Source organism: Anticarsia gemmatalis, chromosome 22 (genome assembly GCF_050436995.1).
Source record: "Anticarsia gemmatalis isolate Benzon Research Colony breed Stoneville strain chromosome 22, ilAntGemm2 primary, whole genome shotgun sequence".
Lineage (NCBI taxonomy): Eukaryota > Metazoa > Arthropoda > Insecta > Lepidoptera > Erebidae > Anticarsia > Anticarsia gemmatalis.
The window spans coordinates 8,535,482-8,823,839 of NC_134766.1; the positions used below are offsets into that span (position 1 = coordinate 8,535,482).

The following is a 288,358-nucleotide window of genomic DNA, read 5'->3' on the forward strand; positions in this document are numbered from 1 at the left end:
AGTTCCTGAGATTAGCGCGTTCAAACAAACAAACAAACAAACAAACAAACAAACAAACTCTTCAGCTTTATAATATTAGTATAGATGTTAACTCGACAGCACGGGGTGCAAACATATTAAACGCTTGTTTTACTATAATAAATCTTTATTTACGAAAAATATCTAATTCCTTTGGCAGATCTGTGGAGATAAGTTATTGCCATGGCAACGAATTAACAATATACACCAATAATTTCTTCATTTAAAGGTGTTGCCAATCCAATCAATCGATCGTTGAAAGGGTTAACATTGAACTTCGATCGATTGTTTTAACTTACTACGGGAATTGGTCAATCCTTCGTGAATTTATTGCTTCGGTCACTGCTCGATTGATTAGTGTGATTACACCTTAAGCTAGAAAAGAAAAAGATTTCATCATCAAAATCATCCGACGATTGACACCAACATTGTCAATTCTAAAAGGTCTTAACTACAAATTTTCTTTCTTTTCCAGTATGTTCTATGGGAATCAACACAGGGATGATATTCGCGTGGCCAGCGTCTACCATCACGATGTTTCAGACTGAGAACACCACACTGGACAGGCCTATGACAGACACAGAGATTTCTTTACTTGGAAGTATATCTTCAATAGGTGGTCTTGTTAGTACTTTGATAGCTGGGTTCATGTTAGACAGACTGGGACGGAAGAAATGCAGTATTATTACGGGTCTGAGTTTAGTTGTAAGTATTCTTTTCTGTACTAATAATATCGTAAAAGTAAAAGCGTTATCTGATCCGCCTACACAGACAGCAACTGTAAAATTGAGCCGGGACTCGTCACATCGACATTTTGAAAAAGAAAGTTGACTGTTTTTTTTTCAAAAAAAGGTAAAATATGTTTATTACTAAACACCAACGATCCTAAGGTGTGTGACAAGAAATCAATATGAAGTTGATCATACATTATATTTTGTGAGCAGGATTTAATTTCATACCACAACCATAACTTCTTTACAACAGTATTTTTTTGCATATTGCAATGTTTGTACATTTGTAAAATAGCGAGAGTGATCTCTAAAGATACAGTTAGGTTTTTTCGTTTTAGCTAGTAGTTCGTATGTGTGCAAGTTGCGCTATTCTAAAAACTTTAATAATGATCTATTTTCAGATATTCTGGTCCATATTGGCCATCACGAGAAAAGTAGAACTAGTTCTTTTGAGTGTCCTGTTCTCTGGTACCGGCAGTTCTATATTCCTAATTTCCACGGTGTACGTTGGCGAGATATCCCAAGAGTCCGTGAGAGGAGTCATGACAGCTGCCAGTGTAGTCTCTTCAGGTCTTGGGATGCTCCTCTCCTACCTCCTGGGAGGTAGTCTGGAGTATGACGTCATGATATATGTGGGACTTTCCATGACAACGTCAGCGGCTTGCCTGCTGTTCTTCTTGAAGGAGTCACCGACTTTCTTGATGAAGATTGGACAAGAAAAGGTAAGTTTTGAAAAGTCTAGTTAATTTATTAGTGGTTAGATGACACGAGGTATGGGATAAATGTTGGCATAAATTTTCCGTATTGGGCAATGTTAACAGTGAAACTAGGAACCACCGTCTAAGATTATGTTTGTTTGAATTTCGCATTAAATTACTTCAATTTATTTCTCGATCGATAATGCTGTATTTTCGGTAACATAGTTTTGGTTTGCATTGTTGTATAGCATATTCGCTAATTTGTTTTTTTTATTTTGTTAATTCATTTAAAGGCAGAAAGTCCTTTAGAAAACATTCCTAAAAATAAATGTAATCCATTAGTGCCCACTGGCTAAGCATTTAGTCCACCACGCTCGCCAAGTGTGTCTTTCAAGAAAAATATTCTAATAACAAATGTTTTTATAACATTACAGGAAGCAGCTGAAGCGATTGCCTTCTTCAGGAGTCTGAAGATCTCTGACCAGGAAGTCATAGACGAAATCAATTTGATCAAACGAGCATTGAACCCTGATTTAGAAGATGAGTTATCGCCTGAAGCTGAAAAATTAAACGCAAAGTGTAAAGCTAAACCTGTAGAGAAGCTGTCTTTCTGGGAGTTTATTAGTGAGTTCAATAAAAATAATTTGTATATACTAGCGGACACGACAGACGTTGTCCTGTCTACACGTCTTTAATTTGGAAATTTTATACTTTTTTTAATAATCTAAACCACCTTGAACACACACAAAAAAATTCATCAAAATCGGTCCATTCGTTTAAGAGAAGTTCAGTGACATACACACTTACAGAAGAATTATATATATAAAGAATATAATATATATGTATCAATGTATCATAAAAAGAATTATAATATATTTGTATCAATGTATGATACATTAATATCTGTGATATTAATATTGATTTTGGCTTTAATTTTTAATTATTTCATAAAAATACACGCGCGCTTCGCCATTATCAATGTTAATACCATGCAATACCATGTAATAGTCCATTCTCCTTTACTTACCCAGTAAAGGAGAATAGACTCGCTTTCGCATTAGCAAATATAAATAAATTGATGAAAAACTAATAGCGCTTTTTTGCGTCCTGGGAATTGGACCCAGGACCTCGTCAACAGCCGGACACACAACTACATATAACAAATTTATATTTGACATCAATTTTATTTTATTCCACAGAAAAATCCCGTTCAACTCGCAGAGCCTTCTATGTCAGTATATTCATGGTGACAGCCTCAATATTCCAAGGGTTGATCATGGTGCAGATATACATTGAATCACTCTTCACTGAAGCTCTCCCAATGGTCCCGACCACACTGTTCAGTGTAATGTTCGCAGGCGTTATAGTCATTTCTGGATCTGTAGGCGCTTATTTGACTGATGTTGCTGGGAGACGGGTGAGTCTATATTAAACTGACGTTTGCAAGGCAACTCACAATCTTCTAAACTAAGCAGAGCTTGTTTTATCGTAACTATTTACTTTCTCAGATATTTGGACACTACATAAAAGGTCGTCTGATTTAAAACTAAGTACAGCTTTTACTATGATAACCAGACAACTTACAAACATGATAATCTGCTTCTAAATACAGTACTTATAGAAATAAATTGACACAGATACATGTCCTGGGTGGGATTTGAAACCATCATATGCGGCGATATGGTTATTGCGGCTAAGTGACCACATTTACCGCTTCGCCAAACGTGCGTGTTATATTTTTTTCTATAAAAAAAATTGTTTCTATGATTTTTTTGTGCTTTTTGTCACATTCTGGAAGCCTTCTAGTTAAAAACGAAAGCCTTTTGAAGCAAAAAAGCTTGAATAAAAATACTGAGCGGTCACCTATTTTTAGACTGGTTCGTGTATTTTAATCTAAGACTGGTTACAAAGTTCAGTGCGCCAGTGAATGCTATTGGTAATTTACCAATTCGCATTCTTTAGAGGGACTGTGACAGTGTATAAAAAAATATTCCATTTAGTCCTCCAAATAATTTGAAATACCAATTATATTATTTCTGTTACAATATTATATAAGTTACCTAGTTGAATAACACAAAGTTATTTTAAGAGGCTGATTACCTATCTCGAAATCACTTTTGAATTTAATTTATCGCCATATTTTTATCCATATGCAAAAGGACGTATCTGCCACAAAAAATCTAGACGATCAAATATTTTTCACCATATTTGATACTAGCTGACTCGCGCAACTTCGCTTGCGTCACATAAGCGAGAATGGGTCAAAAATTTTACCTATTTTTGTAACATTTTTTACTGGTAGTCTGCTCCTATTGGTCGTAGCGTGATGATATATAACCTAAAGCCTTCCTCGATAAGTGGGCTATGTAACAAAGAAGATTTTCAAATCGGACTAGTAGTTCCTGAGATTAGCGTCTTCAAACAAACAAACAATCTCTTCAACTTTATAATATTAGTATATACAAAACGTATTTTTTTTTATCTTCAGGCGCTCATGATGTACGCGTCTTTGGGCACTGGCATCAGCTGCTTGGTACTAGGCTCTCAGATGCAGTCACACTGGGGTCCCAGCTGGATCACTGGCGTGTTCCTGTATGTGTTCCCTGTTATGTACACGGTCGGAGCCGGGACTGTGCCTTTTGTGTTACTTGGAGAGCTGTTCTTGCCTGAGGTAAGTCTGGTCTATTTATAGTAATTAAACAGTAGATAGCTGAGACAGGTATTGGTGTAGAACTTTTCTGAATAATGAGACTATACTCAGGCCGTTACAAATGTGCGAACTACGTCATAATCAAAACGATCATATGATAATGTGTAAGTGCGAGCGAGAGACTCCGATAAAATGACTTGACTTCGTTCGTACTTTTGGAATGGCCCGAGTAGTTATTTGTTCACAATAAGTATAATGTTTTATGCGTAGGACAAAAAGACTAAGCAATTTGCAACATTGGGCAATTCATGATGATGGTATTGATGATTCAATACTTTGTATTTTTCCGTTACTGTTCAGTGTTCATCACCGAACAGATTTGCGTTTAAAATTTAAAATAATAATTATAAAAAATATAAAAAAGGCAGAATATTTTTTCCTTTCAATTAAAAATGTTTATTAATGTCTGTAAATAATATAAACTTTTCATACATTTTTGCTTTTTTGGGCTATAATAATAAAAACAATACATATTTTCAGGTGAAGAGCATCGTATCCATGGTAATCGTAGAGTGGACGTGGTTCCTGGACTTCCTTTCTCTCTTCATATTCAACTCTCTTCTGAAATACCTTGGCTGGGGTGCAGTCTTCTACATATTCGCTGCTGGCTCCTTCATCACAACAGTCTTCTGCTACTTCTTCTTACCAGAAACCAAAGGATTAACCGTAGAAGAAATCCAACCGCTTTTCATGAAAAAGAAGCACCGGAATCAGTGCTAAATGATTACTGTAAGAGAATATTTAAAAAATGTGAAGTCAAGATGGTTTTCAGGGTTTGAAATGAATTCTGAAAATGTAGGATAAAAATTTGGCAGTGAGTTTTGGAGCGATCTTCAATCGGCGAAGTTATTCGTCAGGTGAAAAAGACACTCAAGAAAGACGATACGATGATTTTTGATGAAGTCAAGAAATCGTTGGGTCCGCTTGACTTGCCCGTTAAAAATGCAGCACAATCTGATGGTGGCTTACACAGGATAGCTTAGACGCTTGCAACAGAACACTAAGTGATTGCGCTTTGTGTGTAGGCAAAGCTACCTGGCAAAGCCAACCGTTGTCAGACCAGTCTTACACAGTTCTTTTGTAATTTTTCTCATTTTAAATAGCAGGTTGTACGACAGAATATAACAATATAAAAATTGCCGTTGCTTTGGTCTATTGACAGAATGTTACCACGACAAAAGCAGATGTTCGAATGCTTTTTAGAAGCCTTAATTCCGGTTTCTCATTCTTTGTATTGATTGTATTTTCTTGTATATTTTCTAAAATAAACCAAAAGATATCGTCGTTTCAATTCGTTTTATTTTCTGCTATACATTTAACAGTATCGCCATGTTATTAACGATCTCCTTTCGTGGCTGAGCGCCTGGTACCGATACATCGTTATGTTTGGTTAACTTTAATTGGATTAAGTTTAGTTGGCGAGGGATCAGTAGCCCTTACTATAGTTTTGGTTTAACTACAATGGAGTATGTCACTCGTGAATGTAGTTCAGATTTATTTAAGGATTCAGTTTTTTGGAGGTAATTGCAAGTTATATTATGCAACACTAAATAAATAAATTTTATATAGCTTTATAGTAAGCATTCCATTTGAATTTATTCTTTTCTCAATGTCTTCAACACAGAAAAAGAAATCTTTACAAATATTAATGAAAAAGCCTCATTGTTATAATGAATAGTTCTAAATTAAGTATGTATTTTTTAAAAAATACAGTAACGCTCATAATAATATCTCTGGCAAAAATTTTAAAATTAAAAAAAAAATTAAACTTTTGATACTACGCTATTTTATCTTTTGTGGTGAGTACGACAACTGGTACATAATCATTAGTCGCATAAGCAGTTTCAAAGTTAGCTACAATAGAAACGCGACGATTAATAGTAGTGGTCACGCGTTTACACCAGAATAGTTTACAATCCCGGCTATTTGAAGTTATTCTGTTAACGGTTTGATAATAAACTGTGTGCCAAAGATAAAACTGTCTTGACGAGGGACGGAAAATTGCTCTACAGTGTGTGTAGAGACATGTAGTAAATATGGTAATGTTTGAAAAGTTTTTTAACTATCGCGAAATAGTTTTATAGTCCAGCAACTTAGTAGCGAGCTTTGTATGTAGGGTTCGTAATTTAGAACATCAGTGACCTGCAGGCTTATGCAACTAAAGGTGGTCTGTTTGACATACTAATTTATTTTGGAAATACATATTTTTGTAAATTAATTATATTAATGCGAAATCTTTTTACAAAGTTGACGGTCAATAAACAGTTCTACTTTTTAGGAATATTTGAAAGTAAAGGTTAGTAAGAATTTAAAGTATCATTAGATGGTTAACGTTGTATTTTAAACTATGACCAATCATTAAGTATTAGAGCATTATTTTAAAGTGATTCTAGGTATAATAGAATACGGGAATTAACGCGAACACGCATTTTACCTTAAAATGCCTAACGTTTCGGCGCAGGTTGCACTCGCCGTGGTCCCAGGCTGAGGTATTATACATTAAACATGCAACGCGAGAGTTTAAAAGTTATGGTTCTAGGTATCTCTGTTATTTATAGAGAAGCCATTTATGTATATAGCAACTGAATGCTCTTCTTAAGATTGCTGATACATTTATGTCAGGAGATTATATAACTGTTTGTTGACTTGTTTTATTATATTACGTTCAGGTTAAAAGTAATTAGTAAAAATGCGTGTAAAATATTTTTAGATACTAACTTCTGGGTTGTTAAAATATATATTATTATTTTAGAATAAGCTCTTAATCTCTTATAGAAACTCACTGGCAGGTCTCCAAATTAGTCAATAAATATAACTTAACTCACAATGTCAATTAAATTAAACATATCATAACTTGTCGCCGTAAGATTGTAAACGTTCGGAGAAATGAAATACGTCCGACCCGGTTTGTGCCCTTAAGGCTATGTGCAAACGAGGCTAAGTGTTTGCAGCGTATTGTTAGTTTGACATTGGTAATAAATTAACGCTAGAAATATATTGGTACTGCATTGTTAGAAAGTGTATTTGCTATGTGCCTACGGGACTTTAATGCCATTTAGTGAAGAAATATCTCCGTGTCCAGTACGTTTTGTAGTTTTATTTTTGGAAATTTATACCTCGCTCAGGATATTTATAATTTATCACTCTAAAAGAAAAGTAATTGACAAGGTCTTATGATAGCACTGTTGCACATCAATAGACGTATTGTTACAGTTGACAGTAATTGGAATTCTCAGAAAAATTGCTGAGACGCAAACCGCAGCTGTGTGGTCTTAGGCTTTATTCCTTACATGTTACAATAAATTACGTACGTAATAGTACGCCTGTTATACCCAAAGTTATAGACAGAGGTGAAAAAAGCTTACCCCTATTACATAGTACATTTATTGAATATAAATATCCTTTATATTCCGGGCTACTATTGAGAATCATCTAATATTCCTGCAAAGCATTAATAGCAACTGCAACCAAAAGTACTTTTTCCGAGTTGGGAATTGAACCCCGGGATCAGCAGTTGTATACGATTACCGCTTCACAGTGGTATTTAAATAACATTAATATTGTGGTTTTGTCAACTTAGTTTGAAAAACTCGAGTGAACAAACACTTTGTCGCTAACTATATGCCAGGTACGGGTGTATTCTATGCACTTCATCAGTTTTCCGTTATATTATGATACATGATCGTAGAGGCTATATCTTATTATGCGACATCGACATTAGAGTCGATAGTAGTGACACTGTGTTTTAAGATTTTAATAGATATTTTTATTATATAATAGATACTTTAGTGTATAACAAGCGTGATGTTTATGAATTAAAATTATTCGCCAAATGTGTTGCTATGCTTAAAACTTAAGAACGGCTTTACCAGTTTTCATTTGGTTCTATCGAAAAACAAACCAAAAATTGCGAATAAAATTGTAAGAAAATATATTAGTGCTTACAACATGGTTAGCTAGTAATTAAAAAAAAAAATACAGACATGATCAACACTCCCTCTTGGCGCTATAAAACGACCTTTACTGAACAAAATATTAGGTCGGAGAAAAAGTCTTTTCGCATTATAGTATGTATGAACTTGTAATAAAATCTTTTTCGCTTCAACAATCACAAATAAGTACACGGTTCATTAGGTTTCTTTCAGTGAGCTCGTGAGGTACCCAAATATCGAGCTTTGTTGTGTAGAGAAAAGATTTTATTACAAGTTCATACATACTATAATGCGAAAAGACTTTTTCCTCGCCCTAATATGTTGTCTCCATTTTCGACAAAATTGTGCTCTTCCTACTAACACCGTTCCATATTAGTTCAATAGCTTATTAAAATAGTATAAGATGACGATTGACGTGTGGTTTAGATAATTTTGGTACTTACACACCACTAGTGATGCTGCAACCTCGTTCTAGATTAGTCAATGAAGATTTTTTACTTGCCACATTTTGCTTTCTTCGGGGGATGAGTGAATACAACTCTTCTTTTTTGTCTTATTTCGTAGAGTCTTTAAAAACAAGTTGATGTTTTTACGACTTCTTTTATTTCTGTAAGAAATGCATCAAAGTGCATTATATTGTCTTTTTAGCTTCTCTATTGTATATATTATTATACTGCATTCACGTTATATTGTGGGTCCCGGCTGTCTTTAACAAAGATCTTTGACGGTCAATAATGGTAGTCAGAAGCATGAAGGTCGGACAGCCAGTCTTACCGAAGGGTATCGTGTTATAACCCAGGTAGTTCGGTTGTGGAGGTCAGATAGGCAGTCGCTTCATGAAAAATACTGATATTCAGCTGCATCCTGTGAGACTGGAAGCCGACTCCAACATAGTTTAGAAGAAAGGCTAGGCTGATATTTACACTGCATTGGCAAAGTCTTAGGCAAAATTTATAATAGAGATATTGATTAATTTTAATTTATTAATCTGTTTGATATATTTTTTATTACTTTATATAGATTTTTGAGGAAAAGAAATATAAAAAAATATTGTTCTATTTCTGTTTTATATTGAAAACATATTTTTTTAAAATCCATTGTTATCCTAACTGCTCTACTCGGATTCGATGACAAAGACCTATAACCCTATGTGTTGATTGAAACTTCACACGAGTAAAAGTAAAAGTTCTATTCTAACACCTGATTATACTGATTGTGTAGAAATCGTTTAAGAATTAACTTGTGTAATATTACGTGTTAAGGTTTTGTAAAAGAGCGGAAGTTACATTGTTAGTGTTGATTCATTCATGTTAATTAAAAGGACTAGAGATTCACTACCGTTAGTTTAAGTCAATCATTTTTGCAATAATTTTACATAATATTCGTCCGCGTGGAAACCCTACCCGTGTAAATCCCGATCCTTCGGGAACTCCGGTATAAAAAGTAGCCTTTGTGTTATTCTGGGTCTACAGCTCCCTATATACCAAATTTCATCGTAATCAGTTCAGTAGTATTTGCGTAAAAAAGTAACAAACATCCATACATTCTCACAAACTTTCGCATTTATAATATTAGTAGGATTAGTTGGATCATGCCCGACATAAAATTCAAATCAAAAACTCCCGGCCACTCCTTTTAACCACCAAACACATTTTCTACAATTTTTGTACTACAATCCACTGGCTATGTAAGGAGCTACCAACAATATTACTCAACTCATTTAGGTACCCACTAGTCAAGAAAACATCAAAATTAAATAGCACTTGTTGGCAGTGCATATTTTGGAAGCAACAATCTAGAGGTGTATAGACATATTGGTGGAGAAATCATAAGAGGTCATATAAAAAATGTGTTTGAAATACACCTGCTTTCCGTCATTACCTTTTCTTTCCCAATGAGTTGTAATCGGACGTCAATAAAACTAAAGCAAAGCGGCAAAATCGCGTAAACCTCTAAGATTAGCCATTAGTCATGCAACGCGAAAGTTTAAAGGTAACGGACTATTTCAACTTCTATACGAGTATAATGACACTTAACCCGATCTCTGACTCTTCAATTAAATTAAATCACAATGGCCACTTGTATGCATTTCTCACCGCAATAAAAATAGCTTGCGGTTTTATGAATGACTGTAGACATTTTGAGACCAAAGATCGCTTACAATATTGATATAAGGTGATTTTCAATGTGTCAATAATTGGCCTTGAACTCTAGAACACGGTTAATGTATTTTTGGCACTATTTATAAGTGAGTGTACGAAAATATAAAGTCCAAAGTCTATTTTTTCTCTTAAGTTACTAGAGTTTGAAGGATCAGTTATTTAGTGGGCTTGTTGATGTCTGTGTTAATTAAGAGGTCATTAATAGGCCATTGGTGACTTTACTTTAGTTGTATTGCAATTTGTTGGATGATATTGGAAGTTAAAAAAAATGCCTTTCTGGTGTAGTCGGTAGCATATCCGACTACAGATTGTAAGGTCTTGGAACCAATTCCGGGTCGGGCAAAACTCTATGATAAATGGCAATAGACTCGTCCGCTATGATATAAATTTGTAAATTGCGAATTTCATAATGCACTCTTGCCTTCTCCTTTGGGTGCAAAAGGTGTGATATTATGCATTTACGTACATAAAAGAAAAGTTAAGTATAGGGGTCTAAAGAAAGTAACGGATTAATCGATACAGAACCTCGATTCTCTACCACTATCGACTACCGACAACCCGCTAGCTACCGAAATTTGACATTTAGAATGTACTGCCAAAATGTTTCCTACGACACCCGTCAGAGGCGCTGATCAGATTTTCATACAAAATTTCTCGATGACAGTTCGGTTGTCGGTAGTCGATAGTAGTAGAGAATCGAGCTACTGTAGGCAGCAAATAGTTTGAACTTTCTTTCTATTTTTTATACAAAACTTCAAAAAACCACTAGCCGAGTACCAGGAGTACATAGCAACGCAGAGTTCGAATCTCGAATTCAAGCACCCGACGTGTATTCGAAAACGTAGAAAACGGGCGAGCGCGGGCTCCGTCAGGCTCCTCATTAACCCAGAAAGTGGTGCCGTCGACTCGAAGCTAAACCAGTGAAAGACGATGAAAACTAGTATACGAGATATATTAGCTTGAGGCGAAGCGACCGCGAGCTCAGTCGCGACGCGTCCGCGGACGGGACTGCATGTATCTCTCGCACTCCCTGTTTCGATCGCGTTTTCATTTCAAATTTGAATTTGCTGTGTTTGTGTGTTGACGCGTGAATTGGGAATTACTTTGAGTAAGTTTTACTACTTTTTTATTTTAAGCCAGTTTTAATTGGAAGTCGTTTGTTTTAATTAAACGATAGATACAAAGAGGATTTATAGGATAGCTGATGATCTTCAATATAATTATATAGTCCTGGTAATTGAGATATAAATTAAATGCAAATGAATTCGAAGTAAGTTTAAAAAGCCGCACAACATGACGCGAGAACTAAATAAAAAAGTATAGAAAAAGTATTTTCTGTACAAATCCAATTCGTATTTATACAATTAAATAAACATTCACCCACTTTTGGAACCGTGCAAAAAATCAAAGCTATAAAATTGGTATCTGCTATGAATGTAAATTGCCTTTTGCGTTTAAAAACGTCCTATTTTTCAAAGTGTAAACGTGTTTTGCATACGCACTGGTTACCTACATATCTTATAGAAAGCCATAGATAATCTGTGATGTCCATCGAAAGCAGTCTTTGCTATTAAGAAAATTATGGCTGCAATTTCATATGACTCTTCTTTTTTTAGTACTTTATAAGATGACATTTTGTTGTAAATCATAGACCTGTAATAAACTATTTTCATTCAAAGTTAAAACCTTTTAACAGTTCTAACTAAAGGAATGTATTTTTATTCATAATAATTTATTTACCTCAAAAGAAAATTTATCGTGAAAGCGTTGACATGATTTAAACAGCATCTTAATAGAAGAATATTATAGAAAATAATTACAGTTCTCTATGTTCAATGCATATCACGTTTAATGTATCTTCTTATATTTCAACTATTTATTCCTATCAAAGGTAGATTTACGTTTCCATAAAGATGAATCTTGCTGAATGAGACTGCAAATTTAAACTTCTTTCTTATATTACTGACATAGGTACTACTGAGTCCAAGTTGTTTTTAAAACTAGCATTTCACTTGACTTGACAAATTCTTTCATAAATTGTTAACAATAGGGTCCAACTTATGTTCAAAACGATGAAGAAATCCAGCTCAAATGACACACTGCATTTAACATGGTTGGTACCACCTGTGAGAGTCATAAACTCTGTTTTTGCGGCCTTTAGCGTGAACAGCTTATAGATGGGCGACCGTTTTGTGAATACAAATATATTGAGAATTTTTAGCTGTGTAAGACGGCAATGTTCAAATTTGGTTCCGATTGTCCTCAATTATTTAAAACATTCGTTAAGCAGAACCCTTCAGGTAGGTAAAGCAACTTTGACACATGGTTGACTATTAAACCCGCAAATAAAAACTCTCGGCTTATCCATAACTGAAGAAGAAAAAACTGGAAGAAGTGTATAGGATGAGCACCAACTAACCAATCTAAAAACATCAAATACACCAAACTCCATTAAACAGAGACTTCAAATCTATTTCGACGCAATGTTATTTTAAAGATTCTACTATTGATCATAAGTGACCGTATATGGGCTTTTTAAAAATCTTGAAAATGTGCAGACTTTAAAAAATCAGAAAAAATGTATTTTTTTATAACTCCAATTCTCCCAACTCCAACTCTCTTAGTAATTAGGAAGCGCAATAAAATCTACAGTCTTCAAAAACAGTTATAGTATACCATCAGAAGCTAAACGTTAGTAAATGTATCATAAAAGTTTACTTATACAGCCTTTGATTTTGTTATTCCTTAATGACTATTAGGCATATTAGTGGATTGATTTTACAATTCTTTATTCCACAGTTCCTTATACTGGATTAGCAGTCTAAATCGTAGCTTTTACAATACTAATAAAAATAAAAATAAATTAAATTTATCCATTACTGTCCCTGTTGGACGATGGTCTCCTCCCGGAATGAGGGATTTAGTCATTGAGTCCACCATGCTAGCTAAGTGCGGGTAGGGGACTTTGCATACCTTCAAAAACTCTTAGGTATGCAATGTTTCATCACGATGTTTTCCTCCGTAGTAGGAACAAGTGATAATTGCATCTAATACACACATAACTTCAAAAAGTCAAACCACTTGCGTGGGAGTTGCATGCTAAGACCACTCAGCTGTTTTTTTGTTAATAAATAGTTTCAACAATATTTTCTATAAATTTGTGTGTATCATATGTGGTATATGAGATGCAGACTTTTTGCATTAATCAAGCATTAGCAATTAACTAGCAAAAAGTAGCTTTGAACGTCCAGAAAAACTCAACCAGGATTTCAAATTCTATACATACAGATTTCTTGCGCTACTTCAATTCATGCAGGAGAGAAGATATCTAGTGCCCTGTTCTTAATATGCAAGTCAAAATTATAGTTGAACAGCTTCGACATTAAGTTGACCATCTACATGATCTAGAATTAAAACATTTACTGTCGTAACAGATTTGTATCAAGTTATTGAACTTTGCAAGAAGCTTAGGATTATAAACTATGAATGAACAGTGGGTGTATTAAGTGTATGTCTACTTAAGATTAGATAAGTTTTTAAAGCAGCCGGTGATCAATTAGAAACTAGTTTTATAGATAACCATCTATTTGCATTATTTTGAAACTACTTTGGTGGTCAAACTAAACTAAAGTCTTAGTATTTGATTTCTGGATCGAGAAAAACGAGTAACGCTCTTGTTTCAAATTTAATTTCTTCTATTCATAAAAATATACCTCTAGAGACCGAGTTCTAATACTTTAAATTTTATTTAAATCTGCAGCTGAATCAAAAACGTTAAAATCAATATCTTCACAACAAATCCTTCGGACTAAAATAGAATTGGTGTTACAATTCGTCACAGCATCAGTTCAAACGGCTAACCAAATCAGTAAGATCCCGTTACACCAATCTAAGGATCGATATCCCATAGAAGATGTAGCAAAAAACCTGACCGGTATTGTTCCAGAAATTTAGGTCATACTAGTATATGAAATTTGGGCGTTACTATCACCCGCTGGCTTTAACGGTGTGCAACAGATGTACAATTGGTATATTGTCCGTCTGAAACGATGTTATTATGATCCTTTTATTAGATTGTGAAAGGTCAATTGATGAATAATCAGTATTAAAGCGAGTGAACGAGTGCAGCGGCTGTGTTCGAGAAGTTTTATTTTGGGGTCGTTCCTTCTTCTGTGTTGATTGGTGACATTAGTCTTAAGCACCCTGCGGTATATTTATAGGTACTAAAAGTCTACTTTATATCGTGTTTTTAGGCACCATGAGTAAGTAAATAGTTTCTGCTTTATTTAAATCCAACTGCATTCCAAGCAAACTCGACACCAAATAAAGTTCTTGGAGAATTATACTAAGTAAATTTCTCAAATTCCATGAATTTCCAGATTTACAAACAAAATCCCACTTCTTAATATTAATATTGAGGATGCTAATCTTGAATGAAAGACACCACAAATATCAAGTCAACAACTAAATAGGCATACTGTGACTGATTCAACTTCAAATCTCCAACAATAAAATAAAATCACAATAGCCAATTCAATACGTCCAAATTGCAGCCAAAACATAAAATGCAAGACCAAAACATCTATAGAAGCCATTAAAGCTAGAAAGCATGTATCATCAGTAACCAAGTCGACGGCTCAGATCAACACAATATATGGCCTTAATCTCATCATTGGGGGCTTCGGGTCACACCCATGTAATTTCTCAATGCTCGTTAAGAATTAATTCAACTACTTATTGATATCAATTGAATGGATTTGGAGCATGTAGAGAAATTTTTGTTGCTTCTTTTATATTGGATTCGATTTGAGTCGATTCTGTATTGTGTTTTTTTTTTGTTTGTGTCTGTTTCTAGGCAATTTAGGAGCTGTCGGTCAGGAATTTATTGATACATTTATGTTTTATTTCTATCTATAGTGTTTGAGCTAACGTTTGAGTTATAAATAAAATAAATTGTGTTTCTATTACGTCGTTATAAACTAAAGTAGCTTTATAAAAATTGGTATCTTTCTTTTATCTACTTACCAATATTTTTTTAGTTAAAGAATGGTACAGAACCTATAAGAATTATAGAATGCATAAAGTTGTTGCTATGCCACGACATTTGCTCAGGAATTTCAAAAATGTTTTCGTGATCTGTTGATAGTTGAGCTCGGTCTAGTTGTAGTTTGCGTCTGAGATTTGAATCTCTCTTAAGTTCACCGCAACACTTTGAAGATTATTTTTATTGCAGGCATGTCCGAAAATAGGATGAAAAGTCCTTAACATTACATCTGATTTTTTTGATTTTACGCGGATAGCTTGTAGTAGTATTCTTGGTTGCTTTTATAATGACCTAAAACTATCAATCAAATTTTCGAGACAAATGTATTTAACCCAAAAGATAGAACAATTTTCATACATCATGCCTTTTTTCGATAGCGTTAGACAGAGACCAAAGAACGCCGCTTAGTACAATTACAAACTTCCTTTGCATCACTTACATCATACATCTGGTCATACAAGGCGGCCGGTAACGAGTACCTGATCTTTTTACAAGACATCTCCACATCACCATCATCAGCTATGTGTATGTCTTTCTGTGTCGTACCTTCCCAACGATTCCATTTATGTGTGCACAGTAAATCAGTATATTATTTGCTAAGGTTTAGTGTAAAATTACTTCTTAACCCGGGTCTTGCCGGAGTGGCTACTAGTATAAACACATTTTTAGTCTGTATATAGTTTGTAATTGTACACCCAAAGTGTGTCTGCATGGCTGGTTTTTTTAGTAGGACATCACCATTGTTGTTTTATAACAATTGTTTTTTAATACAATGACTGTATTTGACCGCGTGTGATGCATTAGGGAAATGGTCACTTCACAATATCGATATCTGATTTAGATGCACGTTATTTTTACATTATATATTTGAGCACCTCAAAGGATTTTATTCGTAAGGAAATTTTGGTATTTTATTTGCAATTGTAATGTTACGTTACTCTCTCATTCGACATGTTTACCATGTTACCTATGAGTCCACGATTCCTTTCGGTTTCAGGGTCTTTGTATAACCTTAACTGCCTCTGTGGCGCAGTCAGAAGCATATGTAACTGCTTCGCAAAGGTTTCGACCCCCGGTCAGGGTAAGAATATGTCTGAACGATGAATTTCCCAGTTGTCCCAGTTTCAGATTGTCCGGAGCTAGGAAGTATCTCGAAGAGTACTGTCTATATTACAGTAATAAATTCTCGATAGCTAGCCGGTTGTGAACGGTTGATAGTGGTAGAGAATCTCTCTAATGTCGCTCGATTCTCTACAACTATCGACCAGCGATAACCGGCTAGCTATCGAAAAATGAATGAAAATCTGATCAGCGCCGCTAGCGGGCGTCGCCATAACTATTTTGGCAGTACACTTTAAATGTCAAACTTTCGGTACTCGACAGCACTGACTGTACAGAATCGCACTACTGTTGTTCCCGTCACTGCATATTTATCTAAGACTTTCATACAGTCAATTAGATAGAAATATACTTTCGACTAACGACTTCATCTCAAGGTGTATATAATGATGATATTATTATCTGTAATGTGGGTATGTTCGTGTCGATCTGGTATGTGAAGCACGCTCGTCGTTTCATGGTTGACGGTAACCGATATTGTTTCTTCATGACGTATATGACTTACTCGCTTCTTACCGTGGCTTCGTCCGCGAGAAAATATTTTCCGGTGTAAAAGTATCCTAAAAGTATCGTGTATTTAATTTTAATTCAATAATATATTTTAATAGTAGTATTTTTGTAGATTATCAAAAATACATGCGTCTTCAGAAACTTTCGCATAATTATAACTTCAGTAGGATTTCTTCTCGTGCCCACATAACACGCTTATGCTTTTATTTAATTGCATAGATATGAATAATATTATCTTTGAAAAATTAACATGTCAATCTGCTTTTAAACTTAACAGAGTAGGTGTTAAAGTAAACAGCTGAAAAATATATATTTTTAAATTTGTCTTAAACTTTTCTATCAAGTCGCATACGTTATGGTCTATTTGTCTGTCTGATTTGGTTTCACTGCTATATAGCTTATCCAATTTAGTTTTGGATGACCTGAAAGTCGGGAGTCACCAAGGTCCTTTATTCAACAGTAGGTAAGCGTCTAAAAGCATGTTTTTTTTATTTTACACGCGATCTTCGCGCGGGTCAGCTAGTGTCCAATAGTTATGTCTATAAACTTTAATCACGTGCAAGTTTTTTTCTTATAAACCCACTTAACCCAGACTTTTCAAACGGTAGTACAAGCCTGCAATTACCAACAAAACACTCTTTGTAGACGTAACAAAACAAGCAATGTAAATCACTCTGTAAATAGTCTAATATTTGTTCACAAAACATTGACTATTTGAAATTTCTCAACGCGTCTGGCGACGGACTAAAGTTTATAACTTAGGTAAGAGTGTATTTACAATGGCGTATTTTAACAATAATTAAACATGATCTAATTTGTCATGATATAACGTTTCTGACCACAAAACTAGCATTTACATTTACATTTTACATTGACGTATATATTGAAACAGACGATTCAAAATGATCTAATATTATAGTATAATTAACGTTGATGAACGCAAAATTAGCATTGCAAAACTGCCTCAGCAATGACGCTATGACTCTGAACCTATTTATAAAATCAGTGGTGAAAAATACGGACATTACTGAAGACCAACAACTAAGTAGAAAACCTGTACATGCACAATATATAAGAATTATAATTCGTTATTTTGTTTATTTACAAAATAAAGTAGCTGTATCAAACGAGTGACTGTCTTCTGCATAATCCTGCTAGTCAATTATGTTCTAAATTCTGAATTTTGTATAGTTCCACCGGCCGTAAACCTTGCATACAAGACTCAGCATCTCTACTAAATTGTTGGACTACATAACTTAGGTGCAAACTGTCATATATGAATTATGCAGTGATACAAACGGACATCAAACGTGGTTTTTGCATTTATCTCAATACTAAAGTTGTAAACTGCGTTTCGGGCATTCATAGCGTCGTAAACGACGGTCGGCGTGTTTTATACGTCGTGTGAATACGCTCTTAAGCCGCGTCCGCACTAAGCGTGCTGCCTCGCGAGGCAATATCTCAGTCTCTTTTCTTTAAAATCGAAATGAGCGAGACCGAGATATTGCCTCGCGAGGCAGCACGCTTAGTGCGGACGCGGCTTTATAGATTAAGCTCCGATTTTACGAAATTCGCGTATAACTGTGATAGACTAGTTGTCTAACGGTTGAACTGCAGTTGAAATTTATTGTACTAACCTAGATATGTGCTCCTACACATGTGAACGTCATTGTCTATATTTTCTTCGGAAGTTTGGTATAATATTTACTGTTATGCCCTAATAAAGCGTTTTTGGTTGAAATATAAAGTATTTTTAGGTTATTGTAAAGTAAGTAAAGTTTTATCATGTCTGTATTATTCATTCTGGTATTCATATCCCCATAGTAAATAGAATGTATATTAATATGAATGTACATATATATGATAATTCTTTGTCCGATTGAAGATATGCTCGCAACTAAAATAAAAAAATGCAATATATTTTTATTAGTGACCTAATACCTAGTGAGTTTGCTAACGTGCCCGGTAGATGACAATAGGCTTGCCCATTATTTTAAAGCTAACATTAATGACAGAACGTTGTATACTTCTGTCTACACCTTCAGGTTTTACATTCGTAATATTTTGTATGTGTATCTATGTTGTTGGCAAATGAACAAAAAAAAGCATGTGAGCGCAAATCACCATACAAAAATGCATTTTTCATTCAATAAAACACGAGCTATGCATCCGAACTGCCGTTACTATACAACTATAGAATCCGAGATCCACTGACCGTGAAACATATTACATATTCATGAATACGTTTTATAAACGAATGCGCAGGTTTGTGAATTTCTTTAGTAACTAGCTGACCCGCGCAACTTCGCTTGCGTCACATTCGAGAGAATGGGTGATTTTTCCCCTGTTTCTGTAACATTTTTTACTGGTACTCTGCTCCTATTGATCGTAACGTGATGATATAGCCTATAGCCTTCCTCAATAAATGGGCTATATAACAGTGAAATAATTTTTCAAATCGGACCAGTAGTTCCCGATATTAGCGCGTTCAAACAAACAAACAAACAAACTCTTCAGCTTTATAATATTATAGTATAGATTGACAGCCCATAAGGTACCGTAATAAGTAGCGTTTGAGCAGCATTTTTCGTTTTTAATACGCTACATGGCTGTGGGAGTTTTTGTTTTAAAACGGTGTTGTAGATGTATTTTTTGCAATTGCATGTGCAGGAAGAATGCTGTGCTTTATTTTTAGTTTATATATTTTGATAGAGCCGATTAAAAATGGTCGGGAGTTTCTTGCCAGATCTTCTATGGTCCTAACTTCCGAACTGGCGGTAAATTAACTCTCTGTAAGCTATCATAAGTGTCAGCATTTGGCCTGAATGAATAAATGATTTAATTTTAGATTAATTTGTTGTATGGAGGTCGATTATTGTTTTAAAATAGAGCAACGTGGGAAAAGCAAATTGAATGATGTAGTTGAAAGAGGAAAATAAAACAAAAATAACTAATTAGTGCATTTCTTAAGAATGCTTTATTAGGCACTTCGTAAATAAGGCTACTTAAGTCTTCGATATTTGATATTCGTCAAAAAAGGCCATGAAATATACATTTTTAATAGGAGTTAATAAAAAATAGGCCATGATTGCAAAGTACTTTGAAAACAATTTGACCTAACAAACTTTGCTTAACTTTTCCATTTCCCAATACTTAAACAAAGTTAAATTGATCAAACATCTTGAAACAATTTTAATATTGTAACACCTAATGGAAAAAAATAATCATTTTATTTATTATGTTTTTGAAAATATGATTTGGTTTACAGCAAAGAAACAGCCTTAATATACATATACACGTATATACACGTACATATGTAGACATACGTAATATCACGCCAGTTATATTCGAAGACATAGGCAGAGGTGGACGAAAAATATTGACCTTTCGTCATTAATAATGTTAGTCCTATGTAATACGGGGTGAGCCTATTAGCATGTTACCAAACTCAGTGCAACTATTGAAAAGTCTTCAAATATTTATTAGAAAAGACAAATAGCATAAAAAAATGTGAAAGGAAGAACTATTGTCTCTTTAAGTAAAGTTTTTATTGTCTCAAATGAAATAATGATTATTCTTACTAGATGGTGGTAATAACTCCGTGCCTAGTTAAGCCATGAAACCCTACTTGATATATTAGGTCGGGGAAAAAGTCTTTTCGCATTATAGTATCAAGAATCGTCTTCATTAGGTTTCGTTCAGTGAGCTCGTGAGGTACCCAAAAATCGAGCTGTAGAGAAAAGATTTTATTACATGTTTATACATACTATAAAGCCAAAAGAGTTTTTCCCCGACCTAATATACAAAACTTAAGAATATAAGAAAATGGAAAGCTTAAATTCTTAGTACATTTTTACTTCTGCTTTATTTCAATGTTATTCGAGTTCATTTAGTGACCAATCTGTACAATCATTTCAAGTAGGTCGTTGAATTAATAGTTGATTCACACGATTGTGCCTGATTGAGGTAAGTGTCACTCAAGTTACACATTATATACGGGCAGCCGGTTTTGTTAGAACAATTATCATCTTATTTTCGTACCAAAATTACATATTTTATCCTCTGTCCGTCGGTGGTGTATTTGACAGCTGATAATAAAGATTTGGGTTCGATTTCCGTGTCGGTTTTCTGAAAAGACCAATTAGTAGTTTGTCCGACCCAGGAATAAACATCAAGAACTTTGCACGGCAGTTACACTACCAACTGCACCAGTTAAATAAAATTATGTTTTCTTTCCATTTCCATTTGTCGAAGCACAAAAAAATTTTTTTTTCTTTTAAAAACAATACACTAACGTTTTGCTCCCCGTATAATATTGGTTATATACATTATTATAATGGCAAGTATATTAGCGTACAAAAGGCAGTTGATCAAGCTTGGGCTTTATTTGCACATTACTACGCTACGTTAACACTCAACAAATCCAAAATAATATTGTTATTAACTCATTTAAAGTTTTCAAATACCTAAATAAATGCATTCTTTATGTTACAAAACTCCGACTAAATAATAAAGTCAATCCACTTATTACTTCATTTATACTTCTTTAAACAATATTATTTCCCAAAATTGCCTGTTACCGAATCTTTTTCAGCAAAAATTTCTTTAAATTCCACCTTTAACTCGTTATAACCAGATTTTGAACAGGTTTTTTTATCACCGCTAATGATATAATTAATTGGTCGTACCAACATTTACTCGGACTTAAGTCTCGATGGACAATTTTCCAGTTGATTAGTAAACTGATTAGCTATAGAGAATATTGCTGATGACAAGGTCATTGACCTTGTATGTTAATTATTTAAAGATTTTTGATGGGAAGTTGACGTGACATTTTTTCTGATACTATATTTTCTTGTAATTTTTCGATTTTAATTATTCCTTATTAGATTTTGTGCGTATTAGAGGATTATAATTAGGTTAAACGTTTGGCGTGGTCATAATTGTTATACCTACTTCATAAATACCGAAATATCAGAAATATGGTTTTTTAAAACGGAATGAGTAGTAAACATTTATTATGTTAAATACAAAAATCTTGGTAATTACTATTCATTTACTTAAAGTCAATCTGGGTAACTTTGAATCATTTGGGTAATAGATAAAAGTTAATTTTAGTTTTGCAAACTTTTACCAATTGTGTTGGTTTCATATGAAAAAAATATCGAAACTTGATCATATTCGCACTGTCAAAGTTACCCAGATTAACTATATCAAAATTAAAACGAAAAATATCCTACAGATATTACGGATACTATATTTAGTTCTTTCATATCATTACTTAATTATGAGCTAACAAGTAACATTGAGCTGTATTCAAAGTACAGTTGTGTTGTGAAGCCGAGCGTTGCATTCAAACACCATGCATTTACTAAGCCGCTTTTGTTTCTATGTTGCACGAAATATCGGTTCAATATTCCCTGTGGTTTTGAAAGCACGTGTATTTTCAGTACTTAGTATTGTTGTTTACTATGTTTTTTGTATACAGTTGTCAATGGTGAGGGCAAAAGTCTTTTATACGTAATTTAAATATAGGTAAGTATAGGAATATTTTGGTTAATTTTGGTCCTACATACAAGGTGTCAATTAAAAACTTTTTATTGCTATTATTGTATGCTGTGACACTGACAAAAATAGTTAAAGATTTTAGCCAAATACACCATTCAAATATAAAAAGACCATAACTTTTAAACTCTCGCGTTGCATGTTTAATGTATAATAGAATACGGGAATTAACGCGAAGACGCATTTTATCTTAATATCAACACATAGAGCAATAAAAAATACCTAGTGCTAATAAGTGATCTATCTACAGAATATTCGTACTAAAGGTTGCTTACCTCACTGATAGTTAACCAAAAGTTGATTACAACAGCAACCACCGCATAACTGCATCTCAAAGCAAATTCGGCCAAACTTTGTATTATGTAAATCATCTACTTGCATTGTTGTGTCGTTATTTATGAACTTAAGTATCTACCGTTTGGTACATTACTGGTTGTACTCGGAATTACGTTTTTGACGTAAAACGTGACACGTAATGGTTGAGGTACACGACTTACGAACGCGTAGTTGTGACGTGAGACAAACGCAAGATATTTGGTGCTTCACACACAATTTTGCGTATGACTTGAATTAGTTAAAGTCTTATAGTATAGAGACTTCAATCAAAAATAATCAAAAAATATAATTTTACTGTAATCACTATGAAAATATTCTCGACGTAAGTTACAAATTTCTTCTCAATTTCGTTCAAACCAAAGCAGAAATACATACACTTTTACCGTCTTCATGGTATCCATCAAACAATTTGCAATTTATGAGTATGTGTCTGTCTTTCTACAAACCCAGAAAAAGTTTCCAGACAAATAGACGATGCGACTTGATGTACGCTCGATCAAATAAAACAAAATAATTTTACAGATTTTTTTATTGGATCAAATCTGTAAAAGAAGTACGTGACACGAAGAAAATCACTAAATTTTTTGGTTACTTATCACTCATCAATATGCTAAAAATGCATCGTAAAACGAACCATCGTAACTCGAAAACCCGTACCATTGGTACCGCTTTACGGTACAGATTTATCGCTTCGATAGTTTTGTTAGAATTCAATTATGGCACAGCAGTGGTTAGGTCAGTGATCCCTATGCAAGCGCTTGTTGCTTGTACGTATAATCAGTAATGTATTATTTATATTGTATTGTTTGTTTCTTAATAAGCTCTAGGAAGTAAACTATTGTCCAATATGGATTTATCTGCGCGATTGTTTGAATTTCTTGGTTTATTGTTGGGTTTGCGAAAATGGAGGGTTTGAGGATTATTTTGTTGAAATTTGTATAGAGAGGCACTCATAGCTACTTGCGCTCACAGATCTATAAGTAATTTGTTGGTTAAGCAACCCTTGGCGCGTTCATTAATAAGATGGGTGCCCGCATAGTGGTAATTGCTCCGTGCTTCGGAGGGTATGGTAAAAATCGGTCCCGGTCGTTGTCAATTAAAACAGTCGTTAAGCTACGTCAAAGGACTTTCGGGTGGCTATAACGAGTTATTCCGTTCGGATCCCCAATACTGATACCCTAGTATTTTAAAATTATTTTCTATTCCGGTCTGATCCCCCGTATATAAACATTATAATAAATTTAAATATTTCATTCCGATCGGATACCCTGACTGTTTATATACGGGGGATCAGACCGGAATAGAAAATAATTTTAAAATACTAGGATATCAGTATTGGGGATCCGAACGGAATAACTCGCTATAACATCTCTGACATGATTAGGTTGTCTACATGAATGTTTTTATACACCTTTGCTCACACCTTACGCGCCATATTTTGTATGTGCAATGTGCATGCAAGTAATCAAAATTCTGCCGCTCGTAATAACACGTTTAACAAAAAAAAACAGCATCATTTTTTTCATACAAACTCAATTAACTTTGCAGTCAACCGTTCATTATGAAAAATTTAAGTAACTGGATTAAGTTTTAATCGTTTTCTTTCTGATTCATCCGAACGTGAATAATTTTGTGAAAGCCGGTTTCCCATACAGGTATTATGCTAATTACTGTTAAATGCATGAACCGTGCTAAAGAATTTCAATGCACATTATATTCTGTTTTCGTTTTAAAGTAAATCTTTAAGCTTGTTATCTATAATTACTTTCTTGGCAGATCAATTATGTCCACACTTTCATATTTTCTAAATCACTTGTGGTACACACTTGGTTAATTTCATTTCATTGTTAGAATAGGTGCAAAATATTTAGTGCTAATTTCGCCACTTACGATATTATAATGTTTCAACATCAAAAAAATAATTTAAACGACAAAGGTAATCGATTTGTTTTGAGGAGAGGATAATTATTTTTGGCTATAAAAAATTAAACTGAAAGTTAACTTTAAAAGGTAGTCTATTAATAATTATAAAAAGCCGTAATACACTTATCTAACGAATAAAAATGTTATTAATGATTGCCGACCATCAAACTAAGTGCTCCCTTAAATTCCAATAAAAGTAATAAAGTTGGCAAAGTTCTAAGTAACATTGTTGTTGGCTTTTTTAAGGACTGATACTTATCAATTTATGGTCCATTTACTTAATAGATCCAAATTATAGTATACTGGTATAGTTATAGACCTCCCACGCAGACAAACATAAACAAATGTTGTTGACGATTACTATTACTTACTTTTTCCCAGATGTACTCGACAAATGATTAAACTATTATGCATTTCCTCTATCTCTCGTTCCATTGAAACATTCATTGCAATTCAAATCATATACTCAAAATAAATCTGACACGGGTAATTAGCAAATAATCACAGTAAACTTAGCATGTGGTCTGAATAAATTGACGTGGCCCCAGCACAGTGCCTTGCGGCACACCGCCCTAGTGTTTGCCGAAAACGCAGTCTGAATACAAAATGCCACCTCAATTTGTTCTTAAAGAATACTGAGAACAAAACCAAAGAATAAATGGAGCTTCTCACCTTTATAACAAGGCAAATAAAATGTAAAACCCCCACAACGATGCTATCGAAAGCATTTTAATGTACGAACAAGGATGTTTGTAGTGACAACGTGTGGCTTTCTAAGTAAAAATTTCTAAATATTAACTGGATCCCAAATTTAGATCGCTGTGTTAGTAAAATTTTAAGTGTTCAAATCGGAAATCTAAACATGTGTGAGAAACGAATGCAGATTCACTTAGGAATTTGGGAGAATGAAAAGAAATGTTCTGCATTAAGTAGTCTCTGAGTCATTGTTGATTAGAATATTTTATTCTAGCTCTGCAAAGTTTTTACTTTTACTTACTTACAATTATGGTTAGAATTAAATATAAACTTAAAATTTATCATCACGCACTTTGCATTCATAAAAATACTTTAACATGAATATTTATTTTTCTGTCACACCTCAAACTCATCATCACATCCTTGGTCGTTTATTAGATAAAACTCATAAAATTTGATTTCATAATCATTAGATAGAGCTTCAACTAAATAACATTAGAGAACAGTGAACTACTGCAAATAATTTTAAAAAGCAAACTACTAATACCTTTCTAGTAACCCGTCAATCTAACATTCTAATCACAAGCACAGACATTCACTTAAGTCTTCGACCACCAACGACACAATAAAATAACGACAAACAAAACGCCTCTACTTCAATAGTAATCTCAATACATATCGATGATTTATATCAGCGACATTTTAGCATTGAATTGTGACTCGACTATCATTTCCATCGGCGCCTTAGCTATTGTAACTTTAATAGCTGGATCTGTCGTACTATGTAGCTAAGTGTCAACTATCACAATACCCATTAAGAAGGTAATGTAGCAGCTATAAAAGTTTATAGAAAACGATGCGGTGGAAGCTTCAGTAGTTTGTTTTTATTCGAGACGTTTTTAGCAACAAAGCGAAGATGGTAATGCGGAAATCTTTCTATGGGAGTTTTTCAATGTTGTTTGCTGCTGTTTTTATTTAATGGATATGAATATGCAGTTGTTTTTTCTGATGTTTAAGTTAAAGATTTATCCTTTGAATAATAAGAAGTATAGTATGGAAAAAGTAAAGTATTCTTAACTTTACTTAACCGATTGCGTCACATAAGAGAGAATGGGTCAAAATTTTTCCAATTTTCAAACATTTTTTACTCGTACTCTGCTTCTATTGGTCGTAGCGTAATGATATATAGCCTAAAGAAGCCCTTTTTCGATAAATGGGCTATCTAACACTGAAAGTTTTTTTCAAATCGTCCCAGTAGTTCTTGAGATCAGCGCGTTCAAACAAACAAACAAACTCTTCAGCTTTATAATATTATAGTATTATAGTATAGATTATACGAAAATTGCCTAACACAACTGATAAACTTTTATTGAGAAATTGACAGTAAAACTTAGGTAAAGTGGCAGCAAAAAGCTATTTTATTGAACAATCGAGTAACTGTACTGTTACATGCATAATAGTGTTCTATTCTTAACTGAAATAACTGTAGTGCATTATGTAAATGAATGGACATAACCATTGAAACATTTGCATATTGAGAACATTATTATCCGATTTGCACTTTACGCTAACAATATCCGTTTTTAAATGGATATGAGTATTATGTATAATTGTAATAAGCTACTATACTTACTCCTATTATTAATAATGTTATAAAAGCTAGTCTGTCTCTTTGTCCGCAAATTACGGTTTCAAAGGTTTTTTTCATCAGATAGTGGAATAAATTAGATCGATCATAGGATATTTATTCATAATCTACATCTCTTTTTTTATTGTGCCCAAATTTCACGCAAGCAAAGCCGCGTAGAACAGCTAGTAATACTATAGGAGTAAAGACACTATTTAACACGTCATCTTGGTTTTCTTGACGTTTTAGCGCAGCTTACCTTAGCCAGGTTGAAAGCTCATACTTACTTTCAATAGCTCATAAGTTCAATAAGCGAGTTGAGGTCCGTATAAAGATTAGTGGCCTTTTATTATATTGATCTGAGTGTCTTTGAGTACTCATAAAAAGCCGGTTTTGTCGTTAATAAACAATGACATGTTACATAGTCGTTCATATATTACTTCAACATTTGCAAGCGGGACCAATTTTTTCCTTAGCAAGTTCCTTTATTTATGAAATCTTATGGATGTCTGTTAGTGCCTTAAATTGATGCTTAAGTAATCTGGCGATTGTATTAGCATTTAGCACTTGCCCCCGGTTATCTAAGTTACATTTAACGGTAGTTTATCTATTCAACAGCGTCAAAATTCATACAAAAAGAATGCTATTGAATAGATAAACTACCGCTAAATGTACTCCGAAACCGGAGGTTTATGAGGTCCCATATATCCCATCCTATTTAAATTCGGTTTCATAAAGAATACATTTCATAATATTATGCATTGTAACAATAAAGACACCGACCTCTTGCATCTCCCATAAATGCAGTTAAATATTTTAACAAACAGCCAACAAACTCCGTTGATTAAACCGCTCGGTCTATGAATACGTTCAAATTTGTGCGCCCATTGAACCGAGAAGCTTAAATGAACATCCATATTGGAATAGTTTGCAGCCGCATTTGAATATTCATAGTCTAGTCAACTGAGTTCAATACATCGTGTACTTATCCGTATTATTATTTATCTCGTACAGTTACTGGTCTAGTTTCAAAGTTGTTTAAGCCATAATGCCTGTTATCTTAATAGACATCATAACAGAATTCTGGGAGCCAAAATTAAATCCGAAACCTAAGGCTATATATAATTTAGCGATCACCCATCTATGCAATGTTTTCCCCGATAGTTGCTTAATCTGACGATCATTGACTAAACGGTAGTAATTCGACAAACGCTTCAATATTTTAATACTATCTGATGCCGTGGCTTTGTCCACATGTCAACTATCTTCTTTGTAGCTTATTATAGATTAAGCTTCACTTCGGTTCTTCAACAATATCCGTGCTGAAATCACACCATATTATATAAAAAATCTAGCAGTTTTATAAAAACAAATGTATAGTCAAATTGAATGATATTTTTTATTGTTTTCACAATTATCAAGACAAGATTTGTATGGGATCAACAGGATAAAATTGTATTATATACTCTGACGAAGTTCAGCCGCTAGTATATAATATTAGTAAGCTTCAGACTTCAGTCAACAAAGTCCAATACATAATACGGTTATTCATTTCTTTCTACTGTTATTTTGTCTCAAATTCTTTCAAGATAATAGCATTTTTATCTTACCAATATTGTTTTTTATCATCAGTAAGCTTTGTGTCAAGTAATTCAGCTTCAACACGACAACGATCAACTTTTTTCTTTATAAAAACAAAATCATTTTGTTTTACTTATATTTTTGTATTTTGTAATTTATTTTGCGACATTTAAAGTTTATTTTTAAATACCATGGGATGATGATATAGCTTCTTATGAAGTTTATTGATCATCGCTATTTTATGTACTACAACAGAATAATTTGAGATGACATTGTTGCGTGTGGTAATTATTACATTTCAATATATTCATTCAAGATGTTTTTCTTTTTAGGTACCCGGTGGACAGTTGTGAATTTAATCAAGGTACGTACAATGTGATTACTTAAATTGTTTTTTCTTTAAGTGGTAATACCAAAACATTACTTAAATAAGTTATTAACATTCAGAACACGCTAATAGGACAACTAATTACGCAATTCTTTATTTACAACAAAAATCCTACCGGCCAGTAATCTACGTGCGCAAATAAAAATATTAAAAAGTTTAATGACAGCGCGGGGTGGCGGGAACGGAAAAAAAACAAAATGGTGCACAATGCCAGTACTCAGAGACAATGATAGTTGTACCAGACCGTAAATTTGAGCTTTTGACGCGAATATTCCTGTGCATTTTTTAAAATAACAATAATTACAGATTCCGCGAAAGGTGTGCTCATTAAAAAAGTGTTTTTTTCTTTTCGAAGTGCAGTTGGGAATTGATATTCTGCATAATTTGGCCTCGATTTTTTGCGAGTGCTAATTTTTGGAAAGTGGCTGGAAATTGATTTAAGGGTACATGGTTTTGCTGAGCATTCGTGTTTTTTCACTTTAAGTAGATGTTGATGGTGGTAATAACATGTGTTTCTGTATTTCGTATGTTGTTATCTGTAATTGGTTTTGAACAAAATTGGCGGCTGATTGCTTTTGTCACGTGCTTTCGTGGAATATTTTTGACATCGAAAGTTGTTACTTAAATTTCGTAATTATACTTCACAATATTTATCTTTTAAAAGCGATAAGTTTCGAAAAATAATATTTTGGAAATTAATTTTAAGTAAACATACAAATAGAGGTTTCTGCCTGCGATTCCGCTTTCTAAAAAAAGTCCCTGTTGTAAAGACTCAAATGTATTAGTTAAGGTTTACATGGTATTCAGTAGCACGATGGAAATCTAGATTGGGATTGATTTTACATACTTTTTATGGGAATAAAATATCATCACAACGTTACTCAATACAATGAATTAACGAGTGCCATAACTTCACATTCTTTTATACTACCTAATAACTATTTTAATAACAGCGAACACTCAATAAATATGAAACTCCATAAACATAGGCAACATCTTTATTACACCAATATTTTAAAATATGCACAAAAAATAATATCGTCCTATCTTTGGCACGCAAGCGACTCAATGCATTCTCACAAGAATGCCGAGGTGTATTTCAATACTTATGGCATCTGCCAACCATTTATTCAACCAACCAGACACCAAGACCCCTGCACTCCTTTACTCCAGTACGTACTACAACTGAAAATCCAAACACGTGAGAGATCTGACAGGTCTAGCTTAACTGGTTATTGCTATCTCGTCTTATAAGTACTATTGTGGAAGAGGAACTTATTGGTGATATTCGTAGATAAATCTTGCTTGGGAAGTAATGATGAAAGGCTTTTTTGTACGAGGTACCAGGATGGTATAAATTGAAGGCGATGTTTGCTCAAACATTTAATTAACTTTTCTCTTTAGGATTTATGATGGCCTGGTAGGTCTTATGTAAAATAGATAAATAGATTTGTGTATGGTTAGTTCAACTACCATTTGCAAAAAAAATGTATGAGGAGCAGTAATTCATATTTCTTTTGTTGTAAGTGTGCGGGAGATACACAAGATAAGTCCTTATTGCAGAAGTTGTATTAAAACTGTGGCGAAACTTCCTGCAAATTTGCTTCGTTTTCTAAATCAAATTCTTATTTAAGTGTTTAACAAATGACCACTTCAACAATTTAATATAGCAGGTGGACAATATTTTATCTATTTTCTAATTAAAAGCAAACGAAATAATTGTTTATACTGTTAATATAAATTAAATAAAGGAAGTAAACTTTCAAATGTCACATTATTTATGTAAAAATAACCATAATTGGATGAATTTTAATAAAAAGGAAACGATAAATTTCCTTATTCTATGATTAACACATTAAAACCGGCAAGTCTTGATTGAGTATTATTTCAAATCGTTTTAATCGATTTATAATTTAAATCGACTGGCTACTCGAATCGAAATAACGCGATTTATAAGATATTCATGTGCAATTTATTTTGCCATTATTCATGGATATTGGATAACCAACCAGCTCATATTGAAAAAGCGAAAGTAACAGTGTCTGTTTGTTCAAAAATCTGTAATTTCGATCAACTTTGGGTCAGAAGCTTGATTTTCCGTCTTATTTGCTAATTATTACTTTACAAGCGACCCCGGCTGCGTCCAAGGTTATTATAAACAAAACCTTATCTAAGTAGACCTTCCACGAGAATTGCTGGATCAATTTGAAGAAACCGCATGAAATCCGTTTAGTAGATTTTGAGTTTACCGCTAACAGATCGACAGACAGATGCGGCAAGGGTTATACAAGCTATTTTATATGTACCCAGTAGTCTTCTTGAGAAGAAAAAAAGAGGAAGATCCTAGTAGTGGTAATGTTCACGCAGGCGAAGACGGGAGACGCGATTAGCTTTGTATGCGTCTTAATCTATACTAATATTAAAAAGCTGAAGAGTTTGTTTGTTTGTTTGTTTGAACGCGCTAATCTCAGGAACTACTGGTCCGATTTGAAAAAATCTTTCAGTGTTAGATAGCCCATTTATCGAGGAAGGCTATATATAGGCTATATAACATCACGCTACGGTCATTAGGAGCGGAGAAGCAACGAAAAATGTTAGGTGACGCAAGCGAAGTTGCGCGGGTCAGCTAGTTTCCAATAAAAGTGGTTCTGTAATAGCAAGCTTTTACTCTAACTATTACTTATAATAATATGGTAAATGCTGCTGCCGTATTTGAAACAGACATAACAGAGAATGTCTAACTAATACTGGCTATTAAGTCTTCCGCAATTATTTGGGTACTCATGTCCAGCGTGCGGATTTCCGTAGCCGTCCGGATTTTATTAATGTGTTCTCTGAGTGGGAATAAACTTATTTATTATTAACGAAATAATAGGTCTTGTCAAAATGTTTTTTGAAAAATTCTTTACTTTATATTTGCCTGCAACTTTATTCAAATGGAGTTATATGTATTTCTTAAAGTGACTAAACAAAATATAATTTCGTACTTTCCCTAATAACTGTGTATGGATGAGATTGAAACAAAAAAAGATTATAGAGATTGTACCAGGGAGGTTATCTCAGTTGATAACTAGTATCAATCAAATTGATGGTCACTATTCAGTACATTGCTACTTTGACGTAACGTGTTAATCACTATAGTCTTAGGGAGAAAACAATCTACAGCATAGTGGATTTCAAATAATTGTTAACTCAGGTGGCAATTTTTGGTCTATACTTGCCCTTAGAAACAGGCATAGTTCTTTACATTATGTTAATAGTTTCCCTATTCATAATAAAGAAAGGGATCAGTATTTTTTTTTCGAATTCTTCACTTGCGACATTTTCTCTTCACTCGCATCCACAGGAAAGACACAACAAATAAAAAGTCAACTAACATATCAAGTTACTGCGAAATCGAAAGTAACATTGAAAAAACACCGTACATTGACTTTCACTCACACAATGGCTGTCAAAACAAATTGATAAGTACGGGTTTGTTTATCTAATAACTTCGAGTTGACAGCTCTGATAGGCACCGTAATGAAGTTTCAAAGATCATAAGATATACACTGATTTGAGAGTCTGTGAAGATTATTTTTTATGGGACGAGGAAAATAGTCACTCTGTGGCGTAGTAGTGTATACGATTGCTGATCACGAGATCATGGGTTCGTTTCCCAAGTCAGACAAAGTGCTTTTTAGTTTTGTCTAATTTAGGAAGTTTGGAAGGATCGTACCAAGTGGCGTTCTCTGGTCTCCGTCTACACTCAAAGAAAAAGACGTGATTTTATGTTATGTTAATAATGGTCCGTGGTCTTTTAAAAAGGCTGGAATATGACAACCAGTATGTGGTATTATTGCGTGTTATTATTATTGTCAACGCCGATATGCCTCTAATTACGCTTGTTATACCCAAAGGTCCAGGCAGAGATGTATAAAATACACCTACGATTCGCCATTGACAATGTTAATCTCACGTAAAAGTGGGAGAACTTATTGCCATTTTCTAAAACCTTCCTTAAACTCATACTTGAAATAAAAGCATTCCATATATCTATTTAAGCAAAAGACTATTGAGTTAAAAGATTAAACCAGCTCAGCCAATGATGGATGGCCATCTAATACTATTAGCTTATACTATGGACTCTCACTAGTGAACCGACATCAACCGAGTGATGGATAACTTTGTTGGTTCACTTTTAAAATAACCAAGTATCTACTATCCTACTTCGGAAGGATATTTTTTTGTTTTTCTTTTTAGTAAAAACTGTCTTGATTTAGATAACAGTGTCACTATTTTGGCCATATAGAGAGAATGAATGCAGATTATGAAGTAAAAAAACTACATTCCATAATAACCGATAAAATTTACGGAAGTAAATTAAAATCCCTGGGAGAGGATGCTTTAGAAAGAAATACATAAATCATATCATTCGTGATGTCTTTCAAAAAAGTCAGGTGTTACTCATAAGCAGAGGTCATGCCTATGAGTAACACAAATTGAGGACAAGAAGTATGGAAGCAAAATAAGTTTGTAAGTATCGTAGCACACGTTCTCTAGTATTGGCTTACTTCTATAGAAAGACGGTCGAATTTCTTGTATGTATGGCACACAGATTATAACCCGGATTGGTAATGAGCCGGTTAAGCTGGTACGTTATAAAGAATGAGATTTTTATATTGAAACAGACTTCATAAAATGAGTGTTTAAATTCGACTGTGCTCTTTTAATGATATTTTTATTTAAAAATTATTGCTTCTGTAGTAGCATTTTAATTGATCTAGATCTGTAGTTTTAAAGGCATATTTTCATAGTGCATACTTAATTAACTGCATCTACATTGATGATACGATCTCTATATAAAAAGGTAAGAAACAAAAAAAAAGTCTCGTCTGTTATAGGTACAGAAGTGTAAGCATAAGTATATAATATAGATCCACGTTTGCAAACCTACGTTATACCAAATTTTGAGCTGCAATAAAATTGATAATCTATTATGTTTGAACGCGCTTATCTCAGGAACTACTTGGTCCGATTTAAAAAAATCTTTCAGTGTTAGATATACCATTTATCGAGGAAGGCTATAGGCTAATATATCATCACGCTACGACCAAAAGGAGCAGAGTACCAGTAAAAAATGTTACAAAAACGGGGAAAATTACAACCCATTTTCTCTTACGTGACGCAAGCGAAGTTGCGCGGGTCAGCTAATTCTTACATAAATAAGAAATAATCCTCAGCAGCAGTTCTACACCTATACAATAACCCAAGCCACAAAGGCAAGCCGTTTTTAAAAATGAACTAAAATAATAAACCTGCCCTTCGTGAATAAATGCATCAAGTCGGTAATTTTAACGTTGACAGTGATTTGCGGTACGAAGTAGGTACGGTTATTAATGATACCTCACGGAATAAAATAAAAGGTTTCGAGACAGGTCCATAAGATTAAGAATAAATGGGAATGTATTTTAGTATTACTGTGGATTATTATGTTTCTGCCATAGGGAAGATTGTAAATTGAACAATTTACTGACCTGTGGTCTTGTACATCATCTAGTTTAGCACGTATTTACACATACATAATATCATGCCTTTTATACCCGTAGGTTTAAGCAGAGGTGTATGAAATTCTGCCATTAACACTGTTAGTCACATGTAATAAGGGGCAAGCCAATTGCCATTTACCATGGCATGTTGTCATAACGCTCGACTACTATTGCCAAATATTCTAATATAAATTAGAAAAGACCAATAGCATTCTGCCCGACCCGGGTATCGAACCCGAGACCTTATGATCAGCAGTCAGATACACTACCGAACACGCCTCAGAAGCAGTTAAACACTGATATGTTATTTTTTCTTGAGGTTTAAATCTTAAAGTTTTCTACGAGTAGTAACAAATTCGGTTTAGTGGCTTAACCGTGACAGCGTGCCGGACAGACTTTGCATTTAACTATAATATGGATTTATGTTCTTAAAGCCTCGTTTGTTGCTCAAAAATAGGTATTAAATAGAAGTCATAAGATACAAACATAGTATCACGCTTTTTATACCCGAAAGTATAGACCTGTAGACAGGTGTGTTTAAAATACACCCATGTTTCCTTTGTTCCCTATTGTTATTTATCAGAAAGATATACCTAAAATATGAACTAACTGAACCAATTTGAACCAAAAATCGCATTTTCTAACGGAGTCCCCATACCTAGCAGAAGACCCGTGATAACATGTAAGCATTTTTCGACAATAAGAACTAAACGGCCATCCATTAGCAAACAAATCAGTTTTAAACTTAAAAAGTAAAACATGTTGCTACATTCCTTTGTTAAGAGTAACAAGAAGAAATCAAGTGAAGCATGGTAAAATCCCAACACACTCATCGTTAAGGAAGGAAATCAGCGAAATCTTAGCTATTTTACACTTTGCACGAACATTTTTATTAAAACTGTAAAACTGTACATTTAAATAAAATGTAGCCATATTATTAGTATCTATTAAAAATTAATTAATTTGTTTAATACATTTATTGAGGGCATGCCAAGTTCTTAACCCGCACTTGACCTGTGTGGTGGACTCAAGGCCTAAACCCTCCTCCTCGTTTGGGAGGAGACCCTTGCCCTGCAGTGGGACAGAAATATAATTATATATTAATGAATGAAATTATGTAAAGTTTTGTATTGATAGGTGGGTTATACGAAGTCTTGTTAAGAAAAATTCAAACTGGCCAATTCTTCCCGTTTTAGCTACTGAGAATGTACGGAAATGATATCAATAAGCGCAATATATCAAAATAGAGTCGAAGTTGACACTGGACTCAAATCGGCAGTAATGGGTAAAAAAACACCTGTTGTGTATATATTATTTTGAAATTTATAATCAAAGTTTGGTCTAATTTAGATAAACTTACCTCATCAATATTAATAAGTTTTGAACATAAATTAGCTATATAATTTAATTAATACCAACAGAGACATAAAGACAAGCAGCCTATCTTGAATGAATACTTTATTCAAGGAAGTTGGTAATAAAGAAGAGAATATTTTACTTACCATTGATAGAATTAATCCGTTATGTTTTATACAAAAAATTCAAGATTAGCAATATGTATCTTACATTCAGAATATCACACCTGATATATCCCAAGGTGTAGGTAGAGGTGAATGAAAATGTTAGCTCAATGAAATAAGGGGCTATTGCCTTATATTGAAAACGCTAGCAAATCAGGGCTACTCTTGAGAAATATTCTAATGTACATAAGAAAATACTAATAATACTTTGCCTAACTTGTAAATCAAACACGAGACTTTCCGTTTAGCAGTGAAATACACTACCGACTACGCCACAGAGGCAATATGTATCAACAAACAAAAAAAAGGCCAGTAATCTATACATTTAAAAAAATAAGCGCCAATTCATCAAAAGTTTGACAGCGGCCACGCCCGCGTACATCGAGAATATAAAATAACCACCTGTCATTTAACATGTCAAGTTTGTGCACACAGTACAAAGCTTTCTTTTTTATGCACGGGCCGTATTTGGTCGTGATAAAGTGACTCAAACTATGCTGTGAGAAAGAGATGGCAGTATACAGACATCACAACACGCAGAACGGTAGCAGAAATTCCGTGTTTAACTGCACATTTGTCGCAGTAGTTAACGTGGTCTCGCTGCAATAACCGTAGCGCCGCGTGTGGCGGGTTCGAATCCCACCCGTTACAAATATTTGTGTGAAGAGCACGAGTATTTTGTTCTGAGAGGTTGTTAATATATCTATATAAGTGTGTATTTAGAAGTATATAAGTATGTTTATCAGTTATCTGGTTACCAAAGTACAAGCCCTGCTTAGGTCGGAATCAAATGACGGTGTGTGAGTTGAACAAAAAGGGTCAAATCTTTGGTAATTGTTAGTACCGTGTGTGGAAAATTTTGCTACTGGATTTTCGAGTAGACTTAAGTAGTGCTATCTCAACCTTACAGCAGAATTTGGATTCCTAAGTGCGGCCCATCGTTCTTGCTGTTTCGCTTTCAAATCAGCTGTGTACTCATATTTAAGGCCGGTATTATATTCGACCAGTATCGTTCAAGAATTGCTGGTTTTAAACCAATGACTATTATCATGTTCGATATTGGCCGTTTCTATTTGAAGAAGTTTAAGTGCTCTTGAAATAAAAATAGATTGAATTGTGTTGTTAATCGTAATAGTAGAGTTTTTGTAAATATTGTTCTTAAAAATTTAATGTGTTTTTGGGTTCATGATTGATACTTGTAATAGACAAAGTGAACCTATAGTTCATCTACTTGTAATCTACTATCATTTAGTAATGAATGAGTTTTTTTGTCAGTTATTTTTATGTGGCTCCTACCATTTAAAAAACTGACAAGAAACTCATTGTTTTAAACTACCAATTTATTAATAAAAATAATGCAATTACTGATAATTACAAGACATCAGGAAAAGGCTGCTGTAGGATAGAGTATAAATTTATTCAAAATAATTAATCTCTTCACTCTCTCATAAAATAAAATTGGCCCAGTTGTTGGCTCAATTGTCGTTGTTGGTCACAATCTTTAGATACATGATATTTTTTTTTATTTTTCGAACAAAATTTTATCGCATTTAATTTGTCCAAACGTTGGCCACACACTGTTGGTGACAAACATGCGTCGCTCAAGATACTGCTACTCGTCAAGCTACACTGCTCTTAATACTGTATATTGACACACTTTGCAGATTTAAACTGCGAGCACATTAATACTGTAAGATTGCTTTATAAAATAATGTAAAAAGAAATAACATTATTGAACAGACCATTCCAGTACATTAACTTATCTTCGCTTAATCATGAAAATATTTTAACAGCTGGAATAAAAAAATAAGGTCTTTTTTTACAACAATCGAAAAATAATATTTGTCATTCTAATAAGAAATAATTAAGAAATAATATTGTATTGTCTTTAAATTTTTTATAAAATTTTTAGACAGAAATCGTAAGTGAATTGTATTTTGGCTTCAAAGTAAATCGTGATGATCTTACAGGTCAAGCTGTAAATGGATCAAATCATTCAAAAATGTCAACCAAAAAACATAAAAGACTTATCAATGATCAACTTTCAGTCGAAATCGTATCGAATTAAGTAGTCACCGAGATTCCTTTAGCTCTACAAATAGCATTCGAAAAATAAACGATCAAACTATCAATCGTTGAAAAAGAACACCGCAACGAAAATTTAATAAGATCGGTACCCACTTTTGCTCATCTCCTGGATAATGCTACTCATTTATTTTATAACTAGCAGAACAAAAATAAAAACGGACAACAATACTAAAGAATAGTATCAATAAATTTTTTCCAGCGTCACTTTTTGCAAATTTCTTACAAAAAATACTTTTCAATTTAATCGATCTTGCGCAGACGTCTTTACGAGATTCGCGAAGTCATTACTTAAGAAAAAAAAAGTATTACTGTTCTTTGTGTGGAATTCCTCATTCATATTTTTTGTTATGAAGTGTTTGACATTTCTGACGTCATCACTTCAAAATTGGACTTGTCGGTCAGTTTATATTGACTGAACAATGATTATTGATTTCTGATTTGACGATATTTGTGTTATAAATACACTTATTGAATGATAATGATTGCGAATTGTGTGGGTAACGGTTTATTTGCTCAAATGATCGTTCAAGTAGTGGTAGACTCTGAGCGAATTCTCTTTGTAATCTTGATAAGAGTCTTTGTCGGGATGTTTTTCTAGTGTTATTTTTATTTCATGTCTCATGCGATATTCTTCGTTTCGGAATTGCTTTCGTTTTACTACACGATTTTGCGGTAGACGGTCTAGATTTAGATTAGATGATTTAATGGCTTGTCCATTGACGGGAATTTTGAGTCTCCTACATGTTTCAACTACTACGATAACCTTACTCATTAATTTAATAATAGCTGACAAATGTTCAATTTATGTTTGAAAGTTATTTTCTTGTCTTTTTAGTTTGCATACTCGCGGTATAAATACTTTATAAATAGTTATTTCTTAAATGACAGTTCATTCACCTTATTCATACTATCTCCCGCTCTTACGAGACTCATATTACGAGACTAGAGTCTTTTACGTAGTCAATCTTACAGAAACGAGATTCAGAAACTTACATTTATTTGTACTAATGAAATTACATTCTGTTTTGACCAGACAGACCAAATGAAGCATGAGTTCACAGAACTGCAAAACCTATGATAATAAGCCTATTAGTACAGCAAAAACTCAAACTCATGACTATCGAAAAGGCAATCTGTAAGACCGAAAGCAACCATTCATTAACGTACGTCCAATCTGTAAGACTAAACGTTGGTTTACCGGTCGAAATTCAGTTAACCAATGCCGTTGACTCACAAAACCGTTAACCATAGTTAACCAGATAGTTTAGCGGTGAGATTGAGGAATAATTGTAATTAATTCATCTATTGTGAAGCGTAACGATCTCTTCAACATTTATGCTGCCCTGGTATTACGATTTTATTAGATTGCTCTCATAAAACTGTTTTAAAGTAATTTATGATCAAATGCGTCAATTTTTTTCTTTTGTTCTTTAAATAATCTATTTCATCATCCAGATTTAATCTTAATCCATACTTCCATACTAATATTATAAATGCGAAAGTAAGTCTGTCTGTCTGTTACTCAATCACCCCTAAACTACTTAACCAATTTACATGTGGTATAGAGATATTTTGATACCCGAGAAAGGACATAGGCTACTTTATACACCGGGAAAATGTCGCATTCCCATGGGAAAATTCAGGTGGCGGACGAAACCGCAGGTAAAAGCTAGTTCATAATAATTTATTACTTTGTTACCAAGTTTGTTAAATTTGATCCAAATCGGTTTATTTTCATGCGAAAGAGCATATAACACGCTATTACAATATGGAACTTATTTTTTGTACGTACAGTTTTGTTGTTTTTAAAACAGTAAAATTATTAGTACATACTATCATTAGGATTGTATTCTATCAACTTTTATGGTACCTAATAGCTTTAGAAATTGCTGCTTCAAAAATAGATGCTTCTACTATTTGTATTCAGCATTTTTTTCTGAGCTGTTAAATGGTTTTCATCCATTATGGCCTGTGCGTCAGTAAGTTTTAACTTCACGAAGCTTATTGACCAGTATACGGTACTATGTAATAAAAATATGTTTCTAGTGGTAATTTGCACATTTCCCAAAAATTCACAAGTTTCCAAGTTCCCATTTCCGAAGTTCAAAAGTTATACGATGTCAATCAGAGGCAATATTTATTATGTTTTATTAATATTTTGGACACACTATCTTCATGTTCTTTCCATGATTTGTCACACAATCAATCAAGTTAGAAACCGTCTCTTTATATTGACAACGAAGTGCGAGAAATTTTCTATTATTAAACAACTTTATTCAGATAATTAATTATTTCTAAAAACACAAAAAACGTGGTCATTTATTGATCTATGGCCTATTTTTTTTTTGGAAATTAAAAAAGACAAAATTATCGACCTGCATTTTCCATAAAAGTTAAAAAGAAAAAAATCATTACACGTGCAAAGCCTAGATAGAGGTTTTAAAGCTTAACTATGATGAGGTTCTCGAATCGTTATCCTCAATCTCAAGTAATCATTATGTCGTAATACCATTTTAATGGCCGCCATCCTGGGAACTGGGCCATCATATTGTACATCAATTGAGTCTTTTGGAGTTAATTCTTAATGTATTCTTGGTGTCATTTCTGGTCTGAATGAGATTTTCCTGACGTATGATACTTAAATGATAATACAATCTGCATTACACTAGATTGGACCTTCCTACTTTGAAGCGAGTGAATCATTGAGGTAGTGCGTCTCCTTTTTTTTTTAAATTTATAAATATATGTTTTTTATTATTTACACAAGAATATTTACAAGTTACAAATTTATTTAAACGAAACTATATTATCTAATATGCAAAATCTAAATTTAAAAAAAGTGCTTCTTCTTGGTAAAGTTTCTTATGTAGTTTCAATACTTTGTATTAAATATTATTTATAAAATTGAAGACATTCATGCATTGTTATGGATTTTCTATTGTACGTATATGGTTAAAATGATTACGCATGGCTTAGTAACACCATTAGTTATACACTTATAGTTTATGAAATACACCCACGTTTCGCACATTTACAAATTTTGTCCCGCGTAGCAGGAGGCGATTCCATTGCCATTCCACCTTAGTTATCCATGATATTGGCTTTCAAAAATGTAAATTAAAAAAAGAAATTACAAAAACACGCAACTAAATTCAAACCTTTCCATTGCACTGGCCGAAAATAAGCTTATAACAAGTTACAATGTCATTTGGAATGTCAATCTTAAATCAACGAGCAATGAAAATTAAAGTCTACAATTTGAATATAAAGTGGCCGATAACGAGGGTTATTTATTTACATACCGTTACAACGACAGCTCATGTAACGTTAATTCATAATTATAACGCGACATAGTAGCTCAGTTATAGATCGAGTTTGTTCCCAGTATGCTACTACTAGAAAGGGATGGCGCAGATTAATGAAAATGCAGAGACTTTTTTCAATCTTTTAGTAAGGTGATTATCTAAAAGCAAAAAAATTCTAGGTGACTGTAGTTAAGTATTGCGTTTTTAACGGATTTTTTCATGATAGATTAATAATCATAGGACATCATAAAATACCACTTAAAATTCCCAATGAAACAACATCGCTCCATAAGCATAATTTCTCTGCCAAACTCTTGTTTTTAAGGTCCTCAAATCAGTCAGTATCTCTTCATAACTTTTTATTGGATTGTCGACAGTCATATTTTTACGTGACTACATATATTAAAATTCCGGTAATTATGTGTAAAAAGATAAGCTAAAGAAGTTATATCTTCACTCCAAAAACAGTCAAGCAGTAAAAAGCACCTCATGTCATGTATAATGACGTCACATTTTACAGTAACCATTGACGTCACAACAAGAGCCGCACTGTAATTATCGTCCATATAATGTTTATATGCACTTCAAGTTTTAAGACCGATAATGTTTGGTACCTCAAGTCACTACATTCGTCTGGGTCAGACGTTCTTTGGTAAAATATGTCATTTTGACTGTAAAGTCTTTATTTTCTTTGTTCTTGATTATGACTTCTCGAAATACGCCAGATTTCATGGTTGTCTGCAGTTGATATGTACATCAAAATTTCTAAGTTTTATTAGAAAGACCGTTTAAAGTGTCTTATGACTGTTCATGCAGGAATGGGTTAAAAATGGCTATTTTGCTCCCGTAGATAATGGTGAATAGCCTTAAATTCAAAATTTGATTATTTCATACTAATAGCCGTATATTACAACTCATATTTGATATGGTGATAGTTCGTGAACTTGTGCCAGTTTAGAAGACATTAACCGAGAGTGCTAATTGCCGTAGCTGTAGAGTAAAGAGAAGAGCTTGAAAGACACTAATTAAAAAATGTTTTTAATCATTTTCTATTGAAAAATTGATGATATGAAATAGGGTTGTTCAGAGATTTCTGGTGTATAATCAAGAATAAATTAATATTGTTAAGCTTTATTACATTTATATTGATAATATTAACGCGAGACTATATTTATAAATAATTCCATAAAAATCTATGTCTTCTTAACAAATAAACTATTAAATCTCTAAGCAAATTCCCACGATGCATAAAATGACTCACACTGTGAAAGTGCTATTTAAAACAATGAACGCAATGAACTGTGAACGAAGCACCGAAACGAAACCAAAAGCACGTAATTGTTCTGCTATAGGCCTCCACAGTCCGTTACGTTAAACGACTATACGTATTTTATCCTACGAGTCCATAAATCTTGGGCTAAATTATCTTTTTACTATGTAACAACGTTTTGGAATAAAAAACTGGGATAGAAGAAAACCCGTGTTTAAAATGTTTCATGCGTGCATCCTGTAGTGCGCTTCACAGCAGTCGACAACAACAAGTATCGAGAGTTTGACATTTAAAATGTACTGGAAATTTAGTTACTACACACCAGCATTGCATATTCTGAAAAACGAAGGGTATGTAAGTCCATCATGGTACGCAACACATGGTAGAAAAAGCATAGACTAAAAGCAGGAGATAATTGAAAAGTTTTTTAACGATTAAAGAAAAAGGCGCTAGACAGCCATCATGCAAGCAACTATCACCCGTACTCGAGAGAGCTTTCCGAATATTAGGGCAAATAACATCAGGGTACGGGACCGTGCTGTAAGAGTCGGGACTAAGCAATGGCAGGTACCAGCACCAGGTAAAATTTTGGTAAAATTAGTTTTATCCCGGCAAAGTAATCACGGTTTGCAGCTCTATCAACAAAAGACTAGTAAAACTGAGCGACGCTAATCGCCATCAATTTGACATACTTCTCAACGCTTAAGCTCAGCCAAAAAAACAGGTTTTAGCCAAATTGAATGATGAAAAAAACGCCGATAACCGTTAAACAAATCTTATTTAATATATTACGGAAATCATGATGGTCTTGCTAACAAAGCGCAGTTTTTTGGTAATAAAAAACTTTTGGGTCGAGTGCTAATGATGTTGCTTTGTGAATCGTGAGAAGAAGGGCGCGCAGTGTCGATTATTTTTGACTTATAGATGTCTTTTCTTTTTCATATTTTTATAAGACTCTTATAGTCGCAACTAATTTACCGTCGGATTTTTATAAAATGGGCACATAGTACAAACGGTAGCAAGATTTCCTACTTTATAATTGGCTAGCGAGTAGCTTTCAAAAATTATGAATGAAACTTGACCAGACCTATACTTACATATGTGTTGTAATTTTAAATGTTTAATAGTCGAAAAGAAAGTAATACGATAGTACTACAGGTAGGAAACGAACAGAGTCGTAACTGTAATTTGTAGATCACCCGAATCATTTTTATATAGGAAACAAATACACGACTTTCTTTTGCTAAAGTATTACCGCGGTGACTTAGGGCGCGTTCCCACTATGTCGTGACGACAGATAATCGTGTAGTTTTAAGTGTCGTGGCTTATATGTTTAAATGGCGGTGTTCACATATAGAACGACACGACTTACTGTCGTCTACGACATTTTTTGCAGTGACGACAGATTATTGTGACAGTGGGGACGGCTAGATACGACAATCACTAAACGATATTTTTTTTTTGACGACAAACAATCGTTCTCATGGGAACAGCTAGAGACGACAGTCGTCCAACTATAAATTAATCGTTACGACACAGTGGGAACGCGCACTTACACTGTACATTAGACGTTGTCAATGTCAATCTAATGGTGTTTTCCTCAAAAGCTTGAAGTATAAGGTTACTGGGATGGTAACGGTGCCGATCACGACGGAGGACCGCTAGCTCTTGTGATTTAATTCCTAGGTCAGATTCGAGTGTTTTGTGATAAATACATAGCTGTTAAACTTCTATTGCTTTGTTGATTTAAGGACTGTTGTGTACATTTATTATGAGAAAAGATGCATTAGATCAAGCTATAGGCTTTCCGTTAAACGTTACATACATCCTTTAATATTGAACTATACTTAACAAAAAATAACTTAGTAAAGATTAAATTCAAAATACAACCTTTTAAAGAATACAATATTTTTATGTGCTTCCTACTTAGGTATGTAACCTTTGAAGTTAGTGTCAAATATGGGATCAAATGAAAGCTATTCCGCACTAGACAATATAAGAATCGCATAAGTCGGTTGAGAAACTATTGTGACAACATCTACGTACATAACAAAGAATACCAGACTATAAGAATGCCAATATTTTTTGAAGGTCATAAAGGTCTTCTCCTTTTTGAAGTCGCTTCAAAATCATTACCTGCAAAGACTAAGATCACACAAAACCAGTTTACCTTACTGTAAAAATATCGCAAATCATACCAACTCCGCCTTGCAAGCAATTTATAAACAATCTATTACACTAAGACAGGAGTACACACTAATCAAGTTAGCCGTTTTGACACGTTGATTGATAAATCCTAATAGCCAAGAGATTTATGACTTGGCGTGACGTCTAACTTCCCGATAGTGGTAAAGTTGTTAGTAATTTGAAGTACAGTTTGACAGGCTTTTGTTTCTTAAGCCGTTTGTCCACTCATCTATACTGATGTTATGAACGGCCGCCCGCTACTTTGTCCGCGGGGAAATATTCTTTTCCGTACTATCTTGATTTCTGCTCCATGCCTCTATTAGTTACAGCGTAATGTTATATAACCTGTGACTACCGAAAAACTCGTCTATTTAACACAAAAATTGTTTTTCTATTCCAAACAGTACTTTTGACATTAGTGCCTCCGAACAAACAAACTCTATAGCTTCATTTTTTTTTTAAATTAGCCTGTTTATATTATCCACTGCTGAGCAAAAGCCTCTCCCCTGAGTAGCTTAATAGCTTAGCTTCATATTATTAAGTATAAATATATCTACATATTTGTCTATCTGTTACGCAGTCACGGCTGAACTGTTAAGCAGAAAACAAAAAATATATTGGAGATGGTTCAAGACGTGTAGTCAAACTTTACTATTTTTGAAATTCATATTAAGAAGTTAAAAGCTGAAACTTTATGTGGGAACCATGTGTGTCAGCCTTGGCTATAGATTTTCGCTCATTGAAGTAAATCGGTCATTGAACCGATAATAAATCTTCAAATTGACGTGTTCGTCTTGTTAGCAATTAAACATGCATTGTTAATCTGCCTATAACAAGATTTCACATTTTTTGCAGCAATTTTTTGTTGTCGCACACACGGGTGCATTGCCTTCAACATTTTGCATAGTGTCAAACGAGCTTTCACTTTAAACAAAGCATGTGAAAATTAATCAGCCGACATTGTTTGACAGTATTCAATATACCCGCATAATTTAAAAACAAATGACTTTGTTCTGCCCACATGCAATGTAATCAAATACTATTTATTATGTTAAAATAACGGCAAAGAAATACATAAATCACTCATATTCATATATTCCTGATAAAATAAAATTACAGTTTTTCTACAAGTTCATTGTTTGAAATCACAATTAATGGTTATAAGTACGACACGCGATATTTTGAAAGACGAATGACTATGTTTTACAGAAACAACAAACGGTACTATAATTCACGCATACAATAAAAAAATAGTATTTGTTCATGAAAGGTGTATCATTAACGAAATGACCGTAAAAAACCGATTGTTCAACATAACCAATAATGGAGCTTGCAAAATTGTGCAAAAACCGTTTGAAATGTACGTCTCGAGTACCAGGCTCACATGACTGCGTGAAAGTCTTTCGAGTATTGTACAGAGGACTACTTTCGTTGCACTCTTCCGGGTCAGGGGTCACGCGGACTCAAGGTTAGCAGTTCTATGCAACGACCTATTTGATTTTATGATTGCCTGGTACACATTGTGCATGCTTGAAGTGTTTTGACACTAATGTTATGGTTGTTTTATCTTGAAAATGGCGGAATAGTATAATTTTATTTTTATTATCTTTTGTTTTGAAGCTGTCCACAGTTAATAAGTTAAAATGAAGAGCTAGAATATTAATGTTATAGTTGAGTGTTCATAGCCTCATTGCTTCTAAGCATAACGAGGTCAGTTTCTAAGCTTAGTCCGTGTCTTTAAAATAGTGGAAAATTAAATAATGAATTAAGTACTTCTGATCACAGAACGTTCTAGTATATTATCAAAGATTTTTTAGTTTGTTTTGGACGAGCCTATCTTTAAAACGAGCAATCTGATTAATTCCCTGTCAATGCTAATTATAAGGAGCTATCTTAAATGGCGCCACGACTACGGGAAGTAAATAATCACCATAAAAGTGAAATGGCGGGCACAGGCAGTGCGTTATAAACTTTAATAGATCAGGATCTATGTGAGAAAGCTATGAGGAACTCTCTTTCCTTATTTCAGAAGCTTAAAGACAGATTTTTTGAAATGCAGCAAATTTTTGACCCCTGACGGTAGTATAAACTTGCTAGTCGCCTTATATTCAAAATTATTCGAAGAATATAGATTATGCAAACAACGCTAGGCTTGCTGATTAGTTATTCATACAAAATGTATGGATAAATACAAATACAGCTGTCAATAAATGGTGGAAAGAAACTGCTCTAAAACTTTTTAATAAAAATCTGTTCAACAGTAAAACCGTAATATACATGTCCCATATTTATAACATAGTTTGAATAAAAGTATTTTTATTGTAAATCTTAAAACTACTCCATCATAGTCCTACATTTCAGACAGCTGATATAACCTTAGGTCACCGTTATTCGTACTAAACGAAGGTCAAATACCAGTTACTTTTGCTCCTTTTAATACTTGAATAAACTTGATTATTTCCTCATAGTAAGTATGTCACGAGCAATTACAATTCAGTTGTCTACACACACTTATAATTTTACCGTCAATCAAGAAATTTGTAGGAAAAAAATATAGTCCTAACAACTTAGTAGAGAGTCTTGTATGTAAGCTTAGCGACTTGTAGGCATATAAGACCTAGAAGTTAAAATATTAGTACACTGCAGACTTACCATTGACTGTTGGCTACAGCTACTTTATTTTGGATATACATATATATGTACATACACACATTTTTTTTTATCCCGTTACTGTTCGTCTAATGGACAAGGTTCTCTTCCCAAACGCGAGAAGGGATGAAGGCATTGAGCCTAACATTCTGGCCAAGTCCAGTTTAGGACTTCGCTATTTTGCTTAATTCTTCATTCAATTTTTACTTATACTAGAGAAAAATCTTACACACCAAGGCTCTCTACTAACCCTCTTATTTATAACCACATTATAAACCTATTTTAGTAAAAAAAACTACTAAAATATGTTTCCTATTTTTCATTTCGCTAAGGAGTGAAAGACACAAAACTCTTTATAAGCTTTTCATAAGTTCATATATTTTTATGAATAAGAGGGTAAGTCATTAGTCTATATAATCAATGCATAGCAACGAAACAATACCTCACGAAATATTTTTAAACAAAAAAATGGCCATGAACCGTATAGAACTGTCAAAGTCAAGGCCTCAATGCCGTTAACACTAATATTACGGCATCAGCTGACCTCGTATCACAGATCACGATGTTTATCTCCGCACGTGATTGAACGTTTTACTTTAGCTACCGATTTATACGTGCGCTGTGCTCAATTACTGATTAGTGGAGCTTTGATTTTGTCTTCCTTGGCTGTACCTTACAAACTTTCACATGGTTTCATTTCTGTTAAGTAGATAAAGAAATATAAGGCCTGTGGTATGAAAGAGGTGTGGTAGCGAAGGTGATGCAATGAGTGACACAAGTATAGTAGAGTATGGATCATCAGGCTGTGTCTGGAAATGAAAGATAGAAAATAATAAAAAAGTTTAATAGGAGACGTAGGCAAGTAGTGTGGGTGAGGGAGACGTAATATAACGACGATGATCTAGTGTCTTTTCATTTGTACTTCGTAATAATTTTGATACTTCGCTTTCGTCCATTTTAAAGCTTAAATGTCAAAACCTGGCGCATTTGATAACTAATAACATAAAATCTTTTGTTACTTAACCGAAACTACCTAATAACTGCACTTAAAGCTCATAAATGCATTAACGTTTAGCCTCTTACAATGGTCTACTTTCCTAGTACCTTTTCTTAACAATCAAAGATGAAAGTCGGTGCAGCATTTCTGCAAGCCTGGTAGCTAGTATAAAGACGGTGTCGGGAAAATAATAAAAATATTTTTCACACCCGTGGTTAATTTATTTTATTTTACACATATGAAACTTTTGCAATAACATTAATCTTACTTCGAACAGAAGTTATTTTCAGTAAAAAAATCACGTTACCTGACCGATTCCGATATACGAAGTTCTGACCCAAATTCCCAAGCAGCTTCAATTATCGTGAGCAATATCTAAAGCTTCAGAATAACAAACGAAGTCGGCATCTCAAAGGCACATTCTCAGAAGAAACGGTGGTTTAAGCTCGGATTAATGCAAGTGACCGAGTGACATACTCGGGGCAGGGCTGCCTTGTATACAAATGTCATATTTTTAACACTTTTTTGAGACGCTCATAGCCAGTTGTGCCCACCGGACGGTAAACGATCTGTGAGTTAACCGTTGGGTGCGGTCATTCTATAGATGGGTGACCGCATAGTGGTATTTGAATTGAGCATCTCCGTGCTTCGGAGGGCACGTAAAAAGTCGGTCCCGGTTGTTGTCAGTTAAGATAACAGTCGTTAAGCCATGTCAAAGGCCTTCGGGCGGTTTGAACAACTTTGACACTTGGTTGACCACTAACCATACGATGAGAGAGAGAAGAAACGGTGGTCTAAGCTCGGATTATTGCAAGTGGCCGAGTGACATACTCGTAGCAGGGCTACCTTGCATACAAATGTCATATTTTTAACACCTTTTTGAACAAATTATTCAAATTATGATGAGTTTGAGATATTAACGGTGTATATAACGGTATCTTTGATGTGATGATTTGGTTTTTATCTTTTTTGATGTGTGATAATTTTTGTCTCGTAATTGTGGTATTTATGTAACTGTAAATGGGACAAGTGATTGTTTTCTTCAAGTTCTTTTCATTAGAAAGTAATCCGTAAGTTTTTTTGCAACAAAAAAATGTCATAACTTTATGTATTTGAAAAGTTTGAGCTACGTCAGTCCATCGGTTTTATTTTGGTAATATATAAATTAAAATTATCAAAAATAGCATGAAATCTAAAAACCTAAATTGGAATTGGATAAAAAATCAAATGTGAATGATTTGATTTTGATTTGTATATTTTGTTTTACTATCCAATTCAAACGATGCATCTGCTATCCCATAATCGATACCTAGCTATCTAGAACTTTCATATATTTAAAATACTCCCTACGATATTACCAAGATTAAGAACATTCTAGAATTCCCAAGCAGCCCTAACACGGTTGACAACAAGATTAATACCAAAACTCGTCCCGGTAAGCGTTCTTGCGGTGCAATACGTATTGTGTTCGTCGCAATATGAGTCTCACCGCAAAGGTTTTACTAATGCAGTTCATTACAAGCATGAACATTCCAGATTTACTGTTGAAATGGTATAACTGTGAAGCTTACTGAAACTGATGACAAAGGATGAGGTTTGCGCTAAATGTGTAAAGATTTTAAATGTATGGAAACTCAACTAGAAAGTTTATGCCATTCGTTGTTTGTATGTTTGTAAAGATGTGCGCGAAACTAGCACTAACATCTTACTCTAGTCGTCAGTGTTTAATAAAAAAACAAATTAATTATAATTTATTCAACTCACACACGGTTATTGGATTCCATACTGAGCAGAGCTTGTACTATGGTAAGCAAATAACTGAAAAACATGCTTATATACTTGTTAATACATATTTCCGTAATATTGATTGATAAATTGAACTGTATTACTGTAAAGTGTCCTTTCAGTAGTTTGCGTAAAATAATAACAGCCATCCTCACATACCTTCTTATAGGTACCTAATATAAGTCAGATACTATTTATTCAAATAAATACATCCCAGTCTGTATTCTATTCCTAAATGTCACCTCGTAACCTTCAACGACCTCCAGAAGTGCATCTTTGTGTAGAGAAAGTAAGCCAAGAGCTAGGCGTCGCACAAGGTAATCGTGAGGTTTTAAGAAAGGGCATGCTTAAGCACTAGAAAGTTGCGACTAATCTTTGTTAGGGTGTTTGCATGGCGTTTGGTTTATTTAAAGGTTGAATACATACATACCATCAGTAGCGCAATTCTGTATAATCTGTACTGTCGAATATCGAGAGTTTGGCATTTAGAATGTGCTGCCAAAATAGTTCCTACGACGCTCGTCACAGGCGCTGTTCAGATTTTCATACAAAATTTCTCGATGACAAGCCGGTTGTCAGTAGTCGATAGTAGTTGAGAATCGAGCTATAGATCTGTTATACTCGAAAGTATAAGGGTGTAAGAAATATACTCACGCTTCGCTATTAACAATTTTAGTTCCATGTAATAGGTGATACGTCGCCAAATAATGGACTACCACCTACTGAAATATACTTATCTGAATTAGAAAGAATAGCAGTTTGCCTGACCGAGGAATCGAACCGTACAATTCTACATGGCGGTCGCATACGCTACCGACCGAGAAACGGAGTGAAACGTGTATTTTTATACACCTCTGTCTTTAGATTCAGGTACTACAGGCATGATATTATGTGCATATATTAAGTCGGGGAAAAAGTCTTTTCGCATTATAGTATGTATGAACTTGTAATAAAATCTTTTCTCTACACAAAAAAGCTCATATTTGGGTACCTCACGAGCTCAGAAACCTAATGAACTGTGTACTCATTGGTGATTCTTGAAGCCAAAGAGATTTTATTACAAGTTCATACATACTATAATGCAAAAAGACTTTGTCCCCGACCTAATATTATTTTTCCGATCCCATCCGGAATCAGCAGACCTGTTTTCATGCGATGGCCAGGTCGATCTATTTGTTTTAAACGTAAAATATTTTAATATTGGCATGGTAATAACTTATGTAATAACTTAAGACAGACGGTCCTTTAAGTAGAGACTAAATAGATTTATCAACTTGGTATTACATAGATCTCATAACTTTTTACGGCAGAGAGATTAAGCTGCGAGACTTGGGATTTTAACAGGGTGTTTTTGATGGCATTTTATTTACCAGCAAAAAAAAATATCAAAACTATATCTGAAGGAAAAAGTTCCCATATATTTATGCGCAAGCCCTACAGTTTCCTTTTAATAAGCGGTATACAAAACGGCTTCATTATCCACAGTGTATGGATAAACGTTTCTCACAATACCGTAAGTAGGTGATTTTCTGCACGCATCCTTATCCCTTGAACTTTGTATACGATTTGTGCTAAGTGAAAGTATACAAGCATTGTATGTACTGTAGTTTATAGGAAATATTGTATAGTGATTGTAAAAATCGATGATTAATCTTACTAATATTATAAATAAGAAAGTATGGATGTGTGTGCGTATGTTTGATACTCTTTCACGAAAAAACTACTGGACGGATTTTATGAAATCCTACTAATATTATAAATGCGAAAGTTTGTGGGTATGTATGCATGTATGAATGTATGTAACTCTTTCACTCAAATACTACTGAATCGATTAAGATGAAATTTGATATGTAGGTAGCTGAAGACCAAGAATAACCCATAGGCTACTTTTTTTATCTGAGTTCCCGAGAGATCGGGATTTACACGGGAAGGGTTTCCACGCGGACAATGTCACGGGCGGCCTCTAGTTTGACTTATAATTCAGCGGTACACTATGTCGCCGGTCTACGTATGTACATTCGGTTGGCTAACCTGCTTGCCGACAATAATTTGCCTACATACATACGGGTTGGCGATTTTGGTGTGCAATTGTGCGTTATTAGTACGAAAGTTGGAGGGGAGAGAATGACTATTGTATACCGCTAAGTCTAGAGTTTGTAGTCACTTCACAACCGTCCTTCTATCAGCTGTAGTAGGTTCTATTCTCACACAAAATAAATATTTGTAGGGTAGGAGTAATAAGGGTTAATAAGAATTATTACAAAATTTATATTTATTATTTGATTTATTTATTGCCTAAATATACAAAAAATAGGCATAGATTTTCGGGTACAAAATATGTGAGTTTAATTTTCTTTGGTATGAATTAATTTTAACGTTAATGTTGAATATCAATAAATAACTATTTAGTGCTAAGACAATGTCTAATTTTAACATTATTGCTATTTTATTTCGGACATTTCTGTAAACGAATAACTTTCTTTGAGGAATATTTTTTTTTATTTGACATTATTACGTTTTAATTTTGGATCATCTCTGTAAACAAATGATTTTATTTGAGGAATATTTTCGGTCCTGAAATAAATATATTGCGAAGAAATAAATACCTTGAAGAAAGCTCATTTCAGGGTAAAATTAAGTCCTTTATTTTCTTTATGCAATATCTACTAATTATAATTATCTCCTTGTTACAGATTCTCAACACAATGGATTACTGAGTTCAGTGCACAGTGTATATAATAGTTTATTGCGAAGACTGTTAGTGTGAACTGTGCTCAATTGTTGTATAAACAAAATGGAGGCCAAGACTCATATATTAGCTACTGCTGCGTTACTCGTTATTGGTAAGTGCAGGATCTTAAATTTTTTCACATATAATATTATACAGTTTTTTTTAATATTTAATATTGGTTAAGGTATTTGTCTCCCATCTCACCTGATGATAAGTGACGATGAAGTCGAGGATGTTACATGCCTATCAAGAGATACCCCAGTTATTCTGCTTTTGAAAGCTCTGGTATTGTATTCGACTAGGAAAATAGACCCAGGCAGATCCTTCTAAACCTATATAAGCTATTTGAATAAAAAAAAAGCTCTCGAAGAGCTTAATGCGACTCTATAGTACTTCAACGACAAAAAAAATCCATCTGCGTCTCGTAGTACGAGAGATATCGATTTTTTAATAAAACTTTTAATTTGACAAACAAACAAAAAAGGCCGTAATATGTTTATTTCATACTTTAAATGCAAATCTGCAAGCAAAACGAAAACTATAAACTAAACATACTGTATAAATTAACGCATTAATAATGCGATACTGTTACAAAACAAATGATATCATAAACATACTCATTAAATTAACGCATTATTCATTTATTTAAATCCGATACTGTTACAAAACAAAATGATACCAATGAATCATATCTTTAAAAATAACTTCAAACAAAAATAAACTAACAAGTCACTGTTTCAAACACGAATTATAATAAATTAGCCATTAAATTCGCACAAAATGTAATTACGTTATCAATTATAACGTCGGGGAAGAATTTCAATGAAAAGATGTGCTGTTGAACTTTTATGTGCGCATGCGCAGTGCATAACACCGGGATGTAACGGGTTTTGCTGTCAGCATTTTTAAGTCAATCTTATTTATTTTTGAAAATGTACAAATCACGGAATATCATACGTACAGGTTTGCCCTAAATGATCTGGGACTGAAATTCTGAATAGTGAAACGTGGGTGTATTTTCATATTAGATAGGTAATAGGCGAATTATTTATACATGTAAAATTTTACATTAAGACTTCATACATACATAATATTATTATCACTAAAAACGTTTCGCTAAAATAGTTAGTCCCACGTGATAGGGTGGGCTTATTGCTATGTACCGGGATCCTTACCGACCTCCGGGATACTATCGATAAACATAATGCCATCAAAAACATTCTGTTAAAACCCCAAGTTGCGCAGCTCAGTCTCTCTGCCGTAAAAAGTTGTGAGATCTATATAACACCAAGTCGATTAATTTAATAATATTTATTATTACATAAGTTATTATCAAGCAATCAAATATTTGTGATTTTTATAAGTCCATTGCCCGGTCACTTTTCTTTCGCAAACGTCATTAATACAACTGTCAACATCAACTGCTTTGCTATTTTTTAAATTATATATTTCGCATACTTAAAACAAAAACACATAAAATAAATTACCCACTTAGAACACTAAACAGTAATCGGAAGTTATTCTTCAAACAAAATGTATGCGCGCTTTACTTTAAATGATTCGAAACCGGTCAAGTAGTGGTGAGACCACAGCGCTGTCGAATTTAGCGCTAAAAAGTAGCGCAGAATTTAAATTAAATTATCCAACTGTTTAAGAATGTATAATTGATTTTTTATTTCCGTTTGGATTTGTGAATGAAGTCTAGAAGTAATAAATTAGGATTTAATATAAACATGATCATTTTATTCAAATGTTTACTGATTGTCAACACTGAATAACAAATTGGGGTATAAAACATTTATCTTTTACTTAGATCGAGAGTTTACACACGGCAAGGAAGAGTTTTTAAAGCTACGTGTACATTAAAAATAATTATCACTTGTTCTCACGGATGAAGAAGACGTTACGATGCAACCTTGTATACCCGAAAGTCTTTTTTAAGTTCTCAAAGATAATATGAAAAGTGTTAAACCCGCTCTTCGCCAGCGTATCGGTCTTAAAGTGTAACCTCTTCCTCAAGAAGAGCGCTTTAACCAGCAATGTGACTAATTTTCTATGAGTTAGCCGTAAAGAATTATACAGTAACAGAAAGAAAAACCCATCAATATAGTAAAGTTGGTCAAACATTAACCTCTTGACCTTCAACTAAACAAATTAAATGTACAACTTACCGCAAATTATAACTGTATTTTATACATTACTAGTTTTATCCCGCGACTTCGTACGCGTGAAAAGATTTCCCGGAAAAAAATATTCTATTTGTTCATCCAAGTACTAAGCTATCATAGTACCAAATTTCTTAAAAAAATTGTTCAGTAGTTTTTTCGTGAAAAAGTAACAAACATACATCCATACATATTTACAAACTTTCGCGTGTCTAATGTTAGTAGCTGTTGCCAAAGATTTCACTTAAGTGACTTTGTTGGAATCCTATTCTTTGGGATAAAATACAGCCAAGAGTTCCATTAGTTTTTCAGTATCAGACAAGTCAAACATACTAAATATTGCTTCTAATATTAGCTTGAACGATGGGCGTGTGTATTATAAAAAAGGCTATATATTTAATAAAATAAATTTTGAAATATCCTCGATCATTTATCTTCATTAACTATGCAAACGAAAAGCGGCTCTCATAATATTGAACTCATCAATCAATTTCTGCATTTTATTGACATTAAATATGAAAAAAAACTAAGCAAAAAATACTAACTAATAGTTTTATTGACGCCTGTTTATTAAAATAGTGGTAAAATATTAGTTGAATTTTTGTTTCGGAGATGCCTAAGTTTTTTATACGGTTTTTTGTTCTATCATGATGCTTGGTAATAAAGTAAAACTGTTAATTATACAGTATAAAGAACGGTGAATGATTGTATCTGAAGTTTATAAGGACTTTCGCGATTCTTAATAGTCAGTACTAACCGGTATCGAGATTTTGACATTTAAAATGTACAGAATAATTAGTTCCTATCACACCCGCTAGGGTGCACCCGCATAATATTTATGTATTAATGATTTTGTCGATAGACGATAGATACGATCGTTATCGAATTTCATTTGCTTGATATCCTCAATAAAAGTTGAAGTATTGCATTATTAAAGTATTTTTATAAGCAAAAAAGAAACAATCGATTCGTGATCTTTTCATAAAGAAAAAAGATACGGCTGCCTTTCGATCATGTTTATCGTATGGCCACAACTTTATAAGTTCATACATAAAATCGCGAGCCAGCAATTATCTTTAAATTCGCTTTAATAAGGCCACCGTGACACTTGGAAATAACTGTACATAATTAACCAGTAATTAGTTCTTCGAATATACTTTTATTTCTTAATATTGCTCGAGTATTTTTATTGATGGTAAAAATGTGAGCTCTTCCGTTTAGTGTTTTGAGAATATTGTATTCGCCGTTTATTTATGAGATCTTATGATTTGATTCTTTTAGCGGTGTAAAGCAAAATTATTAAAAGAGGATTTTAAGAAGGTAGGCAGCATCTTGTAACTGTATATTTTCTTCTTGATTTTAACCAGTTTGAAGATGATAATAAACTATTTGAACTATTAAGCTATAGTTTATTATTAGAACTCGAAGAAATCAAAGAAAAATATTTGCACATTTAAAAAGACAATTATAGTCGCACCTATAAAAAAATAACATCCCTAGAATAAATCAACATCATGATCTCTAGCAAAATTATCCAAAAAGGATCGAACAGAGTGATCTTTCAAAAGTTTTCGCAGAAACTATGCTTCTAAAAGAAAGTAAGTCAATTTATATCAATCCAAAAATCAGTAAAAGAAAAATGTTAATAAAAACCTTCAGTCATAAATACCACAGCAAAAGGTGTGAAAAGTTGAAACGAAAGCAGTCTGAAACCATAAAAACGGCGTAAAATAATTTATTTTGAACCCACCTCCATTTTTTATTTGAGATAATGATCGATCAACATTATCTCCAAACTGACTTGACCCCAAAATATCAATCTTGGCTTCCTTTAAATATTTATTTTGAAACTCACTTTTACCCGTTGCTGGCTTTAATTATAAAATCGGCACCTGTATGTGTATAGATTACTCACTAAAGTGACAAATATTTAAGAGCTTATACTGTCCCCAGGTTATAATTTATCATCATGCCAAATTTTGTGTGGATTCAATCGCTTTGACGCAAAGGAAAAGAAAAAGCTAATATCGGTATAAGTATTTAATTGGTAGCTTAAGTTCAAATATATTTAGTTGCGTTATTATTATGCACCTTTGTCTTTCTCCAAAGAATGGTCTATTAAACTACCAAGTTTTGTCAAAATCTTTTCAGCCATTTCATACAGAAAGACAAAAAAACAATCTTTCACATTTATAAAAAAGGATTTCAACATGTCGGCAAACGCAAAGCGAATTAAAAAACATAATTAAATTTGTTTCGCTATTGATCGTGGCGCTTATTATTCTTGTAGATCAATGATCTATAGATCATGATCGATGACGCGTGCGCGCACGTCTATAACTGTTAATACGACATTTGTTTTGATTTATTATTGTTTAGTTCCTTTTTTAGTTATTAATGGTTTGGAAATTATGTTGTGGCGTTTGAAAATGGACGATGATTTTGTTTGATGTATGTTTATCATTATATCTACCTACATTAACTTTTGGTTGTAACAATTTTCAGTACACGTTATGATGACCACTTTAAATTATTCGTTTGTTGATCTGTGAAAGATATACTACTGCATTTAATGCCGTTTAGTAATATTCCACTATCTGTCAAAATAAAAAAAAAATACTGTCCCACTGCTGGTCAAGGGTCTCATGTTTTAGGGGAGGGAGGTAAGGCACTGTCTCTACGAGTACATTTCACCTTTTGTTAGCGGTAGTGACGTGAGCTTTCTGTGAGCTGGATGAAAAATGATCTTGATTGTCAATTTAAGTATGTCTTATTAAAGTTCTTCAGGCAGCTTGAACAACTTTGACATACCGTACAGTAGCTCGATCCTCTACTACTATCGACTACCGACAACCGACCTGTCATCGAGAAATTTTGTATGAAAATCTGATCAGCGCCTCTGACGGCAGCCGTAGGAAACATTTTGGCAGTACATTCTAAATGTCAAAATTTCGATAGCTAGCCGGTTGTCGGTAGTCGATAGTAGTAGATAATCGAGGTACTGTAAATAACGTTTATCATCCTGTCATCAGTACAAACTGTCAACAGCTTGAATCAATTCCCCTTCAATTAATATTACATGTCGATATTTTATCAGTGTCAATCGGCATTGCTTTGATGAATCGAGAATCGATGTCAACGATTTCGATTAGGAATTGTAGATGTTCTAAAAGACAAATGCTGCTTTTAGCTTGCAATTTCTTGGGCTATTAATTTACTAAAAGCTGGTTATAGCGAAAACACATACGAATTATTTGTCGTCTTTTTAACTAATATTTAATGACTTAAATGATTTTAAGCGCGCTACTATAATCTATCTATACTTCTATACTAATATTATAAAGCTGAAGAGTTTGTTTGTTTGAACGCGCTAATCTCAGGAACTACTGGTCCGATTTGAAAAATTCTTTCAGTGCTAGATAGCCCATTTATTGAAGAAGGCTATAGGCTATATATCATCACGCTACGACTAATAGGAGCAGAGTACCAGTAAAAAATGTTACAAAAACGGGAAAAAAATTGACCCATTCTCTCTTACGTGACGCAAGCGAAGTTGCGCGGGTCAGCTATATTAAATAATTTATTGAGGAAGGCTATAGGTTGTATATCATCACGTAACGACCAAAAGGAGCGGAGTAGCAACGAGAAATGTTACAGAACGGGGACAATTATGACCCATTCTGTCTTATGTGACGTAAGCGAAGTTGCGCGGGTCAGCTAGTACCTTATATATTGCTCCAGGTTTCGATCAAGTTACACCGATTACAGTTGCAGGCCGCCTGATGTAGCTAAGCCACTAGCTTCTCTCTAGCTATCAGACTCTTACAATTATTAGTCTTAAAACACTGTGTATAATTATTTTCCTTCAAAACTATATTATTATTGTCTGCCAGTCGCCAGTCTTAGAGCGGTAGTTGTCATAAATACTGCATTTCTCTCTAGTATTATAATTACTTCTATCCGAGATTTCTCGAATACAAATCGGATGCACAAACGCTTTAGTACTAAAACAAACAAGTTTAATTTAGTTAGTGTAATTGCGAAATAGTTTTATCACTCGAAACTGTTTTTATTTAAATTCTTTCTTTGTAAAAGTTTTAACGTTTCGTTAAACTATGTAACAAATTGTTTTCAATGTTTTTTGTTGAACGGAGAATGTTTTAAAACAGTTTGTTTTATCAGAATACTTTTCTACATTTTATTTAGTATTTATTTCATTTGAAAAGGTGAAACACTTTGCGTTCAACCTAGGTTAGCTTGATGATTATTCTACTCGGACTTGATTAAGTCACTAATCTACTTCTAACTTCACAGAACATGATATAAATATAAAAATAAAAAATAGTTATAAGTTCTAACTGAAAATTTCTCCATGCACAATTTTGAAATCGTTCCATTAGTTTAACTTAAAAGAGAACTGACAAAATATCTACCGCATTTATAACAATACAATATAGGTAACCGTTTGAAAATGTTATAATTTTTACTCAACTAAAACTATATACATTTTTCACAAGCTACGTAAAAACAACAGTTTTTATCTAACGATTTTTATTTTCTCTGTGTACTAGTTACGAATATTTATCTACAGACTGCACGTTCGCCGTTAACGTGTTGAGTATACAACATACACACACCGTGTTACATTGGACGTTTTACGCATAAAGTTAGCGGTAAATCTTTTGCACGGACTGGCGAAATTTTTGTGTTAGTTTGGTTTTAAAAGTGCACGAAAAGTTGTTGGTATATGGAATTTGAAATTATTTATTTTGTCTATTATAGGTTAATGAAGGTGGACAACAAAATAGTTTACTTAATTAATTGCCTGCTTGAATGGTCAATGCCTGATGCTATACTAGCTTATTTTACTCAAAAAGGCGATAAGCCGATTCCATATTCTTTTGAAGAAAATGTTACAAAAGTCCAGAAAAATATCCTTATTTCTGTCAAAAATGCAATGTTACTTCGTGTGCAAGAGTTACTTCGAAAAAATATTTCCCAAGCTTATCTCCACAATAATGTAGTTCTCAGTACCGCCACATTTACAAGTAAGTTATGTTCTCATGAGTCTTCCTTATCGACATCAAACTAATTTGATCTTTAGGAGGTATCTTTTTCAAGAAATCTTTTGATCTCTGAAAGACATACTGTACTGGTTTTTACTTGCTTCGTTTGTGTTGAAGTTTTTATAACTACAGACTACACACACTTTATTCGAAGCTGATGACCGGAAAAAAGAGCAAGCCACGAGTTTCTTGCCATTTTTCTCACGAGTTTCTTGCCATTTTTCTTTTCCGAAACTGTCAATCAATTATTTTATGCAACCATTTCAAATACTATGTACGAAGTTTACGGAATAAAGGATATTTTAAATTTGAATTTGGTGTTTCACACGCGTTTCGCCATTTATTACTGTAGTCCCATGTGATGAACATCAAACCTATTGGACGTTCCAAGATTCAAGATTCCAAGTTCCAAGAAATATTTCAAAAACAAAATATTACCTATTTTGAGCAACACGAGAACCCAGCCTCGTGAACGGCAGTAACATGCAGTACTATTATAGTACCAGAGTTAGACATTACTAGTAATAATAAATAAAATATTCCATAAACCTTATAGCTGGGTGGTTTAAATTGGTCAACTTCAAATGAATTTATTACCTGTTTTAAACTACACTTTATGGAAATACTTAAACTCAAGTTTTAGAGTACTTTATGAGTTTATCTTTATGACTCGTAAAAAAGTGTTACGATCAGACTAACTGAAATTATTATTAAACATTAATCTTATAATTTATTCGTCTTTTTTACTCCATTACCGCTCCACTGAGTAATGGTCTCCCGGAAGAGGTTAAGCCTTGAGTCCACCACGCTGGTCAAGTGCGAAGAGTAGGCGTTCCCTTAAGAAAGTATGAAACATTTTTATTTTTTTTCATTTATTTGCGTTTTATTTCTCCGGATTTCGCGGTCCCAAGGTCGTCTGGAATTTATAAAAATATTTAAAAAATAATCGACTGCTGCTTTCCACGCAAGTGAGGGGTTGGGTTTAAACTCGGGGCAAGACCAATGATATTTCGAAATAGTATCTACGGGCTTATGCCAGCTCCTCGACCTGCTTTACTTTTTATTGAAAAAAGTAGCTGATTTCTTGCCTCGGGTTTTATTCTTAATTCTATCCAAAACTGTTCATTTCAACATGAAAGAGGATATAAACAAATGCTCTTTTCTATTTATTCTTCTATAATAATGGATAGTGTAGATGACGAATACGGTCATAGAACATAATTTAAAAAACTTTGAAACTAAATTGATCTCATTTTAGACAGCAAAACATTGAATATATTGTAGGCCACAACAATAAAGAACTCTCTATACAATAGAAAAGCGTATTTAATCCAATTTTAAAGAGAAAACATATCAATTTTAATTATTTTGTGTTAATTTTATAGCCATTACAATCATTCACACTTTAATAGAACGTGTCCGTTTTTTGCTGGCGTTTTTGTTAAGATGGTGATTCAATTGAACATTTATTTGTAACAAGACACCGTTGGAGTCCTGTTATTTAATTTTATAAATTATATTATTTCTATAAAATCAAAATTATATTTAGTTGGCAAGTGCTTTACTTTGTGCCAAATTCCAACCAATTTTTGGTTTCACTGACATCGAAGTAAAAGTCCCTTTTTTGGGTTATTTATTATGTGAGTTATCTTTTTTCATTACACCTGTACTTAGTGGTTAACTTAGTCAAAATTATTTGATAGATCAATAGTACGGCTTCTGTTGACGTAACTAATATTATTATATATTTTCATTAAATGCTCGAAGCACAAAAACGCTTAGGTCATTCCGTTACTCCCACAAACTATAAAAGAAAGTGGCCAGGAGTGTCTTGCCAGCTCTTCTCATTGGCCCTACCTTCCGAACAGGCGGTAAATTCGCTCTCTGTATCATTGACTATCATAAGTCAGCATATGACCTACATGATATGATTTAGATTTTTTGATTCTATAAACAGATTATAGCAAATCCCTTTTAAGGATTTTTTTTACACACCGATAATCGCAACTACAGATGAACATCTCTTATTATAACATTCTTAAGAATATTACACCTAAACAGTCAAGTCTACAAACACCTTTAGAAACCGGATTTTTGTTATTGATTCTGCTCTAAATATTACTAGTTACATTTTGTTTAGGTTGTAGGAAAGTGAAAAGTGGTTATATTTATAGTGTCCTAAGGCTTATGTATACCGTGTGAACGATAGCAGGAATAGGCCAATTAAGATGTTTGTTTATGAGTAGAAGGTAATGAATTGATCTTACAGGAAAGAAAATTGAGGCAACCATAGTCGTTCATTGGCCTAATGGTATATAAGTAATGATTTTAGTTAAGTTCTTTCTATTCTAAGGCGTTTTGGTCCGAATGATTAAAACAACCACAACTCACGTGTTTGGCTAGTTCTCGTTTTGTAATACAATATGATTGTTTTTTCTAATAACGGACAGGGTCGAGTGTTACGTAAATTTTGTAACGATCTATTGTGTGCACAATAATTATACACATTCTATTATAAATTTTGCTTGATTCGTCTTCTTAAGACACGAAAGATGAATAATTACCATAACTTGGATCATCAACGAAAATTATTAATTGCTAGAAATATCAAAATTGGTTTAGTTTCAAATTTTTAATGACCACGGAGAGCTGAATACTAGTTAAAAAAGCGTCGTAAAGCTCACCTGAAGCAATTGCTCAACTGAAATTATTAAGTTCTATAATAATTTCCTCATGGCGAGTGCGAGCTTCCACAAGCGAGTGGAGCCACGCGGGTCGCATAGTTCTAAAATAAAACTTTTATAACCTGTCATCAATTACTCGCCATGCTAAAATCAAGATGCATTATTCATATGCCATAAAATGAACTGTGAAATACATTAATATTTAATTAACACGTCACGTTACGCTAATTGGATTGGAATTAATTAACATAACTTAATTATAGACTCGTTTAAAATATCTACTTTTAAAAGTAATCTGATATTTTATTATGATAAATTGATTTTAAAGATAAAACCCGGGTTAAGAAAGAATTTTGTGTCCCGAGGACTTTTGCGAGCTTAATATTGTAATGCAACGGGACGGGAAATGTCGGGAAAAAAAATAAGGTATTTTAACCTTTAATTTACAAGTCGCGAGAGTTTAAAATCGTTTTAAGAACTTTGGTACAACTTCGTTCCTACTTTATAGTACCGTCTGAAGAGAATCGCGCTACAGTAGTGAGACACTGATGTGTTTTTGTACTTATTGTATTTTTTTGTACAAATATCATTGAGCCACTCATATGCGGTCATATCAAACTAAGAGAGGCCAAATAACTTGTATAGATTATCTATTATCTATGTACTGATATACTTATATAGATAAATTAACAACCAATTTCATATTATAAATGCAAAAGTCTGTTTCTATTGAACTTTATCAAGCTTTCTCCACAGTTAAAACATCCAACTATTTGAAGTACAGGATACATTGGTCACGACTTAGGATCAACTATAAGTTACGTTTATTCAAGAAAGTAAGGAAATATATGTATGTTTGTAGAACAGAGCCGCGTGGGTTTGCGAGCTTTAAATAAATGTAATATAAGTTTTATTTTAATAATCAGTTTTATCTAACGGAACATGTAGCGCAAATCTTATTTACGAATTATAACCGCGAACATCACAATTAAAATGTTATTGAGATAACATCTTAATAATTAGCTGCCATCTTGATTTATGAACATAATTATGACAAGTTTATATGAAAGTTTATATTAAAAGTAGCACGCAACCTTCATTTGGTTAAAATTAATTAATTTGGATGATATAAATATGTTTTCTTGACTGACAGTTCTGTGTATTTGGTTCTAGTGTTAATCTTATTCTAACTTATAGGCAGATGTGTAAATATCTTTATTATCTACTCATTTACGATAGGTATTAGAAAGCATGGTGGTATCCATGGCATAGTAGTAATAGCGGTCACTAAGCTAGGACAGTGAGCTTTCGCATATTCATGTTTCAAGGTTTTGATTCGACCATGAAATAAATATTTGTGTGATCCAATAAATGTAATATTTTTACCTATAAAGTCATCTTACAAGCCTATTCAAAATTCTCTATGAAATGTATTTTTTGCATATATACATAATATATCGTTGCAATAAGTGTAATAAAAATGCCTAAGATTTGCTACAAATTTTTATGCTAAAGTTCTAGATATGAAATGACAGAACACTCATCACAACAGTAACTGAACGAGGAAGTACCATGATCTCATAAATGCAAGCAATTTAAATGTATCACATGGTGCAATCGATTTAGGAAGGACTGGCACTAGATGCAGTAGATAATGTATTCTATACGAGTACTCGAACAATATTGATGATACGAATGTGGACTATTCAAGTAAAATAATAACTTAGTATCAAGTAAAATATTTTTTTTACAAATTTTTTTTTGACCTCAAGATTATACAGACAACTTATTGGCTTATGTGGGAATCGAATCAACGACGTTATAATAGCGATGTGACAACCTTAATCTATAAAGGTATAACAAAGAGATAGACGTCTAACCGCAATGCCCTAACAGCGCCTCTACGGGATTCCGTAAGAACTATTTAGGCAGTACATTTTTAATGTCAAACTCTCGATACACGACAGTACGTTTGCCGATGTGGTAGACTCAAGGCCTAATTCTTCTATCGTTCGGGAGGAGACCCTGGCCCAGTAGTGGGGCACTCACTGGTTAAAAAACTAAACAGATAACTGTATGATAAGATGTAATTTTGACAGTTATTTTCATACATGCTGTCTAGTTTATCTAGCAAATAGGTCACCTGACGCTTATTCAAAATACAAGATAATGTTTTGTAAACTAGTAAAATGAAACATATTTTGCCCCAAGCTAACCAAGATCTATTCATCGGTAACACAAACTACAGATAGTTAGACAAACGGCCGATAGTTTGATTAACTGCGCGTCTTTACTGTACATCAATTTGAACTAGGAAGTAAGGGTAATATAAATAGTGGTTGCACTTTAATTGATATCCGTCGTATTTTATACAACGCCATCAATCAAGTAAATGTACTATTATTTGACTTTAAACGATGTGTTATAGATCAAATAAATCTATGCCATCAAAAACATTCTGTAAAAACCTCAAGTCTCGCCGTAAAAAGTTGTGAGATCTATATAATACCAAGTCGATTAATCTATTTAGTCTCTACTTAAAAGACCTTCTGTCTTAAGTTATTACGTATGTTATTATCATGCCAATTAAAAAAAATACCTTTAAAACAAATAGACCGACCTGGCCATCGCATGATTTTATTATTAGTATGTATCACACTAATCAGCACAACGAGAAGACAAGTTAATGCTCCTGAAATGTTAATGGCGAATTTGTGTTTTCTTGCGATGACCAAGTCGATCTATTTGTTTTAAAGGTATTTTTTTTTAATTGGCATGATAATAACATACGTAATAACTTAAGACAGAAGGTCTTTTAAGTAGAGACTAAATAGATTAATCGACTTGGTATTATATAGATCTCACAACTTTTTACGGCGAGACTTGAGGTTTTTACAGAATGTTTTTGATGGCATCTCACTTCTTTTTGTAGAACGAACATAAGTCCAATAAATTTGTATGGAAAGACGTTTTTTTTTTCATAATTCAACATATTTTCCTATGGGAATGTTATTCAGTTTCATGGGCTAAACACCCTCACCCACCCTATACCCCCTCCCGTTATGCCTCATATAGTAGGTACCTATTTACACCTATTTATTTTATTTTCTACAGTAATAATAATTCATTAACTGCAAATGTAACCTTGTAATCTTATACATTTATATGGGATTACAAAGTTATTGTTTCAGTTGGTGTATTTAGAAAACTGGACCGAAATTAGAAAATATTACATTTTTCCCATGATTAAGACACTAAACCCTATTTGTATTCAAAATTTTAAGCTTCTAAGTCTGCTAGAAGTACCTTAGACTTTTGATGATCGGTGAGTCAGTGAGTCAGTGAATCAGTGAGTGACAAAATTCAAAATTTTAACAAGTTGTCATTCTTAAACCACTAGTTCAATTTAACTGAAATTTTAAATATACCGTGTTTATACAATGACTAATTAGTTGCTGAAAATCCAGGCTTCTTGTTTTATCCACAACGAAATTATAGGGGTGTCAAAAATAGCCCGAATTGCTTCGAGAAAAGGATGTTACGGCCGTGCCGCTTTTTTTTTTGCTCGACTTGCGGGGGCACTTCCGTGCCCCCAGATCTGATCGATATTTTCTAGAGACTAATGACTTACTTCCACTGTTGCCTAGTCTTTCGGCATCTTATCACGAGGTTTCGTGTTCGATTCCCTGGTTGTACAGAATGGGATTGAGCTATTCCAATTTATATAAAGAATCTTAGTAGTTTCCCGGATTTTGGTAACGTACCCTGTGTGTACCAATAGGCTCGACCCCTATTACGTTGGCTAAGATTATAAAAATCCAAATGTGCGTGAATTTCATAAAACTCTGCCTACACATTTGGTTATAATATACCTACTTACCCAAGGTTTCTGAGGTACAGTTACCGGTAGTTTATCTATTCAATAGCGTTTAAAATCACATAAAAAACGCTATAGATAAACATTTAGGCGTGAGAATAAGGGTTTCACTTGTAAAATATTTAGTAATATGTAGATAATAGGCAAAATCAAAAGTACTAGTTAATAAAGGAATTTTGCGGAGAATCCAGCCATTGTTTCGTTATCTGCTTGTCATTCTACACAGAACGATAAAGTTGGTAAAATTATTTTATTATTGTTTGTAGTCCGGGCAAGTGGCCAAATGTAATTCAAGTGTCTGGTGTAACTCACTTTAAAATAAACAGTAAGATTTTAAATTCTTAACCCCAGGTTCACCACTTTATTAGTAAGCATCGGTTAACTTATTTGTCGTAATTTTGACAGTTATTTTTCTTATTTAGTTTATCTATCACTTTTCAATAAGCCCTTATACTTAGCTAACTAATTAAGATCGTCAACTACTTAACTTTATCTTAAATTATAAGTAAACGAACTTATACAGTACAAAACCCTTTTATTGCTGCAACTGCATTAAAAATACACAGGATAAGGGCACAATTTACATTTACAAGAGCAAAGAATGTTGATGCATTCAACAACATACCATAACGAGATGGTTACTCAAAATCAAAAACAGGATCTTCCATCAATCATGGCCAGTGAACTCATTCAAACAGCTGATGAAACAAAATACCAGCATTCCATAAAACGACAGAGACAACACGATGTTAGAATGAGAAAAAAGATACTGGATATACCGTACGCTCCAGATCCACAAACGTTTTCTTAGTAAAGACGATTTCGTGGTACCAGGAAAGCATAAATGTGAGGAGGTGCAGTTCGTGCAGATTTGAATAGAGAGTTTTGATAACTGCTAAAGATGTATGGTTTCCTAGTATTGAAGATGTTAGAAATGAAAGCTCGCATAAGCGTCTATGGTAGAAAACTGGATAAAATTCTTTGAATAAAAGAAATAACAAACTCGACCGCTATTAAATAATTATATAACTTTTAGAAAACCTACAAATAATCTTTATAATAATTTCTTTTTCAAATAAAATACATTTTTAAGACAGATTAGGGTAAGAAGTTCAGAACTTAATTGCCTTGAAAAACTAGCGGTGGCTTTAAGAAATACATGATGTTATCATGTCTTTTTTTATTTCTGTTTCTTATTTTTTCATGTTTCTGTAAGTAAATTTATTCATTACTATCCACCACATGCACGCCGATCAATTACATATTATTGATATGAGCTTCTACAAGATAATTGTGTACTCAATCCACCTTTCGACGCGTCGAATGAACAAATTGTTGGTAATCTTTTGTTCAATTCGCAAACCTACGTGGACTGCAAGAAATACATAATTAACACCTCTCTTGTATTTCAAGTCTGAGATAGTCTTTTTCTTTTCTTTTTATAATAATTATTTATGCGATTGCTACTCGATCTTCTGATACGAAGTATTTCTGATAATTGTGATATTGAGTGTGTAAGATACGAATGGATCTATTATTTATCATACAATATACATAAAAAATATGTTTATTACGCCTGCTATATTTGAAGGTGGCAGCAGAGGTACATAAAATACACTCCCATTTCGCCATTTACAATGTTTGTCTCTTGCAATGGAAGGCGAACCTATTGCCACATGCTGTGCACAATATCAAACTCTGAGCTACTGTTGAAAATAATATATTATATTACAAGTTATAAAATGCCAACAGCACTTAGCTTAGTCCGGGAATTAACCCCGAGACCTCGTAATCAGCAGACATATTATAAGCAGTACCAAAGATAGGAGTATTTTTTGGTGTATTGCCTCGGATTCGAATCTGCGACCACTTGCGTGGGAGCTGCCAACTTAAACCACTCGGCTATCACTGCGAGGTAGGAATAAAAGTATAATAAAGCTTTAAAATCTTTACAACCTCATTTACCTATAAGTCTTCTATTAAATTTGTATACAAACCCGTTAAAATTACAAGGTAACCATAATTTCTCCACCCAATAAGGGCTTATAACATTCTCAATATTGAAAGTAGTCACCCTAGGTCACAAGCAGGTCCTAGAAAGTTAGTAAAAGTAAAACGAGGGTCAGTTCGTATTCAAACAGCGACTCTTGGTAATTGCTATCGTGTATACGATCTCATTGCAGTACAGCATTGTTAAAGAGTTTCACTTTTATGAAGCTTCACGAGGTTTTTCCAGACATTGTTGATAGTGTATAATTATGGAGCGTAGTATTAGTCTCACTAATGAATATCGTGTAAGCTCTGATTAGTGCAGTGTTTTATCGCTTTCATTATTTTTTTAATAAAATCATCACGCCTTTTCCTCATAAAGGTAGGCATAGACCAGATTATACCACTTGGTACGATCCTTACAAACTTCCTTTGTTTCATTCACATCCATAAACGTCATCATTTTATCATCCTTCTTTCTTTAAATAAGTGTTTTAATGTAATCCTGATTTGATTGATGTAACTGCTGGGCAAGGTTTTTTCTCGAATGAGACCTTAAATCATATAGGATAATGACGATATTTTGTACGAGTATAATGATTATTATAACGTCTATTTAATTTTTTTTAACAAAAGTTTGCCACAGAGGCTTTAAATTATGCATATAGTTTTCCTACTGTTTTCATGTTGTAGAATAATTTTCCCAGCAAAAACGCTTGTCACCTAAAACATCTGTGGGAACATTTTGGACATACATACAAATGTGATAATAACATTATATTTGTACAGAAAGCTTCTAACACACATCACTTATAAGAGAATTCTTTACGAGTACTCACTTTCTTTTGCTTAGAACAATTTTCATCTATACTACTTTACATTGTATCAAAAAAGGCGTATCTCTACATCGAGAAGATAAGACTTGTGCCCTTTTACAATTGGATAGTCAATTATGCTATTGACAATAGCCCGCTAAATGAGTAAATTTTGTTATTTGTTTAATGTATTAGGTTTATTTTGTCCGTTCATTAGAAAACTTTGCACTGCTTAGCGAGTTGCTATGTAAATGTAAACAAAGTCTCTACTCTGGTTAGTAAAACTTGCGGTTACAACCCACAATTGAGTTTGCTATCGACCACAATTTCTTGAATAAAAAGTAGTTTTTTTATGCGGATTTTATTTTCATGATAACTTCGTAACATATTGGCTTCATTAACCCCCGGTTTCTGAGGTACATTTATCAGTATTTTTTTTTTATATGTGTTTAAACACTATTGAATATATAAATTACTGGTAAATGTATTCAGAAACCGGGGGTAACTCCGATCAATCTTACAAAATGTTAATGAGATCAGAAAGAAGACAAAGATATTATCTATCTTTGTCATGATGATGATGATATAGAAAAATAATTACAAAAAAAAAACACTTTACAACAACGTTATATCTTTTAAAAGTTATTACATTCTGTGGTTAAAATTACTATAGAATTATAATATACAGGTACTGTAGTTGTAAAGTAATTTAAGCTCCTGATAACTAACTTGACAAATAAACACCTGCTTATAATCCAACAGTTACTGGAAACAAATACTTATCAACATTTAAACAGAAACCAAGTAAATAAATTCCAAAATGGCCAATAAATCTCCACCAGCAATGACATAATACGCAATCCCGTTACCAGGAGCGCATACAACAGAAGATATGGTTGAACGGCGTAAATTACCATTTTCGCGGACAATGCCGAGGTCTTTCACCTTAAACGCGTGCATCACATTCGAAGCGCGCTAAGATTTGAATTTAAGCGAAGGTTGTGCATGTTTTCGCCCACGGCCTGTGGACTGCATGACGATAGGGTAGGGTTAGTACGTGCTTTACGAAGTAGGTTCTACTTTATTTTGGTAATATTTTAGGTGTGTAATACTTTAAATGTTTTTGGAGCTTTGGTAAGTACCCAATTTGACCAAATTACATAGGCTTAGTTAAAACTTTTCAAACTCCAACCGGGGCAAGGTGCAATCAAAAGACTGTGTGATTTTGTTAAAGGGAACGAAATAAAACATGATTATAAATTATAAACAAATGCCAGTTGGGGACTTTGTGTGCCTTCAATAAATGTAGCCATTTTACTTGAAACGTAACTAGAGTGTTCCTTATTTAACAGTTTTTTGCATCCATTTGCAAGGTAAATTCATTTCAAACCACCATCCATTAGTACTTTTCTTTTGCATCTCATAACAATAAAATTCAATTAAATTAATGTCTTGGCAAATATACTCAATACTTACCAGCCCTATATTAAAACATTCTAAGCGACATACTCATTATTCAGAACATTTTATCCTGTATCTAGTGATATAGTTTAAACGGGTTGTCCGTGCACCGAACTAGATAACAACCTGCTCACACCAACACCGACCGTGAGAGCTCAACTAACACTAGCCATTCCTTTTACAAGTAACAATAACCAGTTTAATCAGACCTGCGTTGTTCTAAACACTTAACATTGAACAACGGATCTATTTATAGTGGACATTCCCTTTGTTTCTTTGAAGACTAGTTTATGTTGATCTGTGTTGTACTGTAACGAGGTTTTCGTTTTGTTCGTTACAATGAATGGGAGACCAGGTTATGCTGGTGGTTCTTTTTGCTTGTATGTATGGCAAGTGTAAATAGATCCGTGTTGTAGAAAGCAAATGCAAGGACCATGCTGGAATAGTAAATGCTTAAGCAGTTGCAATAATTGAAATACAGAAAGGTCTAATAATACTGGACATGTTTTGTAAGTTTATGGGTAACTTAGAGCTAGTTGCGCTCACCGGTCGGTAAACGATCTGTGGGTTAAGCAACCTTAGCCCGAAGATTTCATATATAGGTGACCGCTTGGAGGTATTTCGGTTGAGCGATAGCTTCGAAGGACAAAAGTCGGTCCCAGTTGTTGTGAATTCAGATAGCAATTGTCAAGCAATGCCAAAGACTTTTGAGCGGCTTGGATACCTTTGACGCTAAGTTGTACTTTAAAATATTAAGTACAAAAAAACTAGTCACGCTTTGTACGTTTATTTTAACCAATTTAAGTTGATCTTTTTGTCTGCAGTAACGTGAGCTTTCACGAGGTTTCAAGTTACATTGGTGTGGTCATATAAATGTTTTAGTGTCCAATTTTAAATGGTCTTTTATGGCTTTTCCTCATCAGCAAACATCTTGTTAAGCAGTAAAACATTTATTACATGCAATTCGAATGTTTGTTATTCACACGCAAATGTACGTATCTATAAAATAACTGGTTATATCGGAACAGGCTTATAAGCGTTCTCATTAACACTAATGCGGATGCCGTTGAACAATACCGCTTTCCTACAGTCCAACTTAATAGAGAGCCTTATAAGAAATGTTTGCAGCTGTCAGAGGTATATAAAATTCAGAATTTGTTACATCAGTGACCCGTAAGCTGACGGTGGCCTATTAAATACGGCTACTTTGTTCAAACCCTCTTATTCATAAGCACACTATAAACCTGTTTTAGTTATATATGTTTTCTCTTTTTCATTTCGCTAAGGAGTGAAAAAACAAAACACTTTAAAAGCCTTTCATAACTTCATATATTTTTATGAATAAGAGGAAAGAATGCACAGAATTATTATTTACTAGCTGACCCGCGTAACTTCGTTTGCGTCACATAAGAGAGAATGGGTCAAAATTTCCCCCGTTTTTGTAACATTTTCTACTGGTACTCTGCTCCTATTGGTCGTAGCGTGATGATATATAACCTATAGCCTTCCTCGATAAATGGGCTATCTAACATTGAAAGATTTTTTCAAATCGGACCAGTAGTTCCTGAGATTAGCGCGTTCAAACAAACAAACAAACAAACAAACAAACAAACTCTTCAGCTTTATAATATAAGTATAGATAATCTAAATGAATCGTGCATGCCTAGGTTCTTTACTAAGTTGCCGCAATACCAACTGTTTCGCTTTAGTCACGGAACCTTCTTTCGAAAAGTTTCGTTACCGACAGCGGTAAGGTATGTTGCATGCGTATTTCGTATGCTCAGCTGATAGTGACTATATATTACGCAGTAAACTGTTACTTTGATATAAGGTATTAAGCCTCATTAATTCAGAAAAAAAACAATGCATAGTAGCCCAATTCTATACAGCCGGAACTATCGAGAATCAAGAGTTTGACATTTAAAATGTTCTCCAAAAATAGTTCTGCCTACGCCCGCTAGAGGCGCTGATCAGAGTTTCTAACAACATTTTTCGATAGCTAGTCGATTGTTGATAGTAGAAGGAAACCGTCCCTGTGCATAGTAGCTGTCAAATAGTTGTCAACTGAGACACACAACCCCATGTTCTGAATAGGTCTTACGCAGGTAGAATATACACAGTTGATAGCGTTTAGCCTTTACACGATTTCTATCACTCTCACGTGAGAAAGTGACTGATTCTGGCTAGAATACTAATTTTGCGGATCATTGAGTGTGGGAACTGGGCTTTAGTTTTCTAAATACATTTCTGGATTACTGTCCTCTCGGTGTGTTTGGTTGTTTCTTTGTTTGTCGAATGGTTAGTGTTAAACCGAGTGTCAAAGTTGTTCAAGCCGCCCTATAGGCCTTTGACATGGCTTATCGACTGTTATCTTAGTATACAACAGCCGGGACCGACTTGTTACGTGCCCTTCGAAGTACGGCGTCCTATATCACTATGCGGTCACCCATCTATAGAATGACCGCGCTAAGGGTTGCTTAACCCACAGATCGTTTACCGACCGGTGAGCGCAACTGGCTATCGGCGCCGCAAATGGTAGTTGCGAATAATTCTTCGCATCGCGAGTGTATCTTTGGCGTGGACATTTAGATACTAAAACCAAAGTGCTGCAAAGTTTCAATGTAAGAGGACTAGAGGACATCATTATTATAATAATCCTTAATTGAGCAATGAAAGTATAATCTCATCCCTTATAACAACATTAATTATGTACGGCTTACCATCTTTGCTTAATAACTTTTATTTTAATAACGGATCTTCATGCGCCATATACGTTCTTATTATTTTTTCAACTTGTCTAAATAATAATGTTAATAAAGACCATATTTCTAGGCCTAGGAGGCTGGATGCCGAGCTGTCAGTCAGTCAATCATTTTATTTATAGCTCATTATAAATAGCTCAGCCTCTCAGAAACAGGTTGTGTACGGTTTAACCTACAACGGTGAAGGCAAATCCAGTTTGTGTTAGATTCAATGTAACTATTAAGTAATGGGATAGGGAGGATGTGTGAAGGAATTTCTGTCTGTTTTTCTTAGATAAAATTATTTAATTTCCAAAAAAAAATGCTGAATGTATTGCCGATATAAGAAAGTAACACTTACTTAAACTGTGGAGCTCTCATATTTTTTGAGATACCAGTACAATATGAAAATTATGTCAAAGTTTTATACAATAAAAAAATATTACAAAACCGCCGTATCACAAAGGACCTTTTATTTAAATAAATTTGGAATCTTCGCCTTGGATAATCTATCTCACACAATCAATTACCTCAAAGACTGTAAATTAAGATCCTAACTCGCTTATACTACACATAGTAATATTAATTGTTTGCACCCTCAGCTGGATAAAAACACATTCGTTAAACAAGCAATAAAAACGCGAATCGCCATCACTGTTTTCCAATATAGCACCATCAATTCCAAAAAGTAGGTCACCAAAGTGATTTCAGTTGAAGGATTGGCTCTCAACATCACTGCGGCTAATTTATTGGCCAGTTATCAAATAAATTGGCCAGAAAAATGAGCCACTCACCCCCGGATATGTCAAACTCATGGATTAATAAATCAATGGTGAAATTGATTCCGGAAACCTGGATGTAAGTGTCGTGGTTCAATCTATTATAGCTTCTAACCATGATTTTGTTAGAAAAAAAAAGTTTTTGGGCAATATTCTGAAAAATATTGATCTACGTAATGCGCAAAGATTTATTCGTAATTCAGTTTGTTCAAAATTTAATTGGGGTCTAGTGTCTGATCTTGTTTTAATTTTAATGTGTTTAAAATTTCGCAGTCATTATTCTCATTCGGGATAATAGTAAAATTTGTTGCAAAAAAGCATGTTATAAAAAATAACAAAGTCTTCACACTGTAATAGTTTTTTATAATTAGTGTTTTATCTTAAGAACAGATTATTTAAGCTTTAATAATATATTATTATAACTACCTAGCTGACCCGGCGAACTTCGTACTGCCTAAAATATGCAAAATTAAATGTCTATATTTCAACATTTCTGAGAGATTTTCTTAATATTTTTTTCCGTAAGAACCTTCTCCTAATAATAACAAATACAACACAAAAAGAATTAGTAAAATCGGTCCAGCCATTCACGCATGATGCCGTGACCAAGGAAAACGGGTTTCATTTTTATATTATACAAGCTGACCCGGCAAACGTTGTTTTGCCATGTAAATTAAAAAATATATATTTTCACTATGAAAAATAGATGTTGGCCGATTCTCAGACCTACTCAATATGCTCACAAAATTTCATGAGAATCGGTCAAGCCGTTTCGGAGGAGTATGGCAACGAAAACTGTGACGCGAGAATTTTGTATTTTATATTTTTTTGTGAATCTAAACCATTCTCAGATCCTCTTGAACACACACAAAAAAAATCATCAAAATCGGTCCAGTCGTTTAAGAGAAGTTCAGTGACATACACACTTACAGAAGAATTATATATATAAAGATAGATGAGCTGTGATGATTCATAAAATAATTTAGAATATTTTCATAAAAAATGATAAAGATGATCTCCACCCATAAATATACATATCTACGTCAAGCATCCTTGCAGGTTCGTCATAAAATTATGATTTTTATTTATAACAGACGGACGTACATATCTTGAGATGGGATCTGCGGCTAAAGATAGATTTGTCTGAACAAAAAAAAAATGTGCTGCGTTTTAACACCCATAATGAATTCATATATTTAAATTCAAACGCCTTAGGCCTTTTACAAGTGACTAGAGATAATATGTGACAGTAAAAAAAGGTACACTTAGGCGTTGAACACATTGCCTGAGCGTTCAGCGTTCAGCGTTCAGCTTTCATAGCCGAGCAGAAAACTCATGTTTGAGCGGTCATAGATCGTAAAAGAAATATTTTACAAGCTCTTATTTAAAAACATTTTCAGTTTGGTCAAACATCGTGACTCTTAGTTTTAAACAAAACACGGAATTCCGTCCAAGTGCTTGCACGTTTTTTACTTACTACTTTTTACTACTACTTTTACTATACAGGTATTCCTATTCTACATACATTAGACTAGTATCAACTTGAAAACATGATTTTAAAAACCCGTTTTACATACTTAAATAATATAATACATACATGTTCTTCAAACTGCGTTTCTAAGTACTAGTCATAATATGAGCCTTTGATAAGCATTACAGTGAACGTGGAACGCAGAACTCGAAACTTTGCTAGGCCGCCCGCAGTGTGGCCGGTCCCTATAAGATATTTTTTATGTATTATGAAAAGCAACAAAATGACTTTTACAGTTTTTACTGGCGATTGCGCTTGCACATTTAAATACAAGCCAATTAGAGTACTCGTGTAAAGAGCATCGTTAAAATCTTTAGTGCGTTTAATAAATAGTTTTTATGATTTTATAGGTGAGTAAAACTTTATTTTTCATAATTTCTTTGGAACTTAATTTTTCTTTTTAATTTTATTCTTTTAGGGTCTCATATAAAGTCAAAAGTAAAATCTGAGCATCATTGCATACTGTAGGGCGAATAATCTTGCTCATACCTGAATCAGAGAAGGATAAGACTTTAGTCTGCCACGCTGTCGAAGTGAGAGTTGAAGACTTAACCCTTTGACCGACACGACATGACGTCAAATCAGATAGTGCTCACCCTTTCTGATTCTTTAGTGTTTAAAAAAAACATTAACAAAATTTCATACTAAGCATCACTTGTTAGAGTAATTGCAGCTGTAATATGTATTGGATGATATGATAGTATCTTGATATTTAAAATTGTGGTAAGTTTGTTTTGTTTAGCTGTTGCTGAAAATACATCATCAGTTAATATCTCCGTATTGATATACGTAGACATTAACTGATGATTCAAATAGTTTACTGCTTAAAGTTATTTGCAATAAATAAAATTTCTCGCTCATATTTGCTTTCCCCACATTTTTCATAATAACCAAGCATTACGAATAATGCCCAATCTATCTTTTCGTCCATATTATACAATATAACTTAGATTAACGCAAATAATAGTAACTTTTCCATGTTTTTTTTTCGTATAGATAAAGTTGCGAGCAGAATTTACTAAGCTCATATAGGTACATATACTTACATAGATATTTCTAGTCGTAGTTCAATAGTAAGAACTTGACCCCAATCTGACCCTAACTGCAGCTGCAAGCGTTGCAGCCTCAATAGGGATGTGACCTAAATCGTGATCTCAAGGGCGATCGTACGATATCTACTAGATCTAATAGTATAGGAGCCGTAGTCTTTGATTGAACATAATTTGTGTGTACTTACGTGCGGTGTTTAAGTTGTTTAGGTTCAGACTTTTGGACCGAATTTGGCTTGAAGTACTCAGCCTTTAATTTTGGCTAGTAATCAGAACCTTAGACCTAAATAGGTAGTAGTTTCGACCTATCAGTATAAAATTAAGTTCGTAATACTATGTGATGTAGACAGTTTAAACTATTTGAGAATTGTTTATGGAACTTTCAAAAACACATTTTCTAAGCTAAAAAGTTTTTACTTGAATACCTATCGACTAAAACAATCAAACAAAATCAATCATATTTAGAAAACAGTAGAACTAAAGAAGAAAATGATAAAATATGTCATCGCAGAGAAAATCAGGTAAAAGTAAATTGCCTGTGAGATGATGTGATGATACTGCGAACAGTTAATGATTGTAGAAAATATATTATTGAGACAACACGGATTTCATAAAAGTAGATCAAAATTGTTAGTGATATTTTTCTATAAGAATTTATCACTAAATTATTTTCTTTAATATTTATTAGGTATCCTACGACGATCGGGTAAAATGTTAAATATCTTATAGCTATGATGCGATAATTAATTCGATTGATACTTAATTTTTATAATTCTATCACTAACGACAACCGGCTAGCTATCGATAAATTAAGTATTAAAATCTTATCAGCGCCTCTATCGGACGATGTATTAACTATTTTGCAGTTCATTTTAAATTTAAAACTCTTGGTAATCAACCGTACTGACTGTAAAGAGTCACAATATTGTACTCCGGATTTTTATCCATAATATTGAAATGAGGAAAATACTGTTTTCTTTCTATTTATCAACAGTTTTTCATAGTATTTTTATATAGAGAGAGCAATTGCACTGGCCGCCTGTAAAACCGATGCCACCAAAAACATTCTGTAAAAACCTCAAGTCTCGCCGTAAAAAGATGTGAGATCAATATAATACCAAGTCGATTAATCTATTTAGTCTCTACTTAAAGGACCTTCTGTCTTAAGTTATTACGTATGTTATTATCATGCCAATTTAAAAAAAAATACCTCTAAAACAAATAGACCGACCTGGCCATCGCATGATTTGATTAGTTAATGCTCCTGAAATGTTAATGGCGAATTTGTGTTTTCTTGCGATGACCAAGTCGATATATTTGTTTTAAAGGTATTTTTTAAAATTGGCATGATAATAACATACGTAATGATCTCACATCTTTTTACGGCGAGACTTGAGGTTTTTACAGAATGTTTTTGGTGGCATCTCACTTCTTTTTGTAGAGCAAACATAAGTCCAATTTGTATGGAAAGACGTTTTTTTTTCATAATTCAACATATTTTCCTATGGGAATGTTGTTAAGTTTCATGGGCTAAACACCCTTACCCACCTTTTACCCCCTCCCGTTATGCCTCATATAGTAGGTACCTATTTACACCTATTTATTTTTATTTTATTTTCTACAGTAATAATAATTCATTAACTGCAAATGTAACCTTGTAATCTTATACATTTATATGGGATTACAAAGTTATTGTTGCAGTTGGTGTATTTAGAAAACTGGACCGAAATTAGAAAATATAAAATTTTTCCCATGATTAAGACACTAAACCCTATTTGTATTCTAAATTTGAAGCTTCTAAGTCTGCTAGAAGTACCTTAGACTTTTGATGATCGGTGAGTCAGTGAGTCAGTGAATCAGTGAGTGACAAAATTCAAAATTTTAACAAGTTGTAATTTTTAAACCACTGGTTCAAATTGGCTGAAATTTTCAATATACCGTGTTTATACAATGACTGATTAGTTGCTGAAAATCCAGGCTTCTTGTTTTATCCACAACGAAATTATAGGGGTGTCAAAAATAGCCCGAATTGCTTCGAGAAAAGGATGTTACGGCCGTGCCGCTTTTTTTTTGCTCGACTTGCGGGGGCACTTCCGTGCCCCCAGATAACTATCAGTAAATAAAAGATTATAAAAATGTATTTCCTTATTTAGAATTTTGAATTATGATGACTGCCGGCAGGTCATTAAGCAAGATAATTGGTATTTTACCTGATATAGTCTACAATAAGAACAAAATAAATCCAATTACTATTAATAAAGTAATAACAGTTTATGAACAAACCACTGTAACAAACAGTACTTCTGGTAATCAATAACTTGGAAAAGATAATATCAATGTTTCTTCAAAAATAGATGGAGTAAATTGCTTTGAGTTAGTGTACGACACACTTGTCAAGCTTTCAGTGGCTGACCTGACAATCGCAGTATACAGTTAACTGATATGTGCGCCGAACTTTCAATTAACTATCGAAATCAAATCATTTATTCATTTAGATCGAATAATGACACTTATGATAGTCGTTACAATTACTGATCTACGACTAGCTCGGAAAGGGGGTAGAGCCTTATGAGAAGAGCTAGCAAGAAACTCACGGCCACTCTTTTCAGTCGCCAAAAGTTTTACAATGTGGTTGATACAATAATTGATCATGCGAGGCGCTGCCAACAATCTATGATATAGACTAAACGTCAATTAAGGAAAATGCATCGTATCTCAACCCGTGACGTGTCCTATGTAAAATACATTAGACGCTTTTTAGCCAAACAAATCGATCTGCAGGCTCGGCACTACGCGGAAGTAACGTTATTACGGCTGATGTGACTTGAAAAAACGCAGCGAGCGATTGAAACGAACGCTTAATGTCGAACGTAGCGCAGGTGTGTCGTTAGACTTAGTAAAGCAACATTGTATTGTTTTATCTGTAGTTAATATCATTGCAATAAACTTTCTTGAGTTAGAAGAATGTAGCTGCAAAGTATTTTAATTTAATTGTTTTATATCCTGTATCTTTACATCGGCTTGGCTTTTCAATTGAGCTGCTTTCACGATTTTAATTGGATAGTTTTATAGATGTTTGCTATGAGATTTACTATTTGATTTATTTTCTGTAAGCAATAATTATTGTTGTCAGTAATTGATTGATTATATTTTTAACTACCTTCTGCTAAATTGGAATGAATTATGGTTTTATAATTTACTATCAGCTAACAAGCGCTGAAACGATAGAACAATGATATGTCTGGATTTCTTTCTGAATTATTCATCATCTTTATACGGCAAAATTTTCTAATTTCAATGTCGATGAAATTTAGCATCGGTTAAGCATTCAGAATCAAACAAAGATTACTCCAATAAGTTCACATCCAAGTAATTGATGCTAAATTAGCTGACTGCGTCGATCCTAATCAGCTAATTATCCTAGTCTATGTACAAAATAATAATCTACTTTTTTAAAACCATTATTGTTCCACTCAAGGGTCTTCCGAATAATCTACTAATGAACAAACATTGATTGCTAAAATAAAAAGCAATAAATTTTCAAGTTCCACTACAAAACACACCAATAAAATTTTGCATTTCCTCACAAAGCTGTTTGTCTTTAAACCCTCCCATTTTTCTGGTAAAACCTTTATCTATTAAAGATAAAGTGTTGGGGTGTCGGCCGGCGGTTGGTGCTAATGGACTTCCCTAGTCACAGGCGAGCCCGCAGGCCTTTCTATAACTACGGGTGAGGACTTTAAAACTGCGGGCTTTAAGCCGTTCAGGATTTGTATAGCCTAAGCTTTTTCCGGAGATTGCAAATATCGCAAAATATTTCTGCGACTTTGATGGTTTCTTTAATAAGTCATCACTTATATTAATAAAAATTGTTATGTGTTGAATTTAATTTTGTTTCTACATTTCACTCAAACAATACTACGAGTGTGTAAAGTATAATACTTTCCGCAGTATACTTCCGTCCGATCCTATCTGCTATGATAATACTGAAACAAGAACTGCCGCGATTAAAACTGTGATGTGCCATGAACCTGATGAAGCGGAAATTGTTATCGTTCTGCCTTGAAAAAGGCATACTCTTATTTATTTAATACAATACAATGAATGTATTTCAATAGGCACTACATTTAAAGCTTAATATTTTTTTCAAGCGACACGCTTGTACTTTTCCCGCTATTTCTAAGGCCGAACATAGTGCACCTTGTATTTTATTCACAAAGGCTTATCTCGGTGTCGTATTGTCGAGATTCAGTTTAGTCGCGGTATCTGCAGAATTTCAACGGCCCTTTATTTTACTTTATCTCCCAACCACTAGTTGAAAACTTATCGCGTTTTGTTCTTTACTTTTAAGACGTATTTTATTTGTATCTTTATTTTGTCGGCGAAAGAGAAAATACAAGTTTAATCTAAGTTATATGTAGGTGTCTGTTGTTCTTTATTGGGCAGATTAAATGCAAAACTAGTTTAAAATTTGCTATGGGTAGAAAATAAGTAAAAGATTGGTGAGCAATTTTTGCTCGAGGTGGCACGATGCAAAGGCGGTGGAGAATGTTCTTAAATTGTAATTCTTGATACAATCTGTTCTTCATAAAGAGTGATTATTTTTAAGAAAAAGCCAAAAGCAAATTAGGTAGAGCTATAGAAAATTTAGTCTTAAATAGAACTAAATCCATAATAACATATCAAAAATACCATTTGCAATATTGCTTTAGATTCGATACTTCGAACATTTGCGTGAGAGTCGCTTTGCTTTAAGCACCGGCTATCACAACTTTACATTGTCAATGTATGTATTGTAATGTGTATTCAAACCCTAACCTTCGATTGTTTTTTGTCCACAGCTGCATCATGGTGCGAGGGAGCTCGCGATGCCACTTGTCCCAGGATCTGCGGCCCGTCTCTACAGAGCGAGCCCGTCTGCGCCACTGATGGATACATATACCCTTCACTCTGTGAGATGAGGAAGAAGACTTGTGGAAAAGGTGAGATTTGGACTATCCTTAGTTTAGAGATCATCTGAAAGTAATATTACAGTTCTTATTACACAATGGCGAAATAGGACTGGTCGACAGTCTATGTTGTCACTCTCATTAATTGGTAGTATCGATATCTCATCATCATTGAGTTAGTCATTGTATTACCGATGTTGAGACATCAGATCATGCAGTGCAGGATAGTTTACACAGAATATATTTTTGTTCAACTGGAACTAAACCAGAAACATTCTGGTAGCAGTCACTGAGCCATAAGCCAGAGCAGTTAGATTTCAATGTAAATACTGCACTGTGCTTTGTAACTTTTTTGTAACAATTTTTCATACACTGTTTTCAGGTGTAAGACTAGCACCAGACCAGACTGCTTGCTCCCGAGCCCAAGGTTCCAAGTGCGATCATCGGTGCACATCTGAGAGGGATCCTGTGTGTGGTACCAATGGAAGAACCTATCTGAACAGGTGTATGCTGCAGGTTGAAATTTGCAGGTATGAAGTGATAACAGTTGTGAATTTGAATTTTTCGCTTTTTATGTCTAAATGACGATAAGAAGGCAGTATTGTAGCAGGCCTCATGTCTTTTAAAATAAATTCTGAAGTATATTCTCTGGCCTATAAAAAAAGTTTTGACTACATGGGATCTGCAATCATTAATTTCCGAAACGTCCAGATAAATTTTGTGGTGCTACGATTTGATCACATAAATCGTTAATAAACAAAATACAATAAAGTAGAAACCTGAAAACAAACAACGCTCCTCTTTGGCATACCAAGAACCAGAACATGTGAATTTAAAGAAATAAACTATATCCATCTCTCTCCCACTTTCAGAGTCGGCATCGGTATGTCTCACTTGGGTGCGTGCAACAACATCAGCGCTCATCGTGAGAATTGTCCCGTGGACTGTTCTCAAGCACCGCTGGATGGTCCTATCTGTGGTTCTGATGGAAACGTGTACAAGAGTACCTGTCAAATGAAACTGCTTACTTGCGGGTAAGTAATCAATACTTTTAACTTTCGGATAAATATAGCAGTGGTGTAAATACAACTCGTACCTTGAGGCTGTCTCAAATCATGGTCACCAGCACATTTCACCGCCCTTTACTTTGGTAAAGTGAAAAAAAAACAGAATTCAACTGATCATTAAGTTTCATTTGAAGTCTTTAAGAATATATCAGCAGACGAGCCAGAAGACTTTCTTGTGTTCTATTTCTTAAATTTTTGATTCCCAAAAATAGGTTTCTAAAACAAATCTGGCAGTTCCAATTTTGGCACACTTACCACTATTTCGAGCTCTTTTTTTCAAATTATTGTCACATTCAAATATTCTTGTTTATTTTCAGACAAGGTGTAGTAAGAACGAACAAGAAGCACTGTCAAACAACCAGACATTGCCGTGAATCATGCTGGCGTGTGGCAAGACCTACCTGTGGATCTGATGGCAAATTGTACGCGAACGCCTGTCGCATGAAGGCAAGCAACTGCGGGTGCGTATTTTAACTTTTTTGAAATTAATTTTGAAGGAACGGTGATGTCGTCAGGACGAAGATGCATCAGGGCATGTTTTTGTTTTATACCTTGTGTTGATTGCAGCTTTTGTAAGTAAATAATACAACTTAAACGTAAAATACACCTAAGTTGAAAACAAAAAACTAAATTCGCTACGATTCCCACGAACTTATTTTGCTTAATTTTTTTTCATAGCTTCATTTTGACAAAGTGGCTAATGTGCCGATCAAAGAAAATAGTAATCAATACATATAACTCTTTTTATATCCCTAGTCTCTATAATTTAAAAAATACAGTATCTATATTTTGAACACCGACATTATTTACTTACTTTCAGTAAGCACGTATTCGAAGTGCCCATGGCGTTCTGCGTATCGCAAGAGAGGACCTCAGGTGGTGAATCCTGCCCCAAGGACTGCACTGGACAGAAAGAGAAGCTGGTGTGTGGATCTGATGAAATGGTGTACAGGAACGAGTGTGAAATGAAGATGCTCAACTGCGGGTAGGTCTTTAAATCCAGTTACATATGTAGATTTTCTGTCTGAATGATTTATAAGATTCTTCCCGTTTATGCCGGTCAACTCTGTTCAGTATAAATTGTGTCAAGCAGATAAAAGAGCATAATTAAGCCTCTTCCTCCTTAGACCAGTTACCTACTGTTCACTCTCAACCAAACAGCTCATTGTTTTCACGTAGAGAGACGCCATGACAGTTTAGCGCGTTTTGTTTGGGTAATGTCAAATAATGTACAAATAAAATATGTTAATTTATGTAGTTTGTATTTTATGGATATATTCGGATTTTTTTCAAAGTGGGTCAAAAATTAATTCATAATGCGCCGTACTATGAATTAATTTTTCAGCATTAATCAACTACCGAATTTCAGAAATCTTTATCAGAAGGTTTATTTATCAGGCTATTTTTACCAACTATTCTCTTAATAATTCCAGTATCAACAACCGCAAGACAGTGAAGAAGGTGGACATGGAGAAGTGCCGCGGCAAGATGAACCGTTGTATGAAGGTCAAGTGTCCCGTGGACTTTGACCCTGTGTGCGGCACTGACCAGAAGGTTTACAACAACCCTTGCTTCTTGAAGGTCGCTACTTGCCTGTGAGTATTTTTTATATTAGGTCGGGGAAAAACTCTTTTCGCATTATAGTATGTATGAACTTGTGATAAAATCTTTTCTCTACACTAAAAGCTCGATACTTGGGTACCTCACGAGCTCACTAAGAGAGACCTAATGAACCGTGTACTCATTTGTGATTCTTGAAGCCAAAGAGAATTTATACTAATTCATACATACTATAAATGCGAGTAGAATTTTTCCCCGACCTAATATATGTATTGTTTTATCTTGTTATTCTTATTTTATATACAATTCTTAGTGCGGGACTTGTCTTTATTTTGTTAACTTCTAAAAACATGCAAACGACGGACCTAAATAATAGGATACGGAAATTAAGAACACGACCTCCTAACGCACTAGTAGCGGCGTAGCAACCACCGTAATTTTTGTGCTATAGAAGCTGTCAAAATTAAAGAATTTTCGTATTAGTGCTATTTAAGACATCATACATGTAACAACTAAAGTGCTGATAGACCTAGCAGTAAGTAAGATTCTATCTATATTCTATAGACCTATGCGAGCCTCGCGAACCTTGCATAGGTTATGCCGTTCAGGATAAGCAACCAATTTTGTCATAATATTTCAGTAAGGGAGTTCAGCTGGCTCACTTCGGTAACTGCACTCTACTCCCGAGATTCAAGGAAGACTGCCCCGACACCTGCGAGAATGTTGTGGAACAACCTGTCTGTGGTTCTGATGGAAATGTCTATAAGTAAGTGAAATTTCTATCTTCATGTTTTATTTGAATTAAATGAATAGCATTATTCTTCATGCCTGACAGTTTTAACGGCAAAATATATTTAATTCTAGCTATCCAGTTAAAGTTCTACGAGATTCTGCGGTTAAAATGACATTACTATTTCTCACTGTAGAGCTTGAATTGCAAAAAATTTAATCGCAGCGAATTTCATAGTTCGTATCTTAGTAGTATGTCCTCAAGTCGCATTAGTAAAAATGTTCGTTCTGGAGTATAAAGATTTCGAATAGTAACGCCGCCGCCGGCTCCACACGCTGGCCCCAACGCTCGGACCAACGTTGGACTGCAAACTCGGTGAGGCGTACACACGTTGGCTAACAAACTAGTCTATCTTGTCAGATCGCGAGCGTTGGCGCAGATTCCTTTGATGAAACCAACACGAGCCGACCAACTACCAACGCTCGCCTCAACGTTGGGACTAATGCCATTTTCTAGATCCATACGTTGGACGAATAACGTTGGGGCCTTTATTGCGGTCAACGTGTGGAGCCGGCGTAAAACAGTATAATAAAATTTACACTTAAATCCTTTACATAAATCTTTCTATTTCAGATCGGAATGCGAGCTCCGTCTAGCAACCTGCGGTCAGCACGTGGTCCCTGTCGCCGCCTCCCACTGCCGCACCACCGCCCTCTGTCACGAAGAGTGTCCCGACACCCCCGCGTTCATCTGCGGCTCAGATAACCGGTTCTACAAGAACGAGTGCATTATGAAGAAGGAGAATTGCGGGTGAGTGGTGGAAATGATTGTTTTGTGTTAAGAATGTAACAAGTAGCGCCATCTAGTAGCGTTTGTAAGAGTTTATAGTGTTAAAGTTTAAAGGATGCGTTTGTTATGTGCGGCGATAATAGATATTAGGTCGGGGGAAAAGTCTATTCGCATAATAGTATGTATGAACTTGTAATAAAATCTCTTTTGCTTCAAGAATCACAAATGAGTACACGGTTCATTAGGTTTCTATCAGTGAGCTCGTGAGGTACAAATATCGAGCTTTTTTGTGTAGAGAAAAGATTTTATTACAAGTTCATACAAAATATTATGCGAAATGTCTTTTCCCCGACCTAATATATTGTTTTTTATTTTGTATTAATATTTTAAGAAAATAGATATTCCAAAACACAAAAATCGAACATTGTTAAGTAGTTCCCCAGCATTTCTCTGTAAAGAACATGCTGCAATGCTTTTGCTATTATTAGTATCCTTTTAAGTTTCATAAATTTATTTGTTAACATAATACTACCACTAGCGCTAAATAATAACTAGTCACTGCTTGTTACTTCACTTAAAACAAAGAATCTCTATCAAAAACATTACATATCATTATTTTGCTTCTCAAAACCAATACGAAACTACCAGGCGCTCATAACTAACAAAGAGTTCTTCTTACAGCAAACATGTGTTCGTGGTACCTCTGAAGCGCTGCCTCGCTCGCTTCCAATACTCTGGCTGTGCGCGTGTCTGTCCGCCGGAGTACGACCCCGTGTGCGGTACTGATGATAAGACGTACTCGAACAAATGCTTCTTGGAGATGGAGAATTGCCGGTCTAGGTAAGTTTCACTTTAAATCTTATTAAATTTGAACAATGTGAATATGATGTCGGTAATTTGACTAATAAGAGAGCAAAGAGAGTTAAAAAGTCTGCTTTCTACCTAGGGTAAGAAAATTATGTAGTAGGTACATAGTATGTATGTGTATCATAGTATTTTAAGATACTGTCCATAGCAACAGTTGTTTGGTGTGTTATTAGTTTTACCTGGCGACAATCAATTTAGTAACGCATAATAATAATAAAATTTAATGATCAATGTATTTATTAATAATCTGTGCTTATTTTTCAGGAGTCTAGTGCAAATGAAACACCTGGGCACGTGCACGGAACCGATTGCAGAGGAGCCGAAGAACTATCTATATCGATAAAACAATCGATTAACAGTCACATCGATGTATCGCTTTCTTTCCATAATCATATTCTCGGGAGCAAAATCCCACTATTAGTGCCAACTTTTTATAAGTAAAAGATATACAGTAAAATAATATAAGCGACCAATTTTTGTGTCTTCCAATAATCGATAAATTTTAAGTATTACGTAATTCACATACACGATTCGAATCGATAGATGTTAACGATTAATCGATAAGAATTATTCGAATACAGATTTTCGTGAAATATTGAGATTATAGCTTAATATTAATTGTAGACGCTTTTTTAAACTGTTTTACTAAATGTTTAATTAATTTCTAATTAAAATAGTATCAGTACAAAAATTCGAACTCAATGTCTAAAAACCGATTTTATTAAAAAACAACTCTTTAGATAAATATTAGTGATTTTAGAATTAATTATGGACTGTTTATTTATTCTATTTATTTACTGTGGTAGTTTAAGAATTCTTTTTTTGTAAATAATTAGTGAATTTTTCTACATATTTATTTCTTTTCTCTTAAGGATCGATGCATTTAGCAGAAAGACTTATTATTTAAACAACTATGACAATAAGATAATTAATTGGAAGCGTTCATGACCGCCTACATTTAAACGAAATTATAATAGTAAAGTTTCATTTAAATGAAACTATTTTCGTTTGACATTTGAATCAAATCCGCTCAATATCTGATTACAGATAAATGAAAATAAATGTAATTATTCATTTACGCTTTTTAAATGTTAAACGAAAACCTTGTAATTTTAATTAGTTTGTGATTGAAACAGTTTTTTTTATACATTTGTACGATTTATTTTCATAACAATAAAATAAAATATATTTAATTTTAGCCTAATCAACGTACTTTTAGTCAATTGGAATTGCATTTTTAAAATTTTCTACGACCATTTAATATTATATTTCATAACAATTTATACTCTATAATCATATTCTACCGTGTATTGCCAAGTTAATAACAAACCAATAAAAACGTTTTTACAGTTGCAAGTATTTCATTTAATTACCGAGTTACATTTACTTCAACTTACGTTTCATTTACGGAATACAACAATTACATATATTTTAAATTGACCACGCTAAATTACATTTATGTTGCTTTAACGATGTCAACTTACATTTATTGCAAATTACAGTCATATAATTCGTTGACAATGTTTTAGTTTTCAGTTGAGTATTCAGGTTTTAATTAAAATATATCTATTTCTCTAGGTTGAACAGGTCGACGGTAGTGACGATGACGACTTGTGTACCTGAAAATATTAAAAGACCCTAGAGCATATTGTCATATACCAGGCACGTTACCAAACTCCGAGCTACTATTGGAAATAGTCCAATAGAAACATAAAATACCAATGGGAGGTCAGCAGTCGTATACACTACCGCGGTGATCACACAGGCATTAATTTTCCCTATAAAGAAATACATTTGACAGATTTTCATACAAAGTTGTACAATACATATCTCCTAATGTGGTAACTAGCAGAATATATTATTATACCAACACTTTTTAGTAAGGCACCACACAAAGCAGAATAGTTTAACTTTCGCGCGCTATATAACTTTGAAAAAGTCATTACTAGTCCCACAAAAAGACATGATTAAAGCAAAGTCAAAATAACCACGAAAAGTTTTTTCTAAATGAATACCATTCGAGGTTTCTCCAAATTGTCCATACATAACCTGGACACCAGCTCGATGGGGTAGCCACAGGGTCTGAACACTGAAGAGAGAGACATCTCGTTTAACAAACTCTTGAATCTTGCGGCGAATTCTTTGCAGGTGGACATCTTAAGGGCTTGGTTGTATGACAATATTATTACTGGAAGAAAATGTTACATTGATGATGAACGTCTAGAACGAATATCTAGGTCTTTTATCTTTCAGATCGAAATGAGCGGGACCGAGATATCCCAATTAAGAACCCAACAATATAAAAGATGTATCTATGTGATGATAAATTTTAATTAGGATTTCTTTCACCAATAGCATAGGTACCTAGATAGAATTCACGTAAAGCTTTTCGTACACAAGGCTACATAAATGTTCGATTCTTAACTCAATTTTAGACTTCCAGCGTCTGCCGCTATACAAATCGATTGAGGTTCATACACGACTTGCATCGCCAACATTAATCCCACTACTGGATTGGTATGACGGTAGCCGCTTGAAGTCTACGTAGCCTTGTGGGCCTATGATTATGAGGTAGACCAAAGTCTTTCTTACTACGAATAAACCCATGCCTAGCAGTATGGCAGTAGGAAATTGAATAACATTCCCGTTCGATAGCAAACGAAAGTCATCACAGCCAGTCTGAAGAAGAGAGTGTTGTCTCTTTTACTAGTTCTCTTTTAAAATTATACTTAATACACTGCTTGTTACTATGTTTGCTTCATTTTCATTCAAGCAGTCAAATGTTACAAAATGGGCAATACTCACCAACCAATACAATATATAAGAGCACCCATTTCCATGGCACCGAAAGACTCGATAATGTTTCAAACTTGTCAATCTCGAAGCTGAAAAATTTAGATATTTCTTCCAATCAATTGCTATTAATAGAGTCTTGGCTTTCAATAAAAATATCATCATCATTATATAAACCGGGAGACATCCACTGATGGACAAAGACCTTCCCCATTGAGCGCCACTATGACTGAATCTTGGATGCCTACATCCATTGTACTCCGGTCACAAGCTCAGTCCATCTCGTTTAAAATAAACATCATCGAATTTAAAAATACGATTTCTCAATTTCTTCTTTCTAGGCGTCCTGTACTGAAACGAAGGTGCATCGTCATGGCCGATATTCGAGTTCTGTGGCCAGCCCCAGTTAAAACTCAATGTTTCTATGCACCTTACTTTGGAATGCCTGGCATTTTGGCGCAGGCAACGCTGGCAGGGGACGCCGGCCGGTAGTTCGTACATACAATACGCAGGTTCACTCTATTGTCTAACTGAAAGTTATAAACTACTTACCGAGTTACATTATCACCGCTGTAAATATATATTTTTGGCATTTTATTATTTATTTACATTTTTCTATTATGTCACATTACTGACACAAGACAGAACTTTGAGGTAGCATAGAGTTAATAAATAGAGCAGAAAGATGCTTATAAAAGTTTAAATTACTTTTAGGAAATGAGTATGGATGTGAATGAGGCAAGGGAAGTTTGTCGTACTAAGTGGCGATTTTTGGTTCCTACCTACTTCTGCGGTAAAAAGGAATGATTTTAATTACATAATAATATGTATGAATGTATGTATGTAGAAATAGACAAACCCTTGTAATATTTCTCTATAAAAAAGACAACTCCCGCACTAACAATTGTTCTTGTGTTGCGGGTACTTCTACAAACATACAAACAACGGACACAAAGTACAATCAGACCCGAAACAATTATTTGAGGATCGCACAAATAATGGTTCCGTGTGGAAATCAAACCCACACGCTCCCTACAAAGGTAGCGGTGTGGCGACCTAAACTACTGCGCCACGGAGGCAGTCAATATAAATTATATCCCTGCTGTAATGTTAGCGTGGCCGTTTGAAAGCGACAAACTCAAAACCTAACTTTTAAACTCTCGCGTTGCATGTCAAGGTAGCACTCGCCGTGGTCGCAGGTTGACTGACTGAAAAGTCAGCCTGCGACCACGGCGAGTGCAACCTGCGCTGAAACGTTAGGCATTTTAAGGTAAATGCGTGTTCGCGTTAATTCCCGTATTCTATAATACATTAAACTCAAAATCTACGAACAAAAGACATCACATTCCTTAACATTCCAGTTTTCCAATTCACTTTACAACACTGAACCACTAGTTATATCGAAGAAAGAACATTACTTATGTGATCCTATTTTCCAATTTGCACACGGATTTCCTTAGATGACGCATTCTTGGATATTATTATATTAATAATATTTACTTACTATTATACTTATCTCAGTCCTTTTAGAAAACTACCAACCCTCTTTTTTTGTAAACTGAAGTTTGTGATTTGCTTAACGACGAAACTTAAATTATAGATTATATTATTAAGTATCTATATGGAGGCGCTACAGTAAACGCAAACGCTTCTGTGGTGCGGTGGGTAGCGTGTGCGACTAATTTAGTAGTTAAAAGTCTTTCATGAGTTTGTTTCATTAAAATTTGTTTCGGGAGTTTTTGTTTTAGAAATTCTCAGAAATTAGACGGAGTTAGGAAGATAGGGTCGTAGACCTGCATGCCTCAGAGAGCACGTGAAGCCGTCGGTCCCTCACCTGACCTCTTACTGGTCGTGTCGCTTTAGTTGTCCCACCAGACTATGAGAGTAGAGGATCGAGAGTTTGACGTTTGAAATGTACTGCAAAAATACGGCGCACATTATGAAAATCCTCGATAGGTTATCGACAGTTGATAAATGTAGAGCATCGCGCTATTGTTTTTAGTCGTTAGGTTCAACTCATTCGCTAGCAGCTCTACACCCTCATGGTGCATAAAAATTCCACCGAGGACAAAAAAAGTCCCGTCCTGAAAAAAGTCTCGTTCAACTGTGTTATTGTACCATTACCTAGTTTTGCTACAGCATGGTCGAGCAATATTCTTATTGTTCACATCAAAGTGTATACCGCTATGTAATTGTATGTCTTTCCTTTAACACGTTATGTGCGACTGTTTTGCACTAGTCATGGAATTTTCTGTCCAATATCTCCCACTATCCACAGCATTAGCAAACAACGCTTTAAAAAGGCTTACTGAAATGAAGAAAAAAACGGTTATCTGATGCAATAATCTCAAAATTTTGCAAACGTAAGGCTATTCTTACAATGATGCTTATGGCATACTTTATCATAAAGGAGATTTTAAAACAGTCGTTGCTGCGTAAGTAGAAAACCAAATGAATATCACATATTATTTTGACTTTAAGGGAAACCATCGTACAGAAAACTTGTTTACTTAAGGATTGCCATGTATGTCTAAAACTTTAATATGTTTCTTGAGGCCATGCAAAGTGCCCAACTGGCACGTGGCATGCGTGGAAGACTCGAGGCCTATTTCTACGTTCAGGAGGAAAGAAGAAAAAGAAGAAGATGTATTAATCCATAAAAAAGTATATGTAGAGAAATACATTTCGTAAAAGCATAATAATATAATAATATGTTTACAAATTGAAGCGTACAAAAAGGACAAACTCCAATCACGAGAGCAACAACAATTGTACACACATCTCATGAATGAGTGTGACGTCACATCACGCGTTACTACTGACAATATTTACACTGTCTTATTCGAAGCTGTGTGCAAAAAACTGACATCTTACTGTTTGTGTTTATTTAGATTCAGTTAGGTTTTTATTAGGTCAACTTTATGTTGTACTACGTCATCGTTATTGCGTCTTCATTTACGTATAAAATAGCTTTATCCCTCGTATGGTTAGTGGTCAATGTTGTTTAAGGCGTCCGAAGGCGTTTGACATGGCTTAACAACTGTAATCTTAATTATTGACAGCAACCGGGACCGAATTTTTGTTCCAAATTACGAAGACGCTTTATGTTGCTTAGCACTATGCGGTCACCAATCTAAACAGCGACCGTGCTAAGGTCGGCGCTTAAGTAGTATATGTTCTTCTTGAAAAAATTTATCGTAATAGACAAACATCGCCATTTTCACAACTAACGTTGCTCACTGAAGTGGGGGTTCCACTATTGTAAAATTTCATAGGCATTCGATTACTAAAAAAATATAACCCATATTCAATCCTAAATATTTAAGTATTATCGTGCGAGAATTTATTAAAATTGCTTGCTAAGCGGTTTAGCCATGATAGCGAAGCAGACAGGTAAATAAATCCAAATATTTACATAACTCTTACATAATTCGAGCACAAAAGACTTATCAAAATCTCCAACACGTTTATTATCTTATGTATTTATTACATTATTTGTTTAACATTTCAATACAATTTTATCTCCTAATGTTTTACTTCCTCTAGTGTTTTCCCATCGCGCGTCTTTTTAAGCAAATATTTGCTGTAAATATTGTTTGAGCTATTTTTATCTACGTTTTGTTGCTAATTGGAACTTATCAGTTGTTTGATGTTTATAGTTTGGGTTCGATTGATTGATGAAAATGTTTTTTTAAGGACTCATGTCAGTCTCACTGCTGGACAAGGGTATTCCTTACATGAAACATGGATAACAAAAAGCAGATCATGTATTTGGTATTCATTGATCATTTCCGACTGCTATACTTATGTCTTATGAGTTGTACTGCTAATTGTAACACTGCTAATTGTGCAGGTTGTACATTTGTGACACTACTCTCTGATCAAATATCTGTGTGATATATACGTTACTGTAAAAGCCCGAACTGTGGTAAATTTTAAATTTTTTCCGGTAAAACCTAAGATTTACCAACTCTCAATGGTAAAAGTCCGAAGAATTCCTTTATTTCGAACTTTTGCCATTATTACTTGATGGATCTTAGGATTTACATAATCACACGGTAAAAGATATTTTTTTTTTAAACCACCCGGATGGAGGAGCCCCGCGAAGCGGGGCTTCGGTCACATCTCGACATCATCAAGTAAATAGATATACAAATCATTCAAAATTCAAATCATTTATTGCTTACTAAGTTATATATACAAAAGGATCTTATATCTAAAGATCTTTTAGACGAAGATCAAACATCAATACGGGCGATACTATTTCATATCAATTTTTAATTTATTGCCTGTATGAGTGCTTCTATACTCGCAATTATTAACAATATTTGGTTCTAACCAGAAACTGGTAAATCAAATTTATGATAAAATTTTAATCAATCAGTTCAACCCTTCACGTAAATAATAATCCGGACCTACTTATTTTTAGCCACATACACGTGGATCAGAAACACTTTCTTGAGATTAAAAAATATCTATTTGAAGTTCAATTTGAAGCTGAAAATGTTACAGTAATTTCAGTAAAGATAAAGGATTTCTCGTCAAACTTACGGGACTAGAAATTGGTAGACACGTGAACGACTTTGCGTCAACCATTTGGCGAATAAATATCGTAGGAGACGACAATTAGTCCCAGTCGACCTCAACTAGTCGTCACTACTGCTACTACGACTAAAATAAACTATATAACAATTTTATTATAATAAAAATAATTGCAAAAGTTATGAATAAAAAATATAGTTGCAATAAATAGTGAATTTGAAATAAATCAAAATAATTTTTTTGGGTCGTATTTGCCGGTCAAGATTTTTAAATATTTTTTTAGTTTTTTATAATATTTTAAATTAAAATGAAAACCAAATACTATTTTATATTCAACGAAGGTAGTCGTGTCAATCAAATAATATGTGCCATACTCAGTAAGTAACTATATTTCTATTACTTACTAACTTCTCTTCACTTTATATTTATTACGCAGATAAAAATATATGTTTTCAAATATATTTTTTACATCTTTAGAATTTGCAATTGTATCAAAAAAGAATAACTGACTGATGTCATTTAAGCCAATTTGTTTGCGTATTATTTTGGCCAAGTTATGGTAAATAATGTCATTCCCCTTTTGAGTCTTCGCAATAGTCTGTCAAGTACTGTTTATGAACCTTGCAATACTTTACCCACTTTCTAAAGCACCGGTTCCCTACACTTTTAGGACTAACGCCCGCTTTACAAGTGTACAGTGTAAGTTTCAGGGACCCTTCACATTATAGTTGTATCAATGTTATATTTTTATGTTCATTTACAATTTTCTTTGAATCCGCTACCGTACAACATAAAAAGCTCCAATGTCCCCTAAGGTTGATATCTCATCTATTAGGGGTCTATGTTCGAAAGATTCTCGAAGAAAAAGAGGTTAAATAATTTATTCCTCAATATAATGCAGTGGTTTCAATTTTAAAAATTGAATATTACTTTATAGGTGTACTTTATAGAGCTCGAATTTGTTCAAGGTTAAGAAAAAACAGCATAACAAATTATTGGTTTATTCAAATCAGTTGCTATCATTAGCATATTAAATAATAATTCACTGACAATATACGTAATAAAACCAGAAAAATAGAGGTGTAGTTGTTGCGCCTCAACAAGTTAAAAAACGTGACCTGTATTTATTAATTCCAATTGATACACTAGCATTAAAGTTACTTAAATAGTTTAACGTTAACATTATTTAAACTTAACTTTTTTATTATTTTCTGTCCTACTCCTAGGGTTTCCTCCTGCATTGAGAGGTTAGGCCTTGAGTCTAGTGCGGGATAATGACTTTGCATGCATTCTAGAAATACTAACGTATCTTAATCAGAGTGATTAATGCGTTAAACAGGAGCTTACTCCCCTTCAACGCGTGTATTGAGAAGAAATTCTGCTTTATTATTATTTTTAATCCATTATTGTTCCTCGGCTGCTGCTCTGTGAGGTCTGAAAATTACCTTAAATGTATTTGGTCCAAAGTGCTTTATTTGCCTTATTCGGGTTTTATTGAAAAGCTCAACCAAGTTTGTGGGATTTTTAAGTTTGTCAAGCCATACAGTAACGTTGAAAAAAAAATTGTCTGTGCGTAAAAAAATACTTTTTATGACTAAAATTGGCACCGTTCTACAAAGTATTATACTAGATTTTTTATTCTATTTCCACGTTGTTTTTCTTTCACAGTAAACATGCCAGTGTTTGTGTATGGAGCGGCTATAGGCTGGATGTCGCCTATGACGCTGCTGCTGCAAGATCCGGTCAATTCGCCCAGAGACGTTCCTCTGACTGACAGTGAAGTATGTAGCCATTCAAAGCCATTATTAATAGCCATAAATTATAATAAATGTAACCCATAATTGCCCCTGGGCAAAGATCTCCTACCAAAATGAGGGAGGGTCAAGCCTTGGGTCTACAACGCGAATTGAGGAACGAACTTGCATAGGAACTTCCTCAATTCGCGTTGTGGATTCCCTAATTCTTTACAGGTCTTGATCCTCTAAGGCACGCAAGGTTGCATCACGATGTTTTTCTTTACCATTTTGCCTACATGCCTAGTAAGGAGGCAACAAGATTTTTTGGTTGTCAATAAGCATCCGAATGGTATGCTAAACTAGGTACTATCTCAATATTTTTTTACTGGATACATTTATATTCTTAGGTCTCGTGGATGGCAGCAGCGGCTTACCTAGTGTGTATACCATCTGACTTCTTGATGGCTATACTTGGAGACAAGATCGGGAGAAAAAATACGATGTTCATCTTATCTTTAGCAGCTTTTGTAAGTATCTACTATTTCTTTTATATTTATCTGTACGATAGTTGCGCTTTTACAGCGTATCTGCTTTACGGATTATGATGTAATTTTGCAGGATCGATTACATCTCAAGATTTAACGTTTTTAAACTCTCGCGACTAGTACACATAATAAGTATTATAATGCAACGGGTCTTAGACGCGATTGAAAATTTAAAGGTTAGGATACCTTATTTGTCTTTTCTCTTATTATAATATAAGTTATCCTAACCTTAAAATTTTCATTCGCGTATAAGACCAGTTGCATTATAATATTATCTCAATTTTTTTTCATTTTGAGGTTTTGAGTTAAACAAAAAATGTTTAGTTAGAAATCAGGAAATTGAATTAGCTTTCTATTTGTTGTTATTCTTGGAATGCCTACTTTGGTTGTTACTCTTCGTAACGAACTCTTAAATGTTTAGGTTTTTACGAAACATTACAACGCCAATTGTGCATACCTTGTGTTAAAAGAGTTAAAGTAAAGGTTTTGTGTTCCAAATCTGTTATCAAAATTGCCAATCAAATTTGTTATTGATCGTTTATTGGTTAAATTACGTAGTGGGAGTGGTCAAATGTGTTTTGGTTGCATTCTTATCAGGAGATAACCTTCATGAACGTAATGTTATTGGTTAAACTGCGATAACAGTTTTGATAAAGGCGGAGCTTATATATTACAGATTTGGTTATTTATTGATGAAATGTGTAATCAAACAATTTATTTCATCATATTCTGGGGGTTCTTATTTCAGTTGTAGCAAAAAAGGTAATGCTTGCTTGTGTTATCTGACAGGACGGTGCCTGTCACTTATTTGATCTAGGGACGGAATTCTTGAAACCTAGGCTCAGCAAACTCAGTTAGCTTATATTTAATCGTTGCCCAGAGTTGTTTACTTTCCCTATTATTGGTAAAAAGTTCTCCCATAATTGTAAAGAACCAATCTTGAGAACGAAAATTCGCTTGCAACTTATTATCTAAGGTATAATAGATGTGAAAATATTATTCATAATATAAGTATAGCATAATATATGCAGGTTAATGTCCTCAAAAATGTAATCTACATAAGCGTCTAACCCTAATAGATTGGTTCAAGCAATTACGTTGATTGTCATCGGAAAGTTTACAAACTATGGAAAGTACTCTACGCTTAACATTGTCAAGTAATCAATCACTTGGTGCCTACTACTTGAGTTTATTAATTTTATTTCATTCATTTAACCTGTCTTTCATTATAGTAGGGGAAAAGTGGTGCAGTAAAGTAATTAATTTATCTCATTATTGTCTCACTTCTGGACATTGGTCCAGTGAGTATTTAGTCCTTGAGTCCACGCTGGCCAAGTGCGGGTCGGGACTATATTATATCACTTCTGGAAGCGTTCATATATTATAAAGATCGTGAATTTTCCCAAAATGATAGAATTGCACAAACAACTGCACCTTCACCGTGAGAGCAAGGAATAATACATTATTTTATTTATTTATCACGTCTTGTTTCAATCACATACGTATAACATCGGAAAATGATTGGTGCGTTGCCACGACCTCCATAACTCGACAAGCTTGTATGCGAATGCTTAGATCACTAGACTATTTAATTGCAGCTGACTGCCTAAATATAATTAAAACTATTAATATATTTTTTTAATTGCCAGGCTTGCTGGGCGATCAAACTGTCATCTATGAGCACATGGGCCTTCATCCTCGCGAGGTCATTGGTCGGTGTCATGATGGGTGGCGCTTACGTCACTTGTCCACTGTACACTAAGGAGATCAGCGAAGATGTTATTAGAGGAATGCTTGGTTCTATGGTAAGTAATTTCATGATTATTATTTGCTGAAAGTTTTTCTTGCTGTTGTAAATAATAACAAACAAATTTGAAAAGCTCGTAATCGGAGCGATGTGATTATAAAGACTTTTAAGTTTAAGTTAGCCATTAAGTCTTTTTTTTTGTTTTTAACGAAATATCATACAACGAAGTTCCTAGCTGCATCTCTGTTCTGAGCAGCTGTCTGAAATACCTAAACACGAATCTAGTATATACATATATTATGAGGGAGTGACTGTGGGACCCTTGCAGTTGTGAGAAAGGAGTTAGTAAAAACTGCAGGGACTCGGGTAGGTTGGGATAGTACGCCCCAATATTTCTATTCTGTTATCGGTCATAGACATATCTAACGATACGAAGCGTAGATTTTATCAAAGGCAAAATTGAATCCCATAGACTTCTTAATTGCAGTATTATTAACGTTAATAGTATTTAAGAATGTTGTATCTGAGGAAACCCGTGTAGAAATCATACACGGTAAATAGTACATGCTCGGGGATAAAATAATACCTAAGTATTTGTTTTATTGATTGTATCGACGACAACAAACGTTCTATGACAATTTATTTATATATTTTTCCTTAATGAATACACACGACCATATACTGCGGCGTGAAGATATTAAAAAAAGCTTTGACATCCGGGTTAGTAAAATAGTCCGTAACTGAAGTAAGTCTCATAATTATCAGTTAAATGACGCTAACTACTTGTCTAGAGAAAATTCAGTCTTCCAGAAATTCCTCACTATGTTTTCTTTTACCTTTATAACTAACTAGCTGACCCGCGCAACTTCGCTTGCGTCACATAAGAGAGAATTGGTCAATATTTTCCCCGTTTTTGTAACATTTTTTACTGCTGCTCTGCTCCTATTGGTCGTAGCGTGATGATATATATAGCCTATAGCCTTCCTCGATAAATGGGCTATCTAGCACTGAAATAATTTTTCAAATTGGACCCGTAGTTTCTGAGATTAGCGCGTTCAAACAAACAAACAAACTCTTCAGCTTTATATATTAGTATAGATGATAGCTATTATTTTACTTAAATTTCACATGTCGTTGGTGTCGACTGAGGTGGAACTCTTTATAATTTTTACAGAGGGCAAGTGCATAGACCATTTTGCTAGCACTGCTCTATTTGTCTGCATTCTCTTAATCAAGATTTCTGCTTTCGATAGCAAAAAAGGACCAGTGTCATGACTCTTAGTAACATTGTCTAATTTCCGAAATTCCCTAATAAATTCTATCTTTTTACATTTTCCAGGTAATCCTGTTCCACACAATCGGCAATTTACTCATGTACGTCATAGGCGATATCTTGAGCTACTACACTATACTATGGATCTGCGTGACGTTGCCTGCGATACACATGGTGCTGTTCACCATGATGCCTGAGTCGCCATCTTACCTTGTGAAGAAGGGGAACATTGAGGTGTGCATTATGGCTAATTCGATTTAAAGTCTATTTGTATTACGATCGGTTTTTTAGTAAAGGTTTTAAAACCGTCGGTCTTTCTTTGGAATTTGTGGTTAACAACTGGATATATTCTTTTTTAATATCTCACGTTTTACCTGAGATCAATATCATTTGAGAAACCTCGGCATTAAGTCCATATTTGCTTTGAGTTCTGACTTAAAGGTAGGTCAATATTAAACGCATCTAGCATTAATTGAGCCTCAATACAACAAAGTAGATTAAGTGTTAAACAAACATAAAAAACAAAAAAAGCATTTCAGCAAAACAATAATTCTGGTCTCTGCCTACCACTGTGGGAAGAAGGCGTGATTTTATGTATGTACATACGTATGTAAAAAAAAACATTAGACAGCTTCTTCTCGAACTGTAATATAACACCTGCTGTTTTTTCAATTACAGAAAGCAAACAAAGCTTTAGCGTGGCTGAGGTGTAGGAAGGAAGATGATCCTGCTGTTGTACGTGAACTAGATATGCTGAAGAAAGAACAAAACAAAGATGATGAAAGCAACAAATTCGTTATTAAAGCTGTGTGTAAGTATCTCAATACATATATTATTATGTAGATGTAATAGACGGTTTCAAAACTATATTGTAGTAGGTAATAGCTTCTATTGTTAATGTCTTGAAAAAAAATAGGGTGCGTAGTTCTTGGGACGCGTAGTATCCGATTGGAAGTAACGCGTCCTGTCCACGTCCTGGCCACTTTATGGTGACCGCGGAAGGAACACCGTCAGGTTTTTTAGTCGGTATGCCCAAGTTATAAAGCCGGAACGCCTAGCCGGCGGGAGAGCCTGACAGACCCCCGCTTCCTCCCTGGAGCGGGACATGCAGTAATGCATTTTCCTGATGCAAAAAAAAAAGTTGCGTAGTACTTTAAGCGGCACCTGCAAAGTCCCTAACCAGCACTTGGCCAGCGGGATGGACTCAAGGCCTAACCCTCTCAAAGGGATGGATTTATATTTTTTTTCTTAATTTGGAATATTTTGTTGACAAACACCAATACGACGTAAATACAACACAGAAACGGCATACTAACCTGTATTCATTGACTATATTTTGGTTGAGTGTCGCCACTAATCATTTCAATCAAGCCTATTATTCTCATGATTGTTCCGCGTTGAACATTGGTCTGCAAACCTATTTACTCACAGCTGTTTATACGTCACGTAACAATTTTGAAAGAATATAATTTTCAGGTTTTCTCTTGATACGTATAATTTATATTTTGTTCTATTCATACAAATCTGACTGATTTGTGTAAATAGTAAGTTTTAAAAACTAATAAGGGAGCCATCACATCTTATGTCACTGTATAAAAATTAATCGCCAGATGTGTTGCTAAGCACTAAACTCAAGAACGGCTGACCCGATTACAGAGATTGTTATTTTTTATTATATTGAATATGTCTTCTGTCTCTAAAAGGAATCGACAACAGAATTCGCCTATTTAAACTTAAATCCAAGTACCTGTTTATATAAAAAAATATGGACTTCTGATACTACTATGGGCATTAAAAACCTAACATAATTTCATATCACCGAATCTCTACCTTAACTTCTCTCTATTCCAGTAACCGACAAAATTCTATTCAGAGCATTCAAAATAGCTCTAGTAGTAGCTCTAGCAAGGGAAGTATGTGGCGCCATACCTGTCCTGAACTTCGCTGGAGATATCTTCGCGACTGCCTCCAAGGATACTGGTCTAGTACTGTCACCTAATCAGCAGGCTATGATGCTAGGAGCCGTGCAAGTTGTCGGGTCTGTGATGACGTTTGGTGTGGTTGAAAAAGTTGGGAGAAAGGTGAGTACTGGTTTTTTTTTATTTATTGTATTTTTTTCTTGTTTATACACATGAATAGTATTCATAATCTGTTTAACAGAAGCGCCTGCCGAAATTATAAGAGACATCACTGCGTTCTGTCAGTATAATATTCGCAGGCGTTATTTCATGGATGATTATTGATAGCAAAATTTTATTTCCCAGATTCATGTTTATTTGTTAAGCTTTTTCCAGTAACTGTCAACAATCACATTTCGTCCCTTCCACACCTTAAAAATGGGAACCTACATATATAACCCTTTTGGATGAAATTTTGCTAGGTGATGACCAGTCCGGGGACAAAAAAAAATGCAAAAACATTAACTTAATCTTCTCTTTTCTTTCCAGGGTCTCCTATTCTACACATCCCTGATATCTGGCCTGAGTATGTGTGCGCTCGCATCCTGGTTCTTAGCGCGGGACTACAACGTGTACCTCCCAGCGTGGCTGCCAATGGTCACTCTTTGTCTCTGCATCTTCTGCGATGCCTTCGGTCTTCAGCCCATGTCTGTGGTTATTAACGCGGAATTGTTCTCTTTTAAGGTAATTTCTCTAACGCTTTTTAAGCGCTGTATTACAGCAACAGCTGTGACTTTAACCAATGATTCGTTTTAAAAAGACCTAGCTACTTTCTGCAATCCTTTGATAATATTTTTTTGTAAGGGACCTGATCATGTGAAATGTTATGTATAAAGTATAATAGAATGCGGGAATTAACGCGAACACGCATTTTACGGCGAGAGCAACCTGCGCCGAAACGTTAGGCATTTTAAGGTAAAATGCGTGTTTGCGTTAATTCCCGTATTCTATTATACATTAAACATGCAACGCGAGAGTTTAAAAGTCATGTCATGAAGAAAGTAAATCTTATGATTGCTTCTCACTGTTTTTATTGTCCTTTTCAATATGCAAAATAAAGATATTCTTAAGTAAATAACATTATTTTACTTTTTCAGTACCGAGGAACAATTATGGCAGCAACTATGGCATCAGCATCAGTCACAGACTTCTTCCAAATGCTGTTCTTCAAACCAGTGATGAAATCCATAGGACCTTACGTAGCGTTCTACTTCTTCGGCGGTGTCTGCATACTTACAGCTATTTACACGATAATAGCTATACCTGAGACTAAAGCGAGAAGTCTTGAAGAGATCTATGAGGACCTGAAGACGAAGAAGGAGAAACGGCAAGAGTCTGAGAAAGGGATGGAGAAACAGAAAGAAATATTGGCGTGAATTATAGATAGTGTTTTTGTTACTTTGTTGTTTGATTTTACCTTGTTCTTGTTCTTAAAAACTCTTAATTCTTTGAAATGGATTCTTTAAGGTTGATAATGGTCGTTATTTTTAATCCATTTATAAATTCTCGTTGACTGGAAAAATATTAGGTACCTACTTGATAGTAGAATATGAAGGGCAACCACTGAATGAGTACCTTGTCTAAGAAATCGCCCTCGAATCAATACATATAAAATGAAATATGTAAGGACATCATTGGTGCTACATACTGATGTATTAACAGCCAAATTGTTGCACGTGATATTATATAAACAGAATATTGTAGAATTGGTCACCGAAGGTCCGAGGAATGCAAATTTCATTACAAAAATCTGTGATCACATGATATTGAGTAAGGCAATCAAAATACGTGTTTTAACAAAGTCAATCTGTATTTCACCATGTAAGTTATAGAAAATCAAACTGTAGTAACACAACAGTATAGTTCGTGAGCAGTTCCATTAATCTCAGAGGCAACATCGCATCGATATCAAACAGACCACAGGCGCTCATTCTACTGAAGTTTGCCTTTTGTGCTCGCTTCACATTCTTGCATAGACGCTTTTCTGCAACTGTAATAAAAAAATGCAAATTATTTGCTCTATTCAGGCTATAGGTGGCTCTTGTTGATACCTTTCTTAGTTTTAGTTGTTTCGAAAAATACTATAGGAAATGAGATGCTATAGTTTACCGTTCAATTTTATTGAAGAAAGTATCAAACGTCATAAGCAATAAATATTTATACAGTAACTTCAAATAACTTTTGTAAGTATCATATTGAATGAGAATTATTTCAAATTTCTGTTCTGACACGAGAAGATTTACAACAAAAGTCTTTGTCTTTATCAGTAGACATGTTATGACGTCAAATAAACTAGTTATTAAAAAACTTTACCTGTGCAATTAGTACTCAAGAATCCAGCGCATACATTCTGAGTTTCCTCAATAGCAACATAGAATAGTTCACAATGTATCCCTAATGCTATTAGCAATCCGTAATTCTTGAGGAACCACGCGATCATGGCTACCGTGTTGAAAGGGACATCCAACTGAAATTAATAAATATTAACTGCACGTTTAAGCGTTTAAGCGGTCACCTCGCTGCAACAACCGAATTTTGAATCCCACCCGGGACAAATCTTTGTGTAATGAGCACGATTATTTGTTCCGAGCCTGGTTGTCAATTTATCTATACAAGTATGTATTTAGAAGTATATAAGTATGTTTATTTGGTTACCATAGTACAAGCTCTGCTTAGTTTGGAATCAAATGACCGTGTGGGAGTTGTTCAATGATATTTATTTATTTATTACCAAATATGAATATTGTAGGTGCAAAAGTCACTCCCGACACTTGGTACAAATGCGATGTTCGACTGGTTATACCACGGGGAAATAAAGTTACCCATGGTTCGACTGGTTGCTCTATGTGGAAATACATATATTTACCAATGGTTCAACTCGAGTGTGTTGTTATTTCCTTAGTCCAATCCTGACATGCAATTCAATCCAATGGACCTATGTCGAAGAAGCGTGAGGTTGGTAATAGAAGGGTAACGTATGGGTAGGGTTAGGGGTTAATAATCATGTAACAAACAATAACATAACATTGTTAATTAATAGAAAAAACTTAAATGTCATTCATACCAAAATAAAATAATGTAATCAAAGCTGTAACACTCTGTACAAACAATCAAAGTACATCAAACGGTGCATCATGACTAAGAATTTCTAGCATTACCCATACGTTGAAGGAAATAAGCCATTGCAGCGGCATACTGTAAAATGAACGATGATCTTGTAAGACATGTACAACTGCAGTTACTGGATGGACATAATATTGGACATGCAATCGACAAATTGCGTTAGGCACATGCCTTATCAAAAGAGGAAGTCGTTGCATTTCAGCAGTGATAGATAACATTTTCCTGTTTGTTAGCCGTAGTTGTTCCATAGATAAATTCAATTCCCAGTAGTACAACTAGTTGGACCAAGGAAATAGCAACACACTCAAGTTGAACCATTGGTAAAGATATTTCCACTTAGAATAACCAGTTGAACCATGGGTAACTTTACCTCCTCGAGGTACAACCGTGAACGCCGCAGTTGTACCACGGGTCGGGAGTGGCAAAAGTAGTATGAATGATTTATTGTTATTTAATAATTTTTCACGTGAAATCTCACTGGCTTATGTTTGCACACTATTAGTTTATAACCAAGATTTTTTTTCACTTTTTATTTAATAAATAGTCTACGTGGCGAAAGTAGTTCGAGAACGCAAAGACAAAAAGGACAAAGCTTTTCATAACATTTTCTTATATCGTATTAACAATAACGATTATTACTTTACTTAACGCGTTGTAAGTCGATAATGAAATCCAACTTTTAAACTAATATCCTTAATTAACTTAAGTATACTTACATGATTAGTTTCTCTGAGAAACTTAGCACAGAATTGTATCAAAACTTCTACGTAAATTATTGCATGTATAAATGTCTCTACAGCATGATACAAGACCTGTAAAACGTCATTACAGGTGACTTTTACACAAACATCTTTCATTGAAACCTAACCTTAAATCAAAAATACTTTACCCAATGTTGATAGGTCTTTTGCAGAATATGATATGAATTCAATATACCAATATAAGCTTCCATCATCTTCTCACACAATTCATTATTATTCATTTCCACAACATTACTCAACTCGTAATTATTCCACAAATGAACTTTGTCCTTCAACAACTTTATGAGTCTAATCGCGTACAAAATGTTAGTATCGAAACAGATCACGGTAATAGTTGTATAGATGATCATGAATGACGGCATGAAGAAGTAACTAATATTAAAAATGATGATGACGTAATAACCAATGATAGTAGCTGCAGTGTACCAATTCCCGACGACATAGCTTTTGAAAAGAGCGTCGTTATTAATAATCTTATGAACGCCTTGAATAGTCAAAACAAATTCAATGTTCTGGTTACCTAAGATGATGCTTTCGATGAAATTGATAATGAACCCTACTCCATAGAAGATAAGGTTGTAAAGAGATTGAAACATTTCAGCGTAGTCATCAGTAAAGAAGTACATGATGAGTACACGGAAGGTATACATGAATAGAAATGAGATCGTCGTACAGAGAGAAATGAATATTGATGTACAATTAATAGGAGCGATGAAGTTTTCTTTGATAGTATATTTTGGGTAGTACAACACATTTTGCATGATGTTCAAAGGCTTAACCATGGCTTGCACGTCTTCGGTCACTAAATTGTTCAATAAAACTTCTACTCGATAACTCTTTCCTATTAAACTAGCACGGTTTTTCTTTACTTTCGAAGGTCTCAACATGGTCTTGTAAAATACACACATGCGTTTGAAATGACTAATCATGGTCAAACTAACTTATTATCGTGAAATTTAAGGTCAATATTTTTAATATTATAATTCCATCTATACATTAATCAATGTTTTCCAAAGGACAGTGACATTTACTTTGATGATGTACAAAAAGCCTTTTGAATGATTACTGTGAGATAATCTTGATGTTTTCCTTCCGTTGTATTTCCTATTTTCATTAATATTGTTGTCCCTTTCATTGTTATGGTCTAAAAATAGAACTTGAGTCACAAAGAACTAATATATAGTTAAACAAGAACGCAATTCTTTATATTAAAACTGTTCGAATTATTATCTTTTGAGTTTAGTCTCGATACCACCCTTGCAATTCAATTATTGTGTTTTAATTTCGCAAACCTAAGCAAGCTCCATCTTGTTTTGGTTGGTTTTATTAAAATATTATTTCCTGACATTGTTTTGAAAACAATGTATTTTCATTTATTTTCCTTATCACAATCATTAGCTTATTCAAGCAACATCTACTGGTGTAATACTACAGTACATTTGGTTAATAATCATTTTTATTATAGTGGTAATGTAGAGATGAAAGAAGTTTCGGATATCCGCTGGTTTTTCTGCATTAAACTTTGTGATAGAATTATTTAAACTTACAACTCTGTTTACGAAAGTGTTAAGTATTTGTGGAAAACATTCCAGAATCTTGTAATCTCATACTTTCACGCGAATGTGTGTGTAAAGGGGGCTACTATGTAAATATTTGCGTATGTCAAAAGAGGCGATTTTTTATTACTATCGACTTTCGAAAATTGCTAGCTATCGAAATTGTACAAAAATCTTACCTACTATTTTTTCAGCACATTTTAAATGTCAAAATCTCGTTACTTGATAGTACTGACTGCAGGGAACCGGGCTACATGGTTCCGATAGCTCACAAGTATATGTGTCATATTAGGTCGGGGAAAAAGTATTTTCGAATTATAATCTCTTTGGCTTCAAGAATCATAAATGACTACGATTCTTTAGGTTTCTTTCAGTGAGCTAGTGAGGTACCCAAATATCGAGCTTCTTTGTGCAGAGAAAAGATTTTATTACAAGTTCATACATACTATAATGCGAAAAGACTTTTTCCCCGACCTAATATGATAGAAAACTTATAAATTTACGTCCAGGATCAGAAAAAAAATACAAACAGTTCTTATGAAATCTAATATATTTATTCTTTATACTATTTCAACATTTTTGGCAGGTTGCATTAGTTTTGGTTATAGTCGTATTCATATCTTGATCCACAAGCGCCTACGTGTTTAAGCTTCACATTTTCACATTGCATACTGAAAATAAATAAATTGCATTATAATAACATTGACAAATTGAAATATGTATTATGGTTTAAGTATTTTACTATTTAAATGTAATTAGAGTATTCAGAATTTTTTTAAATCAACGCAGTGAGGCCACATATTATTATGTTCATCTGTATTTATTTCTATGGGTTACATGGTTACATCTGTATTTATTTCTATGGATTTTTTATTTAAATGATGATATTAGCTACAGCTAATGACATTAATAGCTACAGATCGCAGCTTTGTCCGCGTAGCTCGCTTAATCTGTGCACTAAATCTCATTAAAAACCGTTTAGTAACTTTGACATTATGACAAACATCGACCAAAATTTTTGCATTTATAATAATAGTAGGAGAAAATAAGTAAGATAATAATATTATTGTCCTAGCCGGTATCCGACTACAGCGGTCAGTATCTTTGAAACTGGCCAGCGATGCAGGACTTGGTTTATAGTGTCCAAGTGTGTGCACAATACACAAATACACTCTCTATATTCCTTTGCTCTCATAACCCGATGGGACGGATAACCGACACGACCAGTGAGAGGTCAGGCGCAGACGGCTTTACGTGCTCTCCGAGCCACGGTGGTCTTCGACCTCAACTTCCTGACTCCGGGCAATTTCTAAGAATTTCTCAGAAAATACTTTTTGGCCCGACCCAGGATTCGAATCCGAGACCTCGTGCGTGACCGTACGGCAGAAAGCAGTCAAGTTAAGATACATAATAAATGACATAGTATACTTACAAGCATTTATTATCATAAGTTTGTTTGTCCCTCCCGCACACTGGCTTGTAAATGTCGCTACACTGGCATGGGTTGCGAGCCACGAAGGCGCTCGTGGTTACAGCACCCAACACCACTAGAACTATAGTAAATACTGAAATAAAGCAATATACAAAGTTATTTTAAATGACATTAAACATGAAAATAATTGTTTATAAAAGTACTATAAAAAGTTATCAGTATTGTCCAGAAGAGGCGAATACGCCGCGGTTCTTTTGCGCAAACATTCCGTCCACAAAAAAAAACGTGAGCTTTGCGCGTATTTTGGCGCCTAGTATCTCGGTAACGAATTCGCGCTAATTAATTGGCGACGAATTCACCCCTTCTGCGGGCTTATCTCGTATCTCAGTGGACAACTAGTGTACGTCAAATTGATGTTCACTATTCAATACATTGCTTCTTTGACATAACGTGTTAATCACTACAGCAACTACAATCAGTACAACATAGTGGCTTTCAAATAGTTGTCAATTAAAATACGTGATACTGGACACGGTCTAAGCTGTGAAACTGGCGCCTGTGGTATGAAAATGTTTTGTTATTCTCTTCAACGTTAAGAAAAACCGTGCGTGATGCATTGAGTAAAGAAGGCATATTACGTCACAGGTTTTATTCCACAGTAATGTCTGACGTCATGCGTCCTATTTAAAATATCCTACACTTTAGCTTCAATGCGTATTAATTGAATCATACTCTATTTACTTTGTGAAGAAGTACTGAATATAGGCTTCCCTAACGACTATGAACGATACAATTATTAGAAAGGTGCCAAATAACTTTGTGTCTCTGAAGATATATTAAAGCCAAGGTGACGAAGTAAACAAAAACCAAAGATTAGCAGAAGAAGGACGGAATGGAACGCGTGGTTAAGTCTTCAACTAAACACAAAGTTATTTAGCACGTGTAATAATAAATGCAACGAATAACCTAGAAACAAACGTTGATATTTTTTTCATTATTATCCTGAATAAGAATCATAAGTAATGAATATACTCACCTAACGCTGTTCGCATGTTGTCGCCGAGAGAACCCGTTCCCTACTGGCTGTGCTAAGGAAAAACGTTCAATTTATAAGTCTCACTTTAGAACTATTTCGTAATAATGGGAAATCGTTACACGTTCATACGGGATCTTGGAGAATTCCCCAAAAAATAACGGTGATTTTATAAGCCAACGGTAAAAAAATACCTCAAAAGAAATTCTAATTATTCTGTATATAATTAACAGATATAAGACACGTTTTATTTAGTTTTCCAAATAAATTAGAAGTGAATTATTTGAAGATAATTAAGTCAAAATAAATGAAATTAAAATACCCATCGTATTTTTAGAATAAGTAAATTTAAAAAAAATATATAATTATTATTATCTTTACCGAACGGTCAAAAATATCAACATGTATAACAGTTAAGAAGTTTATTTCAATTATTATAAGATTAGAAGTAATTGGTAATTACAAACAATAATTATTAATTAGACTTACAATTTATAATCTGCCACTCTATAAATGGTTTTAAATTCAAAGTTAATAGAGCTAGAACTTAATATTAGTTGGCTTACCCCCGGTTTCTGAGGCACCTTTAGCGGTAGTTTATCTATTCAATAGTGTTTAAACTCATATAAAAAAACGTTATTGAATAGATAAACCACCATTAAATGTATTCAGAAACTGGAGGTTATTCGTAAGAAGTATAATCGTCATTCACTATTAGATCACTAGTATTATAACTTTTAGGTTATTTTTATTAATTGAATTAAGGTTAACTGCCTCCGTTGCGTACTGGTTTAGGTCGCCACGCCGATACCACTGCGTCAGGGGGTCGTGGTTTCGATTACCACACGGAACATTTATTCGTGTGATCCATAAATAATTATTTCGGGTCTGGTTGTATCTAGCCTAATAAAAGTGAATTCGTTGTAGTTGAAGAAATTTTTCTTACGCATATTTCCCCAACCCCCACTTGGCCTGCGTGGTGGACTCAAGGCCTAACCCCTTCCCCTCGTTTGGGAGGAGACCCTTGCCCTGCAGTGGAACAGTAATGTGTTAAGAAAAAAAAACATAAAAATGCATTACTAAGAAATATGCATGATGTAACTGAGTTCCCAGGTGTACAGTTACAGAATGTGAGGAATGAGTAGGTATCATCCCGCTATAGACTTGTGACTTGATACCTCAAACAAATCTAAACAATAATGAAACTTGATCGTTATAATACACTTCTTATGTGTTGATTGAATAAACTAATCTATACTAATATTATAAAGCTGAAGAGTTGGTTTGTTTGAACGCGCTTATCTCAGGAACTACTGGTTCGAATTGTTAAATTCTTTTTGTGTTGAGTAGACCATTTATCGAGGAAGGTTTTAGCAGTACGCTACAGTTATATAACATCACGCTACGGGTATTAGGAGCGGAGTATCAATCAAGAAAAATGTTCCAAAAAACGGGGAAAATTATGACCCACTTACCTTACTCTTATGTGACGCAAGCAAGTTGCGCGGGTCAGCTAGTAAGCAATAATAGGTCCCATGCCGGCACCATATAGTTTAAGACTCATCCATAATTTATCTGTAGTTGGGGAAATCAAGCGATAAAACACGTTCAACATGAGTTTTTAATGAAGCATGTCACTAAACTCTCTATAGGAAAACCCAGGCGCATGAGGAAAATCTGAGCTAAAGTAGCATATCGTGATTTCCAAGAACATGCATTGGGAATGACAATCGTTTATCTTGTATATCTACTACATATATTTGAATGACGGCCTCTGTTGCGCAGGGGTTAAGATGTCCGCCATGTTACTACTACTGCGTCGGGAGGCCGTAGGTTCGGTTACCACAAGGCACAATTATTTGTTCGATCCAGTTTGTGGTTTTGAGTCTATTCATACTTTATGTTGATTTAAATATGTCTATATGAGACAAGAAATTTTAGTGCGGGAATGACTTTAAATAATTTAAATTAATTCTTATTATTATTAGTCAGTAACATTCAAGCAACCAAGATTTGTGAACTGTGTGCTTCTTTTAAAAATTCAATTCCCGGCAACTCATTAAGCAGCCATTACGAAAAGTAATTAAGGTAGAAATCTTCTAATGCTTGCCGTGTTGTGTTTTACAAAAAACAAAGAAGAAAAATCCAAAACATTTAATTTCTAAGTAAATTTCCCAAATAATTATAAAATATCACATTTCAGTTGCCAAAATGAACGCTATTGTCATCGGTTTGAGCCTTAACACTTGCCCTTGTGCGCAAGCTTTACTCCGTCACAGCTCATTCTGAAAGATAAAACAAAGAATTATTTTTCTTATTTTATCATACCTGTTATATCCTAATTAGAGTTTCGTTATTTTTTGGTTTGAGGGCTTTAAGGTTCGGTCAATAACACAGTATCTAGTTTAAGTCACATAATTTCGACTGCTTAGACACCGAGTTGAAACAAAAGTCTTTACCCTGCTTTATTTAAGTAAGTCAGTGTCTATGTTCAATCACCTCCTAGCTAATGTTCGGCTGCAGTAGCCAGTTTCATTGACTTTATTCGAATTTGCAGAGGTGTTTCTTTATATAGTTCAGGTGTACTCACACATACAGATGGAATAGAGAATGCACTACACAGATACATTCTCTATTCTGACTATTTCATAGTTAATGGTACTCATAAGTGGTTAGATGCCGGACCGATAGCTTTACGTACTTTCTAATACACAGAGGTCCGAGATCAGAATCTCCTACTGGACAATCACTAAGAATTTTTTGACAGAAAAATCAAGAATAACTTTTGGGCCGATCCAGAAAAGTCTTCTGGGAGGCACTTGTCTGCGCCACAGAAGCAGTTAAGAAGTCAGTGGTAAATCTTTATACAGAATGAACTAATACACACCTGCAGCTATTGCTGTAAGTCTTGCCATTTTTGCCGCAGACGGGTGTATAATCAGCAGTACAGAAACACCCAGCGCGCGCGCTGGAGCTGAACGCTGCCCCGATCACAACCAGGAACAAAGTGAACACTGGAAATCAGAAAATAAATATTGTACCAACTGACCTTTGTACTCATGTACACCCATTTTTATCCCTTAGTCCAGCATGTTTGATCTCAGGATTTTCTCATAATTAAAATTTACATAAAGAAAGCTGAAATAACGTATAAAACTATCACAATAGTGCTAACTTAAAAAAATCTGGTCAGTTCTTCGGCCAAGAAAATTTTGTAGATACACTAAGATTTTTTTACCACAAGATCTCTGGACCAATTATTATAAAAAATTGTCCTAAATCGACACAAAGCCTCAAGTTATTCCAGTAAATATCATAGAAATCACTTGGCCAGCGTGGTAAACTAAAGGCCTAACCCCTCCCTTCGTTTGAGAGGAGACCCTTGCCGTGCAGTAATTGGTTAAAAAATATCGTAGAAATAAACAAATACTCACACAAAGTAAAAAGTTTCATGTTGACGTCTTAAAAACGATGCACACACTGCAGGCTACAAGGAAAACTGTCTTATTTATAGTTAACTTTAGGTACCTACATTTATTTATTTTATTTGTCACCCATAAGCAACGCAGGTAGCATTTTATTTGTACCTAAAGAGATAAGGATACCTACAAAATGGATCTTTAGTTCTTGTTTACTACGCGTCACTAAAGATTGTGTGTCTGAATATAGCAACAAGTCTCTTTGCGAATAGCGAGACATAGAAACAAGATGCATTGGTGAAGAGTGCGGGTGATGAAAAATAGGGCCGTCGATATGTTTTGCGTAACGGCTTGCTGCTACATTCAGATATACAGACTTAGACGGCGCGTCCTACTTTAATTGATAATACATTTAGCAATAATCAGAAATGTTCTAACCGAAGGTTTTTCTTTATCACAAAGTATTTAGAGACTGTAGGTTGATCAATTAAAATAAACCTTTTTTAAATTGGTATTTTACCCTAAACCCATGCAATTAACTAATGTATTTGATTAATTATCGAACGATTAGTTTTCCCTAATTATACTGTAATTGACAAAAGTCATTAAAGCAATAGGTTATTGTAATAAGTATATTAAGGTACAATTTAGTGTACTCGTAAACTTTTGCTGCTTTATGCGTTACTTTTGTAATGAGCTAAAAAGTTGTATCTGAGTTTATCAGTGATAGCCCTGAGATAAGAAACCGAGGCCATAGACCTTAGTGCCTCGGAGTGCTCGTGAAGGCCAGAGTGTCGTCCTGCGCTAAAGCTCTCGCCGGTCGTGTCCTTTACCCGTCGCACCGGCTCATGAGAGTAATAGACACTTGAACACTAGAAACAAAGTTCTGAGCAATTGCAATATAAACAGTCAGTGCCGAATATCCTCTTTTTCTTTCTTTTTAAAAGACAATTCCCGCACTGAGAATTACTCTTGTGTCGCAGGGACTTTTATAAACATACAAACAACGGACACAAAGCACAACCAGACCTGAAACATTTATTTGTGGATCGCACAAAAATTGCTACGTTGGGATTCAAACCCACGACCTTCCTACCCGCAGTGTTGTTGGTGTGGTGACCTAAACCACTGCGCCACGGAGATACTAGGAGGATATAACTAATACGTAATAGTATGTTTTTGTTAGGCTGCAGCGATTGAAACTAAAATATATCCAAAACAAAGATAGTTTTAAGTACTTTCTCGCAAAGGAAAGAAAAAGTCATTTCAATTCGAACATGTATTAATAAAAATTTGGCGGAACAAATAGATAAGACAGCTCGTTAACAAATCTGGATCCACATTTACCGAAACGGAGTAGTAGCGCATTTGCGCACTTCAATCTGAAACAAAACAGTAATATAATAAAGACGGGCCAATTTCACCCTCCAAGCATCATCGACTTGACCGTACCTTTGCCACAGAATATTTATCAAAAGGAAAACCGGTGCCTAACATAAAATAACTTATCTTATTTGGTTTCGGACTTTCTTTTGTATCGGATTTCGCGACATTTTTTATGACAACCTGATTCGAAAAATATTTTGGGACAAACCCACCGGCTTTCTCACTTTTAAAGTGCTCAGTTCAAATTAGGAATTAGAAAAAGGTGCCCAGAACCCAAGCTCGAGTGCCAATTAACTTTATAATAGAGTAAGTTATTTAAACCAGACAAATAACAAAAACATAGTAAACTAGAGGCCGCCCGCGACTTGGTCCGCGTGGAAACCCTTCCCGTGAAAAAACTCGACCCCTCGGGAACTCCAGGATAAAAAGTAGCCTGCGTGTTATTTTGGGTGTTCAGCTACCTATATACCAAATTTAATCGTAATTGGTTCAGTTGTATTTGCGTGAAAGAGTAACAAACATCCATACATACATACATTCTCAGAAACTTTCGCATTTATAATATTATTAGGATAGTAGGATATACGTACTTGCAAAGATTACCATAAGTTATTCCGTTTGTCGCACACACGAGTTTTTCTGTTTCAGGGCAGTTGCATTCTTCACTTCCGACACTGGTGAAGAATAATATTGGTAACAGCAGGGTTGTAAGCACTGTAAAACAAAATGCATTGAATACACCAACTTCTTTACTAATAGTAGTAGCGCTTTTCTCTACAACTGGAACCATCGAGTATAGAGAGTTTGACATTTAAAATGTACTGCCTAAATACTTTTTACGACGTCCGCTAGAGGTGCTGATAAGATTTTCATACAACATTTTTTGATAGCCGGTCGTTCGAGTAGAAAATCGGGCTAAAGTAGTAGTAGTAGTTATTCACCGAGTTCTTCACGGCAAAAACTTTATTCAAGAACCAGAATTTGAAATCAAGACTTATTTATACATGTGTATTATTTTTACAGTATTACGCTAGATGAGCCGAGCTGGCCGAGCACGAGTGGAGCACAAGCCAAGAATAAATTCGTGTTGTATTGACTGGCTTACGATCCTCGTGCAAGCACGCTTCTATAATAACTTAGCGTTAGGCTCATGTTCCGTTCATGATCGACTAAAACTAGCGTAGACACACCTTAAAAAAACAGTATGAAAAATGAAATAAACTTACGCGTGGTAAGTAAATTCATGTTGACAATGCAAAATCACCTTCCACACTGATCAAGTGACACAAGCTGTGTCATTTATAAGACTACGTGTGTTAATCATCAATGTTTTAATACAAACTAACATTCATAATAGTTGATGTATACAAATTAAACAATTGATTGGAATGCATTACTAAAATTGAATCACTATCAGTTATATGACACTGGCTTATACTTGTAGAGCAGTCCACGTTATTTGCGAGTAAAAAAGGCAGTTGCCCGATTTTCTATTACTATTGAATATCGACAACCGGCTAGCTATCAAAAAAATTTGTATGAAAATCTGATCTAGCACCTCTAGCGGACATCGTAGAAACTATTTTGGCAGTACATTTTAAATGTCAAACTCTTGATACTTGATGGTTCCGATTGTAGTGCTACAGTAGCTCGATTCTCTACTACTATCGACTACCGACAACCGACCCGTCATCGAGAAATTTTGTATGAAAATCTGATCAGCGCCTCTGACGGACGTGGTAGGAAATATTTTAGCAGAACATTCTAAATGTCAAAATTTCGATCCTCGACAGTACCGACTGTACATAATCGTGCTCCAGATCAACCCTTCTAACTTTACTTTCAACGTCTATTATTCTGAAGTTATTTGAAATGTTTATTTTCTGTATAATGCTCAATGTTTTTCCCTTTTTTTGTTAATCAGTCCTAGTTTAGTATAACACCATATTGATGTAAAATCATGTTTAACAATATAATAATATTGTGTTCATTTTTAAATGTCAAACGCGCTTCTTCATAATTCTGAGTGTAGTAACTCGTGCTCAAAAACTGGTCACGATTTTCTATACATATACTAGTATACTTGTAGTAAATGTAAAGGAGCTTGATAAATATAGTATTTTTCCTGTTCATCTTTAGTGTAGTAAACATTGTTGTGGTGGCAACATGAAACTTCTTATTCTAGGTAAGTTATCTTAATTTTATTAATTTTGCAACTCCATTTTATCTATACTAATCTATACTAATATTATAAAACTGAAGAGTTTGGTTGTTTGTTTGAACGCGCTAATCTCAGAAACTACTGGTCCGATTTGAAAAATTCTTAATAACATCACGCTACACCCAAAAGGAGCTGTAAAAATGTTAAAAAAACGGGGAAAAATAAGACCCATTCTCTCTTATGTGACGCAAGCGAAGTTGCGCGGGTCAGCTAGTATTATAATAAAGTGACGTACCTACTGAGGGGGAGGCTTGAACTCAACAGTGGGTGGAAACGGGTTGATTAAATAAATAGGTATTATAATGTTACTGTTTCTGCGATAATATTAATTAGGCAATTTCAATATTATGTTACTATTTAAGTCAAACCAATAGTTTCTACATACATACATACATACATAATATCACGCCTTTTAAGGCAGAAACCGAAGAACACCACTTGGTACAATCCTTACAAACTTTCTTTGCCTTACTCATATCCATACATCTTGTCATACAGGACCGTCGGTTACGAGTACTACAACAAACCTTTACAAATCTTAAATATCTTTTTTTATTTTTAACTGCACGTTTGGCGCAGTGGTTTAAGCGGTCACCTCGCCGCAACAACCGAAGCGCCGGGTGTGGTGAGTTCGAGAGTGATGAGCACTAATATTTGTTCTGATCCTGGATGTTAATGTAGCTATATAAGTATGTATTTAGAAGTATATAAGTATGTTTATCAGTTATTTGGTTACCATAGTACAAGCTCTGCTTAGTTTGGAATCAAATGATCGTGTGTGAGTTGTCCAATCATATTTATTTATTTTTTAATATTTTCTATGCATAATTATATCCCCATTTTTAATTTCTATCCACAGTATTCGGTATTTTCCTGGCAATGAGCGCAGTGTTTGCTAGACAACACCCTTGCATATGCCCGGCTGTCTACGCGCCCGTGTGTGGTGAAGACGGTCACATGTATGAAAACAGCTGCAGGTTAGTATATTGTTAGAGGAAGAAAAAGAAATCTATACTAATATACTGATATTATAAAGCTGAAGAGTTTGTTTGTTTTAACGCGCTAGTTTCAAGAACTACCGGTCCGATTTGAAAAATTATTTCAGTGTTAAATAGTCCATTTATCGAGGAAAGCTATAGGCTATATATCGTCACGCTAGGACTAATAGGAGTAGAGTACCAGTAAAAAATGTTACAAAAAACGGGAAGAAATTTGACCCATTTTCTCTTATGAAGTTGCGCGGGTCAGCTTTGTGTCATAATCTTCTTCTTATCGTATGGTTAATGGTCAATCTAGTGTCAAAGTGGTTCAAACCGCCCGAAGGCCTTTGACGTGGCTTATATAATATGTCATGACGGTGCAGTCGATCCGTGGTCTATAAAAAGCTTGCGAGCTCATTCTGAGCATTCTTTTCCACAGGGTTCACTAGCTTAGCGGTACTTCTGCCCGTTTGAATGATTGAACTGAATTTTCAGCATGGTGGACTCAAGGCCTAATCCCTTCTTCATTACGCGAGGGGACCCTTGCCCAGCAGTGATACAATTTTATTATTTACTAGCTGACCCGCGCAACTTCGCTTGCGTCACATAAGAGAGAATAGGTCAAATTTTTCCCCGTTTTTGTAACATTTTTTACTGGTACTCTGCTCCTTTTAGTCGTAGCGTGATGATATATATATATACTAGCTGACCCGTGCGACTCCGCTCGCGTGAATTTCGTACTGTTGCTTATTCGTTTGAGCACGCGAATTGCGAAGCACTCGATACACCTACACATAAAAATGTTAACAACTCTTTTGTCATCTAATGGTTATTTACGAAAGGGACCCGAAAGGCACACAATGTGACACAGGCTCAGGCAGGCCTGATTTCCTGTGGTTACCTTCTTTTCCGCTCTCGTCTGTATCCGTAGCAGTTTACAGTGTAAAATATTATACCTTATAATAGACTGACCATTGCTTACCCGTCTGGATTCAGAATATTATTATAGGTCCTATCTGCGCCGGAGCTCTTCAGACGCGTAATAATGTATACTTGCGATGATACGTCCGAAACCGCGTAACCCGTAATTATTTTTTATACTTATATCATCCGTTGTTTATTTTTTAAAACTTACCACATAGTCTGTTTCATAGCTATCCAATTTATTTCCATAATGCAACCAATTAATTTGGTTATTAAATTTATATTATGTGATTCGAACAACAACGCCATCTGTCAGTTGCGGCGAACAACGACAACAAACGAAATTACTCGGTTTGCCATCTAGGATATCCCGATCGCACCGGACCCACGTAAACCAACATTTTTGTGTAATATATCATACAACATTTATGTTTAAAAATCTTATAAATGTATAGCATGTTTCAAAGGTATTTTTTTACAATAAAGCCATCAAAATAAATTAATTAGAAAAAACATGCTTTGTTGCGGTTTATAACGCCATCTATTGGTTGGTGCGAACAACAGGTATCGATACGGCATGCGCCGGGTTAACTTATGCGAATGTTGTAAAATGGATTGCAACGCCATCTATGGTCTCTTTAGGGAAACGCAGGTTCAAAGGATTTCTACGTAATTTTTTCAATTTTGTAAAATCTTTGAAATTTTATGCGATAAAAAGTATCCTAGAAATTGCTCCACTACTTATTCTATGCATATACCAAATTTCAGTGCATTCTATCCGGTAGTTTTTACGTGATAGCGACACATACAGACGGAGGACAGACAGACAGACAGAAAAGAAAATTATAAATTGCAGATTCGGTATCAGTATCCGTTACTAAACATCCCCCATTGGTTTTTTTTTAAATATATTCAATGTACAGAATTGACTTCTCTACAGATTTATTATAAGTATAGATATATAGCCTATAGCCTTCCTCGATAAACGGGCTATCTAACACTGAAAGAATTTTTCAAATCGGACCAGTAGTTCCTGAGATTAGCGCGTTCAAACAAACAAACAAACTCTTCAACTTTATAATATTAGTATAGATTTATTTATTATTTTTTGCCTTTCAGAATGTCATGCGTTGGCGTACAACCGGCTAAAGGCGGATTATGTGGACTACGTTTGGACTAACGATTGATTATAAAAAGCAGATTAAAAATTTATGAAAAATTCTTGGTTTTTATTTATAAATGCACACGACCAGAGAGAAGTTAGGCGCAGGACCGACGGCGATTCGTGCTCTCCGAGGCACGGACGTTTATAACCTCAAATTGCTATCGTTCCGGGCAATTTCTGAGAATGGTTAACAGAAATCTCAGAAAAGACTGTTTTGCCCGACAGAAGATTTGAACCCGAGACCTCTTGCGCGGCAGTCGCATACACTACCGACCGAGTCATTAGTATCAGTGTTCTTATTAACATGTTGCAAAAAACATATCAACCCTTTTAACTTTATCTACAAGTTTTATTTTATTATTCTCAAGCAATTTTAAACGTCTTAGTATAGGAATTCGTACCCCACTCGACTCAGTAACTTGTCATGATTATCTATACATATAATATACTTGGAGTAAGTATGAAAGTGCTTGATAAATATAAACTTTTTCCTGTTCGTCTTTAGTCTAGCAAATGTTGTGCTGTTGGCAACATGAAACTTCTTATCCTAGGTATGTTATTTTAATTTTATTTATCACAGGTTATAGCATTTTCAGTATAGTATTTCACTCGTGTGTTTTTTTGGTACAAAAAAGGATCCCTTGTTTGTTCTGTAGTCGTTACTTTCGTAAAAAAATACGTTAATATTGGTTCGATAAACACGACTTACATAAAATTAAAGATAGATTGCCTTACATAAAATTTTGGAATGTTATAATATTTTGGTAAGCCTAGTTTTTTTAAAGAAGCCATCCATATAATATTTAAAAGAAAGTCGTGTTAGTTACACTATCTATAACTCAAGACGGCAGAACTGGATTTACTGGAATTCGGTGGAGAGGTAGCTTAGAACTAGGAGACGGACATGGGATACTTTTTATCCCGTTCGACCGCGTTTCTACCTCGTAGGAGAACAGACCATGAAAACTACAACACCAAGTTGTCATGATCTCCTGGTAGCTGTGGATCTATTTTCCTATCAGAATTAGGGCTAAAACTCAAACACGGCTTGACTAATGACATATTGTTTTAGTAAGATTGTATTTAAGACAAGGTAAAAAGGTTTTTTTGGACAAAAAAGGCGAGAGCAGAGCTGCGCAAGTCTGCTAGTTCTCTTATAATTATTATTTTATTTGAACCTCTTTAGCTAGTAGTTTGGATGGCATATAATATACATAGTGTTATTAACTAATTATTTCTATGTTGGTCGACAGTCTTCGCGATTACTCTGGCGGTGAGCGTAGTGGTCGCTAGTGATCATCCTTGCATATGCCTGGCAGTCTACGCGCCCGTGTGTGGTGAAGACGGTCACATCTATGAAAACCGTTGCCGGTTAGTATATAATAAATTATGTTTATCTTTGACTGCCTCTGTGGCGCGGTCGGTAGTATATGCGGCTGCCGTGCGAGAGGTCTCGGGTTCGAATCCTGGGTCGGGCCAAAAAGTCTTTTCCGAAATTTTCTGTTAAGAATTTCTTAGAGATTGCCCGGAGTTGGGAAGTTGAGGTCGAAGACCTCCGTGCCTCGGGGAGCACGTAAAGCCGTCGGTCCTGCGCCTGACCTCTCACTGGTCGTGTCGGTTATCCGTCCCACCAGACTATGAGAGTGATATGGAATAGAGAGTGTACCTGTGTATTGTGCACACACTTGGACACTATAAACAAAGTCCTGCACAGATGGCCAGTTTCAATTAAACTGACCGCCGTAGCCGTATATCGGCTAGGAGGATATTAATGTTTATCTTTGGAAAAACAAGCTTTCTTTTTTCTTAAGCCCTTTTACTGTCCCATTGCAGGGCAAGGATCTCCTCTCAAAGTATAGAGGGGGAAAAAGCATTATCAATCACTTGTAAGTTAATAATTCTTAGACTGCCTAAATAGCGCGTGGGTAGTTCACATCTGTTGAAGTCTTTTTTAAATGTTTAATAGATTATTCTCCCGGAGTTTAAAAACTGGCAATGCCAGAAACCGAGGTCGGATGTAGAAATTTAGAAAGTAAATAGGGCTCAGACCCCTATTTACTGTCTAAATTATATTCATAAATATTCAAGGACTCAAGGCCTAATGCCTTCCTCGTTTGGGAAGGGACCCTTGCCCAGTAGTAGGACAGTAATAGGTTTAATAAAAATATAAATATCCTTATTCTTTCAGAATGTCATGTGCAGGGGTACAACCGGCTAAAGCCGGACTATGTGGACTACATTACGGCTATTGATATTTAAAACCTAAATAAAATTTATGAAAAAAATGTGTTTTATTTAAACAGCCTAATGTATCTAAAGGTATAAACACTAAACAGATATGTATAAAATAAACCCATGTTTTTCAACCTTTACCTGGAATTTAAACCCATTTCAAACTTAATTAACCCCGGTTTCTGAGGTACATTTAGCGGTAGCTTATCTATTCAAAGCGTTAAAACTCAAATAGAAAAATAACGCTATTGGATAGATAAACTACCGTTAAATGTACTCAGAACCGGGTATTAATGTTTTACTTAATAATTATGCGTCTACACCGATATTTCCGTGCCATTGTTAAGTAAATGCAGGCAAAAGTGTATGAAATACACGCACGTTTTGATTTTAATAGAGAACTAGCCTATTGCCATTTACCGGGCATGTTACCAAACAGGGGGCTTCTATTGAGAAATATTCTTATATTAAATAGAAAACACTAATAATTATTTTGCCCGACCCAGCAATCAAATCCAAGACCTTGCGATCAGCAGTGGAAACACTACCGTATACGCCTTGTAAATAATCTGGGGTTAATACGTAATTTAAATAAATAAGCTTCTGTTATCGTGTTTTGATACTACACAAATAATCCTACTCATATTATAAATGCAAAAGTTTGTGAGAATGGATGGATGTTTCTTACTCTTTCACACAAATACTACTGAACAAATTTCGATGAAAGGACTATGGGCGGAATCGTCCCCACCCATCAACAAAAATGAAATGTAGCTCAATTGATATATCTTGGCAAGACGATATTTTTATACTATGGCGACATTGCCCAAATGCATGGGGTTCTCATAGTATCTTACGTTTAAACAAATATCTCGTTAACGTATTATTGACGACTAATTCCAAAATACATGCTCATTTATTTATTAATTAGTGCACAGCGGCGGACGCCGCATGCACATAAAGATAGCTGGGTACAAAATAACCCCCTCCCCCCGCTCTCCAACCCACGATTTTAGATCTGATCAGATTTTAATCTGTTATAATCATCTGGTAAAAATAATTATTGAAATATGAAATCAATAACATGTATTAACCATATAATGGAAATGATATAAGTATATACATATGAGTGCCTCTGTGGCGCGGTCGGTAGTATATGCGACTGCGGTGCGAGAGGTCTCGGGTTCGAATCCTGGGTCGGGCCAAAAAGTCTTTTCTGAGATTTTCTTTTAAGAATTTCCTAGAGATTGCCCGGAGTTAGGAAGTTGAGGTCGAAGACCTCCGTGCCTCGGAGAGCACGTAAAGCCGTCGGTCCTGCGCCTGACCTCTCACTGGTCGTGTCGGTTATCCGTCCCACCAAACTATGAGAGTGATGGAATAGAGAGTGTACCTGTGTATTGTGCACGCATTTGGACACTATAAACAAAGTCCGGCACAGATGGCCAGTTTCAATGAAACTGACCGCCGTAGCCGTATATCGGCTAGGAGGACATTATTATACATATGAGTTAGTACTGTAATATAACAATAATGTTAAAATAACTTACAAATGTAAAATAAAAATATACGTTAAATAATAATTACAAATTGTTTTTTTTTTTAATATATATTCCCACTGATTTATCAAAAACAAAGGATTTTAATGAAATAGGGGGCACTTTATGAACACGTTGGTATCAGTTCCATGTTTGTTGGTAGGTGGGGACGGAGCCCATACATTTTTGCCCATAGTCCTTTGGTATATACCTAGTTGAAGACCCAGAATAACACATAGGCTATCCCAGAGTTCCCAAGGGATCTGGACTTACACGGGAAGGGTTTTCACGTGGACGAAGACACGGGTGGCCTCTAGTTAATATATTATAAAACTGTGCTTGTATGTGTTTCATTCAAGTAGCGACGGTATCAAAAACAAAAGCCCTCTGTCTAAAAGATTAAACACTTCCTTAGATAATAACTGATACTAATTTAATTACACAAAATATTTATAGATTCCCTTGTCAATAATTATCACCAATTATATATGAAGAGATATAAGTATTATCTGTGAAAGAATTATATTATTAGTGCTGGAAAAATATATCTTGTCATAATCACTGATTATTATAAACAGAATACTAATCAGTAACTTCCCAATCGATTACTATTATCTAACAAATTTAAATAATAGTAATCCTTAGGATTTATTATATTTTTTAATGAAATTGCAACACCTTGTGCAATACTCATTTGGAATTTCCCTTCGTTTCTCCATTTTGTTGTGACGTCGTGCTTCAGGTCAGCAACAGGCTTGCTTGGTTCGGCATTAATCGGCCTAGCCGGGCGGCAAAACTGACTATATGTAGATGAACCTGATCGGCACAAGCCGACCAATTGAATCGAGGCGGTTTTCTTATTCAATAAGTATTGCCGAACCGAATGTGTGTGTAACAAGCCTCACTGTGCAGTTTCCAATAGAACATCGTGTGTATATTTGTAGGCTCGACCGACGTACAGTCTACTTATTCTTATCGTATGGTTAGTTGTCAACCTAGTGTCAAAGTTGTTCAAGCTGCCCGAAGTCCTTTGACGTGGCTTAACGACTGTTATCTTTTACGTGCCCTCCGAAGCACTCAGACGCCCTGTTCAAATACCACTTTGCAATCACCCATCTATGGAATTACCGCGCCAAGGTTTGCTTAACCCACAGATCGTTTACAGAAGCACAGTGAGCAGACAGCTCCATAATATAAGCCGCTTTACACTTTAATATTTTTAAAACCTCTTTATTACCAAATGTTAATATACATGAACAAAATCAGGTAGAATTAGTTGGAATTTCAATCACCGTCAAATGTTTTCTCGATGGAATAATATGCAATACTACAAATATAGGGTTTCAAAAGATTGAATATGTTTAGCGAATTTTGGAGCTGACTTTACGACATTGACGTCAATAGGAACATAGTTAAGAACTCTTCTAAGATTGAACATCTTGAACACAAACAGGCAATTATGAGCCAAAAATAAAAAATATGTTTGCTCAAACAAAACATTTCTGTGACTAACATCAAGGTCATGACCACAAATATGATAACATACTAGCTCTTGCCCACGACTCCATTCGTGTCAACTTTTTGAAGTTATGTGTATTATAAATAATTTTATGACTTGCTCTAACGTGTAAGTGGTGAAGGAAATCATCGTGGTGCAATCCTGCATGCCTGAGAGTTCTTTAGAACGGTTCTTGAAGGTATGCAAGATTGCATCACGATGTTGGTTAGCCTGGTGGACTCAAGGCCTAACCCCTCCCTCATTACGGGAGAAGACCCTTGCCCAGCAGTGGGACATTAATGGGTTATATTTATTTATTTTAGCTACAACACTGCTATGTTTTATCAAAATCTGTTGAGTAGTTTTGGCGTTATTGAGCAACAAACATACAAACCTAAATAACGTGATTCTGATTTCTGATGACCTATTACATAGTCGTGATAACTCGATGTAAATATTAACTTGGTAACTTTAAGGTTAGTATACATTAGAGATTTTACTCGTAACGGATCTAAATAACGAATGTTTAAGGAGCATGGTCGATGTTACACACCAAAGATAAATTGGCGGTAAATTCACTCTCTGTATCATGACTATCATAAGTGTCAGCATTTGACCTACAAACAGACTAACCTAATCATGCGTGATCACTATGACACCCGAGATTTGAAAAAAAAATACATGAAATAGACTACTACTACTAAATAGGTAGAATACATCTTTTGATTTCTATAAGAATTGTCGTAATGATGGCCACTTATACCCAGCAGTAAGACAATAATGGACTAAAACTTTTTTCTAAGAGTCTCCAATGTGTATTTCTATTTAGTCATGTAAACAATTCCCGGCTATAAATAACTACGTACTCGTTTGAGATGAGATATTAAAACTACATATCTTTCCTCAAAGTTACTAGTGTGCGTTTAGTTTTTCGTTCAACAACATGAAGCTACTAATTTCAGGTGAGCAGTCCGTTTTCAATACAGTCATTTTCAATCATTTTTTTTATGTCTGTGATAATATATTAGGCCAGAGAAAAAGTCTTTTCGCATTATAGTATGTATGAACTTGTAATAAAATCTCTTCAAGAATCACAAATGAGTACACGGTTCATTAGGTTTCTTTCAGTGAGCACGTGAGGTACCCAAATATCGAGCTTTTTTGTGTAGAGAAAAGATTTTATTACAAGTTGTACTAAAATGCGAAAAGATTTTCCCCGACCTAATACGTTTTATTCAACTCATATAACTTTACATTAAATTGTGTGTTTTGAACGTTGTAACCTCAAATACTACTTGGTCGTATTAATCAATATTTCACTAACACTAACCTAAAAACTATTATGTGCTGTATAGAAGATTTCTGTTAATGATCCTATTTATTAAATTTCCATGTCACACTGTTACTTACTGTACTTTTTCGAAACGGCTTTACCGATTTATACCAAATTTTATATGCGTATTCAGTAAGTCTGAAAATTTGCGAACATCTATTTTTCTTACTCTATAATTTTATTTTAAAGAATTTATATGGCAAAACAACGTTTGCGGGTCAATTAATAATTAAGTAAAATTAATCATTATAAACCCGCTTCTCATAAATGCATTATCTTATATTGTCATAGTTTATTTTTTTTAAGGCTAAGTAAGTAGGTAACGAAGAATGTAATTTTATTTTACAGTTTTCGCTATCTTCTTAGTGGCATTGGGAATGTTATGTGATGCTGTAGCGGCTTGCCATTGCCCTCAAAACTACAGCCCAGTGTGTGGACAGGACGGACAGATTTACCCCAATGAGTGCGCGTAAGTATACTAACTGAAATCTATGTATATAAATAAAACTCAAAGGTGACTGACATAGTGATCTATCAACGCACAGCCCAAACCACTAGACGGATCGGGCTGAAATTTGGCATGCAGATGTAATGACGTAGGCTCCGCTAAGAAAGGATTTTGATAAATTCCATCCCTAAAGTGATAAAATAGGGGATGAAAGTTTGTCTGTGTATCTATCTCACGAACTGTGATAGTTAGACAGTGAAATTTTCACAGATCTATGTATTTCTATTGCCGCTATAATTTAATTTATCTTGCAGATTACGTTGCGCGGGAGTAGAACCAACTGATGGACACGTTATTTGCCAATGGCCGGGAGCTGATATTATAAGGGTCGCGAACTAAATTGTTGAATGCTAAATAAAATTCGAATAAAGTTAGTTTAATTTTTTTTTTGTTTTTGTGCCTTAATTTTCTCACTGCGTACGAATTTTCCCGAGAGATGTGGTATTTGAGTGCTGCACTGAATTTGCTATTCAATCTAAAAGCCCTGCCTCACTAGGACGCCATGGCGGCGTCGTTGACTACGTACGCAGTTAGTATTGAAATGTCACGCTGCCACCGTCGCCACGTGAGTTAGGTGACATACGTTTCAATACTAATTGCTTGGATACGTAGCGAACGACGCCGCCATGGCGTCACTAAATCTGCCAAATCGATATTTTCCTATCAACGTATTTGTTTGAGCCTGAATTCCTTGCACTGGGCAAAGCGCACCTAATGCACTATGTTTTATTTTTAATAAAAGGTTTTTCCTTTACAATAAGCACTAATTAGCAAATAATAATATGTATATGATGTATTATTATCTCAATAACTGATAAACGATAAATGAGGAAATAAGTAGATTATATTTTTCGTTAAGAATCTCTTGATTATTGATAACATTGTCGATAATACTAAAATAAAGATGAATGAGAGAATTATCTTAAAATTTTCTCTATAAATGCTGGACATTTTTTTAGAATTAGTTACTAAAGTGTGGCTGTCGTTCGGTATCAACATGAAACTTATTGTTTTGAGTAAGTTTTTCTTATATATTTTTTTAATATCTGCATCATATTAGGTCGGATAAAAAGTTTTTTCGCATTATAGTATGGATGAACTTGTAATAAAATCGTTTCTTTACACAAAAATGCTCGTTTGGGTACCTGACGAGCTGACTGAAAGAAACTTAATGAGCCGGGTACTCATTTGTGATTCTTGAAACCAAAGAGATTTTATTACAAGTTCATACATACTATAATACGAAAATACTTTTTCCCCGACCTAATATTTTGAACCCATTACTGTTCTTCTGCTGGGCAAGGAGAGTTTTGAGTCCTCCATGCTGGTCTAGTACAGATTCGCGTCTTTGCATTCATTCAAGAACTGTCCTCAATAATTTTAAGTCAAATCGACGGCCTCCGTGGCGCAGTGGTTAAGGTGATTGCCACGCCACTGCCATTGCGTCGATTCTTACACGGTTCGATTCACACAGCTATTTGTGTGATTCACAAATTCATGTTTCGGGTATGGTTGTACTTTGTGTCCGTTGTTTGTAAAAGTCCCGCGACACAAGAGAAACTCTTAAAGAGGGAGTTGTCTTTTTTAAATAATAAAGAAATGATCACGATATTTTCCATTACCATTACTTCAGAACAAGTGATAATATAATTACTTGTATTACAAACATAACTTCAAAAATTATCGCCGAATCTTCGACTACTTGCACGGGAAGTGAGAGTGGCATAAGCCATGGCACTCATACTTAGGCGACTCGGCTATCACCGCTTTTCAAATTCTCTATTAAAAGTAAAATATTTTATTTCCAGTCTTCGCTGTTTCGTTGGCGGTGTTAGGCACAGCCTCCCCCATCGACAACGCGTGCATCTGTCTCGACTACTACAGCCCAGTTTGTGGCCAGGACGGAAACATCTACAGCAACGAGTGCGCGTATGTATAAAAAGAAGAAAACTGTTTGATAAACTAAATTATACCTACCTTGGCGGGCTCGAATCCCACCCGGGACAAAATATTTGTGTGATGAGCACGAGTATTTGTTTTGAGCCTGGATGATAATTTATTTAGTATATAAGTATGTATTTATAAGTATATAAGTATGTTTATCAGATATGTGGTACCACATTACAAACTGCTTAGTTTGGAATTTGGAGTTGTCCAAAAATATTTATTTACTTTATTATTTGACTATGATTGCAATTGAATACTATTTTAGTTTATGTCACATGAAGTGCACCTAGCCAGTAGGGCTGATCGGTTAGTTTCTATGTTTGCTAATATATTATTTTCCCAAGAGTGTGGAAGTATAGTAACGTACTTACCTAATATAAATGGCAGAAGACCTCATATTAGAACAAATGCCTTACAACCAAACTTAAGACTTAAACAGACTTTTGGTGTTCCAAAGAAATATTATTGTTGTGAAAAGTGTATAAAGTAAGTGTGTAAAGCCCGCGCCTGATCTCCCACTAGTTGTATCGGTTTAGCCGTTCCGCCGGGCTGTGAGATTAGAGAGAGGAGAGAGTGTGTCAGAGTACTGTGCACGCACTTGGATACTATAAAGAAGGTCCTGCACAGTTCGCGCCGTAGCCGAACATCGGCCAGGAGGATATTTTGAAAGGACTCGCCACCTACCTCAGCAAAAGTCTGTAGGTTTTTATTAACAATGTCTTTTTTACAGATTGAAGTGCGCAGGTGTACCTCCTGCTGATGGCTCCGTTACATGCGGCATGAAGATGCAGAAGTGCATCTGTCCAGACTACTACCGGCCTATTTGTGGACAAGACGGAAACGTCTACGACAACGAGTGCGCGTATGTATAACCAAACAAGTTATGCAATGTTAAGCAAACCTTAGCGCGGTTATATTTGAGCTGGGAGTCTCCGTGCTTTGGAGGGCACGTAAAAAGTCGGTCCCGATTGTTGTCAATTTAGATAACAGTCGTTGAGCCATGCCAAAGGCCTTCGGGCGGCATTAACAACATTGACACTAGGTTGACCAGTAACCATACAACAAGAAGAACAAGAAGAAGTACAGTATCCAAATGAAATCTTTGATCTTCGAAGACATATTATAGACAACCAGTTTTTCCGAGAGGTGTCGTGCTATATCTCATGTGACTGGGTTGTGGAGGTCCGATAGGCAATCTCTCCTTGTGTAATACTTGTTCACCTGCATTCGGTGAGATTGGAAGCCGACTCTAAGGTAGTTGGTGGAAGGGCTAGGTTGATCATATTTAAGACTAAATCGTTCGTCGCAGTGACAGTACCTTATTAAATTAACGACGCTAAGTTAAGTTATTCTCCAGAAAACGGATTTTGCAGTTATAAAAGGACACTATACTGACCCTGGAGAGTTCTTCTTTAAGTATATATCATAGGATTTCTTCTTTCCCTGGTATCAAGTGACTATCAATTTTAGTTAAGTATGAATAAACCCTCAACATTTTTCGAAGAACCCAGTATATTAAGATATGTTTTTTGTAGGTATTCGAGAAAACATATATTTACAAGTAAATTAAAATGTTATTTTTCCTTACAGATTGAACTGCGCAGGAGTGCCACCTTCAGACGGTACTGTCCACTGCGGCTGGATGTAAACAACATCTATCTTGTTGTTTCTAGAAAATGAACGACGAATAAAGTGATTGATAAATTATATTTTTCAAATTATTTTTCCTCTTATTTTCTAATCGGATTTCAGAGATGTGGTTATCAGTAAATTTTGTGATTAATATATCAATGTACTCGAAGGTCGGATAGAAATTAAATGTTGTAGTGATATGTAAATGGCATAGTCACTGCTTGGTCAGCAATTCCGCCCTCATATCGTAATGCGCCGGGAATTAGCGCGATTGTAATTTAGATTGTCGTCAGTCTGCGTGTGACAATGACTGGTATAACTCATTTGAAACGTCAGCTAAAGAGTAGGAGGTAAAAAATCTTTAAGAAATCTTTAAATTTTGTAAGATTTTTTATCCATTTTCATCCATATTCCGGAAGTTTTGATAAAAATGCTTTGGGCGCTTTCGACATCGCCTTGATTTGTAGCCTCTATTTAGATTGTAATCTGCATTTACACTTGCAAAATAATAAGCGTTCAATAAATAATATATAATATTGACGAGATTTTACCGAAAAGCGAAAATCCAATCAATCAATAAATAAAAATGTATATCTGTGTATTGTTCTAGTCTCAGAGACCCATTATAACGATATGTTATTATAGAATTGAGGATCATGGTTTTGAAATGGCTAGAAAGCACTGTAGCATATTAAATTTAACTGCAAACTACCTCTAGCATATTTCTAAAGAACTATTATTTTTTGAAACAATTTTTATCACACTCTTGTTATAAATGCGTAATTGCGCTATTAGTTTCTTATTTATACTGATACGCAAAATCTTATCAAGGTTAATAATAGAAAAAATCATATTAAAGTGAAAGTTTTATTCAAACATCAAAGAAATCATTTCCAGTTTAATGCTTTGTATTTAATTATAGCTAAATGCATTTTATACAAAGTCACATGTAACGCCGGGGCCAGCCGGAGATACTCCAGCGCAGTTCAAACTGTAAGAAAAAAAGAATAATTATTTAACAACCATTTGGAAAAAAAAAAAAATCTCGCCTAGCCGATATTCGGCTATGCGGCATCACTCCCATGACTCGTTAGGAAAATTAACCGGCACGACCGGTAATAGTATCACAATATCATGTTAATATGATTATGTGGCCACCCATCTTTGGATAGTCCGCTATAAAGTTGCTTAGACCACTGATCGGTTACCAACCAATGAACGCAACTAGCTACGAGCGACTAGAAATTAGAGTAGTATATCGCTCACTTGCGACGATAATGTGACATTTCGAAAACCTCAATTTTCCAGTAAAGCATTTTTAAACTTTTGATCGTCGCTAGTGCTACACTGCGATAGTTACGTCACTTTCTCTCTTTATGCCGCCATTTTTAGAGTAAAAATATCGCGTTTTTGTAGAATAAAGAGCGGTTTCGAATAACTAAAAATAAAAATTTTGAATTTTTCGAAATATCACAATGTCGTCGCAAGTGAGCGATATATATTAACTTATACGTACAAGCATTCGTTGGTGTATTTTTTTCCGTCCTGTCCACAAATTGGCATGTAATAACTAGGACATATGCAAATATTTTCAAAGTCGATGCCGCATTTAGCATCCCCACCCTGAGCTACTCCTGCACAGTCTAATCTGTAAGAAAAAATACAGTTATCAATACTAATATTATCAAGGTATGATATGCTTTCACAGCTAAATCACGAATTCAATTTTGTTGTTGAAAACTCAGACTTAATTGTAAGCATTTATACGTTTTGTGAATTGCTCTTTAAGTACAAAATAGAGAATGTACGAGAGTGGCGTAGAGCCGATCCGCTCATGTGTTATTTAAATAAAAAAAATAGATTTAAAAAAATGTGACTGAAGTTTTCAAATGCAATGCCAATTAGCGAAATCGGTCCGGCCTAGTTTTAGCAGACTACTTTATTTGATTCATAGAGCGATAAATAGATTTAATTATACATACAGGCATCTATTGTTGTATAATTTTCCATCTTGTCCACAGACTGGCTTGTAAAAGTTGAGACAGTTGCATCGATCTGTGCCTATGCCGCAAGGAAAGCCAGTCTCACTTTGAGTAACCCCGGCGCACCTCAAACTGCGAAATTACAAGTACCATTAAGAACACTACAAAATATAAGAACTTCTGAAACTTACTTTTGTTCCTAAACGGATATGAAAGAAAATCACCGATAACTATCAATAGTAAATGCAACGAATTTTGGAACACTTTTTGAACAGAGCATGAAACACATGATTTCGTAGTCGGTAGGTAGTCAATACAATACTATTGTCACATAGATCGTCTTTAACGTTGATGACCGCAAAAAATCTATAGGTACTAATATCATAAATGCGCCTGTCTGTTACGTTTTTAGGAACCACCTTACAAATCACAAAATCGATTTTCAAACATTACATGCAGAAATTTAAAGCATCAAAATTAAACATAGGCTAGTTTTTTCGGAAAAGCCATGCGGACAGAGTCACGAAAGTCAGTTGAATGATTATAGTCCAGAAGTTAAACTAAAAGTAGGGACAGAATTGCGAAAAGTTAAGTAATTATAATACGTACAAAAGATATAATATAAATAGTGATACATACTGGCATGCATTGGTGAAGATGATTCCGTTCGCGCCACAAACTGGGTCGTAGTAATCCAGACAGTTGCAGTTTTCCAGGGGAGAGGCTGTGACCGATGCCACGAAGGAAAGGGTGAAGACTGTGGGTCAAACAAATGTAGTCTAGTAGGAAGTAATAAGATTGTCAATGCTGGTGCAGAACTCTATAATTGAAGTAAATTTCGGTTTTGAAACAGATCGAGTAACCGAACAAGGCTAAAATAATTTTGTTTGTGTATACTTTCTTACCAAGTTTATGCCTGAGGTTACTGATTCATAAAGAACATCTATTTAAAAAGGGCAGAAAGACTTTCTGTATTGTTTCTCTTAATCAAGAACAAATTAGATTCAGCCTAGAGCTATATGAGCCGTTTCTGACAACGACGTTGCCCAGTGTCAGTATAATGTCAAAATCAAATTAAAATAGTGTATTTACTTTAAAATCTGGAAGAGGATGCGATGGCAGTAGGGTTATAAATATTTATAAGCTAAAATTTAGGTAAAAATTAACGTTGTTATTGTGACAATATATTAAAATAATTATTTGAAATACTTACTCAATGCAAGAAATTTCATGATGTTACCGTAAAAACGACAGCCACACAAAGGTATTTTTTGCCAACACATCTTCATTATTTATAGAAAGAATTTGAAGATAATTCAGTCATTCATGTCCATGACAAGACTATAAACTATCTTATCAAGGAAGAATCATTAACAAATTATATCAAATACCTACATTAATACATGATTGATGACTTATCTGATGAAGTTGCTAAATATATTTGGTTTAATTAGTAATTATCTGAACGGAAAAACCAAATAATGCTTATCGAACATGAATCTTAGTGATAATTATTTTTTATCATAATTGACACTATCACTCAGACTGACGACGCAGATGGACCGATCTAATGATAGAAATATAGGTAAATATTCTGAAAATACTTTTTTATTTCTAACTATCCTTCCCTTTGATTGCAATCTTTTTAGTGTTCCCATGATTGGTTCCCATTGTTCCCATTATTAGTTCCCATTGTTCCCATTATTAGTTCCCATTGTTCCCTTATTAGTTCCCATTGTTCCCTTATTAGTTCCCATTGTTCCCTTATTAGTTCTCATTGTTCACTTATTAGTTCCCATTGTTCCCTTATTAGTTCTCATTGTTCCCTTATTAGTTCTCATCGCTCCCATTAGTGATGTACTGTTAATTTAAACAGATAAATATTTACAGTTTTACACTAAATACCAGTTTAGAAATAATATAGCTAAATATAATTGTAAGGGGAGAACAGAGCCGGTGCTTTACTACAAAGACAAGTCCAAATTGTCCATACATTTTTTAAATATTAAAGCAGTCAGTAAAGGGTATATATTGGATTCGACCCTCGCACGTCTTAAAAAAAATCCGGGATTCTATGTGCAGTCCCGTGATGTGGTACAGACACTTACATAATAAATTAAATACAACAAGCGATCTTGTATTTTATTTCGAAAGAGCAAATTGTAACAAAACTATAGTGTACGTAGTTATAAGACTCGATAGTTCTAAAGTCATGCAGGCGTCGACATCAAACATGCCGCATGCTCTCATCTTTCTAAAAATCGTTTTATGAATGCGTAAAATATTCTTGCAAGTTCTTTTTTGTGCCACTGAAATTGAAACAAAGATTGTTATTAATTGAAGCCAGTTCGAAGACATAATTCCTTATTTTCTGTAACACATCAAGATAAAACTTTTAAGCTTAGAAGGTTTTTGGTGAATGTCGTAGATTTCGATTGAATCGTTTGTTCATGAACAGTTAATAAGGTATTTATATAGAAACCTGGGCAACGATCTAAGTGTGGTAATAGAAAAGAAAATCAATAAAAATAATACTATACTATTTACCGCCAACTCCTTCCCTACTAGCCAGCTGCAGACATACACTCTGTACATCTTTCATTGTAAAATATAGTGTCTCGGTTTCCATACTGGTTCCGATATGTATGGCTATATTCTTCACCAACCATGAGAAAGAAATTGTTGTTAAATATGCCAGCTAAAACAAAAGAAAATCAAACCAGAAAATCAAGTAACTTTAGTAATTCTACAACGTGTAATATGAAACTACGCTCGAGGAACTGATGAACTTAACTCTTTACAATGATATTTTAACTACGTACTACTTTACGATTTTTAACAAGAACTGTAGCGCGATTCTCTAATATGATCGACTATTGACATCTGGCTAGCCATCGAAAAATTTCGCATGAAAATATTATCAGCGCCTCTAGCAAGCGCCGTAGGAACTATTTTTGCAGTAAACTTTAAATGTCAAACTCTACGTGCGCTATAGTACCGTCTAGACCAGTGGTTCCCATCCAGTGGTCCGTGGCAGTCAAAATATGGTCCGACGTTAAGATTTAAAATTTTCAGGATGATTATTACACTTTATTTTTAATATATTTACATAGTGGTCCCTGCTAACAAGAATAATATAAAAGTGGTCCCGGACTAAGAAAAGGTTGGGAACCCGTGGTCTAGACAGAATTGCGCTACCGGTCATCTATATAATTTAGCTGCATAGCTATTAAGTACCTATTAAATATTGACAAACAATCCGACATTATCATTTACAAGTAAATAAATAAATAAATTTAACCCATTAATGTCCCACTGCTGGGCAAGGGTCTCCTCCCGTAATGAGGGAGGGGATAATTTACAAGTAATCAATGAAATTGCCTCCCTTTCCTTACCATTGCCTTCATTTCTGCACCTGCAGCAGCATCACTCATTTCAATCAAAACAGTCACATTTTGTAAGGTGTAGAAGAAAGTGTATATCGCGTAGTAAGCAATCTGTGAACAAGCTTAAGCTTAATTTTAGGTCGGGGAAAAAGTCTTTTCGCATTATAGTATGTATGAACTTGTAATAAAATCTCTTTGGCTTCAAGAATCACAAATGAGTACACGGTTCATTAGGTTTCTTTCAGTGAGCTCGTGAGGTACCCAAATATCGAGCTTTTTTGTGTAGAGACTTAGAGTCTTTCTTTTTTTCCCCGACCTAATATTAATATGTTACAAGATAATATTTTTACATTGTTGCTTTGATATAATTCAAGCACCGGAACTTAAAACACTTAAATAACATATCTTTAGTTCAACAACTTTGGTATAAAGAGCATGGTATGACAATATATGTTAGGAATACAATATTTTGAATTTCGGACATCAGTAACCTATAGACTTATGCGCTGGCTTGAATGTTACGGCTACTTTTTTAGGCTGAGCAAGAAAAGATTGATTATGATTTAGACAAAACATCCATGTTAAGGCTCTCTTTATAATTATCGGTCTACAATGCCGTGCTAGCGTCGTTTTTTGTAAGTGTATAAAACGTAGCAAAAGTAAAACTACTTACTTGGTGTCCAAACATTTTCTCAATTAGTTTATACGCATCCAAAACATCTTCGTACATCTCAAAGATATCTTTCCAATATCGGTCTTGTTCCAAATGGTCCACTTCTTCAGAACATTGGATGCTCTCAATCCAAATTCTTATAGATTTCCACAAGATATGTAATAATCGGTTAACATAAATCACATTTATATCGAAACAACAAATAAAAACTGTTAAGAGAATATTGAAAATGGTGAAAGGCATAACTCTGAAGTGAAAATAGAGGATCCATGAGACATAAAATAAGACAAGGCTGATGACATTAATCCAATTCATGATGATAACTTTTTTGAACACAATTCTATCAATTTTGAGGATTCTGTGAATATTCTGAATTTTTAGCACGAGAGAAACATTATTATGCCTCCATGTAATGTTGCAGAGAGTGTTTAAAGCATAACCGATAGAGAAGTAGAAGAAATCAAGGAGATGGCCGATGTAGATACTACTGTAGTTTTTTCCATTAAATGTCATTGTGAGAGAATGATACAGATTCGTAAATAGGAGAAAACCTAGTCCAAACAATGACAAAACATTGTAGAACATAGTGTTCGAAGTGATGAAGTTGTCAGAAATTTTATATTTAGCACATATGAACAATGCTGGGATCAAATTCAAAGGTTTTAATAAATCTTGTAAGTCATTTTCTATGTAATTGTTTATTAGAATCTCATTGTTACCAATTCTTCTACTTTCAGTTTCTATTAAAACAGTATGTTTTTTAACAGTTTTGAAATACGAAGTCATGTTTGTTGCGACAATTTGCAAATGATTAATCGAATTGCATTTGTCGTGTGTCCGTTCAATTAGAGTAAGTAATTAGTGTTTTAATGCATTTATTTGTTTGTACATCCATATTTATAATTGTTTTTACTTACATTAAATTGAGAATCAGCAACATCTAGACTTTATATTATATCAATGATGATTAAGTTTACATCTTTATTTTATTAAATTATATTGATTACTAGCGGACAGGCCCGACTTCATCCGGGAATAGTATATCCAGGTGCGTTTATTCTATTCCCGTGGGAATTTTGATCTCATGGATCGTTAAAAACATTGTCCCGTTACAAACATAATATATTAATTATTAAAAAAAGAATTATAAAATTTAGTTCAGTTGCACAAAAGTTATGCCCGTACATTATAATTCGGTGATTCATTTTTATTTATATAGACTTTACAAAGAGACATGTGAAAACATATACATATAAGAATACAGACTAATGAAGATGGAAACGGATGGAAACGTTTGATCTTTTGTAACAGGTAGTTGAAATTGAAAACTAAATTATTGCTAAGGGTAATATATTCTAAGTATACAGGAAAGTAAATTGTAGTAGTACAATAACATATTTTGTTAGCAGTCCAAGCAATCGTAGGGGTAACATAGCGTCAATATTGAAAAGACCACACGCTGTCATCTTAGAAAAGTTTGCAATATGAAGCCGCTGGATGTTCCTGTATAGTTTTCTCTCTTCAGCTGTGGATGTAATTACAATAAATGTGAAAAAAAAAGCATTTATAAGTATGATCTTAATTAATATACTATCGAAAAGACACAAGCTTTGAATTAAACTGAACATTTTTTGACGACAACTCCTGCCCTAAGAATTGCTCTTGTGTCGCGGGGACTTATACAAACATACAAACAGCGGACACAAAGCACAACTTAACCCGAAAAAAATATTTGTGGATCGCACAAATAATTGCTCCGTGTGGGAATCGAACCCGTCGTCGTGGGTTCGATTCCCACACCGAGCAATTATTTGCGAAATTATGGACGAACGGTCTCTAGTAAGTCAATAAATAAAATGCTATTTTCTACGTACCTGTACAATCAGAATTTAAAATAGCTCTGCAAATATCCTGAGCTCGATTCAGAGCATCGTAAAAAGATTCACATTGCAGAGGCAGTATTACTTGCAGTACCATATTTTTTAAGAACCACGCATAAGTTATTATCGATTGACCTATATTTTGGGGCTAAAACAAAAAAAACTGAATTAATTATTTAACTGTTAAGAAAAAGGGGACTAAAATAATCATAATTTCCTTCCTTACTTTTGTGATTTCATCATTTTTTATGAATTCGACGCACACTTTCATGTAAATCAGGGCATGGATTAATGTTTCTGTTGTGTGGAAGAGAATCTGTAACAAAATCACGAGTCTTTTAAAATTACTACTGCAAAATGATAATTGCCATAAAGCTCTCTCTCGTTGAGTTCATCTCACATATATGATTATTTTGATTTTACTCATATCAGTTATTTCTTCTATTACAGTTAAAACATAACATTACACGACACCGCTTTTGTCAACGTCACGACGTTGCTAAAAATGTTGCTTCAAATTTTGTCGATAAACTTAAGTCCATCACGATAAAATTGATCAGCGCTAATCTGACCTAGAAAATTATTTTTAAATTTCGATTTGAGATTGCAAACAATGAAACAATATTGATTTGGTTACTTCATAAAAAAAAAACTTACCAATAGCTGAAAACATTTCTTGTACTTGTTGAAACATTTTAATATTTTAAAATACGTCTGAAATAGAATTCTGCACGCATCATTATCTTTTACGCTGTTCAGATTTATAGCTTCGTCATTCCACAAGTCAACTTTATCTTTCAACACTTTCATCAACCTAGCAGCATATATCACATTGACATCATAACTGATCAGGAGAATAATGACACTGCACAAGAACATAGACGACCAGTTGAACAGAATGCAAGCGTAAAGAATAACAGCGAAGTAAAACCCAAATATTAAGATGACACTGATCCAGTTGATGAAGATATTTCTCTTGACATTTTCTTTGACGTTGAAAGCATTGTGGATGTCCTGAATGAGGAGGACGACGTCAACGTTGTTCTTAGTCTTGGTGATACTAACATACGTGTTGATTATAAATCCCATACTGTAGAAGATCATATCGAAGAAAAAGATAAAATTTCTGAAATAATCCGGGTATTCAGCAAGCACATTTCTGTCATAAGTAATGTAATCCCGATACATGTATATAATTAAGAATACTATCACCGCAATCATTGCTCTGTAGTTAGCAGGTGAACTATTCGGAGTAATAAAATTATCTTTGATGCAATATTTTGGACAGAATACGACACTTTGCATTAGATTTAAAGGTAAAAGCATGGCTTGAATATCTTCATCGACTAAATTGTAAAGCAAAAATTCGCAGCAATAATTTCCAGTATACGGCGATGGGTCTCTTTTCTCCATTGTAACGAAATTCAAGCTCTAGCCAAGGTAATGTGTTTTAGAAAAACTGAAGGCATTGGAGTATTTTCATGGAATGATGTTAAAAGGCTTTTAGTGTTGACTACTAATATAGAGATAACATGAATATTAGATGTCTTGTCGCCTTCAACGGCAGTTAAAGGCATTATTTCAAGCAATACCAAGAAGTCTGTATTAAATACATAGTTTCGGTGATTAATGACGTTTAAGTTCGATGATTCCTACATTGGTTATGACAATTTAGATTATAAGATTATATTTGTAAACGAAAGTCTACGTATAAGATAAAAATAATTACAAATATAATAATAGGTCGCTAAGATTGTAATGATTTTGCAACTATTAATCAACATAGTTAGTTATCTACAGCCTAAAATCACAATGATGAATAAATTGAAAACCTGCCTTTTCATGTTAGGTAGGTGCGGAGTAATTACACTTCATTATCTATTTTGTCGCGTCTTGTACTAGCATATCTTTCTTTAATAATTTGAATAATAAACCATTTAAGTACGTAATGTTATAATAATACTTTGCGTATTTTGTGTCGTTTTTACAAAGTGTTATTATAACGTTAAAATTGCTTTCAAGCGTTTTCTGTTTGCGTTTCTCAATTAATTTCTTGAAGAATCAAATATGAACATAAAAAATCAAAACTCAATAGATACTCGACATTATTTTACTTGTCATCAAAGAAACTTAAATTGTAATAGTACAATGGTATACTGTGTTAGTACGCTAGTCAGACTAAGAAGTAACATAGCATCAATGTTGAAGAGGCCACAGGCACTCATCTTGCTGAAAGACTTTCGGTATAACCTCTGAATGTTCCGGCAAAGACGTTTTTCGTGATCTGGAATTAAAATAAAAGTATTTTTGAGTTGATAACCTTTCGAAGTGTTTAGAAATACTTTACTTGATTCCAATTAAGCAGAGCAAGCTACTATGGTAACCAGATAACTAATTAGCACAACTTGTACACTTTTAAAATACATAATTTGAAAGATAATATTTTCAATCAGGCTCTGAACAGATACTTGGACTCTTAATACAAATATTTGTTTTAGGTGAGATTCAAACCTGCTGCACGCGGCGCTATAGTTATTGCGATATAGTATAATACCACGTTAACCAGTGCGTTAAACGTGCTGTTCATAATTTTTACATTATTACAAGAAATAGACACTAGCGTAATCCATAAAATATTTTTTTAGGTCTGCTGCTTTATGTCGCCAAGTTTTATAAGTTTTACAAGATCCTCCTGTTAATTTTACTCTTATGTATAATTTTAACACATTAATGTCCCACTGTTGGGCAAAGGTCTCCTCCCGTAATGAAGTAAGAGTTACGCCTTGAGTCCACCACGCTGGTCAATTGGGGCTTTGCTTAAGTTACTTGTGTGTTGCCTCGGGTTCGAACCTGCGACCACTTGCGTGGGAGGTACCAACTTATACCACTCGGCCATCACTGCTGTTCTTACGAGCTTTTTAAAAAATATTAAGTAACTTACCAGATTCACACAGTTTCAAAATTTCAGAGCACTTATCCTGAGAATCACTAAGAGCAATATAAAATAGTTCGCTTTCTAATGTCAATAATATGTGTAACCCTATGTTTTTAGCTATAAAAACACACACCATCATCTCTTTACCCAAATTCGCTCTCTGAAATAAAGAAAAGATTATTATTAAAAAAAATACCCGTATGACAAGATGTATAAAAAGAAGTCGAATTGAGAAAGTCTTCCTTTTTTTGAAGTCGGTTAATGAAGGGTTTCTCTGTTCTCTAGTCTACACCCATGGGACTAGTCGTATCACATGTCGTTGTTTATTTAATAATTGTGTGTACATAATTAAAATATTAAGTCTGCAAAGATTGAAGCATGTCTTTGTTTACCTTAACAAATACAAGACCAAAATATTATCTGATTAATAACTCTAATTAATTATATTGTTTATGTTTAAATTATAAGAAACTTACATGACCCATATTCAAATCGAAGTGTATAAAATCAATCCAGATTTTGACATAAATCAAAGCATGCACCGACGTCTCTACTATATGGTACAGTAACTGAAAATAAAAGAATGTCTATTTATCGAAATAATAATAGCCATCGATAACAACTAATGAGAATCAAATATTCTTGAAGAGAGTTGACGTGAGGTAGGTGGCCGGTTATGAAAACATAAGCAACATAATTTCTGGCCAGCATATTTTTCAATTAGAAAGCCTGCTGTGCTGATCCTCAACGAGGGGCAATAGACAATACCAAGAAGTTAAAAATTAACTTGTTTAAATTCAAAAACTTGGATAAACTAAAGACGACAAATGGTAACGATAATACTTAATGAATAATAGAATACGAAAGAAATGCCTAACGTTTCGGCGCAGGTTGCACTCCCCGTGGTCGCAGGCTGACTTTTAAGGTAAAATGCGTGTTCGCGTTAATTCCCGTATTCTATTTATTCATTAAACATGCAACGCAAGAGTTTTAAAGTTATAAATGATAACACTTACCAAAAGCTTAAAAGACTTTTCGTAATTCTTATAAGATTCCAAAATGCTTACATACGACCGAAACAACAAGACACACTCACTTTCATTCCTCTGTGAACTCAATATTTTTTTATTCCACAAAAGAACTTTCATCTTCAGAAACTTAATCAATCTAGTAGCATATACCATATTTGCGTCGAAACATATCAAAAGTAACATACTGAAAGCGATATAAAAAGGAGAATTTTCGTAAATAAGAATTCCGTAGGAAACAAAAATTATATAGAAGAAGAAAAGAATGAAAACGCTGATCCAATTTCCTATAACAAAGTTCTTGAAGCATTTTCGGTCGTTGAAATGAATATGCACATCTTGCATGACCAATACGAAATTAAAATTATGTTTAATATAGATAATCGGGGTTATAAAATTCAAAACATGTCCTACGCTATAAAATAAAAGGTCATTGAAGTATCTGAATTGCATAAAAGCAGAAGAATAAGGAACGGCAAATTTCAAAAAGTGATTGCGATATAAATATGTGGAGCAAAATAAAATTGTCACAATTGTTGATACTGCGTTTGTTTTACGACTATTTGGAGTTAAATATCCGTTTTCTATGGAATATTTTGGTAGAAATAATAATTTCTGCATGAGGTTTAGTGGTTTAAGCATTGATTGCATGTCTTCACCAATCAAATGACTGGATGAGGATATAAAATTGTCTTCACTGCGACTTCTTTGGAAAATTTTAGAGTATATTCCTTTAAATATCATTTTTATAAATTGTGTTTTCCAAAGTTGATCGCACGATCGTATTATTCGGTTCTGAAAGAGTTTTGAGTGCAGCTGGTATGAGCGGTTCAAAACTAATTAAATTAAGTATGATATAGCTTTGATAAACTTTTTCGAGTAATTAAAGTGAACAAATTTAATAAGCACTTTATATTACATTACTGTCTTTACTTCGTCTTTGAATACGGCAAATAGAATCTTCAAATACTGATATGTTATTTTTAAAACTAAAAGTAATTAAGTTTATTACTGTTTCGGGTCACGTGGTAACTAGGCACTTTTTATTTAACGACAAGATTTACTTAGTTATTGCTAATGTTCACATTTTTCAATTATTTTGTCCTTTACATCAAAATATATTTTTTAAACACTTTGATTGTTCGGTCATTAGGTCATCTCTCCAATGCATTTTTCTTCATCGAGATACCTTTATCGATTGCTTGACAATAAAATAAGACTTTAGAGCTTGGAAAATTATCGGTTCACATGTAACATCTTTGATTAAATTTGGTGTTTAGAGTTTTTACATTGCCCAGCTATTAAATTGCTAACTGATATATAAAAACTTATCTCGTTAAAACAAATGCTTTTTAATTTGTGTAAAGGGTGTTGTCGCTGAACGATTTTAATATGGATGATGGTGTTTGTTAATTAGTGAACTTGTTACTTGACTGAGGAATCGATTTGTCTTTCACTCTGTTTATTGAATACAGGAATGTAGTAATTTCGGTACTTTAATAAAAAATAACACACAGTCCTAACAAAAATGCTTCAAAACGACCCACAGATTGCAGAAGAAGTCACAATTGATGAACGAGATGAAATTTTAGAGATCAAAGTTTTGAATAATGATATAAAAAGAATGTTTTATCCTTTGCATTTTATGCTCAATCTCTTCTTATCCTCAAAGTTCACGATATGTGATAATTATATAAAACCAAATAGAAGAATCTATGACGTTGTTCTGTTTTTATTTTGGTTGTACGTGAGTGGTATGTGTTGCTATCAAGCTGCGAATAGAGACGAAGATCAGACCATGCCTATAAATGGAAGTTATCTCTCATCCGTTTTATTTGTTTCCTATATTTATTTTTTCTGCTACAGCGCCGGTCTTTTTCTGCTTTACTTCTTAAATCTCCTACACAGTAAGATTAACATTTCACTTGTATTCAAAATCCAAATGATTTCTGATAGTGTTCAGTTAAGTAAAAGTTTCATCAATCGTTTTGTTATTTGTAATTGGATCTATGCTTTTCTCATATTCTTTAGTAATGCTCTTCTTATACTTTTGTATTACGTCGCTTATAACTATTATTTTAACATCGTGACTTTCTTCACCAACATTTGGTTGGTTACTTATGATGTGAACATCTTTTATGGTGTCCGCGTTGTCATTTTGTTGAGAGAATGCGTTCGTAAATGGAGTCAAAATGTTCTAAACAATGAGGCAGAAGAAAATATTGAATATTATGATAGAATGTTTGAGATTTACAATAATATTTTGGTTGCATATAATTCATGTAAGAAGCTCTTTGAATTAATGGTAAGGGTTTTTAAGCGTTTGTAATTTTTGTGTCACAGAAAAAAAATTGTTTTTGTAATAAGTATCATGTTATATGTATATAATTTCATATAATTCGTATGTGCTCAGAAATAATTATTATTAACACCATCCAGTCATATAACGAGTATAAGGTCGTTTTAATAAAATATTTGTTTTTAAGTATTGCACCATAATTGAAAACTTGTGTAAGCGCTCAAACTTTGACATTGTTTTCAAAACCTTCATTTTAATATTACATTGACCTTTTATGTATTATTTATGTCAAAGAGACTTTTTATTTTTCAAACCGGTAATATTGATTAATAGCATTTCTTCTGACATATATCGCTCCTTGAATACAAAAGGGACACAAATCGAAAACTATAAATTTTACAGGAGAGCCAAAACAAATTTTTAAAACTGTTTTTTTATAATATTTTATATATTTATTAATTAAATATAAGATGTTAATATATCATTAGATGCGTATTTTTTAGCTCTATCTATCTACAATATAAACTTTGAAATAGCTGTTACCTATTAAGAAAAAAAAGCATATAAGTCCGTTTTGCATTCAAAATTTGAACCAATATCATGAAAAATATGTCAAAAATTAAACACAGTTTTGCAAATAAAAATGGTTTATTGTACATTTTTTGGTAAAAAACCGTACCAAAAAGTTAAATCTTATAAGTATATAAAACCATAAGTGAATAGACACCAGGAAAACATTGTATTAAACAATCTAAATTAAAAAATCTTTACTTATTATTTAGTAAGTAATATAATAGAGATCAACTTTGTGCGTAACTTTCATTATTCAGTAAAATTAAACATCAATCAATGGGTAACGTGACGGGTAGACTGAGTGCAGCAGGAGTATTGAACAAATAAGATAATAGAAAAGTTTTATGAGTTTAATAAACCTTTATATTTATCATTCGTGGATTATTCAAAAGCTTTTGGCAGCATCAGTCATTCCGCCATAGAATCATCACTCCATAACCAAGACCTTCTTAAAGATACTATGTAGAATCGAAGCTACATACATCAAACTCATCAGAGCAATATACAACAATCTCTCTAAATCCAAAGAAGCGTGAAACAGGAAGACGCGCTATCTCCCAAATTACTTACCAGCACCCTCGAAAAAAAATTCAGGAGCCTGGCGGCAATCAAAAGGCATTGTTGTTAGTGGCAAACAGTTAACAAACCTTTGTTTTGCAGACGACATTGTCCTCTTCTCTTCCTATGCATTGGAACTCGAATCAATGCTCAAAGATCTGAGTACGGCAAGCCTTCAGATTGGACTAAGTAAGAACCGTACAAAAACCCAACAACACAAAACGTAGGGTCGAGGTAGGCGGGCACGTCATACACTATGTCGACGAGTACACTTACTTGAGCCAGATAACCTCTTTTAACAACCGACGGGACAAAGAGTTGGACAAACGTGTCACAAGTACCTGGAAGAGCTCCTGGTCCATGAAAGAGCTAATGAAAGGTAACCTTCCACTGTCACTAAACCGGAAGCTCGTCGAAATGTTTATACTGCCCGTCCTAACCTACGGTGCCCAAACATGGTTCCTTACGGAAAACCAAAAGTAGAAACCGAAGGTTTGCCAGAGAGCGATGGAGCGTAGTATATCAGATGTAAGAAGAACAGATCACGTCCAAAATTCTATACCGTGCTCCCAAACTCGCATAGCCGATTTAGGGAAGAAGACCGCCAGGTTGAAATGGAACTGGGCCGGCCACATTATCCGCATGCATCCGGAAAGGTGGGCCCGCATATCTACCAACTGGATGCCAGAGGATGGTCATAGCAGACGCGGGAGACTTAAATGGAGATGGCGGGATGACTTAGACGCATTTGAAAAGGACTAGTCGGATCTTGCCGCTAAAAGGGCGATTTGAAAGGGAAGGGTCCCCCCTTGCCTTTCCCTGCATCAAAATGTTAAATTTTACTTCGAAAATTTTAACGAAAACTAAAATTATTATCATGCCAAACGGCCATATTTATGGCTTTCCCATTCGAGCATGCTAAAAATAATTATTTATTCCACAATAATTTAATGCAAAAGGGACGTGTTTCAAAATATGCTACTGTTATATTACAAAATATAATAACAAATACTAGTGTTTGAATGCAAAACGGTCATTTTCAGAAATATGGCACTTTTGTATTCCAAAATATGGTAACAAATACTATAGTTAGAATGCAAAAAGGACGTTTCCCAAAATATGGCAGTTTTGTATTGTAAAATATAATCACATTTACTTGAAATTTTTGCACCCAACACAGACGTATTTTGGATTGTGGCACTTTTTCACGCAACTGACGAGCATTTGCGATGAATCTCCGGGCGCAACTCACAAAGTGGCTGTTTTGCACTGACATTACCTGTCAAAGTGAGCTAATGCAAAAAGGGCAGTAAGTCAGTGCAGCCATAATATAAGCAAAAATGATGGGGGTTTTTTTTTTACTATAAAATATAGTCGGTTCAGGTGTCATTTTTGCAATAAAACGATTTTCATTTTTTTTTGAGTTGTGGCCCTTTTGCATTGAAGGAGCGATATGTATAACTTTACTTTAAGAAAAACCTAACTCGGTATATATTGGTAATATTTTTGTATCTTTTGCAGATGTTCTTTCATACAGTCGATACGTTTGGTCGGGCTGTCTGCTATGTTCAAGTACAAATAGAAATAATGGAACATGAGCCAGATTACTTCAGTAATTTTAGTTTTAGCGTGAGTATAAATATTGTTATTAGCCACTTTTACACACACACTCTATCGCGCATTAAAGACCGCGCGTGTAAGGGGAAAGGAAAGATCACGCGCCGCGCTCATCCGTCAAGCCCGCGAAGAAAATCGCGAGCAAAGAGCGGGCTGACTTTGCCGCGCGTAATTCTGCACGCTCCTAAGAACGTGCGATAGAGTGTGTGTGTAAAGGTAGCTATTCGGAAACTACAGATATTTATTTTTAAATTTGATTTCATCAATCCAGATCGTACTTATGATAATAGCTAGTAGTTTATAAAATCTTACATACTTATAAAAACGTTTTTTTATTCTTTACAGATAACTTTCATATCTTTTATGTTCACGACGCTATTTTGGATGTCAAAGGATACTTTATCTGAAATATTATTCTGCATGTCTTGCGAGAAACTCTACGCTGCGTTCGAAGATGCTGAAAATTCTTGTTTAGAACTAATAATGGATGTTAATTGTTCAGGTAAATCGGATAGCCATTATATTTAAATGAGGCAGCGATAATATATGCAAGTCAGTTCTTTCTTGGTATTAATAGCATACTTACCGAGCTTTTTATGTTAGGAAGACCATTATAAGTCACACAGACTTTTTCATTATTTTAGCTCTTTATGTTTCCAAACACAGATTAATGGCTACCGAGCTTTATTTCCAAATCCATCTGTGCTTTGCTTTTTCTTCTCCAAGACGATGTACCTTTGATTCTGATGGATGGATTTCATGTTTTTAGACAAAATATTACCTACATCTTTACTATAGTAAATGAATAATTAACATAATAATAATTAAATTTAACCCATTAATGTCCCACTGCTGGGCAAGGGTCTCCTCCCGTAATGAAGGAGAGGTTAGACCTTGAGTCCACCACGCTGGCCAAGTGCAGGTTGGGGGCTTTGCATGCCCTCAATAAATGTATTAAACAAATTTTTAGGCATGCAAGGTTTCCTCACGATTAACGTTGTAATGCGATCGAAACGTCGGGCAGCAAATAAGGTATCCTAACCTTTAAATTTTCAATCGCGTATAAGACCCGTTGCATTATAATATTATGTTTCCTCACGATGATTTCCTTCACCGTAGCATGTGATAATTATTTCTAATATTGAAATGAATAATTACTGAAGCTAAAACACCGTAAGAGAATAATATAATGTTTTTCTTTGCAGAAGGCAAAAAGGCGTTATGTAAGAAAGTAATACGATACAGAAGAGAGTCCTTCAGTAAGATGAATGCTTGTGGCTTGTTCGACATCGATGCTGGTTTACCAATCAGTTTGTTAGGAGTTATCGTCAATTATATCATTGTTCTACTGCAATTTGCTCTACAGCAACATGTTTGGTGATTCACCGGGAATTATTACACATGCATGAGTTAAGGAACAATAAGATTTTTAGTTTCGAAGTACATAAGAAGTGATTTTGTATATTTGAAAATGTGTCCGGTGGTACTATGATAATAAAAGAAAATTCCAACTGTGTACTATCTTTAAGATTCTTTTTTGCTAATTTATTGATTCAAATAAATTTACAACAGATATGGACAAGTTTAAATTATTCAATTTTATAATATAAAATGACAAAAAATGGGGTGAGAGACTGCACTGTGCGAAGTACTTCTCCGCATTGCTATACACCTGGAATGCTACAATATTTTAGATTAAAAATACATACATTTTTTCGATCGCGTAAAGTATTTCTAATTTAAAATTTGAGCCATTACCTTTGGTCTTTGCCGCCAATTTCGGGATTTTTAGAACGTAAGGTAGGATTTTCGTAGTAATTGACACAATTGGTTTAAAATTTAGACTTTGATCTGCAATTAACAAATAATAATACTATAATAAGAATCATAGCACATTATCTTTAGATTCATTTGCACGCACCGCAGGATATATTGCTATTGAATGGGCATAATGAGAAATATTTTAAGAAATTTCTTGAAACAATATAGTTAATTGGTAAAACTCTACGCTTAGTAACACGCTTTCTTACACACTTAATCATCACGTCTTAATTTATATTATTGCTTACACAAAACTATGGTAAGTAAATAGTAAATAATATCCGTTCAATTTATTAACCAGCCCTTAATTACATTAGTTGATTCTTATGTTATTTTAGTGGCAATATTAAATTGCGATATTCGACTGTTGCTCAAGAGTATTGAACAATTTGGTGCTATAACATTCTGTATTACGACTTCTAGTGAATCCGTTTTAACTATGACAACGATAGAAGTTCAAGGACCGGCCGGTACAAAATCTCTCTTAGCAAGACCAATGAAAATCATAAAAAGACGAATAAAAAATAAACCAAAGATCAATATTAACAAACTAGAAGAAACTTTACTAAACTACAAAATAGATAAAGACATACAAAAAATGTTCTACCCTTTCACGTTTATACTCAATTTATTCTTTTCATCAAAATATACTATCAACGACAATTTTATAACGAAAAATTCAAAGAGATATAACGTCTTTATATTTCTCTTTTTGATGTCTATCTTAGCTAGTTTTAGTTACCATATGGCGTATTTCAGCTTCGGTACTATCAAGAACAATGCTCACTTAAACTTCATAATCATGGTGACATACGTTTATTCCTTTTTCTATATCGGTGGCTTATTCTTGATATACATCTTGAACTTAGTCTATAGTGAAATTAATGTCTTACTTCTGTTGCAAATTCAGTTGACTCATAATAGTCTCGAAATCAATGAAAACTATACTAAAAAGTTCACTATTTATAATTGGATATACATTATTATTATTTTCTTGAGTAATTTGATATTGTTCATCTCCTATCACATTGCTTACGATAATTTCGGTTTTGTTGAGCTGTATGTTCATTTTTGGTTGATTACTATTGATCTGAATGTCACATACGCTATTCGTGTTATGAGGTTGCTGACTGAATATGTAAATAAGTGGAGCGACAATATTCTCAAGAATGTAGGTCAGGAAAATGGTGGTATTAAAATGTTGGACAACTATAATAATATTTTAGCTGCTTACAATAAATGTAAGAAGTTATTTGAAGTATTAGTAAGTATTTTTAAAATATTTATTATATTAAGTTCATTAATGACGCTAATAAAGACTCGTAATTAATGGGGTTAAGAGAGAGTAGATGGCTGATTGAAAACATTCCTTCCATATTTGCCGTGGCATAAGGGTAAAGAAATGAATGAATGAGGACTGGAAATTAATCTAATTTGGGTAGCCCAATAATAACACATTTGAGCTACCAGCAGACTGAAAAGTACGTCCTGTCATTGCTCGTATTTTAATATTGTGGAGTTTTTACAAGGACCCATTGCTGCTATTACAGTTTGCAAGTTAATAATATAATATATTCAACATCAAATTTATTCATTTAGTTCAAATGCTGACACTTATGATATTCAATATATTTATGCTATTTATGTTGTACAAGAAGTACATACGTATTGTTTAATTTTCCAGATATTTTTTCACGTCTCCAACACGTTTTGCCGCGCACTGTGCTACGTTCAGACGCATGTTGAAATTATGCAAGAGGGTGGGGATTATTTTTTGAACTATAGTAATGTGAGTATTATCAAATTATATCTTTACCGGTAATTATACAATTATTATGCTCAATGCAGCAACTAGAAAGTCAAAGAATCCTCTATTATCTGAAACAAATTTCACTTATAAAAGCTAGATAGAAGTTTTTTTTGTAATTATTTGGCCTGTTGTATAATAATAATTATTTGTATATGAGAATCTTTATATAGCATTTTACATGAATCTTAACCTTTTTCTTTCTGTCTCTAATTTGCAGTTGAATTTCCTAGCATCGGTAATTTCGGCTATATTCTGGACATACAAGGACGCATTTACAGTATTTTCAGTGTGCATAAATTGTGAAAGATTCTACGTAGCTCTCGAAGACGCCGAAACAGCTTGTATTCAACTATTGGTCAAAAACAATTGTTCACGTAAGCTTTGCAATTATGACTATTTATTAATTCATGATCAAAACATTTATTTTTATAACATTTAGATCATCGTCATAATAATATCTGAGAAAAATATTTTCTTATCTTTATCATAATGAAGCCACAAAAATGTATACGTCTGAAAATAATATGTTTGACACTACAGAACTCGTTTAAAGTACCAAGATTAATTATTATTAAAATTTAATTTCCCCAATGAGCGAATAATCGCAAAAACGTGATCACAAAAACATGAACCGATAATTTTTTTTTTTTTAATTTTCAGACGATCAAAAAGAACTATGCAAGAAGATACTACTCTCAAAGAAGGAAAACTTCAGTAAAATGGTCGCATGCGGAGTGGTTGATGTCGACGCTTCACTACCTTTGAAACTTGTAGGACTTATCATGAACTACATCATTGTATTACTACAGTTTGCTTTGTCAGATGTTAATTAAATCAAGATTTCAAATACTTTGGTTTTTAATTTAATTTTTTAGCAGTAGATTTGAACGGTACATGACCCTACCTCATTTATTTATGTCGCATTTTTCTGCTGGAATGAGGACAGTAAAGCTTTTTGTGTAAAAATGCTCGAAAATTGGTAAGGAACAAAATATTGTTAGGTGTATCACCCCAACCACGCGCGACATCGCCAGAGCAAGACGTCACATATCTAATAAATCATTTATATTATTTTATTTATTTACAATATCTATTAATTTAGCGAAAACCCACACACTTCAAAGATTCTCGTATACTTATTTTGGCTCATTTTAAACCTAATATTTCAATACCATTGCCCATTTTCAGATAATGTTACAAATAATATTATATTCTTTTCCTATTCTTACTTAAAAGCTATAAAGTAAACAAATCAATAATTCAGTATCAAATATATTTTTAGTATCAATTTATCTATTTCTTTCAACATCATTTTCTGCTTCAAGCTTTTTCTCTTTTTTCGTCTTCAAATCTTCATAAATTTCTTCTAAACCTCTTAACTTCGTTTCTGGGAGTACCAGGATAGCATAAACAGCAGTAAGTAAACATACTGCACCGAAACAGTAGAAGGCAACGTGGAAGCCTATTTTGTTGACTATTGGTTTGTAGCATAGCATTTGCAGGAAAGCGGAGAAAGATCCGAGTGCGTTTGATGCTGCCATTACTGTGCCTCGGTACTGAAATGAAATAAAAATATTTTGTTAAAGCTCTCTTTACATTAGTATTTTGTTAATACTAATGTAAAGAGAGATTAGCTTTGAATCTATTAAGATGTATGAGAGCCAGTATTGGCTAACGTTTTTTGTTTTGACTTAATATTTCGGTTTTTGGGCCGTAAAGTCTGAGTTGTGTCATTGAGTGCAAATATAAATTACACCACTCTTTGTTGGTACATTCGTACCGACAAATTAATCGTTATTGGATCTCATCTGATCTCGTCTCAGGATTAACTTAAGTTCTTAGAAAGTACCTCTACAATTTTATCAACATCGAGGATAAAGCTCTGTGAACCGCGAACTCTACAAAACTAACTCAATCATAATAAACTCACCTTATAAGAAAATATTTCTCCCACAATGATAACAGAAATGGGCTGAAGCCCGAAAGAATCACAGAAGATGCACAGACAAAGTGTTGCTATCGGCAGCCAGTCTACTGCATGAAGGTCGTATCCTCGAGCCACGAACCACGACGCGAGCGCGCACATACTCAGTCCCGATACTATTGCTGTTAGGATGAATAAAATCTGTAAAGGGAGATTGGATCGTGTTATTAAGTAAACTTCACTGTGGGGCATTGGTCTCCTCCCTTAGTAAGGAAGGAGGTAGGCGTCAAGTCTACCAGCAGTGACTAAGTGCGGATTGGAAACTTTGCATATCCTCAAAATATGTGTTAAAAACTCTTAGGCATGCCAGGTTTTGTTGCGTGTTCAGAAACAGAGACATGATTTAAGGCGTGATTGCGTTAATTCAATAACATAATCAGTGTAACAAGAAAGTTATTAAAGTTAATTAATTAATGTCACACATCGCCAAATGGCACAAGTTAAATCCAACTCTTACTCTCTTTTAGCAAATCAAAATAAATCAACCTTTAGTCTTAATACCAAATTTTTTGTTCAACTTTCTCACTCACCTTCCTCCCAGCTCTCTCCACTAAACAAATTGCAGTAATAGATCCATAAACCTGCACTGCTCCTAACATCATAGACTGCTGGTTCGCAGTCAGCACCAGCCCTGAGCCTTCAGACGCATTGAAGAATATCTCTCCAGCGAAGTTCAGAACTGTGATGGCCCCACAGAACTCCCTTGCAAGAGCCACTACGAGAGCTATCTTGAAGGCTCGGAATAGAATCTTGTCTGTTACTGGAAATTAAAAATAAATACTATTAGATAGTGTTTCTGGTTAAATAGGTAGGTAGGAGACACTTATTATTGAGAATGGTAACGAATTCGATTGCAAAAGTATCAAATACTTTATTAGTGAGCATCAACAATATAAGTAAAAATTACTTATTACGTATATTAAATGAATCATTGTCGAAAATCAATTTACCAAAACAAATGAAACACAATTAGCAACTAAACTATATAGTATAGTTTAATATAACAAAACCTACAAATCATGTATTAAAGCGACAAAGAAAAATATGTAATTCCATAAACAAACTGAACAAGTTTATAACTATAAAAGTACTGAAAAGCATTGGCATGCAATTATATCAAAATATGGACTAAATAAACGGGAATATACGTCTCCGTCACATGAGATGCGAAACAATTGAACGTTAATGAGCTTGATTGATTTGATAAACGACGACGACGAAAAAATCTGTATCGATGAATGAATCAGATACAATTAAACTGCATATAATAATGGCTTATACACGTGCTCCACGCAGCATTTCTATTAAAAACTATTGCACTAGCGCGACTTCGTCCAGGTATAGTACGATTTCATCACTTTGATTTAATTCCCATAGGAATTTTGATCCAATCGATCCCATACAAATCTTGTCCCAGCAGTAAGAAACATATTAAAAAAGGATTATTTTTAGTTGAGTCGTTCAAGAATTATGGGCGTAGATACAAATTCACGTGCGGCGATTATTTTTTATTTATATAGATAGATAGTACAGACTTATTTGTTAATAATTGCCGCTTTTCGAAAAAGCTTAGTCCTGAAATTAATAGTTTTGTTAATCAAGCTTACTCGATCAATTATATAGTTCTTTAGGAGCGACGCTTTTGATAGTGAGAGTTTGGCAGTGAATTTGTATTTTGTTTGGTATAACCATCGAGAAACCGCATAATAATATAACTGTAGCTTCTTCAATAATTTTTTATTTTCACTACTCCTAACATCATTGTTATGTTGAATACTGTTAAAACATTAGTAGCACCTGAATAAGTATTTCATATATCTATTTCTATAGTTTAAAACTTACCAATAGCTTTGAATACAAATTTATTGCTGTCTGCATCTTTAGCTTGTTCCTTCTTGATTAGGTTCAGTTCGGTTAATACTTCAGCGTCATCTTCGTCCCTACATCTAAGCCATGCTAGACACCTGGCTGCTTCCTGAAAACAAATATATATAATTTATTTATTAATTTTTGTTTTTTATTTCTGAACTTTTTAATTGAGTAGTTCGGTCTTTCGAGAATTTAATATCCGTAATATTTAATAAAATGGGCTAGAAAGGAGTGTAGGACAGGTTATATAGTTGAATATAGGATTACTTAAAAAACAATAATGTAGAAAATTATGTAGAGAAGCGGAGTCTATCGACTTATATGCTTTCTATGCTAGCATCGCCAGTTCTTCAAGTTTGTTTTATTTACCGTCTCCTGCACTGTATTCAAACAAGACTTAATTTTAGTTACTAACATAACAGGCCTCAAAGTTAAAAATTTTACATCGTCTTAAAGCATCCTCAAGTCAATCAAATTCTCCAAAATAATAGTAACTGTATTCTTAACAATACAAACTAATGAAGAGCCATTTGCAAAACGGTATTTGTATATCATTAAGTCTTCAAATATTAGTGGAACATATCTTCGCATTAACGTGATCAAAGAATTCAATTGTTTGACTACGAATCTTAGCAAATAAATCTATTTGATTACTATGATGTCAGTCACCTTTAATAAGTTAAGAATTGCGAACCTCTTACAGGAAAATAATATTGATATTATCACGTATTTTATTTTTTCCAAAAACTACGCATTTGTTCTTTCTAAAGTCTATGACTAAAATTATGTTGGGCATTTATTAAGTAAGTATTATCTGCTCGCTTGTGTATATTATTTCACCTTCTTTTTAAGCCAGCTTGAGGTTAATTTTTGTCCAGTGATCTTTGTTTATTTTATGTCTTTAACTTTACTGAGTCACGAAGACTTCATAGACAAGCACTATTCAAGCATACATACTTTCGTATTTATAACACTGATATTGATGCGATTTGCGAGTGTTGTGTCTTTGATCGGTTACTGTATCCTAGATTCAACGGAATTTAGCACGATTAGCGAATATATAAAGCAATTCATCGAATTAATGTAGCATTAAAATTAATTTATGTAAGTGGAGTGTCAGTTAGTAGAAAAGTAGACCCTTAACATTACAACGGCATTTTAAAGTCACGTTATTTGACCGTGTTTAATAAAGTTCTAAATTTCATCTCTACATGTCATGTCAAATGTCTGGCGTAGTAGCTTAATTTTCTACTATTATCGACTACCGACAACCGGTCTGTCATCGAGAAATCTAATATATAAAATTCTCGTGTCACAGTTTTCGTTGCCATACCTACTCCTCCGAAACGGCTTTACCGATTTTCATGAAATTTTGTGAGCATTATGAGTAGGTCTGAGAATCGGCCAACATCTATTTTTCATATTCAGGTCAGCTAGTTTTGTATGAAAATCTGATCAGCGCCTCTGGCGGGTATCCTAGCAACAATTTTGGCAGTACATTCTAAATGTCAAACTCACGATACTCGACAGTACTGACTGTACAGAATCGCGCTAGGTCTATGACTCATGACAATAGTAAATAAATACAAGGAAAAACAAATATTGAAAGTTTTTTAAAGACCAGTATTTAAATTATCGCTTGAATTGTTTCGTAGAATGTGGATCGTTTTTAATTAATTCTGATAGATAAAACAGATAGTACATTGAATTGTTTCAATGATCGCGTAAATAACAGTAAATACGAGTATTTAGCCAAAACAATAATGTATTTAACTACATAGTACATAGTGTAGATAAAAATAATAACATACTTTCCAAGTATTGTTAGTCAAACTAGTATGGATAGTTATATATTTTTTTATTGATAATCTTAACCTAGAGGTAAAAACGCCTCTTTAATCATATTGAATGGGTTGCTAGTACTATTACACTAATTTACTTTTCGAAGCAGATAATTGTTGACACTTGCTGAAAATTTTGTACCACACGGAAAAGAGAGAGGTCCTTTAGTATAATCTCATGAAACTCCTACTAGTAGACTAATTCGGAAGACAGACAGCAGCTTTGTGTAATTGCAAACTATAAGTCGAAGCCATCAAAAACATTATTTAAAAACCCCCAAGTCTCTCTGCTCTGCCTCTCTGCCGTAAAAAGTTGTGAGATCCATGTAATACCAAGTCGATTAATCTATTTAGTCTCTACTTAAAGGACTTTCTTCCTTAAGTTATTACAAAAGCTAGTATCATACCAACATCAAAAATATTTTACGTTTTAAAAAAATAGATTGCAGATTCCTATCAGTGGTGAAAAAGGTAACATAACAAAAAAAATATTTTCATTTGATTCGACGGATTCTTAACAAAAATGGTCGCCAATATATATTTTCTTTTACTCACATCAATATCACCAGTCTTGACCAGATAGGAAGGAGATTCAGGCATCATCATGAACAGCACCATGTGGACCGCTGGTATAGCGAGACAGACCCACAGTATAGTCCGGTATTGTAGAACGTCGCCAATGATGTAAAGGAACAGGTTACCCGTTGTTTGAAATAGGACGATCTGTAATAAACAGCTTGTTGATATTTTGTAACCTAGATTTGATAAGAGTAGCTTTATTATGTAAGTAGTTGCAGTTGCGACGGAATATTATCTATCTATCGTATAGTTAGTGGTCAACCTAGTGTCAAAGTTGTTCAAGCCGACCGAAAGGCCTTTGACATCGCTTAACGATTGTTATCTAAATTGACAACATCTTGGAACAACTTTTTACGTGCCCTCCGAAGCACGGAGACGATTAGTTCTAATACCACTTTGCAGCCACTCATCTATAGGATGACTGCGCAAACAGTTGTTTAACCCACAGATCGTATACCGACTGATGAACACTATTGGCTATAAGCACCTTGCGGAATATATCATTATGAAATAGTAAGGAACAATTTATGCCTATGTGAGACATAAGAAAGTAATTGGCTTTGACAATGACACGGATCACTTTGATCACTCCAAAATAAAGACATGTTCCATTTCTAAGTTTCCTAATGAATAGCACCAATAGTCGAAAAGTCTTTTACAATTACTCACCAGGGATCCCAACATTCCTCTGACGGAGTCTTCACTGATCTCTTTAGTGTAGAGTGGACAAGTGACATAGGACCCGGCCATGATCACACCGACCAGTGCTCGAGCTAGCACGAACGCCCATGTATCCATTGATAAAAGCTTTATAGCCCAGCAACCCTGCAAGATTGGAAAATTATTGATTTGTTTGTGTAAAACGTCTTAATCATTCATTTATGAACGTCATGTGAAGTGAAAATCTTCTATAATTAGGTATTTCAGAAATTTGTTCCTATGTTGTTTTGTTACTATTGAAAAGTTGATCTACTTGAAATCACAATTTACTAGTCGGATTCGAAAAAAATCTTCAGTTAAACGTAGACCACATCACACCCATTTATGGGAAAACTAAAGGTTATTAAATATAAGTCTGCGATCTACAAGGAGCATAGTATTCTTTGTTAAAACGAGAGAATGTCGAGCTACTATCATATGTAATATTTCAATGCCACTATTTCTAAAATATTTAAATATAAGTTTTTTTTACAATAAATTCAATGACTATAGCATTTATTCTTCATGATATTATTCAACTAAACTCTTAATTTTTCATCGATTACTATTTTCTTACTATCATCTACTTACAAAACCAGTTGCTGATAAGAAAAACATAGCATTTTTTCTTCCAATCGTGTCTGTTAGGGCACCCATGCCGAACGCTGCTGGCATACAGACTATGTAAGCAACGGCTGCCATACACGACACCTGATAAACAAAATAATTACAATCAATAATTTATGTATAACACCACGACTATTATATTCGACGGTGTAGGTATATATAATACACCCACGCTTTTGAAACCGCTAGTGTACCGCGTCTCACTATTTGCAATATAAGTCTTATATAGCAAGGGTATACAGTACCTATTGCCATGTACACGTTATCAAATTCTGGACTATAATTGAGAGATATTCTTACATTAATTAAAAAAGCCCAATAAAACTTTGCGCGACCCGGGAGTCGACCTCAGTAGGTACACTATCGCTCGAATCACAAAAGCAGTCGACTTAATACACAACTACGTCGAATTTATATGAAAATTCTCTATTGTTTTTAATCTACCATTTAAATGCTTTCTATACTTTTTACTAACATAAAAGAAAAATGCGCACGACTGTCTTTTATTTATTTTGAATCATTTGGGACAAGTAATAAATAATGATACAAAGAAAATAATTAAAGTTTTGGCGTTTTAGATATCTTCAAATTATACCAATAAGAACAAATATTTAAAGGTACTTAATGTACTTATCCCGATAAAATTATTACCAATAAATGTTTAGAGAAGTCTCCTTGCGAGAGCCTCTATCATCCTTTAAAACTTTAATTTGAATCTTAACCAAAAAAAGTAAAAAAAATAACAGCAGACATATTTCAACAATTCAAAATCTCTCAAAATATCATTTTCATCTAGTGTCGATGTAATGACAAGTTCCAATATAGCAATTCACGAAAAAAATGCAGTTGAATTATTTTTACGTGCGACAATCTTATTTCGGATTACTGTCATCAGTTACTAAAATTAATCCATTCTGTACTACTATCGAGTATTGATCAAGCTATCGAAAAAAATGTATCAAAATCTGATCAGCGCCTCTAATGGACGTCGTAAAAACTATTTTGGCAATAAATTTTAAATGTCAAATTTTCGTTATTCAATTAAACGCGCCACAGATCATGATTTTTTAATTTAGTGAATTATTTCATACTGACCTCAAAATCTGTTAACGGTGTTCCTCTAGGCGAATTATCTGACTGCAACAGCAGAGTCATAGGTGACATCCAGCCGATACTGGCTCCGTACACGAAGACGGGCATATTTACTACAAAACAATCAACATTTTTTTATTAGTTACCTTAAACAATCAATTTAATAATAAGTAAATTAAGGAGCGGTATCACAACATGCGATGAAGTATTTAATTACAGCTTGTCTCGTGCTGTTCTTTTCTTGATAGGTTACCCAAAAGCACTATCCATAGGCCATAAAACTGCCCCTTTATAATTTAAAATATCATAAATAAATTGTGGACAATTTCTTTTAACGTCATGATAATTTTAAAAAACTGAATCTATTCAGGTAAGTTTGAACAACGTGAAATATAATTGATAAAAATATGAATATGATAAATAAATGAAAAGAACAATAATATATATTTTTTCATACTTACTGAGTATAGCACATATTATCTGATTAATCTTGCTGCCTTCCCCAAACAAAAAATAATATTTATTCATATTAATTAACTAAAAAAAGAAACTCAAAAAAAAACTCAAAAATCACTTCCACAGCACTCACAAATTATCACAGAAAGTCAAAAACATTTTTACAAAAAATAAATTTAAAACGAGCTGCACTCCGAAATGGCCGACTTCGTTCGCGAGCCTTCATCGACTGTGTTGTAGAGCTGCGGAATTAATCTTTATGTGTTTGTATGTGTGACCACAGTTATTTGTTCAATGGAACATCTTATTGACACCGTGATCCCGTGCTGCTGGACACTTGTTTATAGAAAGTGAATAAAACGTGATAGAACTTATTATTGATATGAGCACGTGTTCTTGAAGTAAATAAGAAAGCTATTTCTTGAGGCCAAAGTGCTATTGTGGTTTCTAATTTTGGTCGGTTAATTCTTAATGCTGATGAAGATGGAGAGACGAGCTTAACGTCTAAAACTCAGAATTGATTATAATAAGAAGCCTTGGGGGAGGCCTTTGCTTAGTGAGATGATGTAAGTTAAAAATAATATTCTCAAATTAAGTGTGTCTCTGTGGCGCGGTCGGTAACATAGTTATGCACTCGTATATCTATTATCTGCTGTCTTTTAGCTGAACAAGTCGGCATTACGAGCTTTCGGGTTTGATTCCAGTGTCAGGCAAAATACTATTCTCATTAAATTCATATCAGATTATACTTAATAGTAGTCCAAAAATTTGGTAGCAATCCCAGTATATGACAATAGACTCGCCCTTATTATAAACGACTAACATTGTAAATGGAGACTCGCGGGTGTATTTCACCAGACATTAAACATTAAATATTATAATTATGCTAGAGGCCGCCCGCGACTTCGTCCGCGCGGAGACTCGTGTAAATCCCGATTCCTTAAGAACTCTGAGATAAAAAGGAGCTTATGTGTTATTCTGGGTCTTCAACGATCTATATGTCAAATTTCATCGTAATCGGTTCAGTAGTATTTGCGTGAAAGAGTAACAAACACATACATACATTAGCAGGATTAGAGTTTAACAGGTACGATGTTATGCGTGTGTGTGTTCTCAGTTCTGTTCCCAGCATTAACATGGGGTTAACGATCTTAATGGCTAAAAATATCTTCCTTGCGCCTGCTCCACGGTGGTTTAAACGAGCCTATCCAGGTTATACTTATAAAAAAACCTAAAAAATACCATCTGTCTAAGAAACTGGATCCATCAGAATTAATTACTAGTACTTAACGTGATTGCTAGAATGTTCAGGGAGGAACAATAAGGCCATTGGTTTATTAATTGTATCAAAATAGCTACGAAATGTAACGGGTTGAATTATTAACTATCGAAATATTTTTTTTCTATCGTTAAGTAATGATTCGTCTTGTCTATCTTCAATATCATCAGTCTAATTTAATTTGTAGTTAATTTCCACTACTTCAATATTAATACAAAATTGAATTTATTACAATATTTGTCTGCTGTAAGTTAAGGATTAAACATGGAAAAATAGTTTTTGAAAAACTTAGTTCATTTTGTAAAACTAATAAAGAAAGGAGTAGATTAAAAAATATATTTAAAAGTTGATAAAATATTTGGAATAGTATCAAGAAGTCGAAATTAATTGGAAATTTACCAATTAATTTAATTAATTAGTTAAAAGCCTAAAACAGTATTATATTTTAATACAGTAATTTATAATCTAGCCGCCGAAATTAATGATAAATTAAATTGATTAGAATGATTATGTTTATAGCACCGCTTCTCATTTGTATACATTTTGTTAAGCTACCAACTTACGAAAACAAATTATCGAGAGGAAAATAATATTATATAGTAAACAAGACACATTATTTATTTTCATAATACGATTGTAGCTTGATTCTCTACTACTATCGACTACCGAGTACTACCGACAACCGGCTTGTCATCGAGAAATGTTTTTGGCAGTACATTCTAAATGTCAAACTCTCGATACTCAACAGTACAGATTATACAGAATTGCGCTACTGGAGAATTTAAACGTAAAATGCCTGAAGTAAGAGTTGGCGCAATGAAACGCTACGAAACAAAAAGGTTTAAAGTGAGACCACGTTTAAAAGACAAATCAAAAGTAAAAAACCATCATATGGAATTTTTACTAGACAACTTACTGACGAAAGATTTTCAAAAAATGTTATTTCCAATGCATATTGTCGTTAGATTATTCGTATCCTGCAAATACACGGTGCGCGATAATTTTATCACACCAAATAGAAAAGTATATAATACAGTCGTTTCTTTGTTCGTTTTATCTGTGATCATCATGTATGGCTATCGGACTGTCTCCAGAATCATTACTTTTGTGTATGGAGCCAAGTTCGCTATTATTGCACTCACATTATTCCTAGTGTACTCTTTAAACTTATGTTTGTGCGTCTCTCAAAATATTTTCTACGGGCATAATACTATTTTGATGATTTTGCACCTTCAGATCGTCAATAACTTGATTAAATTCAGTAAAGACAGTGTCAAAAAGGTTTTTATTTGGAACTGTATCGCCTGTTATGGGACTATTGTTCTAAATTTGTGTTTGTTTATTTTTTTCTATGGAGTCCATGATTATTTTCAAGTTACTGATATGTTCGTTGCTTATTTCTTCGCGGCGTTCGATGTTAATGTGATTTATGCTATTTGTGTTATAAATTTACTGACGAAGTATCTGACTGAATGGAATAATAGTATTTTATACGATATTCATGAAAATGACAATGTTCTTACCAAGATGCTTGAAACATATCAGAACATTTTGGCGGCTTATAATTTGTTTAAAAAGAATTTTCGGATACTGGTGAGAATAATTGATAATTTACTTTTTATACATGTACTAGCTGACCCGCACAACTTCGCTTGCGTAACATAAGAGAATCATAATTTTCCCCGTTTTTGTAACATTTTTCACTGGTACTCTGCTCCTATTGGTCGTAGCGTGATGATATATAGCCTATAGCCTTCCTCGATAAATGGGCTATCTAATACTGAAAGAATTTTCATTCATTTCAAATCGGACCAGTAGTTCCCGAGATAAGCGCGTTCAAACAAACAAACAAACTCTTCAGCTTTATAATATTAGTATAGATGTATTTGTGTGGTCTATTTGTTAATATACTTTAACTAGTACCTTTATAAATGAATAAATGTACGACGTGTCAGTCAGTTTGTCATGATTTTATTTGTTTCCAGATTTTTCTACTAGCGGCAGGCACTTTTATCCGTTCCTTGTGCTATCTGCAATTACATTTTGAATTGTTTAAACATGAAGGTATGAATAAGGTTAGTATGATGATAATATTACTGTATTATATTCCCCTGGTACGAACGTAGCAGGTAGCTTTGGCATACATATAAATAATTAATCTGTGTATATCCAAAATAATGTAACCGTAACAAACACCAAACGGTCATTGTCTCCATATTATACGCTACACACGCACCTAAGTTAGTGAAATATGCCTATTATCTTTATATACATATATATTAAACTGAACTGCCTCTGTGGCGCGGTCGGTAGTATATGCAGCTGCCGTGCGAGAGGTCTCGGGTTCGAATCCTGGGTCGGGCCAAAAAGTCTTATCTGAGATTTTCTGTTAAGAATTTCTTAGAGATTGTCCGGAGTTGGGAAGTTGAGGTCGAAGACCTCCGTGCCTCGGAGAGCATATTTGAAAAGCCGTCGGTCCTGCGCCTGACCCTTCACTGGTCGTGTCGGTTATCCGTCCCACCAGACTTTGAGAGTAATGGAATAGAGAGTGTACTTGTGTATTGTGCACACACTTGGACACTATAAACAAAGTCCTGCACAGATGGCCAGTTTCAATGAAACTGACCGCCGTAGTCGTATATCGGCTAGGAGGACATTATTATATATATAATTCTTCTGTAAGTGTGTATGTCACTAAACTTCTCTTATACGACTGGACCGATTTTGAAGAAATTTTTTGTGTGTGTTCAAGGGGACCTGAGAATGGTTTAGATTCACAATTTTGCCCGCTGGACAATGATTTTTTATTTAATTTTTATGGCAAAACAAGGTTTGCCGGATCAGCTAGTAACCATATAAATATGTAGATTTTTACTAAATTTTTTTCTAAAAATCTATTTTTCCGACTGCGTTGTGTCTATTTTTTCGTCAATATCGTTGTCCAAATGTATGAATTTGTTGTAAAATAAATATTAACGTCAATATTTTCAGGTCACTTCAGTTCGTCTAATGGTCATTGCAACGGCTGTTGCTTGGGTGATGAAAGATGTATATTTAGTGGCCTTAATATGTATGCAGTGTGAAAAGTTTTACTTAGCTGTAGAAGACGCTAATAGTTTGTGTGTATTACAATCAAAACGAAGAAATCGTCAAGGTGAGTGCAATTTTTATTTAAATTTTTTAAGCTACAAACTTTGCACCGTAAGTAAGTATAGGGTATAAAACGTCAGTCCTACAAAATAAAGTCAAATATACTATAATAATCGAACATTATAATGTATCCTATATCAGTAGCTCGATTCTCTACGACTATCGACTACCGACAACCAGCCTGTCATCGAAAAAAATTGTATTAAAACCTGATCAGCGCCCCTGACGGGCCTCGTAGGAACAATTTTGGCAGTACATTCCAAATGTCAAACTTTCGATTCTCGACCGTGCCGACTGTACAGAATCGCGTTACAGTAACTCAATTTTGTATAATCGGAATTATCAAGTATCGGAAGTTTGACATTTAAAATATAGGTACTACAAAAATAGTTACCACGACGACCGCTAGGGACGCTGACCCGATATTGCGTTGAAAATCGAGCTACTGGTTTGCATTTTTATTCGACATTCGATAGTAGTAGAGAGTCTTCTGCCACGCTCTAGAAGAGCCAATATATTGTGAACCTAAAATTTACTCTGCTTTTATTATTTTAGATCATTTTCATCGTGTATGCAAGTCTGTGCTACAGCTGAACGCCGGCTCGTTCAGTAAGATGAGCGCGTGTGGAGTGTTCTATGTGGACGCTACGTTACCGCTGCGTCTGATGCAACTACTTACTAACTATATCATTGTACTACTGCAGTTTGTTTTCTTGTAGGGCTTTTTTTTTAATAACCCATATCTGTCCCACTGCAGGGCAAGGGTCTCCTCCCGAACGAGGGGGAGGGGTTAGGCCTTGAGTCCACCACGCTGGCCAAGTGCGGGTTGGGGACTTTGCATGCCCTCAATAAATGTATTAAACAAATTTTAGGCATGCAAGGTTTCCTCACGATGTTTTCCTTCACCGTTAGAGCAAGTGATAATTATTTCTAAGGACTGTAGGACTTTAGTTGCTTATAAATTAATTGCAGGTATTTTGTGTATATAAATATTTATAAGTATCAATCAAAATTGTACTTGATTTGTATTACATGTTTTTTAAGCTTGCTTACGAGTATATAATTTTGCCTAACGCCTCGACCTGAAACCATGAAATGTAAGTTAGATTCTCATTCGGATTAGCAAAGTTTTTTTTCGTATTGTCATAGTTAAAATATTAAGATCAAAAGCAATATCGTAACAAAATCGATTAATTAGATTCGTGATGAAATACATGTACATTAACAATTTTTTGACAGTGAATCATTAAGTCCAAATTTCATTATCTACATGATTTATTGTCATTGAATGTAATATATCATTTTTAAGTTCCTTTTTTTCTCATCATTTGTTCCATTTCCATGTATTTGTTATAATTTTCATATTATTAAATTTATTTTATTATAAATATATTAATAATCTTATCCATGTGTTTGGCTTTCAACTCGGCATTTCAAGTTCTCCTATAGTGATATCAAGATAGCATTTGTCTTTAGCAACGAACAAATACAATTATAATTCTTTAAAACTGTTTCGACTCATTAATTAATGGTCATCTATCTCAATTTAGGCATTTATAGTCGTCTCACATTTCATAGGACCAATAAAGAAATATCGAATTTATGAGCCGAATATAAGCACTAAAGAATAATAAGACACACTAACGAAAAGCCTTGTAAAGACAAAAAGCAAGCAAATTACGTTTCACTAGTTGATGAAATTAAGTATACAACAATAACAATGAAAAAATCATTCAAAACGACAACTAAAATATACGCAACAGAATTTCTACTGAACAATATACTAAAGAAAGATTTCCAAAAGATGTTATACCCTCTTCATGTGATGCTAAAGCTGTACCTTGGGATATCCAAATATACGATTTGTAATAACTTTATAACTCCCAATCGAAAAGTGTACAGTGTTGTTACTTTGAGTGTTACGTCAGCAGTTGTTTTATTATACGGTTCTCGGACCTTACTACAGTGTATTGACCTGTTCAAAGCGGTGAACGGACGTTCAATCATCCTCTACATCACTATTGTTTTATACTTATTCTATTCCATCAGCCTGATCTCCACTGTCATCCAAAATATTATTCACAGTCCTAACAATGTCCTTTTGATTCTCAAACTTCAAAATATTCATGAATCTGTAAATTTTAGCAGCAAAAATATTACATTCATCTGTATTTTCAATTGGATTGCCAGTTTCGTGACTTTAATATCAAATATATTTTTATGTATAGGATATTATAATTCTCCAAATAATTATTTCGATGTTTATGATTCTGTGATCGATATGATGTTTGCATCAATTGATATGAATCTAACTTATGCCTCTTGCCTTTTGTTGTTATTGACTAAATACCTAACTGAATGGAACAATCTTTTCATGACAAATGAAAATGAGGTTGAGTACTTTACGAATATGCTTGAAATATATCGTAATATTTTAGAGGCTTATGATTTATATAAGAAGATATTTCAAGTTTTGGTGAGATCATTGAATATTTCAGATAAGTAGAAACGAAATTACATAGCTACATAGCTAATAATAATGAAACAAATTCATTTCAGTTTCTGAACCATGTCATAAGCACGGTTTTCCGAACATTGTGTTACATTGAAATGCATTTCGAGTTATTGAAAATGGGATCTTTTAAAGTAAATATACTTTTTTTTTATTCATTTTACAAGAGTCACTTTAGCAATGTTGACAATCTTAAATTTGTTTAGTTTCAGTTAGCAGATAGTAGAAAAATATTATGCGCGTATTTTTTTCTTTTTGTTCAATCATATAATTTCGGCGATATATTGAGTTGCATGCTGCTACTCCCTAACTTTATTGCTATTCAACATAGTCACTTTTGGCTGTTATTTTATGAAAAAAATACGTGTCTAATATTTTTCAATCATTTGATTGAACCAAATAGAAATTTTGTTTTATTTCTTCAGAGACGACCTTAGGTAGTTTCTAGTATACAAAACATTTTACTATATCTTAATTCCGTACCTTTTGCAGCGATTGTTCTTTCTTGATATTATGGCTTTTATGAAGAACAAACTGACTCGCGCAACTTCGCTTGCGCCACATAAGAGAGAATGGGTGAAAATGTTCCCTGTTTTTATAACATTTTTTACTGCTACTCTGCTCCTATCGGTCGTAGCTTGATGATATATAGCCTATAGCCTTCCTCGATAAATGGAATACCTAACACAGATTTTTTCAAATCGGACCTGAGAAAATAAACAAACAAACTCTTCAGCTTCATAATATTAGTATAGATAAAAAGTATTTTCATTTTAAGCACAATTCTCTGCCTGTTATCATATCGACTGGTCTCTGGGTGACCAAAGATGTTTCACAAATGTTCTGGAGCGGTATGGTTTGTGAGAGGTTTTATATTGCTATTGAAGATGCCGACAATGCGTGTTTGATGAAATTGATGAGCCCCGACTGTAAAGGTTTGTATATGACAAATACTAGGTCGGGGAAAAAGTCTTTTCGCATTATAGTATGAATGAACTTATAATAAAATCTCTTTGGATTCAAGAATCACAAATGAGTACTTACACGGTTTTTTCCAGGTTTCTTTCAGTGAGCTGGTAAGGTACCCAAATGTCAAGCTTTTTTGTGTACTATAATGCGAAAAGACCTTTTCCTCGTCATAATAGTTACTAAAATTTATAGTTTTAGAGCTATTCTAGATGACAATGATAAGATTTTTACTTTAGTTACTTTTTCACCACATTAAATATTGACCACCATCAGGTAAATTTATTGTATGTAAAACTTCTGGGGCAAATATGTATGTGCAATAATTAATGATAATTTGTATACGCTGTCACATTTTCAATAGTACTTTGTTTTATTTGTATGAAGATATAAATTTCATTGTTGCTATTGGTCCGGATAGTTAGACATATTTTTGACGCCCAATGTAAAAACACTTAAGAAACTGGTTCAATTTCCCATAGCACGATTCTCTACTGTCGAGTATCGAGAGTTTGACATTTTATAAGGTCCTGCAGAAATAGTTCCTACGTCGTCCGCTAGAGGCGCTGATCTTCATACAACATTTCTCGATAGCCAGTTGTCGGAAGTCGATACTGTTTACTTTTATAAAACTGAATCTTTTTTTTGCCAATAACTTTCCATCGATTTCTTATTTAATTGTTAGGTAACTATAGAATAAAAAAATGATGGAATCTTTGATATTAATCATCGATCCTTTAAATGTTCATTTCACCATCTTGCAATCAAGGAAACTGGTAGATCTTACTTCATGGATATTGAGACATCATGGCTTAAAATTTAAGCTTTGTGTCAAGCAACATTGGTTCTAATTTTAGAAATTTAAATAAAGTACTTAACTGCGTTTGCGATAAAATTTTAAGACTTGATTTGTTCTTTCCTCTTACATCATGTTGTGAAATGATTACATACCTACAAAACAGTCGTTCAAAATACTGTACTAGTTTATATTTCCCAGTATTTTGATACTAATATAATTATCACCGAAAAAAACCACTTAAAAGCAATATATTACTTTAAGTAAGGCCCCGTAACCAATATGATCATTGACCATCATATTTGTATACGTATGCATTGATGATATTAAGACCTCATCAAATATAGGTCAAATTTCAATGAAATAGGTGATTAGAGGTAACCAACAAGAAAATACAGACAAATTGAAAACTTCCTCCTTCTTATTGAAATCGGTTGAAAACTTTTTGATATTACTTAATTATTGATTTGATTAGAAGGAAAGGATTGTATTGTATTACTCTCGTGTCAACTGCACGTTTGGTGCAGTGGTTAACGTGATCACCTCGCTGCAGTTACCGTACCGCGTGTGGTTGCTTCGAATCCCACAAATACTGAGTGTTCTGAACCTGGTTGTTGATTTATCTGTATAAGTATCTATTTAAAACTATGTTTATCAGTTACTTAGTTAACATTTTACAAGATCTGCTGAATTTCTAATGTAATGATCGGTACCTTGTCTTAAGATATTTAAAGCCATTTTTTTTATTTACAGAAAACGTCCGACTCGTATGCAAGACGATATTAAAGTTGAATAAAGACTCGTTCGCTAAGATGAATGTTTGCGGAATGTTCAACATTGACGCTGAATTGTGTGTCACATTGTTGCAAATACTTACTACTCATTTTATCGTGCTACTGCAGTTTGCTGTCCAGTGAAGTATAAAGCTTGAGCATCAAGAATGTTTTAAGGATATTTTACCTGTTGTAGCACAGGCCTAAAAACATATTATCTAACGAATCCTAATGGTTTTAAATTTTCGTTACTAAAAAACTTGTGTTGGATTTGCTACGACAGTGATGGTTCTATATAATACTTATTTTGTTTGTATATGACTGATACTAAATAAAGTCCGGTAAAATATAATAATATTAATGTTTAAGACTAACATGCGTTTCATTTTGCCAAATCCAAATAAAAAACATAACTCATTATTGTTTCACTGTCGGACAAAGGTCTACAAGAAAGAAGGATTAAGCCTTGATTCCACGACGCACTATTTAAAAATTGGAAACTTCCATTATAAATAATACTATTCAATAAAATATTATAAAGAATTACCCGTGGTTTGGTTTAATTTACAGTGTTTTTACAATGATAAAATAGTTATTAAATTAAATATTGTAAAAATTATCCATGTTGAAGTTCGATTTTTTACGATAACATAGTCAAAAACCGACTTTTCAAATACAATAATCAAAAACTTTTCTACAGTAGTGCAAATTGTAATAAGACGATAATGTAACTAGAGAATAGTCCCATCATTTTCATCATCATCATGGCTTCAATGCGAAACGGTCCACATACTGTCATTTTACGAAATGAAACTTTGTGAAGCCTTTGGATATTCTTCCATACTTTTTTGTTATTATCTGCAACAAAAAAAGTTAAGAATCTTGCATTTAGATTTATTTATTTACTTATTATGGATCCCCAACAAGAAATACACATTACGAAAACAGAATTACATGTAATGTGAGTGACATAAAGATTAAGATTTAGTTGTGACTGAGTGAAATTCCAATAAAAAAATCGAATAGGCTAAAATTACATCGTTGCTTATTTACGTTTATGTGAAACTGATCTTAAAATCTTACATCGTAATTCAAGTCATCATAAAAAAAGAACGTTTTAATTATCGTCATGTATTGTATGTAATTGAAACATACCTATCCCATCCCTTCTAATTTCTTAGCACAGTCAAAAATATATAAAAAAAATTATGACTTGTTATACTATAAATGTATTTAATTAGTAAACAATGGTCACCACTTACCCGGATAAGAAGATTTCAATATAAGAATACATATATCCTGAGCCTCTTTCAAAGCAGAATAAAATTTCTCACATTGCATGCACAAAAATGTCTCCAATAAAATATTCTTGAGTACCCAAAGGCATATTGATGAAGCCTCCAAAACCACTTCCTTCTAAAATGTTCACAAAATCATCTATCAGTGGTATATTTAGGTTAAAAGAAGTAGGAGATTAGGATAAGGGGGAGGTAAAAACAATATACTAATGGCCGAATGCAGAAATGGTATAAAATTTTAAGTTATGCTCAAAAATATATTTGTCGCTACGAAACACGTCAAAGTGACAAAAAGATTTGATGAAAGATTGCATTAAGTTGATAGACATTTCTTTGTTCGACCAATACAATACTAACAATATTTTCAGTTAGATAAGTAAGGGTAAAAGGTTTGCCAAGAAATAAACGAAATTACGGAAGAAGACAAAGCGACAATTTGTTTTAGGACAAGTCCGAGCGCGTTCTAGACAGAAAAGAAAATATACATAGAGATATAATTTTGGAATTAATCATACTTACATATGTCGTGTAATGTATGCTAATTGTGAAAAATTGTATAATAATTTGAACATGTATTAATGCGTGGATAAATGTTTGAACCATATGATGGACAACCTGGAAATATAAAAAAAATACTAGCATCTCCAAAATATTAAACAAAATATGAGGCTCAGACAATAATTCAAAATTATTTATATGTGTCAATTGAAGGCAAGCAATATATGAAATGCAAATATTTTAGAGAAGCGTTATTAATAGATGCAGTCAAACTTACGAAATACCGAAAACACTTTTGATAAATTTGATAACATCTCAATATTTTAACATAAGTCTCCAGCATTTTCTTTGCAATATCATTTTCTATATCCTGAGCATTCAATTCTTGTTTGTTCCACAAAACCAGTTTGTCTTTTAGAACTATCATTAATCTGATAGCATATAACATATTTATGTCAAAACAAATCAACATATTAGCATGAGTTATAACAACTATAGAAGCGCGAAAGACCCAATACACGTAACAGGTAGTGAAAACATAATATAAGAAAAGTAGCCACACGCAAATCCAGTTTCCAATAACATAGTACTTGAAAGATCTTTCATCATTGAAGTGATGATGAATCTCTTGAAAGATAAGGACAAAATCAATATTGTTCTTACTGTTGATGATGTTAATTGCAAAGTTAATGACAAACCCGGTGAAGTAGAAGCCGAAACTTAAAATCGATTGGGTATAATGAAAGGCACCGAAGTAATCTTGATAGCCAGATATGTAGATCAGAATAATGTCCCTATAGACACTGATTGCTAAGAAAACAAAGACCACACACAACGAAATAAAATTAGTCGTAAGATTGTTGTAAGTAATGAAATTATCTTTGATACAATATTTGGGGCAGAAGATAAAATTCTGCATTAAGTTTAAAGGTCTAAGCATTGCTTGAATGTCATCGTGAACATAATTGTTTAACAAAACTTCAACATAAAATTTTTGATGCAAGACACTTTTGGTTTTGATGAATTTCATTTTATATTTGAAGCCCTTGGGAAAGGGTTTTTGGATACGAACACGTCAACAATGCATTAATTTAAATAAAAGCTTCAATTTCTTGTCGATACTGTTTGCGTATTATGACTTATAAAGTTCGATTAGTTTTTCATGTAAGGTTGAAAACACATGAGGTAGTTTTAATAAAACGAATTTTGAATAAACTATTTTATTTATTTGTTAAGACAGAAAAAAAAACAATTTATATTCGTACCTACATTATAACATAGTGTTTCCCAGACACTTAAGTTCTGTACAACAAACTTCAAACGAGGCAGAATGGCACAAAAAAAAAATAGAAGAACATATTTAGAAGAGAGCTTTGATATACACATTATATCTAGATTGTTATAAATAAATTTGTGTATTTCTGAAATAATGTAAATGTACGAAACAGGACATTGTCAGCTTGATAAGATAAGGTTCTAAAATCTGAATCTTGTATACCTCGGACCGCTGCAAACCTAGCATAAAATACTTTCTACTAAGATTTCGGACTGAGCGATCTCATAATATTCAAACACTATAAAATATAAAAATAAATGTGTCCTTCATTACTCAGAGCTCTAATGGGTATTCACCATTAAGAAAATTAATTTGTTACATAAGTGCAATTACTTTTAATTCTAAAATTACTCACCGTCTTATTTACACTGTAAGACATTTAATTATTATTGGAATGTAATAATATTTAGTAACAAAGTACACGAATTCAAAACTATTTTCTTGGAAGTAAAAAGTAAAACCTAACTCAACAAATATGTGGCGACAGATCGCTAAAAATAGAAATAAGAGAATTAGGATATTATTTCAAGACTAGCTAAGACCTAAAAAAATTAACCTTATTCATAAACACACCATAAACCTATTTTAGTTAAGGAACTACTATAATATGGTCTCTCTTTTTCATTTCGCTTAGGAGTGAAAGAAACAAAACACTTTATAACTTCGTATATTTTTATGAATAAGAGGGTAACATTTCAACCGACTATTTCATTACATTTAAATCTTTTTGAATCTAATCACTGCTTAAGAAAGCAAACTGTAATAATACTATAGTGTAGTTAGTTAGTAATCCCATCAGTAGCCGAGGGAGTCTGGCGTCGATGTAAAACAAGCCGCAAGCGCTTAACTTGCTGAACGAAGTCTTGTGAATGCGCTGGATGTTTCGGCATAATCTTCTTTTTGCTTCTGACAATTTAGAAAATAACAAATGAGATGACATATAACTTGTTCCTCACCTCAGTGTTGTTGAGAGGTTGTGTTTTTGGCTGCTGACAACGACGTTCCGAGTTCGATTCAGATGGCTTACAGAATGATATTTTTATGTCAAATCATTTGTAAGTTTGGTAACGTGTCTAGTAGGTATACTTCAGGATCGCACCTTATGACATTCAAATTGGGCAAGCATTGTAAATGGCGAAACGAGTATGTATTTAGTTGGTGTATTCAAACTGACAATTTAACAAAATGTTTTTGTCATAAATATAGTCCTAAGGACGTCAAATTGTTTTCTATGATAGAACAAAAGAATAAGACTAGAATGAGCATAGGGACATTCAAATAACATTAATCGCTACAGAAATTTGACAGCATTCGTTATCTAAGAAACTTCTTGCACCTTGAAATAATTTCTTTTTAAATCATAAAAAAATATTCAATCAATATTTAATCAAGGAAAAAAAATGTTATAAACAAAAATGTCCTATACTTAATATTATAATGCAACGGGTCTTATACGCGATTGAAAATTTAAAGGTTAGGATACCTTATTTGCTGCCCGACGTTTCGATCGCATTACAACGACCGTGGTCACGAGCTGACTGATGTGGCTGCTAAGCGTCGTCTTCTTGCGGCGCGAGTTTCGACGCCTACCCTCACTTGGTTTTCACTTAGTGTACATTGTTTTACTGAAGAACTGTTTAGAAGGTAACTACTTTCTCTATCGTGGACAATACTACCTCCAGATCGACGGAGTGGCCATGGGTAGCCCAGTGGCACCGGTTATGGCCAACATCTGGATGGAACATTTTGAGCAATCCATAGATATGCAGGCATCAAATGTGAAGCTATGGAAAAGATATGTCGACGATGTGTATTGTATCATGAGAGGAGATAAACAGGACGTAGAACGGCTGTTGAACACCCTGAACTCCATTCATACTAACATCAACTTCACATATGAAATGGAGACAGACAGATCGTTGGCCTTTCTCGATGTCGAAGTAAAGGTGAGAACAGATGGTACCTTGGGCCACACTGTTTACCGAAAACCGACACACACCGATAGATATCTCCACGCGAATTCGCATCATCATCCGCGACACCTGCAATCCGTGGTGGCTTCGCTGACAACTAGAGCATACGACCTTTGTGACCCTGAACACCTAGACGGTGAACTCTCACACGTTCAGGAGGTACTTAAGCGAAACGGATACAGGAGAACCGAACGACGTCTGAAGAGGCAAGAATGTCAAACTGGTGTTAGCAGAGTACCAGCTTTTATGCCCTACATAAAAGGAGTAACGGATAAAGTTGGAACAGTACTGAAGAAATACTCCATAAAGACTGTATATAGTCCGTTCTCCAAAGTAGCTAACCATTTGCGCACGCCAAAGGATGTAATTCCTCTTCAGACACCTGGCGTTTACAAGGTGGATTGCAGCTGCGGTAGTTCATACATCGGACAGACCAAAAGAACAATAGCTGAAAGGGTCAAGGAACATATCGCAGCTGTCAAGAACCGGCAAGTCAACAAATCCGCGATAGCTGAGCACTTGTTGGAAGCAGGAACCAATCACTGGATCGAGCTACATCAACCCCGGGTCCTCTCCACAGATCGTCACTATTACTCCAGGATAGTACGAGAAGCGGTTGAAATCAAAAAACATACCAATTTCAACCGTGAAGAGGGATACCGTTTATCATCTACGTGGAATCCTGTCATCAGCAAGTGCAGCCGTCGCCGGCATGACGTAACGCGCCAGTGTAAAGACGTCGTTAGTGTTGTGTGTCGAAGTACCGACAATTCCGAACAATGTACACTAAGTGAAAACCAAGTGAGGGTAGGCGTCGAAACTCGCGCCGCAAGAAGACGACGCTTAGCAGCCACATCAGTCAGCTCGTGACCACGGTCGTTGTAATGCTATCGAAACGTCGGGCAGCAAATAAGGTATCCTAACCTTTAAATTTTCAATCGCGTATAAGACCCGTTGCATTATAATATTATGTGTACTAGTCGCGAGAGTTTAAAAACATTAATGTCCTATACTTACTTGAACAATTCGTGCTTAAGAAGATAGCACTGGAATCCTGTGCCCGGTTGATAGCAACGTAAAAAGACTCACAGTAAGAACTTAATATCATTTGCAAGGCCAGGTTCTTTAGCAACCAAGTAAATATACTGTATGCCTTGATTGCTGACTCGTGCTGAAACAAAAAAAATGCTTTAAAGGTACTGTCGCTGCAAAAACTTTGTGATAAAGAGTAATCTATGTTTGGCAAAAACTACTGAAGAAATTAGGATGGAGTTGGTGTAATAATACCAAACCATCATATATTATGACACATAGGCTACCTATTTTTTTAAAGATAAGCGTTGCAAAACATTTGAATACATACATCACCATTTATATCCAGTTGTACTAGAGATAGTTTGCAAATCTCAATCACAATTTGTATATGAATTAACGCGTGAGAAAATGTTTCAACTGTGTGGTATAATATCTGAAAAAAGACAATTAATCAAAAATAAAGTTCTGTTCAGAAGATTCCTAGTAAGTAATTAATTATCATTACTGTTTTATGTTTCAGCTGGTTGCCTAGTCAAAAGTATAATGACTAATCAAATAACAATCAAACAAAGCAGTAAATACTAATAAAAACTGAAACATAACTTTGACGTTATCTTCAGTGGAATTTAAAAAAAACTTATTTTTATAATAGTTAACTCACCAGATATTGAAATGTCTTTCTATACATTTTATAACATTTCAAGATATTAATATAAGCTTTGAACATTTGCTTGCAACGCACTTTCTGGCCATCACTATGATTGTTCCCTGAATTGACAGCCTCATTGTTCCACAAAATGATTTTACTTTTCAACAACATGATAATTCTGATAGCATACACCATATTGGCGTCAAAAGAAACCAAAGTGATAGTATAAAAGAGAATAAACGCGTGTATTTTGGCATAAAAACCACATGCAATGACGAGAATACAAATATAAATGCCGAAAATTGTAGCAACACTGATCCAGTTTCCGATGACGAATCGACGAAATTCTTTGTTGTTGTTCAAAAATCTGTGAACGTCTTGAATTTTAAGAACGAAATCAACATTTCTTTTGATCTGAGTGAAATTTACAAGGAAGTTAACGATAAAGCCTGCGCAAAACAAATGAAAGTCAAAGTAGGTGGTTAGATACAAGAAGTTGCTTTGCATTTTACCTAAGATAGACAAATCGTAGATACGGTACAGAAACGTGAGGATGAACAAAATCGTGCCACAAAGAGAATAAAAGTGACTCCACCTATTATTCATAGTGATAAAGTTGTCTCTTATCAAATATTTGGGGCAAAAGAAAACAGTTTGCATAATGTTTAAAGGATAGAGCATTGACTGAATGTCTTTGTCAAGAATATTGTCGTACAAAACTTCTAAAGCGTAGTTTCTGCAATTCTTTTGTTTTTTAGATATCATCTTTGTTAGTCCTTTTACTTTTTCTTATTTTTGTATTGAGTGATCAACCTGGAGTCTACTGCTCAAGCCACAACCTTTCGAATGAACTTAACTTTTGTTAAAACCGTAAGTATATCTTTGACGTGCGAACTATCCAAGCGGAAGGTACCATTGGAAAGAAACCGTGTAATTAGCGGGCGGAGATGCTATATTGGAATGTCGTTTGGCCTCACTACCGAAGAATAAATATATTAACTTTTATAACCACTAAAGAAACTAACAAAAAATTGCTCAGATTTCTAATAGTATTCTGAATGTTAAGTGAAACTGGATATAAGTGTTGATGAGGCTCAATACTAGAGTAAGATAAAATATGGCAGCGATTTTACAAGAAAATGTTATAGAATTTTTTCTAATTATGTAAAGAGCTTTCGTATAATTATGTTATTGCTTGTACAACAGCGGCTTCTTCCGACGGCCATGTTTACTCTTGAGATATGACATTACATCACCTCACGTCATAATCTATGAGTCCTACGCAAATGTTACGATCGCTAATATTATTCCAACATTATGATGATTACTGCATAGATACTGATTATAGTACTCCACGGGAATAAGGCGTGATACTTTGAGTTACATATACATGTATTATTAAGTGAATAATGATACCTGTATAGCAAAGTATGAGTGATTTTGATATTTTTTCGCCGCTGAATGAATGACTGACTGATGACCAACGCAAAGTCGAAACTACTGAGCTTAGAAAGTTGTAATTCGGTGTGAAGATTCCTTAAGAAATGTAAAGGATCACCAAGAAAAGGTTTCACGGAAATTCCTGCCCTAAAAGGGTGTAATTCTACGCGGGCGAAGCCGCTGTGGAAAGCTTGTTTGATCTATAATAACGATCAATTTCGAAATCACTGTTTTTAAGAACAGAAATATTTCTCATAATTTTTCAGGTATAACATAAATTATTAAAAACGTTATTATCATAATTTCATTAACCATTGTGGAAATAAATAATTATAATTCTAAACAAATGAAAGATATACTTCTAGCTTCTCGTTTTAGTAAATAAGCGATAATTTCCATTTATTATCTCATATCTATATCAATTAAATATCATTGTAAGGTTTAAATATTTAACTTGACTAAACAATGCGATCGTACCACATTCTCTATTGTTGATTGTAAAGGTGTGAATACATACTTTATCATTTTTACAGGTAAGTAGATTATGAACCAGTTTCATAGCTTGTGAACTAGCTAGAATCTGCTAGATGAAGTGAGAGCAATTATATGAAAAATCTATTAAAAAGATGTTGAGACTTGACCCTAAAACATACAAAAAAAATTAGGAAGTATGAAATCTAATGATGATACCCCGTGTGAGGAAGTTGGTTCCTTTTTATAAACAAAGCAAAAGCAAACCGGGCTGTGCCGCCAAATTTTTGCAAAAGCTTTGTATTTGCTGTTACAGCAGTTAGAAATGCGGAGACAGTTTTGGGACGAGTCAAATTATTTACCGCACGGTATAAGGGGTATTTATTCCAAAAGGTTTCCGATTAATAGTTCATGATGAATGTTTTTTTTTTATTTGACTATCGCAGTTAATTATGAGCAAAACTTCAAAATACAAAGATATAAGACATGCACTCTTTGCAAAAGTGCTGATGCAGACGTTTAAAATTTTGAAATGCGGGCATAAGGCGACCTGTATCTCGACAGTTTTGGCACATGATAAATATATGACGACGGACACCTTTTTCGCTCTAATAATAGTTGGCAATGCTACAACACAGTAGATACGGGACTTTACATGTTATTGTGTATATTATGAAAGCTTTTCACTAATGAGTTTCAGTCGAGTAATAGTTGCGCTCTCTGGCAAACATTTCCTACAAATTTTGAGTGAACATGTGAACATATTTAATTTTTAATGAAAATTTCGGTGGTATAATAAAATTGAAGGTATTGTTTTGTTGGGAATTTCAAGTCTTTTTTATACAGTTCTTGAAAAAAAGTGTGTGTATTAACATGAAGAAATTTTATTTTTTATTTGGAGAAGGAAGTAAGGTGAATCAAATAATATGTGCTTTACTCAGTAAGTATCATGTTTAGATATATTATTATACCAGTCCAATAAGTCAAAATACAGATTTTTTTTCTTTCTTCTCTTAAGAAATAAACAAACGTAATATTTTACCCACTATGTTTAACGACAAATCAAAAATTCTTAAAAGTGCTTAATATTTAAATACCTATCATTTGTTCAAAAATTATGTATAGTAAATTACCCAAATTAAGACAGTATTTTGAGGTTTTGTTTACGTAGATTAATAACCGTGAAATTTCGTCTTTTTCAGTTAATTTACCTGTATTTGCGTACGGTGCAAGTGTAGGATGGATGTCACCCATGACGCTTCTGCTGCAATCAGAAAACTCACCACGAGGTGTCCCACTCACAGATAACGAGGTGAGTTCCCATAAAATGGCCCTGCCTTCTGAACTGGTGGTAAATTCACTCTCTGTATCATTAACTATCATAAGTGTCAGCATTTGACCTAAATGAATAAATGATTTGATTTTGATTTAATATTATGAATTAAGGCGCAAGTAAAAAAAAGAGTAGCTTCTTAAGCATTTATGAAACATTTTCTGTAGCTGTTAGTTTCTCTGCTACACAAAGTCCAAACACCGATTGAATAAGTAGTCAAAGATTTTTCAGGCATGCTATTTCACACTACCAAAATACATCTATATAATAATATGTGTTATGTATTATTAAAAATTAACAACTACACCAAAATAAGTTACTTATTTTTTATGTCATTTGAAGGATAAGAGTCGAGCCGGGCCGCTAGTAATACATATATAATAATTACGGTTTGCAGGTGTCATGGATGGGAGCAATAGCCTACTTGGTGTGTGTTCCTGCAGATTTCCTAATGGCAATACTCAGTGACAAGTTTGGAAGAAAATTCACTATGTTCTTCTTATCATCAATGGGTTTTGTGAGTATTTTACAATTAGGAATTACTTTATATCAGTACATTTATTGCATACTATTATGTTCGCCTACCCCTATCTGTTTCCAACAAGAGCATACCATTATCATCAGTTCAATAATTTAACTCTCATCGTCCAAACGCCAAATATTTTGTGATATTAATTTGTGTCAGCATAAACTGAATTAATCCGTAAAAAATCTTATTTAAACATGGATTTTATATCAACATTCATTAACATAAATAAAATTTCGATAGCTTTGACATCACCATCCTTATTCAATTACTCCGTGTTTTAGTTATTAAGTGAAATCTTATCCATTTTATTCTCCAGGGTTGCTGGGTTATCAAACTGTCATCCATGGAGCCGTGGGCGTTTGTCCTGGCGCGGGCACTGGTCGGTATGCTGATGGCAGGATCTTACGTCACATGTCCACTGTACACCAAGGAGATCAGCGAAAACTCCATAAGGGGGATGCTGGGATCCTTAGTAAGTGTAATTTTTATTTTACATTATTAAAAACAAAAACTTTTTTGGAACTCATTATAAGATTGTTAGTCCAGTCATTTAAGCTTAAATTAGGTAAGAATCTCGGAATTCGAGATACCCAGCTGTAAATCTGTAAATACTTGTACATTGACATCCTAAAAGTTGTCTCAAAACCTACATATGGTAGGGTGTACGCAACTATAAAATTTCAAGGTCAAAAGTCACAAAAACCGATTTTTTTGTAAATATCTCATTTCCTATGGAATGTTTGCTATTTGTATTCATTGTTAATATTGTACAGTATTAAATTCTCTACAAATTTTGTTTGAAAACATTTTCTTACGGTGAACCGTTTTCGAAATAGAGGGCGGAGAGCACGCGGTCACAGGATCATTTCAGGTCAACCGGTGCCTCCGGTTGAAAATGCGCCATATATAGTTGATGAACTATCGATAAATCAATGATTATATATATATTATTCCGCCCTCTATTTCGAAAACGGTTCACCGTGAAAAAAATGTTTTCAAACAAAATTTGTAGATAATTTTATACTGTACAATATTAATAATGAATACAAATAGCAAACGTTCCATAGGAAATGAGATATGTACAAAAAAAGCGCAAAAAACCGGTTTTTGTGACCTTTGACCTTGAAATTTTATAGTTGCGTACACCCTACCACATGTAGATTTTGAGACAACTTTTAGGATACAAGTATTTACAGATTTACAGCTGGGTATCTCGAATTCCGAGGTGAAATTACTATAATGACTAGACTATGTATTTTTTCCTAGCAAGCAGATGCAAATGCAGTTTCTTAGGCGCCTGCTGGAGGTACTGGTCAAGAGTTTTTACTTGACCATGTATTATTATTACTAGAATTCACTTTTACCTAAACTGACCTCTGAGATTAAAGGGGTGATTTCCGACTATTATTGTCAACTGGCTAGCTATTGAAAAATTTTGTATGAAAATCTGATCAATGATACTCTGTAGACTGTACTGTAGAGGATCGCGCTACTGATTTTTATAAAATTTTCTCTGACATAAATGTACATTATCTGTACAACATCTAGTCGCCACATAAAGAGAATTCTCAATTTTCCGAATAAAGAAATACTTTAGTTATAATAACTTATTTTTTTCAGGTGATCATATTCCACACAACTGGCAACTTGTTCCTCTATATAATAGGTGATATATTGAGCTATCGCACTATACTGTGGGTTTGCTTATCTCTGCCTGCCATACACCTGATGCTGTTCACTATGATGCCGGAGTCGCCTTCTTATTTAGTGAAGAAAGGTGAATTGGAGGTAAATGCTCTGTATAAAGCCAATTTTACATCTCTGGATAAGTATCAATTAGGTTTGACAACCTCCGTGGCGCAGTGGTTAAGGTGGTTGCCACGCCACTACCTTTGCTTCGGGAGGTCGTTTCCTTCACGAAAAAATTATTTGTGCTACCCACAAATAGTAGTTTTGGGTCTGTTGTTTGTATGTTTGTAAAAGTATTTTTTTGATTGTTTCATCCTAGTATCAAAATTATTAAAGCCTCCGGAAAGGCCTTTGACATAGCTTATTTAGCAGCTGATGTTTCAAAACTACTGAACCTTACATTTAACGTCCCATCCGAAGCACGAAGATGCTCAGGTTTAATACTACTATGTGGTAACCCGTCTATGGGATGAACGTGCCAAAGGTTGCTGAACCCGCAGTTCGTTTGCCGACCTGTGAGCGTAACTGGGCCTGTAGGTGGCTCATTCCCATTCATTTCCATTTTTACCGAAATAAGCTGGCTGTATGGAAACAAGCTAAATAAGGTGGATTAGCCTTCAGTTCACAGATGTTCTAAATTCTGAATTACCTTGCATACAAGGCTCGATTCTCTACTATTATCGCCTACCGACAACCGACTTGTTATCGAGAAATCAGCTTGTTGTCCGATTTGTATGAAAATTTGATCAGCGCCACTAACGGGCGTCGTAGAAACTATTTTGGCAGTACATTTTAAATGTCAAGATCTCGATGCTTGACAATACAGATTATACAGAATTGCGCTATTGTACTAAGTCTTTCTTCTTATCGTATGGTTAGTGGTCAACCTTGTGTTGACTGAAGTTGTTCAAGCCGCCCAAAGGCCTTTGACGTGGCTTAACGACTGTTATCTTAGTAGACAACAACCGGGACCGACTTTTACGTGCCCTCCGAAGCACGGAGACGCCAAGCTCAAATACCACTATGCGGTCACCCATCTATAGAATGACCGCGCCAACGGTTGCTTCACCCACAGATCGTTGTCAGACCGGTGAGCGCAACTGACTATGGACGCCTCACTGTACTAAGTTATTGGACTATAATCATTACGACTTTACAACTTCTACTTTTAGAAGTATCAAATATTTACTTTTAACAACAAATAATTTACAGTTGCAGTAATAAAATAATACAATGTTACCTTTTCGTCATCGTTACGCATTTAGAAGTTCTGTTGTATGACTTTTCCATACTTTATTATATTGACAATACTATTGAAATGATAAGTAGTAGAATTAGTTTATTTGTATCATAATAGAATAATAAGTTATACATTAATTGCTCTATGTCACAGAGAATGTAAATGGGAGTTAAAGATTAAATATTTGTTTAAGATTTAAGATATTGAGTTGCTCATATCTATTTGAACTCACGGATTGGTAAACGATCATCAGCCCCTTATATTTAGCGGTAGTTTATCTATTCAAAAGCGTTTAAGCTCATATAACAATGACAACAGCCGCGAGGATCGATATCTGAGGTTAAGCTATGCTTGCCGAGGTTGTTCTGTGGATGGGTGACCATCTTATACACATCGAGTTCCTCCGAGTTTCGGAAGGCACGTTAAATTGTGGGTCCCGGCTGTCATTTTCGAGGACCTATGACAGTCGTTAACAGTAATCAGAAGCTTAAAAGTCTAGTAAAGAGCTCCACCCAACCCAGTTACCTGGGACCTGGCAGTCGCTTCATGTAAAATTTTGATATTCAGCTGCATCCATTGAGACTGGAAGGCCTGGAAGCCGACTCACACATAGTTTGGAAGAAGGGCTTGGCTGATACTCCTTGAGTTCAAGTGAATGAATGCCTGGTGGCTGCTTAGTAATACTTAATACATTTGTTGCTTGTTTACATATACATTTTAACAGATAACCAACTCAAACATTTGTTTAAAGAATTAATTTATGAGTTACTAAATACCATAAAACGTTATAACATTGCATCATTTTGCTTTGTGTTTAATGTATTTTTGGATTTTGCATAGATAAGTGTCATTGACATGACAACAGTAGCTCGATGCTCCACCATTATTGACAACCGACTAGTCTTCAAAAATTGTTATATGAAAATCTGATCAGCGCCTCTAACGGGTGAAGTAGAAACTATTTTAGCAGTCCATTTTAAATGTCAAACTTTTGATACTCGACAGTACCGACTGTAGAGAATCGTGCTACATTAGTGTGGAGGATTCCTTTCCTATAATAAGAATTTTATGTCTAAATATAATTCCATCGTGCACAATTAGTATCAAGTAGTATTTGTAGCTCATTGTCACCATTAAACTAGATTATGGTCCAAATTATTTGAATGACTACTAACCGAAACGTATTTTCCATTTTCTTCACGTAATACTGAGCGAAGTGTCAGCCCCACCTCTAAGATAAGATAAGACCCCACGATCTAATAAAATTCGCGTTTACAGAAAGCTGCAAAAGCCTTAGCGTGGCTCAGATGTAGACGAGAAGATGACATCACAGTTCTGAATGAACTCGATCAAATAAAGAAAGAACAGACGAATGACGAAGACAGCAATAAATTCGCATTGAAAGCTATTTGTAAGTATACCTAATTTAATAGCATTATAATGTAGAAGGAAAAGGATACAAATGACAATGATTAAGTTTCAAGTTCCATCCGTGGTGGGAGGATATGTTTTAGTGAATTTTCGTATATTTGGTAGTAACAATTGAAGCTTATCGAGACAATAATCTCGCTTTATGTTCTAAGACTATAAACCAATGTAGATTAATTTTTTTACTACAGAAAAAGTACTATAACACATTTCCAAATTAAAAATCAGAAATCCAGTAGTACAATTCTCTACAATTGGAACCATCGAGTATCGAGAGTTTGACATTTAAAATGTGCTGTCAAAATAGTTTCTACGGCGCCCGCTAGAGGCGCTGAACTGATTGTCTTACAAAATTTCTCAATAGCTAGCCGGTTGTCGGTTGTCGATAGTGATAGAGAATCGCGGTACAGTGAAACATTAACGTTGCCTAGTTCTGGTGTAACAGGAAAAATGTTCTAAACTCGAGTCTAGCAGTATTTTTTCAGCGTATATTCAAAATAATATGTAATAAGCTTACAACAAATTATCTTATCAAACCAATGTCAGTTATAACAAATACAGAAGCCGGATGAACTTTAAAACACCTGGCACATCAAACAAATTATAAATTAGGCTTGTTTTATTTGTTTTATAAATAGATAATGTAGTGCCATCTATGTCCGCAGTATTTATTTAAACATTCTAATAAATTTTGCGTAACAAATAGGAACAATGATAACGACCACGGCGTCCCACGTCGGAGCTTTCGAAGACCAGCCTAATTATTTACCAGCATATTTTTCGCAGTGACAAACATGGTCACCTCGCTGCAATAACCGTAACGCCAAGTGCGATGGGTTCAAATCCCGGGACAAATCTTCGTGTGATGAGCACGAGTATTTGTTCTAAGCCTGATTGTTAATGTATTTACTTAGAATTTAGAAGTATACAAGTATGTTTATCAGTTATTTGATTAGTACAAGCTCTGCTTAGTTTGAAATCAAATGACCGTGTATGAAATGTCCAATGATATTTATATTTGTTTATTTTTAAATACATACGTGTTTATCTGTTATACAATATACAATTCTGCTGCAACGTAGTTAATAATTTTTAGATTCGCTTTGGAAAGAATTCCATGGCACGACGATAAGAGTATAGGTCTTTGCTATCTACTAGGTACAACGATTTTTGTGTTCAAGTTGTCTGACAGAACTTATACCAATATATTATACTTATGCTATTATTTTGCAGTATCAGACAAAATCCTGTTCAGAGCCTTCAAAATAGCTTTAGCCGTAGCATTAGCAAGAGAATTCTGCGGTGCAATCCCAGTAACGAACTATGCTGGTGAAATATTCACGATGGCTTCGGAAGGAACTGGTCTGGTACTGACTCCTAACCAGCAGGCTATGATGTTGGGAGCTGTGCAAGTTGTGGGGTCAGCATTAACGTTTGGTACTGTGGAGAAGGCTGGTAGAAAGGTGAAGTCAGAGATATTTTTCAGATGTAAATAACATTTTGTAGATTGAGCAATCAAAATTCAAAATCTTAAGGAAATTTGTATTTTTTTAACGAAATTATATATCTATTTGTCCTTATTCATAGTCATTTATGAAATGGACCGAAGCTCTATTACCTCCAAAGATATTTTCGTTTTGTCTCGTATACGTAAAGCTTTGACAATTTGTATACAACTCAAAATCTTACGTCAATTACGCAACTGCTAGCAGTACCTCAATTGTCTACCATTATCGACTACCGACAACCGGCTAGCTATCGGCATTTTGACATTTAGAATGTACTGCCAAAAGAGTTTCTACGACGGCCGTCAGAGGCGCTGATCAGATTTTAGTAAAAAATTTTTCGATGACAGGCCGGTTGTAGGTAGTCGATAGTAGTAGAGAATTGAGCTACAGTGATCTTTAATTAATATGTAACTGGATATTCATGTGACGTCTTTAATGCCAATCTATAGTCAAATATTGCATCGCTAGAAAGAAGAACGACGATGTGAAGAAGACGAAAAATTTAAACTATTAATTCCACTTACAGACGCTCCTCTTCATCACATCCCTGGTATCTGGACTGAGTATGGTGGCCCTCGCGTCTTGGTTCCTAGCACGAGCCTACAACATCCACGCACCAGCCTGGCTGCCTATCGCAACACTGTGTTTGTGCATCTTCTGCGACTCCTACGGTCTACAACCCATGTCTGTCATTATTACTGGAGAAATATTCTCGTTTAAGGTAAACAGTGAGGTTACTAAGGTGCCCATAGCCAGTTGCGCTCGGTCGGTAAACAATCTGTGGGTAAAGCAAACCGTGGCACGGTCAGTCCATAGATCGGTGACCGCTTTCTGGTATTTGAACCGGTCGTCTCCGTGATTCGGACCGCACGTAAAAAGTCGGTCATCGTTGTTGTCAATTAAGATAACAGTCGCTAAGCCACGTCATAATACGATTAGAAATACTATACCTAGATCTATTGACAAATGAAGCACAATCAGAATAAAATGACAATCAGAATTCAAAACCAAATCATTTATACATTTAGGTCAAATGTTGTTATTTATTATTATTATTTATTCACACGGTAATTGTTACAATTACTGAATGTCCCACTATATCGGCAAGAAGGTAGAGCCTTATAAGAAGAACGAGCAAGAAACTCAATGCCATTCTTTCTGCCTATTATTTTATCAGCTTGGGAATTTTTTGATTTTTAGAAAGCATTTATTCCAGACTATTATTTAAATCAAAAGCATTCTACGAATTATTTCAGACTTTTAATTTTTATTCTTTAGTTAGTTTTAAGTGAGTTAGAACAGTAAATCATTTTTTAATTTTATTTCATTTCCATCTGTATGCCAAACCCATTCAGTATATCCTAATTTAAGTAAAAGTATTGCAAACACACAAACTTTCGCATTTACGATATTAGTAGTTCTCGGAATCTATTCAGTAATTTCCGTTATTAATAGTTTAGTTACTACATTGTCCTTGGCTCTAACAACGACCGCAGTAATTATAATTGCGGTGATGTGACGTCTTCTAAACTACTATCGTTACCTATCTTGTTTCACATCACAGTATTTTATTAGTCTATTGCTAGCTTTTTATTAAAGTGCTCATTATAGCTAGTTGCGCTTACCGGTCGGTAAACGATCTTTGGGATAAGCAAACTTTAGCGCGAACATTACGTAGATGAATGACCGCAACGATATTTGAACTGAGCGTCTCTGTGCTAGGGATGTTTTGTAAAAACTTGGTCCCTTGGTGGAATGTTGTCAATTCAAATTTTTATTCAGTAAGTAAACTAAAAAATATTATAATGCAACGGTCTTAAACGCGATCGTTATAGTCTTCCGAGTTTTCTTTTCAATCGCGTTTAATATTTAGCCATTATAATATTTTGCAAACAAATATAATCTAAAATTTGTTCTGATAGTCTTATGCTTCGTGTCGGTTGAGATCCTAGGTTCAATTCTTAAACTAAAATGCAATTTAAGGTAACTGTCAATAATACCTTAATAATACATCTAAATTGGAGTCATATTATCTACACGATCGAAGAATGAAAACATAAACTAATCAACTAAAGCAATATTTATTGAACTGAATGCGACATGAGATAATAAACTGCAGTACAGTTTTAAAACGGGTTATGCGTAATCAAACCTGCTTGTGTGTGTTAACGACCTCAAATAATATCTGTTCCAGTCACCCGTATGACGAGGATATTTTCTGCACCTCTTACCCGCGGTTTCTGACTACATTTAGCGGTAGTTTATCTATTCAATAGCCTTTTTTTATATGAGTTTTAACGCTATTGAATAGATAAACTACCGCTAAATCTAGTCAGAAACCGGGTATTAGTAAAGTCAACATATCCATCACATTAATACTTTATAAAAAAAATACGATAATTAACTGAACAAAACCACTTACCAAAAACCCTTTCTGCAATTTAGGAGAAAGTTTCTAAAATGTTAATTAAAGTTACTATCGGATTTTAAACCGGAGTTATAACTTTTACTATCACACTAAGTAACATGTAATATAAATAGTAATTCAAAGAAAATTCAAAGATGATGATGAAATCACCGTCATCAACAAACATCAGCAACGACACAGGCCAATGATGATATTGATTCTTCTTCTTCTTCTTCTTATAAGGATTGTTTACTTTTTACGTGCCCTTCGAAGCACAGAGACTCCCTATTTAAATACCACCATGCGGTCGCCCATCTATGGAATGACCGCGCCAAGGTTTGCTTAACCCACAGATCGTTTACCGACCGGTAACCGCTAGCTAAGGGCTATGATGATTTTATCAAAATAAGACCCCAGAAGTACGAAAGAATTGTGGGCTTAATAACAAAAAAACATGAAAATATAGTTATTTTTGTGAATACTTTTGTCGGCTTTAGAAACACTTTGTTTACCTTGTTAGTGTATTTATCGAGCCAGGGAAAAATAAACGAGGCAAAAAATAATTCTACGACATTTGTTGGAGACATCGAAGGCGCGTTATTTCGTTTGATAAGATCTCATGCTGATTCTTGATCTGATTGCTTGAGGTACATATGTTTATAGCGACTAACAAGAAGTCGCACTTAAAAGAAATTCCGACAACCTCTTCATCCGTCTTTTTGGCGATACATGTCTGTGTGACTCTTTGGGTCTAAATACTACATGACCTAAATTTAAAAGAAAATTCTCGCACTTAATATTGCTCTTGTGTCGCGGGGACTTTACAGCGGGGACGACACAAAGTACGACCAGACAAGAAGCAACTGTTTGTGAACTGCATAAATATTTGTTCCGTGTGGTCGATCGAACCTGCGACCTCTCGACGCGCTGGTAGTGGCGTGGCGACCACCTTAACCACTGCGCCACGGAAATCTAAGGACCTTAAAGTCTCTATAACTCTTTACACAAAAACAATATATCAATATGGGAGTAGTTTTTGTAAAATAACTTCTAGCATTTTTTTTATTGTTTCCAGTACCGTGGCACAGTGATGGCAACAGCCATGGCATCAGCATCAACGTCTGCCTTCCTTCAAATGCTGTTCTTCAAGCCCATCGTCAGTACCATAGGGATCCATGTGGCTTTCTACTCATTCGGTGGAGTCTGTCTCATCACAGCTTTGTATGCCATCTTAGTCGTGCCAGAAACGAAGAAGAAAGGCTTGGAAGAAATATATCAGAGTTTAAAGACCAAAAAGGAGAAGTTGGCAGAAGAATGTGAAAAGAAGACTAAGTTTGAAGCGTAATTAGTGTAAATCCCAAACGGATTAAATCGATATTATTTTGTTAGTACGGATTTTTATTAACCTTTTTAAATTTATTACTCTCAGTAATGTGACTCTATACAATTATACTAAAAATAAGTAAATCTAATCAACGTCAGTCCTAATGCTGGGCATGGAAGATCAGCTTTTTTCGAAAGAAAACCTTACGTCTTAAGTCCTTTACGCTGGCCACGTTTTGTTACGTATACCTACATCTAAGAACTGTTTGATTATTTCTACAAAAAGTTTGCCTTCATCGTTGTAGCAAATGATGTCCAGATTGAAAGAAAATAAATACAGTAACACTTAACCAATTTACCAGTGTAAACAAACACTCCTACATAACGAATAGGTACAATATATATATATTTTTTTAATAAAAATCCGTTCAGACTCTTGATGTTATTAGAAATAGCTGATCCGCGCAACTTCGCTTGCGTCACGTAATAGGGAATGGGTCATATTTTACCTCGTTTTTGCACCATTTTTTACTGGTACTCTACTCCTGGTCTTGGCGTGATGTTATATAGCCTTCCTCAATAAATAAGCGATCCAACAGTAAAATAATTTTTCGATTCGCACCAGTGGTTCATGAGATTAGCGCGTTCAAACAAATAAACAAACTCATCAGCTTTATAATATTAGTATAGATATCCCGTAAGAATAAGGTTGCCATCTCTAAAATTTGGAAAACCGGACAAGACGCGTGAAAACCCCGATTGCAAAGAGCAACCGCGACGGAAGGAGTGAGAACGGAGAAAGAGAACAGTGAATATACTTGGTTCGTCGGTTGATCGTAGTGTGCGAACATAGTGCGTGTATGCGGGCGGCCCAAACTTATTTTTTTATTTATTGATTTTTAAAAACCCCATCTACAAATGAAACCTTCCCCGGACGCTCCCCGGATGCCCTCTAAACTAGGACAAATCCGGGGAAACCCGAAGGGATGGCAACCCTACGTAAGAAAAATATCTCCGTTGCCAAATGTAAATAAACGATACATCTTATGCATTTACGTCACTCCTCCTAATGTGTGTATCACTACATAGTATAAATGAGAGTCACTTAGACCCTTAAAATAAAAGAATAAAAAAAAATGAAAGTCACTTGTCGCAGTCTGCCCCTATGTATGTTTACATCTATAAAACTACGCAACGGATTTTGAATAATTCAATAGTAAGGTTCATGTGTAAAAAATTATAAAGGTTTTTTTGTAGAATTACTTTTTTAACCGGTCGAAGCCGAGGTGTACCGCGAGTTAAAGATTTGAGACGCAGAATACCGATCCCGGTTGTTAGTAATTAATTTTTCTCCTTTGTGCGACTATTATCTGAAGAATAGGGTTGTTGTAGACATTAGTTATTGTGTCCGGTATTATCTTTACTAAGAATAAACTGAGTAGGCTTTGTAAGTACTCAGTTATAAAGGAAAACAGGAACACCTGAAATAAATTTCCAAACACTGCATTACACTCTATTCCAATATTGACACAACAAATTTTTTAATGATTATAACATCAAGTCGCTACTCAATTAGCAACATGATAATATTTTTGTTTTATTTTGATTCTAATTTATAGCTTTATTACTGAGCAAATAAAGAAGATAAGTTTCTAGTTTCGCTTTTATTACAACGGTTATGTAAATAAAGTTGTCTTTTTATACTAGTGAGGTAGTCCCGACTCCAGTATAAATTTTAAAGCACATTAAAATTTCTGTTTATACTTGATGCATAATAAAAAACATTAAGAAAGGCATAAGAAACAGATACTTACAATATTAAAATAAATATTGATTTACATGATCTGACCCCGATTTTCCATCTAGATATAAAAATGTCTAAACACGCTAAATGTTGGAAGAGAAAAGCACTATATTTGGTTAAAGAGTCTTCTTTCGCTTGGTCAGGGAATATTCACATAAACAATCTTTTAATAGACATAAAGTGTACTGTTGTAAAAGCTAGTCATCATGGCTTAGCCTTTCTTCCAAACTATGTTGGAGTCGGCTTCCAGTCTAAGCGGATGCAGCTGAATACCTGTGTTTTACATGTAGCGACTGCCTATCTGACCTCCACAACCCAGTTGAACCCAGTTACCTGGGATATAACACGATACCCTTCGGTAAGACTGGTTGTCAGACTTTCAAGCTTCTGACTACTGTTAACGACTGTCAAAGATCTTCGAAATTGACAGCCACAATTTAACGTGCCTTTCGAAACACGGAGGAACTCGATATGTGTTAGATTGTCATGGTCACCCATCACCCATCCACAGAACAACCTCGGCAAGCGTAGCTTAAGAGATCGATCCGCGCGGCTGTCGTTAACTAAGCCACGAGCTCCTCTAATGTCTAAAAATATAAATAAATAAATAAATTTTAACCCATTAATGTCCCACTGTTGGGCAAGGGTCTCCTCCCGTAATGAGAGAGGGGTTAGGCCTTAAGTCCACCACGCTGGCCAAGTGCGGGTTGGGGACTTTGCATGCCCTCAATAAATGTTTTTAACAAATGTTTAGGCATGCAAGGTTTCCTCACGATGATTTCCTTCACCGTTGAAGCATGTCATAATTATTTCTAATACACACATAACTTCGAAAAGTCATTGGTGTTTTGCCTCGGGTTCGAACCTGCGACCAATGGCGCGGGAGGTACCAACTTATACCACTCGGCTATCACTGCTGCACTAAAAACATGCTTACACTATATTATTGGTCATAAAATTTCTGTCTCTTTGTCAGGGAATATTTACAGTATTCTTTTAATAGACTTAAAGTATACTGCTGTAAAAGTTAATCATCACTAAATGAAAATAACAATGAATAAATTCTAACCAGACCTCAACGCAACCGGTTAATTAGACTTAAATTAATTAACTTTTAAACATTTACCCTCTTATACATAAACACATACTTTTTTATACTATACTATTTTAGTAAAAAAAAACTACTAAAATATGTTTCCTCTTTTTCATTTCGCTCAGGAGTGAAAGAAACACAATATCTTATAAGCCTTTCATAACTTCATGTATTTTTATGAATATGGCGATTAGATCATAATATATATACGAACAGACTGCCCCATATATAATCTTTAATTTATCTTCAACACTACACCAATTGACTACCAGTTACTATTAACAGTAGCCAAATATTTGCTCTCTACGATATTTGTACGCTTTATACTGTTGATACAAGTTTCTGAATTGAGTATATGAATGGGTTTTGAGAAGAAAACGTCAGTCGTGCCATGGCCGCGGCTGCTTCATAACGTATCAATTTCACTCCCAATTTCAAAGACCCACAATGTAAACAAACAGTTTTTGAAAACTATTTTTTTGCCCTTTTATAAATACCTTTTAAGGTTCAGTGTATCTGTTTTGTAAGTGTTAGTTATTAAAGTTTACAATGAAAAAGTATTATTTTTTGTTCGGGGAAGGCAGTAAGGTGAATCAAATTATTTGTGCTTTACTCAGTAAGTACCTAACAACTTTTTTTTTACTTTAATAAATAAATAAATTTAACCCATTAATGTCCCACTGCTGGGCAATAGTCTCCTCCCGTAATGAGGGAGGGGTTAGGCCTTGAGTCCACCACGCTGGCCAAGTGCGGGTTGGGGACTTTGCATGCCCTCAATAAATGTATTAAACAAATTTTAGGCATGCAAGGTTTCCTCACGGTGTTTTCCTTCACCGTTGGAGCATGTGATAATTATTTCTAATACACACATAACTTCGAAAAGTCATTGGTGTGTTGCCTCGGGTTCGAACCTGCGACCACTTGCGTGGGAGGTGCCAACTTATACCACTCGGCTATCACCGCTCTATTACTTTATATTATGTTTTTTTTTATTATGTATATAACTTCCATGTCACAATGTTAGTTACCGTACTCCTCTGAAACGGCTTCACTCATTCTCATTCTGAAATTTTGTGAGCATATTGAGAATGCGTCTGAGAATCGACCAACATTTTTTTTCATACTCTTAAGTGGCAATTCTTTTTGCCGGGTCAGTTAGTATTATAGTAAAAGTATTGCTTCCCTAAGTAAATAAATAAATAAATATAAACGAGTTTCATGTTTTGAAATTCTATGTACCCACTGTTGACAATGTCCTCACGCTTTAAACTACTATAGTTCATTAAAACTGACTTTTCAAAAAAACATACCTAGTAATACAATAATATATTAAAATCATAACTCAAAGGAATTATATAAAACGTTAATTAACAAATTTTTTATCATATGTGAAAAAAAATTGATTGTCTGCTTTTCTTGTCATGATTGACTATGCTGAGTGAAATGGATAAAGAATACATAACATTTCCATGATTCAAAAACAATTGTCAGGAACTTAACACAGTCCGAATCATCGACAAGTAGGTAGTATGCCTTAAAGCCCAGTTCCCACTGCAAGCGAAGCGGACCTATTAATGACTCCGTCAAACTCGCAAGCGCAAACTGCATACTTGTGTTTTATTTGTTGGTGGAAATACAAGTAAAGTGTATGAATTCATTTATTTCACCAGCAATTTTCTTTATCTAACAGTTAACCTGCCAGTATTTGCATACGGCGCTAGTATAGGATGGATGTCACCCATGACACTTCTGCTGCAATCAGAAAACTCACCACGAGGCACCCCACTCACAGATACTGAAGTAAGCATTAATAAATACATTAATAAAGTTCATAGAAGTAACAGTCTAATAATAATAAGCGGGACTAAAGCTGTAGCTACGATTCTGTGGTATTGACCCTAAAGGTCCAAAGCAGAATCACTGATATGAAAATGAGTAAAATCGAAATCAAATCATTTATGCGTTTAGGTCAAATATTGACACCTATGATAGTCGTTACAATTACTGAATCTACCACTAGCTCGAAAAGGGGGTAGAGCCTTATGAAAAGAGCTAGCAAGAAACTCACGGCCACTTTTTTCAATCGCCAAATGATTTACAATGTGATTGATCATGCGAGGAGCTCCCAACCATCAGCGATATTAAAAGAAAACTGTATTAAAAGAAAGCTTACTCGTATGCCTTAGCACCCACCATGTAGTGAATTAAATATTCTGTTGAATTACAGCCTCTTTCATGCTCTTCAAATAAATTCCATAGAGTCTTTGTAAATAACATGATAAAATATAAAACAGCCTAACAATATTCTACTACTACATCTGAGAATATCTTTAATATCAGCACTAAACGCTACAATAGTAAACCTTTAATCCTACTAACAAAGTTATAAAAATGTAGTATCTGGATATAACTTTGGGCTCTTCAGAATCAGGGTGTATTTATACTCTTTTACTCTTATACCATGTATCACATCCTCTCCGCAATATTTAAATCGCGTTGATGTCCCTCAAGTTTCGGCTTTGGCCCGCAATCAAATTCGAATCCGAGTCCTACTTCGGGTCAAAGCCAAAGTTTCCGAAGCGTCGTTACAACGTGAGTAAGGTCAGAGGCCTATCCTAACATTTTTTTGTTAGCAGACTATTTCGTGACGTCATAAATCGCATGTCCCTATTAGAAGCAGACAAACAATCTACAATTGCTGCTGAAACATTGATTGTTTCCAGTTATAATATTAAATTTTTAATACGGACATGCGATACAAACATTTATTTAGCCCATCATTGTCCTATTGCTGTGTGAGGGAGGGTAATATAGGCCTTGAGCCCACCAGACTGGCTAAAGAGGTTGGATGGTGGGGACCTATTCAAACAATATGTCAAAAAGAAATTCACTACACATATAAACTGTGCATACTCTAAGTAGTGCTTAATTTCTACCTACCTTATAAAGAAACATTTATCGATATGTTAAGGAACCAAAATATCTATAATCATCGTCCGAGGTAATTTATTAAATTCTTGCAAGTTTATTGACCCACTTAGTTGATGAAAGCATCCCTTTTCGACATTATAGCTTAATTTTACGAGTACGTAGTACAGTAGGTTTATCAGTATTTAACTTTAGCAACTTATTAAAGACCGCCCGCGACTTCGTCTGCTTGGAAACCCTTCCCATGTAAATCCCGATCCCTTGGGAACTCCGGGATAAAAAGTAGCCTATGTGTTATTTTGGGTCTTCTGCTACCTATACATCAAATTTCATAGTAATCGGTTCAGTAGTATTTGCATGAAAGAGTAACAAATATCCATACACAAATTCTCACAAACTTTCGCATTTATAATATTAGTAAGATTTGAGACGATTTTTAAATAAATTATAATCGACATTACGGAAATTGTTTTTTTTTTCAAACATAAATAAATATTTCTGTTTAGTTGTAAATTTTCCTATTTTTTTATATTTCCAGGTATCATTGATGGGAGCAATAGGTTATTTAGTCTGTGTACCAGCAGATTTCTTAATGGCAATACTCAGTGATAAGTTCGGAAGAAAATTCACCATGTTCTTCTTGTCATCTATGGGTTTTGTAAGTACATTTTATTTTGATATCTTTTCTATCATTATTAAAGGCCAACTTTACATATTAGGTCGGGGAAAAAGTCTTTTCGCATTATAGTATGCATAAACTTGTAATAAAATCTCTTTGGCTTCAAGAATCACAAATGAGTACACGGTCCATTAGGTTTTTTTCAGTGAGCTCGTGAGGTACCCAAATATCGAGTTTTTTTGTTTAGAGAAAAGATTTTATTACAAGTTCATACATACTATGATGCGATAAGACTTTTTCCCAGTCTGATATAACCTATCTAGTACATGAAGCGACAGGAAATGTATGGATAATATCCCAAAATTATAAGTTAGTAAGTGTTAGCTAAATAATAATTTTCCAGTTCTGTTGGGTGATCAAGCTATCATCTATGGAGACTTGGGCCTTTGTTCTAGCGAGAGCATTAGTTGGTCTGCTAATGGCCGGGTCATACGTCACCTGCCCTATGTACACCAAGGAGATCAGCGAAAACTCTATAAGGGGGATGCTGGGCTCTTTGGTAAGGACAAAAAATATTTAAGGTATTCTTGTGTAGCGTGAATCTGCTCTTTAAATAGCCGCCTTTACACACGCACTCTATCGCACGTTCTTAGGAGCGTACAAGATTACGCGCGGTCTTCGCTCGCGATTTCCTTCACGAGTTTGACAAATGAGCGCGGCGCGTGGTTTTTCCTTTCCCCTTACACGCGCGCTCTTTCACGCGCGATTGTTATTTATGCGCGATAGAATGTGTGTGTAAAGAGTGATAATGAGAAGATTAAAGCTATAGTTTACCATGACGGCTAAGAAAAGGCTTGTAGATTAGGAACGCTCACAATAATATGACTTCTTTATTATTATGCTGATTAATTATTTTCTCACGATGTTTTTCTTCCCTAATTTAAGTTTTGCATGGCTTAAACAGAATGCTGTAATTATTATTGATGAGTGCTTATTTTGTTTAAATTGTTTCAACCCATTTAAATTTCTCTCAACAAACATACAATGACGAAAAAAAAAAACAGTCAAACGACGAAAATACGGTTTTTTTGTCAGTTTTTTTTTCTGGTCATGGATTTTGTATTAAATAGCCTGGTCTAGACTAAGCAAGCAGCCTCGCGAGACAATATCTCAGTCTCTTTTCTATAAAATGAATATGAGTGAGACTGAGATATTGCCTCGCGAGGCTGTTCGATTAGTCTGGACCCGGCTGTTGAAGAATGAAAAGTAATAAATATTTAATTTCGTCAATTTTTTCCAGGTAGTCATATTCCACACAACTGGTAATCTATTCCTGTACATCATAGGAGACCTGCTAAGTTACCGCACAATATTATGGGTGTGCCTGTCATTACCTGCGATACATTTAATTTTGTTCACCATGATGCCGGATTCCCCTTCATATTTAGTGAAGAAGGGAGAATTGGAGGTAAGGGCTTCAAATAAATTATATTAAACAAAAAATGAACAGCGAAATCTACAAAGATTCGCAATATTATATTTCTACTAGCTGACCCGCGCAACTTCGCTTGCGTCACATAATGGGTCATAATTTTCCCCGTTTTTGTAACATTTTACGTTGCTACTCCATCTAATGACCGTAGTGTAATGTCATAATATAGTCTGTCCATATTATTTTATGTTTCACAGCACTTTCAGAAATGAATCAATGTTTGAATATTATGAAACTTCAAACTTGTATAACTTTCAAAGCGATCTTACCGGTTTTGTGGCATACTAACTATTGCTTCAAATGACTAGCTCTATCGATACATGCCACTTTTTTTTTTGGATGATCTCTTTTTGACCGCTTTACACACGTCAGACACAAAACGGCGAAAAATTGGACCCGTAACATATTTCACCGCGAAAAGTTAACCGTTTTCCAGTGTACTATTGTACGAGTACATGGGTAATAATTCTTAGGAATATCGAAAGTTGAAAATTTAAAATTCATGATTGCAATTTGGAAAGGTGATTTTGTGTGCAATCAAAATAAGTATTTTGGTTTTTAGAATTTAAACAATGCGTTATTGTATTTATCTTGGATCAAAACCAAAGTGGTTATAGCAATAAATAGCATTGGTAAGTTGGGTCATAGATGCATTTGAAACGCATCGGGATTATTAAAATACTAGCTGTCCCGTGCGGCTCCGCTCGCGTGAATGATTTTTTTTTACTAATACAAAGCTTAATTATTCCTTAACAACAAAATATGCTTTTTTTCACGAAAAATATTCACAAAATTATTTTTATTATTTTTATCTTATATAACTCGCGCTAAAGCATATCCGCCATTAAAACTGTTGCCATGACAACGGAATTTTGTTAATTCAATGTCATTATAATATTGATTATTCGCGACTTCGGTGGCGAAACCTGAATTTTCCCGGGAAATGCGTCATTTTCCCGGGGTAAAAAGTAGCCTGTGTCCTTTCTCGAGTATCAAACTATCTCCATACCAAATTTCATGCAAATTGGTTCAGTAGTTTAGGCGTGATTGAGTAGCAGACAGACAGACAGACAGACAGACAGACAGACAGACAGACAGACAGACAGACAGACAGAGTTACTTTCGCATTTATAATATTAGTATGGATAATTGTTTTTGAGTAGATTACTAACACTAGCTCGTTTAATACATGATACGTCCAGACGTTCATTCACTGACGATATATGCATTACAATAGGTGCCGTTACACATACGCTCTTTCGAGCGTGAAACAACAATGGAAAGAGCGCTCTTTCCATTGTTGTTTCTCGCGCGAAAGAGCGTGTGTGTAAAGACACCTAATGCTCGTTATTTGCATTCTCTTTAAATAATTGTTGTCTAGACGAATTCATTAAAAGGCGCGTACAATTCGACTTTTGGGCTGATCGGTTAAAACAAACTCCGTGGCGCAGTGGTCCTAAACCACTGCGCCACGGAGTTGGCCACGCCGCAACCATTGCGTCAGGAGCTCGTGGGTTCGATTCCCACTCGGGACAATTATTTGCGCGCTCTACAAAATTAAATAATTGTTTTGGATCTGGTTGTACTCTGTGTCCGTTGTTTGTATGTTTATAAAAAAGCCAATCCCCCCGCGACAGAAAAGCAATTCTTAGTGCGATAGTTGTCTTTAAAAAAAAACAAAAAACGCATTTTCAGAGATTCAACTGTTTACTCTCCATCATGTGATATTATTCAGGCTTATTTTTATTTATATCTTTACAAATATTAACACAGTTGTTATGACTATTTACATTATATAATTCAAAGCATGTAAATCTAGTATTTACGTCACATTCGCTTTGTGTGGCAGTTTTATATTATTTAATTTAATAAAGATAAAGTTTGTGTCAATAAACGTGATTACTACTGTGCAAATATATTTGTTTAAGAGTAAAATTAGGCTTTACTAAGACTTACTTTTATAGTCTATCGTCGCTAGTGATAATGGTGATAAATAAGTGCAGCACATGTTTTGATTAAAGTTAAAACAAATGTATTTATAAATCTCTTTCATCATTAGCCTAGCTTTTCTTCCAACTATGCCGAAGTCAGCTTCCAGTCTCAAAGAGCAAGCCGTGAGTTACTTGCCTTTTCTTCTCACGAGCAACCAGCTTTTCCAAAACAGACAAAAGAAATACAATATATGACTATTTCAAATACTTTGTACGAAGTTTACGAAATAAAGGATATTTTGAATTTGAAGTGACTGCCTATCGGACCTCCACAAGCCAGTTACCTACGCTATAACAAGATACCCTTTAGTAATTTATATGAGATGATGATGATGTCTTCATCATCATCTCATATAAATTACTCAAGGGTAATTCATGAATAATTATATATAATTTCCTGCATTTCAGAAAGCTGCCAAGGCCTTGGCGTGGCTCAGATGTAGACAAGAAGACGACATCGTAGTTCTAAATGAACTCGATCAAATAAAGAAAGAACAGAACAAGGATGATGGTAGCAGTAAATTCGCTATAAAAGCTATTCGTAAGTTTGCTTTTCATTTTTATAACATGCCTGCTGTTGTTGCTATTGAAGAAGAGGTCATTCAACCCCACAAATCAGTAGCTCGATTCTCTACTACTATCAGTCGATAGTAGTAGAGAATTTCTCGATGACTGGTCGGTTGTCAGTAGTCACTGACAACCGACCAGTCATCGAGAAATTTTGTATGAAAATCTGATCAGCGCCTCTGACTTGCGTAGTAAAAACTTTTTTGGCAGTACATTCTAAATGTCAAAATTTCGATAGCTAGCCGGTTGTCGGTAGTCGATAGTAGTAGAGAATTAAGGTACGGTTCCCACACAAAAATTTTTTGGTTCCATTTCATCCCAGAAACAGAAGTAATAGGACTAAGTAGCTCGTTCAATTTGTTCAATAATTATTGATTTATATCTTAATTCTCTGGGATTAAGACGTTTACCTTGATTTCCTTGATTTCACGAGTTGCCCCTGATTGATATCATTAGCCAACCTCTATCGAGGATCGAGTCGATAGAAGCAACACGTAATAATAATATTGTCATTACTAAAGTTTTAGCTGCTAAGAGTTGCCAAATATTAATATTTTATTTGTATTAGAAGTGGTTGAGAATTGACATTTATTTTTTAAATACTCTGGTAGATGAAACTGAATTTTAACGGTAAATTCAATAAGCATAAACACTGAAACCTTATCTACGTCCGCAGTAGCTGATTTATGGACACGATGACTTTTCAAACATTACGTTCTTCAATTATCTTTTATTTATTTGAGGGTATCTGTAATGACACCTGGGAGTCTTATGTTATCCTGAATATCAAAGATTTATAGCTTAAAACCTTTAGCTCATAAATTACATTTATTATGAATTAAGCGAAATTTCTATTTTTGCTGCTATCTCTATGTTTACCTTTGCCGTTGGAGAGAACATAATATTTAAGTATATTTAATAAGATTTTATTACTTATCTCGTGACTACCGGATCTCGATGTTAACTTTCATTCTTTTTGTAATCAAAGATTAGAATTTTATGATACCTGTTTTTGTATGCATCATGATAAATAGTGATTTTTGAATACCGGATTTTTATTCGCACGTGACATTGCAGTCCCAGCCAAAAAATGCTCATGCACTTTTTATAGTGATCATAAAAGCTGATACTTATTTAATTTGATTGATTTGGTTGATAAACCGGAATTTTGGGAAATTGCAATCTATATTCAAAACATCCTTATAGATCTCACATAATTTTCCGTGGTAAAATGACATCACTATTTTAATCTATTTTTTTTATAACCCGCCTTTTCTTTCCCACTGCAGAGCAAGTGTCTCCTCCCATACGAGGGGGGGGGGGGGTTAGGCCTTGAGACCCGCACTTAGCTAGCGTGGTGCTAGCCAAGTGCGGGTTACAAATTTTTAGGCATGCAAGGTTTTCTAACGATGTTTTCGGTCACCGAAATCCGATGCCAAAATAATTTATTTGACATTCTTTTTTTTTCAGTATCAGATAAAATCCTGTTCAGAGCATTCAAAATATCATTAGTAATAGCATTAGCAAGAGAGTTCTGTGGAGCGATCCCAGTGATGAATTACGCCGGTGATATATTCACTATGGCTTCAGAAGGGACTGGTATAATCCTGACTCCTAACCAACAGGCCATGATGTTAGGAGCTGTGCAGGTCTTTGGGTCTTCTCTGACTTTCGGTACTGTTGAAAAAGCTGGCAGAAAGGTAAACATTACTCCTGATTATAATTCAGATTGAAATTGGAAGCCCCATACACTAAAGAAGATCCTTTTGAAAAGTATTTTGATCCATGTTTGGAAATTAGTTGCAGTGGTCCCTCGCACAGCATCTCAGCCCTGTAGAAGGGACCATTGGAATTATTTTTGAATCACAGTAATGGGTATGGCTCCATCCCCTTACCTATTACTATGATGGAATATTAGCTTAAAAACCATGTCTAAGATTAGATAAATGGACAAATGATAACTTTTAAACCCTGGCGTTGCATGTTTAAAGTATGATAGAATACGGGAATAAATTTGTGTTCGCGTTAATTTCTGTATTCTATTATGCATGAATAGCCAAATGATGTATTTACTATTCTAGTTAACAAATAGTGTGCTTAGACTTTCTTTTATTACAATCGACACGTCACAGCGCTCTAAATATCGATGTCAACCATTACCGTAAAACGGGGTGAATAGAATTCGCGGGGTGAATAGAAAAAAAATCAGGAATTTTTTTAAGGCCAATATTTGAGTACTCCTCGTTGAAGAATTTTGTTCAAATTTGAAATGATTACACGTCGATATTACTGCTCTGCGGTGTTATAATTGTTTAAATGTTTAAATTGATATTTATACCCAAAAAAATGCTTTAAAGTCAACCGTCCTCGAATGCCTTAATGGACCATATAAATTTTTCAAAACTTTGGATTTATAATAATAATAATAATTCTTTATTGACGTAAAATAATAACATTTACAATATTGAATTCCCTGATACCTGCGCTAGTAAAAACTGTATTGCTGGCATCAGTGTCTTCCCCTAATGAAGTTGCACATTGTTACATCAATTTTCACAAAAGAGTATAATACTAGTGAGACTAACTATATTAATACTTATAAAACATTCTTGCAAAGTGTGTCTCTGTGTGTGTGTGTGTGTGCGTGCGTGTGTGCGTGTGTGCATGAGTGTGTGTGTGTGTGTGTGTGTGTGTGTGTGTGTGTGTGTGTGTGTGTGTATGTATGTGTGTGTGTGTGTGTGTGTGTGTGTGCGCGCGCGTGTGTGTGTGTGTGTGTGTGTGTGTGTGTGTGTGTGTGTGTGTGTGTGTGTGTGTGTGTGTGTGCGCGCGTGTGTGTGTGTGTGTGTGTGTGTGTGTGTGTGTGTGTGTGTGTGCGTGTGTGTGTGTGTGAGTGTGTGTGTGTGTGTGTGTGTGTGTGTGTGTGTGTGTGTGTGTGTGTGTGTGTGTGTGTGTGTGTAAGTGCGTATAAAAGGTCATGTTACTCTAAGGAGATTTTCTACAGAATCATAGTCCATTGATTTTAGCCACGTAGATATAACTTTTTTACTTTTATTATTGTTGAGTTGGTATATATTCTGTGATTTGTTGCATTTATTATAAATATAAGGAGCCAAGAAATTGTAAGATCTATGACCAAATGTTGATTTCATACGAGGCACGGGCCAGCGTTTTACGCGTTTTTGTGGCAGTGGCAGTCCTGGTACAATTTTTCTGTGGTATCTTTGTAAGATTTCGCACACAAATATTTTCCTAACTGATAGTACTCCTGCTTCTTCATAGACAGAAGATGTTGGATGACGATATGGTAAGCACAGAAGAACTTTAAGTACTATGCGTTGCGCTCGCTCTGCTGCAATCATATGGGTTTTCGCAGCACCTCCCCAAGCACAAATGCAGTATCTAATGATACATTCGCATAGAGCCCGATATGCTTGTACTAATAAAGTTCTATTAGCTACTCTGCGTAAATTTTTAAATACATACGCCATTTTTCTGATCCTTGTGGTAGTCACCGTGAGGTGTGTAGTCCAAGAAAGTTGGTCATCGAGTGTTACGCCCAAGTACTTTACGGTACTCACCCGAGCAAGTGTGGAGCAGTCACAGTCTAAATGATTTACTCCCCTGTTACACGGGTATGTATGTATCTTAAGGACCTGTGACGTAGCTGGCTTACCTATTGATGTTTTTGTAAAGCAGATATAATTTTTTTTACTTGTGTTAAGGGATAATAGACTATCTTCAAGCCAGGAAGTAACCCTTGCCAAACCAGTCTCAGCCTGTTTGAATACCGTGTTCCATGTTTGACCGTGGAAGATTAACGCCGTGTCATCAGCGAACATGAGTATATCCAGGTATGGCAGAGCGGCATCCTTACAAAGATCATTAATATAAATGAGGAATAATGTAGGTCCTAAATTACTACCCTGCGGCACGCCATATATACACTCATGCTCGTCACTCTCGTAGTCAGCAATTCTAACGCGTTGTCGTCTATCAGTTAGGTAATCGGTGAACCATTTCAATACCACTCCTCTTATGCCAACATTTTCCAATCGAGTTAGTAGGATTGGAATTGAAACTGTATCAAACGCCTTTTGGAGGTCTAAGAAGACCCCCAGGCATTTGTCTCCTCTGTCTAAATTCGTGACTACGTTCGATGTTAGTGATAGAACAGCATCCTCCGTAGATTTGTTCACTCGAAAACCAAACTGGCAGTCACTCAAAAATTTGTTGTTTTCGAGGTATTTCATGACCCTTATGTTCACTACTTTTTCTAGTATTTTGGACAACGTTGATAGAAGGGAGATAGGGCGGTAGTTACTTGGCACGTTCTTTTCACCTGATTTGAAAATAGGGCACACCATAGCTTTTTTAAATAATTGAGGGAAAACACCATTGCTTAAACTTAGATTGCACAGAAATGTGATAGGTGGGACAAGCGTGCTGAGATTCTGTTTAAGTACTTCGGCTGTTATTTTGTCCCACCCCGGTGCACTGTGAGATTTGAGTCCTAGGATAATACCCCTTACTTCGTGAGGATCTGTGGGCATGAGCGACATGGTATTTAGGGGCGATGTATTCACAGTAATCGCTTTTCGTGATAGTTTTTTTTCTGTTGTATTCATCCTGCATAGTAACTCATTGGCCAGATTACTACCAACACTAGTGAAAAAATTATTCACTTTGTTCATAGATTCAACTGGTGTGGAGTCTATATTCAGTAATTCTGTGCTTCGTTCGTTGGATTTCTTCATTTCACAAACCTCTTTAATAGTATTCCATGTCTCCTTAATGTTACCCTTGCATTTATTTAACTTTTCTTGGTAGTACTGTCTCTTTAAGCTTTTTATAATATAATTACATGTATTTCTATATTTTTGATAAGACCTTTTTAGTTCTAAGTTGTTTGGCGATAATGTAGTGGCTTTATGTAACTTATCCCTTTTTCTAATGCTTATGATGACTCCCTTTGTTATCCATGGTTTAAGTGGTCTTTTTCGGTTCGTTGTTCTTACTATCTTCGTATTATTGTCAATAATGTGTTTTAATTTATTTGTTAACATTTCCGTAGCGATATTGACATCTGTGACCTGATAGAGATGATCCCAGGCCGCGTTGGTTAGTGATCTTCTTAATGTTTCATAGTCTATTTTTATTTTGTTATGTATAGTATTCCTTTTCCTTATATTTGACCCATTTATGTATAGTAGTATAGGGCAATGATCCGTAATTGTTTGTTCAAAAACAATTGTTTTACATTGGTGAGAACATTTAATCATGAAATGGTCAAGACATGTTCTGATACGTGTAGGTTTGTGTACTCCTTGTTTTAGACCGTGCATTGCCATGAGGTTTAAGTAATTATGGGCTATACTAGATAAATTTTCAGGCAGTGTATCAATATTTATGTCACCAGTAAAGATCACGTTCTTAGTTCTGGTTTCTCGTAAAATGTCATCAAGTGATTCCAGGTAGACATTTAGGTTTTTAAAACTTGGAGGTCGATATGAACAAATTATTGTATAATCGGGCTTTACAGAGACAACTAGACAATTACCTTCCAAAACTTTCGGTTCGTAGACAGACGCTATAATTTCATCTCGCACATACACTACTAGGCCATCATTTTGGTTTAGACTGTGTTTGGTCCAGTAAGTGCAGTAGTTGTTTATGTTCGGAGGTGGATTATTCGAGTTTGTCCAGCATTCAGATAAAACAATTACATCTATAGGCATATTAAGTGCAGATATAAATGCTACTAAAAGATCGATATTGCAATTTATACTCCGAATGTTGACACTTAGAATCGTTATGTCACCCTGAGCTCCACAGTCATAATTAATCAAACTGGAACACAGACTGGTATCACCGAGGGACAGACATTCAATCTTGTTTGTCGTATCCACCTCTTTTGTTACAGTTATATTGATATTACGATCGAATTTTTATTGTAAGTTGTATAGACCCAGACATTGACAGTAGGAAAGTCATGTAAGTCATATGCCATAATAAGTTTATCTTATTAATCAATGAATAAAGATTTGACCAAAAGATTCCGTACGTGACCGGTATACCAAACATGAACTGTAAAAAGTCTTCGTTTCGATTTAAAATGTATGAAATAACTTGTATAATCATGGTGTGTGTGTCTGCGCTCGCAATATAGCTTTGAGCAGTCGTTTGTGTGTATAATATGTAGTGTGTGTATTGAATGTATATTCTGATTGCAAATGTGTATGTAATTGATGATGAATAGTGTATAAGCATGCACATTAAACAATCAAGAAGTTGAGATATTGAATGAATATAATATGAAAACAAACAAAATGTTTTAAAAGCCAGTAAACTAACAGAAAATATTGTAAAACTATTTAGAAACAAGTAACATAGCAAGGCAGTAATTAGTACGAATGAATTAGGGTCGCTTATACTCGTATCTAGTCACATTTTCTGCAATTTAAGAGCTTCAAGGTCGGACTCTTGATCTATTCTTCTTGCCTGCGCCCCCTCCTTCTTTTTTATATAAATTTTACCATGTGAAGTCCAATGGTAGGCATAATCATTTAGTTTCGCGAACTCTCTTGTCTGGTAATACAATTTCTTAGTTTTATAGGTAAGGCTCTCTGAGACAAATATGGGATTGTTGCCGGGCAATTTAATGTGGGAGGTGTTTAGCCGGTTGTTCTTGTGTTCACGATTGTACTTCTTTATGTTAGTAAAAACTTTATCTTTGGTAATAATTGACGTGAATTCAGCAGTTATCGGCCCGCAAAATTGTGGATTCTTAATGTTGCTAATTCGATATACATCTCTTAGTTCTACCGTTTGAATTGTTGTATTTGCCACAGATCCAATTTTCTGAACTATATTTATGAGATCCTCCTTAGTCTCACCTGATATTTTAGGAACATTGCGAATTTCTAGGCTTGCGGCTTTGGAATTTCGTTCCATGACCTCAACTTTTTCCTCCAGAGACTGTATGTAGCCTAATGCAGCCTTCCTTTCTTCATCGAAATGCGCCAATCTGCTCAACAGATCGTCATATTTATGACTTAGAAATTCTACCGTGGCCTTTAGTTCCGTGTTTTGAGCTTTTATCTCGTCTAGATTGCTTTGCATCGAACAAAATCTTTCACTCTGATCTTTCCTTAACATTGTAATGGAAGACATAATATCCTCACGAAGAGCTTCTAAATGAGATGACTGATCACACTCATGTTTGCGCTTTTGTCGTTTGGTTATTCTATCTAGCGTTACCTCTGATTTGGGCGTAGTTAAATCAGGCTCAGAACTGTGGTGAGCGATACCTACGGTGTTGCTTTTCGGTGGTGTCCGCTGTGAACTCATTTCGAGTCCGAGTTCGTGCGCCTGTCCTACGGTATTAATCTTAGTAGTTGCGTGTTGCTCTGCTTTTTTCCACAGGCGTTTAGTCCTGCGCAAGCGCAAACGTCAGTGTCAGATGCTAAAGGTGAGATGGTTGTGACTCACGTGCGTTAGACAGAGACAGGTAGCGTGCGGTGCTCTTCTCGCGTCGCTCGCCGCAGCACTCGATCTCTTGCAGAACTATGCGCGCCTGGTACTTTGCGAGTGTAAACTTTAAGTAAATTTGGATATTTGTTATGAATATTTGAGACAAAAATTAAAAATTAAATTACGTTGACACGTCCATTCGGAATAGCGGTCCGGGGGGAAGAGGAATTTAAAGTGGGATTTCTTTTCTAATGAGTTGTTTGAAGTGTTTATCTCTTTAGGTGTATATTAATCTATAAAGATACAATATTGTTAATTGAAAAAACGTTTTTAAACACAATTTTTCCATTCACCCCTTTGGTCGTTTCGATTCACCCCTATCGCTGGGTGAATAGAAATTGACCATTTTTTAAATGAAATATCGTAAAATTATGCATGTTCTTGGACAAATATAGTTTTAACTCTTTTTTCATGGCGCCGGACATGATATAAAATAACCCGACAATAAAAATAACAAGTTATTCGCAACAAATTTTTAGGACAAAGTTGAAAATCGTTTCTATTCACCCCGTTTTACGGTACCTATAACGTTATTGTTTTTCCTACAGACACTGTTATTCATCACAGCCTTAGTATCAGGACTGAGTATGGTGGCCCTCGCGTCTTGGTTCTTGGCACGAGATAATGGAATCCACGCTCCATCCTGGCTGCCTATAGCAACACTTTGTCTGTGTATCTTCTGTGATTCGTTCGGTCTAGGACCCATGTCTGTCATCATTACAGGAGAGATATTTTCGTTTAAGGTAAGATAATATTTAAGTATTGGTTTCTGTTCCACAGTTGAATCGTTGACTATAAAGGATCATAGATATTCTTTAAAAATAAGAATTCCAGCTTAATTCTCTGTATTTGTGTAGACAGTAACTCGCTTCTCGCCCTTTTGGCAAAGATCAAAGTGTTTAGACAGTAACTACCATGATTTTTATAGTATCAAACGATTTTTATTTTTCTGGTTTTTGATGTGTATTTTATTTTAACTTTTGCCAGACGATGCTTATTAAACAATTAGTTGCAAAATATAACCAGTTTGGAACAAAAATATAAAATAAAACAGGGTTAACGCAATAAACGAAATGCCAAAAATACTAAAAACTTAGCTTTACAAAATAGCACCTCCTAAAACAGCTCCTCTTTATAACGGCCCTGTTTCCTATCATTTTTGTTTTGTGGTTTTATAAGTATCTATTAAAATTTCCAGTACCGTGGCACAGTGATGGCAACAGCCATGGCATCAGCATCATTGTCTGCCTTCCTTCAAATGCTGTTCTTCAAGCCCATCGTCAGTACCATAGGGATTCACGTCGCCTTTTACGCATTCGGTGGAGTCTGTCTCATCACGGCTCTGTACGTGATCTTGTGCATACCAGAAACCAAGAAGAAGTCCCTTGAAGAAATATACGAATGCTTGAAGACAAAGAAGGAAAAACTGTTGGAAGCGGAGAGCGGGACCCAGGAGAAGAAAGAGAAAGAGAAGAGTCAGGTGTAGAATAAAATAGTAGAATAGATAGTGTCCTTTTATTTACAGTTACTTTTGCAATACACGCACGTAAAGAACAATTCAGTTACGTCTCCTCCTTAGAAAGAAATTTGATTACAATCAAAATTTACAAAGAATGGCTGTTGATGGTATAAAAATAGCCAATATGCAATTATCACTAAACACATCATTTAAAACCTTATTGTCACACAACAAAATATTCTTGAGCGCCTAAAAGACTTGGTAAGAACCTTTTAAGTACTTTTCTAGTTTGTGATATTTTTCTCGGCCATTTTATCTTGTACCGCTTTTGATAATAATTCGATGGTTTACCTTTGAAATTTTACCTAAAAGCTGATTCAACCTCTCAATTGTCATTGCTTTAAACAAACGCAAATTGTAATAAAACAATAATATAGTTAGCCAATAGCACGGCGAGCTCTTTAGGGAGGGCGGCGTCTACTACAAACACTCCATATACATTCATCTTACTAAACGTAGCACGGTTCAAACGAAGCACGTTCCTGCAAAGCCTCTTGCTTCCCACTGAAACAATATTACATTTTATTTTAAAATTTCCTTCGCTATTTCAGCTACTTTTTTACACACATAAAATCACGCTGTTTTAAACGAAGATGTAGGCAGTGGTAAATGAAATACATCCAAGTCCTCGCATTTTCAATTTAATTCCCATGTAATAAGGGAGAAGCCTATTGCCATTAAACAAACACGTTACCAAACTTTAGAGTATCTTTGAGAATACTCTAAAGGCTCGCCCGAACCCGGTTTCCTACACGAGACTTTTAGTTTCTTGCTAACTCTTCTTATAAGGCCTTTTCCGAGCTAGTGGTAGATTCACTAATTGTAACGACCAGCATAAGTGTCGATATTTGACCTAAATGAATAAATGATTTGATTTTGTTTGACACGTCATGACTATCAGCAGTCCTATATACTATATACTTCAGAAATTACCTGTTTCTTGGTTAACCAGTAATAAATGCGCGCAAGTAGAATTCACATCTTCAATGTCCATATAAATCTCCTCACATCCTCTACAGAAGAAACTGATGAACGTCAAATTCTTTAGAGCCCATGTCGAAGTTACGAAGCCGAGTGAAAAGAAGGCACTCTTATCCAATCCCTGAAGAAACATAATTGTTATAGTAAGCTTTCCGTTTGCATTTGTTGGAATAAAAATAAATAATTTTAACCCATTACTGTCCCACTGCTGGGCAAGGGTCTCCTTCCGTAATGAGGGAGGGGTTAGGCCTTGAGTCCACCACGCTGAACCACCAAGTGCGGGTTGGGGACTTTGCCCTCAAAAAATGTATTAAACAAATTTTTGGGCATGCAAGGTTTCCTCACGATGTTTTCCTTCACCGTTGGAGCATGTGGTAATTATTCCTAATACACACATAACAAATACAAACCCTTGAAAAGATTCCGCTTTTTACCATCTCCAAATATATTTCAACATACATCAAGCTATGAAATAATGTGTCAAATGAATGGAAAAATATCTGAAACAGAATTTAATTTTAATACTATTATTTCTTTCTCTTTTTCATACATGTTATAAATCCCATATGGTAGTGGGGCGTAGCAGTGGTAAAGTATTTCTGTATTTTTATTATTTGCTAAATTATATTTTAACTGAGAATATACTTAAATGATTTTTTTTCTGCTGCTGAAGACTTTCTTGACGCTCGAACAATAATTTTAATTGCAACAGATTTGAGTCTATACAACTGGTGGTCTTAAATTCCAAAGCATTACTCTACAAGTTTTCTCTAAGTAAGAGTGTAAATCAGTTGTTCTCATATTGTGTAATGAATTATTATGTGTTACCTTTTAATTAGTTTTGAGGATTCATTTATACTGTTATAAAATCTTACCGATATTTGGGAGACGTTTTTGGAAATTTCAAACGCTTCTAGTATATCCTTATAAGCTTTCAATAGGTCTTTAAATACATTTTCTTTATTTTCACCACGTTCCAAACAACGTTTATTCTGATATTTGACCTCAGAAATCCAAGCTGATAATACATTACTTATAATTTTGTTTAAACAGCAACCGTACATTAAGTAAGCATCGAAATATATCAAAGAAAAGTAATACAACGCATAAGAAATATCATTTTTGAAAATAAAAAACAGAAAATAAGTAAAGAAGTGTGAAAGAAAGTGAACCCAGTTTTCTATGACCAACCGTTTATATTTATCAAAGTGGATTAGTCTGATAGAACTTTGTATTTTTAAAATCATCCGAACATATTTTTTACTAGAAATGATATTATGAATGTAGTAAACGATAAACGCGCACATATAAACGGTGTAGCTTAAAGAGAAATTAACAAGCATCAAAGTGTTGAACGCCATAAGTTTGAAATGAGACGTATTTAAAACATGATTAAAATTGAACAATGCAAACAAGCCTGTACCGAAGAACCCGACGACGTTATTGAATAAAACATTCGGAGTAATAAAATTATCTTTGATGTCAAATTTTGATATGAAGAACATGTACTGCATAATTCGTAAAGGCAAAAGGACACTTTGTAAGTCTTTGTCGATAAAATTGTTGATGGATGAAGGTTTGAAGATGGTAACTTTGGTCATTGTGTAGGCGACAAAAATATATTTTGTAACAATAATATTTACTAGTCGTTGACATCCGACAAGCACAAAGACAGGAAATAGAATAAAATATTGATTTTAATTACGTTGAAATGACAACAAGGCGTCATTAAAAATCTATTTGTTAGTTTGATATTCTTTTGTTATGACAATGGGCTTGTTCTATTAAAAAAATGTGGTAATGAAACCACAAATCAAACATTGACTGCCTTCGTGGTTTAGGTCGCCACGCCAATACCATTGCGTCAGGAGGTCTTGGGCTCGATTCCCACACAGAGTAATTATTTGTGCGATCCACAAATAATTGTTTCGGTTCTGGATGTACTTTGTGTCGTATGTTTGTAAAAGTCCCCGCGTCACAAGAGCAATTCCTAATGCGGCAGTTGTTTTTTTTTAAATAAATTTCGAAAACATTGACGGTAGGTTTTTACGGTGTGATGTTTAAATGTTGAAGTGTTTACATAGATACCTATTAAAAATATTAATATAATTGTTATAGACTTAACGTTGGATATCAATAAAAAAATTATCTGTCTTTCACCAGCACGCGATATGATAAATTTAATATTTTTAATGATAGATCATAATTCTACATTTTATTTATTGAATCCACTTCGGGAAAACTATAAATGAATATGATTACGATATTTATCAACTTATAGAGCCCTTTAATATTTAGTTACTTGAAAAAATCATACATATTTTGTCCTACAAACATTAAAAAGTAAATCTCATGTTCGATTTAATTTATTTGATTTGTTCAATTAACTAGGGCAAAAACAGTCGAAAAATAAATGTTATGCTTTGATCGCTTATGTTTGCATAAAAATATTTGCAAGTAAGTAAGTGAGTTTTGACAAATTACATTTCGGACTCGACCTTCAATTTCGAAGTGTCAACATCCTATGCTTACATTTTCTGCAATAACATTTCAAGTTGTACCTACCTTAATTACAAACATTTAAAAGATGTCTCGTCCATTCTTAATCTATTTTAGCTACAGAGCAGTCTGCGTACAAAATATAATAATGGAAGTTAAAGTCGGCAACGGTGCTTATAGTGACAGTTTCTTAGACAAGGAATTTCAAAAGATACTCCTACCTATACGAGTCACGCAATACATATTTTGCTTATCCAAGTTCAAGATTAAACATAATTGTATCAGACCTAACAGTCTGTTTTATAATATTCTATCTTTCGTCGGTATGGCGATCTTCATGTTATTCAATCTCAATACAATCACTGTTGGAAGAAACTTTAAAAACCTAACCGTCAGCAAGTATATGTTCGTCATGATTATCCTAAACGCCGTTTTGTACGCTTCAGCTTTCTTATTATTCTACATTCTCAACGTTATACAAAGTAGACAGCACGTAGAAATGATTTTGCATATCCAAAAAGCTTTCAGAATCGTCGATTACAAGAACTACAAGAAGTACATTTCTGTAAAATGGGGTTATATCCTGAGAAATTCTGGTGCTTATTTTATGTTTCTTATCGCCAAATTAGATATATTTGTAGCTACTTACTTCTTCTCTTTGGTTTATTTTGATGTCAATTTGACGTATGCTAGGACTATTACGGACTTGATAATAGGTGGCTTGTCCGCTTGGAAGTCGGAGTTACAGTATCATACTAAGCGCTGTTTGGAGCTGAATGTTGATGAAGAAGAAATTTGGAAGGATCTGTGGCAAGCGTACAGTGACTTGATGGAAGCATTTAATATATTCAAGACTGTGTTCCAAATCTCAGTAAGGTTTTTTTTTAAGTTTCTGTTGAACAAACAAGTTTGTTTCTTTAATTTTTCTTTCAGTAAAATATTCTTTAATTTACTTGTTTCAGGTTTTATTTACGACGTTAGACACGCTATTCCACGCATTACTGTACGTCCAGTCGTTTATAGAAGTTGCCCATTCTCAGAACCTAACGAATGATTTTAGTGTAAGTAACGTTAATCTATCTGTCTATTCAGTCTTTTTCTCCCTACGATTAAGTCTTCCCCCTCAGTACGCCATTTTTTACGATCAAGCGCTTGTGTCATCCATTGCAATCCTATACATTTCACGACGTCATCCAACCATTTAGATATAAGCTTTCCTTGCGTTCCATCGCCGCCAGTCCGTTACTGCTTTGGTCCACCTAACGTCTTCACATCTTGGCAAGTGCACTGCCCATTGCTATTTCAGATTGGTTGCCATTTGAATGAAGTGCGGGTTGAGGACTTGGCATATCCTCAAGAACTATTAGAAACATTAATTTAAATTTTTGTGTATTTAATTGCAGGAAGTGTTTCCATTGATCCGTTTCTTTGCTATTATCTGGGTGATAAAGAACATAGTGCTCATCAGAAAGTTCAGTATCAGTTGCGACCAGTTGTACAACACAGTTAACGATGTTGATGCTGATTGCTGTCAGTTGTTGGGCATCAACCAAGACTTAAGTTAGTGGTATAAGCACTGCATAATATTTCAGAATTGTTTCTAAGTCGTTGTCAGGCCAATCATTTATTGCAGTATCGCTTAAAGTACTGTATACTAATCACTACAGTGTACTGTTATGGCAGCAGACTCTTCCCACAAGAAATAAAATTATATTTTTTTTAAATTCCTGAATTTGTTTCTTGTTTGATTTCTCCAATCAACATGATACAATAATATGTGATTGTAAGTGCAGGGATCATTTAAAAATAATAATTTAGCCTTTTATAGTTTATTTACGTTTTTCTATAATTGTAAATATTTTCTTTTTTGTCATAGTCATAGTCTAGCTTAGTATAATAGAAATTTGTATCACCAAAATCCAACTCAAATACGATTGTAATACTGTCTCTGTATGGTAAAGGACAATGGCAATAAATAATAGGATTAAAATTTACTCTTCCTTTAACTATTAATTCGTCATTTCAGCGGGAAGCAAGCGTCTCTGCAAGCAAGTATTACACATGAACCGAGGGTCGTTCAGTAAGATGACTGCTTGTCGCGTGTTCACCATTGACGCGTCACTATCAAAGAATCTAGGCGGACTAGTGTGCTCTTACACTATTGTTTTATTACAGTTTACTGCATAGTCTTGGTTATCATCATTCACAGTTTTAGTCTACTCACTGCTAAGTACAGTGCACGCGAAAAATAATTATACATTTTATCATTTTCAAAAGCATAATTTAAGTATTGTTTTAAAGAAGTATTTAAAATGTGACAGTGTACATGTACATATTTTTGAGCCTCGATATTTTTACTTAAATTGGCCCATGTTATAATTCTCGGTTGTTTTTTAAAAAAAATCTTATCTCATTAATGTTAAAATTTTAATGTTAATTAAGGTTTTAACCAACTTTTATCTATACTAATCTATACTATATACTATAATATAATATATAATATTTAATATAATATAATAAAGCTGAAGAGTTTGTTTGTTTGAACGCGCTAATCTCAGGAACTACTGGTCCGAGTTGAAAAATTCTTTCAGTGTTGGATAGTCCATTTATCGAGGAAGGCTTTATCATCACGCTACAACCAAAAGGAGCAGAGAACCAGTGAAAAATGTTACAAAAACGGGAAAAAATTTGACTCATTCTCTCTTATGTGACGCAAGCGAAGTTGCGCGGGTCAGCTAGTAACAATATAAAAGAACATTGCACTATGCGTATTGACAATTCTGATTATCGTTGTTAGATGGATGAAATAAAAATTCAATAATTTTTGTGATTTATTGAACTATTTGAAAATTTACAAAATACACGAACAGTTAGCATAATCTTACTAAATAAAATTACAAAACAAGAAGTTCTATCCATTTCCTGAAGCGACGATAACAAACCACTTAGGTATGAGCCGTTTATTAAGCTATAAATACCTATTTCAATTGTATTTTTTTACGAGTAATCTATCATAAATTCGATACAAAGAAGATTTGTAAAAAATATCAAATAGTTTTAATCAGGCTATAGTTCTACTTTAACATGAAATAATTTGTTACGAAAGTATCAAATACATTAAGAATAGTTTGATTAATTATTATCATTAGTGCTGTTCGACAAGAAAGCGAATTGCAGAAGAACTATGATATAGTTAGCTATAATTGTTATTATGTTCTTTGGAAGGCAAGCGTCGACGGTAAACATGCGAGCTGTCATTTTGTTAAATGTCCTATGATTCAGGCGAAGCACGTTCTTGTATAGCCTTTTAGCTGGTTCTGAAATAAGATAAGAAAAATATTAAGCATTAAGCACAAAATTCAATGAATTATTACGTAAACTGGTGTCTAGTTTCGCAAATATTTCCAACGCCGACTGCTTAAATTAATGAATAATTTCGAGTCAAAAAAGCATGTATAATGTATTTTAGAATACGGGAATTAACGCGAACACGCATTTTAACTTAAACCAGGCCAAGCGGTCAGCCTACGACCACGGCGAGTGCGCTGAAACTATAATGCGTGTTCGCGTTAATTGTTAATTGTGTAATACATGAACCATACTTAATGTTTGTAAGCTTACTTTCCTCCTACGCATATTTCATACATAACATATTTCATTACTTTACGGGAAACCGCATGGTAACGCTGACGTGCGCGGCAGATGTTTCTTTGTAAGAAGCGACCGAGACGGTACGGTCGACGTCTGCGTAAGAAGAAATGAAGCCTTAGAAGAAACAGGTAAGTCATATTCTTAATATGACAGAAGTTTTAAAGAGGATAAGAAAGAACTGCCCTAACGGTGAAGGAAAAAATCTTGATGAAACCTTGCGTCCCTAAAATAATGTGTAGTACATTTATTGAGGGCATGTAAAGTCCCCATACCGCACGTAGTGGACTTAAGGCTTTACCTTACCCACGTTCGAAAAAAGAGTCTGGCCCAGCAGTGGGGCAGAAATGGGTAAAAAATAGACTCCATGCTACGAAAACTTTCGGTCAATCTCTGAATGGTTTACCTGAATTTGGATCCTTCAACAGATGGCAACACATAGCATCAATGTCTTCGATGGTAATGTAAAGTTTCTCACAGTAAGTGCTGAACATGACAATGAGATACATACTTTTCAAGGTCCATATTAGAGTCACTAACGTTACAAGCGTTAGAAGCCGTTTCACCTGAAAATTAAAGGTAAAATATTTTAAAGATTTAGATTTATGAATGAATGGTGATAGTGAAATTTAGAATGAAACTAGCTGACCCGGCAAACGTTGTTTTGCCATATAAAAAGGGGCACTTAGGGGCATGAAAAATAGAAGTTTGCCGATTCACAGTCCTACTCAATATGCTCACAAAATTTCATGAGAATCGGTCAAGCCGTTTCAGAGGAGTACGGTAACGAAAACTGACGCGAGAATTTTATATACTAGATATGAGTAATAAATAAACAGAAAAAGAAATTAAGAACAAATTCAAACCTTTAAATTGCATTAAGCAGCTAAAGATATAAGACACAAAATGTATTAGTTTAGTATATTTTTTTTATAATTAAATAGATTACTTACAGATTCGTGCCCTTTAAAGTCTCCAGAGTTTTGTACATGCAGATACATTTCAAAATATATTAAAGAGTGAATCACTGTATTAACTGTATGATAGAATATCTGAAAATAAATGGATAAATAATAATATGAAATATATAAATAATTGTTTCGGGTCTGGTTGTGCTTTGTGTCCGTTGTTTGTAAAAGAAAAGCGGGAGTTGTCTTTTTCAAATAAATAAAACAAATCAAAAAAATATTACAATACAAGTAAATATTTTCTACCTATTATAGATTACATGTTATTCTCACCCGTGGTTAAAACAACTATGAAAAAAGATACAAGAATGAAAACGTTAGTATTACTTACTGAAATTTGAAAAACCACTTTGAAGATAGCATATGCCTCCATGAAACTGTTATATGCTTGAAACAAATCGTTCCAGGATTTTTCATCCGGACAATTTCTTTTAGTATAATATTTTATTTCAGATATCCATTTGAGAACACCATCTCTCAACAACGCGATGATACAAGTCCCATATGACAAGCCAACATCGAAATAGACCAAGGAAAGAAAATAGACCGCGATGTAGATATTCGCTTTCAAAATCACGAAAACGAGGAAAGCAGTGGAGTGTCTGAACACATAGAACCAATTAATAAAAATATACTTCTTGAAGTTATTATATTTGATGATTCTAAAGCTCTTTTGGATTTTGAGGATCATTTGAACGTGGTTTTTGGAGTACCTCACGTTAGTGATATAAGAGCCGATGAAGGAAGGCAAGTAGATAATGCAGTTAGCTGTTATAATAGTATCCATGGAATGATCGACGTCCAATTCATTTTGACTCCTATACCAGAGATTGCAGACATTAAACATCATGAAAACAACCATAGCGAAAAAGGAGACGATGTTATAAGAAATTCTATTAGGTCTGATGCAGTTGTATTCTACAGAATATTTCGATAAGAAGAACATGTGTTGGATGCACCGCAATGGTAGGAGAAGTTTTTGAAAATCTTTGTCAAGATAATTGTTGGTGATTGTGATTTTATACATATTTTTATCTGCGCACTTTCAGATAGATTATTATCTTTTTATTTATTTATTTATGACTTTTTTTTTTATTTGCAGATATGGGTAGTACATATATACAGATAATTTCGTATACTTGTTTGATCTGAATGACTCAGCGAATGTGTTTCAGAGGTCACATTAAATGTCGATCTCTGTTGTTGTCAATGAAAATAACAGTCAAATTTTCTGACTTTGGGTGACTTGTTCTTTAACACAGGGTTGACCAGTAACTATGTCAAATAAATTAATAATAAATTGGACATAGATGAAGACTTGCAGTGAAATAACAGTCTTTTACAAGTAAAGTGATTATTAGAAATTTAATTTACTTGAAAGTTTGTCATATCGACCTGTTATCTTCATTAATTCTTCTTTATTGTATTAATTGGATGTATTAATAATGTTTTAATATAATTAATAAATTATTCTGCGTTTTTTCAGTAACCATTTATCATTCTGATCTGGCGATATTATCTATTACTTGGAAAATGGCCTTTTTTAATTTTATCGTTCAGTAGAAATTCTCCTTATTTACACCGAAGCTTTTTCATTTTCTGTCTGTCTATCTCTCCTTATCTCTATTTTGTGTAAATGTCTAGCAAAACCTTCCCAAAAGTAAGTCAAACTAGGATTTGTCGAATATAACGTCATGAACAAAACAAAAACCATGTACTTTGAAAAAAAAAAATTGTATAAATACATCAAACGACAGTTTAAAAATTAAAAAGAAATCGTTGTAGGTACAATTGACAACATTTTATTTTTAAAGTAACATATATTATCATTTTATTTTAAATTGATATGGATTTAAATAATGTAAACAAATACCTACCGTATACATATCTTTGACTGCAGTGGTTAACGTGGTCACCTCGCCGCTATAACCGTAGCGCCGCGTGTATTTGTGTGATGAGCACGAGAATCTGTTCTAAGCCTAGATGTCAATTTATCTATATTTATAATTATAAGTATGTATTTATAAGTATATAAGAATGTTTATCAGTTATTTGGTAACCATAGTACTATGGTTACCAAATAACTGATAAACATTCTTGTACAAGCTCTGCTTAGTTTGGAATCAAATGACCGTGTGTGAGTTGTCCAATAATATTTGTAATATGTCTATTTATTTATATATAATGGCTTATGGAAAAGCAAACTATAATGTGGTTAGTTAGTAATCCACTGAGACTTAACAGCAACGTAGCATCACCGTAGAACAATCCACAAGCAGACATATTACTGGAAGATTCACGATTTAGAAACATCACTTTCTTACATAACTCTTTTTCACTCTCTGAAAATTACTTTCAGAGAGTGAAAAAGAAACATGTTATCAGCATGTCTCCTTGCGGCGCGAGTTTCGAGGCCTACCCTCACTTGGTTTTTACTGAGTGTACATTGTTGACTGACGACGCTTAGCAGCCACATTAGTCAGCTGGTGACCACGGTCGCTGTAATTCGATGGAAACGTCGGGTGATCAAATAAGGTATCCTAACCTTGACATTTTGAATCGCGTGTAAGACCCGTTGCATTATAATATTATGTGTACTAGTCGCAAGAGCTTAAAAACGTTAAAAGTAAAAAATATCAAGGAAAGTATCAATGATAGTTATAAATCCTAAAAAGTAGTAACAGACCAACAAAATAACGTTACAACCTAAGGTCAATATAACATACATCCAATTAATTGCGACAGTATTCTTGATACTTTTATCATCCAAGCTGAAACTTTCATGTATAACTTGAATATTCAGAATTAAGGGAACGTGTTTTTCAGCGTGAATCGAATTTAAAACTATAACTGTAATGATATTTACACAATAATAAAGGTAGTAGACTATGCTGTATTTTTATCCCCGGTCTGGAATATTAGCGAAAAAAATTGAAAATAAGAATATGAGAGAGTTGTTATCATAAAAACAAAAACTCTTATGGAATAACTTCTTGCCAATTGGAGCATTAGAATTCTCACGAATTACAAATTTTGACCCGAACAATATTTTTTGTATTATATACCAAGGGTATATCATTCTTTGAAAATCTTTTCTTAATAAATTATTGATTCGTAAATTCCCAATGTTGATTTTTGTTGGTTCGACTTTTGATTTCTTGGAAATAGTTTTCGAATTGATTGCCCATTTCCAATACATTTTTATATTAGTATAGTGTCAAGTTTGGTGTAGGGTCAAGTGTTGACCTTGAGTTGCTAGGCGGAAGCTTCGAAATTAATTTTATTTCAATTAGACATAAAACAGACACAAAAGTGCCTACAGTCCATCATTTTGATCAATTGATTCGTATACATTTATCATTTTATATTGATTGATAGCTTTTAACATCAAAATAGTAAAAAAACGACATTTTTAATGCAACAACTACATACATACCAATAATTTTATATCATTAAGAAGATTCAGTCGCAATAACAATTTTTAAACATTCATTTAATAAACCCACGTAAACAAAGTTTTCATGTTGCGAAGTAGTCAGGCACTGTGTAGACATAAATTTGTTCGTACCAATGTTTAATGGTACACCAGAATATTTTTAGATTCTCTCAACAGCTAATTGCAGCAACACAACAACATAATGAGTGATGAGTCCACTGAGAGTGAGCGGTAACACAGCGTCCACGTAGAACATTCCACACGCGCTCATCTTACTGAACGAATTACGGTTTAACTGAAGCACGAGCTTAAACAAATGTCGTTGATGTTCTGTAATATAAATATTAAAATTAGTAAAAAATAATCAAAGGTACTTGAGGCAATTAACGCCCACTCAACTTGAAACATGTTTCTTAAACTGAACAAAACTGCAGACCGCAGACTGCTAACCGCAGACTGCCAACCGCAAGTTATCGCAGTTTGCACCGCAGATGTGACAGACAGCGACAGCAAGTGCAGTGATAGCAGGCAATATGATTTAAATTGATTTCATAAACACCTGAACTATTGCCTTTTTTGAACAGTATAAGACACGCAGTCTCGGCGTCTTCGACTGACATGCAAAACTTATAATTGTACATACATAGCAGTATTTCAACTAATACATATTTTTGTATAAACAGTAAGTTTTAAATTGTTATCGACCAATATTTCAACACAACTTACAGATAAAACAAATATTGGAAGATAAATTCGTCAAGCAAGTTTGATTCGAGGTCTCTCACTACGGGATGAGACTCTTGCTCAGCAGTAGGACAGAAATAGGTTAAGAAAAAACATTACATAACTTTACAGATATTTATTGGTTCATAGAAAAGCAAACTGCAGCAGTACAATAATATGATTAGTTATTAATCCACAGAGTCTTAGCGGCAACGTAGCATCAACGTAGAACAATCCACATGCAGACATTTTGCTGAAAGATTTACGATTTAGAAACATCACTTTCTTGCATAATTCTTTTTCACTCTCTGAAAACAAAAAATGCATGTCATTTCTATAGTTTGTGTTTTTTGAAATATTACTCCGGCTCTAAGTATTGCTCTTGTGTCACGGGGATTTTTACAAACAAACAAACAACTGCTTTCGTGGCGGCGCAGTCGGCAGTGTACCCGGCCGCTGACCATTAGGTTCCGAGTTCGATCGTCAGGTCGAGCAAATATATTGTTGTACTAGCTGACCCGACAGACTTCGTCCTGTCAAAAAGATTTGTAAATGTTTTTTTGCCTACGTATTTAAAAAAAATCTCCTGAACAGAACCTTCACCCTGGTGATAGGACGTTGTGAATAAAAAATAATTAAATACAACATATATAAGGATTTAAAAGTAAGTAATCGCTTTATTGTTAATCATGTGAATCATAATTATTATTATTATCATTGTAGTGCTTTGTGGTATACGATGTTTTTTGTTTGATTACCAGGCGCATAGATAAACAAATCTGATGGTTTTCCAACACGGGAACAGGCAACATACAATTGACCATGTGAGAAACATGGGTTTTCTAGATTAATACCACAAACACTTAATGATTGCCCCTGGGACTTGTTTATAGTCATAGCAAAAGCAAGCCGCACTGGAAACTGTAGTTGTTTAAACTCATGGCACATCAGTCGGAATCATTGGGATGCGCGGTATGAGAACATCTTCTCCTTCATACTTTCCTTTGAGTATAGTTGCTTCTATCACATTGTTTAGTAATTTTTTTATCGCTAACCGTGTACCGTTGCAAGGACGCGGTTGGTTGATATTTCGCAACATTATAACCACCGATCCAACCTTTAATTGAAGGTTGTGAGGTGGCAATCCTGGCAAATCCAGCGAGTTTAAAAATTCCGGTGGATAGTTGACTACTTCATCTTGATTAGTAGCCGAATCATCTGATTTATATATCCTCAATTCGCCTGTAATTTGTTCTTGAATTTTGAAATTTAATTCATTTACATCTATGTTTTTTGCAGCCAGTATAGCTCGTTCGCTCAACCAATCATAGTTTCTGTAATTTTGAGAAACATCTGGAAACACCTTTTGAATAAGTTCATCTTTTGATTGAGTTAACTGACAAAAACTTTGAGGAAAGTTAATGCAGCCAGTCAACATGTCTATCGGAAATTTGCCATTACCAATGTCAATGAGTTGTTTAGAGAATATGTTTCCAGATTGGTCATTTTGCAACTCGACGCGCATATTCTTGCTTAAATGTAGTACTTTAACATGTTTCCACAAATTGGAGGACTTTAGACATGCATTGAGTTCATCAGCTGGCGTTGATCGTGGAATCACTGGCAATGTTTGACGAAAATCTCCTGCTAATAAAATCATTGCACCACCAAATCGGTTATTATTGCTCCGTAGATCTTTTAAGGTTCTGTCTAAAGCCTCCAAAGATTTTTTATGTGCCATCGTGCATTCATCCCAAACAATCAATTTACATTGCTGCAAAACCTTTGCCATTGCAGAGTTCTTCGAATCGTTGCAGGTTGGAGTTTCATTGCTTTGCATATTTAATGGCAATTTCAGTGCTGAATGGGCTGTTCGACCACCTTCAAGCAAAGTTGCTGCGATTCCCGACGAAGCGAGTGCAAGTGCAATTTTATTTTGTGAGCGAATTGTTGCTAATATTAATGAAATCAAAAAAGTTTTTCCTGTACCACCAGGTGCATCTAAGAAGTAAATCCCTCCAGTTTCATTATTTGTTACTTTCATAAGAGTTTCAAATACATACTTCTGTTGTTCATTTAACAGTGGAAGATTTGTTTGAATTAATTCTTTCAAAGCGTTGAGATCATACAGTTTTTCTCGAGGCAACTCTTGGTTAAAAGCATCATGCATTGGACGATTGGGCGCGGTCAGGCCTAATTGAATTAATAGTTTGTTTGACATTATCAAGCACATGTCCTCAATTGAAATCAATGCTTCATTGTAAATGTCTTCACTGATTTGTATATTTGGATTTCCCATTCTATTCCGTATTTGATACAAAATATCATCACACATATAATCTTTGTACTTGATCCACAAATCAATTGGGTTTGATGGGAAGCATGTAGATATGATTATAGAAAACAATGTTCGTATTTGATGAGCGTGTGATGATATTACAGCATCATTGAGAGTTTGATCCCAATGAGCGTCATTTTCAAGCAATTGCAAACGTTGACAGGCTTCTCTGTAGGATCCGCACAATTCACCATCAACAGTTCGTAACTGTTGGAATGATGTTGGGCCACGTACATTGACTAATAGCAGTCGTAAATAAAAACATTCATCATTGCTTGGATGTACTGAATAAATCCGGCCAATCGCATCGGTGGAATATACATCTGTATATCCTGGAACTGGTTCTAGCTGACCCGACAGACTTCGTCCTGTCAAAAAGATTTGTAAATGTTTTTTTGCCTACGTATTTAACAAAAATCTCCTGAACTAAAACTGGTTAATGTAGTAGATGGTGGCTGAGCAGCTCTTTGTACTGCGTTCTGTGCTGTAAAATACACTCTTTGTCCATTTTCTCTTTTTCATTTTCATGTGCTGTAATATTGCTTTGAATGTCACCACGATATACGAATTTGTTTCGTGTATTAGTTGACAAAAGCAAACTCAATAGGTTAGGTCACAGACAACTTTTTTTTTTAATTTGATATGACTTGAAGTCAAATCCTTTTAAGCCGTACGAATTATTTTGTTTACGTAAAATTTGGATATTAAAAATAATAAAACACTGTTGGTAAAGCGATTTTTGTTTGACTGATGTAATGACGTGGAAACTGATGCATTTTATCTCGCGTGCCGAAACTAATACAAAAGAAACGCGAGTTTCGGAACGCGACATTTAAACTCCTCCAACTATGTATTCTGTGCTCCAACGAACACACGCACATTGTTTTGACAGATACGAGCTTTGACTTTAGGAACACACCTACATTGCTTAGACAACAGTGAGTGCATGTAATTTTGATATGAACTTTATACCATAGCAATAAAGCTCAAATTGACTACGTTTTAGTTACAAATCATTTGTATGAGAAAAAGAAAAGGGTTATTTTTAGGATTTTTCCAGCGATAATTCTAATTTTTCTCGCCGTAAAAACCATCCTTAAACTTCAACGAACATTTTAAAAAAAGATTTGGCCAAATTGGTCGAGGCGTTGTTGAGTTATGCGCTTACCAACACATTTTGCGATTCATTTTTATATTTGTTAAACTAATATATTGTCCTAACGATTGGAGCCTTTCAAATTTAGCAAATGTTATGTTAATTAATTATAATCAGATAAAATTACAAGTAATCAATTATAGGTACAATTCACAAAACGTAAGTTGACGTAATGAATTCAAAAAAACAAAAGATAGCCGCCATTATTTTCTTTTTCTTCTTTTTTTTTCGGCAGCTTCACTTGATGTTGCCTGGTTGCCAACACGGCCCTCCTGCATCGTGCATGTCCTCAGGCACGTCCAATCCATTCAAATTACTCAACGAATCAAAACATCTGAAACGAGTATACAAAATATCGTATTATTGTTCAATGTAAAAATCTATACTTTTTAGTCCACTATTCCGGCAAATAGTTTTCATACAAAGTTCCTTTAGACTTAGGCAACTTTATAATATCTAATGTTCGCTGGTCCGCCCAACTTAAAAATTGTCTTTAGACTTAGACATTCTCTTCTTACCAAGTATTCACTCCTTTAGTCCGAAGTAGTGCCTGCTCCAGTTTACTCCTTTATATCTTAGGCAGTAACTGCTTCAGCACACTACCCCTACTCTGGATAATGAACACAGTTGGTATCTTTGACGGAACAGCACACACACACACACACACAAATATTATATATTACAAAGCATTGAAATTAAATTTCTGATCAATAATTTGTAATGATGTATATTTTTACCCTTGCCAACACGTTCTCAACTTACTGCTGACATTATTTTTGATTAATAGACAAATTATTAATGTTGATCCATGGCTTGATATCTTCCGCAGCGGCCACTCCTTTATATCTTTTATTTGATCTTTCACTTCCTCTCATATCTTGGAATTATTCCGAGTGACCGACTGCCTCATGGATATCGACTTATATATAAGTACGACTGTGAAGGAAAGCTGCTAGACTATCACAAGTCTTAAAATTACTAGCTTCGACGGATGCTGTTATGTTACCATCACCAATGGTTCCTAATATAATAGAAATTATATCATTTTCAAAGAAATTTAAACATAAATGATCAATTCGCGCTTTTTGTTCAAAAAAGAAATCGTATAAAGATTGATTTTCAACGGATTTTCGATCAATTATTTCCCGCAATAGTTCAAACATATTCCTTTTGACTTTGAAAGTAATTGAAATGTTTTCTTTCCAATCCTTCCACGACCAAGCCGTCCACAAATGATCCTTACGTAGTATAGACTCGTACCATGTCTTGGCAGACCCTTTGAGCTTGTTGAGCGCTTGATATCTTATAATACCATCCGACCATTTAAAAGTCAACGCATAAGAATCAATTACATTAAGCCATGAAGCCACATTATCATTCAAAGGATCAAATTCCGGTATCATATTATGGAGGGTAATCAGATTTGTACTCACAGTTCTAGGGTGTTTAGACTTTACCCTTTTCCGAGATCGCGACGACCTTGGTGGCGGCGTTTTCGAACCACTCCTACTCGTGCTCGAACTGTGCGTGCTTGAGCTGCTACTACTCGACATGTATCTACCGCGTTTTACTTTACGCTTATGTTTATTTCTTTTACCCATTGTAGGCTGGGAAAATACTATATATGTCACTTCTGATGTTAAACTAATATATTGTCCTAACGATTGGAGCCTTTCAAATTTAGCAAATGTTATGTTAATTAATTATAATCAGATAAAATTACAAGTAATCAATTATAGGTACAATTCACAAAACGTAAGTTGACGTAATGAATTCAAAAAAACAAAAGATAGCCGCCATTATTTTCTTTTTCTTCTTTTTTTTTCGGCAGCTTCACTTGATGTTGCCTGGTTGCCAACATATTATAGATTTTCAAATTTATGTTAGCACATTTCTAAATATAAGCTTTGAAACGTGCAAACGCAAGGTTTGGCAACGGTATATAGCAATTAGCAATAGACACGCTATCTATTACATAGGAGTAAAATCATAAATGAAGAAGGTGGATGTATTTCATGCAACTCTGCCTACCCCGTCAAATATAGCAGGGATTATGTTTTTGTTTTCCTCTTTTAATATTTCAGTACTGTTATTCGACAACACTGCCTCAACAATTTATTAAGTACGTAAAATAACTTAATACGCACCAGAACAATCAACATGAATCAATCTCTTCACACAAGCAGTCTCAGCGTCATCAACAGCCATGTAGAACTTCTCACAATGAATACATAGCACTATTCCTAGTAAAATATCCTTTATCATCCACAATGTGTTTATTGTCAAAAAAAGGACTTGGTCATCCTGAAACAGTAAGGACTTTTAAAACATTCAAACACTGAACTCATAGATATTGTAAACATAATTACAGGGTGTACGAGTAACTAAGGTGATGATGGGTATTGAAAACGAAGGAAAAAATAATTCTAAAGTTTCATGTATTGTCACAAATGCATACTTAAATAAAACCATGCTAAAAAATAAATACGTCTACATCACATTTTTTAAAATAATTACGCTAGTAAAAAACGCGCAAATATCATATTAGCTGGTATAAAATAAATCATGACACTTACATATTTTAGGCTTCTATCACGAAAAATTTCTATTGAAATCTGAACGTTGCATAACGATCGTAGTAACGTATCCATTGCATATAAAAATACCTGAAATATTGTTAATGTAGTGAGCAAATATTCCAAAAAATACTTCTCTTTTTGTTTTACGTAATGTCAGTGGCATGTAGAGACAGTTCTGCAAATTTTCACGTTACATTTAACACATCGCATTGTATTCACATTACGAATCATTCGTTATTAACTTCGGACAAATGGTTAGAAAAAAACAGTCCTGGTATAAAATATGATGTTTCGGACAAACTACAGTATTCTACATTACGTACAAGCACGAGTAAAGACTAAAAACAATATGTATTTTTTATAAAGAAACTAGCTGACCCGCGCAACTTCGCTTGCGTCACATAAGAGAGAATGCGTTATAATTTTCCCCGTTTTTGTAACATTTCTCGTTGCTACTCCGCTACTATTGGTCGTAGCGTGATGATATATAGCCTATAGCCTTCCTCGATAAATAGGCTATCTAACACTGAAAGTATTTTTCAAATCGGATCAGTGGTTCCTGAGATTAGCGCGTTCAAACAAACAAACTCTTCAGCTTTATAATATTATATATAATATATAGTATTATAGTATATAGTATAGATATTTATAGTTACCAGTCCATGTGACACCGTTTTAAACAGACTATAAGAAAATAAAATATTTTGATACACTTCGAACATTTTTTTACAAAACTCAGAATTTTCTTGGTCGTTACTACGACATGTACACTTGTCCGCAATGCTAGTATTCCACTTAACCAAATACTTGGTTAGGATCATTAAAATACAGTTCGAATATACAATGCACAAATCAACGAAAATGTACAAAACATCAAGGAAAGAATCAATGAAAGCGATAAATTGTAAAACATTGTAATAACAGCTTAATAGAGAAACGTTACTACATAAGATCACTGCAACGTACATCCAATTACTAATAACAGTATTCTTGATACTATTATCATTCAAGCTGAACCTTTCATGGATAACTTGAATATTCAAAATTAAAGAAACGTTGTTTTCAGCGTGAATCGAATTTGAAACGATAACTGTGATGATATTGACATAAAAATAAAGGTAGTAGAATATACTGTAAAAGTTATCCCTGTCTGAAATATTAACGAAAAAATTTTGAAAGTAAGAATATGAGAGAGTGGACATTATAAAAAGAAAAACTGTTATGGAATACTTCTTTCCAATCGGAATAATAGAATTGTTACGCATCACAAATTTTAACTCCAACAATATTTTTTGTATTATATACAAAGGGTATAACATTCTTTGAATATCTTTGTTTAGTAAATTATTGATATGTAAGTTCCCAATGTTGATTTTTATTGGTTCGACTTTTGATTTTTTAGAAATTATTTTAATCATTTTCGAATTTAATGCCCGATTCCAATACATCTTTTAGTCAAGTGAAAAGCAAATTGTTGTTCCCTGAGTTGCTAGGCTGAAGCTATAAAATCAATTTTATTTCAATTAATTGTGTTATAGAAATAGCACAGACACAGAATAGTACAGTCCATCATTTTGATTAATTCATTCGTAAACATTTATAACTTTTTATTGATTGAAAGCGTTTGACATCGAATATAGTAAGTACAAAAACAAATATACCAACTGAAACTGATCACAATTTCATAAAAGATTTTTTCGAACAGTAGCGCGATTCTGTATAGTCGATACTGTCGAGTATTGAAATTTTGATATTAGGAATGTGCTGCCAAAATATTTACTACGACGCCCGTCAGAGGCGCTGATCAGATTTTCATACAAAATTTCTCGATGACAGCTCGGTTGTCGGTAGTCGATAGTAATAGAGAATCGAGCTACTGTTACCGCTTATTTAATGAAATCTGAATCCTCTGAATATATCACTAATTACGAAGTTTTAACAAGATGGTATCGGAAGTCCACATCGATGATTAAAATCAGGCAACATTTGACATTAAATTTATTTACATTTCAGAAGACAAAATATTAACTAACGAATTGTAAAATACAATACAACAACAATTTTTTTTAATGATCTTTACATTACAGAAAATAATTTTACATTGTTTAAATTTTTACTTTATACATTTTTTAAATCACGTTACCACAGTGTTAACTTATGTCATATTTTCAAGTAGTCAGAAGTCACTGTGTAGACCTAATCAAAATCAAAATCAAGTCATTTATTCATTCAGGTCAAATGCTGATACTTATGACAGTCAATGATACAGAGAGTGAATTTACCGCCAGTTCGGAAGGTAGGGCCAATGAGAAGAGCTAGCAAGAAACTCCTGACCACTCTTTTTATACACCTAATGGTTTTTACAATATTTCTGTTAGGTATAAATCATTGATGATGTAAGGAGCTGCTACCAACACTACCGAACACACATAGGTCGCAGCAAATTAAATCAATGTTTTAAAGTGGGAGTAAACAAGATGTCAAGTGTATTGCAAGCTTGATGGGGAGCATTTACCTTATTTACAAATTAATACATACATTTGTTCATACCAACTTTCAAAAGAATATGTTTAGGTTCTCTCAAGAGCAAATTGCAGCAACACAACAACATAATGAGTGATGAGTCCGCTGAGAGTGAGCGGTAACACAGCGTCCACGTAGAACATTCCACACGCGCTCATCTTACTGAACGACTGACGGTTTAACTGCAGTACGAGCTTACACAAATGCCGCTGATGTTCTGTAATATAAATATTACGGTAAGTAAAAAACTGAATGTAACAATGTTAACAAACAAATCAAGGCTAAAAATATTAAAATAACAAAAAAATGTTCACTATAATGCAATGTAAACAGTACGAGTTACACAGAAAGAGAGAGAGAGAGAGAGTGAGAGAGGAACGAGAGAGAAAAGGAGAGAGATAGAGATAGAGAGAGAGATGTTTATATACAGAGAGAGAGAGAGAGAGAGAGAGAGAGAGAGGGAGAGAGAGAGAGAGAGAGAGAGGAGAGAGAGAGAGATACACACCTGAACAATTGTCTTTTTTAAACAGTATTAGACACTCAGTCTCAGCATCTTCCATTGCCATGTAAAACTTTTCATTGTGCATACATAGCAGTATTTCAACCAATACATCTTTGAGTATAAACAGTAAGTTTAATGTTGTTATGACTATGCGTGCGTACTAAAAAAGAACACCACTCCGCTTTATTTCGACATTTCTTTAGTGTATTTTTCGAAAGTAATTAAAGAAAGCTCTTAAGATTGATACGTTCATTGTTTTTTTCCGTAAACGTAATTAACATATATAATATCAAACCTTTTCCCCAAAGGGGTAGGCGGAGACCAAACAACGCTAATTGGTACAAGCCTTACAAACTTCCCTTGCCTCTTTCGCATTCATATATCTTTTGATATATGACATTATATAAAAACATTTAACTCATTTATTTTCTTAAATATTATTATGCAAATTAAATGTATTAATTACATTCAGACATTCGTTAATAGCAATCAGAAGCTTGAAACACTGGTATTCAGCTGCATCCGGTAAGACTGGAAGTCGACTCTAACTAGTTTGGAAAAAAGGCTAAGCTGATAGATATTATATTATGCAAATTAAAATTATTTTTGCGTCTCCCTGCCATGTACCGATTTTGTCGAAATTAGTAAAGAACTCCCTGGAACATACTTACGTGCTCAAAACTTTCCTCATGACCTTCTCTCTGAAACTCTATCTGTACTTGAATAGTAGTTAAAGCCCGGCTTAGCGTATCGACTGAATGCAATAATACCTGAAAATAAGAAAGTGTTGTAGAAGATAATAGCCGCCTTTACACACACACTCTATCGCACGTTCTTAGGAGCGTACAGGATTACGCGCGGGAAAGCAGTGCGGTCTTCGGTCGCGATTTTCTTTGTGGGCTTGACATAACAGCGCGGCGCGTGGTCTTTCCTTTCCCCTTTCACGCGCGATTCTTGTTTCATTAGCGATAGAGTGTGTGTGTAAAGGGAGATATCGCTACTAAAGAACAATTTTTTGGTAAATTTATCCAATAAAATGAATTACCTGAACGTGAAAAACCTTCTTACATAAATCATAAGCAGACAGTATGTTCTGATAAATTTTGTACATTTCATCACAATATTCCGCATTTGCATCATCGTGACTCATATTTTGAACATCGTGATTCCACTTGGTAAAATATTTCGTCAATAGAATTAAAATACTAATTGCATAAATCATGTTCATATCAACAAGAATGTAGACAAAGTCAAATACAAATAATATTTCTGAGAGAAGATTTATTGCGTAGTAAGAAACTAAAAAAATCACATTAGCGCTGAATAACAGCAAATGTGATATCCAATTGTTAGCACAAAGTTTCTTGATACTTTTATCACTCAAATTGATGCTTTCGTGAATGCTTTGGAGACTCAAGATGAGCGAGACGTGGTTTTCAGTGTGTTTCACGTTCAAAATTAGAATCGATAACAGATTAGCGCAATACGATACAAAAATGTAGCATGTTAACATCACAAAAAAAAGATTCTCAGTGGCATAATGTTGTTCTATAATTTCCCAAAAGTATACCTCGTAAAAACAAAAGGCAAACCATGCTAATAGAAATATAAATACAAAAATAAAATATTTTTTCCCCATCGGCGTGATAACATTTTTACGGATTCTATACTTCGATGATAGGAATATATTCTGTGCAAAATACAATGGATATAATATCCTTTGAAAGTCTTTTCTCAAAACATTATTATTTTGTTTATTTTCTGGTATTATAATAGATGTATTTGATTCACCATCTGAATTGACGTGAGACATGTTTGCTCATAGTACTACTATACAATAATTTTAGTAACAAAATAGAATTGTAGGCCGTAATAAAACTAAAATATATTGACGTTCTCGTTCCCTTCACGAATGCTTCCTACTCGATAAATTGATTATGACAAAATTTATTGATAGTGTTTATTAGTTGAACTTCAAATTGGATTTGTTAATCATGATTGAAAAATGTGTCCTTAATTAAAAAAGGCATCACGCGTGAATGGCTGGACCGATTTTACTATTTCTTTTTGTTTTGTATTTGTTATTATTATTTCTTACGGAAAAAAATACTAAGAAAATCTCTCAGAAATATTGAAAAATAGACATTTATTTTGCATATTTTAGGCGGTACGAAGTTCGCCGGGTCAGCTAATTTTTTATAAACAAAATAAAAAATAATTTGAATGATCATAACATGCCTTAATCAAAAGCAAAGCTGGATCATCACTTGTTTCAACAAAAGTAAATGACGTTGCAAAAAAAAATTGTTTCTTCTTTTTCTTTGCAATAATTCAAAAGTGGCCTAGTTTTCAGACCATTTTTGCTTGCGTACTTCAGGGATAGGCCACTTCTGCGCTGACGACCTGAAATAATGTTGATAACATTGTAACCAAATTGTAAGTTTAAAAACATAGTATTGCAAATCAGACTAAGCAGTTGTGATGGCGAAAATCAAACCAAAATAGAAATGTCCTCGCCGATTTTGAGCGATATTATTTTTCCAGAAAACAAGTATAAAGAATAAAAATACTATATAAATATAAACAATACTAAATAAGTAAATAAATTGAACCCATTACTGTCCCACTGCTGGGCAAGGGTCTCCTCAAGGGTAATGTGGGAAGGGTCAGGCCTTGAGTCCACCACGCTGGTCAAGTGCGGGTTGGGGACTTTGCATACCCTCAATAAATGGATTAAACTAATTTTAGGCATGCAAGGTTCCCTCACAATGTTGTTTCCTTCACCGTTGGAGCGTGTGAAAAATAATAATTTCTAATACACACATAAGTTTGTAAAGTCATTGGTGTGTTGCCTCGGGTTCGAACTTGCCGCCACTTGCGTGGGAGGTGTCAATTAATTAGTTTGACACAGGTGGGTAATAAAATGAATGAACCTACCTTCTTATCGCCATACAATATTTCATTTATATTACGAGGTATTATACCTAGTTATATAATTTTATTAGTAACACGTGTAAAAGCAAACATGCTACGAAATTCAGCTGTCGAATCAATTACTATGTCAGAACAAAAACCAAATAACATTTTAAGAAAAGATGTTAGAAAAATAATATACCCATTGTATTTAATGCAACATGTATTTTTATCGTCAAAGTATATGATACGGAAAAACACAATCATACCGATGGGAAGGCTGTATTATACGATTATTTTCATATTTTTATTGACATGCTGTCTTATTTCTTTATACAACACTTTAAACGAAGTATTTGGAGATCTAACTATTGCTTTTGCAACACCCGCCCTTTTAATAATAACGCATGTATATTTCATTATATATACAACTAGTCTGCTAACAATTTTGTATCTGAATTTTGTACACACAAAAAAGCACGTCGCACTGATCTTGAGCCTGCAAACTATTCACAAGAATATGAACTTAAGTGATAAAAGTATTAAAAAACTTTGCGTCGATAATTGGGTATCACATCTGCTTCTCTTAAGTCTTAATATAAGTCTTATTACCGGTTTCTATTCAATAAGATTTTCCAGTTATATTTTGTTTTTAATTGACATTATATACATTGTCTTTGATATGAACATGCTTTATGCTGTTCATATTCTGATTCTGCTGACAAAATATCTGAAGAAATGGAATCATGATGTTCAAAACATGATTGAAGATGATGACAATTCGGAGTGTTGCGAAATGTTCAAGATTTATCAAAATATACTGTCAACTTACGATTTATGTAAAGAAGTTTTTCATTTACTGGTGAGTGTATAATTAAGAATGTAATGAAATGAAGAGTGAGTGTAAGATTAAAAACATTATTTTTCATCAAAACGATACTAATATTGTGTGTCGCAATAAGGGCGAATAACATAAAGATAGCCTGGGGGAGTCTAAACAAAAATGGTCTTGTAGTACTTTAAAGCGCAATTCCTCATTTGAGTTTAAATAAGATGTATTTATATCGTCGTAATGTTTCAATTAACGTAGACGAAGCAGAACTTTGCAATAAGAAATAAAAAAAAATTGAAACTTGCCAATGTCATGTGAAAACATAGGAATTCCTTGATCAATATGAATTTAATAGTAACCAAAAGCATCATAGTTATTGAAAAATTATGTCAAACGTCGCGTTAAATAAAAGTATTCTTCTTCTTCTTTTTCTCAGCATATGCGTGCCCACTGCTGGACGTATCTCTTGCTGGACGTATCTCTTCTCATATGCAATGAGGTCTATTTGTCTATAAAAGTATTATATTATTAATTTCCAGGTACTTTTACATTCCGGTGATTTCCTCTGCCGAACGCTATGCAATGTTCAAACGCAGATAGAGCTCATTCGGCCGAATAACTACGAACTTGACTTTGTGAGTATTTTAAAGGGGCAATTATAATAATAAAGCCTTTATTAAACAATCTTACATAACGTTATTTTCTTACACACTAAGTTTAATTTGTAATTGAATGACACAGTTTCGCAAGAATGTCTTGCTATTTCACATAAGTCTCCCCTAAAGCTTGCTATATGACGAAAGGAGCAAAGATTTAAAAGAGTATTCCATATTTTCCAGAACTAAAGAAATATAATAATTATGAGACTGCCTTTGTGCTTTCAGCGGTAGTGTATCACACTGCTGATCGTGTGGTTTTGGGTTCGATTCCCGATTTGGTTATTTGCCATTGGTTATTTCTGGTTCTGGTTTTACTTTGTGTCCATTGTTTGTATGATTGTAAAAGTCCCCGTGATACAATAGCAATTCTCAGTGCGGGAGTTGTCTGTTATTAAAAAAAAAAACTTGTTTATAAGTTTGAGTATTTCTTAATAATAGCCCGAAGTTTGGTAATATGTCCGGTATATAAGCAAGATGGCACCCTCCTCTTAATGGGACTAAGATTGTCAATAGAGAAATAGGGGTGTATTTGGTATCTTGGTCTACCAAATACACCCATATTTCTCCATTTAACATGCATAATTGCATACATTGCATTCCATCATGCAATGTATGCATGTTACATTTTCCTTAAAATATAAAAGTTGCAACAATATTATACTCTTACCTCTAGAGGAAAATAGCGCGATATTATGTATGTATGTATGTATAATACTCGTTTCTTTCAGTATGAATACACATTCGTTACTACGTTGACCGTTATCTGGATTATAAAAGACGTATTATTAGAAGTACTTCTCTGTATGTACAATGAGAAGTTCTACATGGCGGTAGAAGACGCTCAGTCTGCGTGTCTTATAAAGTTAAAAAATGGTGATATCGCAGGTCAGTGTTTATACTTTAAATACTTGTAAACTTAATATTATAATGTAACGGGTCTTAATCGCGATTGAAAATTAAAGGTTAGAATACCTTATTGGTTTACCTGACGTTTCGATCGAATTACATCGACCGTGGTCACGGGCTGACTGATATGAAAACTACTGCATAATAATATTGAGAGGTTTTGTAGTTCCACTTTCTACAGTCTATGAGAGACAGAGTAGACTATTCTTATGTATAAAAATGAATCGCCAAATGTGTTGCTAAGTGCTAAGCTCAAAAACGGCTGAATTGATTTCACATCAAACGAAATTTATTTTAGAATAATATATGATTTTTAAATAATGCTACACAAAAACAGACGTGTCAGATTGCCTAGCACGCTAGTTTCAAGCTTGGTATTATACATGACAATGTATGAGCATGTGTAACTGTAGCGCGATTCTGTACAGTCGGTACTGTCGAGTATCGAAATTTTGACATTTAGAATGTACTGCCAAAATAGTTCCCACAACACCCGTCAGAGGCGCTACTACTATATATCTCGATAGCAGTAGCTCAATTCTCTATTACTATCGACTACCGACAACCGACCTGTCATCGAGAAATTTTGTATGAAAATCTGATCAGCGCCTCTAACGGGCGTCGCAGAAACTATTTTGGCAGTACATTCTCAGTGTCAAATGTTCGATACTAGACAGTACCGATTGTAAAGAATCGCGCTACAGGTCGGTTGTCGGAGGTCGATAGCAGTAGAGAATTGAGCTACTGAAGCTTTATTATGCTGGACTTATCGCAATTGCCCGACATTTAATTTTGTCAACCATGATTTGTTTGACGATTGAACCAGTTAGCTACCATAATATCTAGCTGAATATTCATATTAAAGAAATTATTTATATTACAGAACATCAGCGACGTTTATGTAAGCTGGTGCTGCAGTTAAACCGTCATTCGTTCAGTAAGATGAACGCGTGTGGAATGTTCTACGTGGACGCTGTGTTACCGCTCACTCTCAGCGGACTCATCACTAACTACACCGTTGTATTGCTGCAATTCGCACTAGCCGACCCCTGAATATTGTACCCAAGATTTGTTGTGAAGTCTCATGGAATTTAATTAAAAACTATAACTGCTTTAATTTGAAAAAAAAGTACAACAAACCATGCATCATGTCGAGTACTTAACGAAGGAATAAGGCCTCCGTAGTATACTGATAGAAGTGGTTGCCACACCTCTTATACGAGATATATTAGGTCTTGGAAAGAGTCGTTTCGCATTATAGTATATATGGATTTGTAATAAAATCTTTTGCTCTACACAAAAAAACTCAATATTTGGGTACCTCACGAGGTCACTGAAAGAAACCTAATGAACCGTGTATTCATTTGTGATTCTTGAAGCCAAATAGATTTAATTACAAGTTCATACATACTATAATGCGAAAAGACTTTTTACCCCGACCTAATATATATTTGTTCCATAAATGGTGTCCGATTGCACTTTATGTCCGGTGTTTTTAAGTTCGTGAAAGTTCCCATGACACAAGTACGATTATTAGTGCGCGAGTTTTCTTTAATGTTATAGTAAAAAAAAAATGTACATGAAAATATTCGCAATTTATTTCCAAAGTCCAGCAGCTTTGTAGTGAGCCTTCCTTTTTCTTCTCCTTTATGTAGATTATTTATAATATTTCTATGTATGTAATTGCAAAATAAAGACGTATCTTTGTCTAACAGATCACCATCAGTTGCAAAAACCTGAGGATCTAGTAGCTTGCATGTAAGGCTCTCTACTATATTACTGGACTATAAGTTGACAGTTGTAGTGTATTAAATTGTTTACTCTAACACTTTTTTATTTGCAAATTCTACTTTTTTTCCATCTCACTGCTGGATTCCGGTTCGTAGAGAATTTGAACAACAAAATAAGACACTCCACAACAAAAATACATTTAATTTAATGATACATTTTCTCTACTTCAAATCAATATTCTCAAACTAAATGACAACGTATGTTTAAAAGTGCTAACCTCTACACCTACACGAAAGTCCTCTCTAGTTAGAAAGAAAAGCAAACTGCAATAAGACTATAGTGTAGTCAGTGAGAAGGCTTAAGAGACGGAACGGAAAGGCGGCATCAATGTTGAACAGGTTACAAGCACTTATCTTCGTGAACGTAGTTTGGTGAAGACGCTGTATGTTTCTGAATACTTGCCTCTCATAATCTGAAAAAATTACAAACAGTAAAATAGTGAGTACTAATATTCAGAAGAAAATTAATAAACCAGATCAATATTTACTTTCTTGGTCTTGGTTAAATTTATTTTATCGTTGTAATTATTGGTAAGAATGAAATGATAAAGAAGAATAAAAAAAAAACATAAATGGATTTCTGTTGGTTCAATGGTAATCAACTGTAGGTATGTACATATTTATTCTGTTTGTTTAAGTTGCCTGAAAGGCTTTACAGCTGAAAAAGCTTCGTTTTCAAAAAATGTTACAAAAACGGGGAAAATATTAGCCCATTCTCTCTTATGTGACGCAAGCGAAGTTGCGCGGGTCAGCTAGTTTAATAAACAAAGAAACAATAAACACAAACCTGTACAATCAGATTTCAAAATAATCGCACAAGTATCTTGAGCAGTTCTCATAGCTTCGTAGAATCTTTCACAATGCAAGCTCAGTAGCGATTGCAGCATTATCGTTTTTACCAACCACACGTACATTGACAATGCTGCCATTGACATCGGGAACTCCATCTGTAAAAAAAATGCAAATAATTTTACTTCCTTTGTGGTTTGGGAGGTTCACTGCTGATCGCACAGCCTCGGGTTCGATTTCCAGTTTGGATATAGTGTTATTGTTTTTTTTTTCTTAATATAATAGTATTTCTGAATAGTCACGATCGAAAATGTCCCCTCATTACAAATATTCCTCTATCTGACGCCACCTGAATCATCTGCAATAGATAGACACAGGCCAATGATGATCTTAATAATAGCCCAGAATTCGGAAACATGGTTTGAATTCGTTAAGGGCAGCAAAAGTAAGAAAATTAAATCAATACGGACAAAGAAACATTAAGTGCTAGAACTTTTTTATACATAATACAATCTGTTGATACAATAAAGATACTTACATAAGAATGACTGGACGGTGACAGTTTTGCTACTTCTATCCATACTTGATTGTAGACTAAGATATGACAGAAACTCTGTATAGTATGATATACGATCTGAAATAATAAAAAAAGTACTTATTAAACATTATCACATATATATTTTCTTACATATTTTCTTCATCGTAATAATTGAGCTACATGATTCACTCTTACCAAAGATTGAAAAGCAGCTCTATACATTTGATAGCATTTCACCAAATCAATATAAGCCTGGAACAATCTCCTACATTTCAAATCTCGATTATAAATACAGATTTTAGACTTCAAAGAATAATTGATCCATAGAACAACTTTGTCTTTCAACACATTAATAATTCTGATCGAGTAGACCATGTTAGCATCAAACGACGCTAAAGAAAAAGTACTGAATATGACGTAAAGAGGAGGCCTTTGATAAAAACTGCAGATTAAATACAGATTGGATACACAAAAAGTAAAAAATAAAAAGACACTGATCCAATTGCGAATCGTATAGATCCTAAACGTTTTAGTGTTATTCAGTAATCTGTGGACATCTTGTAAAGTTAGAATCAAATCGACGTTTCTGTTCCTTTGAACGAAATTGATGCTAAAGTTGATGATAAAACCGACACAGTATAAGGAGAAATCGAAAAAAGTAGTGAAATAGAAAAACGCGTTGATTCTTCTCATGTACCCAACGATAGACATATCGTAGATGCGATATAAGAAAATGATGATATACAACAATGTACCACAGAACGAGAGGCAGTAAATTAAGAAATTGATGGGATAAATTGTATTGTTTTTGATGAAATATTTTGGACAGAAGAACATATTTTGCATCAGGTTTAAAGGCATAAGCATTATTTGCATGTCTTGATCTACATTGTTTTTTGAGTTTGGTTTCTCGCTGTTTTTTCTTTTTAGATGTTTTATCTTCTTAGTCAGCATATTTTTGAGGATTATTTATTACAATTTGATAGCAAAAATATCCAAGATTAGTATTTTTGTCTTTATGTTCCCCGATCATGTAAGACTGGCTCTTCGGTTCAATTGACCTTCACTTTTAAAGGTTATATATATTATTATTACTGATAGTAAATGTAAGTAAAAATAATTATGATATCAGAAAGCAATGTCAATCATGTCAATAAAGCTGGTGTCAGCACAAAAAAATACATAATTTTGACATGTTTACGTGACCTATGGAAAAGTATTTTTTTCATAATTAAAGAAAGTAATGTTACCTATACCTCATGTATTTATTAGAGGTATTTAAGTAATCATTATTTAATTGAATTGATGCATCCATAAAACCAACGATTGTTATTTCCTTTTTTAAAAAGCCTTCATTTATCTTCAAAAATATTGAGCTTATTTATATTTCAATAATCATAATGACGTAGTGAGCTTAAAGCTTTTTGACAGGCTATTTAAATATTACAAATATAAACAAAAATATAGTAAATGTCTATTTTAAGGGTAGAAACAATAAGATAAATCGAAATTATCATGCCCCGTAGATCAAACGTAGCACTTAAGTACCGTTTATTTCTAAACGGCATAAATAATTCACGTATCAGATTTGATAGGCCTAATGTATATGTCCATTATTTTATATTACACATTTACTACTAAGTATTTATGTTTCACTAAACATAGCACAATATTATTTTAGTTTCACAGTACACGTTGAAAAAACGTGAGTGATGATAAAAAGAAAAAATGGTCAGTTTTCCGAAAAGCCTTACCAATACCACCATGTCGAAATTTTGCTAAACAACTACGTGAAAAAAGAAATTCAATCAATGCTTCTACCTTTAAACATAATGCAAAACGTCATTTTATATCCAAAATATTGCATCAAAGATAATTTCATCACACCAAACAGCTTCCGAACCAACGTCGTATTGATCAATTTGTGCTACTATTATATTCATAGGCGTTTACTCCTACCGTGACTTACTCATAATGGATGAAAGATTCTTCAAATACATCAGTGGGTTCTCACTGTTTCAATTCACCCACGCCTACATCGTCTACTGTACTGGGTTTATTCTGAACATCACCGCTCACATCACTCAGAGGATGACAAACATCGAGTTCGTGTTGAACATTCAAGACGTCTACGAAATCATCAATAATAAGAACGCTCTCAAGAATTATACCTATGGAAACTGGATCAGCGTCATTACAATGTTTACCTTCTATACAATTGCTTCTATTCTTTCTTTCGTAGCGTATTCGTTTTCTAATTTATTCACTGTTTTTACTACTTTAGCTTTGATATGTTTAGATGCGAATATGTTGTATGCTATAAGGTTGATGACGTTGTTGAAAGAAATGACTCTTTCTTGGAATATTCAGTGCTTGAAGTTGGAAAAAGATGGTGAATTGAAATATAAAGCAATGTTTGAAGCTTATGTTAAAATATTGAAGTGCTATAAGATCTTCAGCGGTTCATATAAGTATTTTGTAAGTATACATCAATATTACGTACCTGAAATTTCGGATTGCTTGGTGAAAGAGAAGAATTTTTTTGTCTAGAAAAGTAGCACGTCTTCTTTTTATCTTTCAAAATACTGGATTCGATTAAAACTCTTGCAGCAGCCTGAACACGTTACAAAAAAACATGATTTTCATTTCTAATTGTTTACAGACGCTTTTCCACACGATAGAAGCGTTCAGTCACGGTCTTATGCATGTGGAAATCTTTATCGAATTCATCAGGGATTTTGATGTTAAGAGTGAACAATTAGTGAGTATTACATATTTTTTTTTACGAATATTACCATTCCAAGATCTTACTCCTCTTTCTTTCGGGAAAAAGACATTTTCGAGTTAAAATACCATTTCGAATTACTGGTCTTTGTTTCCTGTTATTTATTGACCCTATGGTCACATATTTTTTGTATTTTTCAGTCATGGTAATTTTTTTCATTCTATGTTAGTTTGTGCATACACCACGTCATAATTATTATGATACCCCTTCCATTTCAGGAAGCAAATATTATCAGAACGATAATCATGTATTTCTGGATAATAAAAAATATTGTGCTTCAAATTAAAATGGGTATAGAGAGTGAAGCTTTTTACATTGCTATCAACAAAACTCAGGATACTTGTGGACTTATATTAAAGTCTGATTGTTCAGGTAAGTTCATCTATACTTCTATACTAATATTATAAAGCTGAAGAGTTTGTTTGTTTGTTTGTTTGAACGCGCTAATCTCAGGAGCTACTGGTCCGATTTGAAAAATTCAATGTTAGATAGACCATTTATCGAGGAAGGTTATAGGCTATATATTATCACGCTACGACCAATAGGAGCAGAGTAGCAATAAAAAATGTTACAAAACGGGGAAAATTATGACCCATTCTCTCCTATGTGACGCAAGCGAAGTTGCGCGGGTCAGCTAGTCTAAACATAAGTTTTCAGTTCAGGGCTATCAGGTATTTCAGTTGCCATCTATTTGAAAGCTGCTATGCTGTACATTGTTTTCTTTCTTTGATTATAGTGATTAACACGTCACCGCAAAGTAGCAATGTATTGCATAGTGGCTTTAAATTTTACGTACACTACTTGTCAACTGAGATACACGATAAGCCTGCTAGTCTGGTTTAAGAGTTGATGTGAAAATTTGGCTGCACTAAAAAATAATAAAAAAAAGTTTGCACAGTTTTTAGTATTCATTTCGTCAATAGTATTTTTAGAGTATTCAGAGCAAAAAGTGATTGGACAGGAAAGACAATTCAGTCATATTAGATTTTCTAACTATTTTTGCGTCTTAAATGACTCACTATCACTAAGCAAAGGGAGTTCAAACATTTTCATCGGATTAATAATTTTATTATTATAAGTTATATTTTTTCAGCTGAAGAAAAGAAAATATGCAGGAACATACAACGGATACACCGAGCTTCATTCGAGAAGATGTCTGCGTGCGGACTGTTTTATATCGACGCTGTGTTACCGCTCAAACTGTTGCAACTACTCGCTCACTACACACTTGTACTATTACAGTTCGCGTTTATGAGATCCTAGTACACTTTGACTCAACCATTTTGAGTATTTTATTGTTCCTTAATAATAGTAATTAATTCGCGGTAGGTATAAGAACTCAACCCACGCTTGGCCAGCGTAGTAGACTCAAGGCCTAACCTCTCCCTCATTACAGGAAAAGACCCTTGCCCGGCACTGGGTCGTTACACCAATAGATGCCGTAGGAAAGTTACACAATCTATGACAAATATAATTCTTTATTTAAACCAAACCTTAGCAACAGTTTACACCCTTTCTCCATTCTGGTATTGGTAAAGTAATTCTTAATTAATAAACTCTCTGAAATAACATTAAGGACTTGTACAAATGGATAAAGACAATTAAGCAAGTTACTCACTTCTTCCATTAATTACTTGTGACTCAGTCGATAAATTTCAACTACTGACAAACATGCTTCGGTACTTTAATCTAACAAAACGCAAAAATACTATCCTTATTAGTACCGGAGAAAAGAGAAGACAAAGCAATGAAATATTGCTCAACAATTACATAGAAAAACATCTCCAATCTGTATTGAAACCTTTGAATTTAACGCAAGCAGTCTTCTTCTACTCCAAGTATAATATTAAAGACAATTTCATCACATCAAACAGTTTCTTCTATAACTGTGTGTCTATCATCGCCACTGTATTCATTATCTCTTTATTTCTGATTCATTTCATCAGATCTTTTCTGCAAGACACTTGGTATGGTTTCAACATTGTTCTTTACCTTAGTATCATTTTCGATGTTAATTTCTACAGCACCGGTTTTATCATTAAATTGTATACGAACATTATTCATAGGCATAATAACGTTTTACTAGTCTTGAAGATTCAAAAAATTCATAGAATTTTGAAGATTGATGGTAGTCGCTTCAAAATTACTGTCATTCATAACTGGGTTTTAATTATATTAATGAATATTTTCCATGTTATCTGGATATGTTATTTTCTTTTAATATATCCAATATTCACTTTTCACGATGTTATTTTAACCACATTACTTACTTGCTTCGATTGGAATTTTCTGTACGCTTGTCGCATATTGAATTTGTTGGGCCAGACTTTGAAAATTTGGATTGAAGAGCTCACAAAATGTGAAGGTATCGAGGAAGCAGAAGAAAAACAATATTGGAGAAATATGCACGAAACGTTTATAGATATATTAGAAGCTTACAAATTAATAGAAATAACATTTCGACAAAATGTAAGATGACATTTAATATTTGAAATTTTATTTGCTGGCTTTCAATAATCTCGTAATGATTTCTTTGCAGATAGTTTACTACACAGTGAGTACATTCCTTCATTCTCTAATAAACATAAATATACTAATACAAGTGACAAGTACGATGATGGCGTTATTAGGACAAAATCACAACGTAAGTATTTATGTGAAATAGTTAATTAGGCTTAGATCCTATAGACATAGCAGCAAATGTATAAACTGTACAGATCCTTGCAGTGCAACATTGAACTTGCACCGCGGTAGGACTTAGTTACCGGAATTTAGGGAAATACTTGACAATGTTACAAAAATTACGGCTGTTTGGACAGTGAATGCAGTACCTCGATTCTCTGCCACTATCGACTACCGGCAACCGGCTAGCTATCGAAAATTTGACATTTAGAATGTACTGCCAACATATTTCCTACGACACCCGTCAGAGGCGCTGTTTAGATTTTCATACAAAATTTCTCGATGACGGGTCGGTTGTCGGTAGTCGATAGTAGTAGAGAATCGAGCTACAGCATTTTATAATTATGGACGTATATCACAAGATTCTGGTAAGCGATAGGTTTTAATTTACTAATTTATTATTCGTTAAATTGCAGTCTTTGCTGGTAGTACTGATATACGAAGCTTCGTTATTAAAGAGTGTATTACTGCTAGTGTATCTGTGCATAGAAAGCGAGAAACTTTACAAGTCAATGAGAGACGTGAGTTTTCTGTGTACACTGCTTATGAAGAAAAATGGATGCTCAGGTAAAATAAACTAATATTAAAAAATGGGTTCAGGCATTAAGTATTAACACTTTTGAATACAGAGCGAAAACCGTTTACCTTAACTTATAATTTAGTTATCTAAGTACAGAAACGGTTTTCGCTCTGTATATACTTTGTATCTGCTGTTTGCATGTTTTTAATAGTCTTCATGACACAAAATTATAGCGTAGTCAAGGAATAGTTATTTATTATATTATAACCTTATCGTTGTTTTAAAATCTTTTACGATTATTGTCGAAGAGTTCTTTATGATTCTTGAAATATGATCAAATCTCCCACTCTGTTTGTATATAACAAAACCTGTGATAGAGCTTATGAAACTAATCCCTATCATCGTTTATTCCAGCGATACAAAAAAGGACATGCAAGAACATAGAACGTCTGCAAAAAGCAACTTTGACAAAGTTAAACGCGTGTGGCGTGTTCGTGGTAGATGCAACCTTGTCACTGAGACTCTACGACCTCATCACTACTTACACCGTTGTGTTACTACAGTTTGCTTTTCTGTAGTTCTTAAATAAATATAGTTATTTGAATATTCAGTTTTGTGATTAATTTTTTACTATTGATGTAAAAAGAGAGAAACGTCTTCATATCTCACCCTTGTTTTTTATGTACCTTTTGTACACTCTACCTTAATTATTTTTGGAAAGGACATTTGTTGTCCTTTCCAAAAATAATTAAGTTAGAGTGTATTACGCAATGATTTTAAAGTGACAACTGGGAATATTTAACGCTTTCGTGGTTCAATTGTTACAACATTTTTACAGGTCCTTTTACCCTTTAAATAAAACGTCTAGGTAAAAGTAAAATTTGATCGTTTAGACTCAAATATTCGTTGAATATTTTATTAGTCGCCAGTTTCAAAAATTGCCATCCATAATTAACTTAATATTGAGATGGCGTATTAGACAACAGTTGTCTTTATGAATCGTAATCAAGAACAATTAAAAGACCCTGTAATAATATCCGACATTGCAACCAATTAAATTCCACGACGAATTGAGACATTAAAATTTGGTTACATTTAGTCTCAAGAAAACTGAATAGTATTTTAAAGCTTGTTGATGTTTGTTTGTTGATTTTTATCATTGCCAATGTTATGTTTGAAGATATTTTTTTCTATTAAAACCGTATATACAGAGGCCAACCGGAAAATAGAGGACATTGCCTGTTCGTACCATTTTATCTTACGGGTAACGACAAAACCTTGTTTTAAGTAAAATATAAATAAATACAAGTTCTGAGTGAATCAACTCTATCGAAAGTAAGTAATTAACTTGTAAATATGTCACAACGAGGTCAATTATGCTACCCACTTCATAATATTACTTGTAAAACTCAATTGCACTAATGCTTTTAACGTTAGAATAAAATTCTTCGATCAAAATTAAAGTATGTATCGAAAGAAAGACAAGAACAAAAATGTTATAAATGAAGACTTTTTCAGTATTTTTTTACCATTTCACTACATCAATACTATCGCTGGAGTAAGAAAGTTCAATATTAGGAACAAATGTTTGGAAAAAATATCCAAATGGAATATAATCTTCGCTGTAATCGTCAATTGTGCTTTGTGTCTCCTGTACTGTGTAGTTGTGAAGTACACTCCTTTCTTCTTTGGGGAGATAAGATACCTTATTATCTATTTCGTTGCCTATTTTCAATATTTAATCAGCTTCGCCGTCGGTAGCTTCGTCAACTTATATTACAGTAAATACAGCATTCGTTTGTTTGTAATTCTCAATGACATTAATAACAATCTCGAGAGTTACAAAAATTTGAAGTCGTTTAAAATTGTATCGTGGTTTTCTTTCGGATTTCTTACTGGGTATTATGCTGCCGTGGTACTTTTTAAAATGTATTTTGATCTCAATTGGGATATTTATAGATGTATTTTTGTATCATCGTCTGTTTTGTTCGATTTGGAAGTGGCGTTAGCTACTGTTGTTATATTCATTCTTTATCGGAAAGTTGATCATTGGATTGAATGTGTGAAAAGTATTGATTCTGGGGAAGACGGTGATGATATTAGGTTAGATAGTGAAGCAATTTTGAATGAAATGGAAGATATTATGAAATCTGTTATAGAAGCTTGGGATCTTCTTAAGAAAAGTTATGAAATAAATGTAAGAAAACTAAAATGGTGAGAGGTTTATGTTTTTATTTTCAAAGTACAAAATTATGTTTTGTTTTTGTGTTTCTTTTCAGATATTGGTCCATTTTGTGGCTGCATTTATGCAAACTTTGATATACATATACATTTTAATATTATGGTCGAAGATGTTCTTTGTAAGTACCTTTTTGTATAATTAGTAAAATGTCAAGTACCCAAAGTGTGAAATTTTTTGGCCCGTGTTTCGTCCTGAAGATATATTATGGTCAAATCGTGCACCATTTTGTTTCAGACAATACAGTGTAATTTATAACCTAGTTAGTAATTAAATAAAATATTCTGGTAATTGTCGGAAATTTTCTCGTATTAGTAAATACACTCATCTTCACTCATAATGGTCATCATCCTAATTCTATCTATCTATCTATCTATCGTATGGTTAGTGGTCAACCTAGTGTCAAAGTTGTTCTAGCCGCCCGAAAGGCCTTGACATGGCTTAACGACTGTTATCTTAATTTACAACAACCAGGACCGACTTTTTACTAACCCTCCAAGGCACGGAGACACTCGGTTCAAATACCCCTACGCAGTCACACATCCATAAAATGACCGCGCCAACGGTTACCCACAGATCGTTTACCGACCAGTGAGCACAACTCATTTTGATAGTAGATATCTGTCTGTATGTTCCAGGATAGTGAAACAATGTTCAGCCACACTGCTGGTGTCATATTCTGGGTTGTTAAGGTACTGGCCGTAGAATTTGGCTTCTGTATCACCTGTGAATCGTTCTACGCACAAATTATTAAAGGAGAGAATATCGTTTTGTTGAAAGCATCTGAAGGTGGTAAGATAATCACATGGTTTTGATTTTTATAGACAACGGTTTAATAAAAAAAAATATAGTTTTTGTTGAATAAGGTACTTATTTCGATAACGACATTAAAAAATATTTTCTATTAAAATCAAATATCTTTATTAATCAAAGACAATCTGTTTATGTAATAATTGCCAGCAATTTTAGTCTATTCTCTTATGTACAAAATGTATTTCAAATAATTTTGCATAATGATGCAGCTGCAGAAAAGCCAGCTAGCTCACTAGTTACCGGTTTTAAATTACTAACACTGACAGTAATTACTTTTTCTCGTTTCAGGGGAATTTAGACCTATCTATAAGAACATCTACCGGCAAATTAATCAAAACTTCCACAAGATGACCACATGTGGAGTGTTCACGATGGACGCGTCGTTGTTGCTTCACTTCTGTCAACTTGTCGCTACTTATACTATTGTGTTACTGCAGTTTGCTTTTCTTTGATAACTTAAGGATCAATAACAGTTTTTTTACATACATACATATAGTTCTACTATTTTGTTCAACAGAATATTGAGATTTTAGATAGGTTTCTGATTAGGATTCTGGAAAGGAAAATTCTAGTGAGAGGTTAATAATTAATGTTAAATATTTATGTTTGGAACAACAAAGCAGAATCCATACTCAAACTATATAATTATCTCTTTTTTGATTAGCAGTAAGAAATATATCTGTCGCATTTTACTCTTTTTTTCCTGAATTTTACTTTTGTTTATCAAACTATGAGTAAATACAGCATAAAAATGTAATATGGTCCAATAAAACAAACTATATCAAAACAACTATATCTTTATCATCATTACAAAAACGCAAACTGTAACAGCACTACTGTGTAGTTAGTTAGTAAACTCATCAAACACAGCGGTAGTACGGCGTCGATGTAAAACAAACCGCATAAAGACATCTTGTCGAATGAAGTTCGGTACAAACGTTTTATGTTCTTGCATAGTCTTCGCTCTGCATCTGTAAATATGGAAAAGGTTTTTTATTTTACTATTTTATGCTATATTGAAATAACTATACTTTAAGATGACACAAATGAAAGTACTTGATAATCCAGAAACTCTATTTTCTATTCTCAACACTATTATTTTATAATCGAACCGTTTAAACAGAAGATGAAAACACATGTCTCTATATCTATTTAAAATAGAGCCAGCTCTTGAGTGCAGGATATTGCTAGAGGATCGTGTCACAATAATCAATGAAAAAAATTCTGTGCCGCGGTTCTTTACATGCAGGTACTGTCGAGTATCGAAAGTTTGATATTTAAAATGTACTGCCAAAATAGTTTCTACAATGCCTGTCAGAGGCGCTGATCAGACTTTCAAATAACATTTTTCGATTGCTAACACGTTGTCGATAGTCGATAGTACTAGAAAATCGAGCTACTGGTTTGTTCCTACATACTATTCTTAGAAAGAAACTAAATCATAAATGTATTACCTGTACAGTTACTTTTCAATACTCGAGCGCAAGAATCTTGAGTTTTCATCAAACTGATGTACAGCTTCTCACAATAAACACTGACTATTGTTTGTAACATCAAAGTTTTAGTCAGCCATATAAATATAGAGAATGCCGTCATTGACTTGAGAAACTGAAAACATAAAGCAAAATCTATACTAATCTATACTAATATTATAAAGCGGAAGAGTTTGTTTGTTTGATTGTTTGTTTGTTTGTTTGAACGCGCTAATCTCGGGAACTACTGGTGCGATTTGAAAAATTCTTTCAGTGTTAGATAGCCCATTTATCGAGGAAGGCTATAGGCTATATATCACCACGCTACGACCAATAGGAGCAGAGTACCAGTAAAAATGTTACAAAAACGGGGAAAATTATGATTCTCTTATGTGATGCAAGCGAAGTTGCGCGGGTCAGCTAGTGTAATATAATAAATGATAATTTAAATTAGGTCCTCCTGAAATTATTTTGTACTTCCTGATAATACCTATAATTAACTATTGTTTATGATTTAGCACAATCATTTTTATACAAACTCTGATCCCCTATTTTATCCCCTTAGGGTTAGAATTCATAAAAATCTTTTCTAAGTGGATGTCTTTGTCATAACATTAACTTGCATGCCAAATTTCAGCCCGATACGTGCTTTGATAGATCTCTGTGTTAGTCAGTTAATCACATTTAAGTTATATATTAGGACTTACCTCAAAACCTTCTGTTGACAGGCTCATCATATTGAGAAACAATTGCAAATAAACTAACTCATGAGAAAATAACTCGATCACGAAAAAGAGTATCTGAAATCAAACAAAACATATTAAGCTCACTAGTCACTACACACATAATAATATTCAGGTCGGCAATATTCGGTTTGATATCATTTATCGAACAGCAAAGCCAACTTGAGGCAATCACTGCACTCCGGCTTATGCCGATCGGATAGTTCCTTCAGGTCTGATCGTCACAGTTCGCTTAAAACATTCAGGCGCGGCGACGTCGAGCGGCATTTTTACGAACATTCATCTACACTTATTTTGCCACCCGACTAGATCGTAGTGAGTGTATGTGTGTAGCAAAAATAGCTTATAAAATACTACTATTGAAAATAATATCATTATAGAGACATACCAATAGCTTAAAACTCATTTTGTACTCATGATAGCACTTTAAAATATTAATATAAGTATTAAACATTCGCTTGCATTGCGTCTCATTCTCACTAACGTTCAAATTCAAGTTCAAGACTTCGTGATTCCACAAATCAACTTTATTTATCAATATCTGAAGACATCTTGTAGCGTAAATCATATTAGCATCAAATGTAATCAAAAAATAACTCGTGAAGGAATAAAATATTGGCAATTGTTTCGAAGATCCAATAGTTAAACTAGCGCCTAAGATATATATACAAAAAATAAAAACAAAGCAACACCAGTTTCTTATAGTAAATGTCTTAAACTGTTTACTATTATTGAGAATTCTGTGAACATTTTGGAAGGTTAAGACAAAATTGATGTTGCTTTTGAAGTAAAAGACACTGACGATGAAATTAACAATGAAACCAAGGCCGTAGAAGCCAAAATCGTAATAACAAGAGGTATATACAAAACTAGCGTAACTAAAGAAACTGGCGTCAGAATTAACCCGAATCGTACGGTATAGAAAAGCGAGAATGAAGGAGATGTTTCCACATAACAAGATGAAGTTGGTTAATCCACTATTGGGACTTATAAAACCGTCTTTGATCCTATATTTGGAACCGAAAAGAATAGTTTGCATTAAATTCAAAGGATATAACATTGTTTGTACGTCTTGGTCTATGGAGTTATGCAAAATTGTGACAGTGTAGCTTTTAGGCATGTTTATATTTGTTTTTTCTACGTTATCAAGCTAATATAATGAAGGTTTTAATAGCCCAGGTCTTTGCCCATCAATGATGCTAATAGAAAAACGACTTCCTGAACAATGTGCTCTATACTAATTTGAACACGAAAGGTTAATTATAATTATCTTAACAGGTTTTGGTGATTATTCAGGACTGGTGATTGATATAAGTTTGTCATGTTCAGTAAAGGCTTTTGTGATTGATTGAAAACTACTTGATTAAATTAATATTGAGTTATATTTTGTAGAGAATATGATGTGTTTTTCTATAGATATATACAAATATATGTTCTTGTAGGTAAAGCATTAGTCCCTGGTTATTGATGCCTACTCCTATAGAAAATAGGCGTAATTTAATGTATCATGATGATAAGTGTGTTTGTTAATATAATATATGTAAAAAATATATGTTCATAATAAAAATGTTATTTAGCTAAGATACTATATCTTATCTAAAACAACACCAAGCAATATTTTTTTTATTTATTCATGATCCTAACAATTTGTTTTGCTGGTTCTTACCAAATAGGATAGTGTAAAAAAGTGCGAGTTGAGGACTTTGCATGCCCTCTAGAAATGCAATATCATGACCTGTGATAAAATCTCGCATGCCTAAACAAAGCCTTTATCAAAAAGGTTATATATTATCTTAGCCTTTGTTCCAAACTATGTACTAGCGATTGCCTATCTGAACTCCACAACCCAGTCACCTGGGTTATAACACGACACCCCTCGGTAAGACCGGTTGTCAGACTTTCAAGCTTCCGACTACTGTTAACGACTGTCAAAGATCCACGAAAATGACAGCCGGGGCCGACAATTTAACGAGCCTTCCGAAACACTGAAGAACTCGATATGTATAAGATGGTCACCCTCCCACAGAACAACCTCGGCAAGCTGAGTTTACTCAGAGATCGATCCGTGCGGCTGTTGTTAACAAAGCTAAAAGGTTATTAAACTTAAAGTTACGAAAGCCTAGAAAGAGACCGAGATTAATATTATGATGGCATAGATAAAATCAATTACAAACGCTGAGTTTCTACCTATCTTCATTATTATAAACCATGTGTTATAATGTACTGATAAAATTAAAACTATCAATCAACACTTTCAAGTAAATTGCAATATCGCTAATGCACGGTTGCGCTACATATTAATTTGTCACTGCTTGTTTGTTGCTAACAACATAATAGATTAATACAAGTACTTAGTTTAATGATATTAATTAAAAACATGACTTGATAATTTTTATTATAACATGCATTCATACTTCGTAATAAGTTCTTTTAAGGATACTATAAGAAACTACCAAGAAAAACAACAAAAGATGCTGAGCATGAAGACAGGAGAGAGTACTCTTGTGAATATTCTATCAAACGATTTGGTAGACAAGGACATACAAGCAATGCTAAAGCCTTTAAACCTCATGCAAATCATTCTACTGAACCCCAAATATAGAATCAAAGATGACTTCATTTACCCAAACAGAATGTTCTCCAAAGTCATGTCGTTCTTTGCAGTCTTAGCCTTAACTTTCGCATTTGTGTGTCGCACGATCAACTTCTACTTCGACCAAGCGATACGGATCTACATTATATTCATATACATCGCTTCTTATTACGATATTATCTTTTTCTGCGTCGGGTTTAGCTTAAATTTCATCACCAGTGTCTTTTTAGCCAATGACAATATAAAATTTGTTATTACTTTTCAAAAAGTGCACAGATTTCTTAACAATAAGAAGCAATTTGAGGTTTTTACTCTTGTGAATTGGATTGACGTTATTTCCCTTTTTAGTGGTTATATTTTGTCTAGTATTATCTTCATTGTTTATTGTTTATACGCGCCTGTCTATACAGTGTTCTGTTGTATAATATTGATTGTTTTTGATGCTAACATGATTTATGGTAAACGTTGCATACATTTGTTGAAAGATAAGGTAGAATATTGGAACGAAGAGGTTCTTAATTCTCGATTGAAGAGCGATGAGAGTCATTGTTTAAAAATGTATGAGGCTTATGTAAATATATTAAGGTGTTACGATTACTATAAAGTGAATTTTAAGTATTTGGTAAGTACACCTACGATTCTTGAAAATAATATAAAGAAGTATTGGTAGCCCGGCAGAAATACATCATCACTTTTATGGTATCCATTCGGGAAAAGAAAAACGTGAACCTATTACTGAGACTTCCTTGTCCGTCTGTCTGCAACCACGGTCGGATCTCATGAACCGTGATAGTTAAACAGTTTAAATTTTAATTTTGATGTGTTTTTGTTATTCCGCTATAACAACAAAAGCCGAAATCAGAATAAACTCTCGATCGAGAAATCGATTCTCTACTACTACTACCGACAACCGACTTTGTCATCGAGAAATTTTGTTTGAAAATCTGATCAGCGTCTCTGACAGGCGTAGGAACTACATAATTTGGCAGAACCTTCTAAATGTCGTCGGTATTTTTTTACATCTTTATTTGGTCTCTAGTGTATACTTCTCTCTTTTAAAGTGTTGCCAGTTTATTCACATTGATTCTTCATTTCAGGTTCTTTTTTATATTATGGAATTATTTTCTCACGCGTTAATTTATATACAAACTGTGATTGTTTTGTTAAAGTTACCTATCTATGGCGGCGTCGTAAGTGCATTTATTACCATAATTCGATTAGATTGCTTTATCACAATAATGAATGGAATAATCTGTAATGTTGTTAATTTTTCTAAATAAATAAGTAGTACCTAGTTCTCAATTGAGATACACAATACGCATGTTGGTAAAGTCAGAAAAATTAAAAAACAGTCCGCGCGTCACGATTTTTGTTATAAGCCAGTCCTTTATAAAGAACGCAGTCTTTGGCAGCAAAAATGTATACAATTTTAAACATTTTATACATGTGCTTTTTCAGACTCAAGGAATGTTAACAATAGTGTCAGTGTACTCCTGGCTGATGAAGACCTGGGTGTTGCTGATGATATTCTGTTATTACTGTGAGAAGTTCTATACAGCACTGGAGGTGTCTCAAGACTCGTGTGCGGTTATTTTGAATTCCAATTGCACAGGTAAATACTTTGACGACGCAACTGAGGTAAAGGGAAGAAGTATTTAAAATTAATTAATTATCAAGTAATTATTACAGAGAGATGTCTCCTTTTGTCTCGATTCCTAAATATAAAAAAAATGGAAAAAATATTCTTTTAACCAAAAAAAAAGTACCAAGTTTAGGAAGAAAACTTGAAAAAAATATTATACAAGGAAGCCCGATATTATTTTGGCTAACCTAAAAATAAATAGACGACGTTGGTAGCTACATACTCAAACATCAACATAAAGCTCACCAACACTTTTTAGCTTGCTTACTAGTATCTTGAGCTATACAGTGTGTCTATTAAAAAAACATCCTACTAGTCTTGGTGCGTGGATGAAAAGGTATATTTCCAGTTGTCACCTCAGACACTGTCTCCCGCAGTGACAACAGGGAATAAAAAGTAGAAAGAAAATTCCCAGTTGTCACACCGGGGTGACCACTGAGAATACAAGTATGAAGAAAATTCCCAGTTGTCACCTCGGGATGACAGTGTTAAACGAGACAACTGGGAATATGGAAAACAAAAATCTGTAAAAGTGATTCCGTGTAAGGTTAAGTTAAGTCTAAACTGTACTATTATTTGCAGATGCAGAGCGAAGACTATGCAAGAACATACAGCGAGTCTACCAAACATCTTTCAGTAAGATGTCTGCGTGTGGATTGTTCTACATCGACGCTATGTTACTGATGTCTCTTTTAAGTTTACTCACGAATTATGTTGTAGTGCTGTTGCAGTTTGCGTTTCTGTAGTAGGTATTCAAATTAATATACCGATTTCCATTAAGTTCAACATCTTTTTTTAAATTTTACATTTAACAACTGACACAATGTACCTATAACCTGACCAGGAACAACTATTTGTGGATCACACAAATAATAGTTCCGTTAGTTAATCGAACCCACGATCTCCTGACACAATGGTAGTGGCTTAGTTTCTTCCTCACTTACAATTGGTAAACACCTTGCTACCACCGAACAGCATCTTAATTTGAATCGCAGGTAAAAAATTAAAATATTTCAATTTAGAAATGTCATAAGTCGGCTCTTAGTCACAAAATAAACATGATTTCGTATAAAAAATAATCGATTTTCTTGTACTTGTCTTCACATTTCCAGTTTAGTTTTGTGCTTAATTTTTTCCCTACTCATAATTGGTAAGCACCTTGCTTCCATCGAGAAGCACCTTAATTTGAATCGCAGATAAAAAAATGTATTTCAATTTAGAAATGTCATAAGTCGGCTTATAGTCACAAAATCAACATGATTTCGTATAAAAATCTAATTACACTTAGTTGGATGACATAATATACTATCTACACTTTGTCAACACAAGTCAAACACTTTTTGTATGGCAATATTTTTCATGCATTGAAAAAGTCCTATTAAGTTCCAGTAGGCGTATGAAAACATCAACATATGTAAGTAAATTGCACTTGATGTAATTAATATTATAAGCGGTAACTTCAAAGTGATCCGTAGAATAACCAACACTACTGCAAACCATTTTAAAAATAGTCTACTACCAATTTTTTTTTACAAAGAAACAGCTGACAAAATGAAAACCCTCAAACTAAATTCGATACACAATAAAAACAAAATCTTCAGCGTTGATATACTTTCAAATAACTACATTGACAAAGATATAGAAGAAATGTTACTACCTTTAAATTTCATGCAGACTGTCTGCTGCAGTCCAAAATACACTATCAAAGGCAGCTACATAACTCCAAAAAGTCTTAAGTCAATTCTCATATCTTTTTGTGGTACACTATTCATTATTTTTGCTTTCCTTTTTCGTATGCTTATGATGTATTACAACGAAGTTATTAAAAAGGACAGTTACTTCTTATATCTCTCCGCTTTCTTTGATTTTGGTTTCTATAGCTTCGGTTTTTTATTAAACTTTATCATAAGTATCATTAAAGTTAAGGACAACATCAAGTTTGTATTGATCTTTCAAAATGTGCATCGATTTCTTAACAACAATAAAAGTTTGAGATACATCATTATTGGGAATTGGATCTATATTATTATAGTCTTCAGTATTTATATATGTGTTTGCGGAGTTTATTTAAGACATTATTTTCATTTCCCGCCGTATGTTTTGTTTATTAATTTAATGTTGATAGTGTTTGATACAAATATGGTTTACGCTACAAGGTGTATTGTGATGTTGAAAGACAAGATCGATTTATGGAATGAAGAGGTCTTGAATTTGAAGTGTGTTGGTGATAAGTCTTACTGCAAGAAACTGTTTGAAGCTTACAACAACATTATAGAGTGTTATAATATTTACAAAGATAATTTGAAGCTTCTGGTAAGTATAAATTGGTAAAAGATATTAATAATGGACAGGATTTTTTACTAGTGAACTTTTGTTTCCAGATTCTATATTATTCTGTGGAGTTCTTTGCTCACACGTTGATCTTCATTCAGATTCTGATTGATATGTTGAAACTATCTAAAGATATGGAGGTAAGCATAATGAAACAATATTATAAGTGTATTTGGGAGTAATGACAAACATGCAATAGACAAGCTTTTAGTAATTATGGCGACATAGAAAGTTAGCAACTGAATACGAGATAGCAAAACACATGAATTAATATGTGATGTAGCTCAAAAGTACTGCAATTGTGGCTGTGTGAATGAAAGGTCATTAGACATGTCCCCTTAAAAAATCACTAGTTAAATTACTTTAGGCACCACAAAAGCAGTACGTAGTTACTTTATTTATTCATTGGACTCAGCAAAAAAAGCTTTCACTTGCTTTAGGTACAATATGAAATATGTCCTTTTGAATTTGTAAATTCAGTCTTCTTCTTACCGGATGGCTAGTGTCAAAGTTGTTCAAGCCCGAAGGCCATTGACATGGCTTAACGACTGCTATCGTAGTAGATAACAACCGGGACCGACTTTTAACGTGCCCTCCGAAGCACGGAGACGCCCAGTTCATATACCACTATGCGGTCACCCATCTATGGAGTGACCGCGCCAAGGGTTGCTTAACCCACAGATCGATTACCGACCGGTGAGCGCAACTGGCTATGGGCGTCTCTATAAATTCAGTGTGATCAAATAATATCATTTATGGATATTGTCTTTTTATAGATAACGATATCAATGGCAAACGTATCGGTATATACGTGGATAGTGAAGACCCTCTTACTCCAATCCATGCTGAGTATACACTGCGAACTGTTCTACGTGGCAATGTTGAACACGCAAGATTCCTGCGCTCTTGTACTTATATCTAATTGTTCGGGTAAGTGTCAAAGGGTAAAATAATTTACTTGTAGAAATAAAAATAGTTTATTTTAGTCCGGGGCTGAATCTATACTGATGTCATACAAATAAGATATTAAATTACCATTTTTAAGTTAAGGTAATACTTCGACTAAGTGTTGTTGTCTCGTAAATTGAAGCACTTAACCTCCAATATTTGGTTTTGTTTTACAAATCTTTTATTCATAAATCGGAAATTACAAACCTGTCAAAGTTTTGTAAATCACTTTCGCCCGGTTTCTGAGTACATTTAGCGGTAGTTTATCGATTCAATAGCGTTTTTTATATGAGTTCTAACGCTATTGAATACATAAACTACCGTTAAATTTACTTCAGAAATCGGGGGTTAGCGAGATGTATGATGAATGCACTTTAAACCGAGGCCCTGCGGTATAAAAAAAACAATGATTACATCCTCTATTGACCACGCAATTTAAGCAGAAACAGATTAAAATTAATCAGAAATCAAAATCAAATAAGAAACAGTACTTCCCAGACACCAAAATTATTAAACAGTAAATAATAATCGTACTATCGATACTAATGTTAATTATAATATCACTTACAGAAGCAGAAAAGAAGCTATGCAAGAACATACAGCGCATGTACCAAGCATCGTTCAACAAGATGTCTGCGTGCAACATGTTTTACATCGACGCTATTCTACCACTATCTTTGTTAAGCCTTCTAACTAACTACACAGTGGTGCTGTTACAGTTCGCAATACCACCGCATGAACGTACTGTGAATCATGATATATATTACAATGTGACGTTTATACTGTAAAGGCTTTAATACTATGGACGTTTGATTTAAGTTTTGATTATAGTATGCGAATTGTACTCACTGTTTATATATTTTTTACTTACTTCAACATCAATTTGAAGTTGTTATTAGATACCGATATATTAACTCTCTCTCTCTCTCTCTCTCTTTTCTGCAATGCATCTCTTTTCGTAGTGGAATCAGCCTTCTTTATCTTTCTCCTATTCACTGTTTTTTAAATAATCTACACTTACTACTAATACCATTACAATTTGCAGTTGTAAATATTATAAAAGTAAAAAACATTCAAAGCTATCTTGATTTTGAACTTTAACTATCACCAAATCAACCTTCTTCATATGTCATAAGTTTTAAGGTTACGGGAATTAACGCATTATAACTTGAAAGGCACTTCACATACATATAAAACTATATTATAGAATACAAATATTACTTTTCTCGTAACAATTTTCATGTCTAGTTAGTACTTCTAACAAAGTAGCTCATGCTAATAACATTTGTATGATTTAAAGGAACCGTAATAAAGAGATAAAAATAATACGCCATATTACATTATGACAAATGACATTCAAATGACAAACCACTTATATTAACGTTATCTACATTCATAAATATAAAAATGCTTGGAGGCTATGAAATGGCTGTGAATTACATAGCACGTTCTACAATGTTTTTAAAAGACTATTTTCAAAAACAACCCAAAAAAGTGGTCAAAATAAGCAATATTAAAGTACCAGTAGAGTTTATTTTGAACAACAAACTGGAGAGAGACATCCAAAGAATGTTTTATCCATTAAATTTGATGCAGTTTATATTTTTCTCATCGAAATATAATATACGAGATAGTTTTATAACTCCTAATGGGACTAGATTTAATATAGTGATGTTTGTCTTCACAATTTCATTAGTAACTATGTGTATATATCGCTCTTTTTTCTTGAACTCTAGTTCATTTTCAAAACGTAGTGTGATAGTCAATATTTTGAATTTATTCCTGCTTATATTTAGTTGTTGTGGTCTCATAATGATCTTTGTCATCAACATCGTTAACAGCCATAGTAATATCTTACTCATTTTAACTATACAGAAGATTCACAAAAGCCTTATATTTCGAAAAAGAATCTTAGGTTTTATTATCTGGAATTGGATTTCTGACTTAATAGTTATATGTTTTAATATCTGCATGTTAAATTTCAATTACAAGTCACATAAAAACTTCTATGTGGTCAATCTTGTCTGCGATGTGTTCTTAATAACGTTTGAAATTAATTTTGTGTACGCGATTCGTGTTATTATTTTGATGAGGATGTATTTGAATCAGTGGAATCAGTATATTGAAAGAATGGATGGTAAACCAGGGAATCCGGAGCTGTGTGAAAAAATGTTTGAAGTGTATAAGAATATTTTAGAAGCTTATAAGTTGTATAATAAAGTCTTTCAGCCGCTGGTAAGAATCAAATTATATATACATATTTTTTAAAAATATAAGTTCTTGTTATTGACTTTTTGCCCTCTCAAAGCTATATTTAGACATATCAGTAGCACGATTCTCTACAGGCGGCAATATCGCAAAGCGAGACTTTGACATTTAAAATGATCTACAAAAACAACGGCGCCCTACGCCCGCGGGAGACGCTGATCAGATTTTCATACAAAATTTCTTAATAGCTAGCAGGCTGTTGACAGTAGTAGAGAATCGCACTACAGACTAGAGAGAAAGAATAGAAGTCGCATCAGTCCGCTCGTTTAAGGTTATTATATGCATTAGCATTTGGGTTTGTTGTAGGACATTAGTCAAGTCGGATGTTCAACCGTAACCTTAAACTTAGTAGAGTGTAATAGTTATTTCTTTACTTTCAGATACTCTATCACACAATAGATACGTTTTGCCGGTCCCTTTCTTACGTTGAAGTGTTGATAGACGAACTCAAACTACCACCGGAAGAAAGTTTATCTCCTGTGAGTATCTAATTAAAACTTATGACTATTTCTAGATTGTAATCAATGAATGCTTGGCATTTGGAGAAGCGTGGGTTTGTAGCTCGCTTCACACTTTACCATTTTGTACCATCGTGTTATTTCTGTGTTTCTAGCGGCTGCCCGCGGCTTGGTCTTTTAGTTTTACCGTGCTTACAACAGTTTTTATTGCTACTCTCTCTACTATTAGTCATATCATAATGTTATAGCCTTCCTCAATTAACACCAAAAGATTTTTGAATTCCTCTCATAGTCTGGTGGGATGGCTAAATCGACAAGATCAGTGATGACTTTACGTGCTCTACAAGTCATAGAGGTCTAGACTTAACTTGTAAACAGCGGTAAATTCACAAAGCATTTCATGACAAATTCAGTTTAAAAATACAATCAAATTTTACATAGGGAGTCGATTTATAATAAGAAATATACATTACCTGTTTTGATAAATTTGTAAATGATCAAATATTTTGTTTCAAATTTTCAGTTTGAATTCATGATGGTGACAATTCTCACCATCATTTCAGTTATGAAGGACGTCTTCATAGAAATTCTGCAGAGCTTACAATGTGAGAAGTTTTACATAGAAGTTGAGAATGCTGAGTCAGTGTGTATACAGCCTTTGAGGCAGAAGAGTTGTCCAAGTAAGTATAAACATTTAAATTATACATTTGACAATTATATTATTTCATAAGTTTGTAACATCATTGTGAAATACAAATAAAAAGAGTTCCAAACATAACACCATTCTTGGAGATTAAATAGTCTTGACTGAAAATAACAGCGTGGAAAGCTTAGAATAGAAAAAGATGGCAAGAAAATTAGCCTCTCATATAAAAAAATTGCCTGAGATAACTTAGGATAAAGAGGAGGGAGGGAAAAAAGGCCTTGCTCTGCAGTGGGACAGTATAGGATGATAATAATATTAATCAAAGAGATCATCGGAGTGCATATCCAGACATTTTGAAAGATTTAAGTCATCTAAAAAGGGCCTCTACATAGCTTTGACCGCACATACACCTTCCAAATGTCCGGGACTCTGTAGTTCCAAAATAAACAAAAGACAAAAAAATAATAAAATACTATTGTAGGATAAGGGCGATTTCGTAGGTTTGACCTGGCAGATGTTCTTACGATTACGCTATATCTGAATGAAATATTCCGTTCAACTCAAATCTATAGTGATGTAAACCATATCTGCTAGAAATCAAACCAGAGGTAGACTCAGCAGTAGCCTCTCAAAGACTAGCTAGCATTCACTCAGGTTTCCCTTTAAAACTTCAACAATTTTATATTCAAACAGTTTCTCTTATCTCTTTCAGGAAGTCAAAAGGTCTTATGTACAAAAGTGTTGCAGTTAAACAGAGCATTGTTCACAAAGATCAGCGCTTGTGGACTGTTTGATGTGGACTCTTCATTACCTTTGTCCTTAATGAGTCTTCTTACACATTACATAGTAGTGTTATTACAATTCGCTTTTGTGACTTCAACTGTTGCTCAGAATTAAAAGAATTTACATAATTCCGTCTTTTATTTTTGATAATACATTTTTGAAGTTAAGATAGGTAGAGGTAGACTGAGTAGAAGGTTGGCTCTACGTGAAATCTGACACCTTTTTACAGGGCAAATCTTATGTGGTCGTCTAGGCAACATTTATATGAAATGTTTTTGGTGGAATAAAATATCAATTTCATAGAATTTCGAAGAATATGTGATAGGCTTTTTAAAAATGGACTAATAATGGATTGAGTTTTAGGTCATCAAAATTGGGCGGCTTTTTCAAATTTCTAATTTAGTCTTGAATAGCAATCTTGAGTGTCGATAATATTATCTAAATCGGTAAATACTAAAACTCTTTTTCTCAATAAGATCTAGTGTCTGTGTCACATACACAGTCACTAGTTTACTAGTTTACAAACAATAATCCGTTAAATGAAAGCTCAAATTCGAATTCCTGGAAAATCTCCAAGTTCTAAATTCGTTTATATCAATATTTAACTAAGTTTAATAAGTCATAAAGTAATGTTTACTTTTCACCATGACAGACTATTTTTTTTCAACCTAATGAATATATTTTATTCATTATAATAATTGTTTCCTCAGTTTTAAAACCGTTAGCTTTTTCTAGCCTTTAAACCACTTAGGTTATCAAAATATCTACCAGTAAAATGGAACCTACCCGCCTAACAAATACTGAACCATCACCTGAGTCAAAAGCTTTACCAAAAACAAGGATCAAACTAGCAGAATGTGTACTACACAATGTAGTAGACAAAGATATTCAAACAATGTTTTTCCCTCTAAACTTAATATCATCTATGTATGCTTCACCAAAATATAGTTTAAGGAGTAATCTAATCTCCCCAAACAGCTTCAAAGTGAACATATTTTGTTTCATAGTAATTCTTATTGCTATCTTTTTATTTATTTATCGTATTTTCTTCTTAAATGTCGAACAGTTCAAGCGGTTCTACAATAACAAGTCCCTTTTCTCTTCCATGATGTTTTTCCTCTTCTTCTGCAGTTACGGCTTGCTGTCTATTTTCATTCATAATATTTTAGATAGTAAAAAAAATATCTCGCTTGTTTTAACCTTGCAGAACATACATAGAGGTCTCCGTTCCTATAAAAACGTTCGAAGCTTCGCTTTTTCTTCGTGGATCAGTTTTGTAGTAGTAATTTCATTTGATTTAACTGTGTCATTCAGTTACTATTACGGTCGTGAGTTTTCTTTCGTCAATGCCTTCTGCGATATTTTCTTGGAAACTTTTGATGTCAATTTGATTTATGCTATCCGAGTTATTGTGTTGGTGAAGACGTATCTTGAAGAATGGAACGAAAAATGTTTAACGATGGAAAATGATGATGAGGATTGGGATAGAATGTTCGAAATATACCAGAGTATAATGGAAGCTTATAAACTTTTCCAGGAGATATTTCGAATGATTGTAAGTTTTTTTTAATGTTACTAGTATTATGCGGTATTCTTTGTACAATTATTTCTGTCTTAGGTTTTAGTATTATCTAGTTAAAGCACAAATTAGTTTAATAAATCAATATTAAATAGACATTAATTTTTAATAAATTTACTTATTGAAAATGTCTCCTGCTGAAATCGAAACTTACTTTATTAAAAAAGAATATGGTGTGGAATCACTGATGTAATAGTAATGACTATTTTTATTGCTTACAGATAATGTTTTACACGATTGATGCAGTGGTTCGCACTTTAATAAATGTGAATATGTCTGTTGAAATATTCAATTATTTAAAACGGGCCGATCACTTGGTACGTATTAAAAATTTTGCTGAGCTTGAAAAAGGCAAGAATTAAGTCTTTTCAATGAGGGCTGAATGAGCAGCACCAGCCGATGTGAGTTTTTATGAGGACTGTCTATATCCAGCCGTTATCCGTAACTTTTTTCAGTACGGCTGTGACATATCTGCCCTTAGAGCCCTGTTTTACTAGGACGCCGTGGCTGCGTGGGTACGTATTTAAGCAGTTAATATACGGAAATGTATGTCTCCTAACACACGTGGCGACGCTGTGGCAAGGTGACATTTCAATATTAACTGCTTAGATACGTAGCCAGTGATGCCGCCATGGCGTCCTAGTGAGGCAGGGCTTTTATAATCGTTTCTTACAACGTTACAAGCAATAACGATGTTTTTCATGATCGTTAAATTAATTTCTACTTATCTATAGGGTTTTGTCGAGGTCCAGAAAATTCGTTGTGGAATTTTATGTGAGTGCTTCATATTATTTAGCCAGAGGCGTCTTTAACAGATAGACTGGGAGGATTATGGATAGGCTTGAATGAATAATAATTCAGGTTCAATAAATCTGGTATATCCAAAATGTTGTGTCGAGGCAAGCCTTTATCGGTACAGTTATTTTCTAAATAGTTTTTTTAAATTTCAGGACGATTTCGCAAGATTTTCTCTCCTCTCTTTCTTGTGGATATTCAAAATTTTGTGTCTAGAACTACATTTATGTATGCGCTGTGAATATTTTTACAAAGCTGTTGGAGACTCTAAGAGCGTTTGCATTCAACATTTGGGTAACAGTAATTGTTCACGTGAGTTCTTCTTCAATTATAGCAGATTATTGAGAGTAGTGTAAATAAGAATAGATAATAATTACACATAATAGTGTATTGGCCTACTTGTGAGAGGTATAACTATCTATGTCGCCTATGCGCAGTTTTAATATAGCTATATCAGATGAAATTGCAGAACGACTTTAAATACTAGAACAAAACCCAATATATAAACCACTACCACCGTAGAAAAAAAATGTTTTGGGTTGTTCCCAAAACTTATAATTTCTTCTTACGGTAATTGGTTTCTAGTCTGAACAGGTAGAGGCTAGGCCTAAGGTTAACACCTTGGCCGAGTACAAATTTAAAAAGTTTCTCGATGGCACCGAGTGTAGGTGTTGTGTATGTTCAACCCTTTGACCGCCACAGTCGGCTATACTCGACAAATCAGAAAGAGCTCACGACGCTTTAGTCGGATAGCCGACTGTGGCGGTCAATGGGTTAAGTTTACATTTAATTAACTAATTGCAGAAAATCAAAGACGTCTATGCAAGAAGGTGTTACAGCTAACAAGGAATACATTTAACAAGATATCTTCATACCGTCTCTTCTACGTCGATGCTAACTTACAGCTCAGTATCTTGATGTTGGTAACTAATTACACTATTGTATTGCTGCAGTTTGCTTTCCTTTGAGGCATTTTCAATGCTAATAAATGATTTAAGATCATGGGTTCTTTCATTTTATTTATACAAGATTATAACTGCGTGTGAAGTGTATGCAACCGCCGCGCACAAATTTTGGGCTCAAATCCTGGGTCGGGTCAAAAAGTTTTCAGAGGTTTTCTATTGAGAATTTCTCGGAGTCAAGAAATTGAGGTTGCTGATCTGGAGAGAACGTAAAGCGGTGGGTTCTAACCTTTCACTGGTCGTGTCGGGTTAGACGACTGGGCTATGAGAATAAAATTAAATGAATAGGGAAATACCTATGCACACATTTGTACATTGTAAACAAAGTCCTATACAGTTGACTGGTTTCAATGAAATTGGCCGGCGCGGCGCCTTAGCCGAATAGTTATACTACATGATGTCTGCAACTTTGAGGAAAGAGGACTTAGTTGAGTTTTCATTTACCCCCAATCAACACAAACGCAACTTTTATATTTCAACAACAAAGTTCTTTAGTATAATACAATCATTATTATTATATTTACTTTTCAACTGACTGTGTAAGCAATTAGTAGACATTGCCCTAATCGAAGTAGAAAAAACTTACTCATTTTAATAGACCTACGAACACATTAATGTAATACATTAAACTTTTATACCTGTAAAACAATTTCAAGTGTAAAAACCTAGCAACATGTACTTTACAACGGCGCAATTTTTACCAAAATCTTCAATAAATATTCCAGTAGAATATTTACTTAGCAACCTGCTTGATGAAGACATCCAACAAATATTTTTCTCTTTAAATTTTATCGTGACTCTGTTCTTCTCACCAAAGTATATCATTAGAGACAATTTTATAACCCCTAACAGTTTTAAAACCAATACATTTTTATTCATATTTACTTTGATATTAAGTATCTTGCACATGTATCGCACTTTCTATCTCAACGTGATTAAATACAAGGACTTGTACAATATTCTCTACGTTTATTTATTAACTCTATTCTTGCTGACTTTGGTGATATTTGATTTAATTGCCGTCTTTAGTATCATCATTGTGTATAGTAATGACAATATCTTCTTAGTATTGACCATTCAAAACATTCACAAGGGTCTCAACTCTTATAAAAACTATAGCAGTTTCATCATCGTCAATTGGATTACGTATTTTATTATGATTCTCTTTGATGTTTTCTTAATGATGATTAATTATTACTTCAGTTATAAGTATTATTATGTTGAAATCTTCACCGATATCTGCTCTCAGAGCTTTGATCTTAATTTGATTTATTCTATTCGTCTCATTGCGTTACTCAGAAATTATCTTGAAGAGTGGAACGAGAATGTTTTGGGAATGAAAACTGATGAAGTAGAATATTGTAAAAAGATGTTCAAAATATACCAGAATATTTTAGAAGCTTATCAACTTTGTAATAAAATATTCCAAACTTTGGTAAGATAAAATTGTTTCCTAAATACTATATTTTAAATACAGCTATCGTTAGTTTTAAGTGCTGTCAAAAAGTTAATGTACTGTTTAAAGTTGTTGTGTTTTTGTATATTTACTATTAAACTTATATAGAAAAAGTTATTGATATTTCAGATTTTTTCAATTTACAAAATTCATTTTTATTTTAGATAATGTTGCAAACGATTGACACAGCTGTAAGAACGTTGTCTTACGTTAAAGTTTTGATCGAAATGTTTAACTTTTATACCGCAACGAATAATTTGGTAAGTATATTTATTACTATAGTTTATTGAAATACAAAAACTTTCAATTAACTGTACATTAAATTAAAACTCACACATGGAACCATTTATTAAACAATATGTTTGTTAAATAATTCTCCTAAATAGTTACAAAAAGTAGTTTACAGTATTCTGATCATACGATTATTAAAATTGTACTTTCTTTTCAGGAACAGTTCTGGAAATTTGCTTTTCTTGGTGCAATGTGGATGGTGAAGATGATATCCTTGCTGTCATATATCTGTTATCATTATGAAATGTTTTACAAGGCAGTTGAAGATGCCAAAAGTATTTGTTCTCAACATTTATGTCATATAAACTGTACGAGTAAGTACTAACTCGGATTTTTGATATCAAACATTTTTACGTACTTCTAAGAACGAGGGAATAACTTTTAAAACCCATATGCACCCTCGTATTAACCTTTTAATAGATGCTTGTGCTAAGGCTAACATCAAATATTCTAATCGATTTAGTATTATAAAACATCCACAAATTATTTTAGTTATTTTTAACGTTTAGTCTAGGCTGTATATCTTATACAATTTCATATTATTGAAAAAATTTGCAAATATGTATCTATGTTAGTTACGCTTTCATAAAAAAACCTATATTTTAATGAAATTTGGTACACTGATGCATATAACTTAGATAGCACATAGGATTGTTTTACTCCGGGAAATCGTTTCAGACGAAATCTCGGGCAGCAGCTAGTAGGTACAGTCTTAAAAGTATGAAAAAATAACTCCGTAATTTTGTTTCAGAAAATAAAAGGCTGTTTTGCAAGAAAGTGTTGCATCTGACACAAAGTACGTTCCAGAAGATGTGTGTATGCGGCTTGTTCAACGTCGAGACTAATTTAGTGATCAGTGTGGTGGCTCTTATTACTAGCTACACCGTTGTTGTACTGCAATTTGCTTTTATCCCATAAATTATTGTGAAATTCTGTTGCTTTTTTGTATATTATATCAAATAAATTTTAAAATTTGGGGTCGAGTTATTTATTTGTTTGTATTTACCTAAATATGTCTTCGTCTCCAGTGGAAGCACTAAACTTTTTGGTAAAAATATTGATAAGCAGCAGCTACCTTGCTGGATATTATATTATAAAAGGTATTAACTATATAAGCCGCAGTCTTTCCTTCTTATCGTATGGTTAGTGGTCAATCTAGTCTCAAAGTTGTTCAAGCCGCCCCAAAGGCCTTTCGGCCAGTCGGCTCAAGAGAGAGACTATAATATACAAAAAAAATAAATACAAAATACACTTTGAATCACATGAAATAACAATCATCTTTTTAAATGATGTATATTCATTTATTAATTAAATCTATGTCTGACTTTAAGCAATGCTGCATATTGTATGACTATGAAGTACTGAAGACCAGTAATTAAGAATAGTTTTACTGCGTTCAAAGACCAAATTAAAGTGGGTTATATTTTATTTCGTTTATTTTTTATTCCGTCTTGGTATTCTTCAACCTGTGTTCTTCTGTGCTCTTGATCGACCTTGTGGTCGATCAAGAGCAAAATAATTTTCTTCAACACGTACTTAACAGGTATAACGCATACAAATACACAGAGAAAAAGAAATCCTTGGTTACAATTTTTATTTACTTTCATATAATTCATAGTTAACTACTACAATATTTACTTTCATAAAATCTTTACTTAATTACTAAATGTCTTCAAGTTTCAAAGGAAAGCAAACTGCAGTAAGACGATAGTATAGCTGGTGATGAGCGCGATCACACTCAGCCATAACCCCGCGTCGACGTTCACCAGACCGCAAGTACACATCTTGTTGAAGGCGCCTCGTGTTAATTGCAGTACATTCTTGTACATACGCTTCTGAGATTCTGAAATAATTAAAGATTACAAAAAGTAATAGAAGTATTTCAAGAAAAATGCTTGAGCATTATAAAGTAGTTTGTCTGAACAAAATAATAGGCCAAAAGAAATGTAAGCGCCAATGTATGTAAAAAGTGCAAGTACATTAACTAACTAACACACACACTTCTATACACATTGGCGGCCATTCGAAACAGAAAGCGGGTTTTTTTTTGAGCTACCAACCTTATTATTTATGACATGATATATCATGATTTAGACATAGGCCTTGTTTGGGTTATCCACCTTATTTTAAGCTGTGAAGGGTTTGAGCCGCCATGGGCAGCCCTAATGGTTTTAGACAAAGAGTTTCATGGTCACTTTACACGGAACATTCTTTATTTATATTTCTTCTTCACTCATGTTCTTATACTTGTGGACTTCAAGTGAAAGTGTCTTATTATTCATAGTTCTTCGATAGGCCACATCACGACAATCTTAGTGTTTAATTATGAAGTTAAAGTATTACTCACCTGTGCGGTTCTTTTCATACAAATGTTGTAAACAAATGCTTTTAGAATCTTCGACCGTTTTGTAAAACATTTCATATTGCATACAAATCAGTAGCTGTGTGACTAAGAGTTTAGTTATCCATAATACAGCTATTACGCCGAATAGATTCAATTCATACTGAAATCAAAACAAGAACCTTGAATTAAAAGCGAATAATAATAAAAACAGTAAATAAACTCTAAATAGCCAAAATAAAAGCTAATATGAACATACATTTATTAAATCATGCGAAAAATAACTTGTTGGTCGTCCTAAAACGTGGTTTGGAAAATAACTATGAAACCAAACCCAGGATACAGTCGAGTATTGAAAATTGGACTTTTAAAATGTATAAACAGTAATAGTTTCTACGAGGCCTACGGCCAAAGCTAGTCGGTTATCGATATTCGTTTGTGGTAGAAAACAGTAGCCCGATTCTGTGCAGTCGATACTGTCGGGTATCGAAAGTTTGGCATTTAGAATGTACTGCCAAAATAATTCCTACGACCTCCGTTAGAGGCGTTGATACAACATTTCTCGATGACAAGCCGGTTGTCGGTAGTCGATAGTGGTAGAAAACCGCGCTACAGTGCACTACGTAAGTACCATATTCAGTAAAAGAATGGACCGAGAAGCACTGAATATACGAACCAAGTCACTTTCTGCTGATAGAAACATGAATATTTCTATAGTCACTTTCACGTATGATAATGTTCGTATAACTGCATCAACTGTGTGATATAGAATCTGTAAATTAAAAAAATTATCAAATAAAACTAGAACATAATATTTTTAATAGTAAACGTTGTTTTGTCCTAACTAGGTATATATTTTTAGAGAAAAACATGTGCACATCACAGTGCTAGACTAGGGGTTTTGCAAGGGGATTTAAGACCTTAAAATACATAATTCATTTAAAAAAATATAATGTAAAAATACACAAGATTTTTATTCTTACCATTATTCCAAAAATCTCATTATACATATCGTAAGCATTCACTATTTGTTGATATATCTTAAACATTTTTGCAGAAAACTCATCATTTTCTACCTTCATTGTTGAAATATTTTGGTTCCACTCTTGAAGATATATCCTTATCAACATCATGACACGAATAGCATAAACCAAATTGACATCAAACGATTGCAAGAACAGTTCAATAATAATGTCGAGGGGAGCAAATCTGTCGCGAGAGTAGAAATTGATGGTCATTACAGAGCCGTTTAACACTATCAATATAAAAAGTGTGACCCAACTACCGATGACGAAAGATTTAACATGCTTACTACAATCGAGGTCTTTGTAAATACTCTGAATTGTTAACACGAGTAAGATGTTCTTGTTACTGAATGTAATGCTTTGGATAAAGATGGAGAAAAGACCACCGCTGCAGAACAAAATGAAGAATACGGTAATTGCGTAAACGATTTTGTAGTTGCTATAGCCGACGTAGATTTCGATTTTGATCGTGAGAGTGTTGTAGACGAATAATATGACGACAGTTAGAGTAACTATGAATGAAATTATATTAGCTCTGGTCGTATTGGGAGTGATATAATTATCACTGATTTGATACTTCGATGAAGCGAAAAGTGTCACCATAAAATTTAAAGGAATGAAAATTCTTTGTATGTCTTTTTCAACAAAATTGTTTAGTAAACATTCAGTTGGAATGTTTCTGGTAGGTTTTGGTAAAATTATTAAATTTTGAGACATTTTATTTAATTGTAGTAAGTACTGTTACTTCAATTGGAATGAATTCGTTACGTTATTGCTGTTTCAATTAATAATTTTTGATTAAGTTTGATGTTTTCAGACTTTAGGATAACATTCCTGGAATAATTATCAAATTTACTATTGTTTGTCGTACTCAAACAAGCTTAGGTTAAATTGAATGTTGACATTTAGATAAGTTTAATGTGATAAAGAATGCAAATAGAGACAGGTGACAGTCATGATTAGTTTTCATTTTATAAGTAAGTTATTTGTTTGAAAATCCTTGGCATTTATATTGTTTTTAGATAATAATTATGATTATTCATCGTAAAGCTAGCGGTCGACATAGCGTCAGAGATGTTTAAGCCGCTTTATTGACCATGACCACCAAAGAGTCGATTCTCTTTGCATGCTCTTTGAAACACGGAGACGCTCAGCTTATATACCACTGTTGTTTAACCCAACCTGCGTTACGTTACTGACTGATCGTTACGTTACTGTCCTAGCTAATTGCGTTCACAACGCAATTTATCGATAACTAGCCGGTTGTCGATAGTTGATAGTAGTAGATAATCGAGCCAATGATCTCAACATTCTTGTAAATAACAACACATATGATAAAAAAAACATACTTATTATTTAACCGACACCATACATTTCAAGTTCATAATACTTTATACGAAAGCAAACTGCAGCAACACAACAGTATAGTTAGTGATGAGAGACATCATATCAAGTAGTAAGGCAGCGTCGACGTAGAATAATCCCCAGGTACACAACTTGGTAAATGTACTACGGGTTAGTCTCAACACGTTCTTGAACAAACGCTTTTGAGATCCTGTAAATTAAAATAAATCTTTGACTAGATAAAGTACCAAATAAGCCTCCTGGTAAAAAAAAACGGGTAAGAATTAATTATTCTCATGACAACGGTCAACTTGTCTGTCCTGACAGCAGTCGTCTATTCAAAACAAAGTTTGGTTTTGCGAGTCATCAAAGGGCTCACGCCAGACAACAAACATGGTCCGTTGCTATCATCGGGTACGGTGAAGAGGACTATACTATACTATAATATATTATATCTCATCAATTTGAATTTAAAAACAATATAAATCTTTCTTGCTTTAAAAACTTGCTTATGGTCATGATGCATTCTTAATTTCTTTTTAAAGCTGACTCTGACGCCATCTTGATCATCATCGATTGCTTTAACCCTGGACATGAGCTTCCTTTCAATTTCACCAGTCTTATTTGTTCTTTGTGCTCCTCTTGTTCAAGGCGGCTATAATAATATGTATTGACAACTATTTGAAAACCACTATGCTGTATTGTACAATGATTTCTCCCGTAGATTATAGTGATTAACACGTTACAGCAAAGCACGAATGTACTGGGGGGCTATCACGTATCTCAGTTGTCAAATATTTGAAAGCCACTATACTGTACATTGCTTTCTTCCTTAGAATGAAGTGATTAACACGTTACGTCAAAGCAGCAATGTACTGAATAGTGAGCATCAATTTGACGTACACTAGTTGTCAAATGAGATACGTGATAAGCCCGCTGGAATTCAATATCTTTATTCCATCAATTTGACGCATTCTAAGTTTTGTTGTCAACTAGAGACAAAATAAACACATGCAGATCTGTCCAACCAATTTTATTTAGTTCTACTAAAACTATGTATGTACTTACCGGTACAATTATTTTTCCCTAGTTGGTAAAAACACATACTTTGAGCGTTTTCGACAGCAATATACATCTTTTCATAATTTCTGCAAACATACGTTTGCAAAATCAGAATTTTAGTCGTCCACATAAACGGAAGAATAGCATAACGTGCAAAGTTTTTCTGAAAAAAGTATCAAAAAATATATTTTGGCGAAAGGTATTACAAGAAGCAATAAGCCCTTTAGCCTAGCTTCTACCCAAAACAAGAAAAATGCAAAATAAGGTGCTTCCAATATACCAATTTCCTGAACACGCACAAAAAACATTACAGATTCTTATAGCGCTGGCTAATCTTAGAAAATCCGTTTCGCTACTTATCTGTAATCATCTAAAGCTTAAGAAACTACGAGAAAATAACATAAAAATGTTTATTTTAAGTGTATACGTACCAATTGACTGTCAGACTCGACAACCTTAAATACTTCAATCATGAACTTCACGTATGTCAGAGGACGAATGACTGCGTTGATTAAATAAAACAATATCTGAAAGATACAAACAAAATATTACATTAACATTATATTATTATCACACTCTAATATTATATTTTGTTTTCTTGTAAGTTCCGGCTTACAAGCATGACTTCTGAGTATCTCCCCCGATTTTTGAGTACATTCAGCGGTAGTTTATCTATTTTTAATATGAATTTAAACGCTACTGAACAGATAAGTTACCGCTAAATGTACCTCAGAAACTGAAGGTTAAACCTGTAATTTTTTGGCTAAAAAATACTATTATTACCATTGCTTGATGGAGCTCATTATTTGTTTCATAGGCTTTCAAAATGTTTCGATATACAACAAACATTTTCTCACAATATTCTTCATTATCTTCTTCAGTAATCAATACATTCGCAGTCCACTCTTCAAGATACATTCTTACCAGAATGGCAATACGGGCAGCGTATATCAAATGGACTTCGAAAATGCAGAAATAAATCTCACAAGTAGCATCAATGACAGAAATGTTCTTTGTATAAAAACGAAACCAGTTTAATACGCAAAGATGAAGAAACAAACTGAAATAAACTAACCAACTGGTGATGACAAAATTTGAAATATTTTTGGAGAAATTCAAACCTCTATGAATGTTTTGAATCGTCAATACAAGATTGATGTTCTTATTTGTATATTTGATAGTATGAACGAAGGTGGCTACAGCGCCGATATTCCAGAGGATCATAAAGAAATAAGAAATGAAATACATTAATGCAGCTGTAGAGTTTAAGGCATTTACCATGTTCATGAATAACGCGCGATACAAATTCATTAGAACCAATAATAAAACCACAGCAAAGGAAATGACGTTTGATGTGAAACTGTTAGGAGTTATAAAATTATCGCTTATGTTATATTTAGCGGAACCATAAATGTTAATCATAAAATTCTGAGGAAAGAGTAGCCTTTCAATGTCTTTGTCGATATTGTTGTTCAATAAATATTCCACTGGGACATCTCTTGTAGATTTTGGGAGAATTCGGGATTTATTTTGATGCATGCTTGAAAAATTAGAAACTATTTATATTTACTGACACCTTTCGGGTATCGAAATTACGTTAAAACTGAAAATGAAATGAAATCAATAAAAAGTAATTACGAACATCCAATAAAGGGCAAAATGATAAAACAATATAATATTGATATAAAACTTACTAGTTCCTAAAAATAGTCTAGTTTACTATTAGAACGGAACGAATCATATCTATTGAGTAAACTGATATTTAAAATTAATTATTTTAATAATCCGATTGAACTAGGATTAGCCACTCGTTATGTTTATTAAACCATTTTTTTTAACATATTTAAATAGTAGAGTATTCTGTAGTATAAGCAGTGGTGAATGTAACAGCCGATTATGATGTCTCAGATTCCACACCAGTTTGGGCAAAGTGGGTTTTTAAAATGTTTTTTCGAATATTCTATTAAATAATCCGAACTCTGCAAAATGCCCTATGCCCTATAAATAACGTATTATATTTATTATATTTTTGGGACCAAAAATATTAATCTATACTAATATTATAAAGCTGAAGAGTTTGTTTGTTTGTTTGTTTGTTTGTTTGTTTGTTTGTTTGTTTGAACGCGCTAATCTCAGGAACTACTGGTCCGATTTGGAAAATTCTTTCAGTGTTAGATAGCCCATTTATCGAGGAAGGCTATAGGCTATATATCATCACGCTACGACCAATAGGAGCAGAGTACCAGTGAAAAATGTTACAAAAACGGGGAAAAATTATGTATTATATTTTTGGTCCCAAAAATATAATAACTTGGTAAAAATATTAATGTGGTATATTAATCGTCGTTGTATTTCGAGGCGCTCATAGCATGTTGAAGATTGTTTACCGACCGGTAAATAATCTGTGGGTTAGGCAACCGTTGGCACGGCTTACCCCCGGTTGTTGAGTACATTTAGCGGTAGTTTGTCTATTCAATAGTGTTTTTTTTACATGAGTTTTAACGTTATTGAATAAATAAACTACCGCTAAATGAACCTCAGAAACCGGGGGTTAAACAACTTTGTCACTAGGTTGACCACTTACCATACCATAGATAGATCGATTTCATACAGGTCATAACTGCGGGTAAAGTAGGCGACTACCAATAATAAAAGACATAATACTATTTTTATATTGCAACACACCAAATAAACGACGATTTTTATTTTTAATAGCTGTGTAAAATAATAAATAAATAAAGAAAATGTGTTTATTAAAGTATACTTTATATTTAAATTTCAACAGTTTTATATCACAAGAAAGCGAACTGAAGCAATACGACAGTGTAATCAGTGATAAGCATTAAGATACTAATAAACGTGTTAGCATTGATGTAAAACAATCCATAGATGCAAGTCTTGGTGAATGAAGCACGTGTCAGCCACACCACCCTCTTATATAGACGTTTTTGAGCACCTGTGAAATAAAAGCTAACATGAAACTTGTTTATTTTATATATTATTACTATAGTAGTTCAACTAATTTCTAGACTAAATCCTAAAAAAACATTATAAACTATTTATAATTATATACACAAATGATTGCGTCAAGCGTCGTAATATTTATTTTATTTACTCTTTTTAAATTTATTTGTAAATGTTTCATAAAGTGTGCAGCAGATTCGATAATCCTAAAAGTGTCTCTCGGGGCATGCCAATTTTCATTGACCCAGCTCATTATTTATATTGTTTTTATTTATTTTTTGTAATTTTATTTCATATTTTTAAATGAAAGAGTCGTTATATAATTTTCCGATCAAAATGTCATGATAAACGCAATCAAAAGTCTTGAATAAATAATTATAAAGAAGTTAATACGAATTTTACTGTAATTCTTGATGAAATGAGAAAATACTGTATAACTGAGCAGAGTTTACACAAAGTGAATTAGAAAGACTTGTAGAGTATATCCTACTAATATTATAAATGCGAAAGTTTGTGAGAATGTATGTATGTATGGATGCTTGTTACTTTTTCATGCAAAACCTACTGAACCGATTACGATGGAATTTGGCATACAGGTAGCTGAAGACCCGGAATAACACATATGCTACTTTTAATTTCCGGCGTTCCCGAGGGATCGGGATTTACACGGGAAAGGTTTCCACGCGGATGAAGTCGCGGGCGGCCTCTAATAAAATATAAAATTAGATACATACTAGTAGAGCTTGTCTTGCCTAATCGTTGTATACATGCACTTTGTGCGTTTTCTATTGCCATGTAAAATGTTTCGTAATTTTTGCAGACGTACATTTGTAAAGACAATATTTTTATTCCCCATAGTATAGACAGAATACCAAACGATGCGAAGTATATCTGCAAATAAGAAGAGTTTCTATTTAGATAAAAAATAAATTATGGATCCATAATACAATATTATAAGTAAATATATATTATGTATTTAGCCGGCACTTTGCCAGCGTGGAGAACTCAAGGCCTAACTCCTGCCTCATTATGGGAGGAAGCCTTTGCCCAGCAGTGAGACATTAATGAGGTAAATATATTCTTATTTATTTTTTAAATATACAACGTGTCCCAAAACTCAACGTCAAAACGAAAACCTGAGCTTGGCCGACTTGTGTTGGCTCTCAAAAAATAATTTAAAAAAATCTATCTCGTGTAGTTTAAAAATGACAACCATTTTTGTAAAATGCCACCCTCTGATGAGTTTACGTCTACTGTGGCAACAAATGACTTCTTTTCTAGTTCTTTTTTATGTGGAGTATTTTTAAGTAACGCTCCTACATATTTCAATTCTGTTCAGTTTTATGACGAACTTATAATACGTTAAATATCGACTATCTTAAGATTTTTCTTAATTTTCTCGTCGTCTATGAAATAATTTAGTAGGTGTTATACCATTTTCGAAAGTCCATTTAATGCGCCAACTTTTGAATGTACATGCCGAAAAAGCGTAGAACAATTATTTTTCAGGACAGACTGTCAAAGTTGAGTGACGAAATTATTTTCACGGCATAGTTCGCCATAAAAGGGATATTTTCTGAAATTCCAATGAAGTTGTGTGCAAATAATGAATTGAAATATGTAGGAGCGTTACTTAAAAATACTCCACATAAAAAAAGAACTAGAAAAGAAGCCATTTGTTGCCACAGTAGACGTAAACTCATCAGAGGGTGGCAATTTTACAAAAATGGTTGTCATTTTTAAACTACACGAGATAGATTTTTTTAAATTATTTTTTGAGAGCCAACACAAGTCGGCCTAGCTCAGGTTTTCGTTTTGACGTTGAGTTTTGGGACACGTTGTATATGCTCATTACTGAGTATTTCCACATCGATGTCTACACCTGCTGTTACCAAAAACTACTTTTTTGTAAGATCTTCTTACATGGATAAAAAGAGTTCAAGAAAAATACATATGTACTTACCAATTCGCTTTCATCAGTAATCATTTTAAAAACCTCGATCATTAGCTTCACAAAAATCAACGGGCGGCTGACTGCATCAGTTACATGGTATAGAATCTGAAACATTGGAAAGGTGAATAGATCTTGAATATTTTCTGTAAATATAAAACGCTTTCGTTGCTGAGTGACTGACTGATATACAACGCACAACTCAAACTAGTGAAAGCAATGTATAATATTGATATTGTTTTGCATCATTCGACGCACAAGCTGCGTCTGCTACGTCTTATAAAATTAACGTAATGAAAATTATTACAAATAAATTGTAATAATATTGTCCTAGCTGGTATCCGGCTACAGCGGTCAGTCTCATTGAAACTGACCAACGGTAGGACTTGGTTTATAGTGTCCAAGTGTGTGCACAATACACAGATACACTCTCTATTCCCTATTACTCATAAGCCGGTGCAACGGATAACCGACACGGCCAGTGAGAGGTCAGGCGCAGGAACGATAGCTTTACGTACTTTTCAAAGCACGGAGGTCTACGACCCCAACTTCCTAACTCCGGGCAATTTCTAAGAAATGCTTGACGAAAAATATCAGAAAATACTTTTAGGCCCGACCCAGGATTCGAACCCGAGACCTCTTGTAAGGCAGCAGCACACACTACCGACCGTAGCACAGAGGTAATAATTGTAATAATAAGATTAGGTACATACCATGCCGCTATACACCTTGTTGTTCCGTTGATACGCTTGTATTATACTACGGTATATGTCAAACATTTTCTCACAATATTCATCATTCTCTTCATCACCCATTACCAAAATATCATCAGTCCATTTATCCAGATACATTCTTATCAAAATCATTGTGTGGACAGCATAAATCAATTGGACATCAAAAATGTGGTAGAAAATCTCGCAAATGGCATCAACTAAAGGAATTTCTTGGACTAGGTAACGAAGTATCAATAGCATTAAATTATAGAGCACAGAACTAGCGTAAGTAATCCAACTAAAAACACTAAAATTTTTGAAACTGTCGTGGAGGTTGAGGCCTCTATGCATACTTTGGATGGTCACCACAAGCGAAATGTTTTCATTGCTGAATATAATACTATGTATAAAGATTACAATTATGCCACAATTCCAGAAAAACATATAAAAATAGCTCATAAAAACATTGAAAGTAGTATTGTTTGATTGTATCGTTTCCATGAAATTCATAAACAAAGTTCTGTAAAGATTTAATAATATCATTAACACGGTACATATAAAAGATAATATGTTCACTTTGAAGCTGTTTGGAGTTATAAAATTGTCACAAATAGTATACTTGGGCGTAGCATAGAGAGTCATCATAAAATTTTGCGGGAAAAGTATTTTTTGTATTTCTTTATCTATATTGTTATTCAATAAACTTTCTACTGGAATATCTCTTATAGATTTTGGTAGACCTCTCAATCTATTTCTGTACATGTTTTCTTTTATTATGTTTTTACACCTTTCAGTTTCGGAAAAATAATGACGACTAACCGTTATGTGAAGTGAATCAATAAAATGTAACAACGCATTCACAAAATTAATTGAATTGTGTTTCCTGTATTAATATTTGGATTGTATTATTATCAGTTAAGATGGCCTTGCTTCTTTAAGGGGTTATAGTAAACAAACTTTATGACGTTTTCAAAATAAAATTTTCCACTCCTAACCAAACTGTTTTTCAATAAATAGATTTGTCCCGTGAAAATTTTGGGAAACTGAAACTTTTTAATCAATTTTTATATTAATACCACCACGCTGTCAGAATGTAACTCCTGGGATACCAAATACAGGCTAAGTAGTGTCTGATCTAACACCCACTTGGCTAGTATGAAATATTGAATTTATCGACCTCGCATTCCACGAATCATTATATATATATATATATATTATACAGCTGAATTAATTTTATTTTGTGTTGATAGAAAATACAATAGTCTGTAACAATACTTTAATTATACATACTAAAATCATCTTGTTTACAGGGAGAAGTCAGAAACCAATCATACATCTTAATATAATAATAATAAATAATATAATAATATGTTATTTTATACATGAAAATTAATATAAATCTTTATTATTAATCCAGATAGACTAGCCTCGTACCATATTTTTCACATACATTAAGTAGTTTTTGCCTAATAGCGTTTTTATATATACATATATTCTCATTTACAACTGCCTCTGTGGCGCAGTGATTGAGGTCATCACGCCGCTACCATAGCGTCGGGAGGTTGTGGGTTTGATTCCCACATGGACAGCTGTGGGTCTGATTGTACTTTGTGTCCTATGTTTGTATGTTTGTAAAAGTTCCCGCGACATAAGAGCATTTCTTAGTGCAGGAATTGTCTCTTTACGAGAAATAAAAATTAAGAGAGAAAAGTATCAGTAGGGTTTCACAAGAAAGCAAACTGCAACAGTACAACAGTGTGATTGGTGAACAATGTCATAAGACTGAGCAATAGTTCAGCGTCGATGTAGAACAATCCACAGATACTCATCTTAGTGAAGGTACTGCGAGTCAGCCGCAGCACATTCTTACCCAAACGTTTTTGAGCTCCTGTGAAATACAAATATATTTAGGCTAAGTTCATATGATCGGGCGGAGCCGCGGGGAACTTTACACCGCGCGGTACAAGATCGGAATAAACACTAATAAACAGCTATTGTGTATAGTCATAAGTATCACTTGCATTGTAGTACATATAAAAGATAACGAAATACTTACTAGTACTGTTAGTTCTGCTTAGTCTCTGTATGCACGCACTTTGAGCGTTGTCTACTGCTATGTACATTTTTTCGTAATTTCGGCAAAGATATACCTGCACGGCCATAATTTTGAATATCCATACGATAGATAGTACTGCAAACTTTTTGAAATCCGCCTAAAAAGTTATTGATTAATAGAATCTCTAAGAAAAAATAGTTAAATAAGTATTTTGATTTTATATCATAAAAAGTATATATGGATAATAATTAAACACAACGTTTCAATTTTGAACGTTCAAACGTACCATTTTATTTTCATCAGAAACAAACAAAAATATGTTTATGGTCAATTTCACATAAGCCAGGGGGCGCATTAACGAGTCGATTATTACGAAAAATATCTGAAACATAAATACATCTTTAGAATTGATTAGTATAAGGAGATTCTAACTAAAAACATTGTATTTTTCATCTTTCCGCAAAAACATGGTCGGCTAAAATATGAGACACCAAAAAATTTTTACATACCATCACTTGATAAAGCTCATTACTTGTTGTATAAGTTTGTAATATATTTTGAAAAATCTCAAACATTTTATCACAAAATTCTTCATCATCATCTTCATTCATCATCAAAATATTTTCAGTCCACTCTTCGAGATACAATCTCAAAATAACTATGATTCTCAAAGCATAAATTAAATTGTAATCAAAAGTATGACTAATTAACTCCCAAAGTACATCCAGGAGAGGATTATTTTGAATGCAATAACGTAAAATGCTTGCTAAAATATTATAAATGAACAATACCAAAAAAGTGATCCAACTTGTCACAATGAAGTATTTTGATCTGCGAAAGTTGAGACTTCTATAAATATTCTGAATGGTGAGTACGAGCCAGATGTTCTTATTTGTGAAGATAAGAGGGTCACTGAATATAGCCAAGGCGCCAAAACTCCAGAGAACCGAATAAAAGTGAGTAATATAAGTCATAAGACTTATTCCATAGGATCCCGATTCAGTCGTCATATACATAGAACGACAAATATTCAATGCAATGACGGAAAGAGTAAAAATAAAAGAAATTGCAGTAGCTTTGATACTGTTTGGTGTGATAAAATTGTCACTGATATTGTACTTGGGTGAACCATAAACAGTGATAACGAAATCGTGAGGGAAAAGTAACTTTTTGAAGTCTTCATCGATGTTATTGTTTAACAAATATTCCACAGGCATGTCTCTTATTGATTTCGGTAATATTCTTGATTTGCTTTTGTAAATCATTGTCTTTTCAATATGTCTTCCTTCTGACTCACGACATCGAATTACGAGCTAAGACTAAGTCTTTGTCAGGCGAATCGATAGACATTTAATTATGTACATTATTATCAATTCTGTCACCTAAGTTTAGAATATTATCGCGATGAAATTATCGTAATAGATTTTCTAATGGCTTTGTTTAGTTTCAACTGTCGTTGATTTGTTTTTTTTTCGTGAATTATTGAGTCATCGGGCCGACCATGACGATCTCACCGCCTTTGTATATTGCATAGGATCAGGTATTTTGCAGGGAGTTAGACCGGGCCTTTACTCAAATACTTTTCTTTTTTTATTTAAAAAGATAACTCTCGCCCTATTCATTTATTATGTGTCGCGGGGACTATTACAAACAAACAAGCAACGGACACAAAGAACAACCAGACCCGAAAAAACGATTTATGGATCGCACAATTATTTGTTACATGAGGGAATCGAACCCTCGACTTACAGATGCACTGGTAGTGGCGTGGCGACCACATTAACCATTGCACCACGGAGAAGCTCAAACTTATCATACTTTACTGAAATAAAACACAAGTATAGGAGACTATTTTTTTATTGTTGTTTTCATTTAAAGGACGTTTTACAAGAAAGCAAACTGTAGTAATACGACAGTGTAGCTTGTGATGAGAGTAATAAGACTGACAAGCAAATCAGCTTCAATATAAAACAGTCCATAAGCAGACATTTTGGTGAATGTATTTCTAGTTAACCACAACACCTTCTTGCGTAGACGCTTCTGTGATTCTGTAAATTAGAAAAAAATATTTGGATAAAAAAACAATCTTGCTGTTAAACACGAAGATTATTTTAATTTTATAACAGGCTAGTCTTAAGTAAATTATTATTATGTAGAACCAAGATCTTTCTTCGTTTTTTCTTTGACAAATCCTGCATTAAGAATTGATATTGTGTCGCGGGGACTTTTACGAACATACAAACAACGGGAACAAAGCACAACCAGATTCGAAACAATTTTTTGTGGATCACACGAATAATTGTACTGTGTGTGAATCGAATCTATAATGACCCAATGGTAGTCATAATTGAAGACTAGGATTCCTTTCATGAACTGATTTTTAAGAACTTCACTTTGCCAATATGACTAGTTCAAATTAAATTCAATGCTCATAATTATAGAAACGCAAAAGCTGGATATATAAAATTGGTATTTTTTTTACGCACCTGAACAATTATTTTTACTCAATCGTTGTATGCACGCGCACTGAGCATCTTCTACAGCCATGTACATTTTTTCGTAATGTGCACAGACGTAAGTTTGCAGAATTAGAAATTTAGTTGACCACATAATGGAAAGAATTACAGATGATCCAAAATTTACCTGAAAATGAATTGTATAATTAGCAATTAAAAATATTTATAGAAAGGTGCATTTTTAGAAGTTGTTGACGACATGACGACGGTGTCCGGGACGAGGTGAAATGGAGGAGTAAGATAAAAAAGGCTGACCCCACTACCGTATGGGATTTATAGCATGAAAGAGAGAGAGAGAGAGAGAAAGAGCGAGAGAGACGATAGCTCAACTTATAACAAGACAACTACATGAAAGTAGCTGAGAATAAGCAATTGGCATATTTAAAGAGAATTGAATAATAATATATCGTTTCAAATGGCGTCAAAGTTTTAAAAAAATGATACTTACATTACTATCAGGTGTCACAATCTTAAATATTTCTATCATAAACTTCACATAAATTAGGGGACGCATGATGCTGGCTACTGTATAAAATAAAATCTAAAACATAACAAAAAATACTTTTTTCTCTTCCAATTGTAACCCATCTTATGAGGGGCCTATACTTTAAAGCTATTCTTTCTCTAGATCACTTTATCGAGAACGTTACTTTCATCTGGCTCACAAAAGCAAATGAACAATCCAAAACTTTACCATAATTCGGTGAATCTCATTACTTTTCTTATAAGCTTGTAATATATTTTGATAGACATCAAACATTTTCTCACAAAACTCATTATTATCTTCTTCTTCATCCATTTTCAAAATGTTTTCTGTCCACTCTTCGAGATACATTCTTATTAAAGCAATGTAAAGAACAGCAGCAATCACATTTACTTCAAAAATGTAGAAATAGATCTCAGTCAAAACGTCCACGATGGGATAATTTTTGACAAAACGATAGATGCATAAAAAACAAATGTGGAGAATCAGGACCGAATAAGTTGACCAACTTATTACGATGAATTTTTGAACAATTTTGGAGAAATTAAGACTTTTATGAATATTCTGTATAGTCAACACAAGGCAGATGTTCCTATTAGCGAAAGCAATGCTATGAAAAAACAGTATAATTGCGCAGAAACTCCAGAGGTACATAAAAAAATGAGATGCAAACAGCAAAAAAGCTATCTGGTCCGCTGGTAGACTTTTAATCATATTTTTATGAAGTATACGGTAGATACTTATTGTTATTATTGAAAGAGTAACTACAAAAGAAATAACATTGACTTTGATACTGTTGGGAGTTATAAAATTATCGCTTATACTGTATTTGGGTGAAGCAAAAACAGCTAGCATGAAATTTTGTGGGAAAAGTATCTTTTGCATGTCTTCATGGATGTTGTTGTTTAGTAAATATTCTACTGGAATATCTCTCGTAGATTTTGGCGAAATTTTTGATCTGCTTCTAAACATGTTTGTGAATTTTATTGAAATAGGCTTTCACGCTCAACGATAAGCGACTGTCAAAAATTACTGCGGACTTCTTGTGTTTAACAAATCAATATAAAAGAAATTAATCAAGTTTGGTATAAAAGCTTTGTAAAAAGTTATTAAATTAAACACTATTTTTCTAATGGATGTGTTCAATTTATTTAAATGGCAAACGTTTTCATTGTTTCTATTTTGGTTGCTGTCATTATCAATCATCTAATAGTTCAAATTTTTTATTTACTAATTATTTACAATCACTCAACTTAAAATACATTGTGTCAAAAGGTGTTAGATAATTACTAAATGTTATATTAAGTATTCAAGCAAACACTAGAAAATAAAGACATAAAACCTGGTTCTGTAGCCTAATATCAATTTGAAGCAATGAAAATGTGACTGAAAAAGTACAATTTACTTAACAAATCACTTATGATTGATAAAGAAGAGAGTGGGGCCAATAATTAACCCCTGAAGCACACCAAATGCAACCAAAGAAATAATTATTCACCAAATGTTACTTGCTGATTTATTAATCAAATACAATATTTACTAACTTAGCATAGAAAAATAGATTATAAATTAAAAAAGAAAAACACTGTAAGAATGACTATTACCTATGATCGACGCATTCAAAAGCTTTATAAAAATCGTTTTACAAGAAAGCAAACTGTAAAAATACGACAGTGTAGTTCGTAATGAGAGACATGATACTGATCATTAATTTAACTTCGATATCAAACAGTCTGTACATAGACATCTTAGTGAATGTACTATGTGTCAACCACAACACCTTCTTGCGTAAACGTTTTTGGGCTCCTGTGAAAAAACAGTAAATTAATATATTTCTTACCTATAACTTTTAAACTGTTCTAGCAAGTGTTTATTCTCTATATCATCGATAGTTTATTTTTTGTCTTTACGATGACTACATCACGGTTAAAGACTGAATCTTTAAGGGATTTTTGACACGGAATATTTCATTAGAATTTGCTGGCTGTAGTAATTAACAGCGAACTGCTTAAGTATATAACGCGTAAGATGGAGTAAAAATCGATAGTCAAGTTTTTGTTTCAATTAAAATGTGTGTAAGTTTGGAATCAAATGACCGTGTGTGAGTTGTCCAATAATATTTATTTGTTTATTTATGTGTTTACTTACTAGTACATTTGGCTTTGCCCAGCTTTTGATTGCATATACTTAGGGCGTCTTCAACTGCAAAGTATATTTTTTCATAATAAGTGCAAACGTAGGTTTGTATCCCTAAATATTTCACTGACCATAATATGCTAAATACAGCAAACGATGAAAAACGTTTCTAAAAACATAAGGTACTGTTAATAATACGAGCATACGCAGTACACAAAGAAACCATAAAATTATTAACATTTTTTAACATGGGGAATATTGGGGAATGCATTACGCCTACACCCGTAGCTCAAATCTCTACTACTATCGACTACCGACAACCGACCTGTCGTCGATAAATTTTGTATGAAAATCTGATCAACGTCTCTGACGGGCGTCGTAGAAACTTTTTGGCAATATATTCCAAATGTCAAAAAACGATAGCTAGCCGGTTGTCGGTAGTCGATAGTGGTAGAGAATAGAAGTACAGTATCCTGGGTAGTATGCAGGGCTTTAAGACCGGTTGGCTTTTGACTCTTTCACCTGAAAGGCTCATGACCGATTGCGTGCGGCGAGGTAACTGCCGAAACATGTACCCAGGATAAATTATCAAACACAGCAAAAATGTAGTCACTTCAGAGTCTCTCTTTATCTATGACATGCTCCACTACTCTTTGCCAATAATATCTAGGCATGCCCCAAAAATTCTTTAATAACACCCAACCGGTTTTTGTAGCTTACATTGATTTTGTCGTTCGACAAATTTGGTTGGGTTAAAAAAGGGTGCTTAAATATACGTACCAAATCACTTTCATCTGTAATTATCTTAAATATCTCTATTGTGAACTTCACAAAAGTGAGGGGACGACTTATGCTACCTATTGTATATAATGCTATCTGAAACATAGGAAATATATTTAGTACAAATATTCAAGATAAATGAGGCTAAATATTTGTAGAAAATTATAGGTACCATCGCTTGATTGATCTCATTACTTAGTTTATAAGCTTGTAATATATTTCGATAAATCTCAAACATTTTCACACAATACTCATCATTGTCTTCTCCTTCATTCATTTTAGAAATATTTTCAATCCACACTTTTATATATATCCTTAGTAAATCAATAATACGGACAGCTGCAATCACATTTACTTCGAAAGTGTAGAAATATATCTCATGAATAGAATCAAGAATAGGCCAACTTTCAACAGACCAACGAAAGATTAAAAGCAAAGAAATATGGACAATTACGACCGAATAAGTTATCCAACTGGTCACGACGAATTTACGAATATTTTTGTTGAAATCAAGATCTTTATGAATATTCTGTATGATCAACACAAGCCAGATGTTTTTATTAGCAAAAATAATGTTATGAATAAGCATTGCTATGACAGCAAAAGACCAGGAAATAATAAAAAAATAAGAAATAAAAGTCATTAAGGTGACAAAATCTGAATGCATTGAGCTAATCCTATTTGTGCTAAACAAGTGATACAGGCATAATGAAATAATCGGAAGGTGAATTACAAAGGATAGGACGTTGAATTTGATACTGTTTGGAGTAATAAAATTATCGCTTATGTTATACTTGGAGGAACCATAAATAGTTAACATGAAATTTTGTGGGAAAATTATTTTTTTAATGTCTTCATCTATGTTGTTGTTAAGCAAATATTCTACTTGGATATCTCTTGTAGATTTTGGTGTTATTCTTGATTTATTTTGATACATATTTGATAATAATAATTCAATTCAATGCCCTTACACCGAATGAGGAAACTAAATTACTACTAACTTCAGTATTTAACAAATCAATAGAAATGTAATTACGGAGTGAACAGAATAACTAATTTTGTAATGAATTTTGTCGTTGAACTTAATTTATTTTCCTAAGTCATTATTACCTTTTTTACTAATTCGTAATAATATTAATATTGGAAAGTTTCATTAAAAAAACATAAATATTTTCGTTTGTATTTTATTTCAAAAGATATATTACAAATGTTTTAAAGTACATGTGGTTACGTTATATATTATTATGTACTATTTATCGGACTGACTTCACACGTAGAACTTCAGCAGAAATTAAAAACCTAAACTTAAATATAAGAACTAAGAAGGACCAAGAATACATCCTTGAGTAACGCCAGATGCAGACAAAGAGGTAGTCTTGATACAAGACAATGTATCCACATACGTTAGCTATCTTACATTGTTTTTCTAATTTATGACATACAGCACTCAATAGTCCCATTTACACACACACTCTAACGCGCATGAAACTACAATCGCGCGTGAAAAAGCGCCCGTGTAAGGGGAAAAGGAAGCCACGCGCCGTGCTCATCAGTCAAGCCCGCGAAGAAAATCGCGAGCGAAGACCGTGCTGCTTTCTCGCGCGTAATCCTGTATGCTCCTAAGAATGTCCGATAGAGTGTGTGTGTAAAGGCGGCTATTGAGTTTCGGTTTTACATGACCCTATCAAAAGCCTTACAAAAAACATTTCATACAAATGCAAACTGCAGTAATACAACAGTGTAGTTAGTGACAAGTGACATGATACCAAGCATTAAGACTGCGTCGACGTAAAACAGTCCCTGTGTACACATCTTTT

General features: G+C 34.1%; 21 protein-coding genes across 21 annotated transcripts in view; 11 read left to right on the forward strand and 10 right to left on the reverse strand.

The window, feature by feature from the left end:
• LOC142982616 (uncharacterized) overlaps window positions 1-5,371 on the forward strand; it is a 7,263-nt gene extending 1,892 nt beyond the window's left edge. The window contains exons 2-7 of the mRNA XM_076129210.1: window positions 494-723; window positions 1,151-1,471; window positions 1,882-2,071; window positions 2,647-2,864; window positions 3,936-4,118; window positions 4,638-5,371. Coding sequence (XP_075985325.1) covers window positions 494-723; window positions 1,151-1,471; window positions 1,882-2,071; window positions 2,647-2,864; window positions 3,936-4,118; window positions 4,638-4,877 — 1,382 coding nt within the window. The 3' untranslated portion in view covers window positions 4,878-5,371. The remainder of the gene's footprint in view (window positions 1-493; window positions 724-1,150; window positions 1,472-1,881; window positions 2,072-2,646; window positions 2,865-3,935; window positions 4,119-4,637) is intronic.
• Window positions 5,372-11,205: 5,834 nt separating this feature from the next.
• Window positions 11,206-88,568, forward strand: LOC142982803 (serine protease inhibitor dipetalogastin). The gene is made up of 13 exons (XM_076129487.1): window positions 11,206-11,359; window positions 28,985-29,016; window positions 53,063-53,212; window positions 82,099-82,239; window positions 82,589-82,736; window positions 83,079-83,240; window positions 83,591-83,734; window positions 84,094-84,258; window positions 84,707-84,868; window positions 85,474-85,599; window positions 86,197-86,373; window positions 87,034-87,192; window positions 87,484-88,568. The coding sequence occupies exons 3-13, from the start codon at window positions 53,164-53,166 to the stop codon at window positions 87,560-87,562; spliced, it is 1,512 nt and encodes a 503-aa protein (XP_075985602.1). The 5' UTR covers window positions 11,206-11,359; window positions 28,985-29,016; window positions 53,063-53,163; the 3' UTR covers window positions 87,563-88,568.
• A 33-nt stretch (window positions 88,569-88,601) lies between these two features.
• LOC142982561 (uncharacterized) lies at window positions 88,602-90,609 on the reverse strand. The gene is made up of 4 exons (XM_076129114.1): window positions 90,565-90,609; window positions 90,025-90,104; window positions 89,235-89,407; window positions 88,602-88,838 (listed from the first exon to the last, which is right to left on the reverse strand). The coding sequence occupies exons 1-4, from the start codon at window positions 90,603-90,605 to the stop codon at window positions 88,794-88,796; spliced, it is 339 nt and encodes a 112-aa protein (XP_075985229.1). The 5' UTR covers window positions 90,606-90,609; the 3' UTR covers window positions 88,602-88,793.
• A 4,063-nt stretch (window positions 90,610-94,672) lies between these two features.
• Window positions 94,673-103,209, forward strand: LOC142982889 (facilitated trehalose transporter Tret1-like). Its single transcript, XM_076129611.1, has 9 exons — window positions 94,673-94,931; window positions 96,223-96,335; window positions 96,698-96,817; window positions 98,485-98,640; window positions 99,922-100,089; window positions 100,534-100,666; window positions 101,707-101,936; window positions 102,303-102,497; window positions 102,911-103,209. Exons 1-9 carry the CDS (start codon window positions 94,862-94,864, stop codon window positions 103,187-103,189), a joined length of 1,464 nt encoding a protein of 487 aa, XP_075985726.1. The 5' UTR covers window positions 94,673-94,861; the 3' UTR covers window positions 103,190-103,209.
• Window positions 103,210-107,785: 4,576 nt separating this feature from the next.
• On the reverse strand, window positions 107,786-109,773 carry LOC142982701 (uncharacterized). Its single transcript, XM_076129338.1, has 3 exons — window positions 109,722-109,773; window positions 108,686-108,818; window positions 107,786-107,924 (listed from the first exon to the last, which is right to left on the reverse strand). The coding sequence occupies exons 1-3, from the start codon at window positions 109,735-109,737 to the stop codon at window positions 107,846-107,848; spliced, it is 228 nt and encodes a 75-aa protein (XP_075985453.1). The 5' UTR covers window positions 109,738-109,773; the 3' UTR covers window positions 107,786-107,845.
• Window positions 109,774-111,857: 2,084 nt separating this feature from the next.
• On the reverse strand, window positions 111,858-113,223 carry LOC142982924 (leech-derived tryptase inhibitor C-like). Its single transcript, XM_076129660.1, has 3 exons — window positions 113,153-113,223; window positions 112,606-112,732; window positions 111,858-112,003 (listed from the first exon to the last, which is right to left on the reverse strand). Exons 1-3 carry the CDS (start codon window positions 113,169-113,171, stop codon window positions 111,958-111,960), a joined length of 192 nt encoding a protein of 63 aa, XP_075985775.1. The 5' UTR covers window positions 113,172-113,223; the 3' UTR covers window positions 111,858-111,957.
• Window positions 113,224-116,632: 3,409 nt separating this feature from the next.
• LOC142982923 (leech-derived tryptase inhibitor C-like) lies at window positions 116,633-119,856 on the forward strand. Its single transcript, XM_076129659.1, has 3 exons — window positions 116,633-116,708; window positions 117,604-117,721; window positions 119,768-119,856. The coding sequence occupies exons 1-3, from the start codon at window positions 116,690-116,692 to the stop codon at window positions 119,826-119,828; spliced, it is 198 nt and encodes a 65-aa protein (XP_075985774.1). The 5' UTR covers window positions 116,633-116,689; the 3' UTR covers window positions 119,829-119,856.
• A 6,101-nt stretch (window positions 119,857-125,957) lies between these two features.
• Window positions 125,958-127,304, forward strand: LOC142982655 (uncharacterized). Its single transcript, XM_076129275.1, has 3 exons — window positions 125,958-126,040; window positions 126,760-126,880; window positions 127,174-127,304. The coding sequence occupies exons 1-3, from the start codon at window positions 126,022-126,024 to the stop codon at window positions 127,256-127,258; spliced, it is 225 nt and encodes a 74-aa protein (XP_075985390.1). The 5' UTR covers window positions 125,958-126,021; the 3' UTR covers window positions 127,259-127,304.
• A 536-nt stretch (window positions 127,305-127,840) lies between these two features.
• On the forward strand, window positions 127,841-130,573 carry LOC142982654 (uncharacterized). The gene is made up of 4 exons (XM_076129274.1): window positions 127,841-127,935; window positions 128,728-128,848; window positions 129,597-129,728; window positions 130,457-130,573. The coding sequence occupies exons 1-4, from the start codon at window positions 127,860-127,862 to the stop codon at window positions 130,512-130,514; spliced, it is 387 nt and encodes a 128-aa protein (XP_075985389.1). The 5' UTR covers window positions 127,841-127,859; the 3' UTR covers window positions 130,515-130,573.
• Window positions 130,574-131,346: 773 nt separating this feature from the next.
• On the reverse strand, window positions 131,347-133,744 carry LOC142982841 (uncharacterized). Its single transcript, XM_076129535.1, has 5 exons — window positions 133,694-133,744; window positions 133,120-133,237; window positions 132,481-132,612; window positions 132,015-132,146; window positions 131,347-131,489 (listed from the first exon to the last, which is right to left on the reverse strand). The coding sequence occupies exons 1-5, from the start codon at window positions 133,710-133,712 to the stop codon at window positions 131,432-131,434; spliced, it is 459 nt and encodes a 152-aa protein (XP_075985650.1). The 5' UTR covers window positions 133,713-133,744; the 3' UTR covers window positions 131,347-131,431.
• An 878-nt stretch (window positions 133,745-134,622) lies between these two features.
• LOC142982814 (uncharacterized) lies at window positions 134,623-137,052 on the reverse strand. The gene is made up of 4 exons (XM_076129498.1): window positions 136,786-137,052; window positions 135,876-135,977; window positions 135,028-135,178; window positions 134,623-134,789 (listed from the first exon to the last, which is right to left on the reverse strand). The coding sequence occupies exons 1-4, from the start codon at window positions 137,050-137,052 to the stop codon at window positions 134,623-134,625; spliced, it is 687 nt and encodes a 228-aa protein (XP_075985613.1).
• A 15,264-nt stretch (window positions 137,053-152,316) lies between these two features.
• Window positions 152,317-160,457, reverse strand: LOC142982502 (facilitated trehalose transporter Tret1-like). Its single transcript, XM_076128979.1, has 9 exons — window positions 160,213-160,457; window positions 159,755-159,864; window positions 158,624-158,743; window positions 158,003-158,158; window positions 157,310-157,477; window positions 154,887-155,019; window positions 153,575-153,804; window positions 152,991-153,185; window positions 152,317-152,616 (listed from the first exon to the last, which is right to left on the reverse strand). The coding sequence occupies exons 1-9, from the start codon at window positions 160,277-160,279 to the stop codon at window positions 152,350-152,352; spliced, it is 1,446 nt and encodes a 481-aa protein (XP_075985094.1). The 5' UTR covers window positions 160,280-160,457; the 3' UTR covers window positions 152,317-152,349.
• Window positions 160,458-163,544: 3,087 nt separating this feature from the next.
• On the forward strand, window positions 163,545-165,355 carry LOC142982815 (uncharacterized). Its single transcript, XM_076129499.1, has 3 exons — window positions 163,545-163,550; window positions 164,478-164,640; window positions 165,192-165,355. The coding sequence occupies exons 1-3, from the start codon at window positions 163,545-163,547 to the stop codon at window positions 165,353-165,355; spliced, it is 333 nt and encodes a 110-aa protein (XP_075985614.1).
• Window positions 165,356-170,958: 5,603 nt separating this feature from the next.
• On the reverse strand, window positions 170,959-173,194 carry LOC142982816 (uncharacterized; the record flags this gene model as incomplete). Its single annotated transcript, XM_076129500.1, has 3 exons — window positions 173,171-173,194; window positions 171,991-172,104; window positions 170,959-171,099 (listed from the first exon to the last, which is right to left on the reverse strand). Coding segments are annotated over exons 1-3 (279 nt in total), but the record flags the coding sequence as incomplete, so codon positions are not given.
• Window positions 173,195-173,548: 354 nt separating this feature from the next.
• Window positions 173,549-178,437, reverse strand: LOC142982817 (uncharacterized). Its single transcript, XM_076129501.1, has 5 exons — window positions 178,430-178,437; window positions 176,566-176,839; window positions 176,152-176,262; window positions 175,806-175,959; window positions 173,549-173,721 (listed from the first exon to the last, which is right to left on the reverse strand). The coding sequence occupies exons 1-5, from the start codon at window positions 178,435-178,437 to the stop codon at window positions 173,549-173,551; spliced, it is 720 nt and encodes a 239-aa protein (XP_075985616.1).
• A 641-nt stretch (window positions 178,438-179,078) lies between these two features.
• LOC142982501 (facilitated trehalose transporter Tret1-like) lies at window positions 179,079-189,905 on the forward strand. The gene is made up of 9 exons (XM_076128978.1): window positions 179,079-179,323; window positions 179,586-179,695; window positions 180,114-180,233; window positions 180,562-180,717; window positions 181,866-182,033; window positions 184,453-184,585; window positions 185,836-186,065; window positions 186,637-186,831; window positions 189,593-189,905. Exons 1-9 carry the CDS (start codon window positions 179,257-179,259, stop codon window positions 189,860-189,862), a joined length of 1,449 nt encoding a protein of 482 aa, XP_075985093.1. The 5' UTR covers window positions 179,079-179,256; the 3' UTR covers window positions 189,863-189,905.
• Window positions 189,906-193,115: 3,210 nt separating this feature from the next.
• On the forward strand, window positions 193,116-209,369 carry LOC142982500 (facilitated trehalose transporter Tret1-like). The gene is made up of 9 exons (XM_076128977.1): window positions 193,116-193,353; window positions 194,428-194,537; window positions 196,204-196,323; window positions 196,688-196,843; window positions 197,585-197,752; window positions 200,176-200,308; window positions 201,805-202,034; window positions 208,413-208,607; window positions 209,063-209,369. The coding sequence occupies exons 1-9, from the start codon at window positions 193,287-193,289 to the stop codon at window positions 209,348-209,350; spliced, it is 1,467 nt and encodes a 488-aa protein (XP_075985092.1). The 5' UTR covers window positions 193,116-193,286; the 3' UTR covers window positions 209,351-209,369.
• A 191-nt stretch (window positions 209,370-209,560) lies between these two features.
• On the forward strand, window positions 209,561-215,234 carry LOC142982818 (uncharacterized; the record flags this gene model as incomplete). The annotated part of the gene is made up of 4 exons (XM_076129502.1): window positions 209,561-209,584; window positions 213,826-213,924; window positions 214,267-214,423; window positions 214,890-215,234. Coding segments are annotated over 4 exons (441 nt in total), but the record flags the coding sequence as incomplete, so codon positions are not given.
• On the forward strand, window positions 213,189-213,740 carry LOC142982778 (uncharacterized; the record flags this gene model as incomplete). Its single annotated transcript, XM_076129462.1, has 1 exon — window positions 213,189-213,740. A coding segment is annotated over exon 1 (552 nt), but the record flags the coding sequence as incomplete, so codon positions are not given.
• Window positions 215,235-221,782: 6,548 nt separating the features above from the next.
• Window positions 221,783-232,249, reverse strand: LOC142982819 (uncharacterized). Its single transcript, XM_076129503.1, has 2 exons — window positions 232,108-232,249; window positions 221,783-221,946 (listed from the first exon to the last, which is right to left on the reverse strand). Exons 1-2 carry the CDS (start codon window positions 232,247-232,249, stop codon window positions 221,783-221,785), a joined length of 306 nt encoding a protein of 101 aa, XP_075985618.1.
• Window positions 232,250-249,009: 16,760 nt separating this feature from the next.
• LOC142982821 (uncharacterized) lies at window positions 249,010-251,537 on the reverse strand. Its single transcript, XM_076129505.1, has 2 exons — window positions 251,333-251,537; window positions 249,010-249,173 (listed from the first exon to the last, which is right to left on the reverse strand). The coding sequence occupies exons 1-2, from the start codon at window positions 251,535-251,537 to the stop codon at window positions 249,010-249,012; spliced, it is 369 nt and encodes a 122-aa protein (XP_075985620.1).
• Between the last annotated feature and the right edge of the window lie 36,821 nt (window positions 251,538-288,358).

Excerpts from the sequence above, each read along its gene's own strand:
- LOC142982654 (XM_076129274.1), top strand. The coding sequence starts at position 127,860 with ATGCTGGACATTTTTTTAGAATTAGTTACTAAAGTGTGGCTGTCGTTC. Across the intron at positions 128,849-129,596 it reads ATCTACAGCAACGAGTGCGC|ATTGAAGTGCGCAGGTGTAC; the intron begins GTATGTATAAAA and ends TCTTTTTTACAG. Across the intron at positions 129,729-130,456 it reads GTCTACGACAACGAGTGCGC|ATTGAACTGCGCAGGAGTGC; the intron begins GTATGTATAACC and ends TTTTCCTTACAG.
- LOC142982841 (XM_076129535.1), bottom strand. Across the intron at positions 132,147-132,480 it reads TTATACAACAATAGATGCCT|ATTAGACTGTGCAGGAGTAG; the intron begins GTATGTATAATT and ends TTTTTCTTACAG. Across the intron at positions 131,490-132,014 it reads AAATACACCAACGAATGCTT|TTTGAACTGCGCTGGAGTAT; the intron begins GTACGTATAAGT and ends TTTTTCTTACAG.
- LOC142982561 (XM_076129114.1), bottom strand. The coding sequence starts at position 90,605 with ATGCCAAAAATATATATTTACAGCGGTGATAATGTAACTCG. Across the intron at positions 90,105-90,564 it reads AGCGGTGATAATGTAACTCG|CTTCGAGATTGACAAGTTTG; the intron begins GTAAGTAGTTTA and ends TAAATTTTTCAG. Across the intron at positions 88,839-89,234 it reads ATTTGGAGAAACCTCGAATG|GTACACAAGTCGTCATCGTC; the intron begins GTATTCATTTAG and ends TAATATTTTCAG.
- LOC142982924 (XM_076129660.1), bottom strand. Across the intron at positions 112,004-112,605 it reads ACTTACAGCAATAGCTGCAG|AATGAGCTGTGACGGAGTAA; the intron begins GTGTGTATTAGT and ends TTTATCTTTCAG.
- LOC142982701 (XM_076129338.1), bottom strand. Across the intron at positions 107,925-108,685 it reads ACTTATGATAATAAATGCTT|TATGCAATGTGAAAATGTGA; the intron begins GTAAGTATACTA and ends ATTTATTTTCAG.
- LOC142982814 (XM_076129498.1), bottom strand. The coding sequence starts at position 137,052 with ATGACATTTAATGGAAAAAACTACAGTAGTATCTACATCGGCCATCTC. Across the intron at positions 135,978-136,785 it reads TCCTCTATTTTCACTTCAGA|ATTGCTTACTACGCGATATA; the intron begins GTTATGCCTTTC and ends GCTTGTTCACAG. Across the intron at positions 134,790-135,027 it reads TAGTAGGGAAGGAGTTGGCG|TGGCACAAAAAAGAACTTGC; the intron begins GTAAATAGTATA and ends TTTCAATTTCAG.
- LOC142982819 (XM_076129503.1), bottom strand. The coding sequence starts at position 232,249 with ATGTTAACATGCTACATTTTTGTATCGTATTGCGCTAATCTGTTATCG. Across the intron at positions 221,947-232,107 it reads CATCAATTTGAGTGATAAAA|AGAGTGAAAAAGAATTATGC; the intron begins GTATCAAGAAAC and ends TTTTGTTTTCAG.
- LOC142982803 (XM_076129487.1), top strand. The coding sequence starts at position 53,164 with ATGGAGGCCAAGACTCATATATTAGCTACTGCTGCGTTACTCGTTATT. Across the intron at positions 53,213-82,098 it reads TGCTGCGTTACTCGTTATTG|CTGCATCATGGTGCGAGGGA; the intron begins GTAAGTGCAGGA and ends TTTTGTCCACAG. Across the intron at positions 83,735-84,093 it reads ATGAAGGCAAGCAACTGCGG|TAAGCACGTATTCGAAGTGC; the intron begins GTGCGTATTTTA and ends ACTTACTTTCAG.
- LOC142982655 (XM_076129275.1), top strand. Across the intron at positions 126,881-127,173 it reads ATTTACCCCAATGAGTGCGC|ATTACGTTGCGCGGGAGTAG; the intron begins GTAAGTATACTA and ends TTTATCTTGCAG.
- LOC142982500 (XM_076128977.1), top strand. The coding sequence starts at position 193,287 with ATGAAAAAGTATTATTTTTTGTTCGGGGAAGGCAGTAAGGTGAATCAA. Across the intron at positions 193,354-194,427 it reads AATTATTTGTGCTTTACTCA|TTAACCTGCCAGTATTTGCA; the intron begins GTAAGTACCTAA and ends TTTATCTAACAG. Across the intron at positions 196,844-197,584 it reads GGGGGATGCTGGGCTCTTTG|GTAGTCATATTCCACACAAC; the intron begins GTAAGGACAAAA and ends AATTTTTTCCAG.
- LOC142982889 (XM_076129611.1), top strand. The coding sequence starts at position 94,862 with ATGAAAACCAAATACTATTTTATATTCAACGAAGGTAGTCGTGTCAAT. Across the intron at positions 94,932-96,222 it reads AATAATATGTGCCATACTCA|TAAACATGCCAGTGTTTGTG; the intron begins GTAAGTAACTAT and ends TTTCTTTCACAG. Across the intron at positions 96,336-96,697 it reads TTCCTCTGACTGACAGTGAA|GTCTCGTGGATGGCAGCAGC; the intron begins GTATGTAGCCAT and ends TTATATTCTTAG.
- LOC142982815 (XM_076129499.1), top strand. Across the intron at positions 164,641-165,191 it reads AAAACGAAGAAATCGTCAAG|ATCATTTTCATCGTGTATGC; the intron begins GTGAGTGCAATT and ends TTATTATTTTAG.
- LOC142982502 (XM_076128979.1), bottom strand. The coding sequence starts at position 160,279 with ATGAATAAATATTATTTTTTGTTTGGGGAAGGCAGCAAGATTAATCAG. Across the intron at positions 158,159-158,623 it reads TCTTATCAGCAACTGGTTTT|GGTTGCTGGGCTATAAAGCT; the intron begins GTAAGTAGATGA and ends CCAATCTTGCAG. Across the intron at positions 155,020-157,309 it reads TCAAGACTGGTGATATTGAT|GAAGCAGCCAGGTGTCTAGC; the intron begins GTGAGTAAAAGA and ends ATTTGTTTTCAG.
- LOC142982821 (XM_076129505.1), bottom strand. The coding sequence starts at position 251,537 with ATGCCTAAAAGCTACACTGTCACAATTTTGCATAACTCCATAGACCAA. Across the intron at positions 249,174-251,332 it reads CATTCTCGCTTTTCTATACC|ATGCAGAGCGAAGACTATGC; the intron begins GTACGATTCGGG and ends CCATATTTACAG.
- LOC142982501 (XM_076128978.1), top strand. The coding sequence starts at position 179,257 with ATGAAGAAATTTTATTTTTTATTTGGAGAAGGAAGTAAGGTGAATCAA. Across the intron at positions 180,718-181,865 it reads GGGGGATGCTGGGATCCTTA|GTGATCATATTCCACACAAC; the intron begins GTAAGTGTAATT and ends TATTTTTTTCAG. Across the intron at positions 186,832-189,592 it reads GAGAAATATTCTCGTTTAAG|TACCGTGGCACAGTGATGGC; the intron begins GTAAACAGTGAG and ends TATTGTTTCCAG.
- LOC142982923 (XM_076129659.1), top strand. Across the intron at positions 117,722-119,767 it reads ATGTATGAAAACAGCTGCAG|AATGTCATGCGTTGGCGTAC; the intron begins GTTAGTATATTG and ends TTTGCCTTTCAG.
- LOC142982817 (XM_076129501.1), bottom strand. Across the intron at positions 176,263-176,565 it reads ATCATAGTGATGGCCAGAAA|TTTCAGATATTATACCACAC; the intron begins GTGCGTTGCAAG and ends TTAATTGTCTTT. Across the intron at positions 173,722-175,805 it reads CTTAAGCACGAATTGTTCAA|AAGCAAAAAGAAGATTATGC; the intron begins GTAAGTATAGGA and ends CTAAATTGTCAG.